General features: G+C 35.9%; 2 protein-coding genes and 1 long non-coding RNA gene across 5 annotated transcripts; 2 read left to right on the forward strand and 1 right to left on the reverse strand.

Moving 5' to 3' along the window:
• Window positions 1-22,039: 22,039 nt before the first annotated feature.
• On the forward strand, window positions 22,040-231,309 carry LOC149777183 (phosphatidylinositol 4-kinase alpha-like). Of its 2 annotated transcripts, XM_089941887.1 has the most exons (49): window positions 22,040-22,149; window positions 24,200-24,319; window positions 28,868-28,961; window positions 29,424-29,509; window positions 33,053-33,125; window positions 39,438-39,910; window positions 42,753-42,827; window positions 45,356-45,452; window positions 46,091-46,315; window positions 53,155-53,255; window positions 53,743-53,990; window positions 59,491-59,586; window positions 66,751-66,846; window positions 73,116-73,299; window positions 74,131-74,234; window positions 76,023-76,182; window positions 83,138-83,188; window positions 89,185-89,421; window positions 97,059-97,192; window positions 98,382-98,464; window positions 101,510-101,580; window positions 103,597-103,721; window positions 105,042-105,123; window positions 112,601-112,684; window positions 119,069-119,278; window positions 121,273-121,365; window positions 122,241-122,325; window positions 129,201-129,260; window positions 134,029-134,156; window positions 137,780-137,938; window positions 140,774-140,925; window positions 148,661-148,768; window positions 151,092-151,219; window positions 157,143-157,274; window positions 172,715-172,794; window positions 175,612-175,793; window positions 181,571-181,703; window positions 186,206-186,331; window positions 192,709-192,762; window positions 193,891-194,011; window positions 199,539-199,668; window positions 204,245-204,315; window positions 208,112-208,184; window positions 210,007-210,178; window positions 212,277-212,381; window positions 216,245-216,370; window positions 219,107-219,227; window positions 220,037-220,196; window positions 229,047-231,309. In XM_089941887.1, the coding sequence occupies exons 1-49, from the start codon at window positions 22,063-22,065 to the stop codon at window positions 229,270-229,272; spliced, it is 6,321 nt and encodes a 2,106-aa protein (XP_089798013.1). In that variant the 5' UTR covers window positions 22,040-22,062; the 3' UTR covers window positions 229,273-231,309. The 2 variants fall into 2 exon arrangements, with proteins under 2 accessions (XP_089798013.1, XP_089798014.1); XM_089941888.1 differs by lacking the exon at window positions 66,751-66,846.
• On the forward strand, window positions 194,018-197,752 carry LOC149777184 (uncharacterized). The gene is made up of 2 exons (XR_016416163.1): window positions 194,018-196,044; window positions 197,055-197,752. It is a non-coding gene; the product is annotated as an uncharacterized LOC149777184 (long non-coding RNA).
• Window positions 231,310-243,486: 12,177 nt separating the features above from the next.
• LOC149777185 (uncharacterized) lies at window positions 243,487-271,615 on the reverse strand. 2 transcript variants are annotated; one of them, XM_089941884.1, is made up of 7 exons: window positions 271,119-271,615; window positions 265,455-265,730; window positions 262,676-262,706; window positions 254,245-254,431; window positions 252,954-253,097; window positions 246,663-249,191; window positions 243,487-244,877 (listed from the first exon to the last, which is right to left on the reverse strand). In XM_089941884.1, the coding sequence occupies exons 2-7, from the start codon at window positions 265,707-265,709 to the stop codon at window positions 243,998-244,000; spliced, it is 4,026 nt and encodes a 1,341-aa protein (XP_089798010.1). In that variant the 5' UTR covers window positions 265,710-265,730; window positions 271,119-271,615; the 3' UTR covers window positions 243,487-243,997. The 2 variants fall into 2 exon arrangements, with proteins under 2 accessions (XP_089798010.1, XP_089798011.1); XM_089941885.1 differs by having other exon boundaries at window positions 271,227-271,343.
• Between the last annotated feature and the right edge of the window lie 15,144 nt (window positions 271,616-286,759).

The raw sequence follows: 286,759 nt of genomic DNA on the forward strand, positions 1-286,759 counted from the left end.
TGACCAGGTGTCAGGGTAACATTGACGTGATGATATGACATTATAACATCATGAACGATCTAATTAACATTTACATGTTTTCAGCGGGCGCATCAATGACTCTCTTCGTCTTCCAACACCTTCAAGCAACGTAGTTTTGTCTGACAGAATAACAGCGATTGTTCTGTAGTAATAGCAATAGCACCTGGAAAATGTATATCAACGACTGATTGCCCAAGCAAATCTAAGTACTCCAGCGAGAAGTAATAAATCGGATACACCTACGTAAAATCTCGCTGAGATATCTGGTCATTGTCAACCACTTCGAGTGATGGTGTCATTGTTGGCATCCACAACGAAAGTTTTATCAGTATTACTTTACCAGTATTACCAACAGTGCGAGTAGTAAGGGGGGATACCCTACGTACAATGGGAATTAGCATTACAGAACCCCTTGGGACAATCTACGTACAAGGGAAATTTAACATGGCGAAAAATCGTGGGACAATCTACGTACAAAGGGAATTTAACATGGGAATAAATCGTGGGACAATCTACGTACAAGGGGAATTTAACATGGGGGAATAGAGTTTGGGCTTGTTTAGGGACAAGGGGAATTGAACATGGGATTTTTTTTTAAAAGAATTTTTTTAAAAAAAAGGGGTAGGCAATCGAAAGGCTATCTCTTTTCGAGAAATATGAGGCCCTGAAAAGGGCCTTTGGGTTTTCTTCTTCTGCTTCTAATTTCTTCTTTTCCTCCACCAACTTCTTATTTTATCTCCAACACTCTTTCTCTTCTTTTCTTTCTTTTTTTCTCCTCCTCTTCTTCTGTCTTCTCTTCCTCCTCTTCTTCTTTCTTCCTCTTCTCATTTTCTTCTTCTTTTTCAATTTTTTCGTTCCATGTTCTTATTCTTATCTTTTCCTCTTCATCCTCCTTCTCCTCCTTTATTTCCTTCATCACACCACTTATCATGTCCTTTGCTTTTCGTAAGTTGTTAATCTCCATTTTTACTCTATGCGGACTATAAGAATAGTGGTCTTCAACGAGTCGTACTAGCATTTGTTCTATCATGCCCAAATTGTCAAGGACGTCTTGCAATGATTGAAATTTATCCAGGTGGTTCGAAGCCATCTTCTCTGTAGAATGGTTTGAACGACGAATACTGTGGGTTCTTATACTGAAGGAAAACATCCCCTAAAACATGAAATTGATCTTACCTAGATCATGACCGAACAACGCGCGGACGTGAAGGAAAACATCCCCCTACTTTTTCATTTCATATAATAAAACCCTAACTATACTCTCCACATACGCTAAGAAAACCATAATCTACTATTCACACCAACTTACGTGAGCACTTACAAACACAAACACATTCACATACCCTTTTAAAAAGAGTTAGTGTTTATATTCACACTACTCTACCTACACACATTGGCAAATTGATCGTTATTTCTTTTCTAGAGTATTGGGTAGCCCTGAAAAGGGCTGTTTTTTTTGAACTCCAGATGCACCTATCTAATGGTTGCACCTTCCTGGCCTGGCGCCACACACGCATCTTTGACTCCAGTCTCTTTTTACTTTTTGTCTTGAGAGTGCAGAGGCGGGATGATTCGCTTCAGCACCCCAATCCTCTGTCTCGGGACATCCTCTCTTCTATTTTCTTTTCCTCTTCTTCTCTCTCTCTTCTCTCCTCCTCTTCCTTCTTTATTCTTGCTTCTTCTACGATAGCCTCCGCTGATAGTTCATTTACTATGCGCCTGGCATATTCCAGGTGCATCTGGAGTTCTAACAGTTTCACAATTCTGCTATTCATTCTTGTGTTGATCAATCAACAAGGGTAGCTAGACTGCCGAGCGAGTTTCAATTTATACTGAAAGCGCGGACGTGATGGAAAACATCCCCTAAAAACATAAAATTGATCTTACCTAGATCATAACCAAAAAAAAAAACACAACAACGCGCGGACCTAAAAGAAACACTCACTCACTTTTTATGCTACCCATCATTATTTTAAAATATTTTTATAAATCACTTCAATAGACTATCCACATACGCATAGCAATCCAATCTAACTCCAAATATACACCTCAAACACCCAAAAAACATGATTTTAATCTACTATTCACACCAACGTACATGAGCACTTACAAACACACAAACACATACCCTCACATTTTTTAATAAAGAGTTAGTGTTTATTTTCACAATACTCTACCTACACACATTGGCAAATGAATAGTTATTTCTTTTCTAGAGTATTGGGTAGCCCTGAAAAGGGCTGTTTTTTTGTTTGCTATGGCATTCTTTTTTTAGTTTCTAAGAATGCGATGTCCTCTGAGGATAGACTTTCTGGCGATAGGTCTGCTTCTTCGGAAAGAGAAGAAGAACTCTTTGGTGTCGATACGACAATCGACAAAGCCCCTGTCAGCTTCAGGTTGTTGCTGCTGTTGTTGTTGTTGTTGCTGCTGTTGCTGCTGTCTCTGAAGTCTGTACTTCTCTGTCCATTCTTCTTTTTCCCTGTTCATTTCTTCTCTGAAGAGCTCTTCTATCAGGTCTTCAGTGATTTTTAACATTCTCACATTCTCTATTTCTTCTGGCTTCGGTATCAGACTGTGTCTGACCCTATGCAAATTCACGTAGGCTTCGTTGAGCTTAGCTAGTTTGGAGCACATCTTCGTAGGAGGATGAGTCGACAATGGATGGTTAGACTGGAAATAACCCGGTTCTTAAAGTCAAAGCGCGGACGTGAAGGAAAACATCCCCCACACGGTTTTCGAGCCGCAACGTTTAGTGAGTGTCATGAGAGGGATAGTAAGAAATGAAAGAGCATCAATCCAACATTCTTATAGCTAAACAAAAGACAAAGGCATTTTTTTCAAAACACAACATTTTTTATTCAAAAATCACTTAACACTAAACAACAACTCTAACATTTTTAACAATAATCCAACACTATAACATCAAACAATTTTTTTCTCAATTGACAATCTACTTTAAACAGGGCTGACAACGTTGTGAATGAAATTGTGATTTCCACTGTTGGAAATCATTAGGCCATTGATGGACACTACGTTTCCTAGCTTGAGACAAAAGATAAGCATAATGGTCACAAAACCATCGATCTACTTTCACATCGTTTCTAGAAGAAGAACGAGGATCAAAATGAGTCACTAAATGTTCTAAGGAATAGCCCAGGCTGCGATGATGCAGAAAATACACACAGTACTGTCCGCACACCAAGGAATCTGTGCCTTGTAATTTCACATTATTGAATCGGGTGGTTTGAGCATTTCTTCTCATAAAGTCGATGATATCGTCTTCCAAAGGGGGCAATCCATACGAATCGAAATATTCCACACATCCTTCTTGAGGAAAGTAGACGGCTACCTAGTGGGTTCCTGGGAGATGACTGTCGTCCGTGTTGATCACGTAAGCTTGATGGTCTTTAGGTTTGCGATGAGGGAGTTCATCTTTAGCACAGACGACAGGATTCCAAGAAGCCGTATACGAACTGTGGTTCAAAAGGTAATAAAGTTCCCAGGTATCCATTGATTTTTGTGTGCTTTTTTTCTTCTTCACAGGTAATAAGTCGTCAATTCGATCCTGACTTTTTGCTTGAAAATGTCTGACGAATAAACGGTTATTCGTTCTGTTTCCTCACTCTGATTCAGGAGAGCTTCGATACGATGGATCTCTTGAGTGGTTAATGGTGGACAAGAATGTTCACGCAAGTCTTTATACCACTGATGCAACACGTCTTTGTTCGAGATGAGACTCCAAGTATCGTCCAGATACTCGTCCAATTTTTCTTCTTGACTCAACATCAGGCATTTGTCGTGTTGAATTTGACTGGGATGATCGTTTTGACATCCATAACAATTTTTCTTGATCAATTCCGTCATTTTGTCGACCAAGTGTTTGGCAAAACAGGAGACTAAATGGGCTTCTTGTTCTGGCCATCTTGACTTCATCATGATCACTTCTTCTTTTTCCACAGTCTCCTCACATTTCATGTCCAAAGTTTCTCCACTAGGTAAAGAGGGATAACAATCTTCCATGGTTTCTAGTAATCTAGAATGACTTCTCTCAAACTGTTGATTTCTATCGTATTATCGAATTCTGCATACAGGATGACGTTCACCGTTACATCAGGTTCTCGTTTTGCAAACTGAATTTCCACACGAATTTGGCCGGATTTTATAGGGTGGAAATGTCCCTCGTCGCTGCCTTGGTCTGGAGTGAAATCGAAAGCCCACAAAGCGTAGCCTCCTGCGTAATCTTCGTACGTAATGCCGTGACTGGTGTTGGTTCTTAACTGTCCGGTGGCTTCGTACAGGGACAAGTACGACCTCAAGTAATTGTTCTTCTCAAAGTCAGGTTCAAAGGGTCGGGTACACAAGGTCTTGCCATCGCGACTGACTTCGATCTTGGACACGCCAAAGTGTCGAAAGTTGAAAGGATTTTTATTGAAGGCTCCGTTGAAGGCTTCATTTTCGACGATACCAACGATCAAACGTTTGGGTAGCTGTCCTTGGAACAGATGATCTTCGATCATGGATCGCTGTCCCTTGGGAATGGTGAACGTTTTCACTTCTACGCGTCGTATGGGATACTTAGCGGTCGTTCTGCTCAATGTTTGACTGATGTCGTTACCCACTTTAGGTAACACTTCCACGCGTCGTACGTAGAGCCTGGCTTCCTCGATGTCAGTTTTGCAAGCGGTATTACCTATCAAATGGAAAGCGGCACTGCTACGATTCAGTCTCAGGCGGACATTCACCCCGTTCAGCAAATATTTCTCTTGCAACCACATGTCCAAATGCAAACGATCCATCAGTCCTAAACTTTTGTTGAGTCCGATGATTCTGGCTCTTCGTTCTATAAATCCATCATTTGTTGATTTAGTTTTATCCTTTGCATCAGTTTCGAAATTTTCAAACTGCTCTGCTTCGTCAGCTTCCCATAGCACACAGGCATTGAGATGAGTGTTCTTGGCGTCTATTCCGTACGTCAAGAGATTTTCCAGGTACGCTCGATAAGGGTAAGTATCCATGCTGCTGCTGACCAGTTTGTTATTCAAGTACAAGTCCACTCCGCTAAACAAGGAATGCATGAAATTGTTGACGGGAGCTATTACCTCATCACCTTCTATGGGCGTATTGTCCTCATCGATAACTTTGACTTTCAAGTACAAGTAACTGCTATTCAGATCGATGTAATATTCGGGCTGTCCTTTGATTTCAAACTCGATGGAAGCTGAGGCTGTCAATGAGGAGACGGGGTGAAATTCCACCCACTGGGATTCTTGCATCGTCATCATGGTGGGCGGCATGGCAAACAGATCCAGTTCCGACTTGGAACATGCGCAAGACTCTCGGTGCATCATTTTGTTTTTGTTGCTGTGTCTCAATAATCGAAAACGTCTAAGTCTCGAACGGTTCTTCTTTTCTTCGCCTTTCTAGCTTGAAGTCTGGTGAAAGGATGTTTTCTTCGTCGTCTCTTTCTGCCTTGTCCTTGCTGAATGCCTGACTCGGTAGCGTGCAGGGCATTTATAGGTGTGTCTCGTTGGCCCAAAATGTCTTTGCCCGTTTGCAGCAAGACATTTTTGCCTGCCCTCATGAAGGCTTCTTTAGGGTTTTGTTTGTCGATGATGACATTTTGGAGAAATTCTTTGCCTTGCGTCAGTGCCGCATCTTTCAAGGCGTGCAATCCGCGTGTCACCATCGGTTTCAACACCGGGGCCACCGAACGAAAGGCCGATTTTAACATGTCTCCTAAACCGTGTCCTCGCTGTCGAGCAACCCCTCGGTACACTGGATACATGACTTACTTACGAATCGTGAGAAAACCGTTTTCGAAAATGGAGTTTCACCGTGACTTTTCCTTTGGTGAATGGAATATTTTGTCCCAAATCTCCTTTTATAGTAATGTTGACCGTGTCCAAATACGACTTGCTGACAGGTAAATAGTGAGGATGGACAAATTCGCGGTGGACGTGATAAGTGTTTCCACCTTCCTCGTCAGCGTTCGTGGCAGAATCCACTTTGAAAGGAATGACACGCAGTAACGGTACGGAGGTGTGTCCCACCACGTTGTATTCCACCACATCGGAGTACACAAAGATCAAATTCAGTCCTTGGTTCAGTTCTACCGGGGTACGAAAATACTTGACAAAAGAATCGTTGTCGTAAATGACTGATAATTCGGGTTTTGGTTTTTGTTCTCCTCTCTTCCTCAGCTCCATGTCACCGCCCAATATCTCAAACAATTCAGGACAAAATAAGAAAGACATGATTTTGGACCCCTCAGGAAATTTCATCAGAAAGCGACGAGCTATTTTGTGGTACTCCAGGGTGACACTTTTTTGGACACTCACCAAAGCTTTATAGAACACGCCATTAAACCTGGTGGCTATGGTGCTGACCAAATGTTGACCGCTAAAATAATAGCCTGCGGGAATCATCAAGTTGTAGGTCCACGTTTTAGTTCTGTCATCATAGGTTTTATTGGTATATGTGCCAATCTTATCCAACTCCTGTTGCAAATGTGAGTCATGAATTTCCACCTTAAAATAATTTTGATTGGGAAGGACATTGAGGACTTGGGTCGGGTGAATCATTTCTACTAAAGCCACTTCCCAATGGGCTTCGTGATCTAAGGGGATGGCTTGAGGTAATTTGGCCGTGTAACAGCACAACGTGTTATTGGGAAACACTTCCATGGAACTGTCACTGGGTAAGGTTAAGTAAAATTGGTTTTCGTGACTCATAATTCCAGAGTTCTGTGGCTGTCCGAGGGGATATTACTGGACGTCAGAGGCGTGTCTCCGCCCAAAATGGGGTTCTGGTTGTTATTGGAGTGGTGACTGACACTAGCACTGGACACAAGGTTCCCGTTCGAGGAGAATTTCAGGGAGGGATTGGGAACCAGGTAACCGATGCAACTGCTCAATAAAATGGTCCACAATTGTTTGTCTCCTTGTTGCAAACTCAAATTGGCGATGGCTGCCCCGATGACACAATACACCACGAAGATTTGGCAGAAAAAGACGATTTGCGTTTTAGGCACACGTTCTCCACACCACACCCACAAGGGTTGTTTTTGTAAATCTTGCACAGAAGAACTGGGTGAAGAAGGAGTGGTCGACGTAGCTGCGTCTGCTGTGTGAAAGGGCATGATGGTCACTTCTTTTTATAGTCGATGACTTGCGAAGCGTCGATCCAAGAATCAAAACTGGGTGGATATCCTTTCCAACGTACTTTGACTTCTTTGACACGTCGTTTGCCCACTTTACGGGTTCTGCGTTCGAGAATGCTTTCGATGTCGTACACGTCGTCTTCTTTTTTGGTGACACGTTGTAACTCGGGCAATAAAACGTTCCTTTGAGCACTTCTCCGTTCATGTCTTCCAATTTATAGACGGTAGGATGACGGCCATGCACTCGTCCAGTGACGCGAAACAATTCGGTCGTCCAGTTAGGTAAGTAACCTTTGTCAAAAGTGCGTTTGGTTTTGCCAATGCGCACCCAATCTCCTACGGCCAACTCTCCACTTTTCTTGGGGACAGCCCTCGTCGGGGACGTACCAAACAGACGCTCAAACACCAGCACTTCGTTGTCGGGAGTCACGTCTTGCGGGGCACGTCCGATGCTTCGATGGTAAGATTGGTTGTACGCTTGCACCAGGTGCGGTAAGATGTCGATGTACTTCAGAGTGTGGTGATGCGTAAAATATTTCCACATGCGTTCTTTCAAAGTGCGTTGAAAACGTTCCACGATGCTGGCTTTGGTTTCGGGATTCTCGGTGGTAAAAAAATGAATGTCACGTTTCTTTAATTCTTTTTGGAAAGCTTGGTTCAGAAATTCGGTGCCTTTGTCCGTTTGCCATCGAAGAGGGTGACGACCGCTTTGTTTCAACACCCGTTGCAGGGCTCGCACTAACTCGCTGCTCGATTTGGAAGTCAAGGGCACGACCCAGGCAAATTTGGAAAAGACGTCGATGACACAAAACAAATATTTGTAGCCACGATTGTAGCTGGCCAAATGAGAGACATCGGCTAAATCGGCTTGCCATTGATGATCGATGCCTTCCACTCGGGTGCGACTTCTGGCAAACTTGCGTCGAATGGGTTTGTGCAAAGTGTAGGTAGCTTGTTCTTGTAACCATCGTTGCACTTGAGGTAAACGGAGACTTTTCAGTCGCGTTTTGGCAGCACGATACAATTTTTGAACTCCTGCGTAACCTGCAGGATGCGAGGGATCGTAGTAAATGCTGGCTAAGACTTTTTCCATTTTGTTGGTTTGTTAATAAGTCACCCACTCTTCGGTGATGCTACTTTGGGTGGGACGGAAGGGTGGTTTAGAAACGGATTTACGTGTCCGATGGGCTACGGGAGTAGAAGTCGAAGGTAGTGGTGGAGGTGGAGGTGGCAATGGAATGGCTTTGGTTTTCTTTTCTTTTTTCGCTTCTGGTTTCCCTTCTTTCTTTTTCACTTCTGTCGAAGGAGGAGTGGACATCATCTTTTTAACCCAAGCTTTCATTTCTTCTCGTTGGGGTGTGGGGGACGGGGTCAACAAGGATGCTGCAATCTTACTCGAAATGGGAGCTGCTGACGGTGTTTGAAACACTTCGCGCATCTCTTCTTCCTCAGATCTTTGTGAGGTAGCATCTCTGGTGACCCTTGGGGATGGCAGTGGTGGTGGTAATGATGATGATGGTGCTGGACTTTTCATCAAGGTCTTAAAATCTTTTAGAGTGGGTAGAGCTGTTTCGTCTAAAGCTTTTTGGTGAAAGAGTTGCAGTCGTTGCAAGAGTTGACCGTACTTTTGCGATTTTTCTGTTTCGGACAAATCTTGGCGATCCATCAAGGACTGCAATTCGTGTTGTAACTGGGACATCTCGCTCAAATTGGGATTGGGAGGTAAATGCGGGGTGCGTTGTTCTTACCACCGATGGTATTCCATCCATCGTTTGTAAGGCACTAAAGCTAGTTTTCGTCCCTCCATGGGGTTGTCAGGGGTGGATTCTGAGATCTTGGGACTTCCGAGGGCCTTTTTATCTTGCTCCCACCAGTCCTCCCAACATAGTTCCCAAGACTCCTTTCACTATGGGGCCTAACAAGAGAGGTAAAATGCCTCCACGTTGGACCAACATCTTTTTTTGACGAATGGGAATTTTCTTTTGAACCATTTTCCGAAGAACTTGACGATGTTTGCCTAAGCATTGTTTCTGGTGTTTGGACAAAGGGATCGTACCTTTCAAAACGTTCAAACAGCATTCGCACACGGTATCGATGACCTCTTTGGAGGCCGTTTGAATGAGTTTTTTTCGTAGGGGTGGAGAAGCTTTGGACAGGACAGATAACATGTCCCCATGTTTGGCTAAACGTGGTGGCAGTCCTTTCCTTTTCTTTCCTTGGGGTTTTCTGGAGGGTGACATCTTTGCTTGTGGGTTCCGGGACATTCACCAAACAGACACTAACGTCGATGACTTAACGCACACCCTTTTATCTTTTTTTTGGGACTATCGCTTTGTCATAAAGGTGACAATGTTTTTCCAAAAATCGCCAAGGAATCCTCCCCTTTGTTGACGCCTCTTTTTCTTGGAACGACTGTGTCTTTTCTTAGGGTAATGTCGATGCTTGGCTAAGCGCTTTGTCGGATGACGCGTCTGCCTTTGTCTCTTTCTTTTGTGACTTCTTGGAGGTGACATCTTTTACAAGTTCACTGATACCCCGACTTGGTCACAGGCCTTTTTTTATACTGGAACGCGTCGCCACTGATTGTCTTTACGTCGTATCAGTTTGAGGACAGGCATGACACGTCGTGCAGGGGTACGCAACGGACTAAATCGAGCCAGTTCTTGCTTGGACAAATCCAGTAAACTTTGTAACATGCCCGATCTTTCATGGACTTTGATTTTGGAAGAAGGTACTTTGTGAGCAGCAGCCACTGCCGCTAAATGGGAGGGTCCTGCCACTGGGTAAGTTCTTTTGGGGGTCATCAACGGAGAAGTTCTTGGTGTGATCAACGTCTCCAAGTACTCTTCAGTTCCTGGTGACATCAACGGAGAAGTGGACAAACGTGAGGCTGCCGGAGACGCAGTCACCGCTGTGGCAGGTCGTGGTTTGCGAGTGTAAGGTTGCGTCCTGGCCGAAGTGCCTCTCTTGCGACTAGTTTTCTTCTGTGGACTTTTCTTTTTCTGGGGACTTTTTCTCTGTTTCTTTTTCTGGGGGCTTCTTTTCTTTTTCCGGGGTGGTGGTGGTGTCTGGTCAGAGGAGGGTCCTGCCACTGGAGAAGTTCTTTTCCTTGGGGACTTGGTCTTTTTCTTTTTCTTCTTGGGGCTTCGTTGGACTTTTGTCTTGGGGATAACTTTGGGGGCATTAGGATCCCATCTTAAGAGTGAGCGAATGATGACCCCTCCTAGAGTACCGCTCCCTCCAGGTTTCAAAATGATTTGTTTTTTGGTTTGAGTGTCGATGCGGGGATCGGCCAGTTGGACCAAAGCGACTTTGTTTCGATCGAAAAAGCGTTGGGTTTGATGAGGAATCTGAATGATTCCTTGGAGTATTTGACGTGCCGTCACCGTGAACCATCGTAAGACTTCTTTGAGACTAGCTTCTAAGACACGAGCTCGTGTTTGTGGATCTTTTTCTCGACTGATGCCATACAAGGCACGAATCAATTTGACGGGAAGATGCGACTGAAGGGACGTCATGTTCGCACTGTGTGAGACAGACGAAAAAGGGTCTGAGGTTTTTATAGATTTTTTTATGGGGAGTGCAATGAAGTCGAGGACGGAGACGTGTACAGGACAGGCCCTCCGTCTTGGCACCAGTGGTGAAACAAGTGGGTACGAAATCGCAAATCCTCGGGAGTCGTAGGTTTCAAATCGACGAGTAAATAGGCGTGTGGAGTTTGAGTGGCATCGTCGTACGCCTGAGTCAGCCAAGGCGTTCCTAACTGTTTGGCTAAGACTTGCACTTGCGATTTATCTCGAGGGCTTTTAAACAAGACCACGTAATGCGCATTGAGACTGATGGTGCGATGGGCTCTACTTTGTTGAAACAAATTTTGGGTGATGTAAACGACACTGGCATTACGGTGATGCCCTTTGCGCGTGAACCACAATTTAATTTCTTCTTCGTCTTCTCCTAACATGTCGTCGAAAATGACCAAATGGGTTTGACGGGAGTCAGAGACGATGCCGTCGTCTTCTTTAGGAATGCCTTCCACAAACACGATGGAATCGCCTTGACTTTCTCGCAAGAGGCTGTACGCCGATTGCCACTCTTTGTAACACCACACGATCCGTTGAGGTGGCCGATCGATCAAATGATGTTTATGTTCGATCAAACGTTTGACGAATTCGGTTTTGCCTGAACCGCTAGGTCCAGCAATGAGCATGTTAAAGGGATGGCGAAGATACAAAGCCTCCCAACTGGCACGATCTAAGTGTTCGTCGATGACTTTGACAGTAGAGGAAGAGGGAGCAGAGACAGTAGAGGTAGCCATGGTGTGAGAAATGTCACTTGTGACACGAAAACAAACAAGACGAGAGTTTATATACTTTTACAGAACACGTTTATTAAATGTTTTTTTTTTTCAAACATGAATACGAAAGACAAAAATACATAAAAGCCAAAGGCTTAAGTACAAGGATAAAAGACACATGATAACTATGAACGTGGAATAAACACAAGTGTCTGTACAAGATGTTTTGGGTAATGTTCTAACCAGTTCTATAGTAGGGGGTAAGGTCACACAAGTGTCCTCCCGAAAGGGTCTTTCAGGTCTGTCCACGACAGTGCTGTCCTGGGTGACGGGTTCTTCTGGCACCGTCACTAACACGGGTTGAAAAGTCTTTTTTCCTTGAACAACTTTCGTGCATACTGGGCCACTTCTTGGGTCCAAGCCTCAAAACCCCATTCTTTCCAGGCACGGACATCTGTCCAATGGGGATGTAAGTCACAAGCTACACACACATCGTCATACACTTCTTGGGTAGCTAAAAGTTGACGAATCTTTTTTTCCTGTTGAGGTCGAGAAGTATCCAGATGAAAACGCAAGGCTTTGAGCAAAAGGAGTTTTTCGTGACCATTTAAGGCCATTGAGGTGGTAAATACTGATCGTAAAGAGTCCACAAAGAAACGAAATCCCAGAAAACAAGTCACTAAGACACACACCACTTGTCGTCCCAAATTGAACGGATACAGTTCTTGTAATAATCGATGGTAATGATCCACGGTTTGAATATGGTCATTGAGTTCCTTCCACGGAATCTGTTGAATGATATGTGACATAATCCGTGACATGGCAACTTGATTTTATAGTGTCTTTGTTTCGGAAGCAATAAAGGTAATTTCTAACCAAACACGTTCGTTCTCCAGTAGGGAATTTAAATGTTACATACTGTAACTGAAACGTCAGAGTTTGTCTAGATGTTTCGTCTTTTTCTAAGCAGATTCCATGTAACAAATGTTGGTAATCCTTTAACTCGTCTTCCTCAATACGTTGCAGTAAGTGAATCTCCAAGTAACCGAACTTACGAACGTCTGGCCCATCATCGTCATCATTCATATACTGAAAGTATTCAACAAGGTCTGACCAGTGAAAAAATTTCTGACGAATCAGTCCTCTTATACCATTCAGGTACCAGTGGTTAAAGATCTGGTGACGTAACGGATGCAATTGTTCTTTACGTTTCACTTGTATTTTCACCAGCTCTCGGTAAATCCTTTCTCTCAACTCCTCAGGCAAGCCCAAAATGTTCTCTTGTAAAGTATCCATAAGTATATACACTGTTTTTGGAATCGTTGGGTGGTGGCCAATAGCCTCGTTTAACTTTGTGCCTAATGTAATATCCACTCATAATCAGTCTTCTTGTACTTTGGAACATAGCATAATTTAAAAACGGACGAATCACTTTGAGTTTGCGTTTCACTTGTATTTTGATCAGTTCTCGGTAAATGCGTTCTCTCAACTCCACAAGCAAAGCACGAATGTTCTCTAGCAAAGTATCCATGAATAGGTCATACTAAATCCTCTTTGGTCTGACACAAGAAATGTACTTTTTGCACAAACATGGTTTTACTTCAGTGTCAAATTTAAATCGTTGAGTCACTAATCTACACATTACAATTCGTTCAGAAGTTTCCTCTTTCACTAAGTTGACATTGTGTTGAAGATGTTGGTAATTCGTTAACTCTTCCTCTGGAATTCGATGCAGTACGTTTACAATGATGTAGGTAGAATCGTCCATACCAAACCAATCCTTTTTAAAACTAGAGGATCGTTGATCAATGTCTGTCCGATGGAACACTTTCAATTGAATCAATCCTTGTATAGCCTTCAGGTACCAGTGGTTCAAACACCGGTGACGTAACGGATGCAATTGTTCTTTACGTTTCACTTGTATTTTCACCAGCTCTCGGTAAATGCGTTCTCTCAACTCCACAGGCAAAGCACGAATGTTCTCGTGTAAAGTATCCATGAACAGATTATTATGGTAAGAAGTTACTTCAATGTCTCGGTCCCACTAAAGGTAAGTAATGACAATTCGGTGACCATCGACGTAGGCCGAATCTTGCGGTTCCCAGTGGTGAAGTGACACACCGCAACTGAAGCACTTGACTTTATCTCCTTCGCCCAAGTAGAAAAATCCGGCTCTGGCTAATTCTTCGGGGGTCGGTCCTCCCAGATACTTAGGCCATGTTCCTTTGAACGATTGAAGACGATTTTCAAAGTCGCAGTATTCCGACAAACGCACAGGAAACGAATATTCGTTTTTCACAGGTTCGTTTCGATGAGGGTTGGGTGACAGGAACAGGAGTTTGCTCAGGGCTGGATGACATCCGTAGGGAGGAAAACGTGAAGGTGAACATTCTCCTTTAAAACGAAACCCAGTAAAATGTCCAAGAGGACGAGCGGCATCACTTTCGCATCCCTCAGGTTTGACACGCACAGCATCACTTTCCATGATAGGGGTAGGGACACTAAAGTTCCCATGATGCTTTACGGCATCGCTCAGGTCACAACGTACAGCATCGGTCCCATCGCAAGGCTCACAATCGCACTCGTCTGCAAACTCCGTTACGCAATTACAATGGTAACCACATGGACAATCGCAGTTTCCTTCCGGACATTTTCCGTCGCAATGCCTGGGTCTTATCCATCCAGTATTAGTCACACTAGAGGAAGATACAACATTTTTACAATCCCCAAACTGGAACGATGTCTCTTTCAAAGTATTCATCTTGTTCGCTCGGTCTTGGTAGTCCCAATGAACTATCGATCTTGCCTAGGGTTCCTTTTTATATACAAATCAATACCGACGTGACCGTACGGTAAGGTGAAATGATTGGGAAGTCGAACTCGCTTCTGGTACACGATTTGATAGACTTTTTCCAAGGGCCGACTGACGATGTGATGAGTGGGTAAACGTACAATCTTGTTCGGTTGATAGGTGGTCACTTTAAAGTTTCCATCCTCTCCCGATTGCAAGGCTTCTTTCAATACCCCAAAATTGACCACTCGACTGGTACGATGATTCAGAGTCAGTCCTTTCACTTTGCACGTCGTGTGCACTTCTCCTTGTTTGTCACGGTATTCGTAGCCGTAATTTTTGGGACCGCCACTGACGAAACTTAGAATCTTGTCGTCGGGATGCTCGTCTGTCCAGGCTCCTAAACGGTCTCCTTCGATGTCAGGGTGATGTTGAATCGGGTGATGGATGTAAATGCAACTGTCCGTGTCAAAGTACAGGACGCGTTCTTCTAACAGTTCTAAAGCTTCGTACAATTTTAAGCGAGCATGAGCTGTCACGTAAGCCGCAATGATGACATTTCCAAAAGGGTCGTCTTGTACAAAGTCCAGATCTTCTTTGTAATTGACCAAGATCAAATCCTCTCGAACGACGTCCACGTGTTTCATGTATTTGGTTTTGTCGTGAATCATCTGGAAGTAGCGGGAAGGTTCTGTCAAATATTCCGTCTTGGGTAAACACGGTCGTTGTGCCATTTTACCCCACAAGCAATTTAACATCACTTTGGCAAACGATCGCCTGCCTTCGTTTTTCTCGATGTGGTCTAAAGTGATGCCTTCTTGCTCGTAGTATTTCTCTTTGAATTTTATTTGGTCTTCGGGAGTGTGACACCAGGAAGGATAGCCGCTGGCTTCTTGCTTCAGTTTCAAAAAGACATCCACGTAGTCGGCGAAAATGCCTTTCTGAGTAGGGTCACCCTTGTGGTATTGTTGTGTCATGGGAAAGTGGCAAATTTCGTACACTTCTAACAGTTGGTATCCCATATCCAGAGCTTTGAACAATTCTACGCTGACCCAGGTTCCCGTCAAGGCACGTTCTTCCTGGCTGTGCTGACAAGGTTGGTCTTGGTTGCACGTTTCGGCACAAGTACGGCACAAGGGAAACATCAGTTTGCCTTGACAATGGTGAGGTAAGACGGAATGGTATAGGTTCGTGGGAGGCAAAACTTTGCACTTGATCAAGCCTTCGTATTGTCGAATGTTTTTCAGGTCGATGTGTTCCGTCAGCAATTGTGGGTGCCCTACGGGAAAGCGACAATATTTGCACACGTAGGGATACAGCGAACACACGTCCAAGTATTTGATTTCTTCTCCTTTCTCTTCGTCGGCTTGGTACAGCAAACAGGTGGCATTGGTCCTTCCTCCGTACAAACTATCCCTCGGGTTCAGCGGGTCCATGAACTGGTAACTTTCCACGAGGCGTTTAAACTCGGGATCGGTTTTCAAACGGTGATCGTATTCGTGTTCCCACATTTCCACCACTTGGTATCCTTGCTGTTCCAACTTTAGGCGCCTCTGACAAGTGTCCTGGTACAAGTCTTCCATGGTTCGTTGTAAAAACTGATTTTTAGTGTCACGGTCAGGGTAACAGACGGGACATCCGTGAAATAAGCAACCGTTAAACTCGTACACGATCTTGGGGTTTTCTAAGTCCCAGCCATCGACCGAATACGTTCCGATGGTCTTTTCACCCCCTCCGTTGCGGGCATGCTGAATCCATTTGTCTTCCTTGTCGCACAAGTAATGTAACCAACGTAGGGCTTTGACCGAGTATTGACGCTTGACATAGTGGGTCGTTTGAGGGCTGATGACAGCCACGGTGTTTTCAGGCATGAATCGTTGGCGGTACACTAAGGAACACACTTTGGCAATGGTGCAAGCTTCTTTCAAAGGATCGACCCCTCCGTGTTCCATGAACAGTTCTCGAAATTTTCCACAGCAACGTCGTACAATGTCCACGTCGGAACGACAATACTTTAACATTTCTTCCTGAAAGTCGAAAGGGTCAGAGGCGTGAGCCTGGTACCAAGCGTAGAAAGCTTCTCGTTGTTCGGTACGCATGTTGTCGGGGTCGTAATAGTGAGCCTCAGGTAAATGGGGTAGAACAGCGTGTTGATTGGCTTCCGTATTGAAAAAGTGAGGAAAGTACCCTTTAGCCATTTCTGTCATTCCAAACGTTTTAGGCATTCGACTCAAAGGCATGGCCAAGTAGCTCATCGAATCTTTAAACTGTACTTGTCCCACTTGCATGAAAATGATTTTGGCTCCGTTCAAAGTCACTTTAGGACGTTCGGTGCCTTGTTCCGTATAGTATCTCAAAAGAAACTGTCCATCGTATCCGGAGAAATTGTGAGCCATCACCGTGGCATAACGATGACAATCTCCGTAACGTTCGATGTCCTCTTGGCTCCACGTCTTGTCGATGGGGTCTAAGACCCATTGGGTAAAATCGGCTAACGTGTTTGGTCCCCGAAAGATTTTTTCACGCCCTCCGGGAATCTTGCTGCAGTGAGGGCAATGACTGAAGATAGGTTCTTGAATGCACTTCTCGCACGCTCGATGAGCCACGCAAAAATTAGGAATGTGAATGCCGGTCTCTTGCATGCATTCGAAATCGAAAAAGATGAAATTGCCTTTCTTCTTGTGACCGTCCTCTTTCTCTGGTGGGGGTTGGTATTTTTGCACGTAGCATTGGTGTTCGAAGTCCACGATGTGGTGACAAATGTGACATTTTTTCTTTCCTCGACATACGTGTGCCTTGGCCTTATTGGTACGTATGACTTGTTCACACGTGGGGCACAATCTCAAGAGTTGACAAGCACATTTCTTCTGTGAACCTTGTGTTTTCAGATGTTGTTGGTAACAGGTAGGACTGACAAACGTGCGCTGACAAGTTGAACAAGGCACTGGTTCTTCGCTCAGACAGGGTGGAGAGGCCAAACATCCTGGGCATTTCCATCCGCAATGTTTGTGTTGCTCTCGATTATTATAACCATAGTCACATTTCTCACAATAATAACCGTATCCCAGGAATGCAGTAATACTGGTAATGGTATCGAAATGGTCATCGTGATAATAGACATGAATGTATTTTCCGTCCTTAAAGTCTTGGCCTCGAAACAACAGAAACCCGCGCATTTCTTGAGGGTGCACTTTCAAGGTGTATCGTGGAGCTAGGACATCTTGCAATTTTTGCATCTCAGGAATGCCACAGGGTGTGTCTTTGGACAGTCCGGCTTGTTGCAACAGGAGTTCTGCTTCGTTTCGTTGTTTGGCTCGATCGGATCGTTGAATAGTGTTCCAGGTTCTTTTCCATTCCACCGTGTCGTTCTTGTTGGCATAGGTTCGTCCCACCACGATGGCACGGGCTAAACACATCTGGTCATGAGGGTTGTTAATTCGGACGAGACTTGTTTTGGTGTTGCGAAGGTCGTCCACCAATAACATCTTTTTGCGTCCTGTCCCTTGAGGAAGAGAGACGTGAGCCATTTTCAGTGTGGCTTTACCATCGGTGATGTCAAACTGGTCATTAGATTGTTGTACGTGTTGAATCTTGTCCATGATTTTGGAAGGGGTCAGTTCTGCGGGTCTGCTAAACTCGATCCAAACAGGGGATTTCAAACCGTCGTGATCTATGGATAGTGTCAAGCGATCGTCTTCTTTGGGTTGACATTGTTGCTTGAGTGAGGTGAGTAAAGAATCCCACACCCCAGTGATGAACCCTTCTGCTTTCTCCAAGGGTACGTCGGCCTTGAAATCTTTAAACTTCACCGTGTAGGTGTAAGCCGTGGTTCTAAATTTTCTAGAGGAACGCTTTTCCGTCTCTCGAATGGAATAGTATTTTTCAGGGTTGACTAAGGGTGACGAACTTGGTTTAGAGGTTTCAAATTCTGGTTCACTCATGTCCTCTTCAAAATCACTGGCATGAATTTGTGCCAAGATTTCAGCTCTGGTACGAGGCGATAGATCACGTTTCTGCCTCTTACTTTCTTCATCTTCTTTCTTCTCGAATGAATGGGATCGTTTCATCTTGAGTGTAAAACGTCAAATGACTCAAGTTTAAACACCATAAACTAATTTATAGTCATGGCAGACCAGCGTATATAAAAGGGTGCGTGTCTTGTCCTTTCACTATTCATTTCACTCTCAAGCCGAGCACAACGATGGAAGAGACTAACCAAATCGAACGTTTCGTCAGAGCTTTGCGAGGAGTCATTAGAAAATTCTCTTCAGACTACCGACCGACTACTCTCCTTCCTTTCGAGATAAAAGTCAAGATACTTGCTATATCTGTCAGAAGAAAGGGCATTGGTCTTCAGAGTGTCCAGACCGTCAAAAAGGAAAAAAAACAGGGGCTAAAAAGGACAAAAGTAAAGATACCTGTTATTATTGTAAAGAAAAAGGACATTGGTCTCCAGATTGCCCAAAAAAGAAACAAGAGGAATCAGAAAAAAAGAGGAATTCTTCAGAAGAAGAGAGGGATTCTTCAGAGGAAGAGAGGGATTCATCAGAGGAAGAAGAGGAAGAAAGAAGACAATTCTATTTAAATGAGGCAAAGAAACAGGAGAAGAAATGAAGAAGGGAAGAAAATGAGGAGAAAGAAGAGGAAAAGACGGTGAAGAAATTCAAAAAACAGAGAGACTAAACAAGGAGAAAGAAGAAGTCAATGAACTTTTAATTAAAGTGTTCTGTTATAAATTGTGAATTGGATTGTAAAAAAATGGAGAAAAGAATAAATGAATGATACAAGGTAAGTGTCTTTGAGTTTTGATTTTAAAATAAGAAGCTACATTCACGCACTCATACACAGAAACGTACTATAAGGGTAAAATGGGTGGGGTTTATTTTTGAGTTATTGGCAAATTGAAATTGTATTTCTTTTCGAGAAATGTGGGTGGCCCTGAAAAGGGCCTTTTTTCTTTATGGTGTAGGGGTGAGTTTAAGCAATCAACTTTAACTGCCTTAAGCCTTTGCCACGTCCAAGGCCTACTTCTGGACTGCGTAATGTTGATGATGAAGATTGGGTTGAAATCACTAAGGGTGGTACCGTAGGCTTAGTCACAGGGTTGACGTGTTTAGCTCGGGAAGGTCGTATTCTCTTCGGTCGTAATAAAGAAGTCTGATACATTTGTTTCAGACTTCTTAACTCCGCTAAAATGTCCAACAGTACCGTGACCGTTTGATTTTCACCCTCTTGTTTCTTTGCTGCTACTTCTTCTTGCTGTTGTTGCTGTTGTTTTTTTCTTACCTCTTCTTCTTGCTGCTGTTGCTGTAGGAGAAAAGCTTGTTCCGCTTCCTTTTGTCGTTGTATAAATTTCTCCAATTCTTCTTTCTGTCTCTGTCTAAAATTCTCCACTTGCGGTAATGAAGAAGGTAACGCAGGTTCCGGAACAAATTCTTGCGAGGAGAGAAAATTCACAAAATCCCAATTCACCTCTTCTGAAAGTAAGTCCGAGTTCCCTTGGGTGGTCTTCCCTGTTGGTGCACCCCAATGGATCGTTTTCTGAATTTCCGTCATGTTGAATCACTGTCGCATAGATTGACTGTACACAAGCGCTAGCGAATCTATATAGACTACGTGACGTCACAGACTGCTCTCTTCGGATTGGATGCGGGCTGACTGAATTTTGTAACGCGTGTTAGGATTGGTGAATGAACTCAATCCGTTTCAATCCTTCCTGTACCTATAAATAAGCGCAGTTCACTGCATTGATTCACCTGTTCTCGGCGCCTCAACAAATGGACCGATGTGCACTCTTCAACGCTTGTGTCAACCATGATGTTCAGGACGGACATGCTCATGTATGTCCGATCGAAGTGGACCATTGTCCACAAGACAAACACCAGCCTGTGGATACGTAGGATCTACGTTGAAAGACAAGGATGCCTGAAAAGAGTGTTAATTTACGGGCCAACAGTAAGACGCAGCCTAAGGACAAGAAGAAGACCAATGCGGTGCCCTTTATGTTAATGAATACATTAACATAAACCCAAAGGCCCTTTTCAGGGCCAGCCATATTTCTCGAAAAGAGATAGCCTTTCCATTGCCTACCCCTTTTTTTTAAAAAAAATTTTTTTTATAAAAAACCCCATGTTCAATTCCCCTTGTCCCTAAACAAGCCCAAACTCTATTCCCCCATGTTAAATTCCCCTTGTACGTAGATTGTCCCACGATTTATTCCCATGTTAAATTCCCCTTGTACGTAGATTGTCCCACGATTTTTCGCCATGTTAAATTTTCCTTGTACGTAGATTGTCCCAAGGGGTTCTGTAATGCTAATTCCCATTGTACGTAGGGTATCCCCCCTTACTACTAGTGCGCTAGATTGCATCTTTGTCGGCGGCTTTTCTGACAAGCATAATTGTGTTTAGCAGCAAAAATAACTTTTCTGACATTTCTGCAGAATCCAAAGATGCGAGACAGTGGAATCACACATGAAAATTCTCTTTTATTACCCTTTAACATTGATCGCCGTCCTGCAGATCCCAGGTTGAATTCTGGATTGACGCTCTGCAGTGTCGTAAAAGTAGCGGAAGGTAGTGGTTTCGTTCCAGCTGCTGAAACATCGGAACCGTTTAGCTGCTGAAACATTGGAACTAACGTATGCTAATTGTACCATGAGATGCTGCCTATCGTCAGGGTGGTCAGTAATATCCTTGACGAACCTCATTGATGGACTGGTGGATCGTGAATAGTCATCGGAATATCTCGCCAGATTTAGTATTGTGGCAACATCAACATTTTCCAGACATGATTCAATATTTTTCCATTGATCATATACCTGGCACTGTTAGATAATGCCATACACCATTATTAGCAAAACCAACTCGAACTCCAGCTGCATATGCTGCATTATCTGTTTTCAAAAAATATCTGCTTGTATTGTAGCTCGATTCGTTCATGTGTGTCAGGTACACGAGCACCAAAAGAATAATACTGATAATCACTCACTGCTTCATCTTGGAGATGCAATGGAAAAAAGATGAAATATCATTAAATGGGTAACTGTAAACTTATAAAAATAAAACTAACACAGGTGCAACTTGCCTGGGCCTTTCCGAAATTAGAAAATGGTGTTAATTCCAAAGCACCTGAGGTTCCGGTGTGTGTGTGCTGGATTACAAATTAACAATCCAGAAACCCTCTTTCGCACTTAGCCATCCAGCAATGGAAATAGAAAAATATAACAATTACCCAAGATTTAAAAGATATCCATCGACTTTCAACCTGGTCGCGGTACTTCCTTTTGATATTTTTTTTGTTGTTCAGAGACATTTTTCTTATATACCCCCCCACCCCCTCCACCCCCAAGCCTCGGATTCACCTTTGGATAGTTCAATGAGTCAACACTACTTGGATAAAACAGCATTTTTTTTTGCCCACATTTTGCAAGACGGGGCATTGATGTAGGGTTGCCACAAAAAATCGGCAGCCATTTTTTTCTTCTGTCTGACCTTAACCCCACCACCCGCTGCTCTGTCTACAGAGAGAGAGAGAGAGAGAGAGAGAGAGAGAGATGCCCTTCTAAATATAAGTTCTGATATGGATAGTCACCGTTATAATCGGGTGAAATACCATGAAAGTTTCAGTTTATTTGAAAGATCTGTTGATAATATTCACTGTCGAATTAGATCCCAGATGAACTTTTAGACTCGTCCGTGTTATTCTTTCTCAAGGAAAGAAAATACGTTGCTCCGAATAAAATGACGATAGCACCGTTTTGTATGGGAGGTAACTAAAACGGATTTTTAAAAAATAATGGCTGAGGACAAGAATTTGTTCTCCAAAACACTATTTCATTTAGCACGATCCCTCGGAGCTCTAAAACCTACACCATGGGAAAAGGTATAAATATGTATTTACATTGCAATTATGCATACAAGCTTATATTACAGTGTTTAATAGATGCAGTACGGCCCCGCCTATTTTCGTCACTTGTAATCATATGTCCTATAATGTAAGACATAGCACGTTTTTTTTGTTTTGATGCTATACAACATAAATATTAGCGTCGAGGTCTTACATGTAGGACTGCGTCACTTAGTGTTTATACCTCGTTCCTCGTATTGCATTGTCAGATTGAAAGACAGCCTTTAAACCCGCTCATCTTTTAAAAACTGGTTTAAATATTACTTACATACGAGCTGTGTCGTCTTAAAAATAAAAGATAAATATTTGTGTGTATCTGATGTTTTAAGGAGGGTCATATGCGCTGCTATGTAATGTGCAAGTTGGGTTAAAAATGAGGTTAAAAACATCCCTTGTTTGGAGCTAAGTGATCCCCCACACCAACCCCTGCTCAGAAAACATCGATGGAATTGGCGTTGACTAGGTTAGATGGTAGGGAGTTCCGCAGGTAGATTCCTGACGGGAAGAAGGAGTCCTTGTATCTGTTAATGTTAACATAGCACCATGAATGAAATGGACATGACTCTGACCAAGCTGCATATGTGACAAAAACTGAAGAGGTCTTAAGTGTCCACTGTGTAGTTATATTTTGCCTGACAATATATTTATGATGCTCAAGATTTGATTGACTAACAGCAATGTCGAATAATTTTTATTGAAGAAAAATTATCAATGAAAAATGATGTGTTTTGATGTGATTGCAACTCAGATTGCTTGAGTTAAACAATTCAGCCAGTTTACATATATACCATATACATATTTCATGTTCTTGCATGTAAGGGTTTTTATACATTTTTCTACAGCTTTGCTATGAAGCACAATATTTAGTGACGCTACATATTAGCCAATTTAAATCATCCACATGTTCTTCCATACATCCACAGAAAGTATTTTGTAGGTTCTTGCTTTGTGGAAAGAATAATTCAATTCCTTGACAAATGAGGCTAGAGATTGTTTAGATGAATTTAAATTTGATTTGTGATAACCTGTATTTTTCACAATTTAAAAGTGAATCTTAAAAGAAATACTTGGTTACTGGTGAGTAATTCCATCTTCAATAGTTTAGAAGTGTGGTTTTGTCAGTATGCAATTTGGCAGTTGGTTGATTGGTTTCTAACAGCAATTTGACCAGTACTATTAACTCAAATGGTTATAAGTTCAATGAATGAATTGTGCATCATATCTCAGTTTATCAGCCACTGCTTGTCACCAGTATGGAGTCCATATCAACAAAATCTCAAACAAGTTTGATAATGATCAACACCTGTGCATATTAATGAGGTGATCTTGTAGCTGATTGGTTAACTCCTTACCACTATGGAGGCCATATATCATTAAGTTCTCTTATGATTTTGATAATGAGTGGGATCCACATGATGATCTTACAGCTGATTCTGATGATAATAGCAACCCCGATCTAACATGGACAAGATGACAGTTTATTGTTGTTGTTGGGTTTAACGCCATTTTTCAGCACATGATAGGCTATACATGGTGGCCAGTATTAATGGCAGAGGAAGAATCCGGGAAAATCCTGGAAAGAACCACCGATCCACGAGAAGCTACTGGCAAGCTTTCTCACATACCCACATTGGCTGAATCCGAGACTTGAACCCACAAAGACAGAGGTGAGATGGCAGTGATCCATAACAGAGAGTGCTTTAGACATGAATAAATGAAGAAAAATAAGATTCATACATCCGCAATGTCCAGAGAGCATGAGTGGCCAGATAAAAAGGTTGAGAAAGTGATTAAAGTGTAAAAATTTGCACCTGCCCGACTTGTTATAAAATAGCGACAATATCTCTTGCCCTGGAATAAAACTTTGGCAAATTTTGCTTGTCTGACATCAAAAACAATCTTGAAGACATATGTTGGATCTCTTGGATTTATATGAATCTTAATGGTTGTGATCATGACAATGAGTCTGTACGTATTAATTATGCCTTTGTCCTTAGAAGTAATTTTTTTTATTGGGAAATTCCAGGTGATGAAACTTTTGAGCCTGCTTCCTGCAGAAAATGCCCAGGGTACACTTACTTTGGATCAGAGGGGTCAGGATGCTGTTGTTGCAGTTGGGATGTACTTCCTGAAGTCTGATCTACAGGTAACATTCATTATATGGCTTACAGTAATGGATTTACAGTTTTAGAATTGACCAAAAAATGGATCAAGGCAACAATTGGTTAAAATCAGTTTCTCATACTTGGTTCCCATTTTTCACTTTCTAGCTATGACATTAAGAATGGGAGCAGAGTTGGAAGCTCTGATATCAATCAGATTTTTATAAGGTATAGTGTTCACATACAGTAAGACTTATTCTGCTTTGGATGTTAAGGTAAGAATGAATAATTCTTAGGTAAACAAGGTTTCTGAGGTTAGAATCAGGACTGTATCTTCAACTCAATTTCAAATGAACATGTTTACCATTAATAATGATATTAATATTTAATCCACAATCACAGAGAAAATTTAGTTATGTATTCTGTTTACAAAATAAATGTGACAGGTCAGGTAGACCATGAACTTAATTTTGGACAAGGTCAGGTACAAAATACAGATGTACATAACATAGTATTACCAAGAAAAGCCAACAGACAATGCAAATTAAATATGCATACAATGTCATGATATCATTAATATTAGTGAAATCAGAAGCCACTAGTGAAAAAGATGAAGCCAAGGTATTGATCTCTTGTCTTGTACTCTGCATTGACTTATATATGGATGAAAGAGGGGAAACTTACAGATTTAGTGAATTTTACTCTTACTCTTTATTGATGTATAGCCAGCAAATACGGTACTGGAATCGTTTTCATCAGAATAATGAACAGATTGATTTTCTTCAAAAGAGGGTGCTTCTTTAGTACATGGAAGAAAAATCATAAAGTTTCATAATGTGGATAGATTATGAATGGTAATTTATTCTGTTGTAGACCATGCAGAACACACACACATATGGAAATGAAAACTAAATTTAATTTTGTTGAGATATGACACTCCAAAATGTACATTCATATCTGTTGAGAGTTTGGGGGTCTGATACCAGCACACATATTTCTGTGTTGTTCGCACAACCTTATATTCTAGCATTTAATGGATAGTATTCCCATTTTAGTCTAATCTTATTACATGTACCTTGTCCATGTGACCCGATCCCATTCCAGGTGAGGAAATAGGATACCCATTGCTGAATCCCATGTGTCTCAGAGCAGGATTGAACTATTGTCTTCAGAAATGCATAAGGCTTATGATGCCTCTACCAAGGCAGGAGGTAGGTATCAACCCCTGAGTCCTTTGGGTCTTGGAGCAGAATTGGATTGGTCTTTTTGGAGATGCATCAGTCCCTTGAGTTTTCTTCAAAGGGAATAATTAAGTGGGATGAGTCACCCCCTCATCCCCCCAACCTGACCCATAAGGGAAGAGAAGCACCCTCTATATTCTTACAGGGCTGAAACTGAGTCCCACCACCATCCCACCAAGCTGTGAGTGAGTTCTGCCACCACAACCCATCCATGAGGCAGGAGCAACCCATCAGAGTTGATTTCCTGGTCACTGGTAACTGAGTACTAGTCACCAACCATCAGTATTGGGATAGGGATCAAATTGAAACTCCACCTCAAGACACACTACCGTTAAATCCCACTAGAAACTGGGAGCTGGGGTTTAGGCACCAGACTGAGGAAGGGCTTTAAATCAGCATGTCCCCCTTTCATTTTATTCCACTCAGTCCCTTCAGGATGTGGGATCATCCAGTGCAGGGAAGTGATTGGTCCTTCCCTTTTATGTAGCGATAGACTTCAGGCCTATGGCCTTAAACTAAAGGTCAGTGTCACAGTCTACAGACCTGTCACCTTCATTCAAAATAATGATTAGAAGGAGGGAAGGGGCTGGCCTTCATCTTCCAAATGACCCAGGGACGTTGAAAGGCACTCTAGCCCTCCTATCATCAGTGTGGTGGAATAATATATCTAACTTGGTGGAGTTTTCTTCAGTGGAATATGTATGCTTATAGTATCTATAAATCAACATTGTCAAACATTTGTATAATATCCCATGGAATATACTTTATTTCCTCTTAGAACTCCTTTCATTAAAATGTTTCAAAGATCTATATAAAATTGTATGGTGAGATGATTCAGGAATGAAAGCAGTAGTATTGTGTGTTAGAAGTGTGAGATAATGGTCACTCAGTCCCACAGACAGGACATCAATAAAATGTACATTACATGAGGAATTGGAATAAATATGGTGAATGAGAGTTTGACTTTTTTAAAGGACAACCCTAGTTGATTCATTTGCCTGCTGTGCCACTCCAGAAGAAGTCATGTAATTAAGTCAGTAATTAGTGATTTGTGGATTTAGTAAGTCCCTGTAATATGAATGTTACCAAAGAGGAATAATTCCTTTCTTCATTTAGAACTACTTCAATTTGATCTTTGAATTCCATTTTACAGTTGAATTTGATTCCTATAGAGGTAACCAACAAGAAAAGATTTGCTATTCTTATTTAAAACTTCTAACCACACATTTATGAAATTTTTAACTTCCAAATCTTTCCTGCACTTGCATATAATAGTCATGTACACAGACCACCAAACCATCAGATCTATAAGTTGTATCTATTCTATTTAAAGTCTTCAGTTAAAAAATACCTGTGTTACACGTCTATGCTCTTAAAATAAGTAACAGAAAAGAGTGAAAAACAACAAGCTTTGTAAATTTAATAAAGAATTTGTTTCCCTAAAATACAAAGTAAAAATTTTTTTAAAAACTTACGGTATTGCTAATTTAATCCCAAAATAATCCAAGAATTACAGACACAAGTTTTAATAATTTAAAGTCCTGAATAATACTCAGTACAAGCCCAGAATAAATCCAAAAACTGATGGAGATGATGTATCTGTTATAGCTCCTGGTGTGCTGATTTGCCAACAGCCTTTTGTTGAATCACATAAATATAATTCCAGGTTTGAATACACTTTAAATTCCAGTGAATATCTCGATCCAAGAATTTTATCAGAGCACTTTTGTATTTCCAGAGAAAATAATCACTTGATTACTTGATTTCCATAATTTGGAGAGAACGATTCCAGCTTGAAATAGAATAAAATACTGGAAATTCCAAAACCAATACCCAAATAAACATATTTACTTCTTGGATTTATAATAATAATACTGATTTTAAACCTGTACACATAGAGAATAATTTAGCTATGTATTAGTTGTTTACAATGAATAAAATAAAATGTCAATTTGGGTCAAGCAGAAATAAACTCAGTTTTGGAGATGGTCACGTCCAACATACAATGTTACATTACAATAATATCTATGAAAAAATAACTAACAAGCAAAGCAAATTAAATATACATAAGACCTGTTTGATCAGTCCCAAGTTTTCTTTCACTCAGGCAAAAGCATTTAGATATTATTTTCTTTACATAGTAACATAAGTTTAATTGGATCAAATTTGAGTGCTGTTCTGATTGTTCTACTGTAGATGACCATTATGCATACCTTTACCTCTTAATTCTAGTTGCAGCACACAACAAGTATTTTTGGGTCAGCAAGGGAGACAACTATGAATTGGGTACACATGAGTCAAGTAAATCATCATCCTTTAGCAGAGTACTGTGTGTGATTTTTATTTTTAACATAGCTTTAACAATTTTTCAGTCATATCGCTATGATGTCTGCAGTTTGGCAGTTTATAGTGATGTCTATCACTGGGGCATCATGCCACAGACATATAGCATGATGTCCCATCCAGTCATATTATTCTTACACCAGGCCGACCAGTCCTAATACTAACCTCTTAATGCTGAGCAGCAAACGAGGCAGCTATTAGTACCATTTTTGTAAGTCTTTGGTATGACTCTGCTGGGGATCGAACCCACGACCTCCCGCTTCCGAGGTGGATGCTCTAACCACTAGGCCACCAGAGTGGTTAGCAGAGTACTATTTTTAATTGTGTTTTTAGTATAGTCATTACTATTTACATTAACAATTGTAGATCTGTCATCTACACAGCTCTTGCAGTTAGAATCAAACTCTATCTTATTTGGATGAGGGTTTCTGACAGCCATTAGACATACACAGTTAGTCATTATCACATTGCAGTTTTTACATATATTGAGCAGGACTGAATATTTGTTGAATATGCTAATGGATATGGCTTTTTCACCATAAACCTAATTATGTCCATGGGACATGGATTGTTTGTGGCTCAGGAAATCCAAATGAGTGACATTTAAGTTGTTCCTTTTGTTAGCAGTTGAAGGTAGATGGATTTGTTTTATCACACTTGAAGCACAACTTGTAATACTTTCCCACTTCCTTATTTCTCAACTAGAATTCTTACATTGTGGTTGATACTGCTCTGATCCATCTTGTAAAAGAACATAATTGGAAATTGTCAACCAGCTTCACTTTTGGTCAGCTTTAGTTGATAACATCTAGAAATCGGGTTTTGTTCTACTACACAAAGTGAGAGGCAGATTATGTCTCTTTCAAGGATGTGGAATATTGGGTTGTCCTCTTTCTTGTAAAAATGATTGACAATGTTTACATAAGTCATGCCATTGGATTTGATTGTTACCTGTTTTTTTCTTTTTCACACATAATAATCTAACCTAATTTGTATTTCATTTTGTAGCACAAGGATCAGCTTCTGCCTTCTCTTCTGGGAGTGTTGAAAGCTCTGCCAAAAGCAACATGGGTGGACAACCCCAAGGGAATGATTAAGCATAGTAAGTAGAAGGGAAATATTAGTCATACATTTGGAATAATAGCTTGTCCCTATTTTTATTTTATCATATTTAACCTGGCATACCAAAGTATAGGTTGGTTCATTTGATTTTTAGAGGAAAAGAAAAGAAAAGTATTCTGTAATTGACCAGAATTAGTGCATAGAACAAAAGTACTTGTATGTGCTGTGTTTGGAATGGTTACACAAAGTCCTTTACAAAATCTTGGCATAGCCAGGTTTTCATTTAACATATTTTCCAGTTCAGTCATATAACACAAGCTATTGTCCATATAAGTCGATGGCTAGGATTGTAAGAAAATGTCTTAGTATTGTTGACAATTTGGATATTTGATTCTTTCCCATTGATCATTTCTTAAATGAAAATGTTTAATCAACACAATTCTTGTTGTCGTCTTTAAACTTTGATTAATTTGGTTGTTTGATGTTGTAATGTGTATTTCAGGGCTACCTGCACCAGAGTGTTTCAGTTTCTCTCTCAACACAATACTCAGTGATGTGGCACACAGAGACGAGGCCAGTAGAGGAACGGTATGTCTGTCTGTCTGTCATATATATCTATTGTTGGATCACTCCAAAGAATAATCAGGAAATAAATGTAAAATAATTACAACAAAAATATTTCATTAAATGTGTAAACCTTGTTTCTATACCCATGCCTCTTTACTAATCTTCATATCCATCTGTCAGTCCTTCTTTCCCCTGTAACTCATTAGTACAGCTAGTACCATGATTTTTAATGGATTGACATAAAACATGGTAAATATTAAGCAGTATATGACACAGTCTGTTAGTACAGCTAGTCCCAGTTTTCAATGGATTGACATGAACCATGGTAAATATTTAGTAGTATATGACACAGTCTTGTTAGTACTACTAGTCCCAGCATTTGTAATGGATTGACATGAAACATGGTAAATATTAAGCAGTATATGACACAGTCATGTTAGCGTTGTTGTTGTTGTGGGATTTAACGCCATTTTTCAGCACACTATAGGATATGCATGGCAGCCAGTATTAATGGTGGAGGAAGAACCCGGGAAAACCCCAGGAAGAACCACCGACCCACGAGAAGCTACTGGCAAGCTTTCTCACATACCCACATTAGCCAAATCCTAGACTCGAACCCACGCAGACAGAGGTGAGATGGCAGTGATCCATAACGGAGAGTGCTTTAGACCACTCGGCCACTCAGGGCCGCTAGTCATGTTAGCACTAGCCCCAGTGTTTGTAATGGATTGACATGAAACATGGTAAATATTAAGTGGTGTATGACACAGTCTTGTTAGTACTACTAGTCCCAGAGTTTGTAATGGATTGACATGAAACATGGTAAATATTAAACGGAATATGACACAGTCTAGTTAGTACTACTAGTCCCAGAGTTTGTAATGGACTGACATGAAACATGGTAAATATTAAACAGAATATGACACAGTCTAGTTAGTACTACTAGTCCCAGAGTTTGTAATGGATTGACATGAAATATGGTAAATATTAAGCGGTATATGACACAGTCTAGATAGTACTACTAGTCCCAGAGTTTGTAATGGATTGACATGAAACATGGTAAATATCAAGCGGTATATGATGCAGTCTTGTTAGTACTACTAGTCCCACAGATTTAAGTCTACTGGTCATCATCCAGAAATAAAAGTTCAGTTTGTAACATCATCCTCATGGAGGGAGACGCCATGATTATGGACCAAACAAATGTGTATGAAATCTTCAATGAATACTACACAAACATGCGAAAATCATAGATAACACTACTACTGACCCTAGCATACAAGCTATTTATGACAATCAATCACCTGAAAAATACCCAACTCTCAAACTGAAACCTGTACTGACAGAACAGGTCAACAAATTATGAAAAGCCTTGATACAAAGAAATCTACATGTGTTGACAACATGCTTTATAAATTGCTTAAATTAAGTGCATCTGTTTTATGCTTAGAATTTAGCAAACTTTTTAATACTTTTTATATTGACAAAGGGACATTTTCAGATTGTCTTAAACGAGCATAGGTAAACACAATTTACAAACAATCTGATCCAGGACCTATGGATAAGGGCAACTACAGACCAGTAGCATTTTACCTTGCACCTCCAAAATATTTGAAAGGATTCTATGTAATAACTGTTATTCAATAACATTTGAAAGGCTTCTATGTAATAACTGTAATTCAGTAATATTTGAAAGGTTTCTATGTAATAACTTTAATTCAGTAACATTTTTCATGGTTTTCTGTCCACCTTTAGAAAAGGGTATGGATGTCAAACAACTCTACCGAAACTGTTGGAGGACTGGTGGGGCACACTGGATAATGGCTCCATTGTGGTTGCAATACTGATGGACCTATCCAAGGCCTTCAACAGATTTCTGCACAACCTCATCGTCGACAAAATAAAAGCCTACAACATTGATCAAAGCTCGATCAAACTAATTGAACACCATTTTTATAACTGAGAACAATGCATTAAAGTGGGATCCTCATATAGTAATTGGGATATAAGCTCCAAAGGCATACCACAAGGACCTCTGATATTTTAATATCTTTATATAATACATATTCAACTTCACAAAATGAACAAAACTTTAATTATGTTGATGACAGTACTATATCTTAAATCCATAAAGATCAAAATAATTTAATATCCATTCTACAAAATGACGGCAAGATAGTGACTGACTCAGAAATTCCAGATATTCACGGGAAAAACATGCAAAAAGCAACCATTATCACTGTAGAAAACCAGGAAATACCATACGATGGCTCTTTGGAACTCCTTGGAGTAGATGTGGATTCTCAACTAAATTTTAGCAACCACATATCCAAGATCTGTCAGAGAGTGGCAAGATAATTAAATGTCTTCCAACGACTCAATCACTATTTGATCACTAATACTAAGCTACTAATCTAAGCTTTATTAGGTCAGATTTCAACTACTGCCCTTCTTCTGGCATTTCTGTTTAGTGATTTTACTAACTCATGTGATTCTATGCTAAGTAAACCAAACCTTCCTACTCTTGACAGTAGTATATTAAGATATATGCCACCTGAAGTATACATTTTACATTACAAAAAAGTAATCTGATCACTTTCAAAAACTGCAAATACAGTCTTAAGAAACCAAAATCTGGCAACAGTACAACTACTAGGTATGGTAAGCTGTCTTTCCGATTTGATGCTGCCTGCATCTGGAATAGCCTGCCCAATGAACTAAGAACAATCTATAATTTCAAAGAATTCAAAAGGCTGATTCATACATGGTCCAGGACAGCATTATGTCTATCTGTTCAGCAGTCAGCATCATTTCAGCTATCGGGTTGACTTCTTCACTGACATAGTCTGATTTATATCCTTTTACCATAATAACTATCACCTTCTATTTAAATCTTTAGCACTCTCGTTTTTCCTGATGTCACTTTTCTTACCCAATGAACACTTTTAGCTACATGTGATATACTAATGTGTTGTCATTTAATCAGCTGTAATCACTGACATTGTGTATGCCTTTTTGAAAAAATGTCATGTTCCATATTTAAATTATTAAGTGCACTCCTCTCTGTGATGTGTTCATAAATAAAAAGAAAATGTGCATCTGCATGTTGTTTACTGCTGTACTGTGTTGTAGTTTAATTATTTTGATGTTGTATGGTCTTTAATTTACTGTTGTATTGTCTTTTAGTCTGATGTTACCATTGGCACTGTAATGTCTACATGTCTACTATTACACTGGAAATCTGTATTATCTCTGTACATTTCTGTTGAATTATGAAATGCTATTGTTATGTCTGTGGAATAGCTTATAAAGAGATAGTGTTTTATGTATTTTACTCAGACAACTGACGTAAAATAAAATTTCTTGTATCTTGTATCAGCATAAGTAGTATATAAATTGATGTTGCTAGACCATGTAGTGTTGTAATATACAAATTGAGAGTGCTGAACCATTGATATTTCAATAGGAGTCTTTACATGGGCAAGGGACTGTGGGATATGTCATCTTAGGTTGTTTGTGTTATATTTCTCAGGAAATAATCCACTCTTTGATAACTCTTTGCAGATAATTGCAACCCAGATGGAAGTTATGCAAGTCCTGGCAGATATATGTGAAGGAAGTTTTCAGGTTTCCAATGGTAAAAGGAGTTATATGTTTTTACTGACAAATACATATCCTATCTGTAGAGCGTAGAATATGCTGAGGTATGTTTGGGGTTAACTAGACTCAGGGTTTTGAAATAGCTAAATCTGTAAATAAACCATCCTTGGGCAATGCTGTATGTGACAACGAAATCAGAGTATATTTTCATTCATATATAATTCTTTGACATTAAGTACACACAATTCCATGACACTAGCAGAGAAGATAAATTGTAGTGTTGTGCAACTTCTTGTCATAGATATATGGAATATTTCATTGCTCAAAAGTTTCAGGATGGGTCAGGGTTTGCAGCTGTTACTTGAAAAGGACAAATTACTGCATGCAAGCAGATCATTGCATCAGTCATAATTTGGTGAAAAGTGTACTTGTTTTCATGTCATTTTTAATAAACTGTCCCATACTCATTGTGGAATTTTGGCACCAAAATATTAATATAAAATATAAAATAAAATAATAATTAATAAATTATTGTTACAGATGTAGCTAAAGCATTGCAAACATAGTTTAGTATTTTCCTTAAAGCCTTCCAGTGGATACATTGAGGCCTGCAAGTGTACTCCATTATGTCTCTTATTCCTCACAAATTCTTGGATGATGGGCCATTTATTGATAGTGGTGTGTATACATGTGTTTATGGACAACTAGGTGCAAAGTGAACAAAGTCATAATTGCCAGTCTCCAGCTGCACTTTTTAGTGTGTTGTTTCATCTTACATGGTACCAGACTAGTGCAAATCACTTTTATGCATGAATTCAGAGTTTTCTTATTAACATCATCACTGGGGCCCCGAGTGGCCGAGTGGTCTAAAGCGCTCTTCGTTACGGATCACTGCCATCTCACCTCTGTCTGCGGCTGTTCGAGTCTAAGATTCAACCAATGTGGGCATGTGAGAAAGCTTGCCAGTAGCTTCTCATGGGTCGGTTGTTCTTTCCGGGGTTTTCCGGGTTCTTCCTCCACCATTAATACTGGCCGCCATGTATAGCCTATCGTACTGAAAAATGGCGTTAAACCCCACAACAACAACAACAACAACAACATCATCACTTGTCAGCATTCCATTCACAAAATCTACACGTTTTAATAAACTTGTATATATTCCAACTTTAAGTTATTTTAAAACAACATAAATTTGTTTATTATGTGTAGACATTTTTTACTATTGCCATAATATCCACATCTTTCCAAATTACATAATACCAATGTCACTCATGCAAGAGACAAACTACCAAGTTATAACCTGTATCAGTGTTTTTCATCCGTTTGATTCTGGAAGTATATTGCCAGTATTTGAAGTATGGCAAATGTTTTGCCTGTGTTTCAGTGAATATTTTAATAATCACACTACCAAATCTCACCATATTTATTAACTTCTGCAACTTATTATTAATGTTGTCATCATTGAAATGCTTGCCCACAAGTAAAATTGGTTTATTCGTCAAGTTCACCATATTTGCAATTACATGTTCCAAGCACAAGATGCAATGAAGAAATCATTTTCTTGAATAGAAAAGCTTTCTTATCAGTTACCAATAAAATTTAGTATTGAAATACTATGTAAAATAAACAGCTGCTATTAAATACTGGAGTAATTGTCAAGATGAAATAGGTGTTTTTCAACAGAGCAATGATGTTAGTAGGATTTGTTTCCCTCAAGAACAGTTTATTCTCATTTATTATAGGTGATTTTGACCTTCAAAGAGCAAAAGGAGAAATTATAACTTTAAATGTTGATAAAATAGAGTTATAATAGCCTTCACAAAATGTAGCTTGAAGTAAATATTTCCATATAAATATTAAAAAAGTGAAGTCAATCAATAACTGTACAGTATTTTCATTTTCGATAAATATCTGAAAATGATATTTCGTCTTTCATGATTTTCAGAAATCTTCATTCATATGATATTTTCTTTGAAATTTGTTAATGAAAATGCAAACCCTGGCAGCAGATTTGTTTTCTTTAATTGAGTTGCCTTACACTGATGTTTCCAAACATTAGTGTCAAATGATAAGATAGGAAAGGGGTCAGCATGCTTCTCCCATCTCTTTTGATAGTAATCGTGGTCTGAAAATTTGGTTCATTTTGCAATTTTAAAAAATTACATCCTAGAGGTAGACCACTTAAATTAGTACAATCGTTAGCATGCTTGAGTCCAAGAATCTAAGTTTGTGTATTAGTTTATTTTATTTTATTTTTAAAATGACAAGGAGTGATATTAATTACTGTATAGAACTTGTAAACATAACAGTTTAACTGATTCTCAGGCATTTCTTGTGGGCATACCAGTATAACTGAATCTCAGGTATGTCTTGTAAGCATGCCAGTATAATTGAATCCCAGGCATGTCTTGTAAGCATGCCAGTGTAACTGAATCCCAGGCATGTCATGTAAGCATGCCAGTGTAACTGAATTTCAGGTATGTCTTGTGAGCATGCCATTCTAACTTAATCCCAGGCATGTCTTTTAAGCATACCAGTATAACTGAATACCAGGTATGTCTTGTAAGCATGCCAGTGTAACTGAATCTCAGGTATGTCTTGTAAGCATACCAGTATAACTGAATCCCAGGCATGTCTTGTAAGCATGCCAGTGTAACTGAATCCCAGGCATGTCTTGTAAGCATGCCAGTGTAACTGAATCTCAGGTATGTCTTGTAAGCATGCCAGTGTAACTGAATCTCAGGTATGTCTTGTGAGCATGCCATTCTAACTTAATCCCAGGCATGTCTTTTAAGCATACCAGCATAACTGAATACCAGGTATGTCTTGTAAGCATGCCAGTATAACTGAATCTCAGGTATTTCATGTAAGCATGCCAGTATAACTGAATCCCAGGCATGTCTTGTAAGCATGCCAGTATAACTTAATCCCAGGTATGTCATGTAAGCATACCAGGATAACTTAATCACAGGCATGTCTTGTAAGTATGCCAGTGTAACTGAATCCCAGGCATGTCTTGTATGCTTGCCAGTATAACTGAATCCCAGGCATGTCTTGTAAGTATGCCAGTGTAACTGAATCCCAGGTATGTCATGTGAGCATACCAGTATAACTGAATCCCAGGCATGTCTTGTACGCATGCCAGTATAACTGAATCCCAGGCATGTCTTGTAAGCATGCCAGTATAACTGAATCCCAGGCATGTCTTGTAAGCATGCCAGTATAACTGAATCCCAGGCATGCCTTGTAAGCATACCAGTATAACTTAATCCTAGGCATGTGTTGTAAGAATGTCATTATAGCTTAATCCCAGGCATGTCTTGTAAGCATGCCAGTATAATGTAATCCCAGGCATGTCTTGTAAGCATGTCATTCTAACTTAATCCCAGGCATGTCTTGTAAGCATGCCATTCTAACTTAATCCCAAGCATGTCTTGTAAGCATAACAGTATAACTTAATCCCAGGCATGTCTTGCAAGCATGCCAGTATAACTGAATCTCAGGCATGTCATGTAAGCATGCCAGTATAACTGAATCCCAGGTATGTCATGTAAGCATGCCAGTATAACTGAATCTCAGGTATGTCTTGTAAGCATGCCAGTATAACTGAATCCCAGGCATGTCATGTAAGCATGCCAGTATAACTGAATCTCAGGTATGTCATGTAAGCATGCCAGTATAACTGAATCCCAGGCATGTCTTGTAAGCATGCCAGTGGAACTGAATCTCAGGTATGTCATGTAAGCATGCCAGTATAACTGAATCCCAGGCATGTCATGTAAGCATGCCAGTATAACTGAATCTCAGGTATGTCATGTAAGCATGCCAGTATAACTGAATCTCAGGCATGTCATGTAAGCATGCCAGTATAACTGAATCCCAGGTATGTCATGTGAGCATGCCAGTATAACTGAATCTCAGGTATGTCTTGTAAGCATGCCAGTATAACTGAATCCCAGGTATCTCATGTATGCATGCCAGTATAACTGAATCTCAGGTATGTCTTGTAAGCATGCCAGTGTAACTGAATCCCAGGCATGTCTTGTAAGCATGCCAGTATAACTGAATCCCAGGCATGTCATGTAAGCATGCCAGTATAACTGAATCTCAGGTATGTCTTGTAAGCATGCCAGTATAACTGAATCTCAGGTATGTCATGTAAGCATACCAGTATAACTGAATCCCAGGTATGTCATGTGAGCATGCCAGTATAACTGAATCTCAGGTATGTCTTGTAAGCATGCCAGTATAACTGAATCCCAGGTATCTCATGTATGCATGCCAGTATAACTGAATCTCAGGTATGTCTTGTAAGCATGCCAGTGTAACTGAATCCCAGGCATGTCTTGTAAGCATGCCAGTGTAACTGAATCCCAGGCATGTCATGTAAGCATGCCAGTGTAACTGAATCTCAGGTATGTCTTGTAAGCATGCCAGTATAACTGAATCTCAGGTATGTCATGTAAGCATGCCAGTATAACTGAATCTCAGGTATGTTATGTAAGCATGCCAGTGTAATTGAATCCCAGGCATGTCATGTAAGCATGCCAGCATAACTGAATCTCAGGTATGTCTTGTAAGCATGCCATTATAACTGAATCCCAGGCATGTCATGTAAGCATGCCAGTATAACTGAATCCCAGGTATGTCGTGTAAGCATGCCAGTATAACTGAATCTCAGGTATGTCATGTAAGCATGCCAGTATAACTGAATCCCAGGCATGTCTTGTAAGCATGCCAGTATAACTGAATCCCAGGCATGTCTTGTCCACATGCCAGTGTAACTGAATCCCAGGCATGTCATGTAAGCATGCCAGTATAACTGAATCTCAGGTATGTCTTGTAAGCATGCCAGTGTAACTGAATCTCAGGTATGTCTTGTAAGCATGCCAGTATAACTGAATCTCAGGTATGTCATGTAAGCATGCCAGTATAACTGAATCTCAGGTATGTCTTGTAAGCATGCCAGTATAACTGAATCCCAGGCATGTCTTGTAAGTATGAATCTCTAGCTACTCTTGTAAACATACCAGTGCAATTAAATCTCTGGCATTTCTTGGAAACATATATGTATGACTGACTCTCACATTTTTACAATATAAGAAAGTTTATGTACAGATATTCAGATTGTTTCCTTAAATGAAAAGTAAAAGAATCAGTTAACATTTATAACATTTAAAATGTACTCATAGAAAACTTTGTGACAATATCTTGCCATAACTTGTAAATGTTTGAAAAAGATTGAACAGTGGCCATTTTGCAATTACTTCCCATAATCGGATGCCTCTAATACAGAATTTAGCTACTGTTTAACAAGACATGTTTGCATGCTGGAATGGGGTGGGAATGTTTGGATCAGTCACAGTTCAAGGTCACTATTACTGAAAAATGGTTTCTGCGCAGAAATTTTCATTCTTGACCATGTATGTCCACCAAAGTTTGTGGATGGCTTACATGAGATGGGTATATCATGTGCTGTTTCAGTTCTGTTTGTATTTTAGACTCTTTATATATAAATTTAGAATTAATGCTAAACTGCTTTGTGCAAGTTGAGTCACTGATATTGTCAGTACAACATCAAATATATATTATAACAGCCGTTAGCTTGTACCATCCATGGTGAAGAATATGCTGACAAAAAGAAAGACTTGAAATTTTCTGATCCCAAATTATTTGTTGTTGAAAATGTCTTCAAAAAATATGATCATCTTCATTGTTTTTATGGGATTAATGCCAACATGGCATGTGGCTGTGGCTGAGATTGACTAAAATGGTCTGATTCATAATTCAGTGCATGAATTATTGGCTTGCCTTAGATAGTTAGATGTTGGTTTTGGTTTTCATGTCTTGCAGGACAAATCCAAATAATGCATTCATTCATAGCTAATTTTATTGTGCAGTCATTTATATTATAGTATTTTCACCAGAAGAAAGCAGTTATTATTTTTTTAAGAGCCAATCAAAGCCTAATGTTTTTGTCCTTATGCAAGTGGTCTTTCAAAAACCATATCAGAGGTCAACGTCTTTATTCTATATGAACACATAATCAACCTAAGATCCGATGATTATCTGCTAATTACACTTACGATATCAAATTCGGAAAGATGTGGCTCCAAGGGAAGTTGAGCCTCAGTTGAACACTGGCAGGAATCAAAATGTCAATTTCAACAGCATGTTTGAATAAAATAATGTTGCATCAGATTGAAAATAAGTACATTTGTCAGGGGGCCTGAGAAGTGCCTTTACATTACAAACATTGCATAAATGGAAGCTGTGAGATCAAACCTTTTTTTCTATCATCATACAATCAAACTAAATTATCTGTGAATGTCTTGCCATTCTATTCCAGAAACTCTATGCAGAGCCACTGTTCCCATTCTCTTGGGGATGGCTCGAGCAATTGGTAGATCCAGTGATGACCAAAAGCCCTTTATCTCAGTTTTGTATTCACTGGATAAAGAGATGTCATTGCCAGTTTCGGATGAGGCTGAACCTTTCAAGAAGTCCTTCACAACATTTCGTTCCATTCTACCCAGGACTTTATCTTCACATGTCATAACCCCTGACAGCCCCTCGACCCCTTCAGCGCACTATGCAGTCGAGTTTTCAGAATACTATCGACGTGAGAGGTCCCCTTCACCAAAAGCTGCCACAGCTCGGATATCTTTAGCTCCATCAGATGCCAAGATTGATCCAAAAGTTCACTACTTTAACAAGGTTGGCTCCAGTTTTACACACACCAAGCCATGGGGATTTGAAATAATACCAGAGCAAGACCATTTGAAGTTTGATGTATCCCATCTACAGGCTTTACTTGCATTGGTAAGTTCTGGCAAATATGATTGTAATTTGTCTTTCTGCATTTTAAGTAAAGCATTTGTTAAAATGTATGCTGGTTTAAATATTTTGGATTGTCATTTGTCAAAGCGAGTTCTGCCATTACAAGCCATGGGTATATCAACCAAAATGCACTGGAAAACTTTGGAAATATCACTTGGGAATTAAATCTAACTTATGGAAAGGAATATACAGTTTAAATCAAAATTCTGTTCTATCAAACAGTGTTTATACAGCAAACACAAATATCAATACAAATACACAATATACTTGCTAGTAAACACCCATGGTAAACAACATTGATGATACTTCAATTTGTGATGTGTAATTTTTAATTTACTGGTAATATTTTTAAAATTATTAAAATCCAAATAATTGTAGATACATGTAGTGTGCATCTAATACCGTCATGAAATGGATAAACAGTGCATGCCATATATTCATTTGTGAATGGGAAAAGTGGCATGGAAACTTAAAAACTTTAAAATATTTGAATTTTTATGTACTGCAAACATCAAGTTTCCAACATTACCCCTAGATTTATCTTTTTTCTAATGTCTCACTTATAAGACAACCCCTACTCTACCAGAATAGAATTTTCAGTAAAAATAGTTGACTTTTGAGTAAGATATAAACATAAAACATGTTCACAAGTGCAAACTTTGCAGTTATTCATTGTTGCAAACATGTCCATGTATTGATCACTGCATTTGTCCAGCAGTAAGTTCTAATGTCTAAACTATGATGTTTTACAAGGTCGAGAACATGGTAGTGAAAGTTGTTAGGGCCAGGATGCAACCATGGGAAGGGAGAGAGGGTCAGTGGAGATGAAACATTTGCATTTTTGTAGGTGATATTGACTTTAGCTTGTAACCTGAATACATCAGTTGAGGGAGGATTCAATGCCGTATCCTTAGGATTAGTGTATGACTGGAAACGTTTCAGGTCCAGGATGAGCTGGGCAAAGGTGCTGCAGCATAAATAGAATTGAAACAGAAGTGCAGTGCTGATATTTGCAATGCCTTTCATCTCCAATTTGATCTAAAAAAGTAATATTAAATAGGAAATGAAGGGTATTTTCATTCATTAGCTTTTCATTTACTCTGAATGCATTTATATAAAAAGGTTAAATCAAGTTATCGGAAAAATGCAGTTTTATCATTGATTAGGAAGTACTTGGTATAATATTACCCATAGTATTACCTAGATGTAGTAAACGATATAGGTCTTAATACTACATGTGGTTACAAAGAATTTAGTACCGTGTGTGTGTTGTTGTTGTTGTTGTTGTTGTTGGGTTTTAACGCCATTTTTCAGCACGATAGGCTATACATGGCGGCCAGTATTAATGGTGGAGGAAGAACCCGGAAAACCCCGGAAAGAACCACCGACCCACGAGAAGCTACTGGCAAGCTTTCTCACATGCCCACATTGGCTGAATCTTAGACTCGAACCGCCGCAGACAGAGGTGAGATGGCAGTGATCCGTAACGAAGAGCGCTTTAGACCACTCGGCCACTCGGGGCCCCCCATGTGTGTGTGTGTGTGTATATATATATATATATATATATATATATACCTGCTTATAAGTCAAGTCAAGCTGCAAACAACAAAGATAATGATCTGCCATAGCATAATACACCTGCAGACCAGGTTCTATGTTGTTTTGTCTACTGATTACTCCTAACAAACTGCACAGACACAGATCTGCTTGTTTTTTATGCAACGGCATATCTGGGTCTGTACAGTTTTGCAGTTGGATTTGTATTATAAGCAAGTATAGATGGTAAAGCAGAAAACAGACACTTGCTATATAAATGAAATTAATTTACTGGAAAATGTATATATTTTATTTTTATATTTCTTGGTGAATTACATAAGATTGTGAATTATCAGTTACAGGATCACTGTCGTTGCTGGGAATTGTCTGTTGGGAGCTTCTTGAAATGTGGGAGATGCATTTTACGCATGTCTTCAGCATCAGTGCTCTGACTTTGTTGCACAATGGCACAACACATACACTTTGAGTTTTCATCCATTGTCATATTAGGGTTTATTCATACAATACTCATACCATTTTGGTTGGCTGTGTATACATTTATTAAACAAGGTAGCAATTAAAGCTTTTTTTTCAAGGTACAAATAAACTTTTTTCATAATATGTATAATAAATAAATACAATATCAGTACAGATTACCTGCCCTTAGTCATGACTACAATGCTAGATATTTATGAATTAGTCTGCACAATTGCTGTGCAGTGTTTATTATCTTTTATGTATGTATGTATATCATAGTTCATATGAAAAATCTTTGAATTTGAGTGGTTGCATTGGAAACTCATTGAATTTTGAGGAAGTTGTTTTTGTCTTTTAAAAGTCTTTGGATTTGTTGGAAAAACTCTTTTTCATTTTTCTATAAACTTCTTGAGTTTATCTGATTGAATAATGTTACAAGTAATATACCACTTATTAAATTCAGAATCTGTGTTGTGGACTTATTTTCTGAGACAAATAAATAGTGGGATAAAATTGGGTGCATCAAAATGATACATGGCACATAAGTTACCAGATGGAGTGATGTCCCATTACTGTGATGGCATGATAATTTATTGGGTGTGTTTTTTCCTTCAACTTTTGTACCTATTTATGCTGTGATAAATAATGCAGCATGTGGAAAACTACATTTTTGGTAAGAATAAATGCTCCTTGAAATTATTTGGAAATCATTTAGAACTACTTTGAAAGTCCTGGAAAAACAACTTACTGCATCTAAATGAACCATATGTATGTATGCTGTTTAAGTTAATTTCACTCAGTATCTTTGTAGGCTAAAAGATTACTAAAGAAAGAATTACTAGAGTCATTGGACAGCAGACTGGATGATCTGTTCACCACAAGTGAGGTAAGTAACTGCATTCAAAACAGATGTATGAAGTTGAAATAATATCTTGATTTACATTTGAGCCAGATGGAAAAGAAATATATTTTTTTCTATGAACTTTTTTCAGTAGCATTTAATACTGAGGTTTAAGCATAGATAACGTAAAAAAAATTGAGAAATAATCTTATTCCTGCGGGGTAAGTAGTATTATACTCAACCAGTTAGAAAGTGGGTCTTGTACCACTATCTTCAACGTCATGGTCGTGGATCAGTATTTTCAGTTTTCCATCACACTTTCCATTTTACTATATAACCATAAAGCTGTCACAAATTAAGGGTTGAAAGTTGGTATAATTATATATCATTAGAAAGTGTTTTCAAGGTCAAGGCCACAGTTTGTATTTTATGGTTGCTTTTTTGTTTATTATTATATCTTAAACTGTTTGAGGTTTTGGTAAGAATGATGGTACACTTATGTTCATGCATCACAGTCCAGATTTATTTAAAATTTAAGGTCACTGTTCAGTACTGTCCTGATTTCTGTAATTTTAATCGAATGACCTCTTTTGATATGGCCATACAATTTGATTACTACCCACATCTGTCCAGTAACTCTATAGGTGTGTTGCAAATGCCAGTCAGATTTCATCATTATATACTTTTGGTGACCTCACCCTGGCAGGCCTGAACAAAATTGACTGAATTCATTTGTCTTATCTTCATGATTATTTTCTGTAAATTATTTCCTCCAGAGTTTTGGTGATGTAAGCATTGACTGTCACTGTGTAAATACTGCCTCACTGCAACATGCACTGACATTTGTAAAGATTTTTCCACAATTTTGTGAATATATTGTGATAATGCATATCCTTTCATCTATCATGCATGCAGGCATTCATCTGTAACTGTTGTTTTTTTGTGTGTATGTGTGATCAAAACTCCATTCAGACCAGTTGAGGGAGAGTGATCAAATATGGTGCACACGTTTTGTTTTTAACAAAGACGTTATTTTGAGAAGGAGCAAGATTGAAGGTAACATGGTCTGTTCCTTGTGACCAGGATTTAATCGACATGAACTGAAGGAGAGTGAATGTTAGATGATAGTAGATGATGATAAAGATTCCAGGAGGGTTAGGGTGGGCATGCGGTGCAGGGGTGTACAAATAAAAAATGGGGATATTTGTGATGTTTTCCTTCTCAAGTTATTTATTTATACTTGTTGTCTTTATACACATTTGCTTCTATAATGGCATCTGATTTATTTCAATACTGGAATATACATTAAAGTTTTACATTAGACTTGAGAAAATCAGGTCATGGCTGAACTGGTTTTCTTTTTTTCTCTCCTTATTGGCCACTTTGCTTGATTTCAAATTACAAAAGATACAGGTTTATCTAAAGAAAACTGAGTTTTTTTTATGTAAAAGGGTCAGATGTATAGAAGTTCTATTCAAAATATTTGCTTTAAATTTCCGTAGTGGATAGAGCATGTAAATTACTATGTTGACATGCCAGACCTGCCAACTCTTACAATTATGCCATTAGTCTTACGAAAACTGCCCTTAAAAACAGACTTTCATCATACAGCAAAAACTATGGGAAAAATTCTCATTGCCTAAAAATCTGGATAATTGGTTCATCCATGTTTTATTTGGATCCGGGTTTCATCTTAGAATTAGTGAAATCAGTCAGGGAACCAGACTAACTTTACAGCATCACTCCAGATGCTTTAAACTGCACCTATTTGTTCATGCAAAGCATCTGCATGATCAAACTCTTGATTATAGAATTTTTTAAAATGGTGTCCAGAAAACAATGCATGTTTAAGACGAAAGGGAAAATAAGGTTTTAGAAAAGCATTAATAAATTTTAATTACGTTTTCCAGCTTTACAATAGCAGTTATTGATATTTTGTTACACCTTACTGAAAACTGGTAAATCTTGCAGAAAAAAATCAATTGCCTTACTGAGACAGAATCATCGGGGTTGGCAGGTCTGACATGCATTATGTCACCATCTAAAGTGTTCAAGATGATAGTAAAAGTTGTGCAGAAGAAGACTACATTCTGAATTGTATAGTTGCTGTCAGAAAAGAGATGAAAAATTTGCTTTGCACAAAAATTATTTTGCTAACTTTTATATACATTATTGTATTTTCTGCGATTGATTAGTGCATTTAATTAAGGGTGTAAAAGATTTATATGTATGATTGTTTTCTTTGATAAAATGTTGGATTTCTTTCCATTTAGTTGTATTACCCATCTTTGTTCAAGATGAGATGTTGGACATTCACAAATACCATTTGTCTTGAAATATAAACTTCTTTGGTCCTAGTAATGACTAGTTTCCTCAGGTTCTGCTATATTTCTAAATGCAACAGAGAAAGAAGGAACAGAGAGAAAGATGAGAAAGAAGAGAGGTAAAGAAGATAATAAATTATGAATTCAGATATGTTACCTGAGTGACTGGAAGAATTAGTAATAAATGACTGAACAGTAATAATATTAATAATTATTATTATTATTATTATTATTATTATTATGTTACAGAATGGACACATGGTCAGGTTTGCATACAAGACATTCAGTGAAGCTGTAACTCTTGTGATTGTCACCTTGCTGAGGGATGTGCTGGAGCAGGCAAAAGGTGGGTCAGTGGCTACCTGATAGAATCTATACCCTGAAGACGTTGGTTCATTTCATTTCAGAAATGACACATAATTAATATTTTGATAGATTTGTGACATCATTGCTACTATGTTGTACTTAGAAATATATTGTTGTCCAGAAAGAGATAAGTATTTTTTTTAGTATAAATATCATAGTATTATTTTAGAATGTAATCTTTACTCCAGTAAAGCCATCCAGTCAATAGAAGTTTATTTAATCACTTGCCCATTGTATGATTTATATGACAGTCAGTAGGCAAACAATGTAATTTGCATTGGTTACACACAAAGAAACATCACTTTTCTATTTACCTAGTCTACCAGTGAAAGGAAGAAAAACGTTGGTGACTACATTCTTTTTATGCATAAAAATATTAACAATCTTGAGTTAGCTTGAGCATTACAGTAATAAATATAATGGATTCAAACCTATAAAACCACTACAGAATCATTCACACATGTAGAACCAACAGAAGAACAATTTGATTTCCTTTCCCTTTTTCTGCATATTCTCAAGGCTTTTCCATATACACAAAAAATATATTCAATTTTCATTAATTTTGACCAGTGTTTGTGTATTCTGACAACATAGTGTCTTGTTTGTATATCCACATAGATGTGCCCAGCAGATTCATGAAGGAGGTGGAAGTGTTTGTAAAATCTTTGTACATGGTTGGACAGCAGGAATTGGACAGGCGTCGACACTCCCAATACCACCAGCACAGCAGGGACTCCTACACTGCTGGGGACAAAAAATGGGATGTAAACCCATATGAGTTGATGGTATGCAGTAGTGCTGCATGTGTAGACCTGTTGTTTTGGGCAGTCAGAGAAGAGTCAGGTATAACTATCTTATCCTGTTTCAAAATAATACTTTCCAATCTCATCTTACTGCAGTTTTTGTATGGTTGAAAAGATCAGTTAATTTTCACAGCTTTCATGCAGTGCTACAAAATTCCTTCTATTGTTTTCATTATGAATTGTCAAATATAAAATTTGCTTTCCCTGCATAAAGTTTTAACTTGGTAGTGCTGCTGGATGAGGAACTTTTCCAGCCAAACCTAAGCCATTATCAATGTTTTGGGTGCATATTTTTCTTGTTTTTTGTTGACAGAATCTATGTGTATGCATATCTGAATATGTTGAACCCTGCAAAGCTATTTTTATTAAGCCTCAAAATGCAAATCTCAAGGTTTATGGAAAAAATAAAGGCTTTATTTGTTTTCTTTTTGCTGTATTGCATGGCATCAGATATAAACCTTTTACTGTCTTGCATGGCATCAGATATGAGCCTTTTACTCTATTTCATTTTGCCAAATATGAGCTTTTTACTCTTTTGCTTGACACCAGATATGAACCTTTTACTCTATTTCATGATACCAGATATGAACCTTTTACTCTATTTCATGATACCAGATATGAGCCTTTTACTCTATTTCGTGATACCAGATATGAGCCTTTTACTCGATTTACACAAGATATGAGCCTTTCACTCTATTTCATGATACCAGATATGAACCTTTTACTCTATTTCATGATACCAGATATAAACCTTTTACTCTATTTCATGATACCAGATATAAACCTTTTACTCTATTTCATGACACACGACTACTAGATATTATGGAGAAAGAGATGGAGTCATGGAGAGACACGTTATATCAGGATGTAAAAAGTAATAATAAATTTTGGCATTAAAAAGAAAACACTGCTGTTGCGATGTATGACTTCCTCATAGATTTTTATGATCTGTGGCAGCAGAAGATTATTAAAAGCGTCTTGCAAGAATATATGTCTTTGATCAGGATGAAAATCTGCCATTGAATCCAGAAAACCTTAAAATATGAGACTGAAAATATGCTTCAAGCTTTGTTATTGAATAGCTTTGTGGCTATTGGTAAAATAGCTTTGTGGCTATTGGTAAAATAGCTTTGTGGCTATTGGTAAAATAGCTTTGTGGCTATTGGTAAACAGGATGTTGCAATACATTGATACATTTTTTTAGCAGTGTGCAATATTTTGTCATGGCCATTGGGTCCAGATATTCATAATTTGATACAAGAGTAAAATTGTGTTTACACAGTTTATGAAGCACATATTCCAGATGTATTTACATTTACTGCAAATGTGAATCTCCAGAGCTGTCAAGTCATTCATATTAATAGGACACAAGTTAATATTCACATGTTACAGAGATCTGGGACTCATAAATTTAGTGTCTCCTAAAATTAGGACTTAGTGTCTCATAAAATTCCATGGGCATGATACTACACTGTCTGGAATCCTTTAATCATATTTGCTGAAATTTAAGCCAGACTTAAACTTGTCCATTTAGTTATCTTAAAGGTCACCGGCCATACTCCAACATTTTTCTTTTTACATCAAATTCGCATTATATAGTTATACTCCCACCAAAAGAATATAAAAATTATCAAGTGTAAAGAAGAAACAATAATTTAATTACTCTAAATAGAAGTATACATTGCTGTTACTTCCCCTTAGCTATAATTTCCCACCTATAGAGGACGCAAACCGGAAATGACATACATTTATCCCCACATGACAAAATACATGCTTCTTGTTGAAAAATAAAACACTATCAACTATGGATAGGGAACATATAGACGAAACTGTTGAAAACTAAATTACTGTTCAGCCTTATATTGATGTGCATGCATGACACACTAGATTGTGTTGCTTTAAAAACTGTTCTATTGTTTCAATTTATTATCAAATTTCCGTTAATAAAGGTAAAAAGGAATCAACGCTGGCTTCCGTGTCAGTCAACTTTGTAAAAGAAAAAAGAAATCGGCACACTGAAAAGAATCCAAAGGAACCAGAGTTGGCTTCCTTATGTTGGCCGATTTCATTTTAAAAAATCGACACACTTAAAAGAATCCAAAGTCAGTTTCCGGGGTTGGCATGCTTTGTAATAAAATAACCTTTGTATTTGATATCCTGTCAGTAAGTTTAAGCATGGAATTTATTGCTCGCTGCCAGTTGTGTTTATTCATCACCCAGGCTTCTGTTTGTTTGTCATATGTAATCATAATTGATGTCTGCAGGGCAAATAATATACACAGCAGTAACTTGCTTCAGTAATACTTTTGTAACCTATGCTAGCAAAAAGATTATCATTTGCACTCACAGTGAATGTATTTTTAAATAATGATTTTTATTTGCGAAATGCTGTCGTATAGTTAACCTGGATGCAATACAGTCTTGATTATTTTGCACCTTATAACTTATCATGCGTGAATGGCAGGTGCCTTCAAGCAATCGGGTGACATTCTCATCTCTTTAGCTATTTGTTATCTGACATAATAATAAAATAAAATAAAATAGAGACAAACAGTCATACATATAATTATATTGTTATAAAGGATATACAGTATATCAATGTAAATTATACAATTTTATATAGTGCATTAGCATTAAGTCCATTAGGATACAGAGTATCTAACTTATGAATCCAATAAGTTTCTTTTATAAGTCTATTCATGTCACCATGCACAATATCTATTGGCATGAACGAAAAATCAAGTAGAGAGTGATTATTGGTGTTAAAGTGTGTTGAAACATTAGAGGAAAACTGAGGATCTCTATAATTTTTTATATGAAACCGATGATTATTCATTCTCTTAGAAAATTGTGGTCGTGTTTGTCCAACATATTGCATGCTACATTTTTTACAGGTTATTAAATAAATCACATCAGTTGATATACAGTTAGTGTTATCACGTAGAGAAAATACCTCTTTTTTATTAGCACTACTGAAAGAAGTACTTTCTCTTATGTTTGCACATTGAGAGCACCGGTGTCTGTTACATTTAGATGACGAAAAGTGTATTTTTTTTATTTTCTGTCTGTTTAGTTCTGATTAAAAAATCTTGCAAATTCTTGGGTCTTCTATAAGCGAGATATGGTTTAATTTTGAAAAGTGATTTGATGCTAGTTTTTTTGGATAAATTTAGGAGACTATAATATTTATTAATTATACGACCTATATTAGGTAATGAAGGATCATATTGTATTTTGAAAGGAATTACATCTCTCTCTATTTTACATTCTGCTGTGTTTAAAGCCTCATGTTGAGTAAGATTGCGGGCTTTGTTCAGTGCAGAATCAATTATGTATTTTGGATAATTTCTATTTTGGAAATAAGTTCATAATTTAATAAAAGAATTTTGTAATTAACAATCATCTGAAATAATGCGTCTGTATCTTTTGGCCAGGCTATATGGTATACCGTTTTTACATGACATGGGATGACATGAAGAATATTCTACATATTGGTGGATATTAGTTTCCTTGATATGAATATTTGTAGAGATAGTGTTATCAATATTTTTTATTACATTTACATCTAAAAATGAAACGTGTACTTGATGCAGTCTAAGTAAATTTAATTGTCGGATGAAAATGATTCAGGCGGTCGATAAATTTTTTCAGTTCTTCATTTGGATGGTTCCAGATCATAAATATGTCATCTAAAAATCTGAACCAAACAGATGGATTAAACTTTTCGTTTTGAAGAAAATCTTTTTCTAATTTACCCATGAAAAGGGAAGCATATGAAGGAGCATGCAATATGTTGGACAAACACTACAACAAGTTTCTAAGAGAATGAATAATCATCGGTTTCATATAAAAAATTATAGAGATCCTCAGTTTTCCTCTAATGTTTCAACACACTTTAACACCAATAATCACTCTCTACTTGATTTTTCGTTCATGCCAATATATATTGTGCATGGTGACATGAATAGACTCATAAAAGAAACTTATTGGATTCATAAGTTAGATACTCTGTATCCTAATGGACTTAATGCTAATGCACTATATAAAATTGTGTAATTTAAATTTATATATTGTATATCCTTTATAACAATATAATTATATGTATGACTGTTTGTCTCTAGTTTATTTTATTATTTTGTCATCATAAAAGAAACTTATTGGATTCATAATTTAGATACTCTGTATCCTAATGGACTTAATGCTAATGCACTATATAAAATTGTATAATTTAAATTGATATATTGTATATCCTTTATAACAATATAATTATATGTATGACTGTTTGTCTCTATTTTATTTTATTATTTTACTAATTCAAGTTTCCTTAGAGACTCATGTATCTTTTAGATCCTGTCATATATAATTGTTATGATGATGCATATCATTTATGACGTTACATAATGACGTAATTGTTGTTTTAAAATAAAAGACATCATCCGTTACTTTCAAAACATTTTATGCCTGAAGAAGCATAAATTAAATGCGTAACTAGTTGCACAGAATTTTCGGCGTTTGTGTTGTTTTTTATCACAATACTTATCTGACATAAGTGATATACATTACAGTAAGGATGCATATGCCAGCTGGCATCCGCTACATATACGGAGTTCATGGATATATTTTCTTCTTTAATAAATTTTGCATGATGAAAAAAGAAGGAGTAAATGATGACAATGCAAGGTTAGTTTCTTTCATTTTTTTTCAAATAAGTGTTTTGTTTATCTATTTTATTGTAAAGTGTAGTGGGGTTGGCACAAATTCAACACAAAATTATTTTGTCTCTTATTTGTATGGAATAATGGAGCAAATATGATTGACATGTGTTTTATGTTTTCTAATTTCATGGTGTTTGTTTTTGTTACCATATCATTATATATGTTTTTTATCTTATAGGTGTTGTCTAATGTTGTAAAGTGCTTTGAGCTTCTAAAGATTAGGCGCTATACAAAGTCCTCATTATTATTATTATTATTATATATATATATATATATATATATATATATATATATATATATATATTTATAGAGAGAGAGACAGAGACAGAGAATTATAAATATACACAAGACAGAACGGAAAGTGCTGTCCCTGATTCTATAGGAGAATGCTTGCTAATAGTAGGCAGAATTAATATTTAATATAAATAATACTATCATAAAGGTGAGATAATTTTTAATTTGTACTCTACGGAGATTCGAACCCAGGTCCTCTGGTAAATGGCCCCCATCACCTTGCTAGCACACACCAGCTCATATTCTATCATGAATAAGAAGACATCACCAAAAATGATGCTACTTAACTGGTGTTACATGCACTTGTGCATAGCAGACACACTTCCATGATGACCTAGTAATTTTTTCTCATCTATCTACACAGTCATTTTGGATTCCTATCAAAGAAATCAAGGTATATAGGATTAATTATAGAGAATTATAAATATACACAAGACAGAACAGAATGTGCTATCTCAGAGGCAGAATTACTATTTAATATAAATAATACTATTATACAGGTTAGAGAATTTTTAATTTGTATTCTGTGGAGACTTGAATCCAGTTCCATCTTACTTGTACACACCAGCCCATATTCCATCAGGATTAAGCACACATCACCAAAAAATGATGCTGCTTAACTGGTGTTACATGCACTCACATGACGACCTAGTAATATATATATATATATATATATATAATTTACATATTATTTACTTGTTGTTTGAAGAAAAAGAACTTGTTAAAACTATTGTTAGGTTGTGCCGAATTGTCTTTTGAGTTGGGCCGAATTGTCTTTCAAGTTGGGATGAATTGTCTCAATTTTGCCCCAAGTCAGGCTGAATTGTCTTTGGGCCATATTGACTATAATCTGGCATAAATGGTACAGTTTTCCCATCCCTCACCCTATTTGATCCCACAGCTTCAATCCATGTTTCTTCTGATAAACGGGGTCTTTTGGAAAAAGAAAGAACCCTTTTTTCCCATCATCACTCTTTTGGTTACATCCAGATGCAACACAGTGCACCATATTTGCTGTACAAAAGCACGATCATAAGATATATCACAGAGACATTTACATGGGGAAATTAAACACTTGAATGGCTAGGTTTGATAGAAGGGATAAATGTGTGTCATATCTGTTTTTGGCACGTGAAAACTACCGATTGTTTACGGCGATTGCTTAATTATTTTTCATTTTAAAAAGCAGATTTTTAAGCCTAATTAAACACTTTTATGGTGTGCATACATAACAAGTGCATTTTTGATGACTATAATAATATCACATGTTTGTACAATATGTGTGGCCATTGACTTTTAAGTCTTGACTTAACTCTGGGTCATTCATTATGAAGTTAGGACCAGGACCATAAAATGCAAGACATTAGTGAATACAAATTATAGTTTCTGAGATAACACTCATGAAAATTCATGATTGTGTAAAAGTAGACTTTAAGCTTGAAAGAATATTTGTTACTACACTTAGTGGCAGATATTGTGTTACCCTCAATCTGTCCATCCATCTGTCCATTGCACATACCTTCCTAAACTGCACTGTAACAATTTTTTTGTTATGTTGAGTTTTGGGTAACCATCTGCAAGAGTGGTACTCATCCTTGGCTGCCGCTGCTGGAGTCCTGTGAAGAGGTCAAATGTCAGATATACACAAATTTCAATTTCATTGACATTTTCAGATATTTTATGACAGCACTGCGTATGAAATCATAACAGGAAGGCATGATATATCTGGTGGATTTCCTGGTAGGAAGTCAGTATCACTGTCTTAGAGGGGGTGAGTACCAGGAGAAATGATTGAATAGGTAATAAAAGGTATAGTGATTTGTGATAGTGAACCATTGCATTTGCTCTAGTTTTTATTGTTGCATTACAGAAGCTGAGAATCTGTGCCTGAAACTCACAGAAAAAATTAGCATGAACACAGAGAAGAAACTGCTGCTTTCCCACACACCACTGTTGATAGTGGCTTTGGAGGTATATCAAAACATGACTCTGTTTATATTTGCTGCATTACAATAGTTCATTTCATACACTGAAGAGAACAGACGGATGAATCGCATCGGGTCATAATGAATTTTCCTCGGAATTCAAGTAATTGACCAGAATAAGTTCCAGTCATCATTGCATGAAATTAAAGTCCATTTAATTACAATACATGATACCTATTAACTGGTGAACTATAATTTCCATATGAACTTACAGATTGGAGACAGATCTAGAACACAGCTCCAAATAGTTATTCCCACTATTTCAAGAATATTTGTATCGCTACAGTGACTTTCATGAATTATTTATTGTAAGTTTGTTTTAGTTTGGAAAATATCTGTAATCATTAAAATTAATAGATCAAGCTTCACTGATCATTTTTCACTGCTTGTAATCATTTTCTGTAAATAGTTCTGCCTCATTTCTTGTTAAATAAAACAAGTGCATGTACATTCCTATCTAAATGTTATTACAGTCGTTAGGGAAGTTGGCAGTAAAGTTCCCAAACCTGGCTTCCAGCATGGTGAGTTCCTTAAGAGACTTCTTGGTTAGCCCATCCCCCATTCTCAGCAAGCTGAACAAGTATGCCACTAGTGAGGGAAATATTCAAATTACTGTAACTGATGAGAGTAGCAGAGATAGTGAGAAGAAACCAAAACAATCGGACAAACTTATGAGAGCACTGGAAAATCTTCGAGACTGTGCGATCATGAACATCTGTAGGTGAGTGTAAACATCTGTAGGTACAATGGCTACGGTGGAACTACATTGTTTTAATTAGGTGGGTCTTTAACCAGAGTAGTTGTTTTAACATCCAAAAATGTGATATACATATATATATATATATATATATAGATATATATATATATATATATATATATATATATATATATATATATATATATATATATATATATATATATATATATATATATATTCACAGTAAAGTGATCTAGATTGTTAAATTCCAATTGTCATTATCTGAAAATCTTGATCATTACGAGAAATTGCTTTACATTTCAACCTTTCCAATATGAACATCATCTTAAGTCATAAGATAAGATAAGAATTCTTTATTTCTGACTACATAGTCCATACATCTAAATTAAAATATAGATATAAAGTAAAATCATTGTAAACATAAAAGAACATATATATCATACATAAAAGTATAAAGACACCTCTACAACAATTATCTGTGCCATACATCGTTAAGAATGAAATTAAGTGGCACATTTAAAGAGTAATTTTTACCATCTACTAATAATATGATTTAAATGAATGTCATAGTTCCAAAGAGATATCAATATACAGTTCTTCCTATTAGATATTCTTGTCATCATTGAGAATACATTACTTTCTTATTACTTCATCAAAACTGAATACATTATAATTTACAAACATGTGGAGGCACTGTTCCATCTAGGAAGGCCTAATAGAAAATGAAGACTAATATTATAACCAATAACTAGTTTTCTTTTCATGGATTCCCTAAAGTTTGTCCACGGAGGAGCACAATACATAGTGCATCAATCAGATTTGAATAATCAATTTCAATGAACAGTTGTTAAATTTACATAGAAACATGTTTGTTCGAGTACACAAAAATCGATAATATCTCATCATATCTTCATTATCTGACTGATAGGATTTCAAAATATGACCCAAATATGTATAACTGTTGGCATACATAAGAGCATTGCTATTAAGATGTACAGGGAGACTTATCAATGACATATCATTAGCAAAACTAAAATTGTTAAGAAACAAGACATTTGGTGGCAGCCGTAACCCCATGCAACACTGACCCAGCTTACGATTTAACTTGTCTATATATATATTAAATAACAAAGGGGAAAGAATACCCCCTGCCTCATCCCAATGGTTACATGGAAAGAGCTGGATATTACACTTCCCCATCGCACATAATACAACTGTTTGCCATACCAGTTAACTATAATATGACCTTTGTAGACAGGTATTTTAATATCAATCAACTTTTTAAAGAGTGTCCAATGAGTGACCATATGAAATGCCTCACTAGCATCTAAAAAGCATGCATACACTGGGCTGCCATGTTCTACATTATAGCTGACAGTTTCCTTAAAGGCATATAGGCATAAATCTGTTGAATGCTGCTTTTTAAAACCAAACTGATTATTGGAGATTGTGACTTCACATCTTTGCAGTATGATGCATTCAAATATTTTTGAAATAATAGTCGTAAGAACTAAAGGTCTGTAGTTAATTTTGTCTGCCAGGTGACCAAGTTTGCATTTTAGTAGTGGTATAATTGTGACTTTTGTGAAATCATCTGGTACAAAGTTATGCACAAGCATACAATTAAATAAAATCATCAATAGCACATGAAATCTAGTATCCGAAAATTTACCGCCTTTTTGTCTTGTAATTGCACTTTGGATCTCAGGTAATATGATTACCCCAATACGAGTAGAAGCGGTATTCAATGCTGAAAGTACATGCTTCTTATTCAATTCATTTGTAACGCTATTGAGTAAGTCTTCAAAATGATTTTTCCACATGTTGCATATATTATTCTGACCATGGTTTCCATCAATTCATATTAATAGTTTATTGGAAGTTGTAATAGTATTTTGTTTAACTTGCTTCCAGAATTCACATTGGTCTGCATTTTCAAAGTTTTGTGCTAGCGAGTCTGCTGTATGTTTGACTTCTTCCTTTTTACATAATCTAAGAGCATACTTAAATTGTGCTCTTGTTTGGCGCATTTGGTTACTGAGATGGCCATGACAAGGTTTATCATTATCACGTCACATAAGGTAAGCATGTCGTGCAAAGTCGTGTAGTTCTTTGACACAGTCATACCAGCCTGCTATAACCTGGTGACCACGTTTGGATTTACTAATCAAGCTATTACCAGCGTTCGACAAACCTTTTCTATATCATTGTATAATCCATTTATCTGTTTCATATGCACCTGATTAGTGCAGCCATGGTCATTACAGGTCACAGCACAATGTCGGATCTCAGTCTTGTTTAATAAGAATGCAGATGTCTGAGTATAATTCAGTGTTTTGTCAGAAGTAAGGGCTGACCAATTGATGTTGTATTTCAAGTTTATGAGTTTATTGGGGCATTAATCAAATCTATGAAGTAGATCAGTCTTGATAGTCGTTAAAGTAGGACGATGGTCGGACCTTGTTCTCATATCACTTATAGCAGACTGAACAGACTGTAGAGACACAATGATCCAACCAAGACACTGTCTTGTGTGAATCACTGATGTAAGTAAAATTTGTTGTGTGGTCTACTATTAGTTTTAAGTCCGATATGATATAACCATATTCGTCACAAAATAGGTGAAGTTAATCTCCAAAGGGAGTGGATTTGAGCATATTAGCATTCCAATCTCCTACTACATAAGCATTTAGAGTATTAGCATTTTCTACAATAGATACAATTTTGCCCAAATAATCTACAAATTCCCCAAAATTTTCTGCAAGATCACAAGGTAAATAAATATTGACAAAAAGCAAGGAGGAATCTCTCCCATATGGATAGTAATACCTATTAATTTACGATCATCGAGGTGTTGTACTTCTATAATACTTGCGAGCGATCTACGGTATAGTACCCCGACACCTCTGTAAGGTCTACCTGTATGAATATCATTAGAAGAGTCAATTGGCAATTCCCCTGATCCATAGAACTCATCATGTACAGATGAGAGACCTTCTAACTCACTGTCGGGAAGCCACAGTTCTTGTAAGAAACATCAGAAATATTACATATAGTTCTTATATTTTATATATTTCTTGTTAATGAATGACAGTTCTGAAAAGAAATGTATAAAGTATACATTATGTATATTTGAGTCCAATTTTTGGATATGATAGTTCAATTCCGACTTTGTTAGTGATCTCTAACGCGTTTCTTGGCAATGCATCAATGTTCATCATCGCATTGTGCATAGGGTTATCACATGTGATTTTGAAGCTGGCATAGGTATTGCATTTTGTTTGTTGCTTTTCCACCTGGGTGGGCTTAACTCCAGAGTAATGCTCAATATGCGAGGAAATATCAGATTCCTGCATTTGGGGGGCAAGTTTTGTCACGAATATGCATCGCTGTTGCATTGGACGCACTGTACGCAAATTTGAGGATGCTGTCTTTCCTATGATAACACTTCCACACCTTCGTGGAAACTTGTGTGTGGATTGGACATTTGTAAACTTAATAAGCATTGTTATGCAGATTTGTGCACAATGTTTTATGTGGAAATGCTGCCAAACAGGTCATTGTTCCGCAGAGTACATGCAACTTTAGCAAAAGTTTTGTCATTTTCCAAATCCTCGTCTTAGACGCTGGTGTCTTCTAAACATGCGACCATTTTTAATGCAGTTCTGCTGTGGTTTAAATCACTGTGATCTGATTTATTATCATGGATTTCTGCTGTTGTATTCCATAAAGTAGAGCAGGTCTTGTTTGCACTAATCTGAGTCTCGTTGCTGTTTGAGTCTGTGCATTGCATATCTTCGTGTGTACTACTAGTAATGGTTCTTCTTATTAAATGACTGGATTCAGGGATATTCCTCATTGACCTACATGGTTGACTTAACAGCTCATGATTTATTGTACTGTAGCCTTGGTTTGCAGATGAATTCTCAGTGAGTACAATGTCAGGCTGAACTGTGTTCGAATTGTCAACATGGGGTGGCAATGTACTTTTGACTGTCGAACATGGCTGGGTTTGTTCACGTAAATGTTGCATTGCACATAACATCTACACCTGGACTAACTTAAATATGTCCACTGAATGTTTCACATTTTCCATGTCCTTCAATAAAATTGACATGTCCACATAATTGTAAAATACAGGTGGCAACTTTGATTGATCCAATTCACAAAACTTGGTATGTCATTTGGGTCTGTGGACAGAAATAGATTCAAAATATCTTTCATATTATTTATAGATTTATCCATACCCTTCCTCTTTGTCATTCTTTTGTCTGTTTGTACCACTGAGAAGAGTCCGTTTTGGTGCCTCAATGCCACTGTCACAATATGTGTCCACACACAGCTTCACAATATAATCATATGGCAATGTGTTTGTTTTGTTTTGTACAAAACAAAGCAGTTCACTCACCATTATTGATGGGTTATCAACGGACCACTGTTGTTGGTAATCTGCCACCATATTTACTGGGCTTCTCGTTACCCTAGGAAATCTTTTCAGCTCACATTTCTTACAAAGGAATAAATCTCACTGTCACAAAGGACCAGTAGAGGTTCCACAATCTTCACACTGCATCATGTCTAAGTTAAAATTTCGATGGATAGGCTAAGATAACAACTAAAAATATTTCAAACATTATCACAGCTATTCGACAACAGTGTTATAGCGCTGCCATCTTGCATTTTTTTGACAGCTGATATGCACTTGAAAATCAATTTTATGAATGAAGCATGTGTAACAACAGTCACTCATTTTCACTTTGAAGCATGCGTAACAACAGTCACTCATTTTCACTTTGAAGCATGCGTAACAACAGTCACTCATTTTCACTTTGAAGCATGCGTAACAACAGTCACTCATTTTCACTTTGATTACTGTTAATACAAGTTCTTTGATGGGTGGGGTCAGCAGACCCCTACTATGTGATTAACTGTTGTGCAGTTGTCAAAGTTTGCATCATGGAAGATTTCACCAGCTGAATAGTTAACAGACCTGGCTGATAGTGTTTCTGGCATGATATTGTGAAAGGCTTCATTGGGGACTTGGCATGGGAATGACAGTGTTAATATTACAGCTATTTTTTGCGGGGTTGGACAAATTGTTGGAATTGATGATACAGGTTTATTAAAGAGAATAATACTAATTTCTCTTTTTAAGTCAAGTGAGGCTATTGCATAGTTATTTACATTTGTTCAGTTGTATCCAAAAAACCATGAGGAAAATGCAGGATAGTACAGGATCAGAAAACAACAGTACCATTTACCTACTTTTGGGATTTGAAAGTGGAAGCATGCTCAGTCTTGGGTAGAAAATTGATAGTAAATACTATCATGTTATTTCGTATTCTGTTTTATTGATCTTGGTTTTGAATGAATTGTTAAAATTGTAATGACTTGTTGCTCGGACATTTAAGCATCCTTACCTGTTCGAATGTGTAATGAGTATGTCAAATAAATTGGAGCATTCTATCAAACATAACTGACTTCTTGCTCTCTTTCCATCCAGGGCAGTCAAGGCAGGGCTGCAAATTGACAATGATTGTATACAGGCTTTCTTAGCTTCAATCTCCAACAGACTCTACAGAGCTGAGATGAGTGACAGGTAAGCCTATATCCTTTTTCCATTGATTATTTATGCTATTCTATTTCAAAAGTCTTTAAGTCAAATAGCCAAAGCATTACATCTGATTTTTTAATTTGTTGTATTTATAACCTCATTCAGTTTTGTGTAAATAAACTAGAAAATGTAAAAACTTGGAGAGCATTAACTCCTTATAGGCATGTCTGTTTGTTTTAAGTTATCTTGTTAGCAAAGTTTCCAAAAAACCCTCATCAAAAAGATAGTTATAGGGAAAGGGAGCAGGCACACATGTCCATTATATCCACATATAGATTGAAATAATTTAATTTTCATTAACCATAAGCAAATATGGCATGAGTTATAATTAAAGCAGATATGGCATGAGTTATAATTAGTGTCCCCATGGAATAAGTCTGACATGACACTAAATGACAATAGAGACACTGTGTGAGGAGTCTTTCCAGTTATACATTTTACTGTTGAAGGTTTAATTAAAAAATTTCTTAGCTAAGTAAAGATACATACACCACTCCCTCGATAACTCGCGCACATCGGGGTCCAGAAACATCGACCGCACTATAAGTGAGGCGCGAGTTATCGATGGACCTATAAAATAAGCCCAAAACCAATAAAGTGATTGACGACATAACGGAGAAATAAGGGGGTTGGGGGGTTGGCAGATTATACTGTTGAATACTCACTTTATAATCGTTCTGAGATTAAATGTTAATAAATATCTCTTCATAACGGTGTACTTTATTATTTCCTCATAGGACAACATTAATTTCAGGATAAATTACAGTATATTGAGGCGATCATCGAAAACATTATTCCACGTGGTTTCCATTCGCTTAACATGTGTACCACTTCACACATTGTGTACTGCGTCACTAATTTTTATGTTGAATTGGATACATTCTAGTTTTATTGTTTGATCCAAATTAGAGGTTTTTTTATATACAAAAGATCGACTCTTTTCGAGAAACAGTGTCGATCGAACAATAGATAAATATTTTTAAATGTGATAGAAGTAAAATGGAAAACAAAAAAAACAAGGGTTAATCAGTACAGGCATATTTAATTGGTCTACAAATTTAAAACAACGTAAATTAGAACAAGTTAATACTAGCCGTTTGTGCCACGCTTGACAAATATCAATTCACTTTTTGAAAAAATCAGTTATTTTTTGTGTGTGTGTTACTCCTTGATTTCTCTGCCGCCGAGCAAAATCCCTCAGATTTCTCAACTGCATGAGCTTTACGTAGTCAACATTTTGGCTCTCCAGCCACCTTATGGCAATATCAAAATATTTGATTGCTTCCTGTGCAGAGGGCCCACCCCCACGGGTGCAACATCTGCGTCTGCATCACTTTCAACACTTGTGTTACTCCAGTTAGAATCGTCTTCTGCTGCAAATTTGTTCGCAATAGAAATAATTATAGTTTCATCTGGCATGTATTCTGCTGTGGGGCAATCATTGTCAGCACAAATCCACTCCTCCATATCAAGAGAAACGCCCGTCTCAGGACCATGAGTCTGTACGAATTTCTCCCAAACAGCCTCGGCATTAATGACATCAGTTTCACTGAAACATTCGAAGTCACTATCATCGTCGTTGTCTCTGTTACTGTTTTGCTTTACGTCAAAGGCAGCTCCAAGACCCTTAATCCAGCACCCGAGGTCTCTTGTAACCGATTTTTTTTTTAATGCAACAAACACTTCCCCAAGTTGTTGATCAAAACAAAGCCGGCATGTACATGTAATTAGGTTCTCACAGAAGTACTCACAGGTTTCGATGTGACGGTCGATTGACTCTTTTCATGTTTTCAATGAACATAATATGTTGTGATTATAATGTTTACACTGAAACGGAATTAAAGGATTAGAACGTGACTTTCACACAGGAAGACGTTTAATTGGTGTTTATTTCATTCTCTGTTGCCACCTGTTAACATTTGCCAGAAGTTTTCATTGATAGCTATTTCACCAGACTGTTTATCTACAGTATACTGACAACTATTTATCATAAAAACTTACATAATATATGATATCTTTAAACAGAGGTCTCACTAGGATTTTAAAACTGGGTCTTTCTGCTTCTGAAGTCAATCACTAAATATCAGTACATTTTCTCACTCTGCCGCTAGTCAAAGCCTTTGAACTAGCCGCCTAGCTCTTGCATCGTGTTCTTTTTTTTTTTTTTAATGTACTCTTATAAAATGGCAACAGTACATCAAAGAGTCTTTCAGTCACTGAATTCTGTCATTGTAAATATCAGCACAGTTAACTGATCAACACATTTTCCCACAAAGCAGGTGGCTGAAACAGGACCGGCAAATCTTTGAATTTTCCCACGCACCTATTACATGCGTATGGAGGACTCCCGCCTCAGTGATTTTCTGCGTCCCAGATCAAAAATTGGTGTCCAAATACGCGTAATTAAGCGTTTTCGAGATCTCTGAAATTAATTCTTCTTTAGAACTTACAAATTTCAAAATATGGATTATATTTTTACGGGCATTAATCACCATTTTCGATGATAAAACGAGCAATGTATCAAGGTTTAGTTTATCAATTCTTATCATAATTTTTTCATGTTCAGCATATTTTAAAGACATTTTAAATACATTTTCTCTGGACAAAATCGGGAGCCAAGACGGACACCACGTTATAAGCGGGATCGCGAGTTAACCAGGCGTGAGTTATCGAGGGAGCGGTGTATTTGGAAATTGATGTGCTAAACGTGGAAAACTATATTTCTCAAAAACTACTTACCTGATTACATTATTATTAAAGTATCCCACACCTTCCTCCAAATACAGGCATCCTCATTAATATATTGGTAAGCTTCACTGAATGGGTAACCATCAAGCAGTGGTAAGGAGAGGTAATGATAAGAGTTTCTAGCATTTGTATATGCAATATACAGAGAGTAAAGATTAAATTTTCATTTTTTCTGGATTGTGGAGGTAGCAGAGTTTATTATCTAACATTAATGTGATCAAGGTAAGATTTCCTAACACTAATGTGATTGGATTTTGGGAGAAAAAATTTTACTAAATCATTTACTTTAAACATTATCAGATAATTTTTGCACTGCATAAACAAGTGTCTGATTACAAGTCAGACTTTGATGCAAGAACAAGTTTACCATATTAACCCATATATAATATAAGACGTGCTAGGTTATCATTTCAATCCATATATAAGACTTGTTAGGTTATCATTTCAATCCATATATAAGACTTGTCACATGACATTATCGAATGATGTAGAAGGTTTGTCTGGTTATAATATTGACCCATGTATAAGGTTTATTAGTTTATCATATAGACCCATGTATAAGGTTTATTAGTTTATCATATAGACCCATGTAGTAGGTTCTTTTTTTTACCATATAGACCCATGTAGAAGGTTCTTTAGTTTACCATAAAGACCCATGTAGAAGGTTCTTTAGTTTGCCATATAGACCCATGTAGGAGGTTCATTGGGTTATTATTTCAACAGTCCATGTATAAGATTTGATAGTTTACCATATCAGCTCATGTATAAGTCTTTTTAGTTTATTACTCAACCTTTGCATAAGGCTCGCTAGTATACATTATCTAAAAGGTGCATCTAACAGCAAACCATGTTAGACCCAGATCAGCTGTTTTATAAAGTGCCAGCAATTCAGGATCTATGCTATTTACTAGAAAGCATGAATGGAATGGCTATTATAGAATTCTATCTACCAGTGCATTATGTAATATCATTATATCAGTTTTTGGTCTACACCTTTGCAGTTAAATATTTTTGTTTTACAGAAACAAATACTTTCATTGTGTTTGAGGGCAAGCAAGTTTTGTTTAAATATCAAACCCTGCTGTCATAAAACTTCACCAGACTCCAATCCTTACATGAAAATATTCTGACCAGTCAGGTACTGCAGTTGCAAAATTTCAACTATTTCCAATTCCATCACAAAACTTGACTAAGTTCCAAATTTTACTCAGAAGTATTCTGACCAATCAGAAGGCTGCATTTGTACAAATGGTAAATTTTCCATGCCAGGAATAACATTTGTACAATAGGGTACATTTTCCATGCCATGAATAACATTTGTATGATTGGGTAAATTTTCCATGCCAGGAATAACATTTGTACAATTGGGTAAATTTTCCATGCCAGGAATAACATTTGTACAATTGGGTAAATTTTCCATGCCAGGAATAACATTTGTACAATTGGGTAAATTTTCCATGCTAGGAATAACATTTGTATAATTGGGTACATTTTCCATGCCAGTAATAACATTTGTACAATTGGATAAATTTTCCATGACAGGAATAACATTTGTACAATAGGGTACATTTTCCATGCCAGGAATAATATTTGTACAATTAGGTACATTTTCCATGCCAGGAGTAACATTTGTACAATTGAGTAAATTTCCCATGACAGGAATAACATTTGTACAATTGGGTAAATTTCCCATGACAGGAATAACATTTGTTACTTCAAAATATCTGAGGACAGCTTTACAATGAAGGGGCCAGTTTCAGCATAATGGAGTAATGAACCTACCAGTTTTGAAGATTCCATCAAAACAAATAATATAAAAGTAGATTGTTAATACATGGTGACATTTTTAAAACTAATCATGATGAAATTCAGGACCAGATCAACTTTTCATCACCTTTTATACTTTATTAATTTATTTTTTTGGGATGACTCAGCTTTTTTATGATGCTTATATTTTTAAAATCAGTTACTGTATAGTTCAGGTAAATTATTATATCAATTTCTTGATGAATCAGCAATTCTCGTACCTGAGATGCACACAAATCTTTCACACAGGATGAAGAGAGTTTACCATTTGTATCCATGTAATCCAGTGATTCTCAAACAGTGTGCCGCAGAGATTTGTAGGTGTGCCATGGGAGTTTTGAAAAATATTTAAAATTGCTAGCATTTTGAAACCTTGAACATATCGAAAAATTAAATGGTAAATCAATGTCGCAAAAGTTAAAAAAGTAACATATATAAAAACGCAATATCTGTCAGTCTGTCATTCATTGGTTCCTTTCATAATGCGAGACTTGTGCGAGATCTCATCCCCGAAATTCTGGACACACTGAGAGACCTACAATTGGCACTGCAGCATTACTTCCCATCACATGCAAGTGATGAATATGGATGGGTGATCAATCCATTCGGAAACAACGAAACTACAAATCTTACAACCGAAGAAGAAGAACAGCTCATTGATTTAAAAAACGATACATTTTTTCAATCAACATTTCCCGAAAAGAGCCGGGATGAGTTTTGGATCTCAATCAAGTCATATCCTGCAATCAGTTCAAAAGCAATCAAAGTAATTCTGCCATTTGTGTCTTCGTGGTTTTTTGAGTTTGGATTTTCAGCATTGACTGAAATCAAATCGAAAGAGAGAGAGACTTCTTAAAATCGACGATGAAATGCGCACTTGTTTGTCGACTTTGGAGCCTCGCTTCAATCTGATTTGCTCTCGAAAGCAGGCACATCCTCCACATTAAATTTAAAATTAAATATATATGTAAAATTAAATAAGTTCTTCACCACAAAAATTGTTAAATCTTTTCAGGTGTGCCGTGAATTTTTTTAGATCTTTCTGGTGTGCCGCAAGACAGAAAAGTTTTAGAAACACTGATGTAATGTACCAATAATTACAAATCTTTTTTTCAGGAAAATTGCAGTCCTACACTTTGTTAAGTCTTGGTGTCTACCATATATACTTACTTATAAGTCTAGGCCAACTGCAAACTGCACAGACCCAGATCTGCCATTGCATAATGCACTTGCAGATCTGGGTCTGTACAGTTTGCTAGGAGCAATCAATAGAACAAACAACATAGACCCTGCTCTGCGTTTGCATTATGCCACAACAGATCAGGATTTTTGACTGCAGTTTGACTTGACTTATAAGCAAGTATATATATGATGATGTACAGAGAATTTTTACAATTATAAACTAGTTTTCCATGCATAATCGAGAGTTTGCTGAGTTTGTAAAAAAATATATTACATGTACTTGATGGTTTCAACATGACTTAAAAATTTGATATTTAAAAATGTTTTAAAAATCTTTTATGTACAGGATTGTAAATTATTTTACTTTAATCATCAGTTTTGAAACTGCTTATTTATGATATAATCACCTATCTATATCCATAAGCAAAATCTGTTCCAAGAATTAATTCCAGAAGTATATATGTATCACATGCATAAATTGTTTGTAAAATTGGGGTTTTACCATTATAGTCTGATTGTTTTTGTTAAACTCTGTGTTTGGAAGTCTGATGGCTGAGCATATTTGTAGATCAATAATTTGTGTATTATCCTGATTCAAAGCATGTGTTATAACTGCATGGCTTTGTTGTCAGTATTTTTCAAGCTTTCATTTATGATTACTGCAGAAACCTTTTACTGTATTCTGTTATGTGAACCTTGTATTTTCAGTCATAATCTTAATTATTTTAGTATGATTTGCCCAAACATAAACTGTCCAGATAGCTTTTGTCTACCATAAGTCTGCTGGGTTGCATTCGGTAAAGATAGTGTTAAGCGTTACTAGGATAGCATTTTTAGTATATGAGCTGTTAGTCAGTGTTATTAGAGGACAAAAGCTAGCTATCAAGAGAGGTCCATGTCTCTCTCGAAAAGTAATACATTCAGACATTTATATTTCCTCACAGAAGAGCTTGTTATACTTTATCTTTGTTCAGCCTTTAGCATTGTACTTGTACTGAAAGCTTTTCACCATATTGTTATTTATTAACTTAAGCCAGTTTCTGTTTGTTAATTGATCACGATCATGTATTAAAAATGGACAAATTTCAATGTATGCCAATTCTAGCTGTGTATTTGTCCTCCATTATGATAATTCCTATTTAAGGACAGGCTGTTCAGTAGGGCTTAGCTGTCTTCTCCACTAACACTGAATAGTGCTATGCTTACTGAATGCAGCCATGGTTACCTTTCTAGTTTATGACTTACAAACAAGGCCTTCTGAAACAGCGAATCCAGTAGTACACTTTAGCCATATATCAACATACAAAAGGAATGACTGAGTTGCATAAAGCTAGTGGGCACACTTTCATTTCAATCAGATTTATGTTTTTAGATGCTGTAATTCTAAATGTTACAATTGATTTGTTTGACCAGGACAAAATCAGCTGTGTCCCGATGGAGTCAATTACGTATTCTTGTCAAATTTTTGCGTCCGGATGGCTCCAAGATGAAAACGGAAGAAATTGAAAGGCAAACCCCATAGCCTCGTAGTCTAGTCCTGAATGCTGCTTTATTAACATTCTCTTGCTCACAGTAATATAACTGCCTTCCAGGGCTTTTACAGCACAGATGCATAATGATATACTAAACCAGGCTCTTAGTTCAAGCTGCATTTCCTTGAAAAGCCATGTTAAATAAAATAGCAATTTAAATTGACATGTTCTGTGTAACTCCTGACTACTATTTATGATAATCTCATCCTTTTAATCCTCCTACATTGCTCATTCTAATCCAGTATAACCTGGCCCTCCCAATCCACCTACATCGTTCATTATGATCCAATTTAATTGGACCCTCCCAATCCCCAACATTGCTCATTGCAATTCAATTTAATGTGCCCTTCCAATCCACCCATGATGCTCACTATGATAAAATTTTATCAGACCCTCCCAATCCCCCACATTGCTCATTGCAGTTCAATTTAATCTGGCCCTCCCAATCCCCCACATTGCTCAATACAATTCAATTTAATCTGGCCCTCCCAATCCCCCACATTGCTCAATACAATTCAATTTAATCTGGCCCTTCCAATCCACCCAAATTGCTCATTAGGATTCAATTTAATCTGGCCCTCCCAATCCACCCACATTGCTCATTATAATCTAGTTCAATCTGACCCACCCAATCCACCCACATTTTGATCATTATAATCTAATTTAATCTCACCCTCCCAATCCACCCACATTGCTCATTAGGATTCAGTTTAATCTGATCCTCCCAATCCTCCACATTGCTCATTAGGATTCAGTTTAATCTGATCCTCCCAATCCTCCACATTGCTCATTAGGATTCAGTTTAATCTGACCCTCCCAATCCACCCACATTTTGATCATTATAATCCAATTTAATCTCACCCTCCCAATCCACCCACATTGCCCATTAGGATTCAATTTAATCTGGCCCTCCCAATCCACCCACATTGCTCATTATAATCTAGTTCAATCCGACCCACCCAATCTACCCACATTGCTCATTATTATCCAATTTATTCTGGCCCTCCCAATCCACCCACATTTCTCATTATAATCTAATTTAATCTGACCCTCCAAATCACATTGATCATTATAATCCAATTGAATCTCACCCTTCCATTCCACTGACATTGCTCATTAGGATTCAGTGTAATCTGACCCTCCCAATCCTCCACATTGCTCATTAAGATTCAGTTTAATCTGATCCTCCCAATCCTCCACATTGCTCATTAGGATTCCATTTAATCTGAACCTCCCAATCCTCCACATTGCTCATTATGATTCCATTTAATCTGAACCTCCCAATCCTCCACATTGCTCATTATGATTAAATTTAAGCTGGCCCTCACAATCCACCCACATTGCTCATTATGATTCAAATTAAGCTGGCCCTCATAATCCACCCACATTGCTCATTATGATTCAATTTAAGCTGGCTCTCACAATTCCCCACATTGCTCATTATAATCCAGTTTGGTACATCTTTGAATTACAAGACATTCTGGCAATGAATGTTGTTATTTGGCATCATTGACAATATCCTTTGTTTGTTAAATGTTTGAAAGCCATGATATACATCATTTTGATGTAGTCAGTTGATATTGGGGTACAATACTGTGTACATCAATTTGTACTTGTCCAGTCACAGTAGTTGGGCAGTTTGTCCATAAAATACACACTGTCATCATTTTTATATTGTTCAATATTGTTAGAACCTGTGTGTTCGACATATTTTCAGTAATTTAAAAAAATTAAATTTATAAGTAGTCATTTGTGTTATTTGTCAGAAAACATGCTATATCTGAGGAAATGCAGCATTCAGTTGTCATTGCGCTTTCATTATGTTTTTTCTGGTAACTCTTTCAGTTTTACATATGACTGTGTGCAGTACTTGTACTCATAACCTTCTTAACCAAGAAAGCTTCAGTCTGTTTTAGTTTGTGTCAGAGAATTATAGGTTGCTGCATTTGTATGGAAAAATATGAACAAGTTTTTGTCTGAGCTATACTGCATGAGCATGGGAGTGTGTAGTATTAGTCTGAAAAACAAGTTCATATTTTCCCATACGAATGCAGTAACCTCTTTATTATATACTCTTTTTTTTTTCTACCAAAGGCTTAATAAGGAAAGGAATACAATACCAGAAACAAAGTTATTGAATTTATGCTGTATTTAAAAATAAATACACAACTGTAGAGTCATCAATAAACGGTAACAATGTTAATGTGCACATAGTGCCACCCAGTGACCTTTGAACCTCATTGCCCATTCTTCATTAGTTCTTAAAAAAGTATCATTTATGTCTTCTTAAATTGAAATTTTGAGTTATATTTTAAATAAATGCACATTGAAAAAAACTTTTGTAGTTGTTCTGAAATGGATGGATTTTGTTTATATGTTGATCCAACTCAGTTCTGCTTTTCTGCTTATGATAGACTGGATTTATTGGGTCTGTTCAGTGCAGTAAGGAAAATATGATTTCATTTGGAAATGTAGTTGATATTAATGTTCAATTTCAGTGTGTATAGGGTTTTCCAAGACATGCCTTGTGTCATTTGGATTTGAAGAACAAACTAAGTACATTTTAAGGAAATTTTCTCTCATTGTTAGTACTTTCACTGTTTTGCAAAACAGTGCAGTTTCCTGTTAGATTTTCTTCATGACCCCCCCCCCTTCAAAGGAAATCAAGTAGTCTAAACATCTAAGTGAAATTTAAGTTTCTCCAAACATTTTTAACAATTGTTCTTATAATTTTTATAACTATTTTTAGCATGTTAATTTCCTGTAATATTTGACAGATTGAGTTGATTAAATTGAATCCCAAATAACTCATTGCAATATGAATGACAGTGGCTTAATTACTCTATTGATTCAGGACATAAATTTATTATTTGGCAAGACTACCAAGATCAGGTCTGTTTAAGTTGGTAATTATTACATAAACATATATAGATTAGACAAATTATTACTCAGAATTCTCCAATGGAGGCCAACATAATCAGGATACTCCATCAAGGTTAGGAGTTGAAATGTCTAGGTAAAAAATTGACATGAATTGTAATTTGTATAAAAAAAGAGTTCAGTTGCCATTGTTATATTGTCTTTTTCCATCAGAATAGATGCTTTATCTCTTGCATTTGTTAGATCTCTTTGCTTACTAATGGTTTGTTGAACTTCCATCAGCTTGGTGACTGGTTTTTGAGTGTTTCTTTTTGTGCCCATGTTTAAATTTTGTCTCAGTTTTACAGGTCAAATATGGATATAATTCTTAATAAATAAACTATTCAAGCTTTTTGTAGAATAATATGTGTAAATTAATTATCTGATACTCTGGTACAGTTTATGCTCTTACTGAATTCTTACAATTTAGAGCTTTCTTGTCTTAGACTGTGTGCTATGATGTGTGATGTCATTGCAGAACAAACCATCAATCCATTAAATGCAGAAGTGCATTGATGAAAATGGTCATATCAAATGAAAAGAGTTTCTTTGATGCAACTTTTTCCTGATTTCTTAAGAAATCTTGATACAGTAAATATGGATTAATGATTGAATGGTGTCCAACCAGCCATTAAGAGCTTTGGGTATTATCCATTCAAATTTCCTCAGAGCATATTAAAACAATCAGTTATCCCAAATCTTTCTAACTGTTCAAAATGGATTTAGAAACAGATTTAAGCAAAAACTGACTTCTTACTTTGTAATGAAATCAAGATATAAAAAAAGAGAGACAGAAATTGAAAAAAAATCATTCCCCTTTCATAAGATGCAGAATTATAATTGAAAGCACTTTTTTCATTTTGATTTTTTTACCAATTAACAAAAGAGAAATGAAAGTAAAATATGACAAAAAAATCAGTTTAACTTTTCATTTTGATTTTTCTTTACCAATTAATAAAAGAGAAATGAAAGCAAAATATGACCAAAAAATTCTGCTAGACCCTGATCTTCCTGTGCATTATGTGATGGCCGATTAGTGTCTGTATTGTTGCAGCTGGACTGAACTTATATGGAAGTTTATGTGGTAAGATGTGCCATTTAAAGGGGATTACCAGAGCATGGTTTCAAGAAATAATATTTATTCTTGAATGGTTATTTGTACATAATAGTTTAATATTTTGATGTCCTTATTTTATCTGAGGTAACGCTCTTAAACTGTTTAAATGCAGTTTTACATAAATTATGGAACAGAACTCAGTAACAATAACAGATATTGGGTTTTCAGGTCTAAAGGGTTCAGAATTAAATTTGAACAGAAATTTCCATATTTGACCTTTCATGTGTATGTTTTAAGAACATTTATTATTTTCTAGTGATAATAATTTGTTTAATGTGCATGCTTGCAGAAATTTATATGTATATATGAACACCATGGTGGTTGATTTTATTTGGATAGTATTATGCCCAATTATAAATATTGTTCAGTTTTTATATATATTTAGCATGGATGGATATGAAAATAAATTAGCTTCATTCCTGACTTATCCATATATTTTCTTATGCATGGCTACATCTGTAAATTAATTATGAGCGATAGACTATTCCATCTCATATTTACCCTGTTAGTGTCCTCCAAAAATAAATTGGTTTGCCCTGATAGGTATAGGACAAGATAATATATCCAAACAGTTTTACCTTATGCTGTCTCCCAAGACACTGGGTAAGTTGTCATGTACATTTATCTCTTACTGTAAGGTCCCTCATTATACCATTTAACTTCTTATAATACAACTATGGCTGTAGATTTGATTAAGCTCCTGTTTGCTGTATAGTTGATAGATACATAATGCAAGTACTTTGTAGTTGAGAATCAGTTTTTATGAATAATCTTTTTCGTCATTTATGCACAGTGATACCTTTTTCTAGCATGCCTTGGTATCAGGTAAACTCATGATAAGGATCACTTGTGTGCCTCCTGCATACAGTATTACAAAGAGGGGATGCTTTACAAAGAGTAAAGAAGTTTATCATAAGATTTAACATTATACCATTTAAGATAATAATGTTTGAATACAAAGATACTTTTAGGTTTCCTGAGTAAAGCTGTCAAAATTTTAGAAAACTTCTGCTGAGTACCCATCGATTCTAATGATTGATTACCCAGGTACCCAATCAAAGGGAAATTGTATTAAATGAGTACTCAGGTACCCAATCAAAGGGAAATTGTATTAAATATGTACCCAGGTACCCAATCAAAGAGAAATTGTATTAAATGAGCACAGACCTGAAGTTAAGTCAATACTTTTTAAAATTTGCAGTGTCTGATATATATCACTACCGAATGTCATCTGGTACAAAGTCCAAGAATTCATCATCATTGTCTGATAAAGTTCTGAAATCATCCATCGTTGTCTAGTAAATTGTCATATTCTCGTCATCATAAATATCATCTGACTCCCTTTCCTTGGCCTCACTGTCCTATATGGATGCTTATTTAGAGACTGAGCTTGAACTTTGTAAGTAACACTTTGATCATACAAATTATGAATTTTATCAAAGGTTGCAACTGAACACATGTCATTTGTGTGGCAAGATCAAATAACCACCCTCTGTCACTTGCCACTGAACCACACTTGCGACACAAACAGAGGTTTGTCATGTGGGAAAACAAGCTATGGGATTAAGGTCAGTTATTTACTGTGAGAGTCAGACCTCTGCTTGGCACTGAAAAAGTACATCTATTCAAGATTGAGTCAAAAGGATTGCCAACTTGAAAACAAAGTGAGTGCTGCCTTAACAAACACTGGCATTAAACTTATATACAGTATATGGGTGCCCTATGGCTCATTTTATTACCCAGGTAATTATGAGTACCCAGGTACCCAATGATGGCTTTATCCCTGAGATATCAGTTTATCTGGAGTTAATGGGTTAGTTTGTAATGATGATTTTTATTATAAATCTAACCTCATTTATAATAGTCTCTGATGGACACTGACAGGGCTCACACTTGGTAGATTTTGTTAATTTTTTTAAGTATATCGAGAAATGCATGAAAGTGGTTTGAGTTTTTAACAGCATGTAATGAATAAACTGCAAAATTACCCAACCTGCATCCAGCAGTTAAGTTTTATAAACTGCATGTTATAAACTTATTTTATTGGAAATTTGCATGCTCTACAATTAACGTTTTTTAAGTGGCTGAGCTTTTCTTTATCTTTTTCTTCCCGTGCAAATTTTGTTCTGATCATTAGGTAATCACATAATGTAAAATCAGATACTAGTCAGAACATTTTCAACTTATTTTTTTTGTATTCCACTTTGCAGAGAGTCAACTTTCATTTCCACTAACACCATTCTGACGTTAGGCCATATCGCCGTAGCCCTGAAGGACACGCCCAAGACAGTGGAGTCTGTTCTACAGATCTTCCAGCAGAGGTTCTGTAGCCCTCCCTCCCCATTGGATGTACTAATTGTGGATCAGCTGGGGTGTATGATCATGGCAGGATGTGTAAGACTTTATATATTGTTACTGTGATCAGGCTTCTTTGTTTCTATAAAGATGTAATAGCACTGAGTAAATCTGGCAGGTAATGAAATTATTGAAAAGATTTTTTTGTGGTATTTGACTGGGAAAATCCATGATGTATTTGACAAGAGTTTGGATTTTGACAAGTGGATGTTTTATTGTGCTACAAATGCCAACTATGCCAACTTCTTTGTTGTTCACTTTAAAAAAATAGTTAAATAGGATGGGTGGAGATGTCAGCTGAATTCCCCAAACTTTCTCCAGATCTACCACTGAATGTGGCATTTGAGCAACAGAAGACTGGAGGGAGGAGCGGTCCTTCTTTATCAAAATACAAATACATTGCAAAAGTTTTATTGTGTAAGTTTATTATCTTGCTTGCTTTAGCATTTGTCTGACCTAGAGATCACTCATTTCACATCCACTGGCAGCATCAATGTTTGTTAACATTTTGGTTGAAGTTTTTCTGTGTGTCGAAAAGCAGCTGCTATACTTGAACTGAAGAATTAGGAAGCTCTGACCTTTCTTACACATGCATTCCTACCCTCTTTGCGACCTTTTGTCAAGGTCAAGGTCAATTGAAAATATTGTATAAATTTTGGATTAATTTTTTTCTATGCAGTCATTAATTCCATACCCTGGGAAGGATAGTTATCATACTTAAATTTTAGAAACGCAGTCCTTTATATATCTGTGTATCCATATCCATATATCCTTACTATTTGCATTGTCCAAAAACCTGAAGTTTTCTTTGTTAGAAACAAATTCACAGGAGAACTATTAAAATTTTAAATTGTGCAAGCTATGTTGCAGACAATCATCCAACAGGAAGTGATGTCAATGTTCATCCAGATCACCATCCTCAGCAGCTCCCCTTATGGAAGACAGGAGGGAGATGAAAAGGTCAAGGGTTACAGGTAAGGCTGTTAGTCATGTTCATATTTAGGCAATGTGTCAGGTTGCATTATTGATTTTTTCCTTCATGAGTGTGTGTATATATAGAAGTGCAGAACAGTATCACAGTGATCAGATAAATGAATTCAATAAAGACATATCTTAGAAACGGACTGAACTCTATTTTAATAAGAGATAACAATCATACAACAAACTAAACAATAAGAAGTTGAACAAGGTACGGCATGCACACACTGAAAGGCTTACATATAAATAGCTTTCAGCTGTAAACCCTAGTATGCAAATTCGGGTTGAGTTTAAAAATTGATTTTATTAAATGGCATAATTTTTGTTATTGTATATCATGTATGCATTTTAATATTTTGGTAAATGTTGCAACTTCATTGATAGGTAGGAATCTGTTGTGTTTTCATTTTTTAGCACAGCAATTTGTATCATTCACAAAGGCATATCAGTAAATTTTATGAAGATCCAATTTTCATTGTTGCGAATTTCATGTGTCATATAGATGTATACAAAACATTGCCAAGATAGACTACTTGTTTTCTTTCATCAATAATATATGTTTGTTTTTTGTGTTTTATAGAGGAATCAATTCAGCATTTTAAGTCAGTTTTGCTGAGGAGTGCAACTTTTATAACTATCTAGACTCCAGTGTCTACTGCAGCAGTTTTACTTGGGATTTTATTCTCTTAGCAGCTTTTATCATTGATATTTTGTGCTGTCTGATGTTGAGATACTTGGGATTTTTAGCTGTTGACTGCTTTGATGCACAACATTTTGTGCTGTTAACAGTGGGATTTTGTGCTGTTAATTGCTTCTATTCATGAGATTTTGTGCTGTCTGCTACTTTGGCGCTTGGAATTTTGTGATGTTTACTACTTTGATGCATTATATTTTGCGCTGTCTGCTGCTGTGATCCTTGGGGGTTTGTGCTGTTAACATTGTGATTTTGTTCTTATAGCTGCTGTGATGTATAAGATTTTGTCCTGTTAGCTTTTTTTATGTATGTGCTGTTTGCTGCTTTGATGCTGGGGACTTTGTACTGCTGATTGTTTTGTTACTGGGGACTTTGTGCATTAGCTGATTTGATGTGTAGGATTTTGCACACTTTGTTGTTTTGACGCATTTGAGTTTGGTCTGTTAGGTGTTTTGATGCATGGGATTTTGTACTTTTAGATGCTTTGATGCTTTGGATTTTGGTCTGTCAGCTGTTTTGATGCATGGAATTTTGTGCTGTCAGCTGTTTTGGTGCATGGGATTTTGTACTCTTAGTTGCTTTGATGCTTTTCTATTTTGATCTGTTAGGTGTTTTGATGCATGGGATTTTATGCTGTCAGCTGTTTTGATGCATGGGATTTTGTACTGTTAACTGTTTTGATGTATGGGGATTTTTGTACTGTTGCTGCTTTGGTACATGAAATTGTTTGATATTTGCTGTTTTGATGCATGGGATTTTCACAAATCAGATTTGTATAGGAACAACAGCACAGTTTCTGTTTTGGTCAAATAAATTTCATAAGCAGCTCACTAAAAATTCTTTGGTGATTAATAATGGAGAAATAATAATCACACATGATTGGAAGGTTCAGACATTTGCAGAAACACTTGGGAAAGAATTTGAATCTTCCAGCACAATTTTTGGCTCTGAAAATTTTTAACTCGGTAAACAGAGTATAAACACAGTATTCAAATGTATATTTTATTGTAAGATGTAACTTGGTCTCTGAAAATTCAGAGACAATATTTATCTCCCTCTCATGCGATCTACTCCATTGCTTGTATTTCAGGCAAGTGTCTTCAGCAGTGATTAATGCCTTTGCTAACATCGCAGCTAACACTCAAGGGGAGAGTGAACAGTTGGAACTGTTAGTGCGTCTACTTGAGTTGTTTGTACAGATGGGCCTTGAGGCCAAGAGGGCCAGTGATAAATGCTCAGGACTTCTCAAGGTTAGGCCTTCTTAGTGCTTTAAGTTTAAAAATATTTTGAGTAGAAAAGAACAGGTATAGGAACTGTTAATTGATTAGAAATTGTGTACAAACAATATTCAGGATTTAAAGTTTATATTGTTATATATATGAGGTCAATTTACTGGACAAGCTATCGTCGTTATTTTGCATATTTTTAGAATTACTGATTTAATGGTGATAATTCACTAGCGAATTACAGGTCAGTTGAGTTTTGTTAGAGCTACACATGCTTATTTGGAAAATAGTTGGAAAGTGGGAGGGGCTTATTTATTGTTTTTGTCAATAGTGACATTATGATGCCAATGCTTTGGCATTTCATCCATTAATGAGATCATGCTTCTTGAATTGTTAGATCACCTGGCCTTAAGGCCAAGTGATTTTATGGAATGGCCTTAAGGCCAAGTGTTTTTATGGAATGGCCTTAAGGCCAAGTGCTTTTATGGAATGGCCTTAAGGCCAAGTGATTTTATGGAATGGCCTTAAGGCCAAGTGATTTTATGGAATGGCCTTAAGGCCAAGTGATTTTATGGAATGGCCCTGCATTCGTTGTGCATCTTTGTCATGTTATGCATCTGGCCATCAACAACTGCTTGTTATCACTCTGAGGCCCATATTTCTGATCTGATTTCAATGAGTATGGGCTTATAGGCTTATCTCATCAAAATCTTGGACAAGGTCAATAATGAGCAAGATCCATGAATATTAATGAAGTGATCTTGCACCTGATTGGTTGACCTTGATACCCGCCAGGGGCCATATTTCTGATTCAGTTTTGATAAAATTGTAATATGGGTTTATATGATCATTATCTTGGAGAAGGTCAATGACGTGCCAGATACCTGCATATTAAGGAGGTGATATTTCACCCTCGGCCAAAACACCATGGTCTCTCAAGACAGGTGGTCTCTCATGACGGATATAACACTATATTATCAGTTCTGTTCTCTGAGAATCTGGTCCCACAAGAGAGGTAGTTTCAAAGTAGTGCATATTTCAAGGCATGTTTTACTGTTGTAAAAATAGGTAAAATCAATATGATACAAAGTTTGGGAAATATGATGTGTTCTTATAATATTGCATTACTACTTCGTACAATGGTTTACTGTTATATTGTCATACCACTATTTCCATGCTGATATATTTTAATGGCATGCAAAGTGGATATCCATTTCAATATGGTATTCATTGAGTTATACTTATATCTACATTTATTTGGACTTTAATAATTTGAATTATTAAATATTACTCACTGCAAAGTGAAGTCTCCATCAATGTTGTTTAATATATTTGTTTACTAGTAAGTATGCTCCATTTTTTATAAGTTTGAACAATCCATATTTTGTACATGTAATATATTTTGTGTTTGCTAAATAAACACTGTCTGTATTTGATTCAGTAACAGTTTAAATTTTATTTGTTTTGCCATTTTCATAAGCCAGATCTGATTCCAAGTGATATTTTGTAAGTTGTCAACCACTCTAGTGGCCTAAGTGGTTAGAACATCTGCCCCAAATGCAGTAGGTCGCAGGTTCAAATCCTGGCTGAGTCATGCCAAAAACATAAAAAATGGTACTAGCAGCTGCCTCACTTGGTGGTCAGCATTAAGAGGTTAGTGCTAGGACTGGTTGGCCTGGTGTCAGGATAATGTGACTGGGTGAGACATGATGCTACATGTCTGCAGCATGATGCCCCAGTGCTAGACATCACTATAAACTACGACTCTGCAGGTATCATAGTGATATGACTGAGAGAATTATTAAAGCTACATTAAAACTCCAAATCACACACACACTTCTGTAAGTTGTCAGCCAGTGTGCATGGGACAATAAGCCCTTATCTTGTAAAGGCAGCACCGCTTTTTTCCCAATTGATAATTCCTTTGATAGAGGTACAAATGTGATAATTCCTTTGATAGAGGTACAAATGTGATTGATGTTCAGCATTCAAGTATAATCATTTATTCATTTAAATGTGCTTCTTCATTTGAGCAATTTAAGAACTTTCGGTACATGTGTGACCTTAATCCATTAACTTGTAAATACAGCACCCACTTTGTTTTGCCCGTTGACAATTTTTGTATGGAGCCATGATTTTGATAGTTGTTCAATGCCATATAAAGTTCTATACAGTGGTTCCTTGACTTACGAGTTTAATTCGTTCCATGACGGAGCTCGTAACTCAAATTATTCGTATGTCAAATCAATTTTCCCCATTGAAATGAATTGAAATGCCATTAATCCGTTCCGGATCCCCAAAAAACACCGCAATTTTTTTGTTACATGTTTTTAAATAAGAAAAATGTACTTATAAATAATGAATATTGTATAAAAACACAATGCAATAAACTGGTTTTATTAAGTATAATGTACAGCATTTATCTTGGAGATCAGACGACTTGAAGATGCTGACGGAGGTGGAGGAGAAAGGCTGAAGTGAATAACTGAATCTTATTCGCTGATTTTTGCCCTTTTCGCCATGCTTTCCTCACTTTCATCTGCAGGGGTTTTCGATAAAAACCTGTCCAATGAGGTCTGTTTCATCCTCTGTTTCAGAATGTTTCTGAAATGAGTTAGGCAAGTGTCATTAAATAGCGCCATTGCACGCCAAGTTGCAACTTTTTCTGGGTGTTTCTTTTGAATAAAGTCTGAAAGTTTCTGCCACATTCCCAACATTTCCTTTATCTCACTTGTAGAGATAACCTCCTCAACCTCCACCGCGTCACCTATTTCCTGCAAAACCTCCGTGTGCTGCTGCATCTGTAGCTCCTTTAGCTCCTCCGTTGTCAGTCCCTTGGAGTGCTCCTCGATGAGCTCGTTGATGTCACCTTCATCCATGTCCAGGCCCATGGACTTGCCGAGGGATACAATCTCCTCCACCACTGCCGCTTCGGGTTCGAGTCTTTCAAAGTCCGTTTCAGACACAACCTCAGGCCACAGCTTCTTCCACGCAGAGGTCAAGGTCCTCTTTGTAACACCCTGCCAGGCCATATTGATAATTCTGAGGCATATCACGATGTTATAGTGGTCCTTCCAAAACTCTCGAAGGGTGAGGTTTGTGCTCTCCGTCACCTCAAAGCAGCGGCGGAACAGGTGCTTGGTGAAGAGCTTCTTGAAATTAGAAATCACCTGCTGGTCCATGAGCTGCAGGATAGAGGTGGTGTTGGGTGGAAGGTAGAGAATCTTTATAAACTTGAACTCTTCGAGGATGTCATCTTCGAGGTTTGGTGGGTGAGCAGGTGTATTGTCCAGGATGAGAAGGGCTTGCAAGGGTAGGTTATTTTCCTGGAGATATTTCTTAACGTCAGGACTAAAGACTAAATTCACCCACTCCACAAAGAACTGCCTGGTGACCCACGCCCTCGGGTTTGCCCTCCACATAACCAGCAGTTTTTCTTTCAGGATCTTATGTGACTTAAAGGCTCTGGGGTTTTCCGAATGATAAATGAGCAGCGGCTTAATCTTGCAGTCTTGCATTGGCGCACAGTGCGAGGGTTAGCCTATCCTTCATGGGTTTGTGGCCTGGCATCCTCTTCTCCTCTGCCGTTATATAAGTCCTCCTTGGCATCTTCTTCCAGAAGAGTCCTGTCTCGTCACAGTTGAAGACTTGCTGGGGGATGTATCCTTCTACTGCTATAATTCCAGCAAAAGTTTTGAGGTAATCCTTAGCTGCCTTCATATCCACGCTCGCTGCCTCACCATGCCTGACAACGGAGTGAATGCCGGTCCTCTTTTTAAAATTCTCGAACCAGCCCCAACTGGCTTCAAACGGCTTGCCCGATGCCTTGTCCGTCGAAGTGCCTGGGGTCTGCTGCAGCAAATCAGCATAAATAGCTCATGCCTTCTCGCAGATTATAGCCTCCGTCACGGTATCTCCTGCGAGCTGTTTCTCCATCAACCACACCATCAGCAACTTCTCCATATTTTCATGGATAGATGTCCGCTGTTTAGAAATTATTTTAACACCCTTGGCTGGCGTTATAGCCTTTATCAAATGCTTTTGCTTCAGTATGGTGCAGATCATAGAAGTGCTACGCTCGTACTGCTTCACCAAGTCGACTACATGCACACCTTGGTCATGTTTTTCGATAATTTCTTTCTTTAATTCAATGCACATCATCCGCTTCTTCTTCTCAGCACTGTCCTTTGCACTCACTTTCTTTGGATCCATGGTTGGAAAAACAAAGTTTTGCAAAATAAATGCGAGCACAACACTGATGCTTCCACTGCGAGCTAACCGCTTAAAGTGAACGAGTGAGACACGAGATGCTGGGCGGGTGTTGCCACGTTCACTCTGGCGTTCACTGCGCCAACTAGTGGTGGGGTATCTGAAGCTGGCTCGTAACCCGAATTTTTGCTCTCAACTCAAAGCAAAAAATCGGCCGAGAGACAGCTCGTATCTCGAAAAACTCGTTAGTTGGGACACTCGTAAGTCAAGGAACCACTGTATTTAGTTAACTGTGGATGCTTTTTTTTAACTCACTTTGATCATGGTGCACAGATGACACTTGTTCAGTTATGGTAATTCTTTAATGAGATTGTACATATCAAAGTGTGCTTACAGAGCCCAAGCTCAGATTCCACATAAATATTGGCACAAGTTTCTAAATTGTCAGTATTTTGTCAGTTACTAGGTACCTTGTAACTTGTATATGATACATTGTAAATTGCTAAACTTTAGTCGTTTCACAAATTTGGGGAAGAGAAATCTTAAAGCCTACAGTGCTATGGATCATACAAGTTAAAAGTTATAGACTTTGCAGAGGAACACAACAGCTGAGCCATAGAAAGTAAATATGATTTGCCAATTTTTTCCAAAGTGCAACTCTGATTCACAGATGACAAGTGACCTATTACAGATTTCATTTGCAAAGTATTGCAATAAATTTGGAGTATGCGCATTTGGTTATAGCGCCCTGTTTTAAGGAATTCTTAGATTTGTGTGATTACTTGTGTGATTATTGGAATTTGGGGCAATGGAATATCCCTCAGCCGAAATAATTAGCCAATTACTAGGAGCAAACATCACGGAGTGAAGTGTTAGTGAGTTTCCACGATGCCATGGTTCACTAGTAGTGAATTGAGGCCAAAACCAAATGAATGTCCCTCGAGTAAGATAGTCCATATTAAAATCTAGTGGTGTACATTGGTGGTGTGACCATGGTGGCAGTATTTACGGTAGGAAACTGGTAAATTACACAAAGGAATAAATAAGAAGGGACTCGGCAGATACCATTTATGTCGCCATGGTGGCAAATGTGGTGTAGTAATATTGGCGAAATGTGCCTGGAAAGCATACATTGACTCGCCTAAGGTGGCGGAGTTAAAATAGTTCGCAGTGTTAAGGGATACTCGTATAGTTTCTACGGCGTGAACGGCTGGCGGTACGGAAACATGATGAAGAGAAACCATGCAGATGTGCGGTTGATAGATATTTGGCAGGTTGTTTTATCTGTGGTCTTGCACTAATTAGAGTAAAATTTAGGTATAGAATGTACACATCGGGCTTTCTAATTTACAACTGAAATTGTATGGAAGTCTTTGGAAAGTTGGGGTAAACTTATGACTTCTAGTGGGAATCACGCTAGGGTTTGACAACCGCTCGGTCAGGTAAAGACCCCTGGCTTGTAAGAGTATACTCTGACTGATATAAAGGTCCAAGAGAAATTAGTTTCTGCAGCCCGAAAATGGGGGCAAGGCAACTTGTAGTCAGGTTGCCTTTTAATTGAGTATATGCAGTAAGCACAATGCTAATACGTATTATTGTCATTATGTTTTCTGTTTTGGGTTATGAGTTCTGTTAACTTACTCTTAATAACTAGTGCTGGAAAGAGTTGGTCAACAACATGTAAAGAACTATAGAACTCAGAGACAAGTACTTGTGCCAAGATTTGAACATGCAGCCACTGACATTTTGCATGTGCTGAAAATTGAACCTTGGACTGGAAAAAGCAAGCATATTACTGTTGTATTATCAGTGTCCTCTGCTCATTTCATGTTACACACAGTCCCTTCAAAGAAACTTGTTTTATTTCGAGAATATCATCAAGAGTTTTAGGAAATGCAGGATAGCTACTGTTTTGAAAGAGTATCTGTCAGTTGCAAACAGATTATTGATGCATGGATTAATTTAGTTCAGTAGCATGATCAACTATTTTGTCATCATGTCTTGCAAAACAGATTTTGCTGGCAGTTGGGGCAGTGTTCAAAGACCAGTTTTAATGTATACCTTAAGTTTTTGGTCTTGATGAATTTTTCTCCCATTTATTAAAATCTGTCAAAAGCATATCCAAACTATTGTATAAAAACAGTTGTCTTTCACTTGTTGCATGCATTTATCCCATTCTTCAGGACTTTCACCACAAATTTTGTTTCCAGAACATGTAGTTTGATTAATGTGATATATTGCAAAGAGTTTAATGGCATGCCAGAACAATCCTATCCATATAGTGCTAATTAATAGTATAGTTCTGAGATATAAAAGGAAAAAATGCAGAAATCATTAGGATGGTGAGCCCTTCCAAATAAACATCAATACGAAGTCCATGAAAAGTCAATGATCTTAAAAAGGTTGTAAAAAATATACAGGTTAGAAGTTGCTAAAATCTTCAGGAAGTTTAACCCATATTGACTTTCAGTAAATCTTTTAAAGAAAAGGAATTCTGTGTTATTTTCACTGTTGAATTGGTTTCTTAATATATTGTATATTTGGAAGGGAAAAAAAGATCGGATTTGTGAGATCATTCTTTCCATCACATAATGAACTGAGCATCAAACCTACCATATGTCATAATCTTATTCAGGTTAAAATGAGTACTTCTGGAACATGGACATTTCTAACTACTTACACATCATATTCCCATTGTAATGCTTCTGACAGATCATATAAACCTCTACCTCCTCAGGCCCATAAACGATGCAGTTATTCTACTTTTCAGGCATCAAGCAGTGCTGGAAACCTCGGTGTGCTTATCCCCGTCATAGATGTGGTAAGTTTGTTCAGTTCACAAGATCAATGAGGTGTAGTGTCATTCAAGTTTTAATTGAAATTCTTTTCATATTGAGACTGTATAATTGTGCGTCTTTATTGGCACAGATATATGAAATGTAAGATATCTGAGAAGACTATAAACTTTACATTTGATGGGAAATGTGAAAAGAGGTTTGAATCGATAATTATACTCTGTACAATGAATCAGTGTTTACTGGGGCTCTCACAAACATATTGTAGTGTTCCCTGAAAAATTATGCACTTTTTCAATGATAAAAAATTAATTAATTTGTTGATGAATATTGAATGACAATACTTTTTACTAGTGTAGATGAATTATGCATCAAAATAGTGTATTTCAAGATAAAAGTTATGAACTGTACAGGATATTATATGTAATAATTCTGTTTCATATTATTATGTATTTTAAAAATTTAGAGCAAGTATGAAATACATACATGTTCAGCATCTGCTGTCATGCCTAGAGTACTAAATATTTATATGTAAGCACCCTTAGCTGCAGAGTTGTTTTAATGGTTCACCTCTGAAATGGGTAGCCACATAGTTCAGATGGTGTAGCAGCAGACTCGCTTTGGAAGGATCACAGGTTTGATACTTGCCTAGACCAGCCTAGGTTGCCATCTTCCTTGAATAGCTAGGAAGGGTAATTCTTGTGCAAGATATAACTAATAATCTGTTAAAGGTACCATTAAGGTACCATTAAGAACTAACCAACCAACCAACAAATACAGTAAAACCTGTTATGTGAGAGTGCCCCTTCTGCCAACAAAAAATTGTCTTTCAAGACAAGTGGTCTCTCATAACAGGTTTGTACAAAAAGACCCGTTTTTAAGGCCCAGTTTAAGAACAATTTAAAGACAAATAACCACAATCACTGTACATATTCTATTCATTATTAAAATTTCTTGCTAAAATATTGTATGCATTTAATTTATATAAAAATAAAGATATACTTCTTTCATTAAACGTAAAATCACATTTACATTTGATGATCACATGCCCATGTATTAGCATATGAATTCGTTTCTGATTTACTCTTTCTCCTTTATAACACCCTAAATTTGCTTTACTGACATTTTAACTGCTATTTTGCAAGTGGTCTGCTTTTTTTCACTTCTTTAAGCTCCAGGAATTATTTTCTCCAGCATTAAAATTTGTCTCTTTTTAATTGGAGGTTCTTCCATTGTTATTAAGGTACTAGGTGTTGACATTATTAATACTCAGTTGTAAAATCAACTGTAGCGACAGTTTTGACTAGGCTTTGGGAAAATATGAAATATTTGTACATGTGTATTGCATATCTAACATATAATGAAATAAAAAGAAATAGTTATCTCATCCAGAAACAAAATCATTTACTCAGAGAGAAAAATCAATGGCTTAATTCAGCAAAGACACAAACTTGAATAGATGATGGCATGGTGACTGGATGTAATCACTGTAACATCTGGGAAGGGGGGGAATAAAAAATCCAAAAACATCGCAAGCCTTAACACTATCAGTCAAATCTCGCAAATGATTCTCACTTGCTGGTTTAATAGACAAAGACCTTATTCACCCCCAGGCAATATGGATTAACTCTAAAGACAATATACACAACCACTACCTTAATTTTGGCACTACAATGGCAGTTCATAACCTGTACATTAGCCTGGTTTACAGACTGTACCATCTGTCACTATATACAAACCAGGAGCCAGAATCCTTTTTTTTTTGTTTTGTTCTTTTCATGCGTGTTTTGTTAAAATCAGAACAATCTTTAGTATTCAAGCGATTGTTAATAAAAATGATTACATAAAAGTCATTTGTGTCTGTCTCTGTTCTCGCAATATGGTTGTTCATAGAGCTGAATACTGGGTCCTACTTGTAGTTATGATAAAGCCGGAAACCAGGCTACTAGTATTCTACAGGCACTTTAGTCCTGTTTACAATAAAATATAAAACAGCATACATGCAAAATTTCAGATGCTGGTAGCCAGCCCTTTTTTTTATTTATTGTGTGTTTGCATTAGATTAAATAAAGGTTGAAAGAGTTTATCCCCATTTTGCAGTGTGATCATTCATAGCAATGTTGAAATGCATATTTTGCCAAGACATGGTCGCTGGTCCTGTTCAGCAGGTGGTCGTTTATGACAGCATTTAATATAATAAAATCATCTGTGCATTACAATTGTAGTCAGAAATGACAGGTGATGGCACATAGCAGGGGTTGCTCATAACAGATTTTACTATATCGCCTTAGAAGTTGTGAAATTAAATCCACACACCAACAGTGAATTATTATCTTTATTGGTTATACAGATTAAATTCCCCACATGACAGTGAATTGTTTTCCTTACTGGATATAGAAATTAAATCCACACACCAGCAGTGTATTGGTATCCTTACTGGTTATAGAGATTAAATCCTCATTGACAGTGTATTGTTATCCTTAATGATCATAGACCAAGAGAGCTTATTCAGTAGCCTGTCCAGCCATTAGGACATGTTATCCTTAATGATCATAGACCAAGAGAGCTTATTCAGTAGCCTGTCCAGCCATTAGGACATATTATCCTTAATGATCATAGACCAAGAGAGTTTATTCAGTAGCCTGTCCAGCCATTATCACAAGTTATTGCTACTCTTTGCAATGAAATTTTACACATATTCATCTTAAGTACTTTTCCTGAACATATGGTTCTTTGGACTTGGGGTTTTCACAGCAAAACTTTGTATGATGTCTAGTTGGTCCTAAATAAAAATGGTGGTGATCAGCTTGAAAATTTTTATTTTAATAATATTCATGTCGTAGTGACATGTGGTTTCACTGAAACATTTCTCATTATGCATAATTAGTCCTGAATGAAAAGGATGCCACTGTGACCTTCCAAATTTGAATAATCTCATAAAAGCATATTCTCCTGAACAAATGACTAATTCCAACTTTATTACTCTTCTTTCGGGTCTTCTTTATTTACAATTTACAGTTATTCCTCTATTAAAAAGATGCTGGTCTAACTTTGAAAACAGCTCCCTCAAAATCTATTCTGGAAATATTCATATAACTACTTCTTCAGAAAAGATAGTCTTGACTCCCGCCCGTCATTGCACCATAGTGGTAATTTTAAAATCTTATTTTCACTGCTCATCTTGCATGAATCATGGCATTCACATGGAGTTTTCACTTTAAACACTTCTTGAAATATTTTTAATTGGCTCTGATTAAAAATTGCGTGGATCTGATGACAAACATAATATTCACTTTTTTGGAAGAGTTTTGAAAACCAGACCTAATTGACATTGTGGCCGTTTCAAAAGTCATTGACTTCATTTTCATACTTTGCTGAGTTCAACACAGTGACTTGAACATATACCAACGAATTTTGACCTGACCTTGTATTTAGTTGTATCCTAATGAGCAAGTACTGTATTTACCCTATATAATTGGACACAATAAAATAATTATTTTTTTCCTGTCACAGAACTTATGGTGAAGCTTTTTTCACCTAGTTCATATGTCCCAAGACTTAAGAAACAAAATAAATTTGCTTTGAATTTGTACCCCACCACCACCGCGTGTTCAAATAAAATAGATAAACAAAATGCTTATCTGATAATAAAAGGAAAGAAACTAACCTTGTATTGTTATCATTTATTCCTTTTTATTCATCGTGAGCATTAAAGAACAAAATATCTTCACAAACTCCACATAACAGTATGTAGCATAGGCTTCCATACTGAGCGTGTATCGCTTATGTCCAATAACTGATACGTTGTTCAGTGGCATGGCCATTGAGAAACAAATTGGGTATGGTTGTGCTCAAAGGTTTGAATATGTTTTCCGACTGAAAACTGGATCCAACAAAATCACAAATGAGAGGGAAATAATCAACTGATATCTTGAAGACAACCGCCATTCAGGCATGACACGTTGTTAGGTGCAAAATAACCAAAATTGAATTATATCCAGGTCAGCTATAGGACAGTATCTCACAAATAAAAATCATTATTTGAAAACTGATTCACTTGAGTGCAAGTGACAATCTTTTTGCTAGCATGGGTTTCAAAAGTATTATTAAAGCAAGTTATTGCTGTGTATGTATACTATTTACCTGCAGACATCAATGCCCGTTTGTATTAATTATAGATGCCAAGCAAATAGAAGCCCAGGTGGTGAATAAACACAACTGGCAGCGAGCATCAAACTCATTATTTGATCTTACCGACAGGACATCAGAGACAAAGGTTATTTTTATTACAAAGCAAGCCTACCTTGGAAGTCAATTATGGATACTTAGAAGCTGGTTTTTCTTTATTTTAAGGATATCAATATACAGGTTATTTTATTGCAAACCAAGCCGAACTCAGAAGCCGGCTGGATTATTTTAAGTGTAGCAATTTGGGGGGGGTTGAATATACAAAGATGGCCGAGATATGGAAGCTAACTTTGATTCCTTTTCACCGGTATTCACGGTAAGATGGGGGTCAATCAGAAGTGTGAGAATTAGCATGACTGGTGCTGATTTGAAAAAATCTGACTTTAGTCCTTGCAGTTTCTGTTTTAGATGATGTATTCCCTCTAACGATAATTTTTCATGGTGTGAGAAAGCTAAAATAAATATTCATGCACCGAAAGAATGGATCATACTTGTGCAGGAGAAGGGTTGTGTTGATAAGATGATGCTACAGTGGATTAGAGAGTTTTATCTCAAGTACAGTTTTATATTTTTTAAAATAAAATTTCAATTGGAGTGCATTTTCAGACATGTAAGTTTTGAATGATTTAGAAGAATCCCACAGCTTAAGACTCGAGGAACCGATGTGTCCCAGAAAATACAGTGCACAAAAATAATTATGTTCTAAATTAATTTATGGTGTCCCAACAGATATAGTGTTCCGACATAAACAGTAAATACGGTAGATAGCCAGCACTCTGACATTGAATTTAAGGGCAAAGATCTTGATTTTGTTTTTAATTGTACTTGCTTGTGATCATGATAACATATACAAGTATGAATGAATAGTTATCTAACCCATTTTGTGGACAAATATGCTGAAGAATGCCACTTAAATATATTCAAATTGTTTCCAAAAATATACTATTAACCATTCAGCATGTGGGATTATCTTGACATTATTTGGCACAAGTTCGATGATTTTCTAACCACGAATATTTATGTTCAAGAACAAATGCAAGGATATAGAATTTGAAACTACATTTTACAGGTATCATGTTAACTTAAACATGTAAGAAAATACTTTTGCTGCTAACTCTGGAATGTTGGAATTTCTCAAGAATATCATTGATAGGTTCAGTACTCAGCAGCTTTAAAGAATAAAAGGAAATCGTATTATATTGGATTCTTCGAATTTCCATTTCTACAATAGGGCATTAGTCTCTTTAAAGAATTCTTGTTTGGGTTTCTTTTCATACCTTTACCGAAAAATTAAGTTCCAAGATTAAGAAGAACATCAACCACTGGTTCTTATAAACATACATATCTGCATATAAAAATTAATTATGAAAAAGCTAATTGCAATAATATGCCTGGTTCTTCACAATGTTAAAGTTATGTGATACATAGAATGAAGTTTTTAATTTGTCACAGAACAGACATTTAAAAAGGGCCCATTCTAACTAGCTCATCTTGCCATTGGTAAATATAATGCAGAAGTTTGCAATTTTTATAAATTTGCCTAAAACAATTTGTTTCCTGTGGTGTCAAAAATTAATTGTCTCATATAGACTTGGAATGTTCAAAGCTGAGTAATGCAGATAGATTTGTTCATGCATTCTTGAATAAGGCCTGTTTATTCTTGCCACACCACTAGCAACAGACATAGTCCATGCTTTTGTCATGCATGCAGAGCTTATAAATACACAGATCAAATCAGTTTTGATTCATTGTTTGATGACATTTATATGTAGAGTCAGATTGTCATGAATAAAAGTGTAACTGAATGTTGTTCCGTTCCGCCTTTCCTACTCAGCTCGTCAGAAGACTGCCAGTAATAAAAGACCCCAGACCCAGACTCTTGAAGATGTTCCGTGACTTCTGGCAGTACTGTGTGGTGTTTATGTTTGCTGAGGAGACAGGACTCTGGCCTAAGGAGTGGTTTGAGGGAGTCTGCAACATTGCCACAAAGTCTCCCCTCCTGATATCGGAGGGTCATCTGAGATCAGAGCTACTGCATAATGTGGCACTCAGAAATGACACTGTCTCACAGGTAAAGAGATGCCTTTAGGATACCATCACACCAACAGCATAACCATCACCTACAATATATATTTTGTCTATTTCTAGTCCAAAGCTCTTTCCAACACGTTTCAATGGGCTTTTTCTTAAGGGGGTTGGCTGTGTGTCCTTGATCATTTCTCTGTGTGTGTGTGTTTGTGTGTGCGTGCGTGCGTGGGGGTGTGTGTGTAAGAGAGACGTTGCTAGCACTTCACTCTTTTGACATTTTGAAAGAATTAATATAACTAATCCCCATTCAATATGTTTGATAAATCTATCCATTAAATAAATGATTTGATTTTAGTATTTGAGAGACATTAAATTGGTTTAATCCAATTCATGTTGTTATATAAAGGTTAAAGTGGGGATAAGTGGAAGTTTTATTAATAATTTTAAACGAGTGTGGGGTTGGTGGATTCTTCACATTTATGCTAAATATTTTATATTTTTCATTCATTTCTTTGTTTTGGCCTCAGTAATGTTTGAGCTTCAGATGTATTGAATTAACCATTTTTCTCATGTTAGGATGAGAACTGATCACCCTAGCTCTTGTCAAATGTGAAATAGTGGTTGTTTATACCTGACAGCCTTACTTTTTTATTGATTCTATGTCAGTTAGCTGTAACACAAACTATATGTTACCTTATATTGAGGTGGTGGTTGTCTTCATTCCATTTTTGAAGATTAATTGTGTTTTTCAAAGTGCAACTGTGTGAAGGGGTTTGGTAGTAAATAATAATGTTTGAGCACAACACGGCATGTATGCTTATTGGCACTATCTTATTTACCAGCCCTGTGGTCTACAGCACTTTCAGTTCATTTCAGCACCTGGCTTGTCATGAATTCTATGAGGTAGTTGATCACTTATTACACGTTGCAGGATCATTCCTTTAATTTCTTAAGGTATTTTTCTTAGCATCCCTTATCAGTAAGTTTAGCAATACACTTGATGGATTTCACCTGTTTACAACATTGTTCTGCTCTCTCTCTCTCTCTCTCTTTCTCTCTTTCTCTCTCTCTCTCTCTCTCTCTCTATATATATATATATATAGAGGTTTCTACAGAGTTGTCAGTATAAGTGTGTGGGTTGCAAGTGAGTCCAACTGGCTAAATATAATCACTTTACAACTGGCTACATATAATCACTTTACAACTGGCTAAATATAATCACTTTCCAACTGGCTAAATATAATCACTTTCCAACTGGCTAAATATAATCACCTTCCAACTGGCTAAATATAATCACTTTCCAACTGGCTAAATATAATCACCTTCCAACTGGCTAAATATAATCACCTTCCAACTGGCTAAATATAATCACTTTCCAACTGGCTAAATATAATCACCTTCCAACTGGCTAAATATAATCACTTTACTTGTATATATTGTGTGGAGTGCAACTAATGCCATATATACATTGTTTTTCTGTTCTGGGAATTACTGCCATACAACACTCTAATTAATGAAACAGCTTTGAAGTGCATGATCAAGGATGCTGGCATGACCAGTCTTGCCATTAATGCCACCTCCATCAACAATTTTTATTCAGCTGAACATGCCCATTCAGAAAAAACTCTGACAATCCCAGTCATCATGAACTTCTCATATAGCACCCGCCCTCTCACCACTGCAGATAGAACATCTTCTTTCACTATCTACTGGACTAGTATTGATGTGGTACAGTCACCTAACTGTACAGTAGTATCTATGCCATCAACACAGACTCACCCCAGTGCTGGCTACAGTGATCTTCTAGGATAGCCAGTACTGGACTTGGATACCAGACACCAACCTGCTATGGACTATACCAGCTCCAGCACAACCTATATCTATTTTCTTTGTTTCTGGGACTGGGTATGGTGTTGTACACAGTCCCAGATTCATGACACGGATATAACAGAGAACTTATTATCTAGATGATATGATTGCCCACCAAAGCCATAATGGACATTCTGCAATCTTATATAGACCTTGGTACTTACTGTGGTGATCATTCCCACAGTAGTTAGTACCTGACTTAAATCAACAGAAGCCAGCCATATCAGGAACATATCTCCAGCACCAGCACAGCCGTGACCTATGCCATCTACCACTGAGACTGAGTATGGTGATCCATTGCCACAGAATTCCATCATGACAGACTTCCAAGCCAGTTACATCATAGGACAGCAGCCCACCTAAAGCATTCATGGAGATTTTATCATTTGATATAGAACCTGCTACTGGCAATTTTGATTATTCCCTTAAAAGCAGGTTGCTGGACTTGGGCATCTAAAGTCAGCCAGTTCTGGACCAATTATGCAGTGTCCAGTTGCAGATGTCTCCAAGGCCAGTTTAACTGATGCTGGTTTTGTGAACATTTCTCCATACTGCCCAGTACTAGACCAATGGAAGCATCATGTATACTGTTTCTGTTTTTACCCAGTACAGGATACAGCAACTCCTGTCTCGAACCAATTGGCAACACTCAAATTAGCACCAGAAAATCACCATGTCACAGCTTGAATGAATGCCCAGCTTTATTCACTGTTCTGTACACAGTTCATTGCCAGTTTCTTTTTCTCTATCTCCACAGGCAGTTTCCATGCCACCCAACTTGTCAAGTTTGAGGAAACAAGTTCACAAACACCATTTTCCTTCATCGAGCACCCAATCTTCTGTGTATAGACTGTAATAGTCTTCCAGCTTCTGTCTCTTAATTTACCATCAAAGGCCTTATACAGAATTCCTTCATCCATTGATGACTTTAAAAATAAATTGAAAACAGTTTTGAATCCTTAGTTTGATCAATTGGCTAACATTTGGCACTTCTTTCAATGCAATCTCAGGACCCAAGGCATATCTTTTCTAAACAACAAGTCCTATTAAACTTTAACCCACCTTTTTGCAAGACACAGATTTTTTTTACACTGAAGTCCCAGCTGTCCACAAAGGCATTATGACCTAAGAATGTCAAAATTTTCCTCATTGTGTATGGACTAGAAACCATTTTAAAAACACAACAAATGGTCAGCAATATTGTAGTGATTAGCTCCATGCTTATCTTGGTCTCAGTAGATATATTTCAAGAACCTAAACATATCCTTGACCTGTTCCATATCTATTAGTCTCATATACGGCTCATATATGATGGTTGATCAGCATATAGCAAATGCTGTAAAGAATAAGTTGTTTAAGTGTTACCAAACATTTTTGTTTTTCTTCTTGAAGTAACTTGAAGTAACTATTTTTTTTGACAAAGTGCACTTCTTCCATCTTGTGGCCCATATCCTGATACCTGGTGATTGCATCCCTAAGTTCCTATTTGTTTTCATAATGGTTGCCCTGTTACATGACACCTGGTGATTGCATCCCTAAGTTCCTATTTGTTTTCATAATGGTTGCCCTGTTACATGACACCTGGTGATTGCATCCCTAAGTTCCTATTTGTTTTCATAATGGTTGCCCTGTTACATGACACCTGGTGATTGCATCCCTAAGTTCCTATTTGTTTTCAAAATGGTTGCCCTGTTACATGACACCTGGTGATTGCATCCCTAAGTTCCTATTTGTTTTCATAATGGTTGCCCTGTTACAAATATTTCCATTTGAAAAAAGGTGAAAGTCTCAAGGAGCTAAGCCTGGGCTGTATGGTGGATGGTTTAGGGTTTCAACACCAAGTCGTCAACAGGTCTGCATTTCATGCAGTTCTTTTATCCTTAAAATCATTTGTTCTTTATCAAGCAATCTGGGCAGTCATATTTCCTTGGTCATAATTTTCTCTGCATTTATATATGAACTATCAAAATTTCCTGCTACCTCTTGAACAGGGACATATATGCTTCCACAGAATGGACTGTTTTTATTTTGATAGTAACATGGCCTACTTTTTCTAATATCATCTTTAACAGTTTTCCTGCACTCACTAAAATGTTTCTGATTCCAGAATAAGCAAGTAATTTAGGTCCGTAAATATGATCCAGTTCAGCTTTTATTTATGGAAAGGATTTTCCTATTTTTGCATACACTTTTATAACAACTTTATGTTTAATAAAAATTCATCTGCCATCTTGCCACTGCATCTCCACATCATGTCCTAAATGGGATGTTTTCAGTTATAGACAGGCACATTTTTATATCATATTGAGTTGCTTTATTTAGAAGATACTGCATTTGTTTTAGATCTTTTTGATCAACCCTTTTACAGCTCAACACTCACTCTTGATGTGTTTGTTAAACTCTAGCTCAAGAAAAGATGCATTCCATTCTACAACTGCACTGTTAATAGATCATCATGAAGTCATCGTCAGATTATATTTCCTTTTTTCCAACCTCATTTTCCAAAGCCAGATAGAGGAGACCAGGAAATAGGCATCGTCACAAGCCACAAGTGACAGCCTGCTACACTCCTTTATCACCTGGGCGTTCGGGCTCTAAACCATTGACACTTAAAGGTGTTTTGTTGTGACCAGTTTGAGCTGAAATTTTATTTTATGGAATACAAGTGATTCTTTTCCCTGGAAATATATAAGTGCTCATACAGAATTCTTGGACAAAGACATTCATTGAAATTTATTTGGAATTCAAAACTGGATTAATTTTTTCTGTGATTCATCAAGGAACTGTTGACACAACAGCATTTTTAAAGTTGCAACAGACATCATCACCTTCTATTTTGAATTTCATCAGGGCTCAAATTCAGATTCGTTTAGGACTTTTTAATGATAGGACTTTTATTTTTTAATTCTTGGAATAATTTTGGATTTGATTTGTAAAACTGTTCTTTTTCTCATTTTTACCTTGTTTTTCTAGGGAAATAAATTATTTATTAAATTTTACAAAGCTTGTTTTCACTTTTTTCTTGTTACGTTTTGTAAGAGCTTAAACACGTAACAACATCATTTCCTTAAAGTCTTAATACCAGAGATAGCTAACTTCTTCATATACTTTTCAAGGAAACATTAACTTCCATCGCAATCATTGGTTGCTGTTCCATAATATTTGAAAAATTTAACCCCCATTGAGGGAGGATATAGGCCAGAACAAAGAACTCTCCAACATTCTTTCAGATTTCTACTTGATGGAAGGCTTTAGTCCTATGTTTGAAATAGAATCTTCTGTTGGTTGTGGTGTCGTTGATTATGGTATTTTTTCAACCACATTTCGGCGTGTTCATGACAACTTTCATGCAAGTCTTGCTTCCTAATTATCTTAGCTACATCAGGTAAAATCAGTGAAGGTACAGCTTTTGTAATTGGCCTGAACTATCTGCTCTTCCAGTGGTTCAACTTTTCTCATGAACAGCCTCTGCTTTCTTTGTCACAACATCAGCTTTTGGTCTTCACAGTGCTACCTTTTTTAGTCTGTTTGCCCGAGGGTCATGCACATGACCCTGTCAGGGCTCTGAAGTTACACCTGAAGGGGCTAAGCCATCAGAGGAGAGAGATCATACTTGTTCTTACCACTCAGAGAAGAAAGAAATTATATTTCTAATCAGACTTTGTCATCCTGGATATGATAGGATATCTGCATATGAAATACTAACCACAGTCCAGTTGAATTTCTTACACTTATTGGTTAGGGTATTCGCCACTTGAATAACATTCAGGTGCAACTGTTCCTTAAATGACATTCTCAGTCTTTCACTTTAGTGGCCTTTCATCCTACTGAGCTGAATTAAACCTGGTAGGACCGAAACCAGTAGCACAACGCACTAATTTCCCAGGTTTTATTTTTTTTTAATCAGCAGTTTCATAATGACCCATGTTCCTCTGCTTCTGCTGGATTGGAAGGAGTTAACATATTTCCTCTTAATCACATCCATGCATAAAGCTTGAGCTATTCCACACACCATATCTCACGTAGAACTCGACACTGCTTTACATACATTAGAAGACTGGAGACAGCGGTAACTCGGGGGCAAGAGGATGCAAGTAACACTTTTTATTATATGCTTTTTTTTTTTCCTGTTAACTGTACATTATCAGAATCGTTCAATATTACCCAATACTGAACTCGCGCGACAATACACATATAGCATTCACGTACATAAAGGAACTACTTTCTGTTGTAAACAAACAGTGGACGCAGACGCCAGCACTTTTGATTTGTACACAAATCATGTACACTTGCGTAAGAGGCTCTTTACATTGTGGTTGTTTAAATTTGTTTCTGTATGAACTAAAACATGTTTTGTGGACTGCAAAAAAAAACCTGCTGTTTTGGCACATTCCGCGTTGATACAATGTTACGGATTTAGGCTAGCTACATTATATAACAGACGGAAGATAAGGTCCTTACAAATAACATACAAGTAACAAGTCATATACTCTCTTCTTTAACTGGTGATAAGAATGGCAAAATAAAATATACTTACAGTTTTACATCCTGAATTTCCTCAAAATGTATTTTCTTAATTCTGCAAATCCGAATTACATGAGCCATGTCATAGGTTTTCAATCTGGATTACACATTTCGAAATTGTGCTGTAATTTCAATGATAAGTGCATTTGCATCCTCCTTACTGCACTCAAAATGAAATACACATTAAATTCCATAGCGTCTTTTTGATAATTGCAATTGAAAGACTTCATATTTTTCCCACATTATTGTTTCAAACATTCAATGACAGAAACAGAAACACATTTGCAGATGTAAACACGCTTCTCCCGCTCCACTTCAATCCGATATATTTCATGTATAATTTGCACAGATGAATCCAGTCCAAAATCACAAACTTTCGTCGAATCGAAACAAAATACCAAAATGTATTCATTCCAGATCAAATGGAAAAGCTGTTGCAATGCGCATTCATTCACAATATCACTGCAAATTTCAATTTTAACTCTACACAGGCCATTTTCTTTCGAAAGTTATGTCGAGTGTGTGACTAAGTTCAAATTTTTCTGAGCAGAGTTATGTGCGCATTAATAATGATGTCATTGTCTAATGACAAATCTCGCTTGTGTATTTGGTTTGGAATATGGCATTCATTCATTTACGTTGTTTCTTGTATAGTATTTTGTTTATATAATTAAACCTTAGGTAGAATAAAAAAATGAGCATATAATAAAAAGGTTACTGTATTTGTATGGGAAAATATGAACTCGTTTTGTCGGAAGGATATACTACACTCCCAAGGTCATGCAGTATTCCATCCCAAAACTCTTTCATATTTTCCCATACAAACACAGTAAACTATAACTCTTACCTGTCTGTCTAATATATCATGATATGGTAATATATTTGAAGAAATATTTCTTTGATCATATTTACCTGATCATAATATGCGTGCACCGTTCCAAGCCATCCCCATAGTTATATCGCCGGAAAAGTACATACATCTGCTCTGATTGATAGAATCTGGTGCCAATCCTTCTCACTCTAGTCGGACTTCCACCTTGGCAAGCAGACAAAATATTTAGCATGCTTTGTTGTTACAACAGGCCAAAATACATGGTGAACATATTTTTTCATGGCTTTATATATGAGGTAGTTTATATACTTCTAACTTTTTTTACTCAAAAGTTTTTTTTTTGCTTCATAAAACATAATATTTTCTTAATTCTTGTGACATAAATTCTTGAAGAAGTAGTTTGAAAAAATGTAATGCTTAAAACTAAATATAAATAAGTATTCCTTTCATTGCAGACTGAATTAACAGACCTGAGATACAGCATCTGCTCATGGCTAGGTAACCAGCCTAATGTGGATCCCCTTATTCACAAGCTGAGTTTCAGCCAGTGCACCTATCTGCTGTCTGTCTTTAGATTGGAAACTCTCAGGTACAATTCCTTTTGTGTGTGTGTGTGTGTGTGTGTGTGTGTTAAACAGAGAATGAATGATCTCACATAAATATTTATGATATATTAAGTTTACATATCAAGTCAATTAACATTGTGATGCAGCATGTTGGATAATTATTATCATTATTCATCCAGTTTCTTACATATCAGATGTAAATCAATGTAAAGTTCTAATCTCATCATCCCTATGTCATGAGCATTTGGATCATGTTTGACAATTAGAGTTGTCTGATTGCTTAATTAATACAATAACCTAAAATGTGTTCTGGTGCTCAGTCTTATCATATATTTATAGAACAAGTGATAGTGTACATGCTGCTGAATCATAATCGTTTTCTTGGAACTCTGAAAGTCTAAAGCCGTAACAGTTTTTTTAGATTTAGGGATGCATTGGATGAGGTTATTTCAGAAATTATCTCAGTTTGACTTGTCACGGGAATAATTGGCGTGGCTGAATTGGACATTACATGGTCAGACCTGGGACATCTGCAGTTTTCAGCCCCTGATCTGACAGTGTTGTGCATACTGCATATAATAAAATTAACAACACAATTGATTAACTTGTCACAATTCATTGCTTCTCATCAGTTCTGATACTTACTGTTTATCATTAAAACATTCTATTCATACCATTTATATCCATGCACAAGTTGAGTCAAACTGCAAATGATATAGACTCTGAAATGCTGTCATATAATGCACTAGCAGATCAGGGTCTGTGTTATTTGTTCTACTGATTACTCCTTACAAACTGGCAAATTTGGGTCCATACATTTTTCAAATCAGATCAGACTTATCCTATAATACTTAGCTTGATTCAGTTTAATATTTATGTAGTGGTTATATGTAAATCTATCTTTCCCGACCACACCTGATGTATGGGCAATTTGAATTACAAAATGCTAGAAGCAAAGATAATTGTACATAATCCATAAGACATTGAGGCAAACACAGCAGTTATTTTTCTTTCTTTTTTCTGAGGGGATCTATGTTTTTTTTATGAGAAAAGATATTCCCTAATTAACCAGTCTCATATAAACAGTCCAGGTTGATTCCTTTAAGTATGGGGTCATTGACAAAGATCTCAGCCCATGGAATATTGTCTACTTCCATATGTTTTTGACTTGTTTTCAGTCATTATTTTGAATGTATCTTCTTCTTTTTTTAGAGTAACCCATTCCTGTGATCCAAAAGCTTTTTATGGACTTTTCACCTACCTTGAAGATAATGTAATCTATAAAGACAAATCTGGTAAGTATGTACATGTTTATATATATATATATATATATATATATATATATGTCTGTGTGTGTGTGTGTGTGTGTGTGTCTGTGCATCTGTGTCTGTGTACATTTATCACAGATATTACATAAGGGCTCTATTTTATATTTTCAAGTTGTGACTTGCAAATGAACTCAAATGACTGTTTACAAAATCAATATATCAGACATTGAATGCAAGGTTCCCATAATTATTCCATGCAGTTGTTGTTTATTTATGTTTCTACAGTTGTTTAAACATTATATTCATGTAGCTTGAGACAGCGGTGGTGTGAATGCTTATCCACTGGATTTACCAAAACCCTGTAATTGAACGATGCCTCCAGGGTCTAAACATTAAACATTACATCAGTCCCTCACTTCATATAAATTATTTAATTATATTGTTTGGTGTTATGTCTGCATATATGAGATTTGTGGAACAAACTGTATGTGACCTAGACCCTAATTATAAAGAAAAGATACTAGCAACACCAACTGATTTTCATAAATGAATGGTCACTTCCAGATGGGTTTTCACTGAAGACATTTTTTCTTTTTATGATGTCTAATCAATTCTAAATGAAATTGGTGCTACTCAGACATCCATTATGGCTGCTACAATGCCATCTTGAAAACCATTTCATCACTACTCCTCCTGAAGGGATGGTTTTATCAACATGGGGAATTTACATAAAAATTACAGATGTTGTCTAGTTGATTGTAAATTAAAATGTTGCTGACTTGACATCCATTATGGTCATCCAAACGGTCATCTGGAATATCTTGTTATTGCTACTTTTCATAGTTGGATAACCATGTTGACATTGTGCTTTCACCAAAAGACTTTTATCATGTTGAGTTGGTCCTAAATGGAAATGTCCCATTTGATGTCCATTATGGCCACCACAGCAGCCTCTTAAATGTAAAGTCATTTTAACATGTGGTTTTTATCACAAAAGTTCTTTTGCTGGTTCTAAATGAAAGTGATGTAAAACTTACCCTCATTAGGATTACCAAGATGGTCAGTTTGAAAATATTGTTATTTCTATTCCTTCCAAATGGATGGCCATATATTTTTACACATAGACTTCTTACAATACCTCGTTCATCCTAAGTGAAAATGGTGCCAATAATACATGGAACATAGATGGTAAAATGGCCATCTAAACAATATTGTTGTCACTACTGTGCCTGAATGGTCATAATGACATGGCATTTTCACCAAGTGACTTCCAGTGATCCTAAATGAAAATGGTGTCGATCTGACATCCAGGATGCAGCCATCTTGTTATCTCCACTTCTTCTGAATAAAAAGTCATATCAGCATGGGATTTTCATCCAATATGGCCACCACAGAAGTCACATTGTAAATCATGTTATTGCTACTCTTCCTGAATGGAAAGTCATATTGGCATTGGTTTTCCACTGGAAGACTTCTTATGGTGTCTAGTTGGACTTCAGTAAAAATTGTACCAATGTGATAGTCAATATGGCCACAACAGCAGCCATCTTGAAAATCTTATTGCTACTCCTTCTAGATGGAAAGTCATATCAACATCATGTTTTCACCAGAAGACTTTTCATGGTGTTATAGTTTGTAGTAAATGAAAATGGTGCCAGTCTGATATTCCAGTATGACCACCATGGCAGCCAGTCAGCTGTGTTATTGCTACTTCTCTTAAATGGAAATTTGTATTGACATGGGGGTTTTCACCAGCAGACTGCTTATTATATCTACATGTTCCTGAATCAATATGGTGCCAATCTGACCTAAAATAACAGGGCTGTGACAATGAATGTATTGAAAATTTTGTCACTAATTCTCCTGAATTGGTGGTCATATCAACTTGTGGTTTTCACCAAGTGTCTTCTAATTCTGTCTGGTTTGTTCTGATGAAAATGGTACTAATCTTATATAAATAAGGCTGCAAGAGAGGCTAATTTGAAAATCTTATTACTCAAGAGATGTTTCAACACTCAGCAGTTTAAAATAAGAAATCATCTTATCTTGAATTCCTGTAAATTCATTTGGTTTATTAGAGCATTAGTCCCCTCAAGGGACTCTTGTTGCTTATCGTTTATCATTCTGCATTTGCATTCTCCATTTCCTTTAATGTACATTCATCATTCATTTGTGTTCATTCTGCATTTCCTTTGTGTTCATTTTACATTCCACTTGCATTCCATTTTCATTTCAATGGTAAAATGACAAATTTCCTGAGGATCTTTGATGAATGTGATTATGAGGAAGATACTATTTTTATATGTCATAATCTTATATTTGATTGGTTGAACTTGTTACCACTCTAAAGACCAAATGTACTCAGACTAGGCTAATAATATTTATTAAATGTGGTCTCAAGCAGGTTCTATTATAGGTGACAGATCTGCCCTTATTAATGAGGTGGTTTTCGATCTCATTGGCTGAGCTTGTTTTTTCTCTAGAGACTATTTCTCATCCTATTTTGATAAAACTTGGTTAATATGTTTATGCAATCAGTATCTTGGCAAAATTCAGTTATGACCTTCATTAAAATTATGTCTTTATCTTTGGACAGAATATTTTTCAGACTAATAAAATAGGTAAAATTGATATGAAAGTTGGGGTATAGATTGCATAGAATTATGTTTATACTGTTTAGTGATATGGTCAACTGTTAAATTATGTAAGCCAGATGAGCAATATCAGACACACATTGGCTTCTTGTAGAAGCATGTTGGATCTTATGACCTAAATGTGTCTGGTCCATTGTTGACAAGGAACTTACGTCCATATACATTTCTAAAATACTAGTTTTTGATACCTTTTATGCAAAATTCACACTAATGCATTAGATTATATGCTAAATATAAAACCTGCTTTCAGGTTACATGCAAGACTGCATCATCAAACATAATGGTTACTTTACTAGTGTTAACATATTAATAAAGTTCAGCACCTTTCACATGTATATAAATTAAAAATAAATTACATTTGCACACTTACAAATAAATGGCAGTTAAGATCTTGATTTGTTCTTAAATTATTTTTCAGGCATGTGGCATTGCATACGTGCAGTTGCTGACAAGACGTTTGAGAAGTTTCTTGAAGTCACTGCAGAAAAGGTAATTGTATATGCATTTAATTTCATCATAAAAATTGTTTCATTTCATCTTTCTGTAATTGCAAAAGTTGAATTTATGTTCAAAAGACTTGAAATTGAGTTTAACATGCAACAGGTACTGATGAGAGCATTTATAAATCTGCTATACACTGTCCAACTGCACCATCATAACGTGGACAGATTGTAAGTGTAGGAGTAATATAAATCTGCTATACACTGTCCAACTGCACCATCGTAACGTGGACAGATTGTAAGTGTAGGAGTAATATAAATCTGCTATACACTGTCCAACTGCACCATCGTAACGTGGACAGATTGTAAGTGTAGGAGTAATATAAATCTGCTATACACTGTCCAACTGCACCATCGTAACGTGGACAGATTGTAAGTGTAGGAGTAATATAAATCTGCTATACACTGTCCAACTGCACCATCGTAACGTGGACAGATTGTAAGTGTAGGAGTAATATAAATCTGCTATACACTGTCCAACTGCACCATCATAACGTGGACAGATTGTAAGTGTAGGAGTAATATAAATCTGCTATACACTGTCCAACTGCACCATCGTAACGTGGACAGATTGTAAGTGTAGGAATAATATAAATCTGCTATACACTGTCCAACTGCACCATCATAACGTGGACAGATTGTAAGTGTAGGAGTAATATAAATCTGCTATACACTGTCCAACTGCACCATCATAACGTGGACAGATTGTAAGTGTAGGAGTAATATAAATCTGCTATACACTGTCCAACTGGACCTTCATAACATGGACAGATTGTAAGTGTAGGAATAATATTAATCTGCTATACACTGTCCAACTGCACCATCGTAACGTGGACAGATTGTAAGTGTAGGAGTAATATAAATCTGCTATACACTGTCCAACTGGACCTTCATAACATGGACAGATTGTAAGTGTAGGAGTAATATAAATCTGCTATACACTGTCCAACTGCACCATCATAACATGGACAGATTGTAAGTGTAGGAGTAATATAAATCTGCTATACACTGTCCAACTGCACCATCATAATGTGGACAGATTGTTAGTGTAGGAATAATATAAATCTGCTATACACTGTCCAACTGCACCATCATAACGTGGACAGATTGTAAGTGTAGGAATAATATAAATCTGCTATACACTGTCCAACTGCACCATCATAATGTGGACAGATTGTTAGTGTAGGAATAATATAAATCTGCTATACACTGTCCAACTGCACCATCATAATGTGGACAGATTGTAAGTGTAGGAATAATATAAATCTGCTATACACTGTCCAACTGCACCATCATAACGTGGACAGATTGTAAGTGTAGGAATAATATAAATCTGCTATACACTGTCCAACTGCACCATCATAACGTGGACAGATTGTAAGTGTAGGAATAATATAAATCTGCTATACACTGTCCAACTGCACCATCGTAACGTGGACAGATTGTAAGTGTAGGAATAATATAAATCTGCTATACACTGTGCAACTGCACCATCATAACATGGACAGATTGTAAGTGTAGGAATAATATAAATCTGCTATACACTGTCCAACTGCACCATCATAACATGGACAGATTGTAAGTGTAGGAATAATATAAATCTGCTATACACTGTCCAACTGCACCATCGTAACGTGGACAGATTGTAAGTGTAGGAATAATTTGTGTGGTTTTACATGTATAAAATATGGTTGATCATTCATTCCTTCATCACCGGCACTTTTTAGAAATCTAGGGGTTGTTTTATGTTCTGATCTACTATCATTAATGATTAACTTACTAAACAAAGACAGTACACTCTGGGGAAATACACCAACTGAGCTGCACTGCAAGGCTTCACATGATTTCAAATCCTCTACTTTAAAAAAAAAAAATTCATCAGATTTTTTTTGTTGGTACCAGGTCAGTATTTGTTTCATAAAATCCAAAATTGGCAATCAGTATGAATCACACATGTGGTGGAATGAGAAAACAGTGTTTTCTATGGAGTTTTTTCTTTCTTTAGGAGAAAACTGAAGCCAGAGAGAGGGAGCTAGAAGGTCATGCTCAGTTTTTGCTGGTGAAATTCAATCACATCCACAAGCGAATCCGCAGAGTGGCAGACAAGTACCTGACAGGTCTAGTGGACAGGTCAGTAAATCTACAGGTTGGCAGACAATTTCCTGACAGCTAGTGAACAGGTGAAATCCCTAGTAATGGAAAGAGCATCTATTGAATACTGTATATAAACATGCAGAGTAAACAGAAACTTCTCTGCAGTAAATTATGGAAAATCTTGACAGGGCCGACATTTACATATCCTGTCTGTGGCAGGGAAGACATTTACATATCCTTTCTGTGGCAGGGCTGATATTTACATATCCTGTCTGTGGCAGGGACAACATTTACATATCCTGTCTGTGGCAAAGAGTCTGATGATTATCAAGGTCTTTCATCTCAGCAATTCTCTCTGCTAGTTTATTTCAGTATGTTAATTGGCATTCAGATTCTGTGTCCTAGAAGATAGGCAACATTCTGTACAGTGCTTTCTCTTTGTACTCCAGAGATCCTAAAACCCATGTATTTGACTGACATGTCTGGTAGATCAAAAGTTTTGACCAGCACTTGCTATGAGCAACCCAACATATGTCACAGGAGTTCTCAAATGTCATTATGTAAACTTGTCTTTAATTTTTTATACATTTAACTGTCAGATAAATACCTTAATGAAGTAAAATTCAAATTGTACTAGTTCTGGTTTATAGGATATTTTTCTTTAATGGACAGTCAATAAAGATGTTGCCGACTAAGCTTAATTCACAAGGTGGCTGGATCTTATTTACAGTTTCTTTGTCGGACAGTTGTTAGGAGTGTTATTGACTAAGCTTGTTTGGTCAGTTTTCCCAGTTGTTTAAACAGTCTTATTGCCTGAAAACATGAGACAAAACTCATGTTAAAACTCTGGACTTATAAAAAGTTTAACTGAACAGTTGGCTTGGGTTAGTACTATATAGTAGACATTAGATCAGTTCTTTATGTCATGTGGTTTGTGTTGAGGCATGTCATGATATGGTATCTTTGGAGTAAACTATGCAAAGCCTAGGTCCAGATTTAGAAAAAAGGATGCTAGCAACATCAACTTAATTTTAATACCTTCCTCAAAGGCTTATTTGAGGACCTGAACGTCACCATCTGAATTCACCAGCCATGCATGTTAATTAGCTGTTACCTATTTTTGAGGTAGCAAGTCATCTTCTCATAAATTATTAATTAATATTTGACAACAGTAGGTTGAAATAGAATACTGTAATTTGTTGTGTACTCATCTGCATGTTTGCTACTGTTATCATTTCAAACCACCTACCTATGAAAAATGTCATCAATGTTATGTCACTTATGAGAAAAATATTCAGCTGTACAATATTGAATGATTTTCAGTGTTGCTTATTCTTTGAATCATTTGTCTTTTAGATTCCCATACCTGTTGTGGAGTGGGAGGGTCCTTATGACAATGTTGGACATCCTACAGCTGCTCTCAAAGTCTCTAGAGATGGTAAGTTTATAAGCACTTCAAAAGCAGATGTCTGTACATAATTAAATCTTTTCCAGCAGCAACAGTGATGGCAGCTGCATCAACATAAAAGTATTTTGTTGCTTTGAAGGTTTTGAAAACTACAGTGTATATACATGATGGGTATGTTATTGTATGCAGGTATGTGGTAATGTCATGTGGATCTTATTACTTTGTACTTGCACCATCCACAAATCCACTCTCTTGAAAAAAGAATGAGATTTATTTTATAGGTTTTTGTCATGATTCATGATTCCAAAAGCATAAAAATTATATTTTCTGTGTGATGCATATCAACGAGTTTATGTACCAATTAATTGTACTTTTGCTTTTGCAAACCGTGAAAAATTATGTAGATAATAAATAAATTTATTGTATCTTGTTGGAGATTTTCTGTCATCAAGAAGATATTTTCAGCTTTCAATGCAGTCTTCATTTTAAAAATACTGCCAACATTTAGGTATCAGAAAATGAGATGGACCATTGTGCTATATCAGAACCATACCGTTACAACTCTATGGTCATAAACCAAGTAACAGAAAGAAACAAAACCAACAAGTTTTGTAAAACTTAACAAATAATTTAATTATCAAAGTTATAAAATGAAAATTTAAGACGATCTCTCAGCATTATGAATTAAATCCAAAATAATTCCAAAGTTCTATCGCAAGTCCTAAAGAATCTAATGTTCTGAATGAATTCCAGATCCTTGCCACAGTCCTGATGCATCACAATGACATTGTCCAGAATTACTTTTAATAAATTTACAATAGTCCCAGAAAAATATTTTGGTCCAACGAGCAATGAGTAGTCCCAGTGAATAATCCAGAAAATGCCTCCTCTCAGATTTTATCTAAATGCAACATTAAACACATCTGCAGAATGATTTTAACACAAGAACATCTTAATAAGAATCTTGAATAGGAATGAATTAATTGCTCAGTTCTCTCCTTATATACATCTCCAAGAGTCTATTACATCTATATGTTGCAATATACCCCACGTGACAGACCTTACTACTCAATCTAATATTTCACAATACTTACATAAACAACCACCTAGCTTTAACTAGACAACCACAAATAACTCCATACTTGTAAATATCTTTATTATTAGAAACTTGACAACACCTATTTATAGATCCTATTCAGTCTGCATCCCATAATTGAAACATACAAAATGGATACAGTCATGCACCAAAAGTTACAAAAAATATGGATATACATGTTTTCTTAAATGCCCTTAATTTGACTCTAACAGACATGACGTTGCACAGAACAACAGAATGCCATCATTTCCTTTGCAAAGATTCTCCACTGGAGGGAATTTTCAGAAAGGAAAATCCTGGCACAGAATGATTCAGTAAGAGTTTTTTTTAAAGTATCCGCTATCTTAAAATATCAGTATGGGGTTTTATGAAGTAGTTCCTTGAAACATGAAAGAAAATAATATTTTTCTGCATATTTAAAGGTAAAGACTGGTTGACCATTGAACAGTTGTTCAGATTTTAAACAAAGTGAGAACATTAAATTTCTCTTTGCTATGTAACCTGGAAACTGGAATTTCAACCTCAAAAACTATATTAGCTAAAAATGGTCAGAATATTCCTACAAATATTTTCTTTAGAACCAGAATTCATCTGGCAAAATGGTCTTTATCAAATCAGATAGTTCAACAGGTCTTTCTTTGATAGGGTTACCCTGTGATAAATCTGTTTTTGTCCATAGTAAACTGTTCTTGGATTCCACAGTAGATGCTCAGACAGTCTGCTTAATTTCCCAGAGTTCTGGAACATACAGTGGATTTCCATTATCAAAGAAATTCTGAGAGCCCCATTATTGCCCATAAAATAGGGATACCCACAAATGCCCATACCCACTGGAACTTCCATTTCAGGAGGATCTGTTATGTCATTCTATAACAATGATTTACCATCCAAACACAGAAGTGTGTTAAATCTTCATGCATGACTGTATGAATCTTAAGTCAAAAGGCCTTTCTGAACAAACTAAAAATAACCTTCAAGCATCTTGGATGACTGAACACAAAATGACTATTCCAGCAAATTCAGATGATTTTGTTAGCTGGTGTCATGAAAGATAAATTGATCTCTATTCAACTTCTTTATTTCAAGTAGTTGATTTATTAGCTGACATTTGCAAACAAAGGCAGACTTGCAGTGTAAAACAATACAGGCTATAGGTTCATGTTTTCTGGAAGTTTGCTCCCAGACTTCTGTATACCAGTAGAGCAACATCACAATTTTGTTAGGTATCATAATGGCATTTGTTTAACAGTAGGCCTTATGTTAAGAAACTTTGTTATTGCATGCATACCTGCCAAAATATAACAGGACACCTGTCAAACACACCCTTCCAGCACATTCATGTTTAGAAAATAAGTTTCATTAATAATAGTAGGAAAAAAACAAAAATTGGAGATCATTCTTGACATCACAGTATGTGCCCATGATGTGTATAAACAGTAAACAGATATGGAAAGTTGTCTCTTGGGGCAGTTTATACAGAGATAAACAACCACCATTTAACATTTTACTTAATTGACTGACAATATGTAGACTAGTTTGCCTGGGTAAAGTACACAGCATGGAAGAACCCATTTCATTTGAAGTTAGGTAAATCAAAGAGGTATTTGAAGAAACAAAAGTTGTTGTTCTTTGTTGTCTTGAATGATTGCTTATTTGAGATTATTGGTATATTCATGATCAGTGGCAATGTTTCTTTGAAGTCTTATTTAGCTCTGTACATAACAAGCAAAATATGATTATTTTGACACATCCTCACAGCAGTACAGATGTGGAAAGATCATTTTCTATAAAATCACAAAATTCAAAATGTTTGAGGAAGTTTCAACCATTCAGGCATAGATGAGTGCAAAGATCGACTCGAATAACACCTGGATTACCTTCAAACTATTGAGAGCAGCAAAGACCATATCTAGTTAAGACTGTATTCAAGTGACCAATTGGTTTTAAAGACAAGACTGGGTCTATTTTTTCTTATTTAATGTCTGTGTGGTAGTGACTATGTGGCTGCACTTGTTGTTGTTGTGGGGTTTAATGCCATTTTTCAGCACATGATATGCTATGCATGGTGGCCAGTATTAATGGTGGATGACTGTGCACTTGTGTGTGCATGTATGTGTGTGACTGCACATGTGCATAAATGTATGTGTGTGACTGTGCACATGTGTGTACATGTGTGACTGCACATGAGTGTGACTGCACATGTGTGCATGTATGTGACTGCACATGTGTATGACTGCACATGTGTGCATGTATGTGTGTGTGACTGCACACATGTACATGTATGTCTGACTGCACATGTGTACATGTATGTGTGACTGCATATGTGTTTGCATGTATGTGTGACTGCACATGTGTGTGCATGTATGTGTGTGACTGCACATGTGTGTGCATGTATGTGTGTGACTGCACATGTGTGTGCATGTATGTGTGTGACTGCACAGGTGTGTGCATGTATGTGTATTACTGCATGTGTGTGCATGTATGTGTGTAACTGCACAAGTGTGTGCATGTATGTGTGTGACTGCACGTGTGTGCATGTATGTGTGTGACTGCACATGTGTGTGTTTGTGTGTGACTGCACATGCTTGTGCATGTATTTGTGTGAGGTTATGCTATTTGACCATTCTAAGCCTGCAATCTATTTTCTGTTTAAAAATGTATTAAATGCTTGAAGAAGAAAAAAATCTTTAATTTAGATTTGAATTTCCAATCACTTTCTATTGGCTTATAATGAGTAGATAACTCAATCTCAGTTGTATGATGTAGCTTCTTTGGATTGTGCACATTGACACCCTTTGGGATCTCAAAACAATCTTTGAGTTTCAAAAAAAACCAAATTGCTGTCTGGCAGGTTGGCAGGTATGTGAATGGCATATGCATTTTGTTCAGGAGGAAATTACTTAAGCAGATGATGAATTCTGATATTTTAAGATAGTGGCATGGAAAACAGTTTTCTGGTGGCAATTACTACTTTTCATTTATGAAGTGACTTACAATCCTCTCATTTCAGCATCGATGCATTGAATGTACAGATTGAAACAATGCAGAAACAAGGCATCACTCTCCTTCATTAAAGTTTAGATAGGACTTTTTGACCTAATCCTTGAGTAACACTGGCTTTATCTCAGCTTTTCCAGAAAATAAACTCTTTGATGAGAAAAGATTGTGGCAGTTTATCTAAATAAAAATACCAACAGATATTCAGATGTAAAGAAGGAAATGATGAAACAAAACCATTTTTAGGAATTTAGAGTTTTCACATTCAAGTATGTGCATGTGACAACAGAGAGGTGAGCATAGGAAAAATCAGATTTTTTAAATTTGGTCTGAAATTCCGATTAAAATCAGGAGGATTTTCATCAACTAAATTTTTAGCTTGCAAATGGACAAAAATGACAATGAACGGATTTCCTTTTTTACATTACATCACATCAGTCATTTCAGAGCAATTTGTTGCCTTTCATGTTGTCCTTAAATGTAACACAAGCATTTTTAGCTTTTCTTAGGTGATCATTGCATGGATTATATTTCTGGCAGTCTTCATCATAATTGAGCTCAACGCCTAGGAAATGTTGTATTATTACTGGATCCAGGTTTCCTCTTGAGTCAGCCTGAATTTTGTCCCAGGATGGAAAATATCCTTTCAGTGACTGCATTGGAGTGTGGTAGCATTAATATAACTCAGTATAGTCCATTAAGAAGTTTAAATTGTTTCCTGACATTCAGTAGGGTCAGGATGCTGATTGTGTGCCAGAACTTCTCAAGATTGGTGCAGTCTAGGTTGAATTTGGCAAGTTCTTCTTAAAATTGACTTTTCAAGTATAGCCCAATGAATGTTCATTCCCTTTGAACTTAATTGCAACCACCAAAAATTCATGTTTCTCTCCATTATTGAATTTCGTCTGATATTTTGGTTCCTTAGATCTTGGCATTATAGCATTAGGAGATAATATAGACATAGATAACTTGATAAATTTTAATTACCAAAACCAACTGAGTATTATTGCAGAGATGCTAGGAGTATTTTATCTAAAGGAGAGCTCTCCCTTTTTAACACCTTAACAAGGAGGGAGTTAAGAAAAAGGGTGGGGGCAGAATTGACATAGTTCATTATTTATCTAACACATAAATATCAGTCTCACTTTCTTCCTGCTTCTCTTTGTTTGGTCTCTATTGAAATTATAAACTTCCCCCTCTAGTCGTATAAGCTATAATATGTTGACATTTTCTGAGCTTAATCTGTTTCTTATCTGTGTATGAATATTGTTCATTCCTGAGAAACCCCTTTCACAGTCAGCCCTATGAATGGAGCATATGCATAATTAGCTTTGACAGCTTCATCAAATTGTGAAACTTCTTTAAAATCGTTGTGTTTTTTTTAGACTTTTCCACAGTTCACTGGTATTGTCTAGTGGATATCTGTGCTCCAAAATGGATATGATCTGGTGACTCGTAAGAATATTGTCCTAAAATTCAAAAGCCAGTTTCTAGCATAAAAGGTTTTTTCCCCATGATTTCTGTAAATATTGCACAACATATCTCCCATCTAGTTCTTGTATTGTAGCCATGTGCAATGTATCAGTCAATGTAACAGGATTTGACCTGAATGGATGCTTAGATTAAATGACAACACATTACAATTTGATGAAAGATGGAAGTTTATGAAATAAATAAAATAAAATAATAATTTTAATAAAAATATGTGTCCTTTACAAATACAGTGTGATTCTTTTTCAGCTCAAAACACACAACTCATTTAATTACTTTACACAAACATTCACAAATGGGAAAACAATAATGTGATTCACATATTCTCATGTCTTGAAGGTAATATTCATCTAATCTCATGTAATGAAAGTAAGTTTCATATAATCTCATGCAATGAAATCAAGATTCATATAATCTCATGTAATGAAGGTAACTCAATTGTACTTAATTGAAATGCACCATATGTTCCATGTACTCAATAAACAATTGAAACAAACATGATCAGTCGTAATCAACATAACAGTTGTACCAAACATTTGACTCGTGACTCATAGTCATTTTTACAGTCCTTTTATTTATAACCATGTATTACTCATATAAATGCTTGTATAAACTTACAAACTTACAAACAAAACATTTTGACCTGGTTCATATGTCCATTGTCAAATCACACAATTCTCCTGAATTGTTGGGTTGGCCCACACTTGCATTGGCCACACACACCCTTCATGGATCCACCATGCACACAAGTTTACAAATCAGCACTTCTGTCCTTGTATGGCCTTAATGGTCACACCTGCTTCCATCTCCATCCAGACATACAGACAGTCCAACCGACAGCCTGATACACCCGAACACACACAAACAGCTAAAATAAAACCAAACTGGTCATAATAACAGGTACAGAATTAAAATCTATAGACACAGGCTACTAAATTAAATTCTTAATAGCAACTTGTAACAATTCAAAAGTTCACAATGTTTCAAATCCACATAGTGGTAAAGGCAACATATTACACTAAGACATCAAAAATGTAACACTTACCCCTATGGCTGTAGAACAAAATGGAGATTGTACACTACTTGACAAGATCCCAAAAGACCAATGTGTCAGTTAGAAAAGAAACTTGCCTTAAATTTACAGGAGAATGAGCAAGGGTAAAATACCCGTGCATACCATGCTTTTTGTGTCTCTTGCCGCAAGTGATCTGCAACAAGATACATGCTACTTCAGTCACTTAACTAAAAACAAACAATTATCCACCCTCATTAGCGTTTTATGCATGTACAACAAAAAATTGTCAAATTGTTCTAAAACGAAACCAAATTATTTTTTGCCATATTCTGTGATGGTCAAGATTTCGGAACCTTCATTTATCTTAACATCTGACATTGTTTTAGAATTATTTTGGTAAGAAACTCCACTTCTTTCTTTGCTTTCTTCATTCTGCCATTCACTTTGCACATTCATGTCAGCATGGCCTCAAAGTTGAAAAGAATGAGTAATTTTCCTCCAGCCATTGACTGTAATCTAACCTTTCAGAAATGGACCAAAGTTGATGAATAATTCACAGATGTGAGGAAAGGGCAACAATTCCCTCTAATGCATGCATTTTTCCATTATAAATAATTAGTGTGATTTTCAAGCATTTTTTTGTATTTACCTACATCTTCATGCTTTGGAATGGACTTAGGTATTTTGGTCCAGTAAGTATCCATACTTTTAATTTTTTTTAAAAATCATATTTATTCAGTTTACTTTTACAGTTAAACAAAAGTTTTATACAACACAGCAACAGGAAAGTTGGGTGGGCATTTTGCTTACCGGTAGTACATGCAGTATTTACTCATAAAATTTTATGCAAACTTTAATCAAATGTCTAAATTTATTATAAAGTTGTTACATATTGCTTATATTTTCAGGATCCCCACCAGAAGGCCCCAGAGTTTGATGTTCCTAACACACCATACAAATTGAGAGTTAAAGATATCATGGCTGAAAGAGAGGTAATGTATTATTAATTTAAATTGAAAAATATTTGCAAGAAGAATTGTGCATTTTAAGACTGTTCAGAGCCATCACATTATAAACCAAATTCTGGCTGAATTACTGTCAATCTTTTCTGTTAATTTCAAAGATTGGTTTTGCAGTTTCACAGCTTTTAATCTTTAACTTCTCAGTTTAAACCAGCTACTTATGAAAGATAATAAAGTTTATATAAAATATAGGGGAAAAGTCCAGATGAAACTTATAAATTTAATTGATATATACTTTTTACCAAAGGAAAGTTCATTATATCAGTAGTAAAAAATACAGACAAAATGATGAAATATTGCCAAGGGGAGATTAAGGCTAATCTGTGAACTGTGATCTGATCTCCATTCAACTATCTGTAGGGGAAGTACCATACAGACTTGTTTGTAAATCCTTATTTGTTTAACTGAAAAGTCAGTTATTATAGAATAGCAGTCAACGCTTTAGTGTAACATACTAAAAATTAGATGAATCTATAGTTTGCAGTATGTGCAAATTAGTATTGATTTTAAAAATTTGTTTTCATGTCACTATTCTCATCCACAAATGCATAGATGGTGTGCAGTATATTTATCCTTTTATTTTGTTAATTACATTACTGTATTTGCCGGCATATCAGACAATACTTTTTTACCAGAAAATCTTATATTTGTCTTATACTCCAAATCAACTTATAAATGGATTATGTCATCTAAATCACTTTATCATATTTTTCGTATGGAAAATAATTCTCCAAGAGTATGAAAAATAATGTGAAAAAAATATTTCATTTTCGGAAAGAGTTCGTGTAGGATCCCACAGTGAGTACTTAAACAATTACATGATCATGAGTATTGAAATTAACATAGATCAGACGTAATTGCGCTAAAGCAGCATGCACCAGTAATGTACGTTATTTGTAATATATATTGTTTAAATTTAATTACATATATGTGCGTTAGAATTTACAAGTTAGAAGATGAATAACCATCACAAAGACATATTCCATTAATTTTCTTCTTGCACCTAATGATCAAATAATCTGTATACCCCATTGAGAGAGACAGACAGAGATGTATTCACGATTGTAAATCTGTATTGTTCACTTACCTGATGACTGATTTTACTTGTGTACAAGTACAGTAACATATTCCATCATCAATTAATTCCACGAGTTAAGCAATTCCTTCTAAATTTTTGTTTCCACTTCCATTATTAAAAGAATCACATGGCTTTCTAGTGGTATTTACATGCTGATTAAATATGCTATGGCTGTATTCAGTCATACCAAGATAACACCTGTTTGAGGTCAAGATTCTGCAGACCAGATCAGATTAGTGAGGCTACCAATAGGGAAATGAGGCTACCCATGGGTATTATGAATACTGTACTATATAATTAAAGGATATGCCAGTGGTTACCATTGTAAATTTCTCAGCCTTTGATATTTTTTAACTTGCCGACTGAACTCACAGCAATTTAAAGTACATTTAGCATGAGCAAAGATCAAAAATAACTGCCGTCTAAGTACAGGAAGAGTGCATGCACTTTAAACAAAATTTTAATTGTTGGGAATGGAGAGGTTGTGATGCTTGCAAAGAAAAGTAGACAGCATGCAAAATGGTCATTCTTGGGATTTAACCTAATGGAGATTATATGGATATAACTATTGTGAATATTTAAACCCTGAATGAATATGGTATGTATTTTCATAGTTTACATTTACTGTCTCATTTATTAATGTTTTCTCTCTTTGACAAAAGCTTTGTCAGCACGGAGGCAATAAGTAAAAAAAAAAGAATAAAAATATACACGAAGAGCTAAACACTCTCTCTTTCATATATCAGACCATATTTGATTTTGATAGTGAGATGCATAAAGAAAAATGTGTTGTAATACATATGCGTCCTTCTTTCAGTATCTCTCTTCCCCCCACCCCACCCACCCCAGAAAATGCATTTTAGTATTAATGATGCAATTTCCCTATTGCTGGTTGTCTGAAATAGTATAAAGTGATACTTTTAATATTTATGAAACCGGAAGTTATTATAATTTAATTCCACACAGCATTGCCAGTTTTATCCTATCTGTAATTCAATCAATTTTTGGGTCAGGGTCATTATATGTAGCTAAAAGTACATAATATGTTTAAAATACTTCTTGTGAAACAAATTAGGTACTTTTAGTTACATTTAATGATCCTGACTGGAAATGTTACTGAGTTGCAGGTAGGAAAAAATTTGTGATGCTGTGTGGAATGAAGTGAAAAACACAATCTGAAGTGTTGATCTGGCCTCGTCTTATACTCAGCATTGACTTATGTAAGGATGAAGGATGGAAAATTTATCAAATTTGCTGATTCAACTTATACTCCACATCGATTTATAGACCGGCAAGTACGGTACTTGTATGTAGACTTCAATAGATCTTAATAATCAGAAATGTGAAATATTACTCACTGCAAATGAAAGTTTCCATCACTGATGTTACCATGGGTGTGTACTAGTAGGTATATTGCTTCTGTTTTGATACAAGTCCAACAAAAACATATTTGTATTATATTTTATGTTTGCTGTAAACACTGTTTGCATTTGATGCAATAAAAGGTTTAACTTGTTTTATATTTTCCACTTTCATAAACCAGATCATTTTTCCTTAGTGACATTTCCTGAGTTTTTTGCCAGTGAATGTAAGACTCAGTGCTTTCCCTATCAGCTGGGAGCCAGGTGATTTATGTGGCTTTTGAACTTTACACCCAGCTATTTTGGAAAAAAGAACCTCTGTCTCCATTGGGGGTGGTCCCTTAAACCTCCACCTACTGTAGCAGCTCACCCTCACATTTCAAAACTAATGGAAAGCCCTGCAGACTTTAAGCCCTAGCTTGTAAAGTAATACCTGCCTTGTTTAAATAGTTGGCAACTGTTTTGATTGAACTGCAGATTTGAAACATGTTCAGTGACCCAGTCACAAATGATAATCCACTACGCTCATTTTTCACCCATGACTGTGATGAGATTTCCTCATGAGTACTCAAACAAAAATACATTATCAACAACACAATGTACACCACTGCCTTGATAACTCGTGCCCTGATAACTTGCAAACCTGATTATAACATGGGGTCAGACGTGGATCCCATTTTTAAAACCAGAAAATACCCCCAAAAATGTATCTCTATTAGTTAAACTTGAAGAAAATTCTGATCTAACTTGGTAACATAAACTTTGATATATCGCTTTTTTATCATCGAAAACGGTAGATAGGACCTGGAAATTTTAGTCAACATTGTGAATAACTTTAAAAAGAATTCATAAAATTTGTTACATTTCTTTCCAAACAACATTATTGGTACACCATAATTGATGATATTCCATAAAATTTTGATCAGTGAAAATGTCATGCCTAGTGGAGGCAGTACCTTAATAAATAAATACCAATTAAATATTATTTTTTTTATCAATTGAAATTTGTGTTCTAGTTCTAACTTTTATTTCCTTTTAAGTGTAATCATTATTAATGCAATGTGTCCTCTTGTAATTAAGCGTAAAATGTAACAATCTTCTGTAACACGTTTCTCTGAGAACTTAATTAAATGCTGACCATGTTTTGATATCAGACTAGCAGAAACATTTGTTGTATTGTTGCAATAAATAAAAAGCTGGCCTCCTTTTCTATTATCACTCTTAATTACGTCTTTTGAATCAAATAAAGAATGTGGAATAAACAAAAATGTTAAAAGGCATACAAATCCTACATGCTTAAGAACCAATGGCCCTAGTCATATTTCTTGTAACTCATTTCAGTTGATCAATCGAACACTGTTATAAATGTTATTGTGTACTTAATCTTATTAAACTAAATTAACCTACTCAATCATAACTGTGATTAAAGATAGCAAGGCAACCAAGCGAAATGTGTTCTTTGTAAAATAAAGAGCTTTGCTTCAAAGATACGGACCATTATGGGGAAAATGAGTTTCAGAGAATTCCTGAATTCGAATGTAGAGATATCCTCAAGGATGATAAGAAGTTTCACTGTTACTTGCAATGAAATCGTGGCATCAATATTTTACTAATTGAACAATTCAAAAATTGTGTTTCAACATAGACGATTGTCTATCAAAATGATGTGATTATTTATTAAAAAGGAATCTTGTTTGGTAAAACAATTAGTCTGGTTCCATGCTTCAAAGACTCCTTGTTTTGCAACATACTATTAACCAGACAAAAAATCTGTGATGTAATACATGAATGTTTTCGCATACCGTGTTGGTTGTTGAAACCAGTTGGATTCATGTTATTGATCTTTCAGATGTCGGATGTTTTAAAACTAAGTGTAATTTATACAGAATAATGAACAACTTCATCAAAAAAAGCACTTTATTGACAATTAATCTCTGCACGATCTGACAGTCATTAAACAGCCCATTCCCCCAACCACCCCGCGGTTCTCTGGATGTCTAGCGGATTTTTTTGGAGGACCCTCGGTAACTCGTGCCCTCGCTTGTAGTGCGGTCTATGTTTTTGGACCTCAATGTCCGCACGAGTTATCGAGGGAGAGGTGTAGTAATCTCCTACACATCAATGAAAGTGCCATTTTATCACTCAATAGGTGACTGTGTTTGGAAGAGAAACTTTGATTTGCTCATTCAGACCGCATGAAAGGTTGTGTTACATCACAACAGCAGTTGGTTAAGTAGGTATGTGATGTTCAATAGGAAATCAGTCCATACAGCTGCCACCAGATGTAGCCACTGTTACCCAAAATAGAAAAGCATCAAAATGACTCTAAAAAATACTTTGACTGAACTGACAAAATTTGACAGGAAGCATCTTTGCATGGAAGTCTTTCAGGTTTGTATAAATGATACTAGTCAAATATGGACACCATTACTAGAATTAGAAAAACGTTTAAAAGACATCTTGTGAAAGACCATTCAGCCAAATTGGACCAATTTTGCTGAAAGCATCCTGCATAAATGGCAGAAGACAACATTAGGGGAGTTCAGTTTTGTGCAGATTATCGTTGTTTGCCATCATATGTGGACACCATTATTAATACTAGAAAATACAAACAACTTTTCTCAAAAAATGTCAAACAAAATTGGACTAGATTTGATGGAAAGAAGCCTGATATGAAGAACTGTCAAGTTTGTAAACTGGATTCACCATCAAATATAACCACAGTCACTTAATTTAGAAAATAGAAACTTTAAAGAACTTTTTCTTAAAATAGCTCAAGAGAATAAGACCAAATTTGAAAGAAAGTTCAAGTCATATATACAAATGATGCCAACCTACTATCAAATATGGCTACCATTACTACAACTATAACAACATAAAGAATGAAGATACAAGAAATTGAGAAGCCATGAAACATTTGTTTTCATAAGCTATGCAGTCAACAAAATTGGATGTAATTTCTACAGAAAACATCCTTCTGACACAGATTTCTGGGCCAAATATTAATGCATTTGGCTGTACAAGCCATGTGAGGGATCTCAGGCCCCATTTGGGCTTCGTGTCAAGTGTATTCTTTATTAAAGTTTCTTTAAGATAGTTTCTTACAGTATCCAAATTAAGAATCAAGTGTCTGCAAAGAAATCCTGTAAATTACATGATGATTGTTGGTCACGCTTAGGATTAAGTAATGATACCAGTGTAAAATTGCATAATAACATGCAGTCTCTCTTATACAGTTGCAGATGGGATGAACAATAAAGGAGTGTTGCTGGTAAAAGAGGTTAAATATTCAATCAAGTTTTGAAACAGTCACTTTTTCAAAGTGTCCCTTAAAGTGGTTGAATAATACAAGTTAATTATTTGAAAATTTTGTTTTATGGGTTCTTGAAAAAGTGGTTGTTTCAGTAAGGTAATTGCTCAGTACAGCTGACCTTTGAGACAAGAATGACTATATGGGAAAAATCACCAGAAGTGAGAAAGCAGAAACTGGCTGGATACAAGAGGTGGCTGTTTATAAGAGTTCTTTGCTGAACTTTGCATTCATTGTAATGAGCTGCATTGGCCCAGTGACCAGAAAGGTGCAGCTTTGATTCCCACTGTTATGTTAGCTTAGGTTTCGTTACCATGGTGTGTCCTTGGGCTAGGCACTTTACTTAACATGACATGATATAACCTTCATAGTGTTGCTGTACCATAAAACACTGAACCAATGCATTAAATGTAGTATTTCTTTTTTTTTTTTCTTTGTTATGTTAGTTCTAGTTTTGTTTTCTTTTGTGTTTCACTTACAGTTGCAAAAAAAAACCATGGTTTGCATACCTTTTGATATAATTATGTTTGAATTATCAAATGTTAAAGACATATATTGATAGAAAACAGTTTCATATATATGTGTCATTTATTTTTGCATTCCAGCAAACAGTAAAGGACTTTGCTACACGCAGTTCCCAGATTCTGCAGGAAGCTCTGAAGTGGGCACCCAGCACTACACGGTCCCATCTGATAGAATATCTGCTCAAATTTGAAAATGCTTCTGAAGGTCTCTTCCAGCACAGCGGTCTAGCACTAGCTACAGAAAGCGTCCTCAACTATGCTGGCTACTCGAAAACAGCTGCTGTGCTAGGAGTAAGTTATTCTGTCAAGCTCTAATTTACCAATTTTGATTGTGATCTTTTAATGTCAAGCAAAGAGTAACCTATTTTTGGCCTTTCCTGTAAGATAAAAAATGGAATCCAGACCTGTCTCCACAATAATAAGCGTGTTTGTGAATTATCCAGCCCACTAAAATAAATTAATGCTTGGAGAGTATGTGCATAGCATTTAGTGCATGTTGATTATGTTGACATAAAACATACAGGCATATGCATACAAATTACTCTTTGGCAAATTTCCTTTCTGTATTTATGTCTGCAGTGTAAACATGTATATGTTGAAATAAAACATAAGGTATGCATATAAACTGCTTTTTGGCAAATTTGTGTTCAGTATTTGTGTCTGCCATGTATACTACATGTGTATGTTGACATTAAGCATGCAAACATAAACTGCTCTGTGGCACATTTGTGTTCAGTATTTGTGTCTGCTGTGTATAGTACATGTGTATGTTGACATTAAGCATGCAAACATAAACTGCTCTGTGGCCCATTTGTGCTCAGTATTTATGTCTGCAGTATATACTACATAATAAAAATATTATGTATGTTGACATTAAACATACAAGCATACACATACAGACTAGTCTTTGGCATATTTGTGTTCTTTATTTATGGCTACCTTTGTATACTACACATTTTGCTGTGTTTTCTTTGAATAATATCTATAGAGCCTCCAGCCCTTTATTGATTGCACCTGTACAGGTAACCAGGCATAACCTTACAGTTTACCATGGTTACAATTTTGCTACATCACCAACATGGCTATCTTACTGAATGCAGTATAACTCATCCAAAATATTTTCTCTTTCAAATGTTTTCAGAAGTATATGATACAAAGTACTTTTCACACTTGTCACAAAATTGAATTTACAGGTTTAGTTTACTTTAGGTATGTTATATGATTTATTTCATAGTTGTCAAATTTTTCAATAGTCTTACATATATACTATAATTTAAAGAGTTATTTCAAAGTGGCCATCTCAAAAATCTTCTAATAGTTCCTTCTTCTATGTGGATGGTTATATCGTCATGGGGTTTTCACTTAAGACTACTTATAATGACTTGTTGGTCCTAAATGAAAGAGCAGTTTATATGTATATGCCTGTATGTTTTATGTCAGTAAATGCTTATATAACACTCCATATCAATGACTACATGTTGTATATTGTGACATGTTACCCTAAATAGGTTAACTGTGAATGAGTACAAGAATTAGACTGCATGTCTTTGATGTCAGGCCTCCAGCAAAGTTAATTATTGATGCATGGACTGTGAAATGCTGCCTGTCACTGGAAGGTTACTCAAAGATTGTAACTTTATTACTAGTAAAAAATTGTTTATAGGGGTGGAAAATGATAATAGCTTCTTAAGAATGAGATTTAAAAAAATAAAATTAATAAACAATATTATTCTGTGGTTTTTATCAACACATTTTAGCACCTCTTTTTTGATATCATACGAAAGATTTTTTTTCTTTTCTGTATTTGTTGTAATGGGATAGTGGATAGGTAGATAGAATAGTTGTGTGATTAGGTTATGTAATGGTATGTCAGCACATAACTGGCTATACAGTACCAATTAAAAGTTTAAGTTTTACATTTTAAAAAGATTACAAGTTAAGATGTAAATGAATTCTGTCTTTGTTTCACTGGTAAAATTACATGTTTTCAAGGTATGTACCTCATCTGAATACAGGTGCTCCATCCATTGTACTCTCCATAGTTACATTCCTTGCAGAGCATCACTTTAGACACTTTCCAAGGGGAGACCACTCCATTCCATCTTCTCTTATGAAGTAGATATTTTAACATTTTATTACAAAGAGAAACCAAAAGACATGGTTAACTTCTTTATTTTTTGTGCTTGGGGTGCCAGTTTTACGAGTTAGTTGATCTTCTGCTAATGTATTTTTGATCAGGCAAGAATAATCAAAGAAATGCATTTTACTCTAAATTTGTTTTCCAGAGTTCCACCCTGGATCGAAGACCCACTTGTGTTACAACTGACAGCTCTAACTTCACAGCCAATCTTAGTATGAGAAGTCGATTCATGGGAGAGGTAAAGACTCTCTATCACCCTCTCAAATAAAAATGGTTAAATGTGCATATCCTATCTTCATGTATGTACACAAGTACCTGCTATATAATATTGTACAGATTCAGCTCCATCAGCTCAATCTTTTAAGAAGATTATATTAATTTTAGTTACATCCATGCATCTGGAGTACAAGATGAAGGAATTTACAAGATTAAAGATATAAAACATGTGACATGCAGCTTTGCTGCAAGTGTATGTAGTTTTTAATTTTTTATGTAAAACAGAAATAAATAACTGACATTAATAGGTCCTGAGTGAAAAGTGATCTGTTTTTAATTTGTTACTGAATTAATTTACCAAATTAACTCAAAGGTCAGGATCATATTTCAGCCTGTATATTACATACCTGTTTCATTTAACTTCCTTGATCTGGTGTTAGATGCATCTGTTCAATCTGTATTTCTATATCACACACGCTGATTTCCTGATGTAGATATTTTTTAGACAGTGAGTCAAGATTTTATTAGTCCCAGTTTGTTTTGAATTTCATTTTAAACAGTAAATCTGAAAATATTAAGAAAGCATAAAGAAGGTTTATGTAATAAATGCAAAACCACATTTGTGTATAACTCTTCTATATTCTTTGATAAATATTTATTATTTAAATCTATTGTAATAACAGCAACAGTAAGATATTTTATTATCAGTAGCTTATACATGTTCTACCATCTGTTATGAAAGAGTGATGACTCCATCTGTTTTAAAGCAGAAGAAAAAATGTACTATGCAGCTTCCGTTATAAATAAATGTATGTGTCATTTTCTTGAATGCTGAATGAACTTACTGTAGGTAGAGAAAGATTGTCAAATTGCTACAGAACTTTTATTGTTTTCCAGATTTCAGGAATGCGCTCAATCTGCAAAGATGAAATTTTAATTGAAATCTTATGTAACAAACTGGACGATGCATGTAAACAAACAGGTACAGAAAGCTTTTCACTTTATACTGGGTATCATCTTGTCAAATTTAAACATTTCTATTAACAAAAAAGGTCTTTGTTATCACACCTACAGTAGTAGATAATATACTTACTTTTGAAGGTTTTGGCTTTGGTAGCAGAGTTGGCATTGTCAACCATTTTAAAATTTGTTTTGAAGTTTTGTCTCAATTTTTCAGAGTCATGTTACATAAACATACATGTGACTGACTGTTACAAAATTTGATCAGATTTCACTTCATATTAGGAGAAAATTTCATTGACCAAATTTTTTTTATTTACAAGTCAAAAGGAGCAAATTTTACACCCATTTCCACATTAAATTTATTGTCAAACCCATTCTGGCATAACCAGGACATAGCAATCACTTGGGCATCTGTTTGCCAGCCGTATACACTGGACAACAAATTTTTACAAAAGTCACGTTACTGAAATAAAATTAGTCAATTCTTATCAATTTTTATGTGCTGAACACGAATATGACAGTCAAATTGCAAAATTGGCTCTAGTTTTTTTGTAATCTGCAAGAAATTAATGTTTACATAACGAAATGCATTCCAATAGTAAAAGGTCAACTGTAATAGCCTACCTATAAAAAATCAAGTCATTGACTACATCTTAGATTTCTTCGCCTGTCTCTTGTACAGCTGTTCGGGAGCATCTCTGAGGAGTGTCCAGCAGTAGTCAGCCAGCATTGTAGTGGACCATTTTCCCTGGTATCTTTGTTCCATTGTTGCGATATCTTGATGAAAACGTTCGCCGTGTTCATCACTAACAATACCACAGTTGCTAGGAAAGAAATCCAAATGGGAATGAAGGAAGTGAATCTTTAGAGACATATTGCAGCCAAGTTTCTTATACTTCATCAACATGTCTTCTACTAGTTCCTTATAGTTTTCTGCCCTAACATTTCCGAGGAAGTTTGTAGAAACTAGGCGAAAAGCATTCCATGCTTGTTTCACGTCACCTTCCAGCAAGTTGTTGAACCGGTCATCTTTGAAAAGCTCTCGAATCTGAGGACCCACAAAAACTCCCTCTTTAATCTTTGCTTCGCTGAGTCGAGGGAATTTTTCATGCAGGTATCGGAATGCTGGCAAAGTCCGGTCAATGGCTTTCACGAAGTTCTTCATCAAACCTAGTTTGATGTGAAGGGGTGGTAGCAAGATTTTCTGAGCCTCAACCAGAGCTGGGTGTTGGATATTCTTCTCTCCAATGGCTACATTCTGCCTGTGAGTCCATTCCTTCCTCATGTAGTGCATTTCCCTTGCTCGGCTATCCCACTCGCATAAGAAACACATGTATTTTGTCTATCCTTGCTGCAGTCCCATTAAAAGGGCAACTACCTTCAAATCACCACAGAGGTGCCAGCTGTACTTGTTATACTCAATGGAATTCAGTAGCTGCCTTAAGTTATCGTATGTCTCTTTCATGTGGACAGCATACGCTACTGGAATAGATGGAAGAATGTTTCCATTGTGCAAAAGCACAGCCTTGAGACTCAGTTTCGAAGAGTCCACAAATAGTCTCCATTCTTGTGGGTCATGAGTGATTTTTAAAGCATTCATGAGGCCCTCAATATCGGAACAGAATATCAGATTACTTTCCTTTCTGAAGAAAGGCTCCAATTGCTGGTGGCGCTTTCGATATGCAGTAATTGTGACATCTTCTTCTAGAAGATTCCATTGTTGGAGTCTTGATCCTAGCAATTCTGCCTTGTTCTTTGATAAGTCCAAATCACGAATCAGGTCATTTAGTTCTTCCTGTGTTATTCTGTGTGGGGTTGATGATGCACCACAGTGAAAATCTGGATCACTGCATGCTGATGGACCAGGAGAAGAACAGGTCGACTCACCTTTGTCTTCGTCAGATGAATCAAGAGAATATTCTGCTGGAGGTTCTGGAATAGGAAGTCCCTCACCATGTGGAACTGGTCTCAATGCAGACGGAATGTTTGGGTAGACTATTCTCGACTTCTCTCGCTTCGTTATTCCGCCGGAAAGAGGAGGAACCAAGCAGAAGTAACAGTCATTTAGGTGGTTGCTTGGCTCTCTCCACACCATTGGGACTGCAAACGGCATTGATGACCTTTTGCAATTCAACCACTGTGAAAGCTGTGTTGTACATGTAGCACAGCATATATGCGGAGCCCAAGGCTTGTCTTGGTCACCAACCTTGCATCCGAAGTAAAGATGATATGCCTTCTTCACTTGAGAATTGATACTTTTCTTCTGGTTGGCAAATGTCACTTCCCCACAAATATAGCAAAAATTGTCCGCGGTATTAACACACTTTCGAGGCATTACTGTTCTTTATTGTACGTAAATGGATAAAATAATAAGTTTTATGTAACAGTAGCTTGAACTGTCTCGCACAACGTCTAAAATATTTTAAATGCTGAACCTATCTGATTGGGCTTTATATAGTACACTGCTTACGTCAGCTTCAGCAGCCGCCTGGCATTAGTATAATAGGCCTACACATGTATAGTACACTGCTGACGTCAACTTACTTCAGCAGCCGCATGGCATTAGTATTGCATTGCATCAGAAAATGATGCAATCAACTGTGGATGATGTGAGCATGATGGTATTATGCAATGTTACATCATTATTCCGGATGTTGCTGCAGTCCTACTGGAGAAATTTACACAGTGAAACATAGAAAATGAGGTATATGAATATCTTCAAAACGAGAGCCAATACAAATTTTTCACAGTTATATTCGTGTTCGGCACACCAAAATACTACAGATTAGGGCCTTTTCAAGTCAGTAATGATTTCACTGTTGACCAGTGATATCCATCCATCCATTTGTCTTCATTTGTCCTTCCACAACCCCGAATAATGGTCAGTGTTAAAGAATTTTAGATTATGCTCAATGTTACTGATTTTTACTTTCTAGCTAAATAAAAGGAGAGATAGACAAATGTGGTTCTCATATTTAAAAATGATTAGGTATCACACAGACAGAATAGTTCATCATTAAAGAGCATGTGAACGAGTACATTCAAAAGCATACAAACAAGTACATAACTAAAGAACATACAAACAGACGAGTACATAATTAAAATACATACAGGCAAGTGCGTATTCAAGAGCATAAAAACAGACAGATCCATAATTCAGTGGCATACAAACAGACAAGTACATAATTCAAGAGCATATGAACAGACAAATAACATAATTCTAGAGCATACAGACAAGTATATAATTCAAGAGTTTTACATATAAGTACATTATTCAAGAGCATGCAAACAGACACATAATTCAAGAGCATACAAACAAATGCATACTGTATATACTCACATATAAGCCTGTTCACGTATAAACCAACCCCCAAACTGAACAGGTATAAACACTAAAAAGTGCATGACAAACGTATAAGCTGACCTACAACTCTGAGACATCTCAAGATGCACAAGGTAAGTTCTAAATGCATTTATTTAGGCAAATATATGTTTTAAAAAATTACATGATTACTTATCTCAAGGTTGGTGTGCATGATTATTAAAAAGAAATGGTATAAACGTGTTTGGAAAGTAATTTATTTAATTTTATGTCTTCTTATTGTTTCTGCCTAATTTAGATTTGTGTATAATTTGATTGAACGATGACAAGAATTTAGCATTTGCGAGTTGCTGTAACACTACCTCTCCCTTTTGACTCGATGTTGTTTGTTTATGCATTATTGCATTTGACATTTGATATCAGTGCACCAGTAATTAGGTTTTTGCTTTGCTTTGAAATTGTAAATACCTAACTCATTAAAATGTAATCCCAGTATAACAACACAATGAACAAACAATAGGGTTCGATATTAATACTGTTAAAGCTGAGTTGGAGTTTGCTTTGATGTAAGCGACCTTACGCCATACCATAACTTTCACACTGGGAATTAAAAAAAAATCCCGATTTTTGGGGTCGCTCCACACCTACCTCCCAATTTCATATCTTCCGATTTTTGCAGAGAACTCCTGATTATTATATTTTGTCTTCGATTTTCATTTCTTCTAAACAAGAAAAGTCCTACATGTTCTGTTGTATCATCTGTGAATTATTGTTGTGCCGAAATAATTACTTTACTATAAAGAATTAACTTCTTCACTAAATAGAATGTTAAGTTTAAACATTATTCATGTAAATTATTGGGGTTTTTTACCTTTCAAATAATAAAAAATAAAAAAATAAATAAACCAGAACAAAAAAGTAAAACACAACAATTAAATCGTCCACAATTAAGTTCAGTCCCAAGAATGATCACTATGAATGCTGCAACTCCATCTGCTATAGTGCCATTCCCACAAAAGAAACTTACACAAGTGAACATCTGGCATTTTTATACCATATATACCAATGATAATTACCATCGTTAAATTTAAAGAAGGAATGAAAATACATGCCACAAGGCAAATATGTCCTCAAAAAACTAATTCAGAATACATGTTTTATAATAAACAATACTAAATGCTTTACGAGTTTGACAATAAGGGAATATGGTCGGATATACAAAGAGGGGAAAATAGTTGCCCCATGTACGGTACCCTGAGGCTGGCTGTTTTGGTACCTTTAGTTCAACAAAATTGGGAATCCTTTATTTGCCAATAAATTGCTGGTGCTTGCTTAACACACAATAGTGTAGAATGTGGTTTCTTTGAATTACGGCAGAGGGCCAATCGTTTTCACAAAATAGTTGCATGGATAAGGATTAACTTTTAATTAGTTGTGCTGGCTTTCTTGCTTGTTTATTTAAGACTAATCTTTAGCTATTGTGCAGTTTGACCACAGCTGACCAGAATATGAAAATAGGGCATGTCCTGGGGGAAAATAGGGCACGTCACAGGAAGAAACGGCAAGTCTTTTTGCGAATTTGACACATATTGGACCAGGAAGATCAATCAATATTTAGTGAAAAAACCTCCCGAATTTAGGTCCCAATCTTTATTTTTTATATTCAGTCTCCCTACTTGGCTTTTGAAAAGTTCATAGGTATGCCTTACACTCCGTTTTTAGAAAACTATGGTAATCAAGCTAATATTATAGAACAAAAGGCAATTACACATCAATGTACTTATATAGTTACAGGTCAAAATTCCCTCTTATCACAAGCCAATTTCAGGGTTTTAATGATTAACTGGCCTGTGTTTCTGTCGCAAAACAAAAGAAATTTGCCAACTATCAACATAGGAGATGCCAAAACATCAAGCTTTCCATTTTGTGGAAAGTTATGATGTTTGTTCAGCTAAAACACAAAACTAAAATTGATTGATGTTGATCTTAGTTGAACTATATGAGAATTTTAGCCTTTATTATTACCACTCTTCATGAATATGTAAATTATGATGGTTATGTGCCTTGTACAATTAAAGGTGTGTACCTTTTTAAAAATATTACCTCAATTTGTAGGCTCACTTATCTCATTGAAAATGAGTAACTTGTGAGCGCATGATTCAATGTAAACAAAGCAGCTATTAAGGACTAGCTGAAATGTTATCTGGAAGAATGCAATTTGGTCAAAACAATGAATAAAGCAAAATCTGCATCTAATATGTTTGGGAATAAGTAAGGATTTAAGTGATGCTATGCACACTTTGCACTGTGTAAGTACTGTACATTATAGTTCAGCATGGTCTTCCTGGTAAACTCGACCATCCTGTGAATTATGAAGTCTGTATTTACCCTTATTTAACTTTGTGTTGGAGAAATTAGAAAATATGCACATGCAAAATAAAAACAAAATCAATCATAGTACTGTGCAACAGTTTAATAATTGTAGGGTTACTGAAAGTTACTCTTTTTTACATACCTATGTCTTAGGACACTGAAAAAATTATTGTTTCTTGTCCCAAGATTTACAGTCATTACAGTAGTCAACAAAAAGACCTAAAAACTGTCAAGTTCAGACATTGGCCTGCGGATAAGCCGACCCCCCACACACACTTCCAGGACTTTATTTTTTCCTAAATTATTTGGCTTATACGTGAGTATATACAGTAGTTTAAGGGCATAGAGACAAGTACATAATTCAAGAGCATACAAACAGACAAGTTTCGTAATTCAAGGGCATACAAACAGACAAGTACATAATTTAAGAACATACAAAAAGAGGATTACATAATTCAAGAGCATACAGACGGACACATATAATTCACGACTTCTGTTTTGATTCTGATGGTACACTTATGTATTTTATATTTGATTTGGGACTGAGTGATATCAACAATGGTCAGCCCAAACCTGATCAGGAAGTGTCTTCTTACATGGATCAGATAGACTATTTGGTTTAAGGCAATATCTGGTACAGTGATCAACTTGTTAAGTTTTGCACAAGATTGATTCCTGTATATCTCGTAATGCACTGCCAGATCTGGGTCTACAAAGTTTGTTAGGAGAAATCAGTAGAACAAGCAACATAGACCCTGATGTGCCTGCACATTATGTAATGGCTGATTAGGGTTTATGTTATTTAGAGTTGCACCCAACTTAAAAGTATATGTTACCTATTGGTTCTAACCAGCTTTAGAGCGGGAATTTCTAATAATTGGCCTATAACTCCATGTGCCACATCATCAGCCAATAGCTGTTAGGTTTTTCAGACCTTATTTGACACAGATAAGAAATCTCCATGAGCTTGACAAATGACAGTTCTTGTGTAACATATGGTTTCATCCCATTCTAACTCTCCTGGTCACTTTTGGAGTTCAGCCTTTGATGATGGATTTATAAAACGTTTTTGAAATGTCGGCTATGCATGTCAAATGGTTGGAGGTCAGATAAAACATTTATAACATTTCCAGACAAATGCATACTCATACAAGTTTTTTAAGTTAGTACTGTGTTGAACGTTTTCCATTTTTCTTCAGATTCTGAAGTGTGTAAGGAAGCAATGTTTCGGGTTTGTGCCTTGCTGATTGCCATGAAAGGTAAGTCTTTATGATTAACCAGGATTTGCTTATTATACCTTAGAAGTATGAAGGTTTTACACATTTTTCTTTAGTTTCTAGCTATAATGAATTGGTCATTATGATAATTTTCATGTTTTCCAAAGCATTCTTCCCATATGGGTGTATGTTTTGGATTCACTCTAGGTGTTTTGCAATAGTGGGTTTTGTTATAGCAGAATCTGAACCAGAACCAGAACAATTAATATAAGTAATACATTACCTATTGGTATTACATAGCTTATTATTCTGAGACAGAATTACCCTCATCTTTATAATAGGAATCCACCTCGATAGAGAGTTCTGGAACTTTCACAAGACTCTTCATCATTTGTATGCATCCATTACATTGCATGCAATATTATACACTCATGCTTCTTATATTCATTGTATTGTTTGGGGGTTTTCAAACATTGCAGGAAGTGTTCAGACAAATGGTGGGAAATTTCAGGCATAAGAAGGACGAATGGGATTCCCACACCTGCCTTTCATGCACAGGTTTCAGAAAGACGGGTGCTGCCTCTGGCCTGATGAGGTGTGAGAAACCAGCCTGGAAGCATGGTCAATCTGACCATCCCCAAGGGCCATCAGCCAAGTTCTTTAAAGTCATGCAATCCCAGTCCAAGAAACAATCCCATATTCAGCATCCTTACTTCTTGCCAGTCTGCCACTTGATGGGGTCCCTGGAGAGGCCAAGAAAAGAAGTGTCCAAGGACTCACCCCTTCTCCTGCATTATGTTCCTTTTCCATCTATCCCCATAGGTGCCCAGCTATCTTTTTGGAAATCTGGTCAGGCATAATGTAGGATAGATGGGTCCTTTTTAGCATAAAAGATGGATACTGGCTTCAGTTATAGAAAGATATTCATATGACAAGGACCCCCATGCATTTCTACTGGATGCATTTAAAGGAAGAGTTATAATCTCTTCTACAGAATTGTACAGTGGAAAAGTTATAATCTCTTCTACAGAATTGTACAGTGGAAAAGTTATAATCTCTTCTACAGAATTGTACAGTGGAAAAGTTATTAAATGACCACTCTCTGGAATTCCACTCCTGGATCTTCCTGTTTCCAAGAAAGGATGAAAGTTTGGGCAAATCATAGACATTTTCACATTTAACAGGAGGAACCTTTCAAGATGGAGTCAACACACCTTGATGCCCAATGACTGGACAGATTCCATCAACCTCCAGGATGCATACCATCACATCCCTATTTTTCCTCCTCACTTGGGTCAGGACGTTTTCCAGTTTTGCACTATGCCATTTGGTCTAACTTCCATGCCCAGAATGTTTACTGAGGTAATAGGAGTAGTTGCCATACACCTAAGGTCCCATCCTCTAGTATTTTTATGACTGGATGATCCACAATGTCCATTCAGAGTTCCTGAGTCACGATCTGACCTGCTGCCAATCCATAGTGATCCAACCTAGAGAAATTAGAGTTTGTCCCATTTCAGAATTTCATATGTGTGGGGATGAACTTCATCACAAACAGGGGATTAATCTTTGTTTTGTGGGACAAAGTGGACAGTATTCGTTTCCTGTTGGAAGCACTGAAACTCATGTTACGGTTATCCATTTACTCAACTATAGAACAACCTATCAAACACACTTAAGTTTTCTACAGGTCGAACCATCTGTTTAGATTCTCACGTAGCTGACATGACAAGGTACTGTCCTATCCACTTATATTGGCATCACATATTGACCGTCTACGTGAACAAAAATAAACAAAGTCCTTTGCTCATAGTCTTTGGTTTTTTTAATATAAAATATCCCAACTTGAATCAATCCTTTGTTTTCTAAGTATTTATGGTGACAAGTTGCCAGTTCTGACCCATACTATATTCTACAGTTATTTGTTCTGTAATGTTACTGTTGCATTAGCAAACAGGCATTCATTTGGTTCTCCAAAGTTGGCCTTTTTGGTAACTTCAGTAATGCATGCATCTTTTATCAAAGCAAGCTGGCTATAATGTCAATAAAAACACTGCTCCCTTCATCAAAGAAAGTCATCACTAGACTTGATTGGAGTCAGTGGATTATGCTATGTATAATATTAATTATGTGTATTACTCTCTATACATGTTCTGGAATTTGTGAGTGGTTTTTAAGTTCTACTTGTGCTTAATTAAGACCCATTTTTTAAAATGTCATTAAAATGTTTTGTGGTTTTTTTATTAACATTTTGACCAATATTTTAAGAGAATTCATAAGTTGTTGACAGGTTCTTGTTTCCTTATGAATAGCCTCACCCCTTGGGTGCCTCTGTATGACCAAAATCTAGGCCAATTTAATTAGCATGTAAATAAAAACTATACAGAGATGCCCTACTGGTGACAATGAATATCACAGTGAATTGTTTGTGTTGGTTGAGAATGGGATATAGATACATGTATTTTCTAACAGGATGTGACCAATGCATGAATTTTCTAATATGTGGGCAACACTTGAATTCATGGATTTTTCATATACATGTACATTACTTAATGGACCACTCTGGTGGCCTAAGTGGTTAGAGTGTTTGCCTTAGATGCAGGAGATCGCGGGTTTGAACCCTGGCCAAGTCACACCAAAGACTTATTAAAATAGTACTAGCAGCTGCCTCACTTGGTATGTAACATTAAGAGGTTAGTATTAGGACTGGTCAGCCTGGTGTCAGTATAATGTGACTGGGTGGGACATGATGCTACATGTCTGCAGCATGATACCCCATTGCTAGACACCACTGTAAGCTGCCACACTGCAGAGATCGTAGCAATATCACTGATAAATTGTTAAAGCTATATTAAAAATCCAAATCACACACACACACAATACTTAATGAATTGTGATTTTACTACACGGAGGTAACAGAAATGTAAGCTGTCAGTATACAAGTGTATTTCACATAAATTTTGCCTAATCAGAATTTCCATTGTTTGTTGTCTCAAAGTGTAAATCATACTCACTGACGACAAATTTCACTTGTGTGTGAGTGAAAAGGAAACTTTCATTTTTTCAGGCCCTTCCCCCTCCTCGTTTATATCATCTGTTTATGTAGACAGTATTACCTTGGACAGGGCATAAAGATTTTGAGAGAAATCAGTAGGACTGTATTTTGAGCTGCAGGGACCAGTGTCTCACTCACTTATGCCAAAATGGAAACTCTTTTGTGTCCTATGGTCATTAATTAAACTGCCAATAAACCTTGGGGCAAAGCTTTTGTCAAGAATCTTACCCACAAAAACAGTTTCTTTCTGTAGTATGCTTGAAGTGAGCTTCATGCTCTAGCTATTAAACAAAGGTTAGCTAAGGTTCAGTGGCAGTTGTGAGTCCATATCTCTCCTTTGCCAACCAAGTTTCTAAGCCAGAAACCATCCTCCGTCAGTAGCTCCACATCCTTTAGAGATCCCCAATGCATCTGACATGGGAATGATCAAGATTGTCTTTTATGTCTAGTTAGGGCATTATGGCTATTTGATTGCTTCGAAAAGAAAAAGAAAGATTTGGGTTTTTTTTGTCTATTCCTTCCCCTTAAAGGGCTTTGCTGACATTTTGGGATCCACTATTTCTAGATGGGTTGTCAGTACTTATTGATAGAGCTTATCAGTCCCTGATTTACAGGGATGATTCTTTTGTGAAGATAAAATGAGGTCTGATCCATTATTACCTCATGTGCATATGTAAACCAATCATCAATGGAAGATAATATGAAGTCCACATTTTGGCAATCACATGACCTGCTCCTGCTTCTGCCTTTTTATGTTTTCATACCAGAGTAAAGGCATGTATTCTTTGGAGTGCAAAGTCATTGCTCAAAAGTTTGCTCAGGCAGATTCAGTCTGACAGTAATGGACATTCCTTTAGTAAGGATGATTATATCCTTGTTTTAATCCATTTCTTTTTTTAATGCTGTAATACTTACTTGTTTCCCTTCCCTCCCCCATGTGTTGATGTCCCATGACTAGTCTTGTTCTAAATAAAGATGGCATGCACCAATAACTTGGGTAGTAGACTGGGTATATGTTATATACTGGATTCATTCCAGAACTTTCTATGGAAGGTCATCCATGTAAAGATGAATTATGTTCAGGATGAGGGTAATTCTGTCCTGGAATAAATAAATAAATAAATAAATAAGCATTCTGTGTGATAAAAATAACATTTTTACGGAACTGAACAAGAAATCACTGCATGCGATGTTTGATAAAAAATTAAAATGTTTTACAGAACTGAACCAAAGGTCACTGCATGCCCTGTGTGATAAAAAGAATGGTTTACAGAACTGAACAAGAGACCAAAGCATGCCCTATGTGATAAAAATAATGTTTTATAGAACTGAACAAGAAATCACTGCATGCTGTGTATCATAAAAATAATGTTTCATAGAACTGGTCAAGAGATCACCCTGTTTGGTAAAAATAATATAGTTTATAGCATTGAACAAGAGAACATGGCATGCCCTGTGTGATAAAAAATAATATGTTTTATAGAACTAGACAAGGGATCAGTGCATGCCCTGTGTGGTAAAAATAATATGTGTTATAGAACTGGACAAGAGATCACTGCATGCAATGTTTGATCAAACTTAATATGTTTTACAGAACTGATCAAAAGGTCACTGCATGCCCTGTGTGATAAAAATAATGGTTTACAGAACCGATCAAGAGATCACGGCATGCCCTATGTTATAAAAGTAATGTTTTATAGAACTGAACAAGAGATCATGGCATGCCCTGTGTGATAAAGATAATATGTTTTATAGAACTGGACAAGAGATCATTGCATGCCCTGTGCTGGCTGCCAGTGAAGCACTTTATCGACAGGACAATGAAGGCAGCTGTGTCATGCTGGGAGTGGCTACTGGCTGCCAGACCTGATAGTAGTAATGAGGTAAAGTATCAAATTCATGAGTAATCCATGTTCATAATTTTTGTGCCTTTTTTTGGTTCCAAACCATGACAGTAGAAGGTACACGTAGTGTTGCCCTTGTCCATCTGTCTCTGACACACCTTGGTTAAGATTGGTATTAAGGTAATTTTAGGCATTTTAGTAGGGCATATATGTGTTCCATGAAAACATATTCAGCTTTCTGGCTATCAGCCATTCCAGTATTTGGTATAAGTTTATCAATCTGCTTATGTTGTGGTAGAGTCCATTCAATTCCTTTACTGTATATATCCATGCATAGGTCATATCCAGCTGCAAACTGCATAGACTCAGATATGTTGTTGCATAATTTACCAGCAGATCTGTGTCTAACCAATTTTTTAAGGCGTAATCCATAGAACAAACAGCACAGATCTCGCTCTGTCTGCACATTATGCAATAACATAATGTGCAGTAACAGAACAGGATGTACAGTATATATTCACTTATGAGTCCAAAAGCAAACTGCACAGACCCACTCTGACATCACATAATGCACCAGCAGATCTTGGTCTGTCTTGTTTGTTATGAGTAAGCAGTAGAACAGACATCATAAAAACCTTTAAACAAGTTCTTTTCCAATGGCCACAAATTTTTTAAATCTAAATTTGACACATTGCATCCTAGCTAAGAGAACTTTCAGTTTGTAAAATTATGCAGGTATCCTATCAAATATCACTGCCATTGCTAAAAATGGAAAATCTTTAAATCACCTGTTTTCATAAGCTGCTCAACAGAACATCACTACATTTGACCAAAAGCACCTGGCATAAAGAGCATTCCAGTTTGTAAAATTGATGCTGATTTGCCCTCAGTAATTCACTTTGAAAAACCTTTGAATTGCTTTTTTTCTCAAACTGCTTTTACAATTTCACAACAAGGCCTTACAAGCTTTTATTAATGTGTTACTTCACCATTGAACAGGGCTTTCAACAGAACTTCTAATTAAAAGTCCAGGACTCTCAGTTCTTTGAACTCAAGAGACCCTGCCATTAATTAAGAGACACAACTTCAGTCTATATACCAGTAGTCCCCAACTTTTCTAATGATTTCTTATGAATATGTTTTCTTTTATCTTCTACATCTTCTGGTCTGTCTTTCCATAAGAATAAGATTTTTATCTCTACTACTCATAAACTGCTGGGAGGATTGCCATCAAAACTTGACACACTCACATTCATCCCATGGTCTGGTTGGTCCTTTATGAAAATGGTGTTGCTTGGGCATCCAATATGGACACCACAGTGGCTGTATTCAAAATGTTGTCATTGCTACTTCTTCTAATTGGATGGTCATGTCAATGTGGGGTTTTCACTAAAAGATTTCATATGATGTCTAGTTGGTTCTAAATGAAAATGGTGTAGATCTGATGTCCAGTATATAAGCCACAGCAACCATCATAAAAGTCTTATCACAACTCCTCTTGAATGGATGGTCATATCAAGATGTGGATTCCACTGAAAGACTTCTTATGATGCCTGGTAGGTCCTAAATGAAAGTGGTACCAATCTGATGCCCAATATGGCTGCCATCTTGAAAATCTTACGGCTACTTGTATGTGGATGGTCATATCAATATGGGGTTTTTACCAAAAAACTGCTTGTGATGATTGGTTGGTCCTGAATAAAAGTGGTGCCTCTTTGATATCCAATATCTCCGCCGTAGCAGCCATCTTAAAAATGATAGTAACTTATCCTGAACAAAAGTCATATCAAGGTGGGGTGATACCTGTTTTTGAGGTTAAAGTCACCCTTATGGTTTGTAACATTCAGTTTATTTTGGGATTTTAATAATGACAAAAGATTCAAAACTTGTAATTGGTAATTTAATTAATTTATTTTAGTTTGGAATGAAAAGTCTGTCAGAAAACTTAGTTATTTATTAATAAATGGTGCTACATAATGAGTGTATACCAAAGATAATCGGAAGCAAGATCTAGATTGGAAAATTCCATGGTACAGTTCATTTTAGGTTAACCAGATATTCAGACGTATTAATGTTTTCATGAGTTACAATGATCATTTAATTAATTTGATAAAAAAATTTTTGCAGTAATTGCAATAATGTAAGTGTCCAAGGAAAACAGGATAGTACAATGCAGACAACAAAGTCAAGGTGCCAGAACTGCTTATGCTAATAAGATTATCTCATTTTTACAGCACTAATAGCACATTATGTACTTCTTTTTTTGTTTATTCCTCAAAAATGTTGTGTTACCTCAAAAATGTTTTGTGACCCCCAGATTTGGAAAGCGTGGGCACAGTGATTCTTGCCCATGAGGTCCTGTGTGCACCACTAACCACTGATTTCACATATTATAATGTAGTGATTACTTCCAGGTTATTTTCTGTCTCAAGTGTCATACTAAGCCAGTTCATTCACATGGTCACAGGAAGTCATTTCCATAAATATGCTACATTAGATGCAAGGTGTAAAAATATAAATATGGAAATATTTCTGTTCTGGAATCTTGTTAATAAAGGTATAAAAGTATAAATATGGAAATATTTCTGTTCAGGAATCTTGTTAATAATAGTTCTGAGTATGAAGGACATTTCAGTGAATGATGGAAGGACTAGGAGACACCCCTCATCTCAGGAGGTAAACCATCTCAGCCATGAGGTTTATATCTACACTACTGGCCAACCTCTCTTGCATTTTGCTACTCAGCAGGTGTTGGCTAGGTGTGCAGTCTTAGGCTCATTGGTGCCTTTTTTAAATTCATGTATTTTGACCCAGTTTTTAGGTCAGACCTTGTTTTCTGAGTGAATTAAGAGATATTGAACTGAAAGGTGGTTTCTATTTAAATAGATAAATACATGTTTTAAAAGTTTCAATTCAAAAATCATCTTCAATCATGCTATTGCTGAAGAATTATGTAAAAATTGCAACTTTTAAAAGGGTTAACAATGTGTTGACATAACTTTTTTCTAGTGATCATTTAGATTTGAATATGAAAAATAAATAAACTTTTGCTTGTTTACACCAGTTACACTCTGCTGACCTAATAATGCAGCACATTTACATCTTGCTCAGCTATTGGCTAAGATCGGTTTTTGATGATGTAACATTACCTCATAGCGTAGTATGGGTATATGAAATGGGTTAATACTACAATCCTCATTTTAAAATTTATGCCACTTTTTAAAACCTCTAGTTAGTATTATACCCTGGTAAAGAATAGCCCTGTCTACATGCAAAGTATCACTTTCAGTTTTCAAGTTATACAAATGTTTAAAAAATAAGGAAAAATTGAGGTGTATGTTTATACGAGGGTCTATTTTGACCTTAAAATAATGTAACTTTATGCACAAAAAGATAAACATGTAAGGAAACCTCTAAGATAAAATCATTTATAATAATTGTATGCCAATTTTTTAAGAATTTGTGGCATACATTCATAAAGTGAAATTGTGACTTGATTTGTACTGTTCTTGTTACTCCCAAGTATCCAGACCAAAAGACAGGTTTATAATAGGATTTGAATTTTGCATTTAATATAAAAAGATACTTAGATAACAAAGGTTACACAAACTGGAGTTGTTAAAGTTTTACCATTTATATGTATGTATTCTGCTTTTATCTAGTTTATGTGTGAAATGGCAGCAGCTTGGCAGTTAACCATTGACATGAAGCTGGGGATGTTTCGTGAGGATCCCTCACGTTTGGACCCTCTTGCCAAGGCTGAGGATGACATACTTGAGCCTAATGCCCCAAACACCACACCTCACCAGATATGGTCAAAAGTGAGTATATTTTCATGCTCAAATTTCAGTCTGAGGAGAACCTCATAGTTCCTACAAAAAAAGGAATCTTGTATGGATTGCAAAGTTACAACAGGGGGACCAGAGTGGCCAAGCGGTCTAAAGCATTCACCATTACAGATCATTGCCATCTCACCTCTGTCTGCGTGGGTTCGAGTCTCAGGTTTGGTCAATGCGGGTACGTGAAAAGCTTGCCAGAAGCTTCTCGTGGGTTGGTGGTTCTTTCCAGGGTTTTCCTGGGTTCTTCCTTCACCATTGATACTAGCCGCTATGTATAGCCTATCTTGTGCTGAAAAATGGCGTTAAACCCTACAATAATAACAACAATAAAGTTACAACAGTTACCTAATATGCTAGCTTATAAGTTGAGTCCAGCTGCATACTGCACTGACCCAGATCTGCCAGCACATAATATACTGGCAGATCTGGGTCTCTGCAGTTTGTTTAGAGTAATCAGAAGAACAGTAAAGAGATATCCTGATCTGCAGGTGCAATATTCTGCAACAGATCAGGATCTTTGTTGTTTGCAGTTTGTCTTGTAGTTGAGTATATCCAGCACTAGAAAATGAGTGAAAAGTTTGAACCAGAAAGCACTTGCAAAGTGTTATGCAATATGTTGGATGGTCTATTATGAATTGGGTTTTTTTCACAGAGATTCTAGGTAAACCAGAATTGCAATAAAAAATGAATAGGTAGCTATGCAGTTTTAAATTATATGAATATCTATCCCCAAGTAAGGGACATTACATAAACATACAGGAATAAGTAATCAGTTACTAATTATCAGTCATATAACAAATGAATAAATAGGTGTGTGTGTGTGTGTGTGTGTGTGTGTGATTAGTATTTTTAACGTAGCTTTAACAATTTTTCAGTTATATTGCTACGATGTCTGCAGTGTGGCAGTTTATAGTGATGTCTAACATTGGGGCATCATACCGCAGACATGTAGCATGATGTCCCACCCAGTCACATTATCCTGACACCAGGTCGACCAGTCCTAACACTAACCTCTTAATGCTGAGCGCCAAGCGAGGCAGCTGTATGTACCATTTTTGTAAGTCTTTGGTATGACTCAGCCGGGGATCGAATCCATGACCTCCCGCATCCAAGGCGGACGCTCTAACCACTAGGCCACTGGAGCGGTGTGAATAAATAGGTAAAAATGTACTTACTCCTTATCAAATACATTAAGAAATGACCGCTCCGGTGGCCGTAGTGATTAGAATGTCATGCCAGAGACTTATATAAATGGTACTAGCAGCTGCCTCACTTGGCACTCAGCATTAAAATATTTGTTAGTGTTAGGACTTGTCAGCCTGGAATCAGGATAATGTGACTGGGTAGGACAGCATGCTACATGTCTGCAGCATGATGCCATAGTACTAGATATCACTATAAACTCTCACATTGCAGACATTATAGCAATATGACTGAAAAATTGTTAAAGCTACATTAAAAATCCAAATCACACACACACACACACACATTAAGAAATATATATGTTGGTGAGTTAACTTTTTCAGTTATTTAGATCATATCGGTTTTCATCTTAAAGCCTGTTTAACTGATATTCATCACAACAGATTTCCTTATATCATCTTTACTTTTCATGGACTTCATCATTTTCATTCACAGGACTGGTATTATGTTTAATTAAATTGTACAAGCATTTATCTTTTAACTACTGAAAAAGCAAAAGAAATCACCACATCGCCATTTTAGTCCAGTCTGTCCCAGAGTTCATTGTGCTGTGATACTCATAGGCAGTACATGACATGATGTCATAATGTAATGATTGCTTTCTAGCTGTGCAGGAAGTAGAGCTGAAACAAACAACCAAATCTTTAATCAGGATACTTTTTGCAAATATCTTAATTGAAAATCAGTATTCAAAGATTTGTTTCTTTACCAAGCTAATTTGGCAATAAGCAAGGTGAAATGTACTCTATGCAGTGTTGAATTAGTTGACAGGAGAAGAACTTCAAACCCGTGAAATTACCTGAATTTCAAACTAGAATCACAGGATAATCCTAATGTCAATATTTTGAATAGTCACACTGCTTACAACATTGCTGTTTCTGTCCATAGTCATTCAGACATTCTTGTAATATGGCAAGTTATGAAGAATATGGTCATGTCAAAGTTGTTAAAACTTTATATATCAATCAACAAGAGCTCAGAAATATTTTTAAAGTGTTGTTGGACGCTCAGTTGTATACAGTCCTATTTATTATTTCCACACCCTTACCTCAGTCATTGAGCCTCCCTCCCCTACTTGTATAACTAAGAGGATACACATGCAGTAATACACAACTGAGCTCATGAGAGTGACATCAGACTCACTATGGCCTCTTGCCTAAAAATTGAGCTCATTTGATATGTGTAAATTCAGTATTTTATATTCATGCTCATATCAACTCTTCAGTAACTTTCCTGATGATGGAAGACTGAAATTTTTTGAATGCTTTTGCAATTTTAACATGATATTCAATGTTAAGATAGAATTCCATACAAAGCCAGAAACTATTTCTGTAAGGGGATTTTCTTCAAATCATTTTTTTTAAGTTATGGAGGAATGAACTATACAGAATGGCATGTGAAATCTCCATGTGGTTGGGAATTTACAGGGTATTGCACATGAGTTGATGTGAAACAAAAGAAAGCCAAGTGCCTTAAAGCAGTGTTGGTCAGCTTAATCATGCCTTTATGTTGATCATATGATGACCTTGTTTTGCATTAGTTCCTGGCAGAGAGAGTGGAGGTGGCCAAATATAGCATTTATGTTGATCATATGATGACCTTGTTTTGCATTAGTTCCTGGCAGAGAGAGTGGAGGTGGCCAAATATAGCAGTGTGAATCAGGTTAGCATCATGATGAGTCTTCTAAACAAATCCCTCCTTATCAATGTCGGCAGAAATCCTGGACTGATCTCACGACATCCTGCTGCTATTGGACCACGCATACGGTAGGTCACATAATAGGACCAAACATTTTTAAACCCTGACACAGATGTAGAAGGGGCCTTGTACATCCACTGTCTATACACATACATACATCTTATTAAGGGGCATATAGTACTACCCTTGTCCATCCACTGTCTATACACATCCATACATCTGATTAAGGGACTTATAGTACTACCCTTGTCCATCCACTGTCTATACACATCCATACATCTTACTAAGGGGCATATAGTACTACCCTTGTCCATCCACTGTCTATACACATCCATACATCTTATTAAGGGGCTTATAGTACTACCCTTGTCTATCCACTGTCTATACACATCCATACATCTTATTAAGGGGCATAAAGTACTACCCTTGTCCATCCACTGTCCGTACTACCCTTGTCCATCCACTGTCTATACGCATCCATACATCTTATTAAGGGGCATAAAGTACTACCCCTGTCCATCCACTGCCTATACACATCCATACATCTTATTAAGGGGCATATAGTACTACCCTTGTCCATCCACTGTCTATACACATCCATACATCTTATTAACTCTTTCACTTCGACTGACGTGTATATCCGCTGTATAAATGTGCCTAGCCTCACCAGTGACTGATAAATCCGCTTGTAAACAGAGCACTATTACTCCCGGTGACTGATATATCCGCTTGCCTTTTATGCTTCCTATACCCTAGTGACGGATAGATCCGCTCTGTATGTTCATGTTACAATTGGTCTTATTGGTCAATATATGGAAGTAAAAGGATATTCAACCAATCAAAATAGAGTTAACAAATGATTGTTCTGACTAAATCCGGGTTTCTTTTTCAAATATGTACCGCGTGTTTGTTAATACATGCATTTGTAGTTGACAGTGAAAACAATGGCGTTAGCTTATGATAGTGATTCAGATTCCGAATTTTCTGGTTTTTCTGAGGACGAATTTGACCACATTGAATTAAGAAGCATTGGTAGTGACATTGATCTATCTTCTTTGTCAAGTCTATCAGAAATTGAGACAGAATCCGATGATGAAGACGACGAATTGTGGACAAGAGATCGACGTGCCCCGAGAGTCACAGAGTTTACGGAAAGCGTCGGTTCAACTTTTGTTTTGGATGAGGGGAAAAAAGAAATTGATTTTTTCTATAAATTTTTTTCCCTGGCAATGATTGAAAGCATTGTTGCACAAACGAATGGATATGCGGCAAGATGTATCGAAGAAAAGCCTGATTCACTCTGGCAACCCACGACAATGGACGAAATGCTGGCCTTTCTAGGAATACATTTGATTATGTCAATCCTGGCACTTCCAGAATACAGTCTAGCTTGGCGATCAACATGGCCCTTCCAGATAATAAGTATTCCCACAATTATGACCAGAGTACGTTTTGAAAAGTTGTCGAAGTATTTCCATGTAAATGACACCAGGCAGAATCCTCCAAGACGCCAGCCCGGGCATGACAAATTGTGTCATGTAAGACCAGTTTTAGACGAAATTTCCAAAACGTGTCTCGAAAATTACAATGGTCATAAAGAGCAGAGTGTGGATGAAGGGATGATAGCATATAAAGGTAGATTATCCTTCAAGCAATATTTGCCTGCGAAGCCAACAAAGTTTGGAATAAAAGTTTGGGAGCGGGCAGACCCACACAATGGTTATGTGCACGAGTTTCAAGTGTACACTGGAAGAGAAGAAAGCCAGGCTGGACGCACAAAAGAAGAGGGCCTTGGTGCACGTGTGATAACTGATCTTACATCAAAAATACGTGGGAAATCACATGTAGTTTACATGGACAATTTTTTCTCCAGTCCAGCACTCTTTGAAGCACTCAGGAAAGAAAAAATTTATTGTCTCGGTACAGTGCGAGCAAATAGAAAGGGAATGCCAGAGGAAATAAAATCTGCCAAATTAAAGAACAGAGGCGACAGTGTCCTGATGACAAAAGGAAGCCTGTGTGCTATAGCTTGGAAGGACAAAAAAATTGTCCATTATCTTTCAACAAGTTGCAATCCAAGCGAGAGCAAGATGGTGCGTAGGAGACAAAAAAATGGAACCTACCAGGAAGTGCCAGCTCCGATTGTCTCTGAACTTTATAATAAATACATGTTTGGGGTTGACCTGGCAGACCAGAAAAGAATGCAGTACTCTACCTGTCGCAAAGCTAACAAATGGTGGAAATATCTGTTTTGGTTCTGCTTTGATGTTGCATTAGTTAATGCATTAATAACTATGCAGGAGTCGCCCAACCACAAACTTGTCACCAAAAAAAATAAAGAAATCAGACGGAGACAACTTGATTTTAGAATTGCACTTGCACAGCAGATGATAGGGACATTCCGAGGATCGAGAAAGAGAAAGGTTGTATCTGCAATTGATAACTGTGGAAATGCACATTGGCCCATACAAGCAGAGAAACCAGGGCGATGCAAAATGTGTACCAGAGAAAAAAGGCGGCATGAGGTGTCCATCATGTGCAAACAGTGTGATATCCGTCTATGTATAAAACATAACTGTTTCTCTAGATACCATGAGGAACTACTTAAGAAATAGTAGAACACAGTGACTAGGCATTTTTAGTAATTACATGTATATATTTGATAAATAACTTTGTATAAAAGACTCACAGATAAATTTTAGTGTTTTTACAAACAGTGTTTTGTGTTATATTCCTGGATTTTATATCATTCATGTGGATGTCAGCAGGATAAAATAATCAAACAGATATAAGGTAGTTATAGCTTTTATATATGCATGGTTTTAGTCTTTAAATCAGAAAATAACTAACACAATTAGCCCATATCCCCACATCATCAGCTAAAAAGTTGAGATTTGGCTGCAGCAGCATTAGGCTCTGGTAGTCAGCCCACAAATCAGCTGCAGTAGTGACCCCAGCAGCTAGGCATAGCAGTGAGCCACTACAGTATCACTAGAAGTTAAAGAGTTAAGGGGTATATAGTACTACCCTTGTCCATCCACTGTCTATACACGTCCATACATCTTATTAAGGGGCATATAGTACTACCCTTGTCCATCCACTGTCTATACACATCCATACATCTTATTAAGGGGCATATAGTACTACCCTTGTCCATCCACTGTCTATACACATCCATACATCTTATTAAGGGGCATAAAGTACTACCCTTGTCCGTCCACTGTCCGTACACATCCATACATCTTATTAAGGGGCATAAAGTACTAGCCTTGTCCATCCACTGTCCGTACTACCCTTGTCTATCCACTGTCTGTACACATCCATACATCTTATTAAGGGGCTTATAGTACTACCCTTGTCCATCCACTGTCTGTACACATCCATGCATCTTATTAAGGGGCATAAAGTACTACCCTTGTCCATCCACTGTCCGTACACATCCATACATCTTATTAAGGGGCATAAAGTACTAGCCTTGTCCATCCACTGTCCGTACTACCCTTGTCTATCCACTGTCTATACACATCCATACATCTTATTAAGGGGCTTATAGTACTACCCTTGTACATCCACTGCCTATACACATCCATACATCTTATTAAGGGGCATAAAGTACTACCCCTGTCCATCCACTGTCTATACACATCCATACATCTTATTAAGGGGCATATAGTACTACCCTTGTCCATCCACTGTCTATACACATCCATGCATCTTATTAAGGGGTATATAGTACTACCCTTGTCCATCCACTGTCTATACACGTCCATACATCTTATTAAGGGGCATATAGTACTACCCTTGTACATCCACTGTCTGTACACATCCATGCATCTTATTAAGGGGCATAAAGTACTACCCTTGTCCATCCACTGTTCGTACACATCCATACATCTTATTAAGGGGCATATAGTACTACCCTTGTCCATCCACTGTCTATACACATCCATACATCTTATTAAGGGGCATATAGTGCTACCCTTGTCCATCCACTGTCTGTACACATCCATGCATCTTATTAAGGGGCATAAAGTACTACCCTTGTCCATCCACTGTCCGTACTACCCTTGTCCATCCACTGCCTATACACATCCATACATCTTATTAAGGGGCATAAAGTACTACCCTTGTCTATCCACTGTCTATACACATCCATACATCTTATTAAGGGGCATATAGTACTACCCTTTTATCCACTGTCTATACACATCCATACATCTTATTAAGGGGCATATAGTACTACCCTTGTCCATCCACTGTCTATACACGTCCATACATCTTATTAAGGGGCATATAGTAGTACTCTTCTCCATTGACTGTCCATACATCTTATTAAGGGGCATATAGTACTACCCTTGTCTATCCACTGTCTGTACACATCCATACATCTTATTATGGGGCATAAAGTACTACCCTTGTCCATCCACTGTCCGTACTACCCTTGTCCATCCACTGTCTATACACATCCATACATCTTATTAAGGGGCATATAGTACTACCCTTGTCCATCCACTGTCTATACACATACATACATCTTATTAAGGGGCATATAGTACTACCCTTGTACAGCCACTGTCCATACACATCCATACATCTTATTAAGGGGTATAAAGTACTACCCTTGTCCATCAACTGTCCACACTACCCTTGTCCATGCACTGTCTATACACATCCATACATCTTATTAAGGGGCATATAGTAGTACTCTTCTCCATTGACTGTCCATACATCTTATTAAGGGGCATATAGTACTACCCTTGTACAGCCACTGTCCATACACATCCATACATCTTATTAAGGGGCATATAGTACTACCCTTGTACATCCACTGTCTGTACACATCCATACATCTTATTATGGGGCATAAAGTACTACCCTTGTCCATCCACTGTCCGTACTACCCTTGTCCATCCACTGTCTATACACATCCATACATCTTATTAAGGGGCATATAGTACTACCCTTGTCCATCCACTGTCTATACACATCCATACATCTTATTAAAGGGCATATAGTACTACCCTTGTCCATCCACTGTCCGTGCTACCCTTGTCCATCCACTGTCTATATACATCCATACATCTTATTAAGGGGCATATAGTACTACCCTTGTCCGTCCACTGTCTGTACACATCCATACATCTTATTAAGGGGCATATAGTACTACCTTTGTCCATCCACTGTTCGTACACATCCATACATCTTATTAAGGGGCATATAGTACTACCCTTGTCCATCCACTGTCTATACACATCCATACATCTTATTAAGGGGCATATAGTGCTACCCTTGTCCATCCACTGTCTATACACATCCATACATCTTATTAAGGGGCATATAGTACTACCCTTGTCCATCCACTGTCTGTACACATCCATACATCTTATTAAGGGGCATATAGTACTAACCTTGTCCGTCCACTGTCTGTACACGTCCATACATCTTGTTAAGGGGCATATAGTACTACCCTTGTCCGTCCACTGTCTGTACACATCCATATATCTTATTAAGGGGCATATAGTACTACCTTTGTCCATCCACTGTCCGTACACATCCATACATCTTATTAAGGGGCATATAGTACTACCCTTGTCCATCCACTGTCTATACACATCCATACATCTTATTAAGGGGCATATAGTACTACCCTTGTCCATCCACTGTCCATACACATCCATACATCTTATTAAGGGGCATATAGTACTACCCTTGTCCATCCACTGTCTGTACACATCCATACATCTTATTAAGGGTCATATAGTACTACTCTTGTCCATCCACTGTCTATACACATCCATACATCTTATTAAAGGGCATATAGTACTACCCTTGTCCATCCACTGTCCGTACTACCCTTGTCCATCCACTGTCTATATACATCCATACATCTTATTAAGGGGCATATAGTACTACCCTTGTCCGTCCACTGTCTGTACACATCCATACATCTTATTAAGGGGCATATAGTGCTACCCTTGTCCATCCACTGTCTATACACATCCATACATCTTATTAAGGAGCATATAGTACTACCCTTGTCCATCCACTGTCTGTACACATCCATACATCTTATTAAGGGGCATATAGTACTAACCTTGTCCATCCACTGTCTATACACATCCATACATGTTATTAAAGGGCATATAGTACTACCCTTGTCCATCCACTGTCCGTACTACCCTTGTCCATCCACTGTCTATATACATCCATACATCTTATTAAGGGGCATATAGTACTACCCTTGTCCGTCCACTGTCTGTACACATCCATACATCTTATTAAGGGGCATATAGTGCTACCCTTGTCCATCCACTGTCTATACACATCCATACATCTTATTAAGGAGCATATAGTACTACCCTTGTCCATCCACTGTCTGTACACATCCATACATCTTATTAAGGGGCATATAGTACTAACCTTGTCCATCCACTGTCTGTACACGTCCATACATCTTATTAAGGGGCATATAGTACTACCCTTGTCCGTCCACTGTCTGTACACATCCATACATCTTATTAAGGGGCATATAGTACTACCTTTGTCCATCCACTGTCCGTACACATCCATACATCTTATTAAGGGGCATATAGTACTACCCTTGTCCATCCACTGTCTATACACATCCATACATCTTATTAAGGGGCATATAGTACTACCCTTGTCCATCCACTGTCCATACACATCCATACATCTTATTAAAAGGCATATAGTACTACCCTTGTCCATCCACTGTCCATACACATCCATACATCTTATTAAGGGGCATATAGTACTACCCTTGTCCATCCACTGTCTGTACACATCCATACATCTTATTAAGGGCATATAGTACTACCCTTGTCCATCCACTGTCTATACACATCCATACATCTTGTTAAGTTTTGCATTTAGGTAAATGTAGCAGGCATTTGTGTTCCCAAAACAAATTTCTGGTGCATAAAAAATATGCTGCAGATAAATAAAAATCACTGAGACTTAGTGTTACATTTTAATCACCTAAAGTAAAGAGATGCAATATGTTATCTGTCATTTTTTAATTCAGCCCAGCATTTCTTTGATTGTTAATGTTCTTGAAATGATTATATCACCAGTTTGTACTAAGTTTGGTTTCAGACAGCATTGTGTATGGTAACTATTGCTGCATCAAGAAAAATTGTTACTTCTACAGAAGATTGAATAATTTTGTGCTGTGTATTTCCCCATTAATGTGGACAGCAATCATTAATCTCATTATCAAATGGCCTGGCCTTCATAACGTTAAAACTAATGCCATGTTGTCAAGTGGTTCTTCCATGGAGGGGAGGCAGACTTCAGCCTCCCAGCTAATTTCAGGTCAGTAACTATTTCATCAATTTGTTGCACACATTTTCATTAGCACTGTAAACAGTTTACTTTTCTCTTGTAGGATTTTTATTTATTATTACAGAAAAAATTAATATTGCAAATTACAGCACAGATGACAGTAGCATGTCATTTAAGGGATGTCATTCCAACTTCTGGCCACTTGTGGGTGCCAAATTTTACATTATGAAAGTTCTTTTTTGGAGCCAGTGTAATGCTATGAGTCCACATTAATGTTGGTTTAACAGTATAAATATTTTTAATCCTATGTTAAAAGAAGGCTTTTATTCCATTTTTGAGAATACTTGCCAAAATACATATGTACGCAGTAGAACCACTATGAACTTTATCATTATTATTATTATTATTATTATTATTATTATTATTATTATGCTCAAATTGTTTGCAAGCTACAAGTAAATAGTCTTGTGTCTTATGATGTTTTGAATTCTTTGTCAGCTTGATGTGCATTGGTTTGTCCCTTCTACAAGGAGATGTTCCTATCAACCCAACCAGTAAATCTGTTCTGCGTGAGAGAATTTACGCCACCGCACTGGACTATTTTGCGTAATTATCATTCTTCTATTGTTCTCACTTCTATACAATAAATGCATTATAGTCTTTAGAATTTACCTTCTTGTTCTTCTGCATTGAAAATTAAGGTTGTAAATCATAGTTTCATAAAAATTTCAATTTTCTTTGGAACTTTCTCACCATGGGGGGCATGAAATACACATGGCTGCCACACTGTCATGAAAACGTTGGGAGAAAGAATATCCAGGAAAGGCCTTTTAAATTTGCAAATATTGATCAAGGTTAGGAGGACCAGGAATTTTGAGCATTCATTTGATGACAGAAAATTTACTTAATTGATTTAAACTTTATCAGATTTCATTGTTTTTACCAGAATATTTGGCGGTAGCAGAAGCATTCAGTCACTTGAGATACCATTGATGTTTGAATCATTTAGGTGCTTGCCCTAAACATATTTATATAGTCGGTTCAAGCACTCAGATAATCAGATTGGTCAAGTAGACTGGTTACCCCTTACTCTACTATATGTAGATATTCTTTATATTATAGATAAGAAGACCAATCTAGCATCTTCCCATGCCAACACATATCTGCAGTGTGTGCTCTCTTTAAATGTTAAAGAAAAATAATAAAGCTTATCATCCCAAATTCCACAATTATGATTAATTCTTGTTTATACATTTGGCAGTTTGCACTGGAAACATGGTGTTAAGCATTATTGTCGATAGTAATTTGACACCCACAACTTGCCTTTGCAATAAATTGTACTATGAAACCTTGCTAAATATTTAGAAATCAATCAACAATTGGGGTAATTTTTAATGTAGAAGCACATTCTCAGGATGTCCTTAACAATGACTGTATTAAATATATAGTTCATAGTTAGATTACTTTGAAATTTGATGTTAGGTACCATACAGACCTAAGCAGGGCTCAGGAAAACCACTTATTCTCTCATTTTGACTGCATAAAATTTTTCTGTGAAGAGATGTTACTACTTACTCCTTCCTGGGCTGAATGAAACAAATTTGCACCTTGAGAACATCTGTGTACATTTTGCACCCTTAAGACACTCTAAACCTGCATGCTTCAGTAATCAGTTGCTTCTGCCAATTTCGCCTACTAAACTTTGCATTTTACTCAAACTCGTGATGTAAACTTGGTACTAAAATGGTTCATATCATGAAAATATGTTCCAAGTGAAGATAGTAGGTTTACAACCCATCTGATATCAACTTTGCGTCGGGTGCCATTGATTTTTTAGTAAGAGCTTATGTAGCGCAGTGATACATGTAAGTACACTGTGTTTTGTCAGGTAGTAACAGGATGAAAATCTGTTGCAACTCACTCTAAGGACACGTGCTTACAAAAAATTTCTGAGAGACTGCTTAAGTGGATTTTAAAAAAGTATTTTTAAAAAAAACATTCAAGCTTTCTTGGTATAAAAATATATATAATTTGTATGGCTTCTTGTCAGAATTTAAAACAACCCTTTTCTACAAACATATGCAGTTAAAGTAGAGTCAAGTTGAAAAAAGGTATAAATTAAATTGAGTTGCATGCAGATTGATATGCATTTCAATAATGACAAAGTACTTGTATTTAGTTATACATCCTGTTGTCTATGACATGGTCATATGTCTGATTCTGATGTAAATAGATAATCTCAAAAAAAAACCAGCTTTTGATTTAAAATATGCTTGTTTTGAAGTCAGCATATTTTTTTCAAATTCTGTCCAATAAGGGTCATCAGCAAATCTTGAAAAAATCAATTTGTTCCACGAAACAAATCTGGAAAAGATTGGCATTTTTTTGGTTTCTTCAAAAAATGTGGGAACCTTGAATATAGTAGTTTAATATCAATCTCAAATAATTCACTAATTGTTGGTTTTCCTTGTCTGACAGTTGTTTTATAAATTTGACCTTCCCTCCCCTCTAACCTACCTTAGCAGAGTAACATTGTTCTGTCATGTAGATTACTGCTAAAAAAGGATTGTACTATATTTAAAGACAAATTTCAGCCAGAAGACATAATTCATTAATTGTGCTCATAATTCTATTTTGATAATTATGTATCCGGGCAAACCTCATATATCTTCAGAGCTCTAATATAAAACTTTAAACAATGAAGCTCAGAATTTACTCAGAACTTTTAAGATAAACTCAAAAGCCATTTTGATAATTGCTTATCTGCTTTGCATTTGCAAATTAAAGCAGCACGTTTTGTAGCTTTCACATGTGTGAAATTAAGAGCTGTACAAAATTAGTTGGACTAATACCATTCTGGATCATTTTATAAGATCTCGTCTCCTGCTTGGAAGTTTTTGACGGTTATGTACTTTTATGAACTTTGCAGTGGTCCAGTGATATTCCCAACCCAGAGAGGCTCGGAGTTGAGAGAGGACATTATACAGTTAATCAGCTTCTTTATGCAGATGCATGCTGACAAGAAATATCTGTCAACAAGCGTCATCCCAAGAGGAGGTAACTGCAGTATATACCCAACAGTAGATAGTGTAAACCCAGATCTGACATTACATAATGTTCTGTTTTGATTTCCTTAAGACTCCTAGTGATGATTGTATATTCCACTGTCAGATCTGTCAGGATCAGCTGCCATGGTGTGTGTGTGGGCAGGGCACTTATTTCTGCTTGCCTTGTCATGATTTAACCTCCTCCAAGTGTTGCTGTACTTTAAAACGAAAAAAGTATCTTTTGAAGAAACTTAATGCACATTAAACTGAGTTGTATGCACTCAATTGTTAATGATGTAGCTGATCCATATCTGCTGTCAGATACCGCAGTGATAGATTAGGATCCTCAGTGTTTGTTCTATTTACATACCTGCCATGACATGACAGGCCATGCTAACAAAATACAATTTTCAATAATCTTCACACACAAAAAACCCACTTTAATATATGCCTGTTACGTGTATCATGTATAAATAGTAAATAATCCTGCTTAGAACTTATGTAGAATTATCATTGGGGCAGTTTATACAGCTTATTGTCATAGAGACAATTACAAGGCAAGGTGGTAAGGTATAAACACACACCATTTCACATGATTTAAATGGCTAGCAATAGCTTGAGTGACGTACTAAGTTGTTTGAAGACTGCTGTGGAGAGCCCATTATGCTATTTTGCATAGGTATAATTCTCAAAGGGGAACAGTCTAATTACTTTTAAGTTATAGGTAAATCAAAGAGGTGCGTGTTAAACAAATGTTATTACATGTTTTTTCTTGAAGGAGCAGGTGTAAGCTATTTGTATTAAAGATTACTGGCAAGTTTGTGAAAAGCAGCAACATTTTCTTTAAGTTTGATTTTACTCCTTATTTACAATGCAAAACATGATTATTTCAATCATGGGAATAGTGTTCCAAGTGCAATTAATTTTTGAAGGCAAAATATCGAAACGCATTTAATGGGATTCAGGAGGCAATAAGATATCAGCAAAGCAAGCAAAGGCCAGCAAAACTAAAATTTGGTTGATGGAGGTTTACTTTGTGAAGCACAGCATCAACAGTGAGCATCAAATTCTTTGCACATGCTGCAAACAACATATCGATATAAACCTTTCTGGAGGTACAACATTTCTTGAAAATAGCACCACCTGTCTGTAACATAGCAACCAGCCAGAACATATTCGACACGCTGAATTGAATATTCAGATTAGTTCTCCTTATTATTATTCTTTGTCTTGTTAAAATACCAACTACAACAGACCCATGCTTTTCAAGATGATTTTCACCAAAAATAGGTTGATTGAAAGGCAGTAATAAGAACACACTCATGTTTGTACAGTTGATTTGTGTTGATAAAATGTTAACACCCATACAGGTCACTAAGATATTTATTATTGCTGTACAACCTGCAAGGCCCCCATTAAACTTTAAAATAGTATGTCACCAACCTGCTCCCCTTCTCCCAATGAAATGGTCAGCCCCAAATGTGAGGTATATTCTTTTTTCTGTAGCAACAGGCATATGTTATGGTCAAACTACATCAGATATAGTTCTGACAACACTATCATAGTGATTGTTAAGAACAAACTCAGTTCTAACCAGGAATTGCATGGAGAATCCAGCAGGGAAGCTTGAACAACAGTACCTTCCAGTCTTCAATGAGTGTAATGATGAACACAAGTGATATCTTATTACCTTCAAACTACATGTTGAACTATGGAGAGTAGCAAATACTGCATCTAAGTAAACTTATATTTTGCCATCCAATGGATTTTAAAATCAGAAACTTGTGTGCGTGTTTTTATTTAATGTCAGTGTTGTGATTATGTGAGTGTTTAACACGTATCTGTTTGTGTGTGGTGATATTTGACAATGCTAAGTCTACCGATGTTTTTACTCATGTAAGTGTATTAAATGTTTTAAAGAAATCAGACAAGTTATTTTCTTTTATTCTGATGCGAATTTGTAATCATAGCTAAGGACAGCTTGTTCTCAATGGAATGTCTCTTTTTTGGGGTCACATTGTACTGACCCCCCCCCCCCATGGTGCCTTAATACACACTTTTTGAGTCTCAAAACAAAACCAACACTGTATGGAAATATCATGCACATAATGATATCAAGCAAATAAATTATTTATTGTGACCAGTGTTTATCGGCAGTCTTTTACCAACATTTTCAGGGCTCTTAATAACTTTAATTTTAGATGATTGGAGTTTTGATCTCATAATAAATCCAGCACATGTTTTCAGAACTCTAAACACAGAAGATGAATCGATTTTCTCCTACTCAGATTATGTCTCTTTCAGATTTAGTCAACTTTGTGGAGTCTTTCAAAAGAGACCTTTGCACATTAGGTTGGGTTCTCATAATTTATTGACCTTTGGTTGTTCATAAAAAATTGCAGTGAGAAATTCTGTGCAAAAAAATTGTAATTGACCTTGAATCCAGGTCCTGTTTTGGACCTGTGATCTTCTGAACAAATTGACGGTGTTGAAGTTACAGGATACAATGATATGCTGGCAAAGATTTTGAAACTGGTTTCTTTATATTTTTCCAACAATGAATCCAATTAGGCCTCGCTCAGAAATTTTGTTACAGCAGTACATGATGTGAATAAATGAAAATTTAAGATCACAAATGCCAGCTTGTATCTTTTAATGCAAAATCTCATTAATTTTAGAGATTTTCCTCAGAATATTATCAGAGATGCATTACTAAGTTCTTTTCAAATTTGTATTTATCCCTTGCAAGTTCAGCTAGCTCAGCAAAGAAAAACAAAATTGTTATTAAAGGTGCTTCAAGCATTTGGGATCATTGTGTACAAAATAGGGACCTCTCTGGTCCTTATGACTACTTCTCAGTTTGGAATTAGAATCCTATATCTGGTTGATGTTATTTTTTTGCATTTGATATCCTCTTGTGATTTTTCAGGATTGTTTATTGTTCAGCAAGATCAACAAGGCTCTGCATGATGCCATTTGCAAACCTGTCTGTAGTTTATCAAATTACTATTTTCAGTGTTGCATTAATTATTTTTTTAAAGTATTTTTTTATATTTAATTAAATTTAGTATTATTGTTTTTAAATTTTAATTAATATTTATTAATCATTATTAATTGATGGTATTGCAGTGTAACATTACCAACTGGTATGCACTGTTCCAAACTTTTCATAGTGCATTAAGACAAAATAGAACTATCCAGGTTTGCATAAAAAATTTGCCATTTGTTAGATTAATCACGTTTTTTTATCCCCCGAACATGTAGGCATTTTATATTTGGGTTGCCAATATATGAGTGAGTATATGTGGACGGCTTTGGTTTTAAAAATATTCCAGGACTTGCTTAGTAAACCATTACCTATTCATGTCATTTAGAATATAATATCACTACATAATCCTTGGTACCACTCATATCACTGGGTTCTACCCATGGGAAGAACATGACATCAACAATTAAATTGGTGATACATTTAGGTTCATGTTTGTTTTTTTTCATCACTCATATTTTCAACAAAAAAAAGCCCACCTCATATTTGGAATATAATATCATGATGTACTCCCTTTCCTTAATTACCACTCATGTTATTGCATTCTGCCACTGGGCAGGGCCATGGGGTCATGTATTATAATGGGGACAAATTTTAGTTAAAGCTACTGATTGAAGTTTTTTCCAGCACTTGTAGCTCGGTAACCCCTTTCCCGATTTACTTTATCTTTGTAATATAGTATCATCACATGCTTCCTTCTGTGGGGTCAAATATAATAATAGGAGCACATTTGGACAATATTTTGGTTTCTTTAATCACTTCTATTTTTATAAAGTTTGTACCAAATCACTTCCTTTTTTAAATGTAATATAATCACATACCACTACCCCTTTTTCAGTACTACTCCTGCCTCCAGGTTCTTCCCCTCTGTGGTGTCATGGCTTCAAGAACTCCATTGGGAACCATTTTTTTTCAAAGGCTTTTTGCCACACGTGTTGCTATGTAATTCCTTGCCTGATTCACTTCCTGTTTGGAATATATTATCACGTATGCTCTTCTCTTAGTACCATTCCTCCCCTGGATTGTAACATTGTATGGGGCAATCTGATCAATAATTACACTGTTGACACATTTAATTAATGGTTTTTCATTGCTTATTTCTCCATAATCCTTTACTCAGTTTACTTATATGTGTGGAATATATCATCACATACTCCTCTTCTGTCTGTACCTCTTCTGTTCTTGGGTTCTGAGTCTGGTCTGGGCTTTTGGAGTTAAGAATTTCATTTTTGGTTGAAGCTTTGTTCATTACATAACTTTCTTTCACTCCTTATCCTATTTACCTCCATTTTGGAATGCATCATCATCACATGTTCCCCTTCCATCATTACCACTCCCGACCTGGTGTTCTGCCTTTTGGGTGGGACCATTGGGTCCAGAATTATACTGGAGACTCATTCTGCTAAAAGTTTTTTTCTTCACTTACATTTTATGATGCCTTAACTAATATAATTTATGTTTGGAAAATAACAATAACCCATACATACCTCATAGATTTTACTACTCTAGACTTGCAATTGGGTTCTGTCCCTTCGGGTCAAGAAATAAATGTTAAGTTTTTTCCTCGCTTGCATTTTAACAATTCCTTTAGCCAAGTTACTTCATTTGAGAATGTATTATCACACATTCTCCTTCCACGACTTACCACACCTGCCAGTGAGTCAAGTCCGTTAGTGGAGCTTTGGAGTCAGTATGTCAGACGTTTTAAAGCTATTCAAGGTTTCATTCCATCCCTTATTTTTAATAATCTTTCAGCCAGTTTATTTTAAATTTAGTAATTTAGAATTATTTATATGAACCCATACTTCCTTTTCTGCCTTTACTGCTTTTGCCTCTTGTGTTACAGGCCTAGATGAAACCATGGAATCAAGAAGTTGGAGACTTTAGATTTGTATTCTTCCTCTAACATTTCAAGGATTCCTCATCTAATTCACATCGTATTTGGGACTTTGTATAATCCAGTCATTTTCTTTCAACGATTGTCGTTTCTCCTTAAGCCATTGTTGGGTGGGGTCAGTAGAGTCAAGAAGTAGGACACTGGTTAATTTGTTCAGAGGTTTATTTCAGTAACATTTTACTAAACTGGTTACACATGTTGAATATAACATCATCTCATACCTACATGTCAAATTGTACCACTCAGACTTACGTGATATGTTCTTGGATGGTGCCATTGGGTCATAATGCAGTAGCTCCTTATCCAGCATGCGATCTATTTAAAATATAAAACTGCTTATATTTCTTTACCACCAGTAGGATTCCTGCCCTTGGTTCAAGTTAATGGTTGGGGGCCTTGGGATCAAGTGCCATGTTGGGGGCCCTTGGGGTCATGGGATTATTCTCTTTGATATATCAACAGCTAATCTTGGAGGTATGGCATGTATTTCGGAAAACACATTTGTTAAAGTTTGTTTGATAATTTTAACATTTTCACCACCATATTTTGGTCAGTTACAGAATTTGATTTAGTTAATCACACATAATTGCATGAAATGGTCCAATTTTTTTAGTTTTGCATGTCAGAATGTGCACATGAAAATTATTTACCAACTGTATCCTGATCATTTTATGTTGTTTGAAAAAAGTGTAAAGCCAGAAGATAGTTTGTTTCCCCTGAAATAAAAAAACAGAAAGAAAGTCATTGTATAATGTACAGTATAGTAGGCATTCAGTTTTGGGAGGAAATGTTATGTAGTCTGAATATATGAGAATTTGTAAGAATTCCTTTTTAATGTGGTCTGTTTAAAATTCTTGTGATAAATGGCATTATTCTGAATTCAGTGAACATTTCATGATAGATAGATAGATGGATGGACAGATGGATGTAAAGGCAAACAGACATAACTTTGTGATCTTGACATTTTTTCATATTGCTATCCCTTCCTAGTTGAAGAGGCTACAGGAGAGGACTACACCAATGCCAATCAGATGACCTTGACCAGTGCTGACCTTGCCCAGGCCAAGAAGTGGCTGATCACCGTCAACAGTGGGACAGCCACGTACTCCAAGAGATCTACAGGTTAGTGCTCTTTTATTGTCTTGCATGTGAAACATAGGTGAGACATATACATATCCTTTTCTGGCAGTGTACATGTTATAATATTTTATTCTGATATGTTGGTGAATTCCACTCAAGCCATGATTACATATTAAGACACACTCTATTCAGAAATTAAAAACAAGATCATGATTATTTCAGATAAATTACATTTTAGAAATCAGTTTTCAAATCTGATTTTATTTCATCGATAGACTATTTGTATGCTTTGTCTTAATCTCATTTAGAGCATGTGAAAGATAAATGTCATTCCCAGGAAAATCTAAGAAGTAATTAGATTAAGATAGGAAAAAGTATGAGCTTGTCAGTCATCTCTTTAAGATAATAAAGGTCTAATTTTGTAAAGTTTTATTTGGTATTTATAATTGTAGTTGATGATAAACAAAGCCATTAATAAACCAGATGTAGTATTTCAAAATCGCACAATATGTCTTTCTTGTTTCATATAATGGCATAAAGGATAATGTTTTCTATAAAATTTCCCCAGGATTATTCTTTTCAAATCTTCCTGGGAGAGGGGGAATGCACTTGGAGATTGATGGCACCTGAATCTTTCTTATGAGCAATTTTTTGTGTGTATAACAATTCAGGTTCTTTTCTGTTAGTGTTTTCCCAAAGAAAAACGTGTTTGCCTCCTTTCACTTACTTTCTGGTGTAATGAATTCTCTTAGGATAGTAATTCCATGTAAGGACTTAAGTTACATGATATGTGGCCTGTATTGCACTGTTGTAACAGGCTTGTTTTGCAGTCTTACAGTCATAATTAAATTTGAGAACTTGAACCATGTATTTAGTTACGCACAGTGGTAAGCACGCTAGCTTAGCACTTCAGTGATCACAGATTTGGAAATGGATGTGCTAGCCATACAGAACTTGACAAGGTTGATATAAAAAAAGCTAAATCATTTTGAAGTCAGCCTCTTTGTATTTTGTGTACAATTTACTCTTTTGTACATTTGGATAAAACTTAATATGTATGGGTTTATGTAGTTCTATATAAAGTGATACACATGAATCATGTCCTTGGTGTAAAGATGGTTGCTTCTGAAATGTACTTATTCAGCTCATTCAACAGCTAATATTTTCACTTAGCTAAGAATCCAAGCAATCCATAATCATTTACAAATGCATAGGTTGATGTGCATTTTCTTGCACAATTTATAGTTGAATATCTATTCCAAAATTAGGATAATTACATGGAAGTGTATTAGTAAAAGTACCAGGTCATTAATTATACAAATTAATTAATAAATTTAATGACTATTTAAAACTTCATCAAATTTACACAGATCGTTAATTAGTGTTTTCATATACACAAAGAAAAGGATGTTTCTGAGTGAAATTTTTCAGTATGACACTTTTAGTGAAGTACTTTGGCTTTCCATAACAGGAAGGCTGTGTTGCCAGTTTATGGTAAATCATAATTACAAAAGAATTCGCAAGATCTCCTTTACTTTTCATTATATTTACCATTTTCATTCTACACTGGACTGCCTACAATTATTCAGATTTTACAAGGATGGTTTCCTTTCATTATTTATTTAGAGACAGAAGTCACAGCTATCTCATTTTGCATCCCATATCTTGTATTATTCATGGTTCTGTGATACAAATTGGTTAATAAGGGACACCATATCAACAACATAATGTAATGATCATGTCATTTTGAGCTGTGCATTGATCTTAAAAAAATGGACTACCCTAAATAAATAGAAATAAATGTTTCATTTCCCAGTTAATCTTTTCGCATCATATCATATATCAACTTCGTAGTTTTGTGGATAGTCCTGCTTTATTTTTACTTTCACTAGATCAAAGTTTTCTTAACTTGATGAACTCCTTAGTACATGTAAGCTGTCTGCTTATTCAGATAAAATGAGTGATCAGAAACTCTTTCATTCAGGTTGTTTCCTTGAAAGTGATTGTTATAAGATAAGATAAGAATTCTTTATTTCAGACTACATAGTCCATACCTCTAAATTAAAATATAGATATATATAGTAAAATCATTGTAAACATAAAAGAAGATATATATCATACATAGAAGTATACAGATACATCTACAACAATTATCTGTGCCATACATCGTTAAGAATGAAATTAAGTGGCACATTTAAAGAGTAATTTGTACCATCTACTAATAATATGATTTAAATGAGTGTCATAGTTCCAAAGAGATATCAATATACAGTTCTTACTATTGGATATTCTTGTCATCATTGAGAATACATACTTTCTCATTACTTCATCAAAACTGAATACATTATAATTTACAAACACGTTGCAGGCACTGTTCCACCTAGGAAGACCTATTAGAAAATGAAAACTATTATCATAACCAATAACTAGTTTTCTTTTCATACATTCACTAAAGTTTGTCCACAGAGGAGCACAATACATAGTGCAGCAATATGATTTGAATAATTTAATTTTGATATTCAGTGAACAATTCGTAAATTTACGTAGAAGCATGTTTGTTCAAATACACAAAAATTGGTAATGTCTCATCATATCTTCATTATCTGACCGATTGGATTTCAAAATGTGACCTAAATATGTATAACTGTTGACTTACGTAAGAGCATTGCCATTAACATGTACAGGGGGAGGAGACGGTAATTTGAAAGAAGTTGGCTGAAAGACCATGCAAACTGATTTTTTTGTATTATAGATGATATCTTTCTCAATTGCATATTATTCACATATCTTTAATAATTTCCTTAAACCGGTGATAGAAGGACTCATCAATAATACATCATCATCATAACTAAAATTGTTAAGAAACAACACATTTGGTGGTAAATGTAAACCCACGTAGCACTGACCGAACTTACGATTTAATTCGTCTATATATATATATTAAATAACAAAGGGGAAAGAATACCCCCTGCCTCATCTCATTGGTTACATGGAAAGCACTGGATATTACACTTCCCATCACACACAATACAACTGTTTCCCATACCAGTTAACTAAAGTATGAACTATGTAGTCAGGTATTTCAATATCAATCAACTTTTTAAAGAGTGCCCAATGATTGACCCTTTCAAATGCCTTCCTAGCGTATGAAAAGCATGCAAACACTGGGCTGCCATGTTCTACATAATAGCTGACAGTTTCCTTAAAGGCATATAGGCATAAATCTGTTGAATGCTGCTTTTAAAACCAAACTAATTATCAGAGATTGTGACTTCACATCTTTGCATTATGATGCATTCAAATATTTTTGAAATAATAGTCTTAAGAGCTATAGGTCTATACTTATTTTTGTCCGCCAGGTTACCAATTTTGCTTTTTAGTAGCGGTATAATTGTAACTTTTGTGAAATCATTTGATACAAAGTTATGCACAAACATACAGTTAAATAAAATCATAAATAGCACATGAAGTCTAGTATTTGAAAATTTAAAATGTTCCACATATAAAAAATCTGATCCTGGACATTTACTGCCTTTTTGTCTTGCTATTGCACTTTGGATCTCAGATAATGTGATTACCTCAGTACGAGCAAAAGGGGTATTCAATGCTGAAAGCACATGCTTCTTATTCGATTCATTTTTAACACTGTTGAGTAAGTCTTCAAAATGATTTTTCCACATGTTGCATATATTATTCTGACCATGGTTTCCATCAATGCAAATTGGTAGTTTATTGGAAGTTGTCATAGTATTTTGTTTAGCTAGCTTCAAGAATTCACATTGGTCGACATTTTCAAATTTTTGTGCTAGTGAGTCTGCTCTATGTTTTACTTCCTCCTTGCATAATCTAAGAGTATACTTAAATTGTGCTCTTGTTTGGCGCATTTGGTTACTGAAATGGCTGTGGCGAGGTTTACCATTATCACGCCACATGTGGTAAGCATTTCGTGCAAAGTCGTGTAGTTCTTTGACACAGTTATTCCAGCCTATTATAACCCGGTGACCACGTTTGAATTTACTAGTCAAGCTATTACCGGAGTTCTACAAAGCTTTTACTATATTATTGTATAATCCATTTATCTGTTTCACGTATGTTATGTATGGAAATGAAAGCATATGATTTTAAAATATGTTTTATGGTCTGTGAGCTTGTAATTTTGTAACAGTTTTAAACTGTAGACCATTACATGAACATAACAGAGATGTGTACCAAGAGAAAAGGGCACTAGATGTCTGGAATAGTAATAAAGTTTCGACTTTAGTAACCTTATGATTTCATTTTTAAAAACAGATATGCACAGGGTTTGAAAAATATCATTAAAATTAAAATGATGTATTTGTTTGCCCAGTTTTATAAAGTCTTCCCATGTTTCACCTCAGGTGGTCAAAGACGTAGTGTTGTGCTAGGTTTGTATGGACATGTTGAAAAAAGTCAGCTGCAAACAGTTCAGTCTGATCATGTTTTTGGCAAGTATTCTTGTGAACAGTTGCATGTTGGCTGTCAAGACCATGTTGTTTTGTAAAACCTGAGGGCAGAAATTTGAACTCGGACACAAAAGTTTGTAATTATTTGCCTATCACAAAGCTTCATGATGTTGGTAATATGATTGAAAAATCAGTGAAGCTTACAAAGACCCAGCTTTGTGTGTGTGTGTGTCTGTGTCTGTGTGTGTGTGTGTCTGTGTCTGTGTGTGTGTATGTATGTGTCAGTGTGTGTGTGTCTGTATGTGTGTGTGTGTGTGTGTACAGATAATAGTTGAAGGAAGGGAATCATGTTAATGCCATGGTTATATTTTACAAGTCCAAGTTCAGATTTCATACTGCAAAAGTGTTTTCTTAACAACTGCTCACAATGTTACCTTCGTTTCTGCATGAAGAGGGTAGACGCTGCATGTAACTAGGAGTCACTGTAGGTAACCTTACTATCTATTGGTAATATGTATGTTTGTCTGGATGTCTTCAATTTGTATGTAGAAAAATGGCAATAGGTTTAAAACATGGAGATACACATGAAGAAATATTCTCTAATGGATTTTAACTGTTCAACATCGATTTGATCATTTAATAGTATTTACCACAAATCTGAGATCTGTAATATCTGATGCACTGATCATTGATTACCAGATTTATATATTTATAATGGAAGACCAAATGTAAACATTGTAGACCCAGATCAGCTGTTACAGTGAATGATCATGATCTGTGCCATTCAAACCAGATTCAGTATTTATCATTATGCAATGGAATGCCAAATAAAGAACTCAGGGGAAAAATATTAAAGTGAAACAAAACAAGGCACCCCAAAATTTGGGATACTATATGGCACTGTAAGTTTGTTTGTTTTTGTGGGGTTTAATGCCATTTTTCAGCACACGATAGGCTATACATGGCAGCCAATATTAATGGTGGAGGAAGAACCCGGGAAAACCCCGGAAAGAACCACCGACCCACGAGAAGCTACTGGCAAGCTTTCTCTCATACCCACATTGGCTGATTCCGAAACAAGAACCAACGCAGACAGAGGTGAGATGGCAGTGATCCATAACAGAAAGCGCTTTAGACCACTCGGCCACTCGGGGCCACTGGCACTGTAAGTGATGACTAAGGAAAATGAAATTAATTTTTAAAAAGCATACCAATTTAAAGCTTTTGAGGTAAACAAAAGAAAAATGTTAATTAATCAAATCAGGAAGAACAGTGTTAAATCACTTTTGCTGTATGTCAGCTTAATTTTATATTTAACACCATGCACATGATCTGGAATATGTCAACTCTTGTCCTAGGACAGAATCATTTGACATCATGCACAGTTTCATGTCATATTCTGGATTTTGTCAACTCTTGCCCTAGGACAGAATCATTTGACATCATGCACAGTTTCATATCATATTCTGGATTTTGTCAACTCTTGCCCTAGGACAGAATCATTTGACATCATGCACAGTTTCATGTCATATTCTGGATTTTGTCAACTCTTGCCCTAGGACAGAATCAGTTGACATCATGCACAATTTCATATCATATTCTGGATTTTGTCAACTCTTGCACGAGGGACAGAATCATATTTGACATCATACATATTATCATGTCATGATCTGGAATGTGTCAACTCATACTCAAGGCACGGAATCAAACTGTACCTGAGCAATGTCAACAGCCTGCAAGGAGGCATAATTTTTACCATATTTTCTCCAGACTGGTATATACAAATTGTCTGTGCAGACACAGTCTGGGCATGACCACAAGTAATTTCAGATACAATCTGGGCATGACTGAAACTAGATTCAGATATGTTGGTACATACTGCACTGTGCTAACAGATTTGGATCTATATTGCTTGCAGTTAGATGAGCAGTAAACATGGATGCAGAAATAGTAAAAGCACTTTGATAAATACTTTTTCCTATAAAATGCATTAATCAATTCATGACAAGGTGCTAGTAGGACCACTACGGTGTCTAATTAAGGTCAGTATTCTTACTATACTTAGTGTTTTTAACAATGTGTGAAGTACCATGCTGGGGAAAAAAGAAGCATCCTCTTGTTTAAAACGGGACACTTAATGCTATGCATCAGAAAACCAAAGCAGCCAAGAGACTAAGTTTACCCAAAATGAACAGTCACTTTGGGATCTGTAAATCACTTTCTCAAAAATACGTCATTTACAAAATTCACTAGGCACCAAACATTTAGGTTGTAGTGGTTGGAGGGGGCTGAGTGGATGTTTTTTTTTTTTTTTACATCAGACTTATTCTGTTTCTGTTCTCCTTGTATCTCACTGTATAACTATCATCAGGTAAAAAAATATTTTTCTGTAATATGGAACCAAGAAATTGTTTGAATCCAAAGAAAATGTCATCCCCACCACACCTCACAGCTAAAATGGTTGGTGCCTTAAGAAGGTATGCATGTCCATACGAAGCAGAGTCCAGAAGATGTTATTTGTTGATCTACTTATGTGTAATGTCAGTCATAAAATCCACTTCACTCTACGTCTTGTATTTTGTTGTTGATCTCAGTCTCACATTCATATAATTTAATGAAAAATCTTTTAACATTGAATATCATTTATTTGGTTTTACATACTGTATTTACATACTAGTACATGTCTTGAAGTTATTTCTGTACACAACTATAATAATTGATTTCTGTATACAAAAATAATACTTCAGACTATGTATATTGTATTTGTACATTAATATCATGATATTAGAAATATGTATGTAAGATTATATTTGGCTACATCATTAATTAGTTTATATGTGACTAAATCAAGTGAGTATGAGGTAAGGCATGCATAAGTCATTATTTAAGATATGCATGATTGAGATCTAGCAGGGATCTTTCCAGAGCAGAAAATCAGTGGATCCCTATGATGGATCAATAAACCACTTTCCTTTGTAAAGCGATGCAAAATTTAGAAACATTGAGAAACATTTGAAACTTTAAGGGGCCACCAATACAATTTTACTAGTGAGTATCTCTTAACATTGCACTTGGAGCAAAACAAATGCTTTATTTCCATTGCTCACATATGAAGCCCCATTAAAATATGAATTCAGTTTTACTGTATCTGATATACTTCACTTCCAAATTGATGCCAGCCCAAACCAGGGAGATCTCTGCTCTGCATTGAAAGGTTTCAGTTAGTTGGTTCAATAAGTACACCATTAGTACAGAAAAAAATCATAGCACATTTATCTACACTAGAGCTGTATATTGCAACTTAGATTACTATGTAATACAGATTATGGCACAAGGGTCCCAATGCACACTGTATATTAATAAATAGCTGGACACAGATAACAATACAGCATGTATCTAGATACATTACCTGTTACAGGGGTTGCATTACAGTATTTATCGTGATACATAACTTGACATGGGTTCCAATTTTATATGTGTCTTGATAAATAACTTAAATAACTTACAAGTATCAACACAGTATGTATCTTACTACATAAATTGACACAGTGGTCTCAGTATATTATGTATCTTGATACTTAACTCAGAAGTTACAATACAATATGTATCTTGATACATAACATAACACATTGTTTCAATACAGTATGTACCTTGATACATAAATTGGGGTCCAGGTACATTTTGTATATTGATACAGAACTTGATATAGGATTCCCAGTACATTATTATCTTGATCTGTAATGTGACACAGGGGTCCCAAAAAATAGTATCTTGATATAGAATGTGACACATTGTCACAATACAATATGTATCATTACATAACGTGGGGGTCCTTGTACAGTATGTATATTGATACATAACTCTACATAGGATTCCCAGTAATCTGAAAGTTCATCCATAGAGGATGAATTCTTATTATAGGATGAGGGTAATTTAGCCCAAGAATAACAAGCTATACAATACTATCAGGTACGTATTGCATCATTACAATTAGATTTGACCCAGCCACCCCCCAAAACCCCACTATATATCACAAGATCAAGAGCTGCCCCATATTGGCTCTACTCATCATAGACCAGAAGAGTTTATAGCATGAAGTATCGTCAGTCATTGATCAGCCCATTAGCACAAGTTACTGCTACTCATCCTGTTGGAGGATGTCCATGAAACTTTGCATACACACATTTATCCCAGAGTCTGGTTAGTCCTAGGTCAAGTAATGCATCTGGACAGTCAGAATGGGTACCACAGTGGCCATCCTGTAAAAAGAATTAATGCTACGCCACTTGAATGGATGGTTATATAAACAAATGGTTTTCACCGAAAAACTTCTTATCATGTCTAGTTGATTTTAATTTAAATGGCACCAATCTTACATCTAATATGGCTACCATGGCAGCCATTAAAAATCTTATTACTCCTTCCTCCTGAGTGGAATGTAATATCAGCATGGAGTTGTCACCGAAAGATGTCTTATGATGGATAGTTGGTCCTAAATGAAAATGGCCAGTATGACTTCAAATATGGACAATGGCAACAATCATGAAAATCTTATTATCAATACTCCTTCTGATGGGATGGCCATATTGACATGGGGCTTTCACCATAGGGACTTATTAGCGACATCTAGTTGGGCCTAAATGAAAATGATGCCAGTCTTGCATCCATTATGGCTGACATGACAGCCATCTTGAAAATCTTGTTATCACTACTCCTCTTGAAGGGATGGCCATATTGAAATCAGGTTTTCACTTCAGATCTTGGTCTTGAATGAAAATGGTGCCAGTCTTGCATCCAATAGGTTTTCCATGATGGCCACCTTGAAAATCTTGTTATCACTACTCCTGGTGAATGAGCGGTCTTACTGAAATGGGGTTTTGAGGGACACTTCTTTGTACAAGTGATTGTACAAAGTGGTGTATACCATATAAAGAGATGTATGATCAGTCAATATTTATAAATATATTAAGCACATAACTGTCATTTATAACCGTCATAAAAGATATTAAGTCGTGTTAAAATGCAAAATAAAGATCCAACCAGGTCCTTGTTCATCCATTTTGCTTCTGTTCATTTACATGAAAACAGTTGTAAATTCAGCGAACTATTCATTCTACCATTAATATTGGCAAGTTAATTGTTTTGGCATGATGCTCGATTATAATTGTTGGATTTTTCAGGGGATAATATGTCTTTATTTGACAAGAGCAATCCAAACCAGTTATTTGTTTTACAGGCTATATACAACGGCAATCCAAATCAGTTAGACGCTTTACAGGCAGTATACATTTTCAGTCCAAACCAATTAGATGTGTGTGTGTGTATGTGATTTGGATTTTTAATGTAGCTTTAACAATTTTTCAGTCATATCGCTACAATGTCTGCAGTCGCAGTTTACTGTGATGTCTAGCACTGGGGCATCATGCCGCAGACATGTAGCATGATGTCCAACCCAGTCACATTATCCTGACACCAGGCCGACCAGTCCTAACACTAACCTCTTAATGCTGAGTGCCATGCTAGGCAGCTATTTGTACCATTTTTATGTCTTTAACCAATTAGATGTTTTACAAGCTGAAAATGTTTCAAGAGAAGGAGAAATTTTGTCATTGGTAATATTCCTTTTGTTCTACAACATTAATCCCTACCAATTAACAGTTTTAAAAATGAAGTTTTAGAGGATTAGTGGGTCTTGATTGCAATAATCAAATTAGTATAAAGTACAAGTCTTTGTCGATTTGATTACCATTTATACTCACGTTTAAGTCAATTCCAAATGCAAAATGCACAGACCCAGATCTGTCATCACATAATGTGCCAGCAGATCTGGGTCCATGCAGTTTGTTAAGAGTAATCAGTAGAACAGATAACATGTACCCTGGTCTGCAGGCACATTGTGTTATGGCGGATCGGGATCTTTGTTGTTTGCAGTGTGACTTATAAGTGAGTATATATGGTACAGAATTGTGGCAATATGGCAAGGCTGTCATTGTCATCTTTTTCGATCTCTAAAACAATTTAAATCAACCTGATTTATCATAATCTCATCTGTTCAGTAATGGGAGTAGTCCTTTGACATCTGGTGTTACTCCATTCAATAGACTATTGATCACTAGTTAAAAGATATCTTTCTCAGGTTCTCAGATTTTATTGTATTGTACGTTAAATAAGTACTATGATTTCATGCCCCAACTTTAACAGAGCATGAAAAACTTAGTTTTGAAAATAATTAATGGACTCCCAGCTTGTGTAGTGTCCTGAGACTTACATATATCCACACTTATGACAAAGTTGTTGTTGTGGGGTTTAACGCCATTTTTCAGCACACGATAGGCTATACATGGCAGCCAATATTAATGGTGGAGGAAGAACCCGGGAAAACACCGAGAAGAACCACGGACCCACGAGAAGCCACTGGAAGCTTTCTCACATACCCACATTGGCCGAATCCTAGACTCGAACCCACACAGACAGAGGTGAGATGGCAGTGATCCGTAACAGAGGGCGCTTTAGACCACTCAGGGCCCCCTTATGACAAAGTGGAGAATAGTTTATTTTGTGACTTTAGTTAATAGTGGTTTCTTGATTTATTGCAACGTATAGAAAGTCACATAAAATTGTTTTGCACATTTCAATATTTTAAGTTTCTACTGGTTGTAGACCAGACAGTTTTATGTGATCACAAGTTGCCATTTCTCCTTCCATTAGCACACATTTGTTATTACTGCTTCTGCTAAACAGTTTGTAGGATTGGGAATCTAATCATTGCTGCTTTTTAATGGATGGTCTTACCAGCATCAGATTTTCACTAACAGACTTCTCATGATGTTTAACTAGTCTTAAATGAAAATTGTTCCAATCTAGAATCCATTATGGCCCATGGTGGCTATCATATAATCGTGTCTTTGACACTCTTCCTGATGCTGCTCATATCAACAATTTGTATTCACTAAAGATTAATTATGATGTTTAGTTGGTCCTAAAATAAATGGTGCTAATCTGATGTCCAGTATGACCCCCCCCCCCCACTGTGGCTATCTTGAGAATCTTGTTAACACTATGCAATCGGTACAGTTGATCATTTTGACGTTTTCACCAAATGACTTCTTATATCTTGTTGGTCTTAAATGGAAATGGTGGCCCATGGACATTCATTATGGCCACCATATTGAAAATCTTGTTGTCACTACAGAATTGATTGATGGACATCCATTATGGCCACCATATTGAAAATCTTGTTGTCACTACAAAATTGATTGATGGACATCCATTATGGCCACCATATTGAAAATCTTGTTGTCACTACAGAATTGATAGATGTAGTGACATGAGGTTTTCACTGAAAGACTTCTTAATATGTAGTTCTAAATGAAACTAGTTTGAATCAGTCCTTCCGTAAGATCACCATGGTAATGATATTGAAATGTTACTATATCTACCCATTATCCTGTAGACATGGAATTTTCATTGAAAAACTTCTTACACTATCCAGAGGGTCCTAAATAAACATGATGCAGCTGATTGGTAGACATCTTGAAAATCTTGTAATCACTGCTCCTTTTAAAGAGATGGTTGTATCAACATGGCATTTTCACCAAAAGACTTCTCATTACACAGTATTTAGTAGGTCCTGAGTGAAAATAATGCCACTATGACCTGTCAGAATTTTAAAATATCTTATAGCACTGCTTCTAACAGATGTCCATAAAGGCATATAAATATATAAACTCTTCTCTTGGAAAACATAGTTATTCCTTTGGTAAAATGATGCTGATCTCACTTCCAAAATGGCTGCCTTTAGGTCCCTCCTGAAAATCATGTTATGGCTACTTCTCCTGAACGGATGGTCTTATCAACTTAATCTTTTCTCTAGAACACTATTATAGTGATATATAGTTGGTTCTAAATGAAAATGGTACTTGTCTGGCCTCCATCGTAGTGCCATGGTAGCCCTCTCAAGAATCTTATTTCACTTGACTGGTGGCATTGATATACAGTTTTCACAACAGCACTTGACTGGTGGCATTGATATACAGTTTTCACAACAGCACTTGACTGGTGGCATTGATATACAGTTTTCACAACAGCACTTGACCGGTGACATTGATATACAGTTTTCACAACAGCACTTGACTGGTGGCATTATTTATACAGTTTTCACAACAGCACTTTTTAAAATATTTCATTGATTCTGAATGAAACTGGTGCAGATCTGACCCCCATCATATTGACACATTTGTGAAGGAGGTTTGGAAAGCATATCTAATTGACCTTAAAAGTCAAAGGTCATTTCATCCATTTTTGATGTTCACTTAGCTAATGAACAGTGACTCTTACATATACAAGTGAATTTTGACCAGAGTTATATTTAGTTGCATTCCAGTGATTATGTTGATAGTCTGGGTACTGACATAGGCACTTCATAATACTGTTGCAACAACTTTCTTAACCTCGTTTGTGTCACCATTATAACCTTGCTTTAACCATCTGTAGCAGATGTTTAAGGGCCCCAAATGAAAATGGGACCAAGATCACAAAATGCATTTACAATATTACATTAATATTCTTTCTGCATAATTTATTTCGTTTTCACCAAATCATGCCTACATGTATTCAGACTTGTTACATAGTGTACTGGCAGAATTTAGCAGTTTGAAGGTCTGCTTAAATTGAAACTTCTGAATATTTCATGATACTGATATTGCATCATAAGTGAAGCATGTCTTTGCAATTTGCATTCATCTTTCATCACCAGATAGGTTGCCACAGTCATAAATCTTGATATTCATAATTTAAATGGTCAATTTTGTTTCCTCATTTTTCATAGTAATACTTTATGGCCATTTATGGGTCAATTCATATAAATCGAGGCTCTACTTTGGAAATGTTCAGCATGGCTGTTCAGGCAGACGTTGTTAGAAAACATTACTACACCAGTTAATCAGTGCATTGAATTGATTTTTATGGAAACATTCCCTCACATTTAGATAACAATTTATGAAAGTAATTTGACATTGAAAATTTAAATTAACCTGTGACTTATCTCTGAATTGACATACCCAGTTGACGTCAAGAATATGAATGGTAAAGATATTGTTTTTGCTTTCCCATTTCTGATGGCTGTGAACAGATTGTTATAGAGTTGGTATCTCAAATGAGAGCACCTGTTAACTTTAAGTATTACAGCTTTGTGTCTAGTATCATGAAGTATTAGTATTACAGTTATCCATGTACAAGCAATCAGCTGTTCCATCACAGAACATTTGTTTCAGAATTCTTCTAAATAATTTTACAGCTGTCATTGACAGTATGGCAGATTATTACATAGCAGAGCAGTGGTATTCTGTCATTGACAGTATGGCAGATTATTACATAGCAGAGCAGTGGTGTTCTGTCATTGACAGTATGGCAAATTATCACATAGCAGAGCAGTGGTATTCTTTCATTGACAGTATGGCAATTTATCACATAGCAGAGCAGTAGTATTCTGTCATTCAGACCTTTTTTGATTGATGTAAAGTAGTTTTGTTTTTCACCGCTTAGTATCCAGATAGAATGGGAAAATCCATAAGAGCTAACTACTAATCTATTTTCTTGATTTCCCTACCTATTCACTAACTCAGATTAACCCAGACTTGTCAAATTGAATGAAATGTCCACTAAAACTGAGTACCTATAACTAATATTTTATAACAGACATCCTTAACACTTGACCACCAAGACTTTTTGCTCATTTTGTCTATTAGAGTCTCATTTAGCTTTGACTTTGTGAAGACTTTTCACCTTGTAATGGAATAAAATTTACCCTGTACTGGTATTTATTTACCATTTTTTCACTAATCAACACTTATCCATTGTCCTTTGTAGAGCCCTTTTTTCTGTTAAAATCATAAGTTTGCAATGGATGTTAACAGTTTCCTTATGTCAGAAAACATTGCATATAGAAATTAAGCTAACACTGAAAAAATAAGTACCCTGAATTTTTCCATCTTATTTAAATTTTATTTTTAACTATAATGAGAAATTGTGAGACATTCAAAACATTCATATTTCTCATCTTATTTTGAAACTGTTTTGTCTAGGTATCATAGCATACTTCCATTGTGTCCCAACTGATGTTGACATCAGCAGCTATAGGCCCATCAGCCATTCAGATTCCATATTTAACATGGTTTCTCAGACACTGTTAAGTGTGCAATCATGAAAACATGCATTCATCCTAAGAAATTATACACCATAGCTTGAAGTAATGGTCTAATGCTTACCATTCAGCAATTGTGTTTCACTTTCAGTATTTTTCTAATGATAAGTCTAGGGAACCAGTCTAATAAACATGTTAAAAAAGTAGGAAATGGGCTTATAACCAGTCAAGAATGTCTTTACTGTGTGTACTCAATTATAAGTCAGGTCCAACTGCAAACAGCTTAGACCTTGATCTGGGTCTATGTTGTTTGTTCTACAAACTGCATAGACTGAAATCTGCTGGTAAATTATGCCATGGCTGATCTGGGTCTGTGCAGTTTGTTTATGGAGCTGGCTTGTATATGAGTATATATGGTACTATACATTGAGTGGACTTCTCATCAATCTTGGTCCCATCATCAGATAAATATGGTGTTTTGCAATAAGTTTTATATATACTTCTAAGTAAATGAGCATCATGAGTGGTTTCATTGTGTACCCTGCTTTCAAAACTAGATCATAATAAACTACATTTCACACTCCCATGATTACATAATATTTTAAATAGTTTCTTTGCAACATCACCAACATCAACTTTTCATGCCATAATACTAAATACCAAACAAGTCCGATTCAGAAAAATGTTTTGAAAGAAGTTATTATGTCCTTGAAACAGAAAGAAATTTAAGAATACATTGACAACTTGGCTTTAAATACACTAAATTTCCACTTTGAAGAACTTTTTATTAACCAAACACATAAGCTGCCATATCCTACTATGGCAACAGACTTGTTCATGTACATATTGTGATAATGTACACAGAGTTACATTTCCAAAGAGCAAATAATGAAAGAATGTAATATTTCTTTTTACAGCTACCAGGAAAGGTCAGGACCCTAACAATGCCCAGATCAAAGAGTACTTGAGAAAGAGGAACCTGATTCTGACACTTGTGGTACTGTATATATCTATTCATTCCATAATCATTATTTTGTGTACTTACTTAATGCCATAGTCACTGTAATGCAGAAGAACCAAGCTAGTTTTCACATTATATTGATCTGACAGTCAAAGCTGTTTTCCAATGATTAACAGTATCAGTTTGCAATAAACCAGAGTTCTGTTAATTTATTAGGCTCTTATATTCTGTTACTAAGCTTCTGGTACGCTACCTCAATTGGCAAGCCAACCTCCATACTTCTCACCATGGGTTATCTTCCCCTGGTAGGATGAGCATTGCAACCATTGAAAGCGTGACTCAGTAATCAGGTAGTACTAAACACTTCCACAGTATCTCCATTCTTACTAGCAAAGCTTTCATGAATGTATCCCCACCTGTAGCAGACCTTTTGGAATATCAGTTTTGTGCAGAAAGCTGTTCCATTTGAGTTAGAGATTGAGTTCAAGGTCACAGTTGTTATGTGTGGCTGTCAGGCTTGGACTAACTCAGCATGGGCACCTGCATGGCAGTTCTCAAAGTTAGTAATTTAGTAATTTTGTTGAATAAAGAAGGTGTGGTTTGTTGTTTTTTTTACACACTTAGGTCTGGTTTGATAAGCTTTTACTATTGTCATATAATACTGATGGAGTTAAAAATGTTCTCCTGATTTTCACTCACTGTAGGTGGGTTTGAAAAAAACTGGATAAAATAACATGAAAAACATTTGTCATTCAGATATTTTATTTACAATTTTTCTGCCCTCTTAAATTGATATTTATCAGAATTTATTAAGTTACTTGATCGCCAAATAATTGTTAAATTGCTTGTTCTCACTTTGAATTACATATTTTCCTTTCTTCACTTGATGAAATAGTCTTTGTATCTTTGACAATACCTGAGTCAAAAGTAGTTTTAGTATCTCCCAAAGCCTATAAACATTTGGCAGGTCCATAGAATTACCGTATTTCACGTAAAATTTTGTACACAAAAATAATATTAATTTCAGTGTATGAAAAAAAAGGGATCATACCTGATTTTGATTGATTGATTGGATCGTACCTGAACAAGTTCTACGGAACACACACTACTCGACAACCAAACAGTACAAATGTACAAAGTAAACATATATTTTCTGTCTCATTCTGCTTTCAACTCAAGAATCTAATCACAATAAAAATAAAAGTACTCAAAAAGGTTTTTGTTGTTATTAGTGAACGAGAGAGAGGGGGGTAATTATGTCTCAGTGTGCCAGCTCATCTGCATTTAGAACATATATAGCTGTTATGTTATGTAATGTTGGCAAAATGATTAAGATGGTTTGAACATGTATTAGTTATGGGTATTATTTATTGGTAAATTGTATACAAGTCCACAGAGTCAAGAAATTAAGTGCAACTTGTATTTTTGCAGCAACAAAAATCTCATTATCAAATTCCAATAAAAAATAAAGAACTTGAAATCACGTTTTAGTTCATGTGCATGGGCGTGCGCATTTGTGTGCGAGAGAGAGAGAGAGAGATGAAACAACCTTTTGTCAGTGTACAAGACCATATTTATTCAGGGTGGTTTTTATTTGTAGCTTTTGCAAAGAGAAAAAAGACTATTTTCAGTTACCTGATGATTGTGAAAATCCTCAAGTATTACAACCCTGCTATATTCCATTATCAATAAACATCACTAAATCAACAATTCATTCTTGTATTAATTACGATGTACATTGTCACAACAACCACATGGCTATGCAGTGTTATTTACATGCCAATTGAAACCAAATTGAGGGCAAGAATGGACAGAAAAGGTCAAATCAATGAGGCTACCAGTAGGGAAATGAGGCTTTCTTTAGGGAAATGAAAATCTGTCAATGTGCTGTTGAAGCCATTGTCCATACAGCAGAGTTATAAGGGCAAGTGATCATACACATTACTTGTTATTCGAATTCGCCAATAAAGATAATAGTGGGGTATATTGTAGAATAGATTTGCAATACAATATTAATTATATCCAAGTCAAAACAGAACAAACACTTAAAAGATGGTATATGTATATACACAAATCAATTTAATGGAGTCTGTAACTTTCAAATTTACAATGGAAAAGGACAAGGTTTTTATATTTTATGTTTGTATGACTATTATGAAACAATGAGACTGGTTGACTATGGTCTTCACTTTAGCATGTACTGAGATGTAATTTTTGTTGAATAAGAAAACATCAAATGGCTTCCAAACTCGTTTTAAAATGCATCTGGTGTTTTGTTATGGTGACAGACTTAATAAGGAGAACTAATTAAAGATGATATTTAAAGGTATGGTCTGTGAAGTTCTTTGTCCATTTTTTAATAAACACCAGTAGATATTGTAATGACAATAAGAGAGCTTATGCACATGGGCGCCAGCAGGATTTTTTGCGGGGTTTATCAGTCATGGCTGGGAGAGTTAGTATAGTAAGACCATTGTGAATATCTGTCAACCACCACCACCATTCTATATTTGAAGCCTGTATTTTAAGTAAAATTGTGCAAAATCAGTTTGCACTAATATATGCATGCCTTCATGAATAGGATTATATTGACTTTTATATTGTTTTCAAAATTGTGGAAACACTGAAGACATAAAATTAAAGAGATAACTAGGTGTCATTGACTCTTGATGGCATAAATATGGTTCAAGCCAAACTACTTACTTGACACCAATTTGGGCAATTTTTATCACAGTTTCTTGGTGGTTTTGAAATTGTTTATCACAGTTTCTTGATGGTTTTGAAATTGTTTATCACAGTTTCTTGATGGTTTTGAAATTGTTTCATGTAGGTATCATTTCTTTTCTACTCTAGGCCAGTACTGTAGAACTGTTCATCACCTGGCACAACCCACTAGCCCTGGAGGAATTAAGGATCCCAGATGAAGATAAACTAACAACATGGCGTAGTAACACCATCACGGAAAAACAGTGGAAGGAGTATGCCAGACTGGCCTGGGATATTTCACCAACACTAGCTGTATTTTTCCCATCCAGGTGAGGCATAAGGACTATTTATAGCAGATCTCTGAATGTAAGATGCAATCTGATTGGTTGAATATCAATATGTGTGTTACTAAAATCAACAGTAAAGCATAGAATAACAACCGTTGATACTATTATGTCATTCCATATGGTAGTGACACATATAATTAATATTTTTTACAATTGCTGGACAGTCTGTTGTAAAGTTTCATAATGAAAAGAACAGTTTTGTATTTTAGGATATAAATAGTGGTTTTACTTTGACATTTTACTGGCTCAGCTGATTCCTTATTAAACTCAGTCAGCAAAACATAATCATGCAGTTCAGTAAAAAAGCTCGGGGCTGGGTAAATAACACTGTTTATTACCAGAATACATGTGACTCGTGATCATGGCAGGTAATATAACATCAGATATTTTTTTTATTTTCTCATATCCTTTTGTATAAATTAGTATAAACTTTATACTTATTAGTATACACTAAAGCAAATTTTATTTTTGAAAATTGATGATTAAAGGTTGATACTATGCTAACATTTTTATACACATTGACAGTTACGTAGATTTTAGTGCATTATGTTTGAATGCTGCCACAAACTTTCAGAGTTTTTATGAGTTCACAGTACTATGCGAGCAGTATCATGAGAAGATGCATAAAGGTGGTTTATGTATTGGGGAAATTTCATCTCTCAAAGCCTATGGCATGATGTCTGCTCTCTGTTACTAATAATAGTTTATACTTCTACTATTAAGTCATTTTCTGTATTTAGACCTTTTGACTTGGAAAGCCAGTGAAGAAAATAAAAATAATCAGAGGAAATGATTAGTCAGAGAGGTTACCACCCAGGATATAAGTAATTACTGAAATATTTTTCTCTAAATTTGTGAAAATAATTTGAAACAATATTCGGTCAAGAAAAACAAGAAAAGAGGGATCTTGTTTACACTCTTAAAAAAGGAAAGTGACAGTCAGTGTCACAATGTATGCTCATCTTTTTGATCTAATTTAATGTAGAATTACCTGAACCTCAAGGCCATCTGTATTCTCAGTACATTTTCATTTCTGAAGGGGTTCAAGATTAAAAATGGGAGTTTCAATGTGCTAAAAATGGCCACTTTTTTCACTTTGAAAAGCAGACTTTTATTGTGCTTTTATTGTGCTTGTCTGCCTCTGCAGCAATATTATTGAACAGTGTTCTATTAGTATTTTTGTATACACTACATTTGGTTGATATATGGCAGTATATCAGATTGTGACAGTAAAGCCATCATTAACATTCTGCAGTCCTCAAATTCAAGACTTTGTGATGAAGCGTGTGTGAGAGGATAACAACAGTAAGGAGGAAAGTAAGAATTTGAGCATAACAAATAAAATGGGAAAACGATTTGTTTTTGCAGGCCACATAAGTGACAATTGTATTGAAAAAATAAAATGTTCATATGATATAACATGCATAAGGTTATTTACAAAATTACTTTAACATAGTATGTGATAAACTACTTAGTTGAAATTCAGAACTGATTGTAAATTTGTAACCATCAAACCAAAAAACAATCCATTTGAGAGCTGAGACTGCCATAATGTACAAGTAACTGAAAGAACCATGAGATTTTTTTAAAAAAATGTTTTCAAATGTATGCACATAACAAAGGATGCATAGACATGAAAGATATGTGACACTTGAATAATTTGTGTAGTACTGGTGTGAACACCTTCACCATACACTGTTACTGCTGAGAAATTAATATAAAGCTAAAACAAGTTATGTTCAAATGATATAACATGCCTACAGTTATTTCCAAAAATAACTACAACATAGGAAGCTATACACCAAGGCAGTTGGTGGGGTGGTGGTGGAAAATATAAAAATTATGCTTGCTAAATATACTACCCATATCTCCAAGAATTCTTTTGCAAGTGACGCTAAGGATGCTGACCCATATATTCGTACACCTTAAAAGTGTATTCTATTGGCTGAACGAGTCAAGCGACCCCATTCTTGGGTTTGGTTGGCCCCCAATGGTCGATATTGCTTCATTTCCAGTGCCCAACAAGACCCATTCACCCCTCATCACAAATATCCTTGCGCTAGCGCAAATAGTTTTTAGCCAGGTATTGAAGACTTGCTAAGCAGAATGTCTTGTTGAATGGTGTCCTGTTTTGGTTTATTTTATTGTTGTGACCAGTTTCTATTTCAATTCATTCATAGGTAACTGTATCTGACATCCCACTCATGAAGATTCTTACTGTTTCTCCCACTATTTTCAAGCACCTACTGTATATAGACTGGAAAGGATGTTTCAGTAGTGACTGCCTTTTGTGCGCAATTTTTAATCTTGGTCAGCTTCAAATTTGCAGCATTGAATGACGAAATTTGGTGAACTTGTGCATCATCATTAGTAGGTGTGATACATACTGCATTGGTCAGTCCTATTGTCAAGATCATTGGTCAGTTTTCCTCTATACTGCAATAGCCTGTAGTTTTGACTTTGCAATGTACATGCATGCATGAACAGATTTAAACAGTTGTCAACAATGGTGTGTAAACAAGCTAGTGGACGTCATGCTTGATAGCTGTACTCAAAAAGATCTGATAGCCAGATGCTTTGGGCCCCTCTAATTTCAGATCGAGCCTGTCATGTATTCTATGAGAGGTGCTCGTCAGGCTTGTCAAAAAAAAACCATCAGATTTGCCAGAGAAAACTTTGATCATGCTAATGAAATAAAGAAATGTATTTTCAAGATTTTGACATACTTGCCTTAAAATGAAGCAATCTGTTTAAAATCAGATCACAACTGCCCTACATGAAGTGGAGATCTGATTTTAATCAAACTTTAGCATTGCATGTCATGCTAAAACATGATTTTTTCTTACTCCCAAACCCCTTGACACCATCATCTTTCAAGAAAACACAATTTTCAGTAATCTTAGAAAAAATTTAAACAGCACTACTTTCAGTATATGTCTGTTATATGTAACATGTATAAATGGTAGACAATCATGATTGGAGCTGATGTAAAACTATCCTGCGGGCAGGTTAAATAGCAGAAATTAAAAGGCAAAGTGGTCAGGTATAATCCACTATTTCACATATTAATTGTCTGACAGGAGCTTGTGAGATGAGTTTGAAGACTGCAGTGGGTGAGCTCATTGTTGCATAGGTATGATCAGGATCAGGATGGGAACAACCTGATATAGGTAAATCAAAGAGATTCTACATATGTGTAAGAGAACAATAGTTATTACATATCATTGCTATGATTGAGAATGTTTAAGCCACATGTATTATCAATTTTTGACAAGCTTGTGAACAGCGGCAACGTTTCTTTGAAGTCTGATTTTACTGCATATAGAAAATGCATGGCATGATCATTTATAGTGTCAGAGTAGTGTTTAAGTGTGATTCATTTTGGAAGCCAATTTAGGGAGTAATCAGCTATCAAAAAAGCCCAACAAAATAAGCTCAGATCTCCTTTTTGACGGAGTTTTACCAGCAAAAAGGATAATGGGGATAGGGAGGGCAATTAATTCTTTGCACATACTGCAAACATATAAACATATGTCAACTTGGTTCTGACCAGATTCACTCAGTGTATCCAACAGAAAAGTTTAAACACCAGGACCATCCAGTCTCTATCGAGTTTTAGTAATGAACACTAATGACACTTGCATGACCTTCAAAGCCCCCTATTGAATTTATATTTGAATTGTAGCAATTGCAGTTTTGTCTGACATAATATTAAACAAGGTTAAAGTTTGGGCATGTGGAAATTGGAGTCTGGGCTTGTGGAATTTATTTGTGATTTGTTTTAAGTCACCAACCCTGGGCCTGTGTCTAAAAAAAAAATATCTTTGAGCACTGGATAATTTAACCTAATAATAATTTAATTTGCTAAACCAATTTGATTTCCATGACAACCCTAAATTTATATTGATGTCACCCAGTGTTCATTTTTCATGTGGCACTGCACTTAATGTAAGCTAGTTTCTTCATTTCTTTAGAGATGCTACCAAAGCATGTGAATGCAGAAATCGTGCAAAACTTTACAATTTGTGCAGTTATCCATAGAAACTAATGCAAATTAGTTCAAAGTTTTTCATATAAAAATGCACTCTGTGCAGTACAGAATTTAAACTGTTAAGATGAACTGACTAATGAGAGTCTAACAAAACAAACAGTAAGGAGCGTGGATATTTATGTAAGCAATATATATATATATATATATATATATATATATATATCCATTCCAAGGTATGCAGGTGTAATTTGTAAAAAAGATGCTTGAAAATTGTTATTTATAACAGAAATATACATGTTTTATAGAAGTTATGAACTTGATGCCCTTTCCTCTCATTTGTACACATGCAGAGTTTGTTCCATTCCCTGAAGGTTAGATACTGAATTATAGTCAAGCATGGCGGGGCAGAAAATTAATGATTAGTTTTAACATTAAGCCAGTGGTGGTGGTGGGAATGCACAAGAATCGAGAAAATTAAGGATGTAGTTGAATTTCTCGCAAAACAGGATGATAATTCTAAAACGATGTCAGATGCTGGATTACATGAAATGCCTAAGGAGAAACCAAAATTTGAAGCAAAGTTTCAGAAATCTTTTACAAATGGTTACCACAGAACAACAATATGGGAGATATGTTTGTAATATTTGCAAAAGTTGTTAGAAAAATAACCCTTTTACATCAGAATATTGAAGTTTAGGATGTCAACTCTTACACAACGTACTGAACCACCAGATTGCATGCAGGCTTTAAAGGTTAGTGTAAAGAAACCTACACTTGATTGCAGACATTGAAAGGTGGTTCTCTGCACAGAATACTATTCACAGATACAGATAAGGAACATATTAAAATAAATAATTAACAGATTAATGCATATACAGTTTAAAGTAGCATCTTTTGAGGATTTGATTGCATTGGAGCTCTAAAAGAGTGGAGCAGGAAAAAAGAGTGTTGCATATGTAAGTCTTAGGTTGATATTGAATTATGATTTCCTCCATCCCCTCCCAGAAGTGGAATCGACCATTTTGAGGGGTAGATCCAAAGATTTTAATCCATCTCCTAAAGAGTTCTTGTTGCAGCACTGTTCGTGTTATAATATGAGACAGGTCACAGGTCATCGAACTGTAAGCATTTAGAGGGAAAGTAATCATGGAATTTATCACATGTACATGTTAACCTCCTGACTGAGAGGGTTTCCTCACAAGATGTCATGAGTCACCCATTGAAATTTCCTGTGTAAGTTTGGAAAATCATAAAGGCAAAATTTCTGAAACTTAAATATTTCAATTTTTATCCACATCTTGTTTCCAATGTGGTTTATTAACAGTACAGACTTCCAGCAATTATGTGACTGGTTAATGCAGAGCAAGCATCATACTTGAATTGTTCATTTGAGAGACAGTAACCTAAAATGTAATCAATGAATCATACAGTTAGTCTTTTCTTCAATGTCAAGGTCACTAATCATTTTCTTCCCCATTTCTGTACTTTTATTGTAATGCCATTGAGATCAAGACATAAAACTTTTTTCCCTTCCATGTCCACCTACAGCTCGCAATAGGTCACAGCCAGGTTTCACAATTTTATACTTTGGCGTCATCAAAACAGCATCCAGTGTACAAAAAAATGTGCTGAGTTTGCTTCTTTAGGTCTTATCTGACTATTTTTTAATATACTTTTGTGATGAACAGTAGAGTAATATGTGATTAAACATCTTAGTCATCATTTTTCGCTAGTTCATAGTAGTTTTTTACCAAGTTAAATATTCTAGGTACCGCAGTGTTGATGCCCTTGTTAAGGAGGTGACAAGACTAGTTAGGAACAACCCTGGTGCAGTCAGTCACATTCCAGAAGCTTTGTCATTCCTTGTAACAACATCAAGTGTGGAGGCTGATGCTCCTGAGGTATGTAATATACAGAAAATATGACCTCAGTATTCTTTATAAAGTTCAAGATAAGCATATTTTATGCGGACAATTCATCTAATGTTGCTTAATGAATTTTTTAATGCATTCAAATTATACAAACTAATATAATTTTAGGTATGTAGTTGTTAGCATATTGCTCATGCTATATACACAAAGTTGTCTGATGGTGCATTCAAATAATATAAACAGTACTATTGGTTTGCATTCCATATATTCCGGGTACATTTGAAATGAAAGTACATCATCACTTTGAGAAAACTTATTCATGTAATCTAATGCAAGTTGTACAGTTGTATACCATGAGTTTTATGCAACAAGTTGAATAATGGTATGCCACGAGTTGTATACAGCAAGTTAAATAATGGTATGCCATGACTTGTATACAGCAAGTTGAATAATGGTATGCCATGAGTTTTATGCAACAAGTTGAATAATGGTATGCCATGAGTTGCATACAGCAAAGTGAAATAATGGTATGCCATGAGTTATGTACAGCAAGTTGAATAATGGTATGCCATGAGTTGTGTACAGCAAGTTGAATAATGGTATGCAATGAGTTGTATACAGCAAGTTGAATAATGGTATGCCATGAGTTTTATGCAACAAGTTGAATAATGGTATGCCATGAGTTTTATGCAACAAGTTGAATAATGGTATGCCATGAGTTTTATGCAACAAGTTGAATAATGGAATGCCATGCGTTGCATAAAAGTTAAATAATGGTATGCCATGAGTTATATACAGCAAGTTGAATAATAGTATGCCATGAGTTGTATACAAGTTAAATAATGGTATGCAATGAGTTGTATACAGCAAGTTAAATAATGGTATGCCATGAGTTGTATACAGCAAGTTGAATAATGGTATACCATGAGTTTTATGCAACAAGTTAAATAATGGTATGCCATGAGTTGCATACAGCAAAGTTACATAATGGTATGCCATGAGTTATATACAGCAAGTTGAATAATGGTATGCCATGAGTTGTATACAGCAAGTTGAATAATGGTATGCCATGAGTTTTATGCAACAAGTTGAATAATGGTATGCCATGAGTTGCATACAGCAAAATTAAATAATGGTATGCCATGAGTTATATACAGCAAGTTGAATAATGGTATGCCATGAGATGTATACAGCAAGTGATATGTTTCATAAATTTCACATCTCATAAAGCTACCTTGATTAATCTTAATTGAGGTCTCGCAAATTTTCAGGACAATTTATTTTATAGATTTTTAATTTTTAGTTGCACAAAAACATAGTGATACAAAATACATGTTTTAAAACTAACAAAAAATAATAAATACATGCTATTTTACCCCAAAAACAATTGATTTGATATATGATTGACAGACCATAAAGCCACTTTAATTGCTAGTATTATTTCTTAGATTAACTGAAGTTGTTGTCAGTAGGCAACATAAGAACATCAAACTCGATAACTAATGATTGCTCAGTGTGATATCCAAAGTCTTCATATAGACAATTCATAAACTCCATAACTAATGATTACTCAGTGTAATATTCAAAGTCTTCAACAGACAATTCATAAACTCCATAACTAATGATTACTCAGTGTGATATCCAAAGTCTTCATACAGACAATTCATAAACTCCATAACTAATGATTACCCAGTGTAATATCCAAAGTCTTCATATAGACAATTCATAAACTCCATAACTAATGATTACTCAGTGTGATATCCAAAGTCTTCATACAGACAATTCATAAACTCAATAACTAATGATTACTCAGTGTGATATCCAAAGTCTTCATTATAGACAATTCATAAACTCAATAATTAATGATTACTCAGTGTGATATCCAAAGTCTTCATATAGACAATTCATAAACTCCATAACTAATGATTACTCAGTGTGATATCCAAAGTCTTCATATAGACAATTCATAAACTCAATAACTAATGATTACTCAGTGTGATATCCAAAGTCTTCATACAGACAATTCATGTTCTCAGTAACATGGATTAACTTATTACAGTAACACTTATTAAACTGATGTCTTTGTGTCATCATATCTTTTAATCAATTAAAGCATATGAGAAAAATATGATTTGATGAGTCAGAATACAAACAGAAACTTGCATGACAGTGCCATAAATGGTAAATGTTTTTGCTTATAATATTTGTTTCAAATGTGGAATTAGTAATCTTGCTTGTCATTGTTCATTTTGTTAATGTCTGTGGTAAGTCTTTGCCATTGTTAAAGGACAAATAGGTCACAAAACGCTAACACATACACAGGGTAGTTACACACTAATTTATCGCTGTGTTGAGAAAGAGAGTTTAAGATCTGTTGTACATACAGGCATGACAGTTGTAATTAAATTTAAATATAATGATGTTGTTGCAGGGTCAAGATGGATAGATGGAAAATTTTAATTCATTAAAGTTTAATTGTTCCAGTCTGTTTGCATGCATCTAGACTTTCCATGTTCAGTAATACTTTTGTGTTCATGTTTGTTCTGATTCAAATAAAATTGAAATCCATTAAAACAAAATTGTTCCTTTAATTCATTTAAATATTTTTGACATATTATTTTGAACCATCTGCATTTGTCTTCAAAAGACACATATCTAAGCAAACCTCAGTAAAGGTGGCATTAAACTTAACTGCTTCTTAAAGCAACAGGTGTTTTTGAAATTTGAATTTTGTGAATAGGTACACACATGTTGCTTTGGGGCGTAACACCATTTCTCATAACAAGATAGGTTTTGCATGGCAGCTAGTATAATAGGTGGAGGAAGAACCAGGGAAAACCTCAGTAAGAACAACTGACCCTTGGGAAGCTACTGACAGCTTTCTCACATACCCACATTGGCCAAGCCTGAGATTCAAACACACACAAAGAGAGATGAGGTTGTAGTGATCAGTAAAGGCAAGCACTTTAGACGACTCAGCCACCCGGGGCACGCTAGCCATCAATTGAACTGCCTGAAATGAATAAGACCAATTATGAAAAACCATATTTACTTGCTTGTAAGTTAGGTCTATCTGCAAACAGCAAAGACCCTGATCTGCTGTCACATAATGTGCTGACGGAACAGTATCTATTTTGTTTAACCTCTTTAATAATCCTAACAAACTGTATAGACCTCAATCAGCCAGGGCATTATGTGACAGCAGGTCTGGGTTTATGCATTTTGCAGTTGAATCTGACTTATAAGCTACCATATTCAGCAGGGGTCTCAAACATGTGGCCCATGGGCTGCATGTGGCCCACCAAACCATATCCTGTGGCCCACAAAATGTTTGGTGTCACAAGTTGTCATGAGAGTTGTTGTTGTGGTGTTTAACGCCATTTTTCAGCACATGATAGGCTATACATGGTGGCCAGTATTAATGGTGGAGGAAGAACCCAGGAAAACCCCGGAAATAACCACTGACCCACGAGAAGCTACTGGCAAGCTTTCTCACATACCCACATTGGCTGAATCCGAGACACAAACCGGCGCAGGCAGAGGTGAGATGGCATTGATCTATAACAGAGAGCACTTTAGACCACTCGGCCACTCAGGGTCCCGTGTCATGAGAGATAACAAAGGTGGTGTGGCCCTTGGTCCATTGAAAATGCCCTCATGCAGCCCTCATGGTAGTTTAAGTTTCACACCCCTGATATACAGTATATATCAAATGAACATCAATGAATGGATGAATGTGTGAACAAGTTAAATTTTGCAACTCAGTGTGTCAAATTATCATTTGAGAATAAGGTAATGAAAATGTAGAAAATCCAGATTCATTATGTTGTGAATTTAGTGCAAAAATATTATTCATTTTCAGAGATTTATACTCACATATAGGTCACATCCAACTGCAAACAACATAGACTTTGATCTGTCATCACATAATTCAGTCAGGTTAGGGCCTGTGTTATTTGTTCTACTGTCTACTACAAACAAACTAATGAGACCCAGATGTGCTGGCGGCAGATCTAGGTCTGTGCAGTTTGCAGTGGACTTGACGTATCAGTGAGTATATATGGTATTTATTGATTCTAAGATTATCATGCTCCATGATTTTCAAAATGTGCTGAAGGAATCATCTCTTCAATTCAAATTCTAACTGGTTCACTTAGGTTGATATTGATGATAAATTCATGATTTTGTCATGATAAATTCATGATTTCACCATGATAAATTCATGATTTCACCATGATAAATTCATGATTTTGCCAACTAAATCATAGCATGAGAATCTTCATATTTAGAGGTGTAAGAGATTCATGCGTTTACTTTAAATAACATCCTTAAAGTATATGGTAATATGAATGGTAATAAAAGCAATTGGATGTTATATCTTGACAAGTTATTTCATCATTGTTTTGGAGAATCTATTTAATCTTGTTTTGAGGTACAGAAAGTTTGCTAATTAGTGTTTTTATTGATTTAATCTTTGTTCAGTATTAGGATTTCTTATGTTTCCACAACACTTGATCCTTTTTTTTCTTCAGCTTGCCCATGTGTTGACCTGGGCTCCAGTGTCTCCAGTGAATGCCTTGTCTTATTTCTCTAGACAATATCCACCCCATCCACTGACTGCTCAGTATGCTGTTAGGGCACTCCGCTCCTACCCTCCAGTAAGTATCAAAGTTCACTAACAAGTACATCCCTGCCACCTACTTCACTAGACAGTATTCACCACATACATTGACTGCTGAGTATGCTGTTAGTATACTCCACTCTTAACCTCCAATAAGTATCCAGGTCCACTAACAAGTATATTCTTACCATTTCCTTCTTCTCTAAACTATCTACCCCATCCACTAACTGTTCACTATGCTGTTAGGGCACTCCACTCCTACCCTTCAGTAAGTATCTGGGTCTGCTAACAAGTGCAGTTCTGCCATCTCCTGCTTCTCTAGACAGTTTCAACACAATATACTGCTCAGTTAGGGCACTCTGCTTCTAACCTCAAATAAATGTCCAAATTCACTTTATAAAAAAATTCATCCGCACCATCTCCTACTTCTTCAGATAGGATCCATCACATCCACTGACTGCTCAGTATGTTATCAGGGCACTCCACTCCTAGTTTCCAGCAAGTTTCCAGGTACTCAAACAAGTACATCCTCACCATCTATTACTTTACAGATGGTATCAAGCCCATCTACTGATGGACACTGACAACTAATTAAGTTCCAGTCGACTGTAATGTTTGGCAGAATTACTATACATTTGTGTTATAACCAGCAAAACATATTACATTTTATGGACAATCTTTCCAACAGGAAACTTTTAAAATCGTATGCTTCATGGCTCATTTTTCTATTTTTTTAAAAACCCTTTGTAGGTGCCCACTATAAAAATCCAGACCTGTGAGTTATTTTTGATTACATCTAGTAGTACCAGGGAGGCAATATCAATGAAATGGAAATAGTTTAGTATTAAGCCTACTGTTGCATACAGTTTACTGATACACCACTCCCTCGATAACTCGCGCACATCGGGGTCCAGAAACATCGACTGCACTATAAGTGAGGCGCGAGTTATCAAGGGACCTATAAAATAAGCCCAAAACCAATAAAGTGATCGACGACATAAAGGAAATATAAGGTGGGGGGGTAGGCAGATTATAGTGTTGAATAGTCACTTTAAAATCGTGCTGAGATTAACTGTGAATAAATATCTCTTCATAACGGTGTACTTTATTTATTATTTCCTCATAGGGCAACATTAATTTCAGGATAAATTACAGTATATTGAGGCGATCATCGAAAACACTATTCCACGTGGTTTCCGTTCGCTTAACATGTGTACCACTTCACACATTGTGTACTACGTCACTAATTTTTATGTTGAATTGGATACATTCTAGTTTTATTGTTTGAACCAAATTAGACGTTTTTTATATACAAAAGATCGACTCTTTTCAAGAAACTGTGTCAATCGAACGATAGATAGATAGATTTGAATGCGATAGAAGTAAAATGGAAAACAAGAAAACAAGGGTTAATCAGTACTAACATATTTAATTGGTCTACAAATTTAAAATAACGTAAATTAGAACAAGTTAATACTTGCCGTTCGTGCCACGCTTGACAAAATTCAATTCACTTTTTGAAAAAATCAATTAATTTTTTTTTGTTTGTGTTACTCCTTGGTTTCTCTGCCGCTGAGCAAAATCCCTCAGATTTCTCAACTGCATGAGCTTTACGTAGCCTACATTTTGGATCTCCAGCCACCTTATGGCAATATCAAAATATTTGATTGCTTCCTGTGCAGAGGGGGGAGGTGGTGCAACATCTGCGTCTGCATCACTTTTAACACTTGTGGTACTCCAGTTTGAATCATCTTCTGCTGCAAATTTGTTCGCTATAGAAATAATTATTGTTTCATCTGACATGTATTCGGCTGTAAGGCAATCGTTGTCAGCACAAATCCACTCCTCCATATCATCAACAGAAACGCCTATGCCAGGACCATGAGTCTGTACGAATTTCTCCTAAACAGCCTCGGCATTAACGACATCAGTTTCACTGAAACCTTCGAAGTCACTATCATTGTCGCTGTCTCTGTTACTGTTTTGCTTTACGTCAAAGGCAGCTCCAAGACCCTTAATCCAGCACCCCAGGTCTCTTATAATCGATTTTTTTAATGCAACAAACACTTCCCCAAGTTGTTGATCAAAACAAAGCCGGCATGTTCTCACAGAAGTACTCACGGGTTTTGATGTAACAGTTGATTGACTGTTTTCATGTTTTCAATGAACAGAATATATTGTGATTATAATGTTTACACTGAAATGGAATTAAAGGATTAGAACGTGACTTTCACACAGGAAGACGTTTAATTGGTGTTTATTTCATTCTCTGTTGCCACCTGTTAGCATTTACCAGAAGTTTTCATTGATCGCTATTTCACCAGACTGTTTATTTACAGTATACTGACAACTATTTATGATAAAAACTTACATGATATATGATATCTTGAAACAGAGGTCTCGCTAAGATTTTAAAACTGGGTCTTTCTGCCTCTGAATTCAATCACTAAATATCAGTACATTTTCTCACCCGGCCGCCAGTCAAAGCCTTGAACTAGCCGCCTAGCTATTGCATCATGTTCTTTTTTTATGTACTCTTATAAAATGGTAACATGTATGTACATCAAAGAGTCTTTTAGTAACTGAATTCTGTCATTGTAAATATCAGCACAGTTAACTGATCAACACATTTTCCCACAAAGCAGGTGGCTGAAACAGGACCAGCAAATCTTTGAATTTTCCCGCGCACCTATTACATGCATACAGAGGACTCCCACCTCAGTGATTTTCTGCAGCCCAGATCAAAAATTGGCATCCAAATACGCGTAATTAAGCGTTTTCGAGATCTCTGAAATTAATTCTTATTTAGAACTTGCAAATTTCAAAATATGGATTATATTTTTACAGGCATTAATCACCATTTTCGATGATAAAACAAGCAATGTATCAAGGTTTAATTTATCAATTCTTATCGTAATTTTTGATGTTCAGCATATTTTAAAGATATTTTAAATACATTTTCTCTGGAAAAAATCGGGAGCCAAGACAGACATTGCGTTATAAGTGGGATCACGAGTTATTCGGGCGCGAGTTATTGAGGGAGCGGTGTATGTAGGTTTCATCTGAAATATGTTAATTTATATTCCTATTATTAATTTCAGCCAATCAGTGACCTTCATTCTTTTAAACATGGTATTTAATATGCAACTTCATAAAGACTGCTTCTACAGCATATAAAATAATTAGTTGCTTTTGCATCTTTTAGTAAGTAGTCACATCTGTATGCATGTAAAAATCCCTCCATCAGTATCTGCCCCCCCCCCCCATCTATTCTCTACAGTGTGCTGTAAGGGCACTCTGCTCTGTTCCACAAGTAAAGGTCTACATTTGTAAGTAAATGCAACCCGTCCATCGCCTACTTCAGCATACAGTGTATCTGTCCCATCTTCTGATTGCAGATTATAGTGTGATAGCACTCAGCACCTATCCAACAGTAAGTGCCCTCTTCCATCTCATACTTCACCCGACAGTAACCACACCATACAATGTGCAGTATGCTTCTAATGATTTCCCCCTACCCTCTCTAGATACATGTCTCTGATATTTGAACCAGAAATATCCACTCATTTGCCAATAAATAATATGCTTACTTTTGTCGGGGAACAAATGTCGCTTTTTTGATGCACTTAACATTTTTCAAAATAATTATGAAACAAATGGTGTAATGAATTCCCAGTATCCAACTGTCCATACATTTCTCATTAATTTATATCGGTATATTATATACTTGTAAAATGATTACCAGTAAAGAAATTCTTGCTTTTATTTCTTATTTAATGCTTTTTTAATTTATTTACTAATTTCTCAGATGCTTCAGTTCCTTTAAAATATAACATTTATGAATGTAGGATTTGCAATCTTAGAAATTTGTTGCTGTGATGATCACTACTTTCATTTAACATGCTTGGAAATTAGCAAACTTTTAAGTAAAAGACTCAGCTCTTGCTATGAGATTTTAACATGCCTGGAAATTAGCAAACTTTTAAATAAAACATTCAGACTTTTATTGCAGACCCAATCATTAGAAATCATTTTTCTGTCCAAATTCAACCAATGCAAATTGTAGTTACATCCAAGTGTAAATCATTGTTATATCCAAGTGTAAATCATAGTTATATCCAAGTGTAAATCATTGTTATATCCAAGTGTAAATCATTGTTATATCCAAGTGTAAATCATTGTTACATCCAAGTGTAAATCATTGTTACATCCAAGTGTAAATCATTGTTATATCCAAGTGTAAATAATTGTTACATCCAAGTGTAAATCATTGTTACATCCAAGTGTAATGTTTTGTCCATCCAAGTGTATATCATTGTTCCATTCAAGTGTATATCATAGTTTAATTCAAGTGTATATCATAGTTAAAGTACAAATCATTTTGAAGTGCAAATCAAAGTAGCAATGACAACAGATTGTATCCATGTCCTTCGTCTCACCATCTACTGGAATAACCCTTGCAATCAGAATAAGCACTGCAATCAGAAATCATTCTCTAAAGTAGCCACTATTTTTGTGGTGGAACCCATGGGAAATCTTCATACGCTCTGTTCATTTTATAAAATCGAAATATTCTAATCATGGACACACCTCATAAAGCAGTCATTACATTGGAAAGTTCTAAATTTGAAAGTTTGTCCAGTTTGGTTCCAAATCGGAATTATGTTTTTTTTTAATAAACATAGAAAAAAAACTGGTATAAAAAGTCCATCATGCTTATACTGTGTGACGTTAGCCTATGCATGATCAAACATCATGCTTTTTACTGTACAAGATATGTACATATTTTTCAGTAGATTACTTCCTAAGTTTTGATGTGATTTATTTTGCGATTTATTTTGCCATCAAGATGCAATCATTTGATCAATTTACTTTTTCAGAAGGTGCAATCAGTTGATCAATTAACTATTACAGAAGGTGCAATCAGTTGATCAATTTACTATAACAGAAGGTGCAATCAGTTGATCAATTTACTGTTACAGAAGGTGCAATCAGTTGATCAATTTACTATTACAGAAGGTGCAATCAGTTGATCAATTTACTTTTACAGAAGGTGCAATCAGTTGATCAATTTACTGTTACAGAAGGTGCAATCAGTTGATCAATTTACTGTTACAGAAGGTGCAATCAGTTGATCAGTTTACTATTACAGAAGGTGGAATCAGTTGATCAATTTACTATTACAGAAGGTGCAGTCAGTTGATCAGTTTACTATTACAGAAGGTGCAATCAGTTGATCAATTTACTATTACAGAAGGTGCAATCAGTTGATCAATTTGCTATTACAGAAGGTGCAATCATTTGATCAATTTACTATTACAGAAAGTGCATTCATTTGATCAATTTACTATTACAGAAGGTGCAATCAGTTGATCAATTTACTATTACAGAAGGTGCATTCAGTTGATCAATTTACTATTACAGAAGGTGCAATCAGTTGATCAATTTACTATAACAGAAGGTGCAATCAGTTGATCAATTTACTGTTACAGAAGGTGCAATCAGTTGATCAATTTACTATTACAGAAGGTGCAATCAGTTGATCAATTTACTTTTACAGAAGGTGCAATCAGTTGATCAATTTACTGTTACAGAAGGTGCAATCAGTTGATCAATTTACTGTTACAGAAGGTGCAATCAGTTGATCAGTTTACTATTACAGAAGGTGGAATCAGTTGATCAATTTACTATTACAGAAGGTGCAGTCAGTTGATCAGTTTACTATTACAGAAGGTGCAATCAGTTGATCAATTTACTATTACAGAAGGTGCAATCAGTTGATCAATTTGCTATTACAGAAGGTGCAATCATTTGATCAATTTACTATTACAGAAAGTGCATTCATTTGATCAATTTACTATTACAGAAGGTGCAATCAGTTGATCAATTTACTATTACAGAAGGTGCATTCAGTTGATCAATTTACTATTACAAAAGGTGCATTCAGTTGATCAATTTACTATTACAGAAGGTGCATTCAGTTGATCAATTTACTATTACAAAAGGTGCAATCATTTGATCAATTTATTATTAGATATCCTCTTTTAGCTGCTCACCACAAGCTGAGAGCTATTCCATTTAAACATACATGGTGCCCAGGAAAGGCAGTTTTAAACAAATTAATGCCAGTGAGATAACTGGAAGAATTCATACGAAAATAATACAGCATTCTAAATTGCATATGTGGGTGACTACTTCACAGTGAAATTGCCTCCCCTGGGTCCCAAGTATATGTTAGTGGAACTGCCTTGATACCATTCTGTAAAATATTTTTATTAGCTTCAAACATCTCACCTTGCTTATTTGATTATTTGACACCTATATTGTGTTTTTGATTTCATTAACTGTTAATAAAGGAAGAGTATTTCAGTACCACAAACGCTTAAATTATAATAGAAATATTTTATCTTATAGGAGGCCCTCCTGTTATACATCCCTCAGTTGGTACAAGCTGTTCGATATGATACAGTAAGTTGTTTTGTCTCAGTTGTATCAAAGATTCTTTTTTCTGAAATAATTAAGATCTTCAAATCATTGATTTGGTGTGCAGTTGTATCATATCTCCTTTAATAATATTTCTAATCATATTTATCCAACACTTAGCAAAATATATAATCTTCTCCATGAAATCAAAAAATATGGCTATGTCTCCATGACTGCAGATGCCTCTTAGCCAACAGAACAATTCATTTATATCACCTAATGACATGACTACTGTATTAAAGTTAATATTCCCATATCATAATTTTCATGACATCTCAATGATGTCAAGACATCTTGCAATACAAGGCATTTTAATATATTTCAAAGTCAGTTCACTGCATTATTCTGTGATCTCATCAAAACAGAACAGCTTTTCTGGCCAAGTGATAAAAGAATCTTATATGGGTGCTGATTTCAAGTCAGTTTTGAAATGGATAAACAAATGATTTCAGAGCTCACAAAAGATAAAAAAAGAATTCTACTCGTGTCATAAATTTTATTTGAAATCAGCACTCATTTAAAATCTGATAATTATTTCAAAGGCTTCATATACATTTTTTAAATTCATTCCAAACATTGAGAAAACTTTTAAATTTTGTAAAATCTCCAATGATGGTCACCTGGTGAAAGTGTTACATGAATTGCCGAGCCCCATCCAGATGTGTTTACTTGTCGTACAATTTGTGCAGATTTGAAATTTCTGCTACAGTACATTTATGGAGATCTGACAATTGTGTATTTTGACTTTAATATAAGTTTTACATTCTAATTTTGCAAATCAGGTTGGAATACCTTCATCATTCCTATCCAGTTTTAAGAATGTTTTCACAGATTGCCTAAAATTGGAGATACATGATTGAGGAATGTAAATTTCTTCAAAGAAACACTTGCTTTGGTGGGGAAGATACAGAAATTAAAAATTTGAAATTCACTTCTAAGTCAGTGGCGTGAACTCAGATAGTTCAGTTGTGTTGCCATTTGCTTTGTACACCTGTAGTTCTGGGTTTGATCTCTGAAATGAATGCACTGATTGTTTTATTCTCTGTGTTCTTTGACTGTTCCAGTTTCTTCATTTGTACTCCCTTTATGCTAATTGTACTTGACTATTTCCAGATGGGTTATGTTGTGGATTTCATCCACTGGGCTGCAAAGACATCCCAGCTTCTGGCCCATCAACTGCTGTGGAACATGAAGGCTAACACATACCGTGATGAAGAGGCCACAATAAAAGATGGTAATATGCATGGATTTCCATCCTTCCTACTAAACATACAACAGTTTTATACCCTGAAACTGTTTTTTCAGAAATATAAACCTTGGATGGTCTTCCACTGAGAAGCAGTTTTGGCTCACCAAACTATATGGTTAAGTGAAGTGATAGTATGATCTTTCATCCATTATTTGTTTCATTGTCCATCATCGAACATGTGTTAATAGTTGTTATTTACAACTTCTTCTCAGAAACCACTTGACCACTTTGGATACACAGGGAGCATTCTGGCATAAAGGCCATTTTGATGTGTTCAGTTGATACTAAAAATAGACAAAACTACTTCTCAAGATGTACTGAGTAGAATCTAACCAAATTTGACTGAAAAAAACCTTTTCATGATGGTCTTTCAGGTCTGTACAATTGCTGGTGATTCACCATCAGATATGACCACCATTTTTAAAATCAGAAAAACTTTTAAATATCTTCTTTGCTAAGTTATTTGACGGAATTTTACAGAAAGGTCTTGAAAATTTCAGACATGATGCCAATCCATCATCAAATATGGTCACCATTTTTTAAAATAGAATCTTTAAATGATTTATTATATTTTTTTTTAAAAGAACACAATGTAATTAATTAAATTTAGAAAGGCCTTCCACTTTTTTATGTATGATGTTGCCCTTCCATCAAATGTTGCCACCATTACAAAACTTAGAAAAACCATTAGGCAATATCTTCTGAAAATCACTCAACAGACATTGACCAAATTTGATGGAGAGCATTCAGGCATAAAGGACTTTCAGATGTGTGCAAATTGTGCCTATCCACTATCAGATATAGCTGTTGTTACTAAGAAATAAAACAACAAAATTTAAATTCTTCAAATGACATTCTAAACGCAGCTCAACAGAATTTTAGAAATTTGAAAGAAGCATCCAGGCCTAAAGGGTTGTAAAAGACTTGTTCTGGTTTTCTTCACTGGTTATTGTGGCTGTTATTCTTAGGCATTGTTCAAGGAATATTTAATTTCCTTTATTTTAGTATATGATTGATCTGTGTAGTAGAGCATACCACTTGACCCTGCTAATTATGTGCCCCTTTAAAAAAAACTGCCAGCTCCGCTTGGTCATTTTCACTTCCTGAACTTCTGAGGTAAATTGCAAAAATAAGAGCTGATAAAGTTTTTTACATTTTTTTTTATATATGGCAATTTATTCATTGCACCTTCAGATGCTGGCATTGGCAAAATTCCTTTTCTTTATTTAGTAACTGCTAAAGATTGTGTGCTTTATCTCATTGATCCCAAATAATAATGGTGCCAGTCTGACATTTAATATGAGCATCAAAGCAGACATCTTTAAAATTTTGTTATTGCTACTCCTCCTGAGCAGAAATTTATATCAGTATGGGGCTTTCACCAGATGATATCTTATGCTGTCTGGTTTGTCTTAAATAAAATATGTAAAGATCTGATAACCAACATTGTCACCACAGTTGCAATCTTGAAAATCTATTCATCACTATTCCTCCTTGATGGAAAGTCATATGATATTGGGTTGTCATCAGATTTCTTAGGGCTGTTCCATTAAAACATACATGGGACCCAGGGATGGCACTTTTAAAGACATATATGCCAGGGAATTTTTATTTCAAAATTGCTTCTGTCCTTGGTTGTTTATTCAATAAAATCGTTTCTATAGATCAGCTAAAAATGGGTCAGAAAAAGCCTACCATGTGACGCTGCATTTGTAGTTTTACTAATCATAAACAAAAGTGAAAATATATGCCCTTATTTTCTTAAGCTAAAGGAAAACTAGCAGATTTCTGAATAAACCTCCTTACAAAATGAAAATTTAAATTCTGTGGCCACATTAATTTTCATCTAGTGAGACTTGGTTTTGCATAATTTGGACCCGATACAATGTGTGCTGCAAAAAGAACTGAATGTACCAAGATTGTGACAGTAATGGCATTTAGACATGTTTTTGACCGTGGAAGAACTTGTTATTTGGTTGAGAAAGCACAGCCTAGAGAAACAATTGACCATCTTAGAGGTAAGTTCTGTTATATTTTTCAGCAAGCTAATCAAAAGGTGGTAAAAGACTTGTGAAATTCTGTTTATTCAATCATTATGTATGTTGTTTATTCAGTCATTACGAACGTTGTTGACACAGCATCTTGTTCTGACAACACATACTTCTGTTCAGCCAATGAACTCAAGATGACCAACATGCACATTGGTTGAAGGGGTGTTTACCAGTTTTTTCTTTTTTTCAACAGAAACAAATGCTTGTGTATATGGAGTATCCATTGCAGATTTTAACTCCAACATGCAGATATTCCAAGTCCAGTCCCAATAGATAATTCCAGTGTTTTGGAATACAGCTTCACAGAATTTGACTATTTAACAGTTATCAGAGGCAAATTCTGATTAGAATGCTTTAAAGTTGGAATGGAAGCAGTGCAGAACATAGTAACATTGGCATTACAATTGTATGAGGTATCTTATGTGACACTTTAAATGAACTTGTTTGATTCATTTGCATTAATTTTTTTTTAATTACTGTGACAGTTTTAATCAAATCTTGGAACTAAATAAATGGCAATATCTTAAAAGGAAGTTAAAGTTATGGAAGGATTTCCTGTTAAAAATTTACGATAAAAATTAGTTTGTTTATGCATCTGAACAAAAGCCTGTATGGTTTTACTCTGATTGCACAACCAATCAAATTGGTGATGGGATTCATGTTTAAAATGCAAAGATGTTGACAGATTTTCTTTCAACAGCAGGTGGTTTTAAAAGCCGTGCAGCTTGTACATTTACATGTTATGTATGTTATGTCACATGTAGATAAATTACAATGAAGGTAAGTTATTTGACATATATTTTAGTATCTCATTCACTTCTGCTGAAATGTGGGGTCACATTTTGGTATCACAACACTAGTAACCATTATAGAGCACTGACTGATTATGTCCATAATTTAAGTATGTGTGTCTTTGGGGTTATCTCATACAGTTCCAATTTTTAATAGTGCTTATCAGTTCTTTTCATATTTTACAGGTATCTACCTCTGTGACCCCAAGGCATTAAGATACATGAAAACAAATTCCTGAAAAAGAGCTTACTTTGAATTTAGAAATGACGAAACTCTTAAAATTGTCAAGATGTAAAATGTTGAAAGAAAATAGTTTACTGTTTCTATTGTTATTTCTGTTAGCTTTGTTTTAGCATTTTAAATTACCAGAGTACATGTTCAGATTTGAAAGTTTTGGCCATTTATAGATGCCATTTATTGATGTTTATGGAATTTCAGACTGAGCATTTGCCATTGTTGTACATGGTAATGTTGTACATGTAATTGAAGTCCCAACATGTCAATTATCCAGAGCATTCAGTTTTTTAAATCACATTTGCTGCCATGAACCTGTTGGTATGATCTAGGTACATGTTCTTGTATTTGTGATCTGTAAGATGACAAATATGGATGTAGATACAAGGGTTAGGGTCAACACTGCTTGTGTTAGTTTCATTTCAGGTGGAGTTGTTACAAACAAAATATGAGCTGAAAGTTTGTTGGTTAACTTTACTGGGTGTCAAATTACACATATTCATGCATTTTCTTGACAAATTTGAATTTCTTCAGTGAAGTTTGGACAATTTATTGTCTTTATCTTGTTAAAGATTGGAACACAACATTTTGACAGTGATGTAAGAAATCATTTTGTTAATATATTTTAAAATAAAGATGTTAAATTGAATGTTGTTTTGAAATATTATTAGACCCTTCCCAACTATAAATAATAAGGCATACAGAGCCATGCATAATTTAGTAAAATTATTCCATATAATGTAGATCAGTGTATGTTAACCTTATCTGCTACATTTTTCATCTCGTACAACATGATTATAGAGTGGTTGTAGAATAGCATTTAAGGCAGACTGTCCATGCTGATAGAATTTCAGATGTGCTAAATGTTATGGAAAAGAGAAGATATAATGTATAATATAGACATTGTAGCATTCCTGTATGTATGTTATGGTTTCACAGTATACACCTAGACATGTTAAATACTCTTTCTCCATAGCTCTAAAAACTTTTATAAACACCAGTCATCATTCAAATGTACTGGTTTTGGACTCTCATCCAGAAATGCTTATACTTAACAAAGCCTAATATTGCAACAAAATTTCCAATTAACGTGCTGACCAGAAATGTTAACTCTATCTGACAGCCGGATTTAGGTATGTATTTTATATTAAAACACTTTGGATATCTGTAGTCTGGCAATGGTCCCAGTCCATGTCCACTATGACTAACATAAACATGATGACACAACTGGAGCTAATCTGCTAGAGATAGTCCTATATAAATGCACATTAGATTTTGAACTGAGATCTTCAACACAATGTTTACCAAAGAAAAATATGTGCAATTTTTTAAACTTTATAATATACATGGTTTTCATCATTTTATGGTATAAGGGTTCACACGGCACAGGATAATTTGATAAAATAACTTAGTTTGTTGAGATAACTTAGTTTGTTGAGATATACAAACTGTGATCACCTTATTATAATCTTGGATAAAACGTTTTGTTTGGGTTTTTTTTGTTAGAAGGTTCAAGTTTAATTTTCATCACCAAATTCCTAATTGTTATATATTGCAAAGGCTTGGCAGTAATTTTCCTTTGTTACCAGGTTTAACTGGTTTTGAGTTTGTGTGGTCCATCAGAGAAAATAAGTTCAAATTATAATGTTTTTATCATCAAATGATAACCTGTGGAAATCGGCTAGTGATAGTTGCTATAACCAGAGACATATAGGCTCTATCTTACATCTCTGCTATAACGTACTTGGAAAAAGGTTAATGGTCAATCAGCAACACTGGAAATAACTGGCTATGGCAAGAGAGCATCTGAAATTGATGGTCACTCAGTATACATCAAAAACAATCTCAGGATGAAGTGATTTTCACTTTCCTAACAGGAAAAGGCAAAATTTTCATTTTTTCAGCGACTAGGTCACCCACTTCGTCTGGTAGCAAGATAATATACATATACATACATATATCCCCTAAAAAAAATTCTAGTGGGGGGTGATCTTATTGTTCAGTATGTTCTATCAGTGGGTCCTGAAAAGCCTTAATCACATATTAGGGTGGCTACCCAATATCAAAACTGCCTTTCCCTCATCCCATGTATGTTTTAATGGAACAGTCCTTACAATGTCAGGTTGGTACTAAATGATAATCTGACATCCAAGATTACCACCATGGCAGCCATCTTTAAAATCTTGTTATTGTTACTTCTTATAAATGGAAACCAATATTGACATAGGATTTTTACTAGAAGACTAATTATGATATCTAGTTGATACTGAACATTGTGCTGATCATTTCTCACCATCATGGCAGCCATCTTCTATTAATATTACCATGAAATGTCACAAAACTTTGAGTGCAATAAAAAATATTTTCAAATATTTGAGGGCACATTTTTTATGATGTCTAAACTTACAGAACAAAATAAATGACTATTTTTTTAGAGGAAATTGGAGACCAACTTGAAAGTCTAATGCAAGACATCACACAGTCCTTGTCTGGAGCAGCACTCAATTTTTACCAGAGAGAGTTTGACTTCTTTGGAAAAATTACAAATATTTCTGGTGAAATAAGGTAAGTACTGAAAACTATTTTCCACAGATTCTATGATCACTTATGCAGAGTTTTCCATCCCCACTTCCCAAGCAAACAAGCTGACATGCTCACAAGGTAGAGCAGGTATTTGTGGCATATGCAGACATGTTACTGTTGTATATTTATGCTGGTTATTGTAATTCTTTTCATAAATCTCCCAAAAATAAAGGCTATAAAACAGTAACAATTTTTGCAGAATGATTGTTGACCATCAGTTCTGCAGTATGACCTTTTCATACTATTTTACAGAGATTGAGTGAAACAAGTACAGTAAAACCTGTCTTGAAAGACCACCCCTTCTGCCAAATAAATAATGGTCTCTCAAGACAGGTGGTCTTTAATAGCAGTCATCTCGCAAGACAGGTATTACTGTATTGGGGGAAAATGTTTAGAGATAACTAGAATAATTCTTTTCCAAGAGATCATTGTAAATGGTTAATTAAAGGTAATGTGTGGTAACACCATCATGTGTTTCGTGCAGTTACAGCCCCACCATCACACCTGTAGCCACAATCAGAATACATCATCATGGCACAAAGTATCAGACCAATTTTAATATGGCATGGCGTCCCAACTGATCATGGGTTTTCCATCGTCGTTTGCAGACCAGTGTTGACTATGGTGACCTTTTTCTGAACAGCTAGAATAGGACTCTGGAACCAGAATCCCTGGACCATGACCACTCTTTCCTTCACTACCTCAACCTACATCTTTGATGATCTGTATGCACTCCACATTTTAAGCACTCTTTTGGCCTCTACCTCTTATTCCATCAATGGCCTAGCACCAGATTTCCGTATCCATTGACCTACAAAAGAAGAGCACCCTTCTTCAGAACAACTCCTCATATCTAGTTGACTTGCTGACATCTTGCATTGCTTTGAAAGGCAACTGCGTGTAAGAGAGTACATCTATAGACAGTAAAACCACAGTGGTCAGGATCCACATAGTGCCATCATGTTATGTAGCATATTATGCAGTATCCAGTATCAGTGTAGAATATCTTGCATCCAATATCAAGATACTATGTATTATCCAGCAGCAATGTAGCATATCATGTAGAATTCAATATCAGTGTATCACATCTTGTATCTAATGTAGCATATCGTGTAGTATCAAGTATCAGTGTAGCATATCGTGTAGTATCAAGTATCAGTGTAGCATATCGTGTAGTATCAAGTATCAGTGTAGCATATCGTGTAGTATCAAGTATCAGTGTAGCATATCATGCAGTATCAAATATCAGTGAAGCAGATCAAGCAATATCCAATATTATTATATGATCATTTTATTCTGTTAACTTTACATTGTCAGAACCATGCAGTGTTTTTACATAATAGATGGCTGCATGCTGCATGACATGTGTCTAAAAATAGTATTATGTATTCAGAATTACTTTGTAAAAAACCCATGCACACTCATGTAGTAGATGCTTTAGCTTTAGGTTGATTATATTTGTTTGTGAGTGAACTAAACAAGCCGTTTCATCAATTTGAAAGTTGAGATTATAAAGTTAATGATACTGATGAGTTCACGGAGTCACAAATGAAATATTTCATGGAAATAAATGAATAAATGAGATATTTGCAATGGCAGCAACAAACATGAGAGACACAGTAATTGAAAATGCCATTCTAATCATTTAAACAGTTATTTAGGAGAAATATTGATAACTTTTCACAAATAGAATGGTTCAGAATATGACCAGTGCTCTCTAGGGTCTATAAACATAGCATAGTAATGCATTTTGAAGCGAAAGAGACTTACCATTTTACAAGTCAATCATAACACTAAATTGGAGGGGAAAATGCAGCTGAAGGGCCAATATGCCATGACAATAAACAAAAGCATTATTTCTGCTGGGTAAATGAACTGTCACACATCAGCCAGTTTGCAAATTTCCCCTTTAACTATTTTGACACAGTGCTTGGCTCATGATAGAAGCCCTACAGTCATAGCTCAGGTCCCTCCAACAGCAGGCATTCAAGTAACAGGGCATAAAGATATGTCTTCATTTTGCTGGAAATAAGAATGGCAATAAATATACATACATTTATGCATCTTAAATTTCTTCAAAATGTACTTTCTTCTGCAAATCCAAATGACATGATCCATGTAGTTTGTTCCAAAACTTAATGCACACTGTGAAATTGTCTTTTGTAATTTTGACTACAATCACATTTTCCTTACTGCTCTCAAAACAAAATGACTGTTGTATTCGATAGCATTTTTTGATAATTTCAATTAAAAGAATTAATATTTTTCCCACATTATGATTCCAAACAATCAATGACAGGGGTGCAGTTGAACTCAAGGCCGTTCCTCCACTGCTCAAATCATATGTACATCATATCGAATTTACTCAGCTAATAAATCCAGTCCATCACAAACAGAAAAGCAGAATTTAGTGGATTGACAGAAAAACAAAATCCATCCCTTCCAGACCAACTGGAGAAGTTTTTCCATGCACATTCTATCACAGTTTGACTCTAAATTTTAATTTTAACTAGATCTAAATGAGAACTTGTTTTTAAGACTAATGTCAAGCACACAACAAAGTTCAAAGATTGTTGGGCGATCAAATGTGCATGTTAATATTGTTACTGTGCATAGATGAATCTACAGTTGCATATTTATTTTGGTATACAGTGTAAATTCAATTACATTGTTTCTTGAAGTGTATTTTTTTTTATTATTAAGCTGTAGGTAGAAAAATGAAATGAGTATATAATAAACTGCATTTGTATGGGAAAATATGAACTTGTTTTTTCAGACTAAAACAAAACTCCCAAGGTTGTGCAGTATTACTCAGAAATACTCATTCATATATCCCCATACAAATGCATTAACCCTATAATCATTGTAGCTTATTATGTAGTAATATCCAGTATCAGTGTAGCATATGATGTAATATCCAGTATTAATGTAGCATATCATGCAATATCCAATATCAGTGTAGCATATCATGTAATACATAATATCAATATACCATATCATATAATATCCAGTATCAGTGTAGCATATGATGTAATATCCAATATTAATGTAGCATATCATGCAACATCTAATATCAATTTAGCATATCATGTAATATCTAATATCAATATAGCATATCATGAAATATTCAGTATCAGTGTAGCATATCATGCAGTATCCAATATCAGTGTTCATATGCATTATTATATGCTCATTTTTGTCTCTGTTAACTTTACTTTCTCAGAATTGTGCAATATTTTGCAATATTGCACACCTTATATTGCACTCACATGCACAACACATGTGCCCAGTAGTAGTATAGTGTATTAGGAACTACTTTGTAAACAAATTGTGTACACTCATGTAGTAGATCCTTTATGTTTTGGTTGATTAAATTTGTTTCTGAATGAAATAAAGCAGCTGTTTTGTGGACTGCCACATGCCAGCTGCTTTGCAATATTCTGCGTTAACATTTTTGATACAATGTTTCGGATTTAGGCTAACGATAGACGGCAGACAAGTGATAAATTGCTGATGTCCATACAAATAGCATGCAAGTAACAAGGCATAAATGTATCTTCTTTAGCTGGTAATAAAAATGGCATATACGTACAGTTTTACATCCTGAATTTCCTCAAAATATACTTTCTTAGTTTTGCAAATACAAATTACATGAGCTATGTAATGGGTTCTAAAGCTTGATTACACATTTCAAATTTGTACTGTAATTCTGACTACATTCCAAGTGCAGTTACATCCTCCTTACTGCACTCAAAATGAAATGAACATTAAATTCCATAGCATCTTTTTGATAATTACAATTGAAAGACTTCATATTTTCCCACATTATGATTCCCAAATATTCAATGACAGAAACAGAAACTCACATGCAGATGAGTCAACATGCTGCTGCCTTACTGCACCAATCAGATGTTCACATAGAATTGACACAGATAAATCCAGTCCATAATCACAAAATTTAGTAGAGTTGACAAAAATACCAAAATCTATTCATTCCAGATCAAATGGAAAACTTGTTTCAATGCGCATTCACACACAATATGACTCCAAATTTCAATTTTAAGTAGAAAAAATGCCATTTTCTTTCGAAACTTAAGTCTAGTGCGTGACAAGTTCAAATTTATCTGGGCGGAGTTATGTGCGCATTAATAATGTTGTGTAATGATGAATCTGTGCTGTGTATTTACTTTGGAATACGGCATACATTCACTTACTTTGTTTCTTGTAGTGTATTTTTGTTTATATAATTAAGCCTTAGGTAGAATAAGAAAATGAGCATAAAATTAAAAGGTTACTGCATTTGTATGGGAAAATATGAACTCGTTTTGTCGGATGGATATACTGCACTCCCAAGGTCATGCAGTATTCCAAACTAAAAAACTTTTTCATATTTTCCCATACAAATGCTGTAACCTATAAATATATGTTGTTAAATATTTATATATGTTGTAAAAAAATGACAAAATACATGAAAAGCAAAACATTGTACTTTGACAACATAAAGCATTTTCTAAGACTAGGCAAAGAGCAAACTTCATGGTCTTGATCGTTTTCACAGGATACATCCGAAGGGACCAGAGAGGAAGAAAGCCTGTTTAGAGGCCCTTAGCAAAATCAAGTTACAGCCAGGTAAAGATTCTAGTCAAGTTTTATCAGAGTCTAGTACTGCCAGGTAAAGATTCTAGTCAAGTTTTATCAAAGTCTGCCTAGTAAAGATACAAGTCAAGTTTTATCACAGTCTAGTACTGCCAGGTAAAGATTCTAGTCAAGTTTTGTCACAGTCTAGTACTGCCTGGTAAAGATACAAGTCAAGTTTTATCACAGCCTAATACTGCCAGGTAAAGATTCAAGTCAAGTTTTATCACAGTCTGCCTGGTAAAGATACAAGTCAAGTTTTATCACAGTCTAATACTGCCAGGTAAAGATTCTAGTCAAGTTTTGTCACAGTCTAGTACTGCCAGGCAAAGATACAAGTCAAGTTGTATCACAGGCTAGTAGTGCCAGGTAAAGATACAAGTCAAGTTGTATCACAGGCTAGTACAGCCAAGTAAAGATAGTGATCACTCTGTACCCTTTACAGTCCAGTAGAGCCAAATGAAAGAGACTGGTCAAACTGTATCCTTTACAGTTAAGTATAGCAGGTAAAGATAATGGTCAAGCTTTTCCCTTCATAGTGTAGTATAGCAAGTAAAGATAATGGTCAAGCTTTTCCCTTCACAGTGTAGTATGGCAGGTAAAGATAGTGGTCAAGCTTTTCCCTTCACAGTGTAGTATAGCAGGTAAAGATAATGGTCAAGCTTTTCCCTTCACAGTGTAGTATAGCAGGTAAAGATAGTGGTCAAGCTTTTCCCTTCACAGTGTAGTATAGCAGGTAAAGATAATGGTCAAGCTTTTCCCTTCACAGTGTAGTATAGCAGGTAAAGATAGTGGTCAAGCTTTTCCCTTCACAGTGTAGTATAGCAGGTAAACATAATGGTCAAGCTTTTCCCTTCACAATGTAGTATAGCAGGTAAAGATAATGGTCAAGCTTTTCCCTTCACAGTGTAGTATGGCAGGTAAAGATAGTGGTCAAGCTTTTCCCTTCACAGTGTAGTATAGCAGGTAAACATAATGGTCAAGCTTTTCCCTTCACAGTGTAGTATAGCAGGTAAAGATAGTGGTCAAGCTTTTCCCTTCACAGTGTAGTATAGCAGGTAAAGATAATGGTCAAGCTTTTCCCTTCACAGTGTAGTATAGCAGGTAAAGATAGTGGTCAAGCTTTTCCCTTCACAGTGTAGTATAGCAGGTAAAGATAATGGTCAAGCTTTTCCCTTCACAGTGTAGTATAGCAGGTAAAGATAGTGGTCAAGCTTTTCCCTTCACAGTGTAGTATAGCAGGTAAAGATAGTGGTCAAGCTTTTCCCTTCACAGTGTAGTATAGCAGGTAAAGATAATGGTCAAGCTTTTCCCTTCACAGTGTAGTATAGCAGGTAAAGATAGTGGTCAAGCTTTTCCCTTCACAGTGTAGTATAGCAGGTAAACATAATGGTCAAGCTTTTCCCATCACAGTGTAGTATATGAGGTAAAGATATTGGTCAAGCTTTTCCCATCACAGTGTAGTATAGCAGGTAAAGATAGTTGTATCCTCCACAGTCTAGAACTTTGAGGTAAAGATAGCAGAGATTCTGCCAGGGGCATACAAGTGTACAAGTCATGCAAAATTGAATTCACCCACATGGAGAGCAGTGATGTGCAGGAATTCCCACAAATTATTTTTAAGTCATGCATATAAAAATATGCTCAGCACAGTATACAATATTTATTTAACTGTTATCTCTTAAAGCACTTGTCATGACATAAATCGCACTGTTGGTAGAGGTCTTGTAGTGCCTTAGGTTGGGAACTGTTTTCACATCTGGAAACTTCATCTTCATATAAATGGTTATTGACTGAATTTGATTCATTGATGACATAGCTGCAAGTACTAAAATAGAAAACATTTACAATGGTTCCATCTCAAAAATTGATGTTTAGAATTTGACCAAATTTGACTGAACTTATTGGGGTATAGAGACCTTTCAGTTTTGCTGAAATATGTTATTAAAAATAGAAGAAAAAATACTACAAGACTTGTTTTAAAAAACTACTAAACATAATTAAACTAAATTTAATATAAAGTATCCTGGCAAGATTTATGGTCATCAGTTGTCAAATACTGTCCCTGTCACTAAAATTAGAAAAACCTAGAAATGACTAAGTCTCAAACCTGTTGAAAAGAAGTAAACAAAATTTGACAAAAGGACCATTGCATGGAAAATTTTGAAGTTTATACAAATGATGAAGTTGTGCAGTTACAACAGAAATTGCAGATTCTAACCAAATTTGACAAAAAAGCATTGTGGCACTTTTTATATGCCCACCTTAATAAGACAGAGTGTATTCTGGTATGTCTTTATGCCTGTCAGTCTTACTTTGATTTCTGCACAATGACTCCATCAAAAGTTACCAAATATATTGAATGGTTTTTACTTGGGCTCAAGAACTCTATGTATTTATGTATCAGATAGTTATGGTCTTTGTAACTGAAAGATAAATGGTTTATCTATAATAGCTCAAGTTCTCCAGTCATTAAATTTTGTATATAGCTTGCACATGGGATGAAGAAGAACGTCAGTTTTGGGGTCAAAGGTTAAAGTCAAGTCCAATTGACTACAAGAAGAGAAATGGTTTCTGCACAAAACATTAGTTTTACTTAACATACTGTGACCAGATTTTGTGGATAGATCACATTTGGAATAAGGGAGAAGCCTCTGTATTTTTGGGGACAAAAGGTCAAAAGTCAAGGTCACTGACAGAATGAAGGAAAATGTTTTCTGCTTAATTATATTAGATTTTCGTCGCAGACCTGGACCAAGCTTTGTGGATGGAACATAAGTTGTCAGGATTTTACATTTTCCCATGCTTCACCAGACCTGGACCAAGCTTTGTGGATGGAACATAAGTTGTCAGGATTTTACATTTTCCCATGTTTCACCAGACCTGGACCAAGCTTTTGCGGATGGATTGTACTTGGGGTTAGGAAGAAGCTCATCTGTTCTGGATTCGAAAAGTGGATTGCCCAGGTCATTGTGATTAAATGAAGGAAAATGTGTATTGCATACTAGGTAGCTTTTGTTCTAGACCAAATAGCTTGACCATTTTTGTGGAGTGCTTGTACTCAAGATATGGAAAAGGTCTGTTGGGGTCAAAGGTAAGTGTCACTGCCAAATATCTTGACCATTTTTGTGGAGTGCTTGTAGTTGAGATATGGAAAAGGTCTGTTGGGGTCAAAGATAAGTGTCACTGTGGCTTAAAAATGTATTTCATAGAATAGCTTTTTTTCTAGAATAAGTTCTTGATCAAACTTGATGGATGGCTTGTATTTATTGTGATAAAGAAACTTACAGATTCAGGGTGAAATGGTTAAGAGTCATGGTAAGTTTAATAAGACAAAATTGGTTTCTGTATTTAATTTCGTGTGTTAAATGCCTGTATCAGAGACTGTTAAATACAAGGCATGTGCCAGTCTGCCATCAAATATGGTCATCATTGCTAAATTTAAATTTAAAAAAAAACTTAAAAATGACATCATATTAAAAACCACTAAAGAATTTGACCAAATTTTTGGGGTACTATTTCATGTAGTCTTTTCAGCTTGTACATATGTGTCAATTAGTAGTCTAACTTGGCCACTTTCATTAGAAATAAAAAAATAGTTAGCTGACATCTAGCATCATAAAAACCCAACGTTTTGGTCAACTCCCATTTGCATTTGGCTTTGAGGTAGACTGATTAGTAATATAAGGTGCCCCTTTGCTTTAAATGTATGCTTTATTTTTGTTTGTTTTCTTCTTCAGATTTGAATACATGTGATTGTACTTAATTCAGTGTTTTTCTTACTACACAGGTTGTTACCTGCCCTCGAATCCTGAAGGTATTGTGACAGATATAGACTACAAATCTGGTACACCAATGCAGAGGTAAAGACTATATCGTGTTTGTTGGGGTATACCATGCATCCAAAAGCAAATGGCATAGAACCAGGCCTGGAGTTCATACAACTCTGAACTTGAGTCCTAGATTGATTTTCCATTAACAGCAAGCCAGAAATGAGTTTTCAAAAGTAACATCATTTATGACTGTGTAAAACAAAATCTCAAGCACAAACCCAGGCTTTGGAGTTTAAGATTTCCATCCATCCAATGGAAAATACACAAGTAAATCATGATTTTCTTTTCACTCTACATTTGAGATCAAGTGAATTGCATAGACTCTGTAAATTGGTTGAAGAACAAAAATAAACTGGCACAAACAAGGATAATAATTAAAATGGTGTATTAAATAAGTAGACATGTTCTTGAATTAATCGGAATCTACTCCATCTGATCAAAATATTTGAGTACCTCATTGTAAAAAGGATTATGGTGTGTGTGTGTGTGTGTGATACCTGCCAACTCTTACGATTTTGCTGTAAGTCTTACGAAAATTACCCTTAAATTACAGACTTACGTCATACTCACAAAAGCTATGGGAAAATTATCATTGCCAAAAAATCCAGTTATTGGGTTTGTCCATGTTTTACTTGGATGTGGGTTTCATATTAAAAAAATGAAATTAATCAGGAAACCAGACTAACTTTACAACAGCACCCCAGACACTTTAAACTGCACCTATTTGTTTATGGGAAGCGTCTGCATGATCAAACTGTTGATTATAGAATTTTTAAGAATGGTTGGCAGAAAGCGATGCATGTTTAAGATGAAACAGAAAATAAGCTTCTAGAAAACTTGATAATCAACACAGGAAAAATAAAAAATAGTATTCAGGTTCTTGTGAATAAAAGCTGGAAAGGATACAATTATGTTTATTGGACATCATGTGCCAATTTGAGTATGTCTCATGGCAGGAGATATGATTACTGTCGTCATGTGAAATGGAAAAGAATTTCCAAGAATTACGTCAAGTTGAGAGATAGCAACAGTCCTTTGAGCTGCATAGGGTTTGGAACTAGAGTTTGTGCAACTGTACTAGTGGTAAATAAAGTCTATGCATACTTTACAAACCTTTTCAGTTGAACATAATGTTTATCATCGATACGTCAAACTTTTAATTACATTTTCCAGGTTTAGCCTTTACAATAGCAGTTATTGATATTTTGCTACATCTTACTGAAAACTGGTCAATCTTACGGAAAAAAATCAACTGCCTTACTGAGACGGACTTGTCGGGTTTGGCAGGTCTGGTGTGTGTGTTTGGGGATTTATAACTTAATGTATGTGGTGTGGCAGCTTATAGTGATGTCTAGCTCTGGAGCAACATGCCACAGACATGTGGTATCATATCCCACCCAGTCACATTATCCTGACACCAGGCTGACCAACCCTACCACTAACCTCTTAATGCTGAGTGCCAAGCAGGGCACCTGTTAGTAGTATTTTTATAAGTCTTTAGCATGATTTGGCTGGGGTTCAAACAAGCGACTTCTTGCATCTCAGGTGGATGCTCTAACAACTTAGGCCACCAGAGCAGTCAGTTTATATTTTATACAGCTTTTTTTTGTCATTTACAAAAACAATTAAATTTTTAACTTGGGTCACCAACCCACTTTGGCTTTCATCACTATGCAGTGGAAAGCCAAACAGGGCAAGAAACAAAATGAGACACTCCAAATTTTGGGGATCTAGATGATGTTATGAGTGTTGCACATGGACCCAGCTTATAGTGAGTATATATGGTAGATAAAATCAAGATGCTGTTTCCAGTTTCCCCGTGTAATTAAATATTTGTTTTTTTGCATACCAGTGCTGCCAAAGCTCCTTTCCTGGCAAGGTTCCGTGTTAAACACTGTGGTATCCATGAGCTGGAGAACCTGGGGAAGCAGAAGGTGGTGGATGAGACCATTAGTCAGACTTCGTCGGAGTCTGACGTACACTGGCAGGCCTGCATCTTCAAAGTTGGAGATGATGTGAGACAGGTACTATAAAAAAGAAATGTTCTTCACATACATCTTTCATTAGAATTTAGCTTTTGAGCATTGTTTGTATTTTACTGTACAAGTAAGCATACTTGTCCTAGAGTGATAAAAACTCGTCATGTTAACAATAGTAGCAAGCAGTAATTTTATTCTATATGCATGTAATGTCTGAAGGACAATACTTAGTGTCAGCTGTTGTACTGCACCCAGGACCCTCATGCATTCTTCTTCTTGTCTGTCTTGAAAGGATCATCATGTCTCCTTTTTAAATATGTGAAGTGCCATGAAACCAAACAGACAGCATCACCTAGGGATATTAAATCTGACACATCTCATTGGCTCACAAGATCAGAGGTCAAGATCGCCAAAATATTTCATGCAAGCAAAATTGTTTTTGTGTCTGTGACATGGTTCTATTGAGGGGAAACATAGTTTATCATGTCAGTGTGTCTGTAAGTTAATGTATGTTAATTTGTTTGCATCAGAGATCTCAGTTCTGCTCAGGACTATTTAATAATTTTGTGAGTTTACCTCATATTTGGCATCGAACCTTGTATCAGGAAAACTAGGGCATATAGATTGTCATCTGTTTCAACTTAGGTTGACTAAGTTATACCTCCTTTTTGATTATGCTACAGATGATAAGAGTTTCATCCCCTTTTCAGTTATACTACAGATGGTGAGAGTAATAGCCCCTTTTCAGTTATACTACAGATGGTGAGAATAATAGCCCCTTTTCAGTTATGCTACAGATGATATGAGTAATAGCCCCATTTAAGTTATACTACAGATGATAAGAGTAATAGCCCCATTTAAGTTATACTACAGATGGTGAGAGTAATAGCCCCTTTTCAGTTATATTACAGATGGTGAGAGTAATAGCCCCTTTTCAGTTATGCTACAGATGATATGAGTAATAGCCCCATTTAAGTTATACAACAGATGGTGAGAGTAATAGCCCCTTCTCAGTTATACTACAGATGGTGAGAGTAATAGCCCCTTTTCAGTTATACTACAGATGGTGAGAATAATAGCCCCTTTTCAGTTATGCTACAGATGATATGAGTAATAGCCCCATTTAAGTTATACTACAGATGATAAGAGTAATAGCCCCATTTAAGTTATACTACAGATGGTGAGAGTAATAGCCCCTTTTCAGTTATATTACAGATGGTGAGAGTAATAGCCCCTTTTCAGTTATGCTACAGATGATATGAGTAATAGCCCCATTTAAGTTATACAACAGATGGTGAGAGTAATAGCCCCTTCTCAGTTATACTACAGATGGTGAGAGTAATAGCCCCTTTTCAGTTATACTACAGATGGTGAGAGTAATAGCCCCATTTCAGTTATACTACAGATGATAAGAGTAATAGCTTCTTTTCAGTTATACTACAGATGGTGAGAGTAATAGCCCCTTTTCAGTTATACTACAGATCGTGAGAGTAATAGCCCCATTTCAGTTATACTACAGATGGTGAGATTAATAGACCCTTTTCAGTTGTACTACAGATGGTGAGAGTAATAGCCCCTTTTCAGTTATACTAAGATGATAAGAGTAATAGCTTCTTTTCAGTTATACTGCAGATGGTGAGAGTACTGATTTTAAATCTGATTGCAAAAAATAATAGTTACAAGAAAGTGATTCACTAGTAGTAATTTCAGATGTCTAGGACATTATGCCATTATTACGTGCAACATTATGGTATAATTTGTAATGTGATGTGATTACATGATAGAAAAACATGAACCTGAATAAGATTTAATAAATAGGATACCCTTCTAGAATCTGTTATCATAGTTAGGTTAAATAATTTGTACTGGAAACTTAGAAGCTAGCATTAAAAGGTTCAGGCTCCATAGTGGTTAATGTTGTTCAGCAAGATACGTAACCTCTGTGCTCCATTCATCTTGAGTTAGCATCTTTAGCTGGTGGTTGATTGCAATGGTTTAGCATTTCATTCAGATGTATATATTCAAACATTTTTGGACACTGCAATGGGTTAAAACAGCAAATCAGAGAAACCTTTAAGCAAACTTATTCCTATCTCATTGTTATCAGCAACAGTTGCGTAAATATTCCTATACTTTATTCCAGGATATGTTGGCCCTGCAGGTGATAGAGCTGTTCAAGAACATTTTCCTCCAGACTGGCTTAGAGTTATATCTGGTTCCTTACAGAGTGGTGGCAACAGCACCAGGGGTAAATATTATGTAATGCTGCAATCTCCGCACTTTGGTCTGCCAATGTGAGATGTTGAATTTGACGTAACTGTTCGATTTTTATCCCCCCATCCAAAGGTGCAGAGGAAAATATAGCAGTAGTGATGTCCATCTGTCCATCCATAGACAAGGTGGTTGCTGCAACAAAACTTTAGTTTGCTTTGGTTTTTGTTCTCAGTCCTTATAGGTGGCTTACCAATGGGTAGAGGTAGAAATCCTTCAATTTTGATGATGCTCAGTCCAACATCAGGATCAATGCAGCTGAACATGTGATTTTCCTTTCTGTGTGATAAGTGAAATGTTCTTGGCCTAATTTTTTATATCCAACCTTATGGGTTGACAACATTGGAGCAGGGGCAGTTCCTTATTGATTTTCAAGCCCAAAGGTGAAAGGTCAAGGTCAGTGAGTAAATATTTTAATTTGGGGGATATCTCTTTGATAAGTCAAGTTTTTAGGGTCCAGTTTTCATCATATTTAATAGGCAGTCTACACTTTGGCAGATGCACCTCCTTATTTGATTGTAGAGCTTAAAGATCAAAGGGCAAGGTCACAGAAGCTAAAATTGTTATTTTGGGTTCCAAATAATAAGTGTACTTTCTTCAAAATTCCTGCATCCAGATTTTATCAGCTTCAAAGATAAAGGTCTCTGAACATAAAATTGCAATATTGTTGATTCATAATAGCTGCATTCAGGACAGGCTATCATCATGTAACTTTTCATGTTTACAAACAGGTTCTTATTGATTGAATATTTTCAATGCATGGTTTATATCATCTATGAAATGCACAAAAATTGTTACCTGTGAATGAAAGTGAATCCCAGTGGTACTTTCACCTTGAGGCTTTGAATGTATTCTCATTATTTTATTGAGCGATCTCTGTTATGAGCAACCACCTGTCATTTATGACCACAAATGTGAAGCAAGGATCACTTTTTAATATAAACACAATGTCATGAGTAACCACCTGCAGAATGCAAAGAGTGACCATGAATTCTTGGCAAAATATGCATGTGGACACTACCATGAAAGACCACATCACACAACCAAGAAAGGAAATAAACACCAATGACATTTATTTAATCCCTTGTAACCATGACTACTTAAAGGTAAAGACTGAACGAAAACAAACAAAAAGTTAGGCTGGCTACCCATTTCTTAAAAATTTAAAGGTCATGCTTGCAGTGTCACCAGACTAAAGTACATGCAGATTAAACCACCATATATTGAAAACAGAGACAAACGCCATGCACTTTTATTTAATCCTTTGTAACCAAACAAAGACTGTTCTAAACAAAAACAAACATCAAAAAGTCAAGTCACCTTCTCAGTGATATGGCTCCGTGATTTCCAATTGATTTGCATTATGGACTTTATTTTCCCCCAAACTGCTGTATCTAGGTCACTACTCCAGGCTATTTATATCTTAGCTGCCTCACATACCTTAGGGACTAGAGATGGGCATTCTCTAGGGTAAGATGACTGTAACTCCATCACACCTTTTACCTATTTTTCTCGGGTATTATGGGTTACATATTTGAAGAAGGAACCAATATTTGGAGTAAAATATCTTTCTTCAGTAATACTTACCCATCATAATACGGGTATGGCCTCCCAGCCTCCCTGCAGCTGCATACTACTAGTGAAGTATGGATTCCATTCTATTAATAAATGGATGCAATTTGACACCAGTGCTGTTATTCAAGGGAGAGCACTCTTTTCTGACTTCCACCTACGTGAGCAGACAAGTTTTTGCTTTTTTATAGCTAAAATTTAATGTAGAAGAGATGGATTTATGAGGTTGTGTTTTTATTCTTTAGGTATTATGATAGGGTTATCAAAGAAATTTATTTACTCCAGCGTTTGGTTTTCCATGGAGATCTGTGCAGATATAATGTAAACTATTTAGTCTTTTGAAGATAAAATTGTAGAAATTCACTTTGAATTCATGTATTTTCTTGGGTATCAGTTTTTTGTGGATATAGAACAAATAACATTATCATCAGAACTTTATTGTGGATGGGGATGGGATCCTTATATCTATACATTTATTTTTTTCTGTCTTGAAAACACATTATTACTATGAAATCCACAAAAGTAATTTCGTTTTCCATGAATAAAATTAAACTGAATTCAGAAGTATCTTATATATTGTAAAGTATTTTGTATGTTCAGTGAGAGAATGAAATAAACAAACCCAATGAGTTTTTGTGAAACTTAACAAACAATTTAAATTATCAAATGAAAATTTAAGAGGAATTTACAGCATTATGAATTGGATCCAAAATTATCCTGGAAAAGTTCTGTTAAAGTAAAAAAAAAGTAATGATACATATAAATTTCAGGTTCAAGAATAGTCTGCTTCTGCCAACAGTCCCTATGTGTTAAAATAGTGTTGTCCAGAACTCTTTGAATAATTCACAATCATTCCAAAATAATATTATAGTCCAATGAGCACACTCTGTTTCCACTGAATAATCCAACTATTTTTCCTCTCAGATGATATCTGAATACAACATAAAATACATCTGCAGACTTGATGTTATAGCAAGAACGCAAGAAATAAGAATGAGAAAACTGCCCAGTCTCAGCTACCTATATACAGGCAGAAAGACTCAAACACATATATTATCACTAAACTATGTGATAAATTGCAAATCTCCAGCATCATAAAGTGAAACATGATTTAATGCATCCAGTGTGAATTGACTTAATTCTTTGAAGATACCACCTGACCAACCTGTTCAGTGGGAGAAAGCCTGAACTTGTAAACATATTTACTAGTACTTTTATTATTAGTAACTGTCAACACTTATGTAAGCATCTATTATAGATCCTATGCAGCTTTTCATTTTAATATTTTAAAATAGAACCAATGCTTGTGCAAAAAATTTAACTATAGATAATCTCTACAATTTACAGCCATGAATAAAAATTACAAAAATTATAGATTTAGATAACAAGAGTATCTTACATATTGTATAGCATTTTGTATGTACAGTGCCAAAGTATCTTACATTGTATAGCATTTTACATATTGTATATTGTATAGCATTTTACATATTGTATAGCATTTTACATATTGTATATTGTATAGCATTTTATATATTGTATAGCATAGCATTTTACATATTGTATAGCATTTTGTACGTGCAGAGTATAGTACTGTTTAGCATTTCATTTGTATATTGCCAGTGTGTCTTAAATACTGTATATCATTTTATACATACAGTGCCAGATCTTGGTGATGTTTTCCTATGGACGTATTATCGTTTATTCATTTTGAAAACATGCTGTCTGATATTTTTGTTAGCAGTATTGTTCTTTTATTTCTTTCTTCCAAGGAAAATGTTCTCTTACAGTGCTGTTTGATGGGGTGTTGTGTCCAAGCTAATTGCAGGGACACTGTTGTTTGCCAAGCAGTACTGTAGGACAACAATTCCCAGGGGAGAAGGACATAATATATTGAGTATTTTTCATGCCATAATGATGTGTCATATGACATCCGAACATGTATATTGTGGAAGCTGGAATAGGTTTAAAGGTCATATTATCCCAGATTTACAGGGAAATGCCCACTGTCCTAAACTAAGTCCCTGTAGTTGGCCAATCAAACCTTGAGAATTTAACACATACTAAATACAGAATATCCAGATGATTATGTATTATTGGTTTTGTTTACTTTAGTACTAATTTGGATTTTCCACTAACATAGCTAAAATTATATGCCATTAAGCATAACCACTGTGCAGTTTGATAGCCATCAGGTATCAGTAATAAATAAGAACTCATTGTTATTACTATTCTGAACATGTAATATAAAAAATATTTCTGTGTTTCCAGTGTGGGGTAATAGAGTGTGTACCTAACAGCAAATCTCGGGACCAGATAGGGAAGCAGACAGACATTAACCTGTACCAGTATTTTATTCAGAAATATGGGGATGAGGATGCCTCTCATTTTCAGACAGTAAGTAATTGTCCAACAATAAGAAAAAAAAATTCAACCAAATCAGCATATCTCTGTACTATTATTTCAAGTTGTCTGTCATGTTTACTCTCAAGTCCTTCAACTCTTAGGGTTGAATTGAAAAAAATATAAATTTTAGAAAATGGGTTTTGTTTTTGAAAAGTGCTTCAATTTTTCAAAAACTAATTACATTTCTGAAAAACCTACTTCATTTTTGTCAGTGCTGTCAGAACCATATTTCTAAAATGTAATATAAGAAAAGAAATTTTTTTTAAAAAAATTGTAAATGAGCATATTCAGTAAAAGTAGGTGAAGTTGTGCATGGCACTTTAATTGGACTGACAATGCCAACGGCTGACCTTGCTGAACTTAACCGACCATAAGCTGTGTATACAAATTGGAATAACCTGCTTTATAATGTTATGGTGAAAACATTGAATAGAGACAATACAAGGTTATTTGTAAGGCTTGTGACGAGCTATTTGAGTGCTCTTGAGTGTCATATGAAAAGTGAGAAGCACAAGTTTAATGTAAATTTGTCTATTGTCACATTACATTCTTTTCATGCAACTGTGTTCAAAAAAGTGGCTTCTGGAACTTTACCTACTGTCTCAAGCAAAAGGTTAACAGTGTGCCTACACCACCGCTGTCATCAGAGACTGCTCTGCTGACAGGGTCTCGTATCATTGCTTACCATTTACCTATAAATCATACAATATACTATATAATACAACAATGGCGGACACTTCTCTCCCTTCTCTTTCAACCTATTTAAGAATCAATGCTGATATTTCAAGATGCACAGTAAATTTTGTTTAGCTCAGGCATGCAACTTTTTATGCCTATGCTAAGTTTGACTTACTATAGCACCTTTAAAGAAAGCCAGGCCACTTTCCCATGCTATAATAAACATGGTCATATCTTGCTGACTTGATATGCAAATGCAGCACAAATATTGTTTGCAAATAGCAGCTGTACCAAATGTAATACACAGCCACCTTACAAATTAAATACTATGGGACAATTCTCTTTTTGTGATGTTTGTAGTCCAATAAAGTGGCAGCTTAAAAACTTTAATGGTATTAATGTGTTGGACTCATCCCTAACGCAATTACCGATCACTGTGCAGATAGTCTTTTCAATTGTGGGCACATGGTAGCTGTGCAAATAGCCTTTCCAAAAGACAGTACATGGTAGTCATGTAAAAAGTCACTACCAAAAACTTTTCTATGATGGTTTTGTCTGTTTCTGAAAGGGTTGTTCTTGTTTTTACTTTATTTTATCATAGGAATAATACCTACTTACTCTCAATTTGTGCAAAATTGGGGACACTAGCAATGATTTTCATTTTGAACTATGCTTAAAAATACACTGACATGATTATCATGTTACTTTATGTGTTATTGCAGGCCTGTCAGAGCAATAAATTAATTATCATTTTTACTTAATTTGCTATTACAGGTCTGTCAGAACAATTAATTAATTGTCACTGTTTTATGTGTTAATGCAGGTCTGTCAAAACAATGTTAATTGTTACTCTTTTTTTATGTGTATGTTATTTCTTGCAGGTATGTAAGAACTATGAGTTAATTATCACTGTTGCTTTATGTGTTATTGTAGGTCTGTCAGAACTATCAGTTATTATCACTGTTGCTATATGTGTTATTGAAGGTCTTTCAGATCACAGAGTTACTTTTTGTTGTGTTGTTGTAGGCCACATGAAACACCAAGATGATTTATCACTTCCTCTGTGTTATTGTAGGCCAGATAGAATACCAAGATGATTTATCACTTCCTCTGAGTTATTGTAGACCACATGGAACACCAAGATGATTTATCACTTCCTCTGTGTTATTGTAGGCCAGATAGAACACCAAGAAGATTTATCACTTCCTTTGTGTTATTGTAGGCCAGATAGAACCAAGATGATTGATCACTTCCTCTGCGTTATTGTAGGCCAGATAGAATACCAAGATGATTTATCACTTCCTTTGTGTTATTGTAGGCCACATGGAACACCAAGATGATTTATCACTTCCTCTGTGTTATTGTAGGCCAGATAGAACACCAAGATGATTTATCACTTCCTTTGTGTTATTGTAGGCCAGATAGAACCAAGATGATTGATCACTTCCTCTGCGTTATTATAGGCCAGATAGAATACCAAGATGATTTATCACTTCCTCTGTGTTATTGTAGGCCACGTGGAACACCAAGATGATTTATCAGTTCATCTGTGTTACTGTAGGCCAGACGGAACACCAAGACGATTTATCACTTCCTCTATGTTACTGTAGGCCAGAAAGAATACCAAGATGATTTATCACTTCCTCTGTGTTATTGTAGGCCAGATGGAACACCAATGTGATTTATCACTTCCTTTGTGTTAGTGTAGGCCAGATGGAACACCAAGATAATTTATCACTTCCTCTGTGTTATTGTAGGCCAGATGGAACACCTATGTGATTTATCACTTCCTCTGTGTTATTGTAGGTCAGATAGAACACCAAGATGATTTATCACTTCCTGTGTTATTGTAGGCCAGATAGAACACCAAGATGATTGATCACTTCCTCTGTGTTATTGTAGGTCAGATGGAACACCTATGTGATTTGTCACTTCCTCTGTGTTATTGTAGGTCAGATAGAACACCAAGATGATTGATCACTTCCTCTGTGTTATTGTAGGTCAGATAGAACACCAATTTGATTTATCACTTACTTTGTGTACTTTTAGGCCCGTCGGAATTTTATCATAAGTATGGCTGCCTACAGTGTAGTGGGTTTCATGCTACAGATAAAGGACAGACACAATGGTAACATCATGTTGGATGAAGATGGTCACATTATACACATAGGTTAGTCTTGTTGCTCATAAATATTCAATGTATTCAAAACAAATTTAAACAGTTTTCAGAATAACTGCTTTTTTGCTCATTTTCAAGGAATCAGAATTAGTGAAAAAATATTTTGCATGATAGTATAGATGCTTCAAAGCATTTTATTCACATGAGTTGTAGATTTGCTGCATTAGTTTTACTCAAATTTCATGGCACTAGAATATATTGATGTACATGCAGGATGTTGTAAGCACAATACATTCCATTTACTCAGTCACCCCAACCATTCTTTAACAGAAGTTTCAGACAGGCTCAGCACAGAGTTAATGTAGAATCCTAAGTGATCAGTAGAGATAATGCAAGATCCCAAACAGTCAATAGAGATAATGCAAGATCCCAAATGGTCAATAGAGATAATCTAAGAACCAAAGTGGTCAGTAGAGATAATGGAAGATTCCAATTGGTCAGCAGAGATAATGTTAGATTCCAATGTGGTGAGTAGACCAAGTTATGATTAGGACAATAAAGATTTGATTATTTTTTGTTCATTCATCAGTAAAACCATACATGTGAAGCTACAAGTGTAGTCAAAAATGGTTTGTATTTACAAAGATGCGGATAGACACCTTGTAAATACATGTCACTGTTAAGTTCCAATAAAAAGGACTATCATATCCTAATAACCCATTCAGGCATACCTCTCTCAAAGTTACAGTATTACAATAATTGCATCATTGTATGTATGTGTGCATGTGTGTGTCTGCATATGTATGAATGCATGTTTTATCAGATGCTACAGATATGAATCTGATTCCGTTGTTTTCTAGACTTTGGCTTCATGTTCGAGAGTTCCCCAGGAGGAAACCTGGGTTGGGAGCCAGACATCAAGCTAACAGATGAAATGGTGGCCATTATGGGTGGAAAGATGGAGGCCCCGCCCTTCCAGTGGTTCATGCAACTCTGTGTACAAGGGTATCTAGCTGTCAGGTAATTACACTACACTTCTCAAGGCCTATGGGTTTGGATGCGTATTCATTGCCGACCTGGACACTTTTCAGCATTTTTTAATTTTCTTTCCAAGATCAGCCGATAGGGGCAATACTCTATACAGCACTCCCTCAATATCATGTCCATTATTATAACACGGTTCCTGTTACAAGGCAGATATTGTCATGGATCTCATGTCATTAATTGATTGTAAATTTATATGCATCATGCACTTCATTTTAAGACTGCCTCATTATAATACCATATATTATATGGCTGCCATGTTAAAATGAGGGAGAACTGATATTTCAGTTTTCTAGTTACATTGATGTCAGTGGTAGCATGGACAATAATAGTAAGATTTTTTGTAAATAAAAAATTAGTGTCAATGATTTTGAAACCTGTTTCAGTATACATCATAATCAGGTTCACAGGCATCACAGAGTCATTCACAGACTCCTTGTTTTAATGTTCTGATCAGTTGTAACATCTCTGTGCAGTATAAGTAGTCTTATTTTTTGTATGCTGGTAGATGTTAAAATTGTGATTAACCCATAAAAATATAACCCTTGTTAAAGCGCCAAACCATGAAGTCATAAGAGCCTACATTGCCTATCTGTCTCTCCATCTGTCAACAATTTGGTTTCTGCAGGATCATTTTAGTAGGAATTGTTCAATTTTAGTCAAATTTGGCATATACTTTTATATTGATACGACCTCAATAGATTTTCATTTCCAGCCTTTTAAGTCTTAATATACGGTCCCCAATTGCCCATGCTCTTGTCGTTGGTTTCAGCAACAAAATTTTAGTTAGGTTTGTTTATTTCAACCAGATTTGATAATCATCTCTTCATTTATGTCATTTCCTCTATACTTTCACTGACAGGAGTTACGACTTCCTGATTGTTTTTCCTCCTGACCTTGGTTTCCATAGCATAACTTTACCAGATTTGTTTAGATTTCAGGCAGAATTGGTATTTGGCTCTATCCTTATGAGACTTTGCACTAACTTTGTTGGTACAGTCCTGGAGGTTTTTTAAGCTCAGTTGGTCATATAGCAGAAGAGCTTATGAGATGATACATTGTCCATTAGCACAAGTTTCTAATTGCTACTCGCCCTAAACTAGTTGGAGTATTGCAATGAAATTTTACTTATACAATCAAAACATGGTCTAGTTAGTCTGAAATGAAAATGGAGTCACTCTGACATCCAGTATGGCCGCAGCAGGGGCCATCTAAAAAATATCTGTATCACTAATCCTTCTGCATGGTTGGTCATACCAACATGAGGTTTTCACTAAAGACTTCTTATGAGGTATAGTTGGTCCTAACTGAAAACGCAGACAACCTGATGTTCCATATGGCTGCCATGGAGGCTATCTTCAGAATATTGGTAATGCTACTCCTTCTGAACATAAAGTCATATTGACATGGGGCTTTCACCAGTAGACTTCTTGTGATGTTTGGTTGGTCCTTAATGATAATGGCACCTATCTGCTATTCACTTAAAGACTTCTTATTATGTCTAGCTGGTTTCAGATGAAAATAGGGGTGATATTATGTGAGATATGGTCGCCACAGTAGCCTTCAAATCTTGTTATCGCTGCTCTTGAATGGAAAGTCATATTGACTTGTGGTTTTCATTAGTAGACTTTGTATGATGTCTAGTTGGTCTGACAATCTTGTTATCACATTTCTTCTTGAATCAACATGGGGTTTACACTAAAAGGCTTATTATGGCCATCTTGAACATATTGTTATCACTACTCCTTTGAATGGACAGTCCTGTCAACATAGGAATTTTACTAAGCAACTTCTTATGATGTCCAATTGGTCCTAATGGTGCCATTCAGTCATTCAGTATGCCTCTCACAGTGTCCATCTTGAAAATCTTATCTTAATTTCTCTTTAACAAATGGTCATATAAGCATGGTATTGTCAATGAAAGACTTCTTTTGATATATAAATGAAAATGGGGCTGATCTGACTTCAAATATTACTGCCACAATGGCCATCTTGAAAATATTATCATTACTTCTAGATGGCTGATCTTTTCGACATTGTGCTTTCACCAAAACACTTCTTGTGATGTCTTGTTGGTACTAAATAGAAATGGTATAAATCTAATATTGAATATAGCCACTATGGCATCCATCTTGAAAATCATGATATTGTTGCACCTGCAAAGTGAAAAGTCATATGAACATGGATTGCCTCTAGAAGATGTCTTACAATGCTTTGTTGGTCCTAAATGAAAATGGCACCAAGTTGACGTCCAATATGTCCACCATAGCAGCTGATTTGGAAATTTTGCTATTGCTGAAGAATATCAAAGATGATTTCTGTACTCCACAGTTAAAATTAAGAAATGGTGTTACCTTGAGTTCCAGGAAATTCTTTTCCACATAATTTCTTGGAGGAGTCATGGCCCCAGAATGCCATCCTCCCAACTTTCCCAAAGACTAGTTCCACTGTTTATGGTCCAGCAGAGAGATTTCTTATTATCAGGTGGATTTTGTAATCACCAACAACTCCTTTGCAACTATGTCATATTATTGTCCTTACATTAACAATTGCATGCTACCACTCTGGAGGACATAATTCGGATCCAGTATTGATCAGGCTTGGAGTATGGGCTTACATCATCAAGATTTTGGACAAGATAAGTGATGAGTGACATCGCATGCATGTTATTGAGGTTATCATGTGTCTGATTCCTTGAACTTGTTTCTACTCTTATTTCTTATCTGATTTTGATCACACTTGGAATTTGAGCTTACATAATCCAGATGACAAATGAGATTATTTGCATGCAAGTTCTATATATATATATATATATATATATATATATATATATATATATTAACTCATTCGGCCCCAGAGGGTTTTGTCGTTTTTGCTTGAAATGCATGTGTGAAAGACATTTTGGGGGCTGTTTCTGAATACATCATAATACATCGGCTTTCAACAGATTTTCCATGAGGATAATGCTTAGTTGTATTAGAAACATCGTTTTTCATTGGTTATTTTGCTTTGCGCATGAGCAGAAGGGTAAAAATTGGATTTTTTTTTTGTTTTTCATTTTTTTTTTTTTTTGCTTAATGGATCCATCATTTTCATATGGAGACCACTCTTTATTCCAAATGCCCACCTTATCCTAGTTTTTGCAAAGGTTCACTTGTCTGTGTGCAGTTCAGACCAGTTTGCCTTAGATCTGAGGCCAAAAGGTCTAAAATCCAGACACAAAATCACACCCTGACCACGAGCTAATTTTAGGTGAAAAAAAAAAACGGTCCAAAAAATTAGGTTTTTCTCTCTGTATTTTGTAGTGCAACTAGAACTTCCAGATTTTTTTTATCATTGTAGAGCTATGTCTGTCTGCTTTTTTGTAATACCACCCACTTTGGTGTATCTTAAATGACCTTGATGCTGCAGAGGTTGGAAATAGGGTACAGCCTCATCATGCCTACAGGCGGGATTGGGGCCGAATGAGTTAATGAGGTCACCTTGCATCAGATTGGCTAACCTGGTTTCTATTCTGGGGACCACTTCTTATGATCTGATTTTTGTCAAGCTTGGAATAGAAGTTTATCTCATAAAGTTCTCAGATGAGTTTAGCAACAAGCAAGATCCACAAATATTACTGAGATGATTTTGCGTGTGATTGGTTTTTCTTCTTACCATTAAGGATGCTATATTTCTGATCTGACTTTAAACAAACTTGGAATGTGGGCATATATCATCAAGCTCTCTGACAAGCGCGATCATGAACAAGGCAATATTGCATCTGATCACCAGAGCTAGTCAACATTCCACAAGTCCTATTCTGTGATTCATTTCTGATCACATTTGAAACATGGACTTTTATCATCAAGATCTTGGATAATTAAGAATGCTATATTTCTGATCTGATTTGAACAAACTTGGAATGTGGGCGTATATCATCAAGATCTTGGATAATGTTGATAATGAGCAACATCTGTGCATATGAATAGGCAATCTTGCATCTGATTTGCTGAGCTTATTACGACTAAGGGTATCATATTTCTGATCCATCTTTGATCAGATTTTGAATATGGTCTTGGACAAGTTCAGTAATGACATTCACACATAATAATGTGATCTTGAGATTCTTACCACTGTCCAAGCCATATTGTGATCTGATTTTGATCATACATGGAATATTGGCTTGTATCATCAAGATCTCAGAATGTTAGATAATAAGATTGATGCATATAATACTGGGATGATCTTGCTTTGGATTGGCTGACCTTGTTACCACTATCAAGGCAGTAAACAATTTTTATTGTGTTCAAAATATAGGCTTATCAAGTTCTCACACAAGTTCAACAATGAGAGGTATGCATGCATATAAATTAGGTGATCTTGTGTCTGATTGCCTAAGCTAATATTGTCAAAATGTTGGATGACTATTATCGTATTTACTGTATATTTTGGGACACTGTATTTTTGGGGACACCATAAATTTATTTTGAAAGTAATTTTTTTGTGCACTGTATGTTCTGGGACACATCACTTTTTTTGAGTCATAATTTGTGGGACACCTTTTAAATCATTCGAAAATTACATGTTGGAAAATGCACTAAAATGTAAATTTTATTAAAGAAAACTTCAAAAAAGAAAATGCTGTGAGTGTTGTTTGTTTACACTTTTCTTCCTAGATGCAAATTTGCTAAGAACAAAAGCTCAGGTAAGAATGAATCTGTGTATATGAGAACAAGTTCAACTTTTTCTGTTCTAATTTTTGCTTCAACAAAGTTTTTGTAATATTAAATGTCAAGGTTTATTTGCCGTTCATGCTCGTTACAAAATTTACTTTGGCAAAATAACTATTGATGAGCACAGTATAAACTAGTAACTGTAATTATGTAAAAATAAATTCAGAGAGAGAGAGGAAGAAAGAGAGAGAAAGATACCGCTAGATAGTGACGGTACAAAGTAATTGATAAACATACTAATTTTGAAACCGAACATCTTTTATTTACACAGTAGTGATATCTGACATAATCCAAGTACTGCTGAACAAACTTGAATTCTGCTAATATATTTAATTTAAATCCTTCAATCTGTCCACATTCTTAATTGCCCACTCAGCCTCCTCAAGCTCAAATCCATCAAATTTGTCCTCTTCACTGTTGCTGCCATCACATTCATTACCTCTTATGATATTGTCCTCACATCCATTCACGTCATTGTTAATACCACAAACTTTAAATGATTTTTGGATCAGATCTGGCTTGTCCCAAAGCAGTTAGATTGCTTTCACAATCCAGTCCACAGCTGTTTGTTTATCTGCACTTTTAATACAAGACGTGTTGTCATTTTCCTTGAAAAGGCCGTCCGCTGCTTTACGAATAAAATTTTTACAGCTTTTCCTCATGTCAGACTTGACCGGTTTATTTACAATGAAACTCAATTTATGGACGTTTACTTGACACAAATTCCTTGGCATAAATGCATATAGTGTCCACACTAACAGGGATCTGCAGATCGCATTGGACAAGAACCCACATTGCAGTTTTTCCATCTAACTCATTGCCGTATGATACTGGTCGTCTCCCACTCCTTGTTAAATGTCCCCATTCATTCAGCTGCTGAGAAAAATCTATTTTGAACCAATTTGCAATGGCTGATTTGGCGATATTTAAATGTATTGCTGTTACTCGAATTCCATGCAGTTTTGAGAAATTTACAACTTCCTCTTTTTGCTTTAATGTAAAACACTTGTAATTCCCTCGCCTGACATCATCATTTTCGTAGGCATCATCTCTATCCTGACTGGGGTGTCCAATTTCGTGTCTTTTTGCAGCTGGTTCATTTACATGACACTCCTCTCTAGCACGCTTTTTTGGTCGACCTACAGGCCTTTTAGGTGAAGCTTTAGGCAATGCATTTTCTTTCCATGCACAAGGGAAGGCCTCTTCACTACTTGATTATCATATCGCACTACAAACTTACCCATAATAGCGTAGATCCCCATTATATATGCTATGTACGTGATAACAATGACTGCCATGAATCACTTTTTTGTAAATATGTGAGAAGTTATCATTTCAAAATGTTCCATTGTTTCTATTTATTTTCAAAATCCCAGTGAAAACCGGTAAAAAGAAATCAAAGTTGGCTTCCCCATCTCAGCTAACTTTGTATACATATCTATAGTTTAAAAAAAGTCTCCACGCTAAAAGGAATCCAAAGTCTGCTTCTGGGGTGGGCTTGCTTTGTAATAAATTAACCATTGTATTTGATATCCTACCGGTAAGTTCATACAATGAGTTTATGGCTGTTACAAGGTGTGTTTATTCAATACCTGGGCTTTCATTTATATGTTTTCTGTAGTCATAATTGACACAAATGAGTTTCGAGTTCTTCTGTGTAAAGAGTATACACAGCATTAACTTGCTTTAATAATACTTTTGACACAATAATGATTTTAGTTTGTGAGATATTGTCATATTGTTACCATGGATATAATACACTCTTGATTATTTTGTACCTTACACCATGTCACGTATGAATGGCAGGTGCTTTCAAGCAATGGGGTTGATAATTTTCACTCTCTCTCTCTCTCTCTCTCTTTCTCTCATTCGTATGTGATTTTGCAGGATCCAGTTTTCATTCTCATGACATTCAAACCTTTGAGGACAACCAAACATGATTTGTTTCTCAATATTCATGTCAATGACCAATTTGTTGTCTGATGAAAGCATTAACACTATGGATGCATGCGATACTTGTACAGAGTTCCTTTAATAAAATGCTAATGTCAACCAAAAAAGTGAATAAATGATAACAGTACAAGGTTAGTTTCTTTCATTTATTTTCAAATGAGCATTTATCTATTTTATTGTAATATGCAGTGTGGTTGGTTGCGGCAGTGGGGGAGGTGCAAATTTAACACAATTTATTTCATTTCCTAAGTCTTGGGACACATGATGTAGGTTTTAAAAAAATCACCGTAAGTTCTGAGATACGAAAAAAAATAACTATTTTTTCATGTTCCAACATATGTGGTAAATACAGTATTATGAGCAAGACTAATGCATATCTTTGTGGTTACCTAGCATCTGACTGGTTGAGTCTTTGCACTCGAGAGACAATATTTTTAAATGGGATTTGATCTGTTATGTATATTTGATTTATTTTTTATTTAATTGTTTGTTTGTTAGTCTTTACATTTTTTTATTCCATTACATGCTATTGTAATGTAACTTTATCTACTGGATTTGATATTGTTCAGCTCTGACTGTTTTTGACGTAAACAACTAATAATAGAAACTTTTTATCTATGCTGACCTCGTTCCTGACCTTGATTCAAACCAGTAAGAGTTGAAGTAAACAACTTTTTTTAATTTTTTTTTTTAATTCTTTCTCAGAGTAAGATTGATAAAGTGGAATTGAGGCCATACTTAGAGTACATGACAAATAACATGTAGCATTTACAAACTCTGTTTTTTCCAGAGGATTGACCCACATCTGGGCATCTGTTTTGTGTTTTAGCAAGATTTATTATTGATGTTTTGAGAAAGAATAGTTATAAGTGCCATAACACTTGAGAAGTTAAAGTGTTTTATGTTGTGACCAGTTTTTGGGCTAATTATTTTGTTTTCATCAAATTATTTGGATTCCAAGAGATTTTTTTCCCCTGGAAATACTAGTGCTCTAAATTAATTCTTGGACAATGACAGTTATCAGAATTTACACAGAATTCAAACACTGGAATATTATTTTTTGTGATTCAACAAAGAACTGTTGACACATCAGTACGACACTGACCACAGTATATGTCATTACCTTCCATTTTGGATTTCATTGGGATTCGAACTCAGTTTCATTAGGACTTCTTATTACTAGGACTTCTATTTTTTAATTCTCTGATTATTTTTGGATTTGATTCTTGTTTTTCTAGGGAAATAAATTATTTGTTAAATTTTACAAAGCTTGTTGTCTTCACTTTTTTCTTGTTACGTTTTGTAAGAGTCTAAACATGTAACAGATCAAACTTGGTAACTAGGCTTATATTATCTATATCTCAGTTAAGTATAATTATGAGCAAAATCTGTGCATATTAATGATGTGATGTTGCATTGGATTGGCTCTCCCAATTTAATCAAGGTCGGTAAACGGCTAATTATCTCAAGATGTTTGATGATTTTTATTACAATCTAGTCAGTGGCTATTTAAGAGGTGATCTTAGATCTGATTGGCTCTTTAGGTTCTACTTTTGATTTTTTATATATGTAATAGGGTTTTAAAAACAGTATGTCAATATGATACCAAATACTTAAAATAAATTGCAGTAATAACTACCAGAAGATAAAAGCTTCCAAACTAGTCTTACAAGCTAAAAGAAAAATGATCAACATGTTGAATGGCATAAAATAGAAGAGATAAAGCTAACAAATTGAAAATCTTCAAAAATATATAATTAAAACTTGTTATATATAATGTATTGTCATTAAAAAGTCCAAGATTTTATCTGATGATACATGGTCACAAAGATTCTTAATGCAGTTCGGATCAAAAACAACCTTTGTCAAAGAGTGTATTTTTTTTAGAATTTTGATAAAGTTTGGTAAATAGGCTTATATAATCCAGATGTCAGTTCAGTATTGTTATGAGTGAAATGAACTCACATTTAATTATATGACATCGAATCTGATTCCGCTTGTCAGCACTCTAAAAACTATATTTCTTATTAGATTTTAATTCAAACTTGTTAAATAGTTTTATATTATAAAACAATAGATCTGTGGGGGGGGGGGGAAGAGGAAATGCAATATGTGTATATATTTTGTTTCATTATTAATTTTCATTGTTCACCCACAGACCCTACCAGGATGCTATCATCAGCTTGGTGTCGTTGATGTTGGACACAAGATTACCCTGTTTCCGAGGCCAGACAATAAAGCTCCTGCGAACACGCTTCCAGCCTCAGGTTACAGAGAGAGAAGCAGCATCATACATGCTTGGCATTGTCCAGAAATGTTACCTTAGCTGGCGAGCTAAGTCATATGATATGATCCAATACATGCAGAACCAAATCCCCTACTGAGCGGTAGAGGCAGAATTTAGTCCTAAAAAAATAATTAAGAACCACTTTGCTTGTGCAGAATGAACTCCCAAAAAAAAGTATTACAAAAGTGTTGTAAATAATTACATATTTGTGTATAATAATGCTGTTTCAAATACTCACTTCATAAAATTGAAACAAAATCTTAAATTCATGAAACTCAATCTCATTATTTTGGAATGGAAACTGTATGTACGTTTGAAATATGTGTAGTACATGTATTGTGTCTTGCTGCTTTTAAAATAGCTGAGCCTCAATAATACACTAATGAAACATTCCACACATGCTGTTTCTTTCTTTGTAATAAACCTTAGTAACTATTTTCAGACTGCTAGAGAAAAAAATATGAAATCACTTCAGCATCGGTGTAGTGTAGAGTCAACATTCTCTCCTTTAGTGTCAGGATGGGTTGTAGAAAAGTACCATGATAATGTGCCCCATCCATGATGTTCATTGTCATTGTGATAATTGATAGTGTCCTTGTTTTATCAGCCAAACAGTTTTAAATGTTGTCATTGTTTTATGAGCAGAACAGTTTTAGATGATATTGGTCAGAGCATATTTTCCCTGTATTCTTGACCATTTCAAAAATGGTTACTCAGAAAACTATACCGTCTTACAATCGATATAGGATGAATATGCGTCATGCTGTAATATATTATACTAGTACAGTTCTCTTTGTAACATGATTAGTACAGTTCTCTTTGTAACATGATTAGTACAGTCCAAGACAGCTGTTTTTCAGGGACTTTACAAAGAGTTTTCAAGGACTTCTCAGAGTTTTCAGGGAATATTTTTTTACAAAATTACTTTCCTTATAAATGCATAAATGGGTACAAAGGTAGCAAATTTGGAAAGCAAAATGATTAGGGCACCACTACAGCAAAGTGGTACTGCTCCAATAATTGAACTACACATTTTATGCCATTTGATATATCCCATTTATTACTTTTGAAATGTATGTAAAGCAAAATTATGAAATTAAAAAGTAACATTTTATTGTTATGCGAATGATATTTTCCTGTTAATAAATTCAAGCTTTTGGAAAAATTGAAGATAAAACCAACTATTTTAAAATTCAATACATTTTCAAGGCAACCCCTTAAATGCATGGATTATTTTTCATAGATATACAAGCTATGGGAGTTCGATATTGCCTTACAATGAAGTACTTTGCTTACTCAATTATAAGTGGAGTCAAATTGTAAACAACAATGATCCTGATCTGCTATGGCATAATGCAACTGCAGATCACGGTCTGTGTTGTTTGTTCTACTTATTACTCCTAAAAAAATGCACAGACCCAGATGGATAATTATGTGACAGTAGATCTGGGTGTGTGCAAATTGCAATAGGAATCATCTTATAATCAAGTATAGACAGTACATCATAATTTTACTAATACTTATTGTAATGGGGTCCATGAATATACTCACCATGTTACAGGAAACATGTTATAATGAAGGGTTTTATTGTGAAGGGAGACCAGTAATAGTAATTTGTAATGAGTTTATGATATCAATATAAACAGTGTATTTAATAGAGAAGTATCTACACATCATTTTTTTCATTTGGATTTTAAAAAATGCCCAAGTTATAGTTTGACAGTAAAGATATTTTTAATTCTATTTAGGAGATAAGCAAAAATGTACTTTGAATTATATATTGGGTAGTAAATTCTTATACTGAAATTACAGTAAAACCTGTCTTGAGAGACCACTGCTATGAGAGACCACCTGTCTTGAGAGACCAGGTTCTCCATGTACAGATTTAGAGATTATATAGTGTTATAACCTGTTATGAGAGACCACCTGTCATGAGAGACCATTATGTTTTGGCAGAAGGGGTGGTCTTTCAAGACAGGTTCCACTGTAATACAAATATTACTGAAATACAAAATAACAAGAGTATTATCTTTCCAGCTAAAAATGTAAAGGTTTGTGTCTGATGAAAGAATGTTTAATATTGCTTAATATTGCATTGGCTTGATTTACTTAATAAACTTCTTTGTCATCTTGAGACAGTTAGTTTTACCCTACTGATGACCGCTGTCATTCCAACTGTGATCACCTTTGGACAAAATGTTTCACATTCCATTTCTTAAAACCTGTTTGCAATCCTATATGACAGTTTGTTTTGTATGTCAAATATTTCCTTGTAAGGGCTGTTCCAGTAAAACATATATCCCCCACCCACCCCCCCGGGGACAGCACTTCAAAAAAACTTCTGTTGGAGGTTGTGTTTCGAACTATTTTGATTCTGACAGTGAAAGGTTGGTTAGGAAAATCACTTCTGTTGTGGGTTGTGCTAACAAAATGAGAAATCGCTGGTGGGGTTGTCACAAAGAAGAAAAAAAAAAACGAATATATATTTAAAATCGCAAGTACCCCCATCCTAGCGGTCTAACGTGAATAAAACATTGGGTCAGAAAATGGTGCCAGTACACACAAGTGCACGTAATTTGTACGAATTCGCATACTTTTCAAGCAGTGATACGTGTTCGGCAAATTACGTCAACGCTGCGGATATAAAAAATGTGCTTTGCGCAGAATGCAATTTTTTATTAAACCTTTAACTTTAAAAGTGCATTTGCGACGTAATTCGTGCTGCCGCAGCTGTCTCATAGCACTTGATGCAACATCCAGATATCTGGATACTTTGGTTCGACATGAACAGCTGTTAAACTAAATTTGATTTGTTCATTGGCCCTGGAACAAGCATTTTATGGAGTTTTAGCCTTACTTTCATCGTGGAAGTTTTACAAATGCATGTTTCCAATAAGGGCCACACAGGAAACCAAAACGGAAATGCTTATAATAACACGTATTTGGACGCCAATTTTTTTATTTAGGTGGGCGGTAAAATTCAAAGACTTGCCAGTCCTGCTTCAGTCACCTGCATAGTGGGAAAATGTGTTGATCAGTTAGCTGTGATGATATTTACAATGACAGAATTTAGTGGTTGAAAGCCCCCCCCCCCCCCCCCGTCATCACCATTATAAGAGTACATCAAAAGAACATGCTGCAATAGCTAAGCGGCGAGATCAAAGCCTTTGACTGGCAGCTGGGTGGGAAAATCTACTGATTTTTACAGTGCTTGAATTCAGAGGCAGAAATACCCAGAGATGTATATGTGGTCATTTATAACAGTACATCAAATAAACAACTTTAGCTTTCATTCTTGTGTTCATTTCTGAGTGTAACGGAATAAGCAGTGCACGTGACCTCGGAATCATGACATGTTGAGACATAGACTTGAATGAGTATTTTGGGGTTCAACGGCAAACTGACGAAGATTATGAGATTCAGGAGAGAGCTAAAGTTGCTAGAACTGATAGTTTGAAAGGGACATTAGCCCAGTGTAAGAAAGTGTGTGATGCCTAGCTTAGTGCTTTGAATAAGACCTTCCTTGGATCGAAAAAATTCAGACTCACTCTGATGGACAAGCAAGAGCTATGTCAGTGTTTTAAAGAATGTAGAAATTAAACTCTATGGTAACCAATAGTTTCTTATAATTTGCCTAGTTTTCTGAGAGGGGACTGCAACTTTTCCTGATGGGACTCATATTTTTACCAAAATGGGAGCCATGGACTCTTAGTTTTAAAATCCTAATGAGACCTCTGGTTCAAAACTTTTCTTTTTGAGTCAGAGATATCCAAGAGAGAATACCCATGGGGTCATACATGTGAGATGTTGAAAATTGCACAACCATAAAGAACAGTAACGTATATGTATAGTAATTTAGGAATTCTGTCATTGTAATTTGATACAGCTTTTAAGTAGCTAAATTCATATTGGTTTAGTTAACTGTACACCCTTTATTGTCTTCCTTTTGATGAAATTTCTTACTGAAGCTAAGAAAATAATGTTGCACACATAAAAAAAGAGGCACACTTCTACTCATTATTGTTTTTTTTATACTTCTCCATTCCAGCCTGTTCTTATGATCTTCTCCCCCCACATACTGTTTGTCTTGTTTATGATATGTGTCTAAATTTCTCACTTACTTTTCCTACTACTATACAAATGTTCTGTGAATATGCATGTCAGTGTGAAACACAATGGGGAGACTAAATCCAAGATTGAAAACCTCTACATTTCTGGATGTATTCTGCTTGGATTCCATATTTCTACACAAAACTCAAGAGTTCAGGACTCGGCACAAATTCAATTTCCACTGTAAATTTGTGCAAACACCACGATATTAAAATTCAGTAACTTAAAATTTTGAGTGCTTATGATCAAATTTATATCAGTATAGACACATCTATGATGACAGCTTTTGTGAAGAAAAAAAAAACATAACAGCCGCACCATTTTCTGGATCTATACAAATTTGAAACATGTGCTTTCAATACTGGACCAAAGAGTCAGCTGCTGATATCAGTAATGAGTCGTCCAAACTCGGGTCTGTAAAGGGATGGAAATTATGTTAATAAAACAATGTCCCTCACTTTTTTCCGGTTACAAGAAGGACAAGCTCTCAAAAGATTCTTTTTACTAAAACTTACTTTCATTATCAACCAATCAGGGACAGTCAAACCCATATATACTCTATTTTTATCTTCACTGATTTATAGTATGGTTCTCGTTCTTTCACATCTGTAGTAATGTGAGTCCTTGAACAACTCTCAATGGTTGTAAGCCTTTTTCGACCATGCTGAATGGACACACTGTAAGATAATGTTTAAGTAACAGAAATACCATGGGATAACCAGAGACCAATAAAATTGAATAGTCAAGTTATCTCCTCTGCAGGGATGCTGCCAGGATTTCAGGATGTACTCCAGGAAGTTTTGTGTGGGTGTGATCTCCAATGAGGAAGTGGTGGTGGTGGGAATAGCCATTGTTAAATATCTCCCTAACACTTAAATATCTGTCACTCTTTCTTACTGTTCCACTCTGTTACAGCTCTACTGAAATCAAAATTCTCGAAGAGATGTCATCTCTAGCTGTATAGCGATTATTACTGTGATGTCATTGGGCATGGTCACGTGGTTGTGGTGGGGTCTTGGTTGGGATGGCATAAAGACTATAGGCTTACTCCATATTTGACAGCTAATTATGATGTTGTCAAAAGAATTCAAAAATTTCTAGCAATTCAGTTGGCCTCGGATACTTGATTCATAGTCAATGAACAGGTTCTAAAATTGATGTTCTTACAAGAAATGATATAGTGTAAAAGTAGACAAATGATGCAACATCACTTCCACATGCATCATTGGTTTTTTTTCTCTGACAAATCATATAAGTTTACCAAAACATTTATTGGAAAAAATAATAACAATGAATCAAAGAATCTGACCACGCATTTAAAGCAATACAAGATTTAACTATTATTCTAATCAAAAGCAGCATGCCTGAGAACAAAGAAAAATAGCAAGACATATTGATCACTTTAGGTAACACAGAGTTTAGTAAGGATACAAATTCATGATATCTGTATTAGAATAGAAATATCTATTATAAAATCTGTATTCATGGATGTTAAATTAGTAGGTAGTAAGGGACTGATCAATGACATCTACAGATAATAAGCCACCATGAAAATCTGTGATTTCACAATATCAGAGACATACTTGGCTGACAGACAAACAAACAAAAGGACAAAAGACTGATTATAATGATTGAATACAAATAAAAATATGCAATAGATTATATGATGTATATGAATTCAGTAGATTACTTCCAGCCAGCTGTCATTTAAATCGCTTCTGTCCCCAACCCAATATTAAAATCGCTTCTACCGCCCACAAACACATAGCCAGAAATTATGTTAAAAAATACACTTCTGTAGGGGGCAGTGTTTCTCGATTAAAACACATCTGACGGTGGATCATAATTTTTTTAAATTGCTTCTGTTGTGGGTTGGTTGAATTTGAAAGTGCCTTCCCCCCAGGGGGTATATGTTTTACTGGAACAGCCCTAATTGAAAACCTTGATGTTTCTCGAGTATTAATCCCGACAAACAGTATTTGCCACTTATGTCTTGCATTTACATTTTCATCCACACCTGGATTATCCCTACATTGCTACTAATTATCAAATTTTCTGGTGGTCAACACACCGTATATACTCACTTAAAAGTTACATCCAGCTGCAAATACCCATATCTGCCTTTATAAAATGTGCCAGCAGATCTGGGTCTATGCAGTTTGTTAGAAGTAATCAGTAGAAATTGCTTAGACTCCAATCTGCTGGCAGATCAGAGTCTATATTGTTTACAGTTGAACATGACTTACAGTTGAGTATATACGGTAAAATTGACCGTCCATAATCATTGAGCATACAATTTCAGCATTTTTAATTATAAAAATAGGTAACTAAAACCTTTCATAATGCTGTGTATTGCAAAATGAACAATTTTTCAAATTAGTCAATATTGCACAAGTTTTACTTCACAGTAATGAAATCAATATATGTATTCATTGAGAGGGTCTTTTGCACAAGTTGGTATACCTTGTCAAGAACAAATGTAGACTATGAGCTGTTAGTAATTTAACATCTTTGTTAAAGATGTAACTATATAATGTATTATCAAGTGCAATAAAATGCTATAATATCAATAATTATTCATCTTTTTCTACAGCTCCCTTATTGGTTTTTACTTGACCTTGGTAAAACTTTCAGTGTAATGAACATGAATATTTGATAAAAGGGCACTACCAGTTACACAAAAACCTTTAAACCTATTTTGTAGGTGCTTCAAAGTGCATTTTAATAGACCACTGAAATCTAAACCAGTCCACATAGATGCTCCTTGAAGAATCAAAGTACACCAAACAGAGACATACATTCCACTAGTCCGTAAGAGAGGATTTTTTCAAAAAGTATGTTTCTTTGATAATTTTTTCCTGATGATATAATGTTAGGAAATAAGTCCACTTCCTCTCCAATACAGCCCTCAGGGAAAGATAAAAATGGTGAATATGTTTAGGGCTGTTCCATTAAAACATACAAAGGACACAGGGAAGGCACTTTAAAGTGGGGAACTCATCCATAGATGCAATTTAGAATTTTCTTATTTTAATATGAACTATGTGAATCAATGTACCCTGGCATATATTGTTTTTTAAACTGCCTTCCCAGGGTACCATGTATGTTTTAATGGAATAGCCCTTATAATTACCTCTGCCACCCATATACCAGAGGTTATTCAGTCAAATTTGGAGGAAGCTTTTGTTTGAAGGTGTAAGAGGACTTCATAATGATGAATTCTATGAGAAACATTAAGATTAAATGCATGAGCACCCAACTGGAGTTATATGGAAAGGATAAACACGCCCCAAATGCATAGTGATGTCTGCACAATGGTAATTAAAAACGTAGGGCATTTTCTTACCAGAAACAAATTCTGGGCAATTCTAATGACCATCCAGTCAGAACTGGAGACCACCAAAAAGGGCTTACTCTACATGCTGAAGCTAAGGCTATCAAAAGCAATCTTTGTAAGATAGCAGCTGTAGCACAGTTCTTGCCAAAAGGCTTGAGCTTTTCGGAGTTGAGTCATGTCAGAACCCAGGAAAGGTTCCATTCGAGAAACCAGGCGACGGGCTGATACAGGTTGAAATAAGCCAGGATGTCTGACTGATCGTTGTTATGGTCTCTATATCACCTCTATGGTGATGTTTGAAAGTGAAAAAAATCATGGAACTAGAATCTTCACTGCTCACTGAAGGGCTATGGGAAAAGGTTAGGTAGCTAAAAGCCAAGCTTGCAAGGGGATGCTGATTATGCTCTTGCACCAGTCCATGAAAGTGTGCCACTTCAATTAGAGCAGACCGCTTTTTGTGCAATCCTCTCCAATCCTTTCATGGGGATATCTGTTTATACTAGATTAAGTAAATCATTCAAGCAAGATTTGCTAGATATGAGACAGGCTATCAAGACTGCTCGGCAAGTCTGTCCCCTTATTTTTAAAATTATTTTCAGTTTCAGAACAATTGGCAGGAAGGCACAGCCCAAAAACTCATACCAACTAACAAGGCTGCCATGGTCCATCCAAGCTTTTGGGTCCGGAAATGCAGAAACAAATTTGGACTGTTTGTAATTCCACAGAGATCTAACATCAGACACACACAGAGTGCACAGATCTAAGAAAAGATTGACAGATGAAGGGACCACTTGATATGAAGAGACTGGCCCCTATTTGACAAGTCAGGTGGGACACTGGGCCTGCCAAAAATGTCTGATCTGGATATAATCTTGTGCTGAGAACATCAGTGCAGTCGCAGGACAGGATGCAGAGATCTTTTGATTTGGTCCCTTCCTGTTCCAGGAAGTAGGTCACCACCACCAAGCTGATGGACATTATAAAGTTTACCTTTCACATAGCTGATCCTTCCAGGTTTGAAAGTTACTGATTATGACCTACATTACCAGAAGGCTGATGTGAACATCCATCTCCTCTGGCCCCCAGGTGACAGTGACCAGGTATTCCTGCTGTAAACCATTGTGTTTGGCCAATAATTCAGGAACTGTTTATCTTAGCTGAGATCGCAACCCAATGATCTAAGCAACCAAAAATGTATACCACTGGTTTAGGAGAGCTATTCACAGCTTGTGCATGAAGGATGGGCCACCGTGGCACTGGTATACAGCTGCTTTGAGTAAAATGAGGAATTGATTCTGTTAAAACCTGACTTTGAGAACTTTGACATTCAATGCAGTGTGCATAAGAAGGAGGTGAAAATGCTCAAGACAAGGCAAAAATTCTATACCAAGATGGTCATAGTGCTAGAAGTGAGCAAGATCTGACTTCTCCCATTTCACAAGAAATTCCTGCTGCAAGAAAGGGATAGGAGGCTGTTCATATCCTGCAATAAAATTTAAGCCACCTAAAGGTCTGAAGTCTGTCATCCAGATATACTGCAATTACTGTTGATCAGGCAGACATAAATACTGTGACAACAAAATAAATGGTCTTCTTAAACACCAATGGCCCAAGTCCAAATGGGAGTGCGCAATATTGGTACATGATTTATTGAAATACAAATCAAAAGAAACTTTTCCAAAACCAGAAGGATAGATATATACAAGCATCCAATGTTTAGATCATGTTGCTTCTATTCTGAACTTGAGCATCACTATGTATGTTTTGCCAGCTCAGATACAACCAGGGGAAAAGTCTGGAGTAACCCTCCAAAAAAAATTTTGGTATGCATACTCTCTTGCCTGCTTAGACAGTAAAGAACAGATCTTTTCTAGAATTTCAGCCTTCTCTGAACTAGTGAATAGCTCAATCGAAAGAAAGGGATTAAAGGGGAGGAGGCTAGACGAGTGAACTTTAACACCCCTCTGAAACAGCATAAATAAAATGTTTTGCTGAGAAAGGTCAAACCAAGCCTGTTGAAAATGAAGGATTATAGGATCAATGATCATTACTGGGAGGCTCGGAATCATTTATTTGGCTTGGTCTGGTTTGGTGCTGAATGACACATGTAGGTTATCAAGTGGCACACCATGGTAGCCAATCTGGGCTGATCAAGTGGTAGTATTCAAACCACACCCTTTCGGTCATAACACCCTTTCAGTCATAAGTCCTGGATGCTGACCGCTTCCTCTCTCCTTGATTAGGCTGCCTCTGAAACTGAAGAGCATGTTGGCAAGAAATCAGATTGTGGGCAAAGTGTTTTTATGGGTACAGCTAAGTTTAATTACGTAATACTTATTTGCTACTATTGCATTGCTTTCCTTTTGCAGGACTCTTGGTCCCCAGTCCCAACTAATTAGTCCCGCCTCCAATTAGTATTTGTGGGTCAGAATTATGAAGAACATGATCCCAGTCTTACTCTTTAGTCACAGCCAACATAATGGAATATTGCCCTCATTTTGTTTTTGCATATAATACACTTAATACAAGATATCAGAAAAGGGTGGGATGAAAGAATCTTTGAAACAGTAATGATAAATAATACATAATTAAAATTAGCTTTACCATCCCCCCAAAACTACATTTCGACATAAGTAATACTCCTACTACACTGGTGGCCTCAGTAAATCTAGAATAGAAGATAAAATTGTTTGTGCTTCTGGCAGAATGTTCACTTCCGTAGGCTGGTAGAAGGAATACTTTCCTTGTTGAATTTGTACATACAGGACAGGATATCAGAACAGAGTGGGATGAAGAAATCTTTGAAACAGTAATGGCAAATATTACATAATTAAAATTAGCTTTACCATCCCCAAATATACATTTTAACGTAAGTACATGTAATACGTTATCTCCTACAATTGCATTGCTAAATTTACCAGTTAGGAAAGACACCAGTGGCCACAACAAATCTAGAATAGAAAACAAAATTGTTTGCACTTATGGTAGCATGTTCACTTCTGTAGACTGGTTTTGGACCATGATAAAAAAGTAAGAATGATAGTAAGAGGAGATGGCTTCAAAGGATAGCATTTTTATTTTCCTAACAATAATGCAATTAGGTAATGTACCTGATGGAGAAAATTCTGCCAAATTAAAATATGGCATTGTCTGATTTTGAAAAATGTCACATTTCATTTTTGCAGTTTTCCAATTATTGAGTTCCATTTCTAAAAGATCAATTTTTCATGATTTGTGAGCAGGAAGCAAAAGTTGAACTATGCAGAAATGCATTTATTGTTGAAGATTGTAAAAGATCTATGTGGTCCACTTTCTCATGTCATTGGGCATTAAAGCATTTTTCCATCAATTTATCTAAGCTATAATTGCCTAATTATCGATAGTTATGATACTAGGCAATAAGTGGATTAATTCCCAAACATTATTGTGAGTTTTATATCATGATCCAGTAATATATAAAAAAAAGAGTGCACAAGAGTGTTACCAACACTTGACAGTGATGTGTCATGATATATATGAAGTAAAGCTTAGAAAATGGAGAAATTGAACCATTTTATTTCTCTTCAATACAAGTACTATGGAAAGATTTTGGCACTACCTTTTTGTATCTTTATCCAGCTGCTGGACGTTAGTTATCAGACTGGTTCCTATGTTCAGCAAGAGAAACCATGTCTCCCATTAAAGATTTATTTATTATAAAATGATTCATATTTTGTATACAAATAATATATTTAATGCAAATTCAGGCATGAGAGATTATTTATTCATTTAATAACAATATATGAAAAAGTAACTTCTGACCCCATAATGCTTTGCTATGACCTAAAATTGGTGGATGAAATCTTAAATATACATTCCTCAGATTTTAGGGGTTAAATAATCAAAAAGGCTTTCACATTTAGTTCTAAAACTATGTGCAGAATTTGCAGGACAGATATAATATAATCAGCTAACAACAGTAACCTTGCTACATGTTTGTAGTCCCAACAGACATTTTATGCAGTGACAAAGAAAGTAGTATGCACAAAGTAGTTTGCATTGTGAGCTGTATTACAACACAGTTTTACATGGGTGTTCTGGCATTTAATATAGATGTTTGGTCACTAATTCTTATCACACATATTATAGCAAATTAGGTATTGCCAAAATAATCATAAAACATCAAAGAGGGGGTACATCAAAAATACAAAACCACATTCATCTTTTTTTTCCAAGCTGGAGGATGATATAATTTTATATTAACACATCTTAACCAGACAACTTTAATGTATTCCATGCCATGACAAATTCATTCTTTCTGCCAACACAGCGCATAACATGTACATATGTAACATTATGTATGTATCTCACTCCTATATAGAAATATGTTTTGTATTGTCAGATAACTACATTATAATTGTCATGGTATACATCATACAGCTGTGAAGAGGCAATGCACAGGTCTAGAAGGCATGGTCTGTAGGATGTTAATATGGAAAATGAATATGAGGAATAAAAACTAAATGGATTTGTCTTCAGAAATATGTCACAAAGAGCCAAAGTGTCCATACAAACCAGTTGAAATTTTTTTTAATGGCACCTACATGCATAAATGGCAAGGAAATTTCATCTACATAGATCAAATAATTGTGTAATTCTGCAAGGCAGTCACTAAAAAAGAGTGACAGAGAAAGTGACAAAAACTAATGAACAAGAGCACTGACAATGGTACATTAGAGTGCATGCTATCAACAAATGTGGGTGTTGTAGCTGATAGAGAACTCAAGTTATTGTGCAAAAAAAACCTGACTTTTCTTCTTTTAGTCATAGTAACCATGAACTTTGGGCTTTTGATAGCATTCTTTCTTGCCTGATGCCATCCACATAAGTGATAGCATTCTTTCTTACCTGATGCCATCCACATATTGTTGTTTTGATAACTGTACATTGTGGATGTCTAAATGTATTGTCTGGAAACCAAACTGTTAATATAGACAGATGAATGGATGGACATCATAACATAAAACACTGCCTTCTGATGGTCACAATGGCATAAAAAAGAAAAAATCAGACCAGGCTTGTGTAACTTTCTCTGGGGCAGGGCCAGATAAGCAATTTTTAAAGCCACACCCTATTATGTAAATAAGAGGACAAAACCCAGTCATGTGCAGGATCGGTTTCTGCATAATCATACAAATCATATTTTTCACTTAAAACGTCATGGTCCAAATGTGAAGAAAAAACGTTTTGCAATTGTTTAAATGGCCTGAAAGTTTTTTTCTGGTGATTAACATATGCACTAAACAGTATACAATATTCAATATGTCTGCCTCAAGCGATATCTGTGTGATCTGGTTAAAATGATTTTGACTTGAACAGTTTGTCCAAACAGTTGCCCCACTTGTAAAAAGTACAAAAATTAAATAAATGTCTGGAACATCTCATCAGGTCATCCAAATATGCATATAAACATGCTTCCTACATTTCTAATCAGGTCATCCACATACGCATAAAAACATGCTAACTGAATTGCTTGTCTACCTTTAGTAGTTTCAGTGTAATTGCACTAAAATGAGATTGAGGACAGACATGAGGACAGGTAGACAGCAGCAAAAGAATACCCTCCAGTCTTCTGTGCATGTATGGTGATGGTGGTACAGAGGAGGGAAGAGATCTATATTAAATGGGGAGGGGGCTTAAATTAATGGCATTTAAACTAGAATCGTTATGATTATCCAACCCATGACTAAAGGAATTAATGGATAAGTGTTGTGTGTATATATTGTGTGCTCAATTTTCATCTGTAATTGAGGATTGTGAATGGAGTTTTGTCTACCTAACTTTTGCCATGATTGAAAGTAGTAAACAAGATGTTTACTAAAATTGGAGTTCAAGGCCTAACCTTCTTTATGAGTTTAGAATGTTCTGGAAGCTAACTTTTTTACAGTTCGATGGAATTTTCAATTAGAAATGACTCACATCTAGTGAATTCCAGAACAATCTATTGTGTTTTAGGTCAAGTGAAATTTGTATATATAGGGTTTGAAAAACAATTATTCCTGTTTAATATCAATCTTTGGGAATCTATGGTCAGAGTTTGCTTTTGTGTTGTTGTTGTTGTTGTTGTTGTGGGGTTTAACGCCATTTTTCAGCACGATAGGCTATACATGGCGGCCAGTATTAATGGTGGAGGAAGAACCCGGAAAACCCCGGAAAGAACCACCGACCCACGAGAAGCTACTGGCAAGCTTTCTCACATGCCCATGCTTTTGTGTTATTTGTTAAATTATTCATTGGAACAGCAAAGTGCTCGTTAACTTTTGAGAACTCTTTCAAAGACATTCTGGACATTATGGTACATCAGGGTATTCAAGTCTAATGGAATTAATTCAGAACATTAAGTCTACTGGAATTAATTCAGAACACTGCATACTCTTGGACCTATGAAAAAATATTTAGGATTATTTGGGATTTAATTCGAAAACTGTGTCTTTTGAATTTTCACTTTGTATTCCCAGGAAATAAATTTTTTGTTGATTGTACTAAACTTGTTGGCTTCACTTGTTTCTGTTACAAAGCTTAAGACCTAGAATCTTAACAAGAAGACATGTTATATAAATTATCCACACTATCTGTACAAAAATTGCTTTAGCCACTAAAAGTTCTACAGGGAAGACATTTTAGGTCTTGGAATATGCCTTTGCATATCTGAAAAAGTTAATTGGCATCATAAAATTATTTTTAAGCCACTGGGTGTGAAAATGACACAAATTGATTTATTTTCATTTACAAATATAAATAATTAAATAATTTATTTGTTTTCAAATTTCAGTGCATAGTGCAAAAACAAAATGTAAAGAGATAATTTGGAAAACTAGAACAAAAAACTGATGTAAACATTTTATTCCAAACATGTTTATTCCATTTCATTTTAAATAGTACATGAATGTAAAAATATGTGCAATAACACAAATATAAGTAACTGATAACTTTGACTATTGCGAATTCAATAATGTTTAAGGTGCCATATTTTGTGAATATGCCTACCGGTAATTCTAAAAATAACATTCATTACGTTTCCAGTTTTGGCTGGGTCGAAATAAGCTTTAGCCATTTTAATTGACGTTACTACCTGTAAAGAAAACTGTTTAACTTGTATCTTCATATCATGTTCAAAGTCAGCAAACAAACCACTGATGCAAACTGGGCACCGTTATTTGCAATACCACAAACTGGTAATAGATCACAGATATTCAGAAGACAGAAAATGGAAAGCAAATTTAAAACAATGCTACTGTTTTATCATATAATACTTAGAAATTTATCACAGGCAAGACATTATAGTTTATTATGGTCCCAATATAAATGCACACATTTGGAATATTGACCCTATTCATTATTTGGTAAGAAGTAAAGTTTCTATTGTCTGTAGGAATACAGGTAAAAATGTGTCACTAAGGAACTGAGAGAATAGCTGTAATCTATCTGATCGACTTGTGGAGTCTACCAGTAGACTCACTATAGCGGCCTCTCTCAGGAGCTCAATATCATGTACTACAGCATGTCTGAATACAGCATGGCAGTGCTTTGGTACAATGAACCTTCTAATCAGGATGTCTAGTAAATACTTGTAAAGATCTGACAGCAGGTATCTATCAGCTAGAGACAACATGTCTAATACATGTCTAACACTTGTCTCACTGATCTCACACACCTCTATGTCTCTCCTTATTGCACATGAATTAATATCACAGTCATGGAGATAGTGGATAAGGTACTGAAAGGCACAGTGGGATGTCTCTCGAATGTGGATTTCCGATTGTCCTGACTCTGAATACTTACCAGTTAACATTGCTGCAAATATATCTGATCTTTTAATTAAGATATCCCTTACAGCAGACACTGTTTGTCCACTAACAGAAAATTTCACATCCTGATTCCTATGCTGTGATAACTGGCAACCATGACTGGCAAAATTAATCCCATCATCGCAAGATGAGAAGACAGCTACCTTTGATTGGTCTTCTTTGTAACCAGGACTGTCCTCTGTACCAGTGGAATGGATAGGTATGACACTTGTTTTGGCACTAACTACTGACTCGCTGTACCTAGCTTCTATTATTTTTCTTAAACAAAGATTTTTTGCAAGAAAACACAGTCCATCTATCACCAGAGTAATAAGTTTGGGTGACATATTAGTTCTGTCTTCCAGAACAGATAGTAACTGATTCAGTATACCAAGCCCGGACATGTAAAATTGACATGAACCACTTGTCCTGAAAAAGAAAGAACACCAATAAACTATAAATATATTAGTACTAGATTTTTATTTAGTGCAAAATATATGCCTCCACTGACAAAGAGAAACAGTTTTAGTCCAAAATGATCAATTTTTTTTTACAAACTGATGCACTGACAAAGAAGACTTAATCAGATCATCTGCATACACACATAAACATTCATGTTAAGATTGGTTTGTCTATCACTGGGCTGTTCCATTTAAACATTCATGTTAAGATTGGTTTGTCTATCACTGGACTGTTCCATTTAAACATTCATGTTAAGATTGGTTTGTCTATCACTGGGATGTTCCATTTAAACATTCATGTTAAGATTGGTTTGTCCATCACTGGGATGTTCCATATGAATATACATAGTAACCAGGGAAGGCATTGTTTTACAAATATATGTCAGGGTACATGGAATACTCAAACAGGTCATACAAAATTTCAAATTGCATCTATGGGTGAGTACTCTGGAATACTCAAACAGGTCATATGAAAATAATAGAAAATTGCAAATTGCATCTCTGGGTAATTCCTCCACGTTGAAAGCACCTTCCCTGAGTCCCATGTATGTTTTACTAGCAGAGCTATCACTTGTTTTTGCTTTATCATTCTAAGAAGGTTTACAAGACACAAGTACAACTCAAAGCTCAAAATTGTGTAAAGTTTTAAACACTGCTGCAATGAGCTGAAAACTCTAATAAGATTATATATATACATATGGGAATAAAGTTCTGCCAACCAAATTTCACCATCTACCTCAAGTGCTCTTAAATGTAATCATCCTAACAGGTTATTGTTTTTTAAAAAGTCCAAATTCAAGATGTTCACAAATTAAAATATGTAAAGAAAAAATTTAATTTCATAATGGTCCAAAAATCTAATCTGTTCAACACATGATCCTGGTAAAAGATGTTTAGTTTAATTGAGCAACTGCACTAAAACGATTACAGACTGCAGGAAAACAAGTGCACTTCTGCTATAGCAATGGGGCTATATTAACACATAAGAGCTATAGGAATGGGGCTATAATTACATAATAGAGCTATGTCAATGGGGCTATAATAACATAACAGAGCTATAGCAATGGGGCTATAATAACATAATAGAGTTATAGCAATGGGGCTATAATAGCATAATAGAGTTATAGCAATGGGGCTATACTAACATAATAGAGCTATAGCAATAGGACTATAATAATATGATCAGAGCATTGAAAAGTTCACCATTCCCTTACAAATTAATGTATATGCCATAAAAGAGAACTAAGAATAGACTTGTTTAGCCACCGCAATAGCTAAAGCTCCTATGGATAAGACAAATGAAATTTTATGTCAATTCTAATTATACAGTGACATTTATAGCTTGCAAATTCACTGTTTTCAATTTCATTCCTTTACTACGATTTTGTCACAAATATACAAATCTGTGGAACTTTAAAACTCGTGTCATTAGAAAAGCATGTAGTTATGTCATCTGGCTTGTTTCTATCTTTATGCTTGAAATAATGTCCATAACACTGAATACAGTGATGGTGAGTCATAAAAAAGGCTATGAAATATACTCATAAAAAATATTAACAAAATAATATTTAGTTTCATCAGATTAGGAATTTGGGCAAAAGTGATTTGCCCAAATTTACAAACTCATAAAATCCAACCAATACCATCCACCCACTCAGCTTTTAGTACAATTACTAAATCCTAGCTCTGCCTCAGCTATCACATACTGGCCTAACAATCCAACATGTCTACATGCATGCAGTATGATCCTTACCTGATGATGAATGGCATGCTCAGCTCCACCAATCTTTTCTCCTGTGTTGTTCCCCTGTGAAAGAGGTTGGCCACTTCGCCACGGCTATAGTGACTGTCCACCACATAACTCAGCTCCTGTATCAACCTCAGTCCAACCGAAGCACCACTCTCCTCCACCATGGCACTACTTTCCCCTACTATGGCCCCGCTATCCCCTACCCAAGCACTGTTCTTTCCCACCCTGGCACAGCTCCCTCTGCTAGTCCCTGGAGCTTCTTTCTGATGGCCATGCAAAGTCTTCTCTCCAAGTGTGAGCATGTCCTCTGTTACTGACATGTCTAAATCTGATGATAAGGAAGACATGCTACTGGATCTGGAAAAAGATCTTTCTCTGAATCTGGACTTCACCATGGGATTAGTGTTGCAAATGTCATAACTGCTGAATATGTCCTTTTCATCTTCATCAATAAGTAGCTGCTCATGAATGAGTATGGGAACTTGAAGTTTCAGAATTTTTTGCAACATATGAGGATTTTGCAACACTCTTACAAAAAGTCTCTCCATCCGTGGTAAGGGATAGACTGTGAATTTTAAATAGTCCACTATGCAACTTATGGACTTCTCTGTAACTAAGTACTTGGTCATTCCTAATGTCTGTGAAATTCTGGACATAAGCATTAGGATATTATTCTCTGTTGTTCTATCACTTTTGGCTCTGTCAACTGTTCTCCTCTTTTTGTGTGGTGGTGAGGAGGAAACTGGTGATAAGACAGGTGATATTTCTATAACTGTTCTTTTGATTTGACTAAATTGGGTTAAGGATTCTCCATCAACTCTACTAGGATCTGAAAACCCAGTCACCTCTGAAAAGCTTCCAGTCAATAGGGAAAACTCTTTTTTACACATTCCTTGCACTGAATCAGTATTGGATATGATGAGATCCTGTGGATTGTCCATGCCTATAATTTTCCTCTCAGAATAAATTTTCTCAGACTCAGAGATGCCTGACACTCTTTCAGTGGACATGTCAACATCTTTATTAATCTGAGGCATACTAGATAATTTCTGTTCATCAATACCAAGATCTTGACCCGGTTTCTCTGGCTTATTCCCATACTTCTTTTCAATCTCTGCAGCACAAGTTTTATAATGCTCTGTAATTTTATCATCTTGTCTGTTAATTTGCTCCAGGTTATATGAACCATGTTTGTCATCCTCAGAAGAGTACTGAAACTTTAATTCCACAACTGACCCTTGATCGCTGCGGTATGATTTTGCTGGACAATGTGTTGATCTGCTGTCTGGATCATCTGGTTTTTGTAACAAATCAAAATAGCTGGGTGAGACAGCTTGATGACGATGATCAGTACTAGGACCGGGTTCTTCAGTGTCAGAATGTGAGTATTCTGGGGAACTCTGGGTGGGCGAGTAGTAGGAGCTATAACTAAGTGGACTGTATGGTCCAAAGGATGGGGACATGGCTTGTGGAGGTGAGGTACTGGCTGGAGATCTACTAAACAAATCTGGTGGGGAAAAAGACTGCTTGCATTTGATCCCACTGCTGTACTCAGCTGGGTCCCACTCAGTGTCTGGCTGATATGTGGGGCTGTCAATGCTGAACATTGGTCGACTAGACGACTCATATAAGGCTTTATTTTCTTCCTTGTTAGTTGTATCCTCTTCAATTTTTTGTTCTTCAACACTGTCTGTCTTCTTTTTTAAGGATCTGTCATCCAGTTTTAATGGATCTTCATCCCCTTTCCTCAAAACACCTACATGTTCTTCAGTAGGTTCAGGATATTCAACAACCAATTCTGTTCCTTTTTGCATTCCCTCTATCACACTTATCTCTTGATTCTCTCCATCATATCTTGCTTTTTTATCAAGTTTTGATTTAGATTCTATGGATGAAAGGCCAGTCACTGGAACAAGGAAAGACTCTTCAAGAATGTATACATCTTTCTCTTTGATATCTGCATTCATCTGGTCATCTAGTGAGATATCTTCTTTAATTCTTTCAGTCTGAATGTCATTAGGGTGTGACACTGATTGTCCAAAGATATAATCATGATTGTGGACAGTGCTTACAAAACCCACACATCTCTGCAAGTGGCTTAGGAGACAAGGAACCAACCCATTTGACAGGAGAACTTGAAAGCTCTGGTCATCATACAGGAAACACAACCACGAGCTGATCATGCGGTCATATAAACATGAAAACGTCTCATCCTGTACCACCCTCAGAAATAGCTGCAGAGCACCTGCCTCTCGCAGACGTACTCGATTAACAGCCTCTTTACAGCAAAGGCACAGGCAATTCAGCATCTTGGTCCTGTACAGTGCATAATGCTCAGAGTCCAGTAATTCTACAAATGACTGAATTCCACCTGCAGCACCAAAGGGCGGTCTGAAGTTTGAATGTTCTGTCAAATGGAGGACAAGTAAGAAAGATTGCTGAAAATATGATGAGTCCACATCTTTTACCATCTCTACAAGCCATGAGGTCGCTCCTGAACTAACAACTTGTGCAGCAAACAGAGGTGTACACCTGTCAATGAATAAAGCAAACAACAAAATTAACAGATAAGATCCTAGAAAAGAACTTAAACTGCAAGTCTACCCTCTATATATCTGTCTCAAATGTATAGTGGGTTGAGGAGGGGTAAAACTAATTTTAATTAAATAACACTTACCAGTTATTAGTGCATTGCATTCCTTTTCTGGGACTCTAGTCTCCAGTCTAAGCAGAACCGAAAGAACATATTCAAGCCTGAATCGTTTATCACAGTGAACAACCTCCCCCTCCCAATAAAAATATGTAAAAACTTACATTTTAATAGCAGTAATACTTTGCCTGCTACAACCGCATGATCAGGAGTGCGCCACAAACCAATCTAGTATAGAAAAGTACTTTACTTGCCCTTATGGTAGGAGTGATCATTACCGTAAGATGAGAGAATGTATAGGCCAATGACCAAAGATAAAAGAAGCAGACATTAGTATGAGACTACATGAATGTGGCTCTCACCCAAAGTGGAGTGATTCCAATAAGCCACAGAGGAAGCAACAGCCCTAATGTTAGGGCTATAATTCTCATAAAAGAAAGGTCTCTCTCAGTGTGAGATTTATATGTTCTCTCAACAGTGAGGACAATCCACCTGGAGATGGTGGCTGCCAATATATCAGAGGAACCCTTAAGTGGAATGAATGGATACTTCATCTTTTTTAGCAGTTAAAGAAAACCCTAAGAGCCTAACTAATCAAAGGTGCCCATCCTGGTCTCCACTTTACTATGAAAACCCTGGAAGAAGATTGCCACCTAGCCTGGACAATGCAGCTGGCAAACTTGCTTGAAAACTGGTCCTGATGGATTGATTGCTTGAAAAATCAAAGTGTGAATGTGGATATCTAGGGGCTGTTGTGGAAGGGTGACTCCTGTGCTGTGACAGCAGGTCCCTCCTCTGTGGTAATCTCATGGGCTCATCTACCAAAAGGTCAGGTAGGTTACTTGAGGGATACTGGGATCAGCTAAACAGTGAACATCCCGACTTGGTGGAACACCTGTAGAATAATTTGAAAGGTGTGAAGGCATACATGCTTTAGAAAGCATCCACCAACCAGGTCCTTTGAACTGGTACTGGAAACATTAAAGAGAAGCATGTTGTTCCACTCTTGAAGTGAACAAATCCATCAAGGGTCTCCCCAACAGTTGGAATAGTGACTCTGCTATTTTAAGTGGTGCCAAAACCAATTTTGTAAGGACAACATGATCCCCTCTGGACACTGTCCACTATGATTATACCCTTGCCTAAAATATGACAGGCTCAGAGTGATCTTCGAAAGACTGCCCTTCAGAGGAGGTTCAAGACTTTCACATGAAGAGAAGGAGCATGTGTACATCTCTGACAACTGAGGTATACTACTACTTGTGTATTGTTTGATGTGACCATAATGCAATTATGCCAAATAAGGGTGACACACCCTTTTAAGACTAGAAAAAAATACCCTCATTTCTAAGTTGTTAATATAAAGAGTTGCTTCTTCCTAGGACCAAAATCCCTGAAGAATAACCCCATCCAGTTCCAACTCCACCCCATCCTCAATCTAATGCATCAGTGTACAGAAAGAAGAGGGATTGTGGGGGGAGGGGGACTGGGATATCAGTCAGAATCCAGTCCTGATTTTGTCACCAATGTAAGTGGTGATGAAAATCTGGTCCCAGGGGGATCTGAGCTGATAGAATGTCTTTGTATGATTTTCAGTTGGATAAAATCAGGAACTGAAGAGAGTACAAAAATATAGTCTCCAGGAGAAAAAGGTAAAACCATGCCAATGATGAGATCTTGGCCAGAAAGCCCTTATGGGGACAGGATTTGGTCAATCCAATCTGGAGGAACATGAACCTCCCTCAGCTGGTGAGGAAATTGATACCCCTGGTGAGACCAAAGATGACAAATTGGGCAACCATGCACACTCCATGCACTCTAAGAAGGTGAAGTGAGTGTCTGATGGGGCCATCCTGTGCCCAAACTTGTCCACTCTGTGACATTAGAAGCTTTCAAAGATAAAAACTGATTCTGGAGAGGGGAACAATTATCTTGGACTAGGGTCTAACATACCTGAAAAAGAAAGCAATGCAACAGTAGCATGTAAAGTATTACTGACATTAAAAACAATAATTTCAATGAAATCTGATGACTCCAAAGCACCCTATAACTTTAGTAACCTTCTCCCAATCAAATGATTCAGTCTTGAGTATTGACCTTTTCGCCTATTACTGATATTTTGTGGAATGATTAACCTCTCACTGGCAAAAGTAAGATGCCAAAATTCATAGCCCTTTTCTAAATTGTATTTTCGTATTACAATCGTGTATGCAACCTGAACCAAGAGTGATTATTATAGATCCAATCTGAAAATTAAATGTACTTGACTTTTTACCTATTATTATAATTGCTATTGTGTGGAATGTTGTTGTTGTTGTTGTGGGGTTTAACGCCATTTTTCAGCACACGATAGGCTATATATAGCGGCCAGTATTAATGGTGGAGGAAGAACCTGGGAAAACCCCGGAAAGAACCACCGACCCACGAGAAGCTACTGGCATGCTTTCTCACATATCTACATTGGCTGAATCTGAGACTCGAACCGGCGCAGACAGAGGTGAGATGGCAGTGATCCGTAACGGCGAACGCTTTGGACCACTCGGCCACTCGGGGCCCCCTATTGTGTGGAATGAATAATCTCTCAAATATAAGATATGAAAATTCACAGCCTTTCTAAAATCATATATTTGCAATACAAAAAAAAGGGATGCTACATGAATCTGAGTGATTCTTGTAGATCAAATTTTAAAACAACATATATTTTGTTGACAGGTGTTTTAGGGCTGTTCCATTTAAACATACATGGTAACCAAGGAAAACAGTTTTTTTTAATAATATATGCCTGGGTACTTTGATTTGGCATAGTTCATATTAAAATGAAAAGAAAATTCTAAATTGCATCTATGGGTAAGTACCCTATATTAAAACTACCTTTCCTGGGTCCCAAGTATGTTTTAATGGAACATCCCTTACTATGTAACTCTGGTTCCTCATCATTAAACTGGGTCAAACAAGTACTTACAATTAGCCAGACAATTCTAAGCAGGACAACTTGACAACAAAAACCAAATTACAAAAACAGATGCTGTTGGTAATAGGGAAATCCTGAAACTGGGTTATATAAGTATCTACAATTACCAGTGAGTTAGATCAACTCTATGCCAGATAACTTAACAATAAAGACTAAGCTACAACAACAGAGGCTGTTGGTAACAGGGAAATCATCAAACTGGGTCATACATGTATTTACAATTAACAATGAGCTAAACAATCCTAAGTCAGAAAACTTGACAAAAAAGACCAAGTTACAACAACAGAAGCTGTTTGTTCGTAGGAGGGAAATCACCAAACTGGGTCATATATGTATTTACATTTACCTATGAGCTAGACAACCTGAAATCAGACAACCTGACAATAAACATTAAGCTACAACAACAGAGGCTGCTGATAAAATTAACGCATCTGTAATCTTCTATGTTCTAAACATTCTTATCACTACTTGCTTTTATTTATTTTTCCATGAAGCAAGAGAGTAGGTTTCAATTAGCTCAGTTAGGAATACAACCTGTATAGAGTATTTCACTTGCTGTTGATGCTGATAAGTATAAAATTCCACACTCTCAACTAGTGTATATGACTTAATTTCTGTTTCCATAACAGTAAGAGTTTGACTGTTTGATCCACATTTCAACCAATTAACTTACCCAACAGGAGCTAATTCAGCAAGTGCTCTTAAGGCAGCATTTTGTACTTCAGGTGTTTCTGTTGTAATCAGGAGTTTGGCAAGAACAGAAATGGCACTGTGTGTGACAAGCTGTTGAAGGGAAGGTTTGGTTTGACCTAGAAGCCTAAAGAGTAATGAAAATAAACATATTTATTATATACTTCAGTGTGAAATAAAAAAAAATATTCATGCAATATTTTCATAATTTTTTTATATTCTTATTTTTCACGTGTGAAAAGATACACAACACTTCTCATAATGCCATGTTAAACTCGGTTGTGTGTGCCCACAAAAGTTATACCTGCTGCAAGAAGAAAGAGAATTTTGTGAGCAATAGCAACGAACTGAAACTGCATTACCTTTCTGACATGCAAATTTTTCTTTGCTAATATCTAACTTGCCACCATTAGCTTCTCTATGAGGTCATGAACCCTGTGCTAACATGACAACAATGTTAACAATAGTACAGTGAATGGTACCTTATATGTCCACCCAATGTATAATAGTCCTCTATCCAGTAAACCTACAACAAAAACCATTTTTTTAAACCCCAAATTAAAGTCATCCAAAAAGTCCATCAACTGTAGATGATAACATTCTACACTCTGCCTTATGGCATGTGTACAACACTTGATGTACCTCATTGCTCAATTTAAATTTGTGACTGTGTATAAGAAAGAAGGTGCAACCATATCATTTGATATCTAATCTCACACTGAGTTTATAATGCTATCACACAACTTGGCAAAAAGACACAAAGATGAAGTCATAATGTAACAGTGATGTCCTAATGTGATGATCGTGTCATTTTGAGTACACATTAAGTACTTATTTTATAAAAGCAGACTCCATTACCTATGTATACTTTCTGCATATCTGACACAATGCTATATTCCCTACTTTTTCTATGTAAATTTACACATTTCTGAGTTTGTGGACTCCAACTATGTTATAATCTAAAATATATATATATAACTCAAATGTTTTGAACAAAATAACTAATAACAAATCTTAGGCAACAACAAATAAATCCTGAAATGTGTTATCTGCAATGAATACAATGTCATGAATTGACCTTCAACTTTTGTCCCTTCATGGGATATTCTCTGTTTATAAACTAACACTGAAAAAAGTGACAATCAACTAAAGACATGGTTGAGTTTTACGAGGCACCCGATTCAGACAAATGGGAGACCTCATAAGTCCTCTCACTCCATGGCAGTCCCTTGTGGCATTTATTGCAGAAGAGATTGAAAGATTTGAATCCATACCTTATTGCTCTACAGTAGGTCTGCTGGTATTCAGATATTTTGGTAGACTGAAGTAATTCCACAATCTTCCCTGGGGCTTCTGTCTTATGAAGTGGACCCAAGTTTGAACGATGCAGTGCAAGATTGGCAAGAGTTCGACCACATCTATTCTGTACACTCTCTAGCTCTGATGTACACAGGACTTCAGCTGATACAATAGAATTGCTATTGAAAATAATTACTTGCTTGAAACATGGGCAGATTCAAGGATTTCAATATTTTTCATATCAAACTCGGTTTCTACACTATTATGTACCTACATTTTTAGTAAATATAACTTTCCAGAAAACTCATTAATCATTTACAGAGAACAAAATATATCATTAGGAAATTTTTTGTTATATTCTCAGAATAATTACTTCTTTACCAAACGTATGATGTTTTCATTATTTAAATTCCTGAAATTGGTGCCTAAAAGAGTCATCTTTCACTAATATACTGTCCAGCCTATGTACAACCACCACTCTGGGAACAACCTAAAAATGTCATTTCTGGAAAGGAGATTTTTTTTCTAGTCAACAAAGTTTATTGCTTTATAAATGAAAGAACTAGAGCAGGCTTGTCAATATGATGAAAAACATTTCATTTCACACTTTAAATAAAACTGGCAACCACTACTTATTCAATAATCCATGGAGTTACTTATCTTGAAAATTTTCATTTCCCCATGTTATTAAGATTTGTGCATACAGCTTGTCTATCAAACTGCAACATTTTTACAAAATTTTCAAGATGTGCTTCAATATGTCCTATGGAAATGCACTTGGCTCCCATTTCATCTGTAGGATAACATAAAACATGCACAGGCCTGTATTTTCAAAAGGCACTTAGCTCCCATTGAAATGGTATAACAAAACCCAAAAAATGTCACAGGCCTGCCATGTCAAATGCTTCAGCAAAGATGCATACATCATTAAAGCTTTCAAAGAAAATCTAATGTATGCTAGGTAACAAAAATGAACTTCCCAATAACAATAATTGTCAATTAGAATGAGCACAGCTAACATCAGAAAATCACATATTTTCTTGGGCCTTATTTTTTCAACTTTTTGTGTGTAGTCTTTAACTTTACTTGATATATTTGAATTCAATTAAAGGAAGATTCCATGAATTTATTAGTTTACCGGTAATAGATGTGCCTTGTGAAAAGATTGCTATATCCAGACAATTGTATTTACTGTACTCATGCATTTTTTGAGAATGGAGTAATACTACTAAAATAACAGTTCAGATTTTACATTTGATATTTAGCTTTTATTTCAAGTCATAAACCAGTCTGTATACAAATCAATGGGAAGACACAATATACCCATTATTTATCTAAGTAACCATTGCTATGATTTAAAGATTTAAATAGTCAGGGAAAAATCTTGCAACTAGGGCTGTCAAAAATCACGAAAAACCAACCTGGGTACCCGCTGCGAAATTTAACGGGTACCCGTTAGCACATGAATGACATGTACAACCGTAGACCAACTAATTGTTATCCCCATTTCTTTAATATTTTATATGGCGATAGAGGCTAACCATGTAATGCACTATTTGGTCTGATGCGTCCGCACCGATGTAGCTGCGAATGATCTGACCGCACACTATTAATTAATAAATTTATTTAGAATGACCTTTGTACACAGATGGTAGGTATAATCCAACTTTTAATGATCACTGTCATCAGCCGCGTTAAATCCTTTAGAACACTCACCTTTTTTTAAAGTATAAGTCCTTGTTAGAACAGACCATGTTTATTCATCGGCTTTTGACCGCAGATTTGAATTACCCACGCATGCGTGTAAAGCAGCTTTACCACATGTCAAGAGTAATGCGTTAAAACCGTCTTTGTGTGTGTGTACGAAGATTTCAAGGTGTCTAGGTGATAATTGTTCATAATATAAATTGTGGGATTTCTTCGACATGTGTGTTCGGAAATCAAAGGTATCCATCTGGATTTCATTAAAAGAGCACGCAATGTACCGATCATTTAGCACCCACAATCAATAGTTATCATCTACAAAGAGGTTTATTACCTGTAGAACAATGCTATGTTTTAACCTTGGTATATAATGCCTCGGGGATAATGGTTTGTCCTGTTGCACAATGCCAATGAATTTTATTAATCCAAACAGACTCTCTGATGTATTGTTTATTTATATTAAGCAGGGATCTGGTTTCTAATTAAAGCCATAGCTGTCACACCTGTTTGAAGTGGTTGGCGAGTGTGTCGATTTTTTTTATGGGTACCCGCGTTTACGTTTCAATACCCGGGTTTTTCAATACGGTCGGGTACCCGAGTACCCGTTGACAGCCCTACTTGCAACAACCATCAAGACTGCAACAGTGGCTGGTGTCAAACTTATTTTAATGGAAATAAATCAACTCACTATATTCAAGTTTAAATAAAATAAGAACAAAAATCCTTTCACAGTAATAAAACAAATTTGGACCTCAACCAGTTTTTAAATGAGGTGTTCCTCATTTATACCATGAGTACTCATGAGTAACCTGTCTTGGGTACATGTCAGCATCTTGCCTTGAGTAGATGTAAGCAACTTGCCTTGGGTACATGTCAGCATCTTGCCTTGAGATGTAAGCAACTTGCCTTGGATACATGTCAGAAACTTGCCTTGGATACATGTCAGCAACTTGCCATGGATACATGACAGCAACTTGCCTTGGATACATGTCAGCAACTTGCCATGGATGCATGACAGCAACTTGCCTAGCAGCAGGGAAGGTGAACAGACCAGAATTTCAGACAGAGGATGAAAAAATACAAGCATCAATAAAGCTTATGTAGGGTGAGTAAACAGATCAGAATTTAAGACCAGAATAAAGCTACAATGGGTGAAATAACAGAAATGTCACCAAGACCTCTAACTGGGTTATTTTTTATGTGTCGAATATATTTACATGGGGAGTCACCCTCTCTGCTGCCATGTGTGTAAAAAAAACGCCATCAGATCTCTCAGCCAAAAATTGTATCAAGACCTATTCGATATCGCGACCGAGGATCATGTAAATTTATCACGATCAATCCACGAGGAATCGCTTGAGTACGTTAAAAGAAATTTTCAAACTTAATCCTATCCATGTCTCCTGACCACCAGGTCTGATGGATGTTTCTTAGTGTGTGAGTATCAACACCATTAAAGACAACCAAAAGATTGCAGTTATCTCTGATCACTTTAGGTATTTGCACATATCGCTGAGTAACATATATAATATCAGTGTTTTTGTGGAAAATATCCAAGCAGGATTTTATTGTCTAGCATCACATCATCATACACTACGAGACTATTAATACTACCAACAAGATCATATATGGATGGCACATCGCTTACGTTGGGGATAAAATCTATATCATTACCGTCCTTGTCCAACAATTTTGCATTTTCATTAAAATCTTTAAGCACGTTGCAGCATCTCGGATCATCCAAAGATGGTGCCACTAAATATAACTTATCCCACTCGAGCCATCTCATTATCAGGTAAAGAAACAATTGCGTTTTACCAGACCCAGATCGACCTATGATAATTGCTCTGATAGAAATTTGGTAGAGCTGGATAATCACTGATTGGCTCTTGTGTTCGTGTTGCTGAGAAATCAATGACATTCATGTTGTAAGAATATAAAATAATTATATGAATTTATATTATGTTCAATGCAGAGCACCCGCCCCCACCAGTGGATTAAAAACAATAATGACAAGGAATAAACAGCATGCACTTACAGGCAAGTATATCAAATGTGGTACAAAAAAATACAGATTTATCTCTCATTCAGCAGAAAGAGATATCGCTGCTTCACTGGGAAAATTACCATGGGCTCCATGGGCTAAGCATCCTGGTGAGAAGCATCTTCCTGGATATAATTATTGTGGTCCTGGAACCTGACTTGACAAGAAAGATCAACCAAGACCTGGAGAGTTTCCAATAAATTTGATTGATCAAGCATGCCACATTCTTGATGTTGCATATAAAAATAAAGATTTACAACAATGACATGTTGCAGACGTAAAGTTGATACACATGTTAAAATCAGTAAAAAATAAAAACCTACGAGAATCACTCACTAATTATTTTTATAAGATATGTGATGAAAGGTAAACTAGTGCTAGGGGCTGGTAATTAGTCGGCCGATTGTTGAATACTTTTTGGGGTCAGAAATTTGGGTAGTTACAACTCAGAGAGTATTTCCTCTAGCTTTGACTGTTTAAGGCAAAAATTCAGAATTTGCAGCAGCTGGGGCTGCAGTGGCTATCAATGCTGGCATAGCTGCAAGAAGTGGAAATATACCACCCATCTTAACTGCGTCTTTAATGGCACCCGCAAAAAGATTAAGTCCAATGCCAGTCTTTGATCATTTGGCATCACTGAAGTGCCTGAGTTGACATTCTGTCAGTGATAGTTTATTGGGACCACCTGCAATCTGTGCCGATTTTAGCAATATTTTTATTCTAGAATTCTTTTTTTATGCTGAGTGTAGCTTTTTAATCTGACCAAGAGTCAGAGTAACACTAACATCATGAGTGATTTAATTACATGTTTTCTACTGGGGCATCAATGACTTTCATTCATCCATCAATACCTTCAAGCAGCATTGTTCTGTCTGAGAGTATGACAGCAATTGCTTTATAATCAGTAACACCGGCTGGTAGTGCACTTACTCGAGCTTGAAAATGCATGTCAATGACTGACTGTCTAAACAAATCTAGATGTTCCAGCGAGAACTAGCAGATCAGATGCAACGTCGAGAAATCCCGCTGAGATATTTGTAAACCAGAATCCACATTCTGATCACACCCCATGAATGTCATCAAACGACGATAAGCATGTACAACATGATTATTTTCAAAATCCAGCAACATTTCTTCAGATGGTTCTTGATGTCCATTTATCCTCAAAGAAACTTCGTATTTGAGAATCCCATCGCTGGATATCTTAAAAAGCTATAAATACATGTCGTGGTACTGAAACTCTCTGCTGTGATGCAATCTGCCATGCAAACATGCCAACAGTTGTACTTGTGATCAAGTCTGTAGTCATTGTCAACCATGATAGCATTGATCTGCCACCGCTGTACATAAAAGAGAGCAGCCATTGTTCTTCAGCGAGTGATGGTGACATTACTGGCATCCAAAACAAAAGTATTGTCAGTGTCACATTTCCCTGAAGTGCCACAGTTGCAGCTGGATCAACTCCTTCAGCATGCCAGACAGCATCGTCATCCGTGGATGTTCAAATGAGAACAACTGTATGTTTTGCCCCCAAAAAAACTTTTTTAACATTTCTGCAGGAACCAAAGATATGTGACAGTGGTATTGCACAGCTAAATCTCCCATGAGCATCAATTTGATTTTTAAGTGCTGGGAATCCCAGATTCAAATTCGCATTTACAAAGAATAAACTTTCAACATCACTTTCATCAGCCGCAGCAGTAACTTTTTGGGGGGCTCCAAAAAGTATAAGGTCTGCCATCAGCATGATCAGTGTTATCTTTTCAAACATCATTGATGGACCAGCAGACCATAAATAATCATCTTTGTATCGGGATTGCCCCAATATCATCGTAGCAACATCAACATCATTATGACAAACCTCAATTTCCCGACCATCAATAACATATCATGCACCGTTAAATAATGCCATAATTCCATTATTAACAAATCCATCCTGCACATCACCGTAAGGATTACCATCGGTTTTTACAAGTCTAACCCGAACTTCAATGAATGCCTCAGCAGGCAAGAAATATCTGCTTGTATCCTGAACTTGTAGTTTGATTAGTCCATGCTCGTTTGGTTCTCATTAATATTGATAATCATGCACAGACTCATCCTTGAGTACTTGTGTGTCCATGTCAAATGCTGGATCAGATACATGTGTTAACATTATTTATATTTGCTGCACCACCGACATTTAAAGGTGGCAATGATGAGATAAATCACTACCCACTACCAGATTTGCAGTTACATTCTGAGCTTCTTCACTGGCTAATTCTTTCATCTGTTCACTTGCAGCTTGGTTTATTATTTTACTAACATTTGCAGGTATAACTTCGGTGCAATTTTACTGGCTGTGGTTTTCACTGTATTATTCGTGCTATCCTCAATTGCTGAGAATGCTTTACTAGCAACATCATGAATACCTTTATCACGAACGTCAATAGCCTTCATTTCCAGTTGCTTTGCAATTGGTACTGCTTTTGGGGTTATCCTTCTAAATAGACCCTGAACAACATCACAGAGTCCATCTCCATAATCACTTTATATGTTGGTAATTGCGAATTTATCGCCCCAACCATTACAGGTCCACATTGAGCATTATGTATGATCATCTTATTTTCTTGTCACTGATCTAATTGCATACCCTCAATCACTGCGGTAATCATCAATAAGAGACCGATAAACATTAATGTCAATGATACTGCCTGTAAATAATCTCTGACAAATAGCAGCTGTTTCAATAATGATTTCTGAGGAATTATTGCCAGCTCGTTTTCCACCAATTAAAATTTCTAATCCATCAACATCAGCAAGGACATTTTTGGGGCATGAGGTAATAAGGCCACCACTGGACAAACCACTTCCAGTGGAACTGGGCCAGGATCGGTATCTTTTTCCTTAATTGCTATAAAGTCTGATTCTACTTTTTTGTTCAACTTCCTGTTTAAATTTAGTAAAATTTGTATCATCATATCTAACCTTCTGAACATTTATTAGCGACGCGATATACATTTAAAATCCAACTGTCATGGTTCATATTTTTAACACGTTTGGGTTTTACATATTTCATTCTTTTATCCATATGCTGCAATATCTATTATTTGGTCTGGACCCCTGATAGCGCCAATACCTGATGGCATAAATTTATCTATAATGTTAATTTTAGCTTTTGGTTGTGGCAATAGTTGCGGTTGAGGATGCGATGGTTGTGGTTGAGGAGGTTGCGAGAGTGGTGGTATAGTTGTTTTGTCTGTTTTTTTCAAGGTTGATTTCCCTTCTTGTCTAGCATTTTCAATTTGTTTCTTCATTTCTTCTTCTCTTAGTCTCCTTTCTTGTTTTACTTGTTCAATATACTCATCTACTGCCTGGTTAAAAATTCTAAAGTGATTAGCATCTCTCTCTGTGAAATATTAAAAGCAATGTGATATACATCCCTAATCCAATCAGCGGGTTTTAGAGTTTTATCATATTCGGGTCTTACATACCTAACTCTATCATGACATCCATCCGCAGCAATATTAATCATTTGGTTTAGGTCTTTGATTGTGACAATACCTTCTGGCATAAATTTACTTGTAATTTTAGTTTTAACTTTTGGAGGAGGTTATGGTTGAGGAGGTTGCTGGGATGGTGGTTGAGCTGCTTGAAGACGGACAGCAATATCAACGGGTAATGCCTCAAGAGCTTTCTGAGCTGCCTCAGTTGCTGTAACAATTTTTTTTGTTGGTTCAACAATTGGTTTAAATAACTGTTCTGTGCATTCTATAAATTCCACCTGACACTCCTGTAATTTTGTTTGACAGAATCAAGGACTGGAAGATATCTTTTAATTGCCCCTCTAGTCACTGTCACGCTAGTTTAGTTGTACGAGATTCCATGGTTAATGTATTATATCAATAATAATGATTTAATTACACCATCTGACCATTACCTTTTTTTTCACACACATGGCAGCAGAGAGGGTGACTCCCCAGGTAAATATATTTGACATACGAAAAAATAACCTAGCTAGAGGTCTCGGTGATGCTTGTAGGAAGCTTCATTTCAGTCTGAAATTGTTATCTGTTTAAACTAACTACTTTAGCATTATTGATGCTTGTATTTTTTCACCCTCCGTATTTCGGTCTGTTCACCCTCTCTGCTGCTTGCCTTGGATGCATGACAGCAACTTGCCTTGGGTACATGTCAGCAATTTACTTGGATGCATGACAGCAACTTGCCTTGGGTACATTTCAGCAATATCAGCAACTTACCCCGTGTACATGTCAGCAATCTGCCTTGGATGCATGACAGCAACTTGTCTTGGATGCATGACAGAAACTTGCCTTGGGTACATGTCAAAGCACTTCAGTGCATGTGGGAAGAATCTTTAAGTAAACTTTTTATCATCATTAACTGATTTTGGTGACCCTTTTTATCCATTATAAGTGTGATGTGATGAATGCTTACTAACTAACAGGACTTGAGCAGCAGTATACAATAAATTGGAATAGAAGGGAGGACTCTAAAACTTGGCACAGGATCGACGAGGTGCTTGTTAAGAGGCTTCAAAAAGGGCATGATACTAACAAAGGGCATGATACTAACAAAGGGCATCATTATTATAGTGCAAGAAAAAGATCAAAGCACAGCACCAGATCTTGAAGAAACGCTACCTTCATTACACTTACCTATGATTGGAATTCCTCCAGATTTCTGAACCTGTAAATTAATTATAAGAAGAAAATAAAAAAGATCAATTTGTACATTGTTTATAATGCAAATTTATTTATATCCATCACCAAAATTATTTCTTGTGGAGTGACTGTATATGACAACATCACATTGTTTTTATGTATGTTTTGAGTAATTATAGCTTGATACATGCCACATTCACTGTACAGCATTACAAGAACAATACATTGAACCTAAAAGGTTAGATATTATTTATTTTATAAAGACTCATTTGCATACTTCATACTTTTTCTGCTAACTTCTTTGAATCTTTCTTAATTACTAGTATGCAGACAAGCTTTACAAAAGATCCTGTAGATTTACCTGTATTTAGTATCCACAAGTATTCTTGTTATTTACCTTATATATTCGCTTATAAGCAGAGTATAACTGCAAACAACAATATCATGATTTGCTGTAGCATAATGTACCTGCTGATCAGGATCTATAGAGTTTGTTCTACCAATTACTCTTAACAAACTGCACAAACCCAGATCCACCAGAGCATAATATGCTGGCAGATCTGAGTCTGTGCAGTTTGCAGTTGGACTCAACTTGTGAGTATAAATGGTTGTTGTTGTTGTTGTTGTTGGGTTTAACGCCATTTTTCAGCACATGATAGGTTATACATGGCAGCCAGTATTAATGGTGGAGGAAGAACCCGGGAAAACCCCGGAAAGAACCACTGACCCACGAGAAGCTACTGGCAAGCTTTCTCACATACCCACATTAGGAGTATAAGTTGTAACATATGTAGTGAGAGGAAGAAAAAAAATATGAAACACAAGAGTCACCTCAAGGGAATGGGATTCTACTGTCTCAAAAGACCATTTCTTCCTTTTAACTGCTGTGTAGTGGAACCATCTTTGATATTCTTCAGCTTTATGATTTTCAAATCAGCTGCTATGATAGAGATACTGGCAGTCAACTTAGCAATATTTTCATTTAAGACCAACAAGGCATAATAAAAGTCTTTTGGTGGAAACAACATGTTCATATGATTTTCCATTTTGGAGCAGCAACAGTAAGATTTTCTAGATGGATGGCTATGGTGGCCATATTCAATATCAGACTGGTACCATTTCTATTTAGTATCAGCAAGACATCATTTTGACGAAAGCATGATGTCGATATGATCATCCAACTTTGAGAAGATGGACATTGTTGTTGTTGTTGTTCTAGGGTTTAATGCCATTTTTCAGCACATGATAGACTATACATGGTGGCCAGTATAACTGGTGGAGGAAGAACCCTGGAAAACCCAGGGGAGAACCACCTACCCTCGAGAAGCTACTGGCAGGCTTTCCCACGTTAGCTGAGCCTGAGACTCAAACCCATGCAGACAGAAGTAAGATGGCAGTGATCTGGAACGGTGAGCGGTTTTGACCATTTGGGGCCCCTGATGGACATTGTGGCATCATATTAGAAGTCAGAACTGGCACCATTTTCACTTACAACCAACCTGACATCATATGAAGCTTTCCGGAACACCCTATACTGATATAACCATTCAAATAGTGATAACAAGATTTTCAACCGCTCCGGTGGCCTAGCAGTTAGAGCATCCACTTTGGATGCGGGTTTGAACCCCAGCTGAGTAAAACCAAAGACATAAAAATGGTACTAACAGCTGCCTCGCTTGGCACTCAGCATTAAGAGGTGAGTCTGAATGGCACCATTATGGATTAACTAGACAAGTTGCTTAGTAAACAAAACCCATGCTGATATGACCATCCATTCAAGAGGAGAAGTGATAACAATATTTTCAAGATGACCACTGTTGTGACCATACTGAACATCAGATCCACACCATTTTCTTTTTGGACCAACTATACGTCAAAAGAAATCTTGTCGTTAAAACCCCACAGCAATATTCCTTTTCATTCATCAGGATTAGCAATAACAAGATTGTCAAGATGGTCACGGTGGACATCAGATCGACACAATTTTCATTTTGGACCAACTAACCATTACAAACACTTCTGGTGAAAACCCCATGCCAATACTACATTTCATCCAGAAATAGAAATACCAAGATTTCAAAGACTGCCATGGTGGATCATACTGGATATCAGATAATCCCCATTTTTAGTTAGGACCAGCTAGCCAAAAAGTCCTCTGGTGAAAACCCTTTGACTTTCCATTCAGGTCAACTAGTGATAGCAAGACTTCCAAGTCAACTAATGTGGATGCCATAATGTACATCAAATGGGCATAATTTTCATATTGATCAACTAGACATCACAAAATGTCTTTCAGTGAAAATCTCTGTGAAATGACCATCCATTCAGAAGGAGTAACAATGTTTGTCAGAGATGCACCATTTTCATGTTGGACCAACTAGACCGTGGGATGAACGTGTGTGTGAAGTGTGTCAATCCGGCAAGTAGTTTAGGTGGAGTAATGATAACATACTCGTGCTAATGGATAATAAATGGATGGTAGACTACAGACCATCCAATAAGCTCTTCTGGTCTACAACCAAAAGCTAAAACATGATCAAAACCACAAATTTTACAACTGATTCTAGACTACTGAGTTCTCTGATCTGACTACCATGACAGATTCGGAAGCTGACTGTCTACTTGCATATCTCTGCCCTACACTGCTGATCTACTGTGCACTGGGGGAGGGGTGTGTAAGTGCAAAGAAGGTGCCCTTTAGAATAGAATGAGACTTTTATGCTTGCAAGACAACCATTCAAAAATAAAAGAAAAACTAAAAGAAATTACTCACTTCCACTCGTGCCACTTCCTCCATGCACATGTTTCCCAGGATGCTAAGGACCAGGTCTCTGGTTTTGTCATCTGTATCACGTTCAGGGTTTATTAGTTGCAGGAGCTTTGGACACGCACCACCAGTCACCAGTTTGGTCACCCCATTTGGCAACTTGATGAGACGTGTTCTAATGTCAACCAGTGTGTCATAGACATGTTTTACATTTGAACTTGTCAAGCGAGCAAGATATTTCCCTAACCTATCTGATGTCATCTTGGTGGGAGAGTAGTATACCTAGAAAAGTTGAAATGTTGGATATAGTTAACTCATTTAAATTTGATTATAGCCATTTCTCTTTACTGTTCATGTATCTAATCCATTTTAAATAAATTTATCATTCTTTATCCTCTGGTACTGACCCTGAAATGCAATCCCACCAAAAACATATAAAAGCCAACCTGAAATCTCCACCAAAATTCCTTTATGTATAGATTTAAACATGGTGAGAAACAAATACTATATGATACTGATAGCTGTTGCTGTTCGTGATCATTTTCTACTAAGCTATTCAGCACAATCAACTATGCAGATGTAAACAAACCCCCTTCTATCAATCCAAAATAGTTATTAATGATGTGAAGGTACAGTAAATGTGACGTTCTGAAAGAAACACAAGTACTCCATCTTGCAGATATGAGAACAGAGGTTGCACAATCCTGGGTAGGCAATTTGATTGGTCCGTAACACAAATTTAAAAAATTCATTTCATGAAAAACAGCAAAGGTAAAAACGAACAAAATCATTAATCATGAACATTTTTATTAATGACAGCTCCATGCCTTTGTTCCTACAAAATTATTGACCAAATTCAAACTCTGATTTAGCCTAATGTAAATGTCAGTATGTCACAAAAGCAGTATTATTTAGAATATTATTTTTATTGACCAATCAAACAGTTGCTCATGATTGCATAACGTTTAAAACTCTGCTTTATAATCCCAAGTGGTGTTACTCGTGTTTTGCTCGGATCTGTATATTTATCATGTCTGCACATCTTTTATAACTATTACATGTATGAATTGACAGGCAAGGTTGATTTACATCTGCATTACTGTATTAACATATATATATATACAATTTCACACTGGCTTTGATACTTTGTTCATTGTAAATGCCTTTTAGGGGTCAGTTCCAGTATTTTAAGTAAGATAAATTTACTTCTGATGTCAAATGTTTTAGATTTACTTTAACCAAGTACAATGTCATGAACATTAGCTATTCTAATAGGAAATACAAGTACAATACGACAGAAGATGAACAAAAGAATAAGTGTTTGGAATCTGTTTACATTTCAAAAACAATTCCAGATTCATCATAACCAACTGATAATCAATTATAATTGGTTAACAGCATTTTCCAAAAATTATTGCTCTGAATGACTTGAATGCAAAGACCGGATTTAATGAAAAACTTCCAAGTTTAACCAATCATAGTACACCAGATTTCAAAACCAGAGTGTCATTTGACCCCAAAATCTCAGACAAGTCAAAATGAAAATCTCAAGTGTCAAAACTGAAATTTTAATTGCATTAGCTTTTTGACAGTCATGAGCTCACAACTGAGATTGTTATTTGTGGAGGAAACATGTTTAAGACTTTTTGTCTCAGGCTGAATAATGGCAAACACTTGCATGGGATTTCATAAGAAAACCTACAAGCAGACAGTGAGACAGACATGGACATAAGCAATCTTTGTATAAGTGTTTCTTTTTATGTATGACTGTGTGTATATTTAACACATTAAACATAAAAAATGATTATTTTACTCTTTATTTTTTGGAAGATTGGAACCTCTTTCAGTGACAAAATAAGTTTTATTTTCCAGTGTCCTTACACCAACCACTTTATGTTTCTTTGGAGTATAGGGGTCAAAATGATCATTACTGGGAAGTTGTTTCTGGGACTGAGACAAAAAAGAAAATATATTCTTCTGGTAACCAATGTGATTTAACAGTTTATAGATACACCTAATACAACAAATAAAACAAACTTGTTCCATCTCTTTATTCAGTCTCGAGTCAAGTAATTCCAAAGATGAAATCAACAGCTGAGCATAAAGTACAATGAATTCTTACTGAATGACACATTAATTAAAACTCCCAATTTTTTAAATTTCAAAGATTAAAACAAAATTGCTGAAAAAACATGCCTTCGAGAACTAGCTTTGCAAGCCATTATACATGTGCATACCCTGAAGAAAAAAAAATCCATTTCACCAATCAATGTTTTATTACCAATCAGTAAGTCCTTGAAAAAAAGTCTTTTTAAATTTACAGATGGGGAAAAACAACTTACCACTGTAATAGGCATCCAGTCTATGTGATAACAGCACGACTCACAGCTGATAAATGCATCAGTAATACCGTTATGAAGTCTACAGTGTTATAAAGCTATATGTGGCTCTGTCATTACTGATATTCTGTTACATGTATCATAATTTGTGCAAATTTACCAGAAATGTGTACTTTTATGACATATTTCCTAACTAAATCAGCATCCTCTAGTTTTTTTCATTTACATCAAACTTTTCAGATTTTCTATCATCTAAATAAGAAATTTGACTTTGAGAGTAAAGTTTGGGTCATCCTTTCAGAGAATCTTGTATCTGAACTTATTTTGACTTAAGTAATTTTCAAAAATTTGTTTGAAGATAGTCAGAAGGATAATAAATTCTCCTGTAATTGTATGTCTCTTGTAAGTTTTTAAAAACAGGTCATATACTAAATCTAATAAACAATTTCATTATACATGTAATACCATCATGAAATTTCCCAATCTGATTCTTTTATCTTTGGAGCTTCCTACGGAGGGTGAAACAATACAAGCATCCTAAAACCAAACTTGCAACATAAGAAAAGCTTTAGGAATGGTAAGTTAAAGTGTTTATGTCATTTTTTCTACAAATCAGAATCTTCTAACAACTGTACAGCACATAGAAAACCATCTTCGCTTGCCAAGTTTCCAATATGATAACCTTATCTACACCTTGGGCAATCAAACAGATATTTTAGTGCCTTGTCAAAGTGACATCTATTAGACTTCATGAGTAGCCTCCCTTAGTATGTAATGAAAACTAACCAATAGCATATAACAGTGGTACTTTGTATATCAGCAGAATGTGGTAGAGGCAATTGACTTAAAAATTATACATTGTAAGTTTAACATTGAAAGTATGACTATGTACCAAAGGGAAGCCATTACAGGTGTATCTGAATGAAAAGTATATGTACACATGCGGACCAGCAGTGTATATGTACACACGTGGACCAGCAGTGTATATGTACACACGCGGACCAGCAGTGCATATGTACACACGCAGACCAGCAGTGTATATGTACACACGTGGACCAGCAGTGTATATGTACACACACGGACCAGCAGTGTATATGTACACACATGGACCAGCAGTGTATATGTACCGGGGATGGTCCTGGCTTTTAAAAAGCTGTCGCCAAAATAATCGCCAACTTCAATATTTTGTCGCCAATTTTCAAAAAGTGTCGCCAAAAAAAGTAGTGTACATTTTTCCAAGTGTTAATTTAGTCTATTAATGTAACAGGCAATGAAAATTACAAAAGATGGATTAGTTAATACTTTAATTACAACAAGCATTAACAAAATGTTACAAAGTGTTACATGAAGATCCGTCGCGATTTTAGGGCTGCCCACTTGTTGAATGCAGTTTCAAAGTCTAATTTTTCACATCTGTACATGCTGATTCTCATTAAATTCTCGAGAGATGAGATGCAGAGCTTATTTCTGATGTCAGTTTTTATGAGGTTCATCTTACTGAATCCACGTTCACAGTCCTCAGTGCTGACAGGTGACACCAGTAGTCTCTCAGCAGCCCCCCCCCCCTTATGGCTAGCTTCACAAAGCTTGTAGCGAATCGCTTCCTAAATCCCAAGAATGATCACTGAATGCTGTATAAATTTTCTCAACAAGAAAAATAGGATCTCCATTCCCACGAATGAAACTTACACAAGTCAACACCTGGTAATATTGGACCGTATATATAAGCGTAAATTCACACCCAATTTAGGGATTCTTTCACTCCTGTATTTTGAGAAATAAATAATTATTATTAATTATGCAAAACTGTTTTTTTTTTTTTTTTGCTATTTCTTGTTGCGGAGTTTAAGTCTCTGCAGCCGTAACATGGGACTGATGGCAAAAGGAAAAGATCAATGAGTAAAATGCTGCACTGGCGACAGATGTAATTGTGATTGAGATTTTTTCCATTTGCTTTGTATTTATACACAGTAGTTGGTACTTCAAAGGTTATCAGTTTTCTATGAAGGTTCAGCAAAACTATTGTATTGGTATATGTATAAAAAAAAAAAAACAGAAGGATTAGCCATACAATTAATTGTATCTGTTCTATTCACGTCTTCAGAAGTGGGTCAGTTGTAGGTATAGTGCGGTAGCATGATTGACTGTATCGCAGCATACAGTACTCAGCCCAGATGTCAGCATAAGCAGATTATGATGTAACAATGCACTGTAAAGATAGGGTTGTCAATAAGAACAAAGGATCGTTTGTGTAACAGATTGATTCCAATGCATTGCTTAGTTAAGTTTATGGCTTCCTTTCGTTCTGGCTTTAAATTTATTCAGTCCAAATCCATGATTGTATGTACAAATTAAATAACCAAAAAGTATGTCGCCAAAAAAATCACCAGATGGGATATTTGTGTCACCAATAAGGAAAAAAAATCGCAATTTGCGACATTGGCGAAGCCCAGGACGATCCCTGTGTACACACGCGGACCAGCAGTGTATATGTACACAAGCAGACCAGCAGTGTATATGTACACACACAGAACAGCAGTGGAAAACTGCTTACTGATCAGTCCATTCAAGTTGTGTGCTCACCTTGTCATTTAAGAACAATTTTCAAATTTGAACAACTTACTTTTGACTGGATGTAGTGGCTTGCTGCCACATCCAATGCAATTCACAGATCCAAACCACAGAGATATCTGCTTGATATGCCAAGGTGTAAACAGGGATATCATACTGGAAACTTGACTAGCAAAGATGGTTTTCTATTTTTTCACACGAGCTTACATACACTGGTATCAGAGGCACAAGCTGACTCTTGAGATGCATCACAATAAGTGATTTAATACAGGAACTATCCAACAAAGAGTTGTCTGGTTGAATGCATGCTGAGAAAAGTATAAGGAAATATATCAATGACATTTTATATGCATGCTTTTCTATAAAAAGCAATGTTCGAATTAAATGAGGTATCACAAAGAAATGAGTACACTTCTAAATAAGTGAAAAAATATGGTTACGTACGTCCATACAATGGACTCCGGCAGTCCTACAAGGTACGACGCCTCGCCTCATATCTAGGTTTGCGACCTCAAAAAACAAATATTTGGTGAGGCGTCTTACATTGTAGGACCAGGGACTCAGGATACAAATAAGTCTATTCACAAAATTCATTAATTATGACACATGAAATAATTGGTCGCAAAAAAGGTTGTTTCTTCTGACCGACCAACACACTCGTAATATTATGTACACGAAAATAGGATGAAGTGTCCTGATAAATAAATAACAGTATAAAGAACGATAAGGGAAACAATTCAATTCCAACGAGATGACATACCCCGTCTCCTTGTGCTTATGGAAACCTAATGTAAAATTTTCAATGCATTTAGTCGCTGTTGCGGCTTGTAACATGAACAGATTAACAATACATATTCTTAGCACTCGCAGCTGTAGTTGTGTCAGCTTTGGCTGAATGTGGTGAAAGCTACTCGGCATGTATATGCACCTCATACACATATTATCTTTGTAATATTTTGTCTCCCAGAAATAGCCGAGGTGCTCCGAATACGTATCTTAATGACCCGATGGGGACATCGCTCGGCCATTTCCGTCATGTAATGTTCGAAAGTAGTTGTATGAATACCTATCAATTTGAGGTGTAAGTGATTCTCATCTGGCGGAGTGCATCTCATACGTTACGACAGCAAACCCAGGTGCTCGACGCGGGCTTGATGTGGAGAAAGAAAAAAAAAACAATAATCTGAAGGGAAAAAATCATACAGAGTGACAAAAATACCTTAGTTTACCCCCATGACCCTTTCTGACATAGGACCCTCTCTATCGTACTATATAAGAGAAAAGGTACGTAACTTCCAGATACTTGGTTCCATCCATGACCCTCGATTTCCTTCTGCTATTTCCGTCTTTAAAGGCACACGAACATACTCTATGGCTTGTTTTACTCCTGAGATATTTTACTATTCATCAAGCCATCAATGACTTTTCTGCGTTGTACCAAACTGAAGTTATGAGCTCCGAAATGAGCGAATTTCGCGAATTTTGCCTGCCGGGACAACGTCGAACTCGGGTGACAACTGGTGAAAAGAGCTATACATGTATACACCATATTTACGACTCTACGATATATATACCTTGTTTAATTACAGAACAGTGATAGATGCAAAAGTAAGTTTTTGCTTACCATTAGCTCGATTCAGCTTTAGGAATCCTGTTCCATGGAATAATTAGACATTGTCTTCTTCACTACACATACATTACATACAAGCTCCAAGAACTTGTGAAACAATGAGAAATATCAAATTTTAAACAATTGTAAATATCACATCTACATCTAATACAAACTTAATAATAATTATCCTCACGGTCTGAAACAGCCCGTAATATATCGTAATATGGTCCGAATCAGCCTGCAAGCGAAAAGAAAAGAGATCAGCATGTTTACTTGTTTTCCTTTTTAGCTCTACTTATTCATTTTTTTAAATCTGCTTTCCACTACTTTTCCGGTAAACGTTGAGAACAATAAGTGCAAAATGTTATGGCACATCAAGATATGGAGATTCGTCAAATTTCAAGGGACATTGGCAGTTTTAGTGTCTCCATTAAGGTGCAACACTGGTGTAACAAATTTTGTTAGTATTTATTCACCATTTCACATATGTGACACAAGAAGAAACTAGTAATTTATTAAAACTATTTGTACTTATAAGAAAAAACCATGGTTCGCTAGGGTGATATGCTTAATCACTATGTAAACGGCAGCGGCTAAAGAGACGTTCTTCAGTTTTCTACGATGCCCGTACTAGCTTTCTTGCCCTTTAGATTGCACAGCCGATAGCAGGTACATACATACATCGCCGACTCAGAGCTAATGTGCTACACAAGTGGTAAATTACACCCAAATGGACTACATAGCACTTTGTAGCACTCGCAAGAAGGTTCACTATCCATCTTGTTAAAGTCCTTATGGTAGCCTGGATTGACATTTGGATAGGATTCCAACCAATGAAGGTGGAAGTAGTTAAAGAAAGATATATTTTTGATTAACAACATTATATATATATATATATATATATATATATATATATATATATATATATATATATATATATATATATGGCGAATAACAATCCTTTCAAGTGCACTGGAACCAATGAAGGAATCACGTGTGTCAAGGATTAATTAAGATAAATGCAATAAACTGACAATGGACAGTGAGAAATTAGTACCTAACTAGCCTGAGCGCTTTTGACTCTTTAATGAGTCTTTTTCAAAGGCAAATGCAAAACATAGACAAGACAAACGAATAAAACAGAAAAGCGGTTGTGTTTGCGAAACTGTACGTGTCTGTTTCTATAAGAATTAAACCTTTTAATGTTATTATGTTTCAACTAGTTTATTTCAGCTTGTTGCTGATACTGGAAAATATTTGTATTGACCTAGAAATTGATGAACCATAACGATATCTGTTATTTTATGTAAATGTAAACAAAAATGTACATAAAATAACAGATATCGTTATGGCTCATCAATTTTAAAATCAATACAAATTTAAACATAAATTTACATAAAATAACAGATGTCGGTGCAAAATTTAGAATATTTACCACGTATCTATTGCGTCATTCAACCGATAATTTTCCGGAAAGTGTCTATTGTGTTAAATAAAGTGGATGAAAAAAAAACGTTTATGCTGGAACTATCTGATAAAAAGTAACTGCAGCGTCTTACTGGTGGTGTCTGGAATTTGTCGCTATTACACCTCATTTGATTACTTAGTCATCAGAATATATGATTTCACAATCGTCAGATCTAAATTTTGCAAACAAATACAGACTGGAACAAGTATGTTTGTGGCATACCCAACTGAAAAATATCATCGACGAGTATACAGTAAAACAACAAAAAAAATACCTCAGACGTGTCGTTGTTACTGATATAATTGCATATTCTGCATCCGCGGTCATAGCTGCAACTGTAACAGTCGTTGGAGCATTATCAGCGTCATAAGTGATAGCACCAGCCATGGGTATTGGTGTCGAGGTTATAACCGGCGTTGCTGGTGTACATAATATCATCGCGAAAAAATGTATCCACGTGCGCGGTTGACAAATTACACGAGTATACAATGAAGCTGTCCGTGGCGACTCGCGCATACTCTAAATTATCTTCGTTGATACATTCAAGTCTCAGCAATGGAATAATATCAGATCACGAATTCGCAGAAGTGGTTAAGATTTACCAAAAAGGTACAAATGTACCTTTGGAAATGACTGTGTCAGAATCTACGTCCGATTTAGATAATAATAATAATAATAATAATAACATCGCAAGAATTACTACAACAAATTGTCGTTAATACAACTCCGTCAAAACAACGATGATATCAGCAAGATAAATCAATCCTGAATTTAGCATTAACTTTCCAACTGCAATTCCAGCGAAAGAAATAGCACTAGGACAATTTCGAGTATATAATAGTTGAACAAATATTAGATCAACTGTATTCGGTGCATTGCCAGCAAATAATTCTCTGGTATTTTCGATTTTAAAAAATGGAACCCCCGATTGGCAAGTCATTATTATTCCCACAGGCAATTATCAGATTGAACAAATTAACGATGAATTTGCCGCATTTGACACAATAGACTATGCTATTTTATTTCACCGTCTCCAGCATGCATTTGGCATTCATAATACAGCCTTACTGTGGTTCAAGTCCTACTTGGTCAACAGGACACACATTGTGTCTGCAAATGGAATACACTCCAGCCCAGTTAATCTATGTTGTGTTGTTCCACAGGGGGTCTGTTCTTGGACGTGTTCTCTTCATTCTATACACTGAACCGCTCTCAAATGTCATAGATCATCATCCAGTGTCTCACCAATTGTACGCTGACGACACCCAAATATACACATCTAGCCATCCAACTGGAGTTGATGCTACCATCCAAGGTGTAGAGAGGTGCATTTCTGATGTGAAATCATGGATAACATGTAACAAGCTACAGATGAATGATGATAAAACTGAGGCCATTCTGATCACAACAAAAAGACTTTCTCATTCACATCCTTTACCTCAAACAATAAATATCAGCAACACCAACATTAAATTCACACAGTCAGTACGAAACCTAGGTGTCATTCTGGACAGTACTCTCACGTTGCACCAACATGTCATAAGCCTATGCAAGGCTGCATATCATGAGCTGAGACGCATCAAATCCATTAGCAAATATTTTTCAGTTGATGACACTAAAACACTTGTATGTTCATTAGTACTTTCAAGACTGGACTATTGTAATTCAATTCTGTCTGGTTCATCTCGATATCTACTTCAGAAACTTCAAAAGGTTCGAAACACAGCTGCTCGAATCATACTTAGAATACCACGATCAGAGCACACCTCCCCGCTGCTCTGTACCCTACACTGGCTATCCATTCGATTCAGAATCAAACACAATTTTTTTTCTCTGTGCTACGTTTCACTGAGGTACTCCAGTCCAACATACCTATCCGACCTAACCCATGTGTACATACCACCAATATACTTACGCTCCTCTTCTGACAATCGTATACGCATTATTCCCACTGCGAAAACGAAGTCATATGGACAACGTTCTTTTGCATACCAGGGCCCAGCAACGAGGAATGAATTGCCCACTGAACTTAGACACAAAGACACAGTGATCCCATTCAAGAGTGCTCTTAAAACTCACTTATTTCGACTGCAAGAACAAACTTAAAGACCTAATAATGTTCCATACAACAAATATTTACAGCATGTTTTATGTTTTCTAATTTCATTGTGTTTTGTTTTGTGTAATTGTTATCATTATATGTCTTTTATATTATAGGTGTTGTCTAATGTTGTAAAGCGCTTAGAGCTTCTAAAGATTAGGCGCTATACAAAGTCCTCATTCGTATTATTATTATTATTATTAATTCCAACGCAGAATTAATTCCAAAATCGCTAGTACAGTTCATGAACCAACATTATCAGCGGCGATATAAATAAATTCGCTAGATTATACCGTTGATATATATTCTTCATCGATTAGAACTGTGTTAGGATGGCCAGAAGAACAAACACCAGTACCTACAGCAATACCTCAGCCGAAACGATCTGATTATATTTCATATGAACGCTCGTATTGGAAAAATACTCCAAATTATAAGAATAATCCTCTATGGAAAGCAATAGAAGCTAAACCAGACAGTGGTGACTTATTTATCGCCAATGAAATGTGGTGGATGTATGGGACACCCAAAAGGCCATGTATCGCCAACGATATAAAGTTTACATTCGACGATATTAATCTCGATCACAAACGATATCGCGACAAAATGCGCCAGTTATTCACTGGGTATTTTTTTTTTTGACCTGACGTTCACAAGAACAAGGGAGGAAATCATCAAACAAATAGGACTCTTGAACCAGGTTACATCTGACCTCGAAATTATTCATCAAAGTATTATGCGGACGGTGATCTAGTCCAGATGTAGAATTATTAGGAGCGGCAACACTATTTACACACATTAACAATATTTCATCGACACATATTCGATTGCAACAAATCCACTGTCAGAGGCAGACCTAACGACATTTAAATTTCCTGGATTTAACGCAGACGAACTTAAAAAAAAAATCAATATCATCGATGAATATTCTCCAACAATACCCCTCCTCTCAAGTATATCAATGATCCATACGGTGAATATCATCATATTTCACCAGGAATTGTTAATATAACATCAACGAGCGCAGTTAATCTTGTATGTGATGCAATTGATGGCAGTTATCAAGTTGATGTTGAAAAATCTAATCAGGCTCAGCAAGGATATATTTTATATACATTCACACCTCAAATCACCCCATGGATTTTTTTTATTGTATTAGAACCCGTTAATCCAGTTTATCTGCGATGTCATAATACTTTATTATCACGGATACATTTCAAGCTTACTGACCAAACCGGACACTTACTTGATTTGCGATGTAAAGTTTTGAATATAAATATGTATGTAATATCGTAAAGATCTTCACGTTCATAGAACGTTATCATAAGATCTTTTCGCAGATCTTCAGGTCACGTGTATCTATTATTTTTTTACTTTCTATATTTACTTTTTTTCTCCACTTTTACCTTTTTATGTTTACCTTTCCATGTTTCCTTTCCATATTTACCTTCTATATTTTCCATTCATAGAGTTCTCAGTTGGGTAAGTACTTTGTTTTACCTTTACTTTTTCCACTTTTACTTTACCACTTTTACTTTTCCACTTTTATGTTTCCATTGTTTTTTTTTATACTAAATATATGCCACGAGTTCCTACATACCTGTTTCCGACCGATGAAATACAAATGATAAGTTTACGTGGAGGTGAATCGCCACCAGAAAGTATTAAAACATTCCATATTGGCTTAAATGGTCTATATGAAATTTGGAATAAATCGTATAAAAATAAAAGGTTTCCCGCCGGTAGCGCAGGAGTAACTAAAGGTAAAGATCTTACTGCGTAAATTCAACAGCTTAACGAATCCATTAATTTTTCAAAATAAAATATAATAAAATCTGAGGTACAAATAAAAATCTCGAAATAAAATTAACCAATATTAAAGCTAAAAATCAAGAGTTGATGAAGCCATAAATTCAGCAGAACAAAGAAATGAATCATGCAACAAAACAAAATCGTCTTTGACATCCGTCAAAAATGTCAACGTGGTTCAGGAGATTATTGGTTATTTTTACTGAAAGGGAACTAATTTCATGTTCTAAAATAGTTATTAATATAGCTGCCCGATTATTAATAATCTTTCTTTTCTCGTATTCGTTAGATAACATATCTTTAACACGCTTAATCATAAGAGCGCGGGGGGGGGGGGTGAATTTAGAAATATCTTCCACTGATATATAAAGTAATGATTTTTTTCATTGCATCTTCAAGTAATTTAATAATATATATTCAGAATCAAGTATCTCACATGAGGTTTTATCAGTTTTATTATTGCTGGGTGTCAATTTTAACAATCCTGCAGATCTTAATTTGTCAACTTCACTATGATAGCTTTAATATTTTCTTGATTCATATATAAAATGCAAATATCTAATTGATTGAATATGATAGCAAAATTAGACATAATAAAATGCTATCCACTGGTTATATTTTATGGAAAATGCCTGAGGTTATCTACTGTCGGCAACGTATTTTACCAAACATGATTTAACATTAAAGTATTTAGCAACTTTTTATATTGATTGAAATTAAATTTCACTAATTTCAACGAATGCAATAACTGGTCTGCTAGTTTTGCCATTTTTAAAATTTTGACTATGTGTAACAACTCTCAGATTGGATAGAGTATTATCTCTTGAATTTGAATTAAAATGATCAATTACATGATCCAAGACCTTTTTCAGTTAGTCCATTAAAGCATTCATAAATAAATCTATGGGAAAGGTACTCCATATTTTTTAATCCTGAACATAAAATAGCCAGATTATTGATAGAACCAATTTGTTGTTTCAATCTACAATTTATAATGATTTCATCGCGAGATGATTCATATTCCTTAATTATTGCGTGTTTTACAAATTCTTCTTTTTTTATTCCTATGATAATGGGGTATTCTAATATATATTTGGAAATTTGTCCATATAATCCTTGACGCTTTTAATAACATCAGTATTATATTTCCTTTTATAATACCGCATTAGTTCTCAAGATTTGTTACCCCCGCATTTTGCACATAATTGTGTTTTTCCTCTTAACCCACGTTTTTACAATTTACACATGGAATTGGTCCTTGACTTCCACATTTTATGTACTGTGTGTGAGATGCACAATAGTCATTTATACAGTTACGATTTTAAAAAAAAAACAGTAGAACCAATTAACAATCATTTACATGTGTATTTTTGCTCGGTCATTATAATACTATAAAAGCTTTCGATGCAAGTCAAGGCCGAGCAATTACTCAGTAATTGTTTTACCGTTCCGTCAGTTGCTGCTCGATTTGCTCAGAAGGATGCCGCAGTTAGAGTCGTCACAGATTCATTTTATATCAATACAAACTATGCTGGATTGCTAGAACAATTACATATAGGTGCTGATGCATCATGGGGAAAATGGAGAATAAAACAAGAAAAGGTAGTTATTCTGAATCTGCCGACGTTGAAATCAAGGATATTTATTAAAAAAATAATCAGATATCAGAATTATCATCTGCACCATCTGTATATGATTCTGTGACCAGACATAAAACAGTTTATTTCAATATACTGAGAGGTTCTGGTAAAGCAACGCGTGCGATTAAATTATTTTGTCGAAATTCCTCATATATAGTTGTGTTGTTACCCACACATAGACTCGCTTGAGAAATAAACGAACGAGGAGTTAAATCTTATACTTATCATAGCTTTTTCTGATGCAAGGGATATACATGGAATCCTGAACAAATTGGTGAGAAATATATTCCAAAAAGTATTATCTGGGACGAAATATGTACAGTGTTGCTGGAGACATTCAAAATATTTCTTGATTGGTTGTTATTGAGTGATACAGCTGTGATAATGTGCTGCGATCATGGTCAGCCTCTTCCTTTTTTTGGATTGTCTCTGCATGAATTGATAAAAAATTGTATTGATTATTACAAGAAATAAATGTTGATAATAGAGCGCTTGATGAACCACTAAAAAGCTTGAAATATTAATCAGACTACAACCAGATAAGATTCAGTGTGAGGTAATACGTAGAGTAATTCCAGAAACTATGATAAATGATTTTTGGAATTTCTAGACACCTATAGATTTGATAGTTGCAAGTAGAAAGATAGTTCGTGATACACTTTAACAACAATTATTTCTGTAACATAAAGTAAAGTTTTATAATCTACATGTACCTTTGTATTATCGCCCAGCAGATACTCGATGGCAAAATAGCGACGTTGAAATTCCAGGTTGTGGTAGCAAACAAAATCCTGTGTTAAATGATATTATTTTAGTTCCTGTCAGTGTTGTTGAGAGCACGTTAACGATGGACAAAACTCCATGGACTCTAGGATATGCTATAACGATTCATTCGTCACTAGGATTAACTATGTCCGATACAAATATCTGGATTGTTGATGATCGCATCGAATGGTCAAATTTAGTTTATCTCGCAGTGTCTCGAGTCAGAAGAATGCATCAGCTGCAGAGGGTTATCGTTGACTTCACATTAAAAAATCAAACACAAGAAACCATTTCTGGCAGTAGCGATGATGTAGTAAAAAATTGTTTTAGTTATAAACAGTGTAGCAAAAATAATAAGAGCGACTTTGATCTCGATGCTGAATTTATCATGACGCTGAAACAACAACAGAGTAATCACTGTGTAAGCTGTAACAAAGTAATGTTGTGGCAATATTCAAATAATAATCCAAGACACGTTACCATAGAAAGAATTAATAGTAGTCTTGGTCACACATGCGAAAATGTGATGCTGACCTGTCTTGAATGTAATCGACATCGAGACCTCAGTTCACAAAAGTGAATGCATTGGTAATTGTGTATCCTCGGGAATTACTTGTAAATGTTCACATACAAATCCACGCTGAGGAGCAGTTGAATCTAGTCTGTAGATTGTAGGTCTGCCCGTGGATCTTACCATACTGTAAATGTTATGTGTCATCACACTCCAAATAGGATCAGTTGCTCTTTTTTTTACCACCTTCAAGTTCACCAGGTTCATATAATATCTTAGTCACATTACCTAGTACTGGTTGTTTTCAGAAGGATATGTATATGTATATGTTGTTTTTTTTGTGATCGCATTAATGGGTTTCATAGAAATTGCACAAGTAATTTCATTATTTAACGCACCTATTACACTTGATATTTTTGCAACCCATTCACAAGATCTCATATCTTTCTGAACTTGGTTCAGGGATATTTCCTGTGCATGCTGATATTCAAATAACTGCTCAGCAAGTGTTCGATTAAATCATTCAATAATTTCCTGATCGTGATGAAATGCAGTTGGTCCTCGTCTGATTATGACATTTTGTTTCTTCATCAGAGATGTTATTGCACCAAGAAATTCCTTGCCAGGATCAACCTGTAGCAAATGTGGCCATTGCTAAGGTCCTCGTTGATAAATTCATTCAAATGCAGATGCAACTTCAGTTGCTGCTTTAGTTGATAGTGGTTCTGCTTCTTTATATCTACTTGCAACATCAACGACAGTTAGCACGTATTTGCATGTCAGTAATTGATTTCTACATGTTTTATTAGTATCGTTTGGTAAAAACAAAATATCAGCTTGATGAACTTCATTGGGAGTGCTGAAATCAAAATACTTCGTACTAAATCCATTTTTAGGTGGTGGTAAATAAATTTGCCATGTTGCCTGTTGTACTAACCAATTTGCAGCAACAGAACGTGTGACATTTGCTGCATCAGCAAGTTTACTAATCGATGCTCTACCCCTCCGATATCCTCTTTAGCATTATTTTAATAATTGGTTGATTAATTACCAGCCCCAGCACTAGTTTACCTTTGATCACAGTCCATACCAAAAATTAGCAAGTGATTCTCTGAGAAATTAGCAAGCGATTCTCTGAGAGATATATTTTTTTTGGAATTTAACGAGTGAATCAACTTCATGTCTGCAATATGTCATTGTTGTAAATCCTTATTTTTATACACTACATCATGAACGTGATATGCTTGATCAATCACATTTATTGGATACTCTCCAGGTCTTGGTTGATCTCGCTCATCAAGTTGGATATCAAGTCGGGTTCCAGGACCACAATAATTATATCCAGGAAGATGTTTTTCTCCTGGGTATTTAGCCCATGGAGCTCCTGGTAATTTTCCTAATGAAGCAGTGATATCACCACCAGACACTTTGTGTCTTGACACAGCCAGGGAGATAAATTAATTTTTTTGGTACCACATTTCAAACTTGTCTGCAAATGCACGCTTTTTATTTTTTTTATTGTTGTTAATCCACTGGTGGAGGTGCATGCTCTGCATCGAACACAATATAAATTCATAATATTTATTATATTTGTACAACATAGATGTCATTGATTTCTCAGTGACACAAAAGCAAGAGCCAGTAAAATATTATCCAGCGCTACCAATTCTATCAGAGCAATTATTATAGATCCATCTGGGTCTGGTAGAACGCAATTATTGCTTAATCTGATAATGAGATGGCTCAAATGGGATAAATTGTATTAAGTGGCACCATCTGTAGAAGATCAGAGATGCTGCAATGTGCTTAAAGATTTTAATGAAAATGCAAAATTGTTGGATGAAGACGGTAATGATACTATTGATTTTATCACCGATATTGATGAAGCCCAATTGGTAAATGACCTCAATGAATTTATTAATAATCTCATAGTATACAATCATGTGATGCTGGACAAACAATAAAATCCAGCTCGGATATTTTCTCGAGGCAGGCACAAAAACACATGTGATTTATGTTACTCAGCGATATAGACAAATACCTAAAGTTATAGAGATAACTGCAATATTTTAGTTGTGTTTAATGGAGTTGATACACATACTCTGCAAAATATTTATCAGACCTGGTGTGCAGGGGACATGAATGTGATTTTAAAAAAAATTTAAAATGCAAAAGCACAAGCTACCATACACGGATGTATCATGATAAATTTACATGATCCTCAGTCGCAATATCGTGTAGGTCTTGATAAAAATTTTGGTTAAGAAACAGCAGCAGGGAGGGCGGGACCAACAATGAGTGTCAAGGTTGGTAAACAAACATGCATAAAAATGTGAAAACACAAGTGACAAAGATAAAGTAACAAAATGAGCTAACCCAATTAGAGAAAATCTCGGTCATTAGAGGCTTCGGTTTAGCATTATTGACCTTGTAGTTTTCATTTTCGAAGAAAGCTTTATTTTTCATGACTGGACCATTCCTCAAAATGGTCTGTTCACCACGCCCCACCCTACCCCACCCCCGGGGAGGGGGTAGCTTAGTATTTTGCTTTGGCGATGTTAACTACAAGAAGTCTTAAATGTTACTTTGTGACTTGTGCAAAGGTAGCTCAAAATAGTTTGAAATGGCAAGAAAACATCTACAAATAATGGTTTATTTTTGTTACAGCAAAAAAAATTGTTTTCCTCATAGAAAAATGATTTTTGTTATTTATACGTTCTTGGTGTGATCTGTAAAGTTAACCAAAAACATTTTTGTTATTTTAAAATGTTTTATTCAGGTTTTTTAATCTTCTTTTTAAAAATTTTAAATAATGAAAATATTTTGCTTATTGGTGGCAATAATATGCTGCCATAGAAAATCAGCAAGACCATAAGACGTAATATGTTTCTTTTCTTATGGTTTCCTACAATTTCAAAGATCACCACCATCCACCATCACTATCTTCATCAAAATAATAATAATGAGGACTTTTGTATAGCGCCTAATCTTTAGAAGCTCTAAGCGCTTGCCAACATTACACAACACCTATAACATAATATAGTGATATTATTACAGAAAACAAACACCACGAAATTAGAAAACATAAAACATGCTGTAAATATTTAAGGTAGGGAACATTATTAGGTCTTTAAGTTTGTTCTTGCAGTCGAAATAAGTGAGTTTTAAGAGCAATTTTATTAATGGGCAATTCATTCCACGTTGCTGGGCCCTGGTATGCAAAAGAATGTTGTCCATATGACTTCATTTTCGTAGTGGGAATAACGAGTATACAATTGTCAAAAGAGGAGCGTAAGTATCTTGCTGGTGTGTACACATGGGTTAGGTCGGATAGGTATGTTGGACTAGAGTCCATCAGTGAAACGTAGCACAGAAAACAAATTTTGTGTTTGATTCTGGATCGAATGGATAGCCATTGTTGGGTACAGAGCAGTGGGTATGTGTGCTCTGATCATGGTACTCTAAGTATGATCTGAGCAGCTGTGTTTTGAATCTTTTGAAGTTTCTGGAGTAGATATTGAGATGAACCAGACAGAATTGAGTTACAATAGTCCAGTCTTGAAAGTACTAATGAACATACAAGTGTTTTAATGTCATCAACTGAAAGATAGTTGTGAATGGAGCTGATGCGTCTCAGCTCAAGATATGCAGCCTTGCATATGTTCATGACATGTTGGTGCAACGTGAGAGTACTGTCCAGAGTAAAACCTAGGTTTCGTACTGACTGTGTGAATTTACTGTTGGTGTTGCTGATATTTATTGTTTGAGGTAAAGGATGTGAATGAGAAAGTCTTTGTGTTGTGATCAGAATGGCCTCAGTTTTATCATCATTCATCTGCAGCTTGTTACATGTCATCCATGATTTCACATCAGAAATGCACCTCTCTACACCTTCGATGGTAGCATCAACTTCAGTTGGGTGGCTAGATTTGTATATTTGGGTGTCATCAGCATACAACTGGTGAACACTGGATGATGATCTATGACACTTGAGAGTGGCTGAGTGTATAGAATGAAAAGAACAGGTCCAAGAACAGACCCATGTGGAACACCACAACATAGATTAACTCGGCTGAAGTGCATTCCATTTTCAGACACAATTTGTGTCCTGTTGACCAAGTAGGACTTGAACCACAGTAAGGCTGCATCATGAATGCCAAATACATGCTGGAGACGGTGAAGCAATATATCATGGTCTATTGTGTCAAATGCTTCAAACAAATCAAGGAGGGTGAGGACTGTAATCTTTCCACTATCCAAAGCCGAGAGAATGTCATTAACTACTTTTAGAAGAGTAGTTTCAGTACTGTGGCAAAGGCAATATGCAGATTGTAGATTGCTAAAAAGACTGTTTGAATTCAGATGAGATACAAGCTGGGATAGAACAACCTTTTCTAAGATTTTTTTATATGAATGGGAAATTAGAAACTGGGTGGTAGTTCTTTAAATCATTATGGTCTAGTGTTGGTTTCTTCAGCAGAGGCTTTACAATGGCAGTTTTGAAAAATGATGGGAATTCCCCAGATGAGAGGTCCGGTTTTATTTTGCTGTTACTAATACTACTAGATATTATTATTATTATTATTACCTGACACAATGAAAGCAATCAAAATTATCTATTAATTTTGTTTGAATATAAGTGAATTCAAATTCATGAGTACGGTATTCTGAAGAAGAAAAAACATTTGGATAACATACAAATTTCATGGGGTAAACTCTATATATTCCAAGGCCATGATCCCATTTGTTTCAGCCAAGCTTTGAAGAAAGGGTCGCATTTGTAATTTCATTTGTTTAGCTCAAAACATTGATTCCAAAATATGCTTTCTTTAATCCTATACCGCAGAGTCTCTGCCCCTCCCATTTCCAAACAACTCCCAAAACAATACAATATGGCAGACAGCACATAAGTAAACGCAATAGCAGTCTATTTTTAGCTACAATTGATATTTGTGTCACCCCATTTCATTGCAAATTCATTTTTTCTAAAAGATCATTTGTCAATTAATCGATGGTAACATAACTTTTATGACTTTGTAAACTGCCAATAATTTTCACAAAACTACAAGCCACAACTTGGGATATGGGAAACAAGTATATACTGGTTGTAAACTCTGAAGCATGCAAGAGAACAAATAGTATTATTTTGAAGAAGAAAAAACCTGTATTAACAAATGAAACAATGTATAGAAATAACGAAATTATTTGTAAAATTATGTTTTGATGTAACACAAACGTTTTGGATACTTAAAAAGGTCCTTTAAAGCACTTGTGCAAATAACAGAAGCATCCCTTTAATAACTATTTTTTTGCTTATTTTTCGTTATTTTCTAACATTTTTTCTCCAAATAATGAAAAATTCCATTAAAAAACCATACTTATTGAAACAAGGAAACTATTTTCATTATTTTAAAGTCTGTTCAAAATACTTTTATGTTAATATCATCAATTTATCTTATATATATATATCTGTGTGTGTGTGTGTGTGTGTGTGTGTGTGTGTATTTTAAATGTAGCTTTAACAACTTAAGTACTACAGTTAGGATGTCTGCAGTGACGTGGCACTCAGCATCATGCCGCAGACACGTGGTATCATGTCCACCCAGTCACATAATTCTGCAACCAGACCGACCAGTCCTAACATTAACCTTTTAATGTTGAGCACCAAGCAAGGCGGCTGCTAGTACAATTCTTATAAGTCTCTGGTATGACTCTGCTGGGGTTTGAACCCACGACCTCCAGCATCCAAGGTGGATGCTCTAGCCACTTAGGCCACCGGGGCGGTGTGCTTTTGTTGTAGCAAAACTCTTTATGTTGCTTCAAAAACATCTTTTCGAAATAATGAAGAAAATCTATTCAAGTTTTTTAAAAACTGATCACAGTAACATTGCTTAGGTATGGTTGAGTTAATCATGTTGAGTTGCATCCTTGTACCTATTGTCATGACAGGGTGAAATACATTCAAAGATATTGAGAACAAATTGCTTAAAATAGAAAATAATACTAGCATGAAAATTACATCATAGTGACTTAATTTTTACATGGCAATGTTACTCTTATTTAGATGCATCTGCATTTTAATTTTCATGAGCAGTTGTGAAGCAAGTTCCAAGATATTGAGGTATACCTGACAAACAAATGAAGACATGAAAGTACATATGAACATACAAACAGATTGGCAAAATGATATATCCTTTCCCAACTTTGTTAGCAAGGTTAATTAAGTGAATTAATGAGCTAAGACAAAACTGTATGGGTTCCACAATCAGATTCTAACTCTGCTAAACGATTCTGTGGAATGCTAACAGTCGATCTCAGCCAATGTTTCATCACCTTGAAGATGAATACCATATTTCGTTGAAGTCCATTAACAAAAAATGAAGTAACTGTGAGGAAACCAAAAGTGTGATTGATGAATGGGAAAAAGACTGGGTGGATAGGCTCAATCTAATGCCCCATCCCACTGAATTTTGAATGAATAGTCAGGGGCTAAAT

Source organism: Sinohyriopsis cumingii, chromosome 18, assembly GCF_028554795.1.
Source record: "Sinohyriopsis cumingii isolate HCF-2022 chromosome 18, ASM2855479v2, whole genome shotgun sequence".
Taxonomy (NCBI): Eukaryota; Metazoa; Mollusca; class Bivalvia; order Unionida; family Unionidae; genus Sinohyriopsis; species Sinohyriopsis cumingii.

Coding starts and splice junctions, on each gene's coding strand:
- LOC149777185 (XM_089941884.1), bottom strand. CDS start 265,709: ATGACATCAGATAGGTTAGGGAAATATCTTGCTCGCTTGACAAGTTCA. Junction 254,432..262,675: donor TGGAGGAATTCCAATCATAG/GTAAGTGTAATG, acceptor CTATTGTATCAG/CTGAAGTCCTGTGTACATCA. Junction 253,098..254,244: donor ACCTACTGTAGAGCAATAAG/GTATGGATTCAA, acceptor ATTACTCTTTAG/GCTTCTAGGTCAAACCAAAC.
- LOC149777183 (XM_089941887.1), top strand. CDS start 22,063: ATGGCTGAGGACAAGAATTTGTTCTCCAAAACACTATTTCATTTAGCA. Junction 103,722..105,041: donor CTGACAGGTCTAGTGGACAG/GTCAGTAAATCT, acceptor TTTGTCTTTTAG/ATTCCCATACCTGTTGTGGA. Junction 151,220..157,142: donor AAGCGTCATCCCAAGAGGAG/GTAACTGCAGTA, acceptor ATCCCTTCCTAG/TTGAAGAGGCTACAGGAGAG.